This window comes from Caloenas nicobarica, chromosome 3, assembly GCF_036013445.1.
Source record: "Caloenas nicobarica isolate bCalNic1 chromosome 3, bCalNic1.hap1, whole genome shotgun sequence".
In the NCBI taxonomy this organism is placed as follows: Eukaryota; Metazoa; Chordata; class Aves; order Columbiformes; family Columbidae; genus Caloenas; species Caloenas nicobarica.
Window position 1 is genome coordinate 109,251,965 of NC_088247.1, and position 286,097 is coordinate 109,538,061.

The window sequence follows — 286,097 nt, forward strand, 5'->3', positions numbered from 1 at the left end:
CAAAGGTATTTGGCACTGGGGCTGCACTGGGAGAGCCCAGTAAACCGGCCCAACCCCTCCTGTGAAAGCACCTGCAGGCAATTCCTGCAGCTGGTGCCTAGCAACATGCTTTGAGCTGCTCTGACAACAGCTAAAACTCAACGTTATTTCATCCTTCCTCCCCAGAGGAGCAGCTCTTGAGTCATCACCAGGGGAGAATAGGACATGTCTCCCACTTGGCTTGCTATAAATGAGTGATATGCAAGGGGACACTCTCTCTCGAGCATGCGTGCTGCCAGCTGAAAAGACATCTCTCAGCATGTGGGACAGCTGCAAGTTCAGGAGATTGGTAAATTGTTTTTTCTCTTCCTTCCCAACTCGCTTTCTGCTCCCAACAACCTCTCTGCTTCCAACTCTCTGCAGGAAAGCCTGCAGGAGAACCAGGTTTGCATACATGCTGAGTCCCACATTGGATTTGCTTGAGTGAGCCCCAGGTCGTGGAAAGACACACAGCTGGCTACAAACTCAGGGCGGTGCTGGGCGCTCTCTAGTGACACATGGTAACTTTTAGATCACCTGTGTGACATGAACGCAACCCTGAATCTGAGGGAGATGCTCTTGGGGAATGGCAAACATCAGAAAATATGCCTAGGAATGCAAACTTGCTTGCTTATGGGGCTGAGATCCTCGCAGAGGTGGTGAGGCAACACGAGCCAGCCCAGGCAGGACCAAGCAGCATGTTTCTGCATGTGGGCAGTGTGTGGGGATTAGCGATGGGAAGGTGGAATAAAGGGAAGGATCCAGCTGCAGAGAATGCAGGGGCTGGGTGGGAAGCACAGCCTCCATCACATCCTGGTACTGTGCAGAGGGGAGAAGGGCTCCAGCTGGAAGAGGTGGGAAGCTGTGAATAGATGAAGCCCATGGTGCCTGGGTGCTTCTCAGAGAAAAACAAAATGAGGTGCCTTGCAGGGCTTTCACAAACTCTGCGAGGGCACAAGTTTGCCTCTGGGAGCAAGCCTGAGATCCAGGCAGATTTCCCTGTGGGAGGCTGTTAGGAAATCTCAGGCTTGTTTGAGTGACGCAGTTCCCATGGTGGTGTGTGGTGGGATGGCAGCTGACAGCCCTCTGCCATGGCTGGTCCCATTGCTTGTGCTGGTTCACCACTGCAGGGCTGATCCCTTGGAAGCAGGGGGCCCTGGGGACTGCAGTCACGGGTCAGAAGCACCTCTGTGCTGTGGACAGTGCGGGCTGCCAGAACCGCCTTTATCTCATGGCTGGCTGTCCTTGGCTTTCAGCTACCTGCAACGCTGCATAGCCTGGAGGCAAGACTTGAGACTCGCCCTGTCACTAGTTTGAACTCTGCAGCCTGAAGCAGATGAGAAAAGACATTGGTAAGTGTGGTACCACCAAGAGAGACCTCTCCAGCTCACCCCAGGACCCTCAGCCCTTCAGGATGGGAGACTGCTCTGTTCCCCAGGCCAGGAGTGGTATTCAGCATATTCAGTGGAGGGTGTTTGGCTCATGGATTTGTCATCATGCAGGTTACCTTAAATAAATACAGCAGCATCACACCGGTTAGATGACAGGGAAGCATTTTACACAGGAAGGCACAAAGAGTCTGAGTCTGACCTGGCCTAGTGTCCAGTGGGAGCCTCTGCCTGCGTGGGTCAGAAGCTGTCCTGTCCCCTGCTGTGCCATACTGCCTGAAGGCCAGGAGACATTGTGGTGGATCTGACTCCCAGCCACGGGAGGGGACAGCTCTCCCAGCAGAGTGGCTGGGCAGCCCCTACTGTGGGTGGAGCTGGCTCAGTGCAATGATGATACTGGTTGTGTTGCCTGGCCCAAAGTGGGTTTGAGACAAGCTTGGGACAGCAGAGTTTTTTAAACCAGCATGGCCAAATGCAGGAGAAGATGCTGTCTGTAGCGCAAAACTGTGCCTTTGCTGGATGAGGGGGCTACTGACCCAAACTGCATTTGCAAGTAAGACATTTCTTGCTTCTCCAGTGGTTTGTTCCCAGCACAGCCTGCCAGTGGTTTGCGCAGTTGCTCCCAAGCTCCTTTCAGAGCCACAGCTGGCTTAAGCAGTCTCAGTGCTAACTCCCTGCTTAGCCTGTCTCAGAGGAAAGTGTGGTGGAGTTGGGGACCTTTGCAGCCAGGAGATGACATGTTGATAGCAATATCCTCAGCTCAGAAAACATCTCCCTCTTTCCTGCAAACATACAAAAGGTAGAATTAAGGTTGAGCAGCATTCTGACCTCTAAGTTCTTGACTTCTGTTCTCACATTACAGCAGCAGCAAATCTGTTGCATGGAGCACAAATCTGTCTGTTTGTATATGCGCTATTTTAAATGCTGTTCCTTGTAAACTGTTCCTGACTTGATCAGAAATAAGGCTGGCTACTAACAAAAGAACTAGGAAACTTCTTTAGTATTCTTTCTTCCAGTTTTTTAGTTTTCATATTGAGCTGCTAAAGCTTAAGTCTGTCAGTTAATAGTGTTTCAATGAATTTTACTTCAAGGTATTTTCCTTTGCCTCATTTTCTGTGTATCTCTGAAATACCTCTGTAGGTAGAGTGTGCTCTGGCTTCTTTCTGATGGCAGGAAAGGTTTTCCTCTTGACTTGTGCTGAGGTTAGAAGGACAGGCAATGACACACTCATTTTCCCCAAATAAGTAGAGGGTATTACATTGCAAAAAGCCAATGGCAGGGTTTTTCCTAGCATTCATACCAACACTTCTGTACAAAGGGGTTGAATCCTGCTTCCATTTATGCTGATGGAAATCAAGAATAATAAAGTTCTTGATAGTTTTACAGCTTTGCATATTTCACTATGACAAGTGGCATAACTAGAATTGAATATATGTTATTAGTTTGATCATTGTATCTTTGTGCAGATCTCACTTGCTGTGATTATGGCATCTTTTAGACATCTTAATGTATTTTTAATGTGTTTTTAACATTACACTCTCTGTGACAAGGACTGCCACCGTAAGCATAACACCAGTGTTAGGAAGACCTTTATGTGGCACCTCAGTACTAAAGGACAGAAAGCGGGGTTTGGAAAAGGTTTGGAAACCACTTCCAGGTACCAAGACAGCCCAATGGTTTTTGCTTTGAAGATCTCTTTTGACCTTTCCACCTCTGTTTAGGCAGAACCAAACTCTCCTTGTTTTTTAGATTGCTGTCACTCGAAAGTTGCATCTCCAGAACCAAGTTAGTTAGCATAGCTCACGACTTTGAGGAAAATGGTTTCTACAGAGAGCATTACCACGCTGAGGTAGATTTTTGCAAAGCTGTTGCCCACATTACATGCTGATTTATCAGATAGATGTGTCGTTATAACAAGGTGACACCAAACGATTTAACTGTGAAGGTTTACATGATCTTTACCAATAGGAAACCTCAGAGACCTAAAACCCTTGTGCAGCAAAGGCAGAGAGCTTTAACAGTTGGCCTTTTAAAAGGATGCAGTAAGGTCTGTTTGGGTTTAGAGAAACAAGACTGTTAAAAAACCCAGAAACAGCCGGAATATTTGATCCCTTGGGAGCTTGTGTGGCTTGTTCTGATTCAGAACCGTCCTTTTGTGTGTTTCCAGCCCAAATGCAGCACCAGTGCCACATTGAGTGAGGAGTCGAGAGTAAAGAGCTGGTGTTACTCCCAGAAATGCAGAGCGCTTGGGCCGCTTTCCTGGCTGTCCCTGTGGCAAAGGGAAGCACGGCCCCAGCGGGGTGACAGTGCAGCGCAGGTGTATCTGGACGCCATCAGGCGGCCTTAAGGGCTGGGCCTGGTGGCACTGGTGCGGGGCTGGCTGCTGTGGCGGGACCAGTGAGCTGAGGGCGTGCAGGCTCCCGAAGAACGCCCACCCTGAGGTATTTCGTGCCGCTGGCCTCACCTGCCGCGCCACCTTCATCCCCTCGCCCCAAACACGCTGCTGCTCTCCCAGCTCCCCGAGGCCGCCCTCGCCCAGCGCGCCGAAGCCCCGCGCGTTCCGTGTCACTTCGACAGCGGCGTGCGGAGCCGAGACAGGGTCAACTGGGGGACGGGTGCAGGCTACGTCTGTCTTCCCGCAGCAGCGACAGCCCCCTCAGGCGCAGGGGCGGCTCCTCCCGCTGCAGGCGGGGACTGTGTTTCTCGCCCTCACGGCCCGGGGTTGGGGGGGACGGCGGCGGCGAAGCGGCCGTTGATGCTCGCGCCAAAGGTGGCGAATGGCCGCGTATGCACCGCCCCGACGGGCAGCGGGGCGCGGACTGCGCCTGCGCAGCCCCGCCCCGCCCCTCCCCGGGCGGGCAGCCGGGGGCGCTAGGACCCGCCCCTGCCCGCGCGCCGCCGCCGCCGGCGGGCGATAAAGGTCTCGCGGCGGAGCTCTGACGTCACAGCGAGTTAATTTTAAACCCGGACAAGATGGCGGAAAGGGACGCGGCGCGGCGCGCGGGTCCGGCCCGCCAACGGCCCGACCCGGCAGGTAACGCTCCCCCCTGGGCGGGCGGCGGCCGCGGGCCCGCGGCGGGGCTGCCCGCGGGAGGCGTGGGGCTGTGCGGTGGGACCTGTCGGCAGGCGGCGCGGGGGGAGGTCCCGGTGTCGCCCCCCTCGCCAAAATGGCGGGGGCGGCCGCCAGCCCCGACGCCTGCCCTCGAGGGGTGGCGGGGGAGCCGGCGCGGCGGCCCTTCCGCTCGGGCCGCTCCTCGCTCCCGAGCGGGGTCACCCCGATCTCCCTGCAGGGCCAGGGCCTCCCGCCGTGTGGACGACGGCCCATACGGGAGCTGGGGGGGGGCGTGAGTGCGGCTCGGGAGCCGGCGGTCGGTGACCTTATTCCCCGCTGCGGCGTGTCCGGGCCGCCCGCCCCTGTGTACATCACGTGAGGAGCGGGGGGTGCGAGCCCCGGAATGCGGCTGGTGCCGCCCGGCGGGGCCCCCGGGCCGTGGGGCGCTGGCCTGGCCCGCTCCCGAGGCCGGAGCGAGGCGGCCCGGAGGGCTTCTGCCTCCTCGGAGCCACGTCCGGCCGCGGGGGGAGCAGCCCCGGGCGGCGCGGGAAGGAGGTGGCTGGACCGTGTTGGCCCGGCCTCCGTATGGACCCAGCGCGCTCCACCGTCAGCGCTGTTCTTGGGTGTGATAGATCCTCTGGTGGTGATGGAACATGTCTCTGGCCTGATGTTTAGCCTCGTATGTGCTGGAGTCTGCGCACTATATTGTGGTGGTGTGTGGTGGTGGTTTTTGTTTTTTTTTTTTTTTTTTTTCAAATACGGTTATTTTTCAATAATAGTTTAAAAGCTGAGAACTCGTAACCCTCTCTCTGCTGTACTCTGTGATGGGGGAACCTGGGACTTGTGAGGACTGTATTGACTTGAACACTCAGTTGAATCGTGTGAGGTTTTAGCATTGCACTAGAACACTGAACTATTTTAACATCTTTGTTGTATAACTCTTGCTTGATTTGGAAGCAGAATGATTGGACTGGGCACGATTAAACAAAATCTAGCAGATGCCATGTGCTGCTGTTGATTTCATTGTTTCATTTGCAAGCTAACTAAAGACTGGGAAATCTAACCACTATAAACTAGTAGGTGCAGAGTGGCTACTCTACTGACTTTTTTTATATGGAGGAAAAGGCAAGCTTCTGAGCATGTGGAAATGTTTGATTGTGTTTGGCAGCATTACAATTTTAATTACTTAAGAGTCCAGAGATTGAAATTGAGGATATGGTACTGCTTTACTGTTTGGGTACTGGCTTCCCCTGCCCTTCCAGTACTGCCGAATTTTCTTTGATGGTTCGTTGTGTTTTCAGCACTACGTGGCTGAATAATCTCAAAGCATTAGGCTATTGCATAACTTTCTCAGGGTCATAAAAGTGCCAGCACTCCTCTTATAAATGGCCTTTAAGGTAGCTGTGTCATCATTAGTAGTGGAAACATGCCCATGTTGCTGTTAAGTTGCTTGCATACTTTAGGATGGAACAACTTAATTGATAGGGTCTGCATGTGCAGCCTTGGATGGTCTGTGCCTGCCTGCAGATGAGCTTTCTGTACAATGAAATACAAAAGAGTCATAAATTAGAATAATTACAAGAAAAGAAATGTAACAGGACAGTCAGATAACTCCTTCTGTACCATTACTAAGTGTTCTTTAACAGCTGTTGTGTTCTAGCTTACCCTGAAGTCACTAATGATGTTCCTCCTCAAATAATAGCAATAGCTCTACAGTTTTTCAACTAGAAATCTTTGAAAGCATGGAGTGGGGTTGGGGAAGGCTGTATTCTTTCCTTTCCATGTTCACCCACCTGCAACTTAAAGACATTGCTGAAATACTTGTAGCACAGAACAGTTTTGCTTGAACTATCATAAAAGCATTTCTTTAAATAATGTAGTCTCTCCTCATTTAGGAGGCCAAGCTGCTGTTGTTCATATTGGGTGGACAGGTGTGCTTGAACCAGGTCTTGCAGGAGTGTTGATACTTCTCAGGTACCTTGTGCCAACTACAGTCCCAGTGTTTTGGTTAAATATCAGTGATTAATGTTTGCTTACTGACTAGACTAATAAAAGTACCACTGACTGGAGCAAGATATTGTGATGGATGAGGAATTGTTTTTTCTTCTTGTTCTAATAAGAATAAGGATGCTACCTCAAGCTGGCTCGACTGGATAAGAGTGAGTCTGTTGGGAGGAGGTCTGGGGATTTTCCTCCAATGTGATAGAAGAGCACTTATCTCCTCATGGCAGTATCACATCCTTTCTGACTTTGAGTTTTGCTCAACTGCAAAAACAGATGTAATAAGCAGATGGAAATGCAGGTAAATTAAATTCTGTGTTCTTCTTGCTTTGGTAGTGAACTGCAGCATTGTTAGTCTCCAGTGCAGGCTGGATTGCAGGTTTCACTTCAGCACTATGATAAAACTAGTTTTAACTTTGTGCCTGTTGTTAGTAGACTGTTGTATGTCTTGGCACAGTCTATGAAAGTCTCTAACTATTCCAAGGACATTCATAAGGAAAACTGCCAAGTCTCACTTAAATCTGACTTTTCTATGTAAGGCGAAGTTTGAAGTTGCTTTTGTTACTGCACTGCAGTCATGAGCAGGCCCTGTCCCAGGGATGATTTTTGATATCCTAGCATGGCAGTCTTCAAATGGGAGGTTTTAAACTTTAAAACCAGACTGAATTGTGTTCTTGTTTTTACTGTTGCTGCATACTGTGCCTACAATGTGATCTGCAGGCTGCCAGTTTGAGTGCAGTTTTCCAACTTTTTTTCTAAATCCTGCATTAAATTCTCAAACTTACTATACTAATAATTAGAATTTTCAAGTTTTGTCTTTAATCTCAACTATCTAAGGTAAACAAGGCACAAAAATATTTTCTAAGCTTTTGCATAGGCAGGCCTGCTGTATTTGTCATTTGTGAACAACTGGAAGTTTTCAGAAGTACTTGTATATATCATAAGTACTCTTACTGGAGTATGACTGGGTCTCTTTATCAAAACATTTTCAGCAACTTGAACTTCTTGAGATGTCCATAAGGAAAGAAAAAAGTAGCTTACTTTGGTTTTGGAAGGTTGTTCTTGACATGAAAGTTGTTATGTCATCCTATAGCTCATTTTGAGGTAATAGTGCTATGTAGGGACTGGATTTACATGACTACATTTGCGAGGCTGGGATTTGTATCTGAAACACGGGAACAAACAGATGAGCAAGTTTGAAATATATGTGAAAACTTTTTCAGACTGAAGTCTGCAATTTCAGTTAACTGCAAAGAAATGACTGATATGAAATGAATGATATCTATTAGGATAAGGGTTGTAATGAAGTCATTTCTAGCAACAAATTACTACGTAGCAGGGACCAATGTTCTGAGATCATTGGTAGCTAACTTGTCTGACCTTTAACTTCTGTTTATTTCTGAAATAAACTAATATATTTTGTGTAGTGCTTATTTCCAGGAAAGCCAGATTTTGTGCTTGCTAAGCACTCTTTTTGAAACACAAGCAATTTAAACATCAGAGGAAGTAAGAAGGTATTTAAATTAGGAAGTTGATCCTCTGCTCTCTTAAGAAACCCGGAATGAAATCTGAGGCATTTGAAGACCCGTCTTTCCTCCCCTACTGTTAATTCTTATTTGACTGAATTTATCTCCTAAGACTTGAAGGTAGCGCTAATTGTATTCTGTAGCTGTACAAATGAGTTACTTGGAGAAGATCTAGGATATAAATTAATGCTAAGCAAGTAACTACCTGCTGGTGTTTAACTGGAGTTCTCATTCTGGAACAAAGAAAGGAGCTTACCCTCCCTCTTCGTGTTTGTGAGGGAGTGTACATATGTCATTATAGTGCCATAGCTGGTAAATTCATTTAATGAATTACCTCTGTAGAAGGTTGTTCATGCACTTAGATATCCTAAAGCTATCTAGTTAGTTTGCCTGGAGTCTGTCACTGACAATTCCAGCTCTTCCATGGGGACGTTACTCCTTGTGGAGTGTGAAAGTAGTAGATCTTTGTGCTCAGTGTGATCTGTGAAGTTAAATAAATATCTTCTGCCTTTCCCATTAATTAAATAGAAAAAAAATACCTATAGTAATTTTATAATGGTTAGTATTTGGCTCCTCTTTAGGCTGGAAAAAATGTAAAGCAGAATGTTTGCCATCAAAGATGTCATTACTGAGCCATATAGCATCCAAGGCAGTCTTACAAAAGTTAACTGAGTGAATGCAGGTAAACTAGGTATTGGAATTCCTGTTTGATGCCAGCTTGATGAACTCATGAGCAAGACTAATAGGAAATTGAATGTAATGTGAAATAGGAGTCCATTTGGGCCTCTGATTTATGAAAGACCAGCCTCTTTTAATGCTCTTCTGTATCCTGGAGGAATAGATAAGAGAGCTGTCAGAGCTATAAGACCGCACAAAGTGCGTTTCGGGAAAGGACTCAGCTTACAGCTCGATCACTCGGCCTCTATTTACGGCTTGTATACGGTATGAGGAATATTTTGATATGCTTTTGCTAGGAGAGGACATGTCTCATCTATTTTTTTTTTCTTGTTCTAGATGTATTTCCAGCTTTATTTTCAGTGCAATGAGCAAATGACTGATTGCATTTTCAGCACTACATACCAGTGATTTCTGTGTGGCAAGGTGGGGTTTGTGAGCTACTGCAATTCTTGGCAGGTTTCTCTTAAAAGGCTGGAATAGAAACCAAAACCTGGAAGGCAGAGAAATTGAAGACTTGAACTAATGAAACGTTGTACAGATTACAAACATGGATTGTAGAATGTAATTTCCAGTACATTGATATTTGAGAGTAGAACTTAATTTGTTCTTATGCAGTTGTTCTTTAAGTGAGATCAGAATCAGATTGCAGTCTGTAGTCAAAGCATGACACATTTTTTCACCATTGTCTCAGAGATAGTCATATTGAATTTGCAAGTTCTTATTGGTCTCAGTAAAGTATTTGAAGTGTCTTTTTCACAACGTGTTGTGTAATGATGCCAGGACATCAAGACTTTTTTTGCTTGGATTGAAAATTACAGAAACCTGTTGGAAAATGTGTCAACTGCTTGTACTGACATGTTAGGACTAATTCTTGTATGTTGTGCATACTTGGAAAAGTTGTTCTCACCTCTTATCTTCTCAAACAGGGTGGTACTGCTGAGTGGAAGAATAAGTGCAGTTATTTTAACTGTCTCTGTAAGCCAAATCCTATGATACTACTGCCTGCAAGCATGCATGGTATGTCTTATTCCTCTCCCCTCCTCAACCCCTTCTGCATTTTCAGCTCCTCAGGTGATTGTAAGAAAGGGTCTTCTGGCTTTTGCTTGTGGGTGTTCATTTATCTTGGTCTGTGTGGTACGATCTACTTGGGAAACCTTAAACAACTGGGAAAAGAAAGGGGCCCTCTGTTAATCCTCTGCCTAATATGGAAATAACCACAGTACTGGTTTCAGGGGAGGAATAGTCACTTAAAGCACATGAACTGCTAGGTATGGAGGCAGAAGCTTGGCTTCCTTTATGTATTGCTTAGACATAAAATAGTAGTGAAAATGACTGCTGTAGAAAATTAAAGTTATTGATATAACCAAATTACTTTTTTAAAACAAGAATTCATCTTGCTTTTAAGAGAAATAATTTCTTAAATACTTTGTATTTCTGAACTAAGGAATATCAAACTGAGCTGTTCTGTAGTCTAAACTGCTGTTGACTTCTTATTTCTATAATGCATTAGAACTGACTAAGATTAAACTGTTGTGAGCTTTAAAGAGCAGCACACTGCAATCTCTGTTTGGGTTCCTGGGCTTCTCTGCTCAGTGTTTGTCCTCTATACGCTTTAAGGAAAGATTTCATGGATCCACAAAATGAAGCAAAAAATATGAGCTACGAAGACTAAACTGTTGGTTGGAGGCGTTAAACATACGGTCTTCAGACAGTTCTATTTCCCTCTTCCTTCTCCACTGAAGTGAAAGATGGATATTAAACCATTTGTAGTCTCAACATATGGTATGGCGTAATGTCCTATAGAAAAGCAGTTAGATTGTCTAGATGTATTCAGACTAGTCCAAGAACTTGATGTAAAGAGATGTAGTAACTGGCTCCCCTTCTGTGTTTATTCCTTTCAGGAGGATGGTGTGGCTTGCTTTGCCTTTGGGATTACTCTCTTCTTTTACCCCTCAATGCTATATACTCACCACTAGGCTTGACTGGCCAGCAGCCATTAGCATACACATAACAATGGCATTTGCCATTCCAGGAAAATGCTGTTTAAAAATGAAGAATGTTCCTGTTGTTAAGACTCTTGTTTTGCTAGTGGTGGCTGAGGTTTCTGTGGTAACAAGTATCATGAATGACATTAAAGAAGTTTAGGTACGTAAGTAAGTCTTGAGCCCTTTGAACTGATAACAAGGTAATTGTTACGTGGAACTTGGCTATTAAACTGTGTTTTACAGCATCCTTGTGACAACTGTGGTGATTTTGAAATAGAAATTCTTCTAATCTACTGTTTAGTAGAGAGAGCTCTTAGCAGTACAGTATATTCAGTAGTGAATGTTCAAGGGAATGCACCTCCAGTGCAGGAAGGCCTATGCCAAGCTCAAAGTCTTCCCATCAGTTACACATCCTAGCCTATGTTGTTGACAAAACTGAAACTAGTGTTAACCTCCATTTGCAAAGGAAGGAAACCTTGTTGTTAAGTGAAGGTTAACAAATGTGTTTGCTAGCCCAGGCTAAATCTGAACTCTTTAGATGTGGACACATCCTTGGCAACACACAGTCTGATCCAGTTACATCCCAGTTGTCTACCCATCTTTGCAGTATTATCACATATCACTAAGTCAGTCTCCACATGAACATGCTTCTTAACTGTACTTGTGAGTCTGGAGAAGTTTTCGAGGTTAACTAGGTTGTAGTCACAAAGCTGAACTTTTCTTTTGGCACCAGGGCCCAGTCAATCAGCTTGCGCCTCCCTCTCAATTGTGCTGGTGCAGCCGTTTTGGAGGCTGTAGAGTGCACAGCACAACACCTTGTTTGTTCAAGATAGGTTGGTGCTTGGACCTGGGACAGTGGTGCCAACGCAGGGGGCAGAAGTCCCTGTACTGTTCACCAGTGCAGCTGAACTGACCCTGTGCCCTGCAGATGAAGCTGTGTGGCTGTGCTTTTTGTCTGTCTTCAGTTCTTGTGCTCATTGGGGTCTTACTGAGGTGATGCAGTTTGCAGAAAACTATTTGTATTGGTTTGCTTTTTCTGCTGGTTTTATTTGTTTAGCTGACTTGACTCTCAGGAGCATTGGATATGTGGCAAAATGAGCAGGAAAGGCAGTTTGTACTGTGTGGTGCTGGAAATGGGAAAGGGTGGGAGAGCCCTTGTGCAAGTGGGTGGTTAAGACTCAGCTGTGCTACTGAAACGGGCTTGAAGAGGCAAGAGAGGATGGAGGAGGAAGAGGAGGAAGCAGTTACTGGCACTGTCCTGTTGGCCAAATAAATGTACTTTGAGCTGTCGCCTTAGCAAGGGACTTTTGTGCAGCAGTAGCAATGATGCCTGGCAGAGACTCAGGAGTTGGGGAGAGTAGGTGTGGGGCTCTGAAGTACATGGACATGGATAGGTGCTGTATCAGTTATTATGGGTTCATTATAGGAAAGTGCTATGGTAGCCCAGGTATCTTTCTCCATGTACTCAGCAGCAGGGACTATGATGAAAACTACTTTTGTTGTAGTTGTGTGAGAAAAAAATGTCTTCCTCCAGTGGAGGTAAAGTGAACATATGCAATATGTGTGTGTGTGGGGTTGTTTGTTTGTGTTTTTTGTGTGGTATGTGTGTGTGTTTGTTTTGTTTGGATTGTTTTTTGTTTGGTTGGTTTTGGTTTTTTTGTTTGGTTTTTTCTTTCTATTCTCTCTAAATGTGACTTGTGTGAGGCTTGTCACTCTATCAGTTTTGCTAGCTACCTGATCTAGGGAAGGCAGTTTCTTAAGGTAAACCCAGTATCTCCCTGTACTGCTCTTTGTTTTTTTTGAAATGAAAGGTAGAACTTCTTATGGAGACACACTTATGGAGTTCAGTGCTGGAGAAGCTGGATGAGAGGCTTCCTTAGCTGTAGGAACATAAAGGGAGGTGGAAAGCCGAATGTAAACTGGAGGTTGTACTAAACAATTGCCATTGCTTAAACGCTTTAGATTGTAAGAAGCATGGTTTGATCAAAAAGGAAAAATCAAAGCTTCTTTGGCTTGCTCTGTTTCCTTAAACTTCTTGCTGTCCTGACTGACAGGTTGCATATCCTGGAAATGAGTATGAAAACGGGCCCTTTGGCATACCTCCCTGTACAGCAAAAGTGAGCACTTGCTTTGCTGAGCTCCTCTGTGGCCATGGTACAGATGCGGCTGAGTGACTAAACCTGTTCTGGCTGCTAATCTAAAGATCAAACACAGGGTGATTGCAGTTGGCATCTCTCACTTATTCTTTTCTCCCTGTCCTTGTCACTCGAAATCTTGGTTTGGGTTAGCTGATTGTTTAAATTTATCAGCTGCTGACACGAGGCATACATACAAAGTACATAAAATGTAGTTATGGCCTAAAACAATTAGAAAATACTGACTGAATCTTCTTGAGTGAGCAACAACCTTAAATAACTCTGAAATACAAGCAGAAGTCTGCCAAATTTCAATCTGTGTGGCCTGCAGTGTTCACGAAGAGATTTCACTTGCCATTTCCAGAGTCCATGGTAAACTAGAGCACTGTCAGATCTGGCGTGTTCTCATTCCCATTCTCAAGAACGTAGGGAATGGGTAAGAAAGGGGAGAAAAGGTGAGGAAGAGACATTTTAGTGCTTTCCTCTGCTTTAGTCTTAGTATTCTAAAGCAGCATTCTTTGAGGGGGCTGGAAAAATACTGGTAAACCTTACTGTGGGTAGAGATCCTGTTAGGTCCTTCAGTGAGTGTGCTAATAATAGCTCTGGGTTTTAGGCAGAGTGGAAGAAGGATGAGAAGCATACTTTGTCACTATCCCTACCCTCCAATTTTTTCCTTGGTAGCTATGGAGAAACATCTTTCCTAGTAAGTTCATGATGTGCTTTCAGAAAATAAATCCTTTTTTATATACAAGGTTTTTTTGTTTTCGTTTTGCTACTTACTAGCTTATGTCAGGGTTTGTGCTGCTTCTTAGTCTCTTCTTATTGGTATTCTCTTACTTGTATGCATTTGATGGAAATAGCTGTCAACTCAAGAGTTGACTTTTTTGCTGCAGCTCTTCATTATAATGAAGTCCCCCTCTAGCTTTTCTGTCCCCTTAAATGGAGCATGTAAAACACCAGTTTATCAGTACTCTGCATAGCTATGGAGGAGCTGTGTGTTCCTGCATGCGTCCAGACCATTCAACAGAAAAGCAATTTTAAAGCATTTAGGAGAAGGCAGGCCTGTTGTTTGATTAACTGTGATCATAGGATTCATAGGTATCTAGGTCATCAGAATATCTTCTTTTTCCCCTTCTCTGGCAGAACTGTAGCTTTAGGTACTTCTCACTTTTGCTCTTGATTTATGTGACAGTTCCAGATCTGTCCCTTAACATCCCATTTTCCCGAAGGAACAGGGAGAGTTAAATGCATCTTCCCTCTCCCCTGCTCCTCTGTCAGTCTTATTGGATATCCAAACAAGTCTTTGGAACTTAGCTCATCAGTCCTATTTATAGCTGAAATATTGAAAACATTTAATTATTTCTGGCCTTAAAATGAGCTACTTGGCAGTATTTGCTAGTCAGCAATATGAAAGCAGTGATGCATTAAGGTCTGTGGCAGTCCCGTAGCTTTCATGTGGGTCTTGCTCTGAGTTTATTGCATCGAGTAGGACTGCTGGAGAAAGGGGAGGACAATTTTGTGACTTAATGATTTATTTTTAATTTTTTAGTAGATGTGCCACAGTGTTTTACCTTGTCCGAATTAGGTTTGAAGGTTAACCTGTTTTTCTGTGCTCTGGAACTCAGTTCACACATGCCAACACTTCCGTTAGTTCACTGCACCAAAACAAGAAACGTTTAAACAGTTTGTCTGCTTTCTCTTTAAGGAAAAGTTCCTAGGTGAAGCTCTGCTGCACCCCATTTAAATGTAAGGCATTCTCTCAGTTTCCTCATGGTAACTTATTTTAAGCTTTTGATTCAAGCTGTGAACTCCCTCAGGCTGTGGAGGTAGAACAGGATTTCAAGGCAGGTGGTTTGAGGTTAGTGTAGCCCACTTCAGCTTACTTTACTGTTCAGGTATGTGAGGGAGTGTTTCATGCATCTGTATTGAACTGTGAAGGGGAGATTTAAACCACTTTTGTATGGACACAAACTTGTGGTGTCTGTAGAGCACCAGGAAAAAGAGTTCAGGGATGCTCAGAGCTGAAGTGGCTAGGGCTACTAGAAGTTTTGATTTAAAGTTGGACTTCTACCAAAGTGCAGGTTTCTGTACATACAGGATATTAAGGCCACCAGCCTGACGATGTACAGACTTAGAGAAGTCTTTGTCACTCCTTGAGAGCAAATGGAAGGAGTACTCATGAGAGCCAGCAACACTGGTGAAAGTAACTTCTTTAGATTTTGTTCATCATGAAAGTCTTAAGCCACTAAAAAGCAAATGAGATTTAAATTTATTTTGATGTTGTGCTGCATCTGTGTACAGTTGTCTGTGTCCAACCCACTGTCCAGAGAAGCAATTACTAGTTCTCATTCAGTGCTTGTTGATCAGAAATCTAATTGGGTTTAGAGACAGTATGAGTTCAGCAATTAGTGTGTGGTTTTGGTTTTGGGTTTTTTTTTTGGTCATGAAAGAAGGTGAATGATGTGTTTAATGAGCTGAAGGTGTACTTGGGTTGAAACTTAAAGGCAACTTTATTGATACTTTATTTCAATTAATGCGCTTAAAAGGAGGAACCTGCATTTAAAGCAGGCTTTTTGTTTTCATAGTATCCAAATTGAGCTGTTCTCACTCCCATGCTCTTACACTTCAGGACAAATAGGTCATCAGCTGCTAGCTCTGTACTTAAGGGAAACAGGAATTAGCTTTTTTTCATTTTAACTCATACTTTAAGAAATGGGTTAATTAGTTTGTTCAGTTGAAATATTGTCCGTACATACACAAGAAGCTACTGTTCTCAAAATCTGGCTTAGCATTTCAACAAGTGGTGCTTGTTCTGGATACTTAGCTGACGAGTGTTAATAGCAGTCCTGCTGTAGCTGAGTGAAGAGCTTATACAAAACTGGGTGGTTGTATCTTCTCTTGGCTGTATTTGCTTCCATTCAAGTCTGTCCGCTTCTGTGTCTTACTGTACAATATTGCCTCTTGTATCTCCTAGCCTGTTTGACCTGGGTTAGGAAGTAGTTATGCACAATTGGAACTGTGGATTAGCTCATGTGCTCTCACTGAATGATTCAGGTTGGAAGAAGCCAAAATAGAGTAGGGGCTGACTAGTGAACAGCCACAGTAATGGCCTGAATGGATGGCGGACTTCAGAGGCTCCAGACAGAGTGGTAGATATGACTGTAGTCTAGAGCGTGTTAGTTCATTAGTGCAGAAGCTTGGAAGGTCAGATGAACATCCTGACAAAAGAAAAAGATAGCTATGGCTTTCTGGGCCTGCAACACTACGCTACAAGCTCTAGCGCCATATACTTTGAAGAGAGCTTTTCTGTATGTACTAAAAGCCTGGGGTCTAGTCTTCTGTGCACGTGGGGTTTGCCAACTGTATTGAGACCAGCCCTGTGAGTTGGATGAATCTACCAGCCTGTCTTGAGTGCCTTGGCAGGAGGCAGCATTGCCTGGCTGTTCTGCATGCTGTGCAAGGAACCGTCATCCATGCCTCTGAAACAACCACTCTCGAAGTGTGAATGTATGGGGTGGATGTGCTGGGTCTGTAACCCCATTACTGGGATGGAACTAGACTTCTCAAAGTGTTAGGAGACACTATAAAAACAAAACAAGAAAACCCACACAACAAAAAAACCTCCAAAACAACTGAAGTCTGTTGCTTTGGTTGCCTTTCTAGCAGTACTGAAGGTGTTGTCATGGGAGGCTGCCATGAGCTCTGCAAGTCCAAATTACTGTCCAGTTGGCTAGAAACACCTCAGTGTAGGGGTGGTCATACTGTGAACACCACTTCTTCCAAAGTTAGTCCTCATCCATTCCTATACTTAATTTGCTGGACTATTGTAAGAACCTAGAGCAGTTTTTGGTCCTTTTGAGTGGGCTTTAGGAAAAATCCACTTAAATTCTGAGTTGCAAGTAGTACAGTATGATCATGCCAGTGCAGGTAGAGGAAGTAAGAAGTAGGGCTTCCTGTTCTGAATTTTGTTAACTTCTGGCCTGGCTTGACTTGACTTGACAGTGCTATCAGCACACTTATTTTATGAACTGCTTACAGAACTTACTACAATGCTTTTGCAGAAAACTGGACTGTGAAGTGGACCTTCTTGTTTTGAGAGACTGCTCTGAAAGTAGTTCTTGGAAGTGTAATGTGATCCTTCTAACCAGGCTGCTGAAGCCTTCCAGAAAGGCTTCCAAAGTACTCCAGTGCTGCCTGAGACAGTAATTAGCTGGAGTAACAGGTTAAGCAGCCAGAAGGTGGTATAAAGGACCAAAAAAGTTGTGGCATCTGCCCAGGAGCGCATGACAGATTAGCATATGCTGATTATGCTGCTGGGATGAGCAGTAGCACTTGTTCTAAAGTTGACATGCTTAATTTGTGCAATGTCTGTCCTGGTAATTGCTAAGTAGTACAAAATCTCTTGAAGAGATGGGCGTTCTCTGCAACTTGAGCATGAAGTTATCAAACCAGCTCTTCTGGATGGATCAAGTTTCCTTCACAGCTGTCAACACTGTAGTTCTCCACCCTCTAATGTGCTTGATTCATGGTAATGATGGTCTTTTCTGAAGGTAGGTTGACACTGTTCAGATATGTTAGGTTGGCTAGTCAAAAAAACCCCCAAAACTCCAACAAACCAAATCAAACAAAAAGCCCAACTTGATGCTTTGGAATTGACTTTCCAATTTCTGCTGCTTAGAATTTAAGCATTCAAGTTTACTTCCTGTTCAAACTAAGTCCTACACTAGTTTGATACATTCAAACCTGTTGTGTGGGACTTTTTGTGTTTTGTTTGTGGGTTTTTTTGGGTTTTTTTTGTTTTTTGGGTTGGTTGGTTGGTTTGTTTTGGGGTTTTTTGAGTTTTGTTTGTTTGTTTTTTCCAGGGTTTTTTTGGTTTTTTTGTGGTGTGGTGGTGGTTTTTTTTTTTTTTTTAAGATTTAGTGTCACTGGCCTTTGAGGGCAGCACATATTTGCTTGGAAATGGAAGTGTCCTCTCTGATTTGCAATGAAGTGAAATATCAGAACTAGCTAAAGAGACAGTTACTGGAAAAACTCCAGGGTCACCATGTTACCAGTTTTTCAGGTTTGTGGTAATAAATGTCTCATTACATCCACAAACCAGAGCGTGTTGGAGCACTGTTCATAAGTCTTTCGCTGAAGATGGTATCTAGGATGCAAAATCTGGCAGGAATGACTTGGCAGGTCCTGTGGGTATTGGCAGGGTCTCTGCCATGGATGAATTAAACTGTGGTGTGTTCCAGGATGCCTCATCACACATCCTGCGAGAGAATGCTGCTTCTGAGCTCCTCCTGCAGGAAGTATGGGGGCTGTGTAACATCCTGCGTGCAGTGCATCAAGTAACCGGAGATGGCTGCTGCTTTGTTAAAGTGATGCTTGGAAATGCAAGCATGACTAACAGTCCAACATACTGAAATTCATACAGTGATGTTTACAGATAAGTAACTGCTAGGAAGGTGCCTCAATCAGGTTTGTGTGCATGGGATTCTGATAGAATATGGCAAATGTAAATCTGGAGGTGGAGGCAATTCTGGAAGCACAAAACCACTTCCAGATGTTTGGTAGGAGAAGTGAAATCAGGCCAGCGGTAGAGTTAATTTCTGCTGTGGGGCAAACTTGAGTGTTGTGGTACTTGAACAAGAGACTTGCATCTTGTTCAGGTCAGTCTGTTTTTCTTTTAGGCCTCTAGTCCAGTAACTGCTGAATTCTGGAAGTCAGGAAGATAGGGTATTGGTACTATTGTGCTATATGTCTGAAGGGCCCTTTTACCTCAATTTTTCATTCGCTAGTAACTTAAATCTCATCTGAGTTATAGTTCTTCCAGCTACTGATTGATTATGAAAGGGTATGAATGCTTAAATTGTGTATAAAATATTCTCTTAACTCATTTTGAAAGAGTTGGTACTTAGTGTCATTAAATCTCCCTTAATAAGGTGTCATAGGAAGAGTATGAAGCCAGAAAGTACTTCAGTGGTTTTTTTTTCTTCTTATCTCAAAAGTGTTAGGCCTTGCACATACATGCTCAGGAGTTTATCATCTTGCAAGCAGTGAATAGGCACTCTGAAGTCTATGCTGTATTGAGAATTGAAGCAGGTGTAATGAGTTGGAATTGGAGAGGAACTTAACCATCTTCTAATGTATGTATTCCTGGGGTTACATACTAGTTCAGTGGTCTTGCTTGTATGTGTTGGTAAACAATACTGTCAGAAAACACTGCAGAGTTTTGTTTTGGTTTTTTTGTTTGTTTTTTCCTTAAAATATTATAAGAAGGCAGTGATCTAAAAATGGTGGGGTTTGGCCCTCTTTGGAGCTTATTTTGTACTAATTTTTGGCAGATAAGAGAGAAAAGGCTCTTGATTTTTAATGGAAGTTATACTTAAGAAGCTCCTAGAAGGGGTTTTGGTGCTGAAAACCAGTTTTGTTTTGTGATTTATTGAAACAGAGAATGCTGAAGATCTGAAATATAGACCGTATGCAAAGCTGATGAAAACAGGGAACTGCTGTTGATGTTGTGGTCTGCATGTGTGCTTTCCCAAGAACATCACTCTTACTGCTGGGAATGAACACCCAGCTCAAGGCTTTGCTTCAAAGAAATGTCTGGTGCCCTAAGCTCTGACTTACTAATGTATTGTAACCTGTCAAATTGCAGGTAAGCATTATGAGGAAGAAGAAGAGGAGGATGCCTTACCTGACTCAGATGCCCTGCCGGACTCGGATGATGAGGTGGATTTGGATAAGCCACGCCCCATACAGATTGTTCTTGCTCATGAAGATGACCATAACTTTGAATTAGATGAAGATGCATTGGAAAAAATCTTGCTTCAGGAACACATCAAAGATCTTAACATAGTAGTTGTGTCTGTAGCAGGAGCTTTCCGCAAAGGAAAATCTTTTCTGCTGGACTTCATGCTTAGATATATGTATAACAGGGTGAGTAATTTGGCTTTTCCCTGCAGGAAAAAAATACCTGTGTATTTGTTGACTTGAGCACAAATATAGCAGATCAGTTTTTTCTTACTTGTTTTGGGGTGGGTAAGCCAGCTGCTATTTCTATTCTGTGAAGAAGTATGTTTAAGTGACATGTTTTCAATATAAATTTTCCTGCAGTTACCAAGGGAAGTTACTTGTGTCCCAATGTAAGTGGGTGTAAGAAGAATTTGAATGAGGGAGCATGGTGGCCTTCTAGTTGAGCTTTGGAAAGGGCTCGTCCATGTGGTGGTTTGGAGGAATCTTGCTTTGACTTGATAGCCTGAAATCATATTGTAGCACTAGCTTAACCTTTGTTGCAAAAACAAGAGCCTTATGAGGTAGCTGTTGGAGGACTAAATCTGCTTAAATCTGAGGTGTGGCAAAAGGGAGAAAGTCTCCTGTTTGCTGCTTAGAGCCTCTGAACATAATACAGGAACTTTTAAAATCCTTTTAAGTCATTATTTAATGAATGCCTCATCCAAAATTTAGTTTCTTTTCTTAGTTTGTACCTTTTGGCTGGTGTTGTCTTGTGTCTACTGTAGTTTGAACTCTTGGCTGATACAGTGAAGGTGGGATATGGCCTCCTGTGAATATACACATCTGCCTGTCACAGGTTGTGTTTCTTTGAATCTGCATAGTGAATATTGACGATTCACTGTTTTGTTGCTTTTTGAAGCTCTTAAAAAAAACCAGAACAGATTCTTTTTTTGGTCACTGTTCTTCAGAGTTGGAATTCACGGTAGCAGAAACTAACCACAGCTGCATCTATTTTCTCTGTGCTAGCTGGCTTGAGGAGGAATAAAGATGAAGCCTGCAGTTACAGGAAATAGGGAATATTGCAAAGAAGCTGCTGGTAGTTGGCAGATGAGGAGTTCCTTTCTTTTGTTCCCAGTTGAATTCCTCTCGCTGATTTGCTGTGAGCTCTATAAGAAAGGCACTGAGGATATCATAGGAGGAATACAGAGTAGCAAGCTGATGCTCCCAACTTCTTAAGACTCTAACCTAGGAAGGAATAAATGTTTCATTGATGTAACTGTTCCATGGGTGGCCTTTTGTGTGTGTGTATAAACCCTCTGTAGTGTCCTGTTTATATTAACAACAAACAAACAAGCCGAAACTAAAAAACACAAACAAAACCCGCGAACTCCCAAGAAGTGTAGCAATCTGAGCTAGATGGTGGCTGGGTAGAGGTAGTTCATTCCAGAAATGGAAGGGGTGGGCTATAAGCAAATACTCTTTAACTTTCAGAATGTGAAATAAAACAAAAGTTCATAAAGTAAAATGGATTGAAATGCTGTTTCAGCCTTGTTTATTATCATGCCTTTCTGTTCCCTTTATTGTGCAATCACTGTTTTCAGTTTTCTATAGGTGTCCTTCAAAATACTATTTGTTTAACTTAAATTGAAGATGAAGGCAAACTTGACCAGCTATCGTAACAACTATCTCTTACGAAAAGTGGAGAGGTCTTGTTCTCCATGTGCTGCTTCAGGCCTGACATTTGCCTTCTGAAGCTATAATGATCTGTGCTGATCAAACTCAACAATGCATCAGAAGACACTGCCCAATTGTTTGCCTGCCAGCTCAGTGACATAAACTGGCTTAGGGAGTTTGACAAGCATCAGAGGTGCTCCAAACTGATCGATGGGAGTTGGAGATGAGAGAAGATAAGTGCAACACCACCTCTTTTGAGCACTGCTGCATTTGCAACACCACCCTTTTTGAACACTGCTGGATTGCATCAAGTGGTATCCTCTGTGCTTATGCAAATTTCAATACAGGAGGGGAGGCCTTGGTGTAGTTTCATAGTACTGTGTAGTCTGATCACTCCATCTCCAGTCAGGCTTAATACAAGTCTGTATTTTCTGTGAAATAATTATTGGATCCCGCACAAAATACTAAAGCGTCTGCATTCAGTTTGTACCCTAACCAAGCAATTTGTGGATATCCTTTCCTGTGTATATTGGCATGTGATGCAAAACTTGCCAGGATACTACGGAATCCCATTTTCTTAAACCAAGCACTGGAGGTCATGTATAAAGTTACCATTCTAAAAATCTCACTCGTGCCAGTTGAAGTCACAGGTAGGATTTTGGCACGGCAAGACTGGTCACTAACTTCAGGGAGGGGCCATCTCATTTCAAGCACTGATACTTAATATTACAGTGGCTCATTTGAAAAGGAATAGAATAATTTGCTGCAAAACAGCAGTGGTTGTGCATTCAGCAAGCTGCTGGAGGGATCCTGTGATCTTTGTTGCAGTTTAAGCCTTATTAGGAGTTGGGTGCAGTAATACCAGTAAACTTAGATTTAAAAGCTTTTTTTACAGGAGAGTGACCTTCTTAGCTTGTATTAATCTGTGGGGCGTGCTGTGTACTAATGACACTATGCAAATAAAGCTGCATTGGTCCTTTCCCTAGTGTGGAATATATTTGGAGAGGTTATCTTTTAGGTGACTGATACAAAATTGTAGTGTAACTTGTAGCTTTTTCCCTCCTCCCATCTCTTGAGTATCTTTCAAGCCAACTTGATGGGTGAAGTGTTAAAATACTGAGTTTTTACTATGGAAAGATGGAGGTAACAAACTAGGAGTGCTTCAGGCTGATGCAAAGGTCAGTCAGAGACAGTCTTAAGTGCATTATCCACTTGTTGTACCTGTTAAGTCACCAGGGTCTCCTGTGACATGAATCACATATAAAATCAAATGTGATCCTATCTAGTGTTCATTGAGGGATTTGTCAAAACATTCGTATAGTTTTAGTCTGAATTGCTACAAATAAGGATAATTGCTGAACCAAACTGGGGAAAAGGATTCTTGTATAAGTGATGAATGGAACATATTGTTGAATAACGTAACAGATTATTTTGAAAAAAATGAAAAGCTACAGTGCATTGACATACACCTGTGAAATTTGGTTCAGCATTTCAAAACTGTATCCTGGAGTGTACTAAAGCCCAAAGCAGGCCTGGAGCTTTGGTTTTTAGAGTGGTCAGTGGATGTATAGCATCTTCTAGGATAAAACACTCCAGGGGAAAGCTGTTCAGGTTTTGCTTAATCTCTCTGATAGAGGTGTATGTCCATGACAAAACAAACAAACCCAAACAACCAAAAAAAACCTCACCCCCAAACAAAAAAACCCCTACCAACCTACCTGTAAAGAGCTGTGGTTCTCTTCACCTGGATACCCGCGTTCACTTTCTGAATTTTTATCTGCTCATCTCGTACTTTTGCCAGGTCTGATCCAAATAGCAGAACCGAATGGCATGCACTTATCATTCAGGAGGACATTTGTGCAGAGCTGCTCAATTATCTTTCCCTCTTAGTATGGTTTTCTCTGCATGCTGCTAGGCATGAGGAATGTGTGCAGGTTATTTTGTTGTGTTTTTTGTTTTGTTTTTTCCCATTCACCTTTAGAAATAGTTCTACTTATTTGTAGTAAGTATTTCTATTCTGGGTGCTCTTGCTGTTTTCTGAGATATAAAGAGATGTGTCTTGAGGTCTTTTCTGAAAACAGCCAGTGCAGAATCTGCAAGGTAGAGACCATAGTCTAGTGAATTGAGAAGTCTCCCCTTTGACCTTCTCAAAGAGCACTTTCCTGGCTAGTGATCTTCTCTGGGCAGTCAGAGGCAAATTCATTAAACATCTCTTTCTGTTCTGCCAGCATGGTGTGCTCTACTCTGTGAAAGGTTTTTCTTGAAGCCCAATCATCAGTTAAACTATTGTCTATCTACCACTTCTCTCTTGTAGGATTTCAGTGTACATAAACCTATGACAGTGAAACTTCTTCAGGGTACCCGTCATGCACCTTACTTGCCCAGTATATAAAGTGCATTTCTAGGTTAAATGTGCTCATATGATGGCTGGATTCTTCTTCATGAGCTCCTACTCTGTGTGTTGGCTGTCATTGAGGACCGAAGACCTCGTTACAGTACTATCGGCCAGAAATGTTAGCTGCAAACTGTGCTTGACTCTGTGATAACCTTTTCTGCAGTGGGTGATCTGCCGATGAAATTTGAATATGGATGGATTGATTGACATGTATCATTAAGTCAAGATCAGTTTTTTGTTCCTCGTAGAGGTTTAGCTGTTCTTGTAGTTAAAATACATGCTACTTACAGCTTTGCTTGAGTTGCGTTTCTCAGCTGTGAGAGAAGAGCATGAGTGTGAAGTGGAATTGATGGACAAAACTGAGCTCTTCTCATTAGCTCTGAGTGGGTGAGACTGTGCACATATACTCTTCAGTGGCTGAGAAGTTGTGCAGATGCTGAAATACGGTAGACTTGAACAACACTTCATGGATGATTCTTGAAACACAGCAGAGCAGTGTTACATTTTAATATTTTGTGTAGTATTGTCAATTGGTTCTGAGGAAAATGAGAGAATAATGTGGAAGTCTGCTAAAACATAGCTTGTTAAAAAATATAAAAATCTCTAGCTTATTTAAAAATAAGCTTCTCTTCTTGTTTTTTAGACTTCTCCTTGCTGGATAGGTGGAAACACTGAGCCATTGACTGGGTTTACATGGAGAGGGGGATGTGAACGGGAAACCACTGGCATTCAGATTTGGAGTGAAGTGTTTGTAATTGATAAACCCAATGGGACAAAGGTAAGTGCTTGACTTAAATAGGTGCCTGTAAGGATTTTTGCCTCTATGTATACTTCTAATACCATGGGTTTCTTGCTGGCAGTTCAAACATCAGTAGCTTTCCTTTGCATTCAGTATCCACATAACATTTTTGGAAACCTCATAGCAGTGGAAGTACGAGTTTTCCTGCTGGGTTGTAAGATTCAGTCTCCAACAATAGTCCCATTTTGAGAGTACTTTGTTTTGGCAAAGTCTACTCTGTCCAGGCTGATGAATGGGTTATACTGTGGATGTTGTAAAACTGTAATGGCTATAAGTAACATAGATAAATGCTGTGAGAACAACTCTGTAACAGACAGTTTTTTGAGAGGTGAGAATGTGTTCTAGGTTGTAGCTGTGTTCTAGTGAAATGTAATGCACAGCTATAAGTACTGGGAACAACCTCAGTGTCTAGAAGCTGGTCTTTCCATATGGTTAACTGGTAGTCCATAAAAAGAAGGACTAACAGTCCTAACAGTGGGATAAAAGGCACTAACTAATCAAAACTGATGCACTTTTTTAAACTCTTAAGTCAGTTCACCTGCAACCAAACTTTGTAGTTATTAATCTTCATGCTGAAAAGTGTTGATGTTGTTAATAAATATTTATTCCATAGTACTGGTGGTGTATCTTGAGCTATTTGTGTTCTCCTGAACCATAAGCTTTTGGTTATTTAACTCTCATACCTTCTGCATTTGCAAAGGAAACATCTGATGGCCAATTAATAAGGGACACTTATCTTAAACAGATAGTGGCTTAGGAGTGTGCAGGAAGTTTTATCAAATTTCATAGCTAACATTTCATATTTCTCTGGCTAAAAAAACAGTTAAATTGCAAGGATCTGTTGGTGCTCTGGGGAAAAAATCACTCACTTTTTCTTGCTTATCAGTCATCTCTAAGTGAAAGAGAAGGAAATCGTAGTTGATACCAAAGACGGGAATTGGACAGATGAACTTCTGTCATTAAGATGGCTTCATTCCTTATTATTCTAGCAGACAGTCGGGATCAATTATCTTGCTTTATTCTGAAAATGATCAATTTAAGATAGTGTGATGGTGTTGTGTTGTGGTTTTTTTTTTTTTTTTTTTTAAAGTAACCATCTTACTCTTAGCTCTAATGAATAGTGCTGGATCATCAGCTGAGATCAAAGTTCTTCCAGGGAGTGAGAGTCATCTGTTACTCTGCACTGTACCTACACTGGGCTAGGGAGGCTATTTCTGTGGGAGAAGGTAACTAGTGTAGCAAGTACAAGGATTTAAGCCTCAGGATGTGGCTCTGTAATTGTTGCTTACTAAGCTGTAGGTGTGTATAGGCATGTGCACAGGGAGCTGGTTGAGGTTTGAGTAGGTACAGGGACAGAGACTTCCTCTGCTTGAAACAGAATTTATCCCAATGCCTTGGACTTTGAAAGTGTAACAATTTGGTTAACTATTGCTGCTCTTTAAAATTCTCCAGGTTGCTGTACTGCTCATGGATACCCAAGGTGCCTTTGATAGCCAGTCCACTATCAAAGACTGTGCGACGGTTTTTGCTCTGAGCACCATGACAAGTTCTGTCCAGGTGAGAATACCTGTGCTGACAAATAATGGCAGGTATAGCAATACGCTAGCCTGAACATGCAAAGAATATCTCTCTAGCTATGCTTTGGAAGTTGACCTGCATATCTTCCTCCAACTATTATGCAAACTTTTGTACTTAATGTCTTATTTTCAGTATAGTATAGTATACCACGTTAGTTTCTCTGTGGAATCAAGGTTATCAAAGACGAAGCTGAGTTAAATTGATGACTAAACGGGGGAATCTCAAAAAAAAAAAAGTCAAAGTAGCAAGCACTTCTATATAGATGTTACAGAAACTTTAAGACTTTAGATGCAGCTTTGGGTGAAATTACACTAATTACAGTTGCTGATACTGTTGGAATTCTGACAATTCTCTTGTGCTATGCTCAAAACTACTTTTAAGTTTGTGCCTTACATGTGCCAAAAATGAGCAGGTTTTTGAGGGATGACAAGTGACCTTCTTCAGACATGCTGCAACATGAAAGTAACAGGAGTATGTAGAACACTACTTTTGCCTTGTGGGCTTCTTTTTGGTGTGTGTGGTGGGGTTTTTGTTGCTGTTTGTTTTGGGTTTTTGTCTCTGTGTTTAGGATGAGTTGTGGGTTATTGATATATCTTTTGAGTATACTGCTATCCAGTATTTTTGCTATTGAAACAGTCACAAGCTCCCTGGATAAAATCAAATTTCTCTGAGAAGAATTTTAAAGGCAAAAAAACCTGGCAAACTAACTACTCAGTCATTTATGTTGGAGAAATATAAAATATAAAAATACTCAAGATATCTAAAAGAGATTACATGTAGATAACGGTTTCATGTTACACTGTAATTCTTTTACTGTCCCTTGCAGGTATACAACTTGTCCCAGAATATTCAGGAAGATGACCTTCAACATTTGCAGGTAAGAATATGCTGAATTTATATTAAGCTGCTTCTGAATGGATAGTCTTGATATTGTTCTTGAGGTTAGTACTAATGTAACTGTGATTTGGGAGCTGCGTGCTCATATAAAACATTGAAGCTGACCTGATGCTAAAACTAGTACTGCCTGTAACAACAACGTTATTTGCATCAACTCCGTGATGCTGTGATGCTTCTGCTATGCCAATGCAGGGGTAAAGCAATACAGGCTTCTAATCTGGCTAAATCTTATCTTTTAAAAGTCTGTTCTCTATATGGTAAGTTCTGAAATTCAAAAAAGCATGAGAAAGGGAAATGGTTTATGGAAGTACTTTCTGAGAAAATTCCAATGTTTCTCCTTTTTCCCTAAAATAGGAAAATGGATAATCTTTTGTAACCAGCTTCTAAGGAAATGTGGGAGCTTGGGTCAGAGCAGAAAGAGTATCTTCCACTTAGAAACCTTTTCCAGTTTTTCAACTGAGAAACTTCTGTGGAGTTTTATTTCTTAGAAACAAAAGCAGGAAAGGGTTGTCCTCTCTTTTCATCCTCTAATGGAATATTGTGGTCAAAAGCCACTGTATTCTGGCTTCATGTGAACAGTGCAAGAACCTTAGCTCCTTAACTTAAAACCTATAGCTTTGAAGGCTAGCTTGTGTATTAACAAATGCTTGCCTGTGCTCAGGCCGTGACCTTGTCACAGCTTAAAACTGTTTTACATGTCTTCTGATTGAAAGGCCTTCTGTCTTGGTCAGTGCTGCAAAAGACTGGCTGCCAATACTGGAAGTAGAAGAGCACTAACTAAACATAGTCTTGTGATGCCATTCTCTGTTAACAGAGTTGTATCACTCGGCCAACAGCAGCCCCACCCCCCAAAATCCACCCAAGCACTGCAAACAAAAAAAACCTTAGCTAGTTTTTGAAAGCCAGGCTTCCCTCATGACTTCAGTCCTTTGACAGCCTCAATGCGGTCTGAATAGAGCAATTCCTTTCTGTTATACTGGAAGATGAGATTTAAGGGAAGAGAGAGATGATAAATATAAGCATTTGGAGGGGCCACCCATGCATTTAGAGTTGGGGCAAGGAAGGGAAGGGCTGAGGGAAAAGGAAATCCTGAATTTGTTATAACAGGGATTTCTGTTATTCTGGAATACTGTTAGCCTCTCTTGCTGCCTTTTCTGTGTAGCAGGCAAGTGAATGGGGTAGGGAGTTAGGATCAAAGGAGCTGGACTTATGGATGCGTGGCCACTTCATTGCTTCTTTTGCTTAGGGTGATGAGGGCTTGGAAGTTCATTTTTGTTAAATTAGTCTTGTAAGTTCTCAGATGCTCTTGTGATCAGCACAGAGGAAGCTGACTTTTTAGCCGTAAAATTTAGCTGAGATGTTCCAAGAGTTAGTTTTGATGGGAGAAAACAGTTGCCTGGTATTAGAGGATACTGATGTGCTTCCTCCATCTCGACCTCCAAGATCTGTAAGGGAGCTAGCATGGATCAACACCTGACAGTATTGACTTCTGCTGAAACAGCCAGCACAGTCCATAATTCACGTTCTTGTGGGCTGTCTGGTGCATTCAGTCCAGTGAAGAATGCTCCTACTGGTATTAAAGGTAGTGAAGGCAACAAGAAGACAGCTGACACTTGCCTTTATACAGGATGGAAAGAACAATTATCAGTTAAGGTCACGGGCTGAAGTAGGAAGCTGCTGAAGTTGGCTTGTATTTAAATGTCTGATACATTTGCTCTAGTCAACTTCCTTGAGATTTCCAGGAATAACTCTTTTGTTGGAAGTAAGGGGCAAATGTTAAACAGACATACCTCCTTAGCCTAGGAAACAAGTGTTAGAAACTGGTTTACTGAGAGACACAGCCAGCTTTCCTCTGAGAAGAGCCCACAGGCCACCCGCTTAGAGCTGTGGTATGTTAACAGTTATGGCACTGTGAAACCAGTGGAAGTTGTCTCCTTCCTGAATTTTACTGAGGATCAGTGTACTTGTTCTTGAGGTGTATTGGTCATTCTCATACCATAATAGGATTTAAGAACAAATGCTTTATTTTCTAGTGGCATAATATTATATTTTACAGTAGAAAAATATGTTTTATATGTGAGATCCTTATTCTTCTTTCTATCAGTTGTTTACAGAATATGGAAGACTAGCTATGGAAGAAATCTACCAAAAGCCCTTTCAGGTAACTGTCTATGTTAAATGGATCTTAAACAATTGAATGTGTAGAAAATAAGCTCAAGATAATCTATGAAGAGAAATTAGTTGGGCTGAAGCTAGCCTGTTCTTTACAAGACTGATTTTCATTTCCTGTCACCACATTTCTTGGCAAAAACACAATGGAAAAGTGCTGAAGAGGATCGCATTTTGGGCAAGTGCAACTTTGTGCCTGAGTGATAAGGCATAAAACAAATGGAAGTGTCAAGTGATGTGCAGACGTTAAGGAGAAGTTTTGCACTGCCTTCTTATGCACTACTCTTTGAGATATGGCTGGTCTTTGGTGGTTTGTGGTTCTGAGTAAAGGTCATGTGGCCTCTAAGGAATAGCATTGAGGAGGGCAATGTTGTGTTTCATTTACTTGAAGCATGACTGGCTTTACCATTAAGTCTTGAAACTGCCAGCTTCTCCTGACTGTTTGCTGAGCCAGAGAAGGGTTTGAAGCTTCTTCTGTTTAGTGGAGACAAAGAATGAGATCCTTTCCATCTTGAAGTATCCTCCTTAATTTATAGAGCACTACTAATAGCAGTCAACTAGTAAGTTTTAAGACTCCTGTGTCTCTAGAATACTCAGCCTGTGTGAGTCCCTGATGTTCTTGCGATTGGTGCAGGCATGATGCATTCTTTGTAAAGCACCTCGTCTGATATAAGAGTAATGTCAAGGTTTGTTTTCTGTCTTCAGCTGATGGGAGAGGACAGTGTAATCCCTGTGAGATAGCAAAAGGCAAACCCATGGAACAGGGAAGCTATCTTTTTGAGACTCTTGGGTACTTCCTTTCAGATAAGGAGTGAGTTGTATTTGTGTTGTTTGTGTGGGTTTGGTTGTTTGGGGTTTTTTGTGGGTTTTTTTGCCCTTTTTTTTTTTTTTAACAAGCAAACACTTGCACCACAAAACTACAAGGCTACTTCATTTAGAGCAGCCAAGCTTAGACATTTCTTTTACTTAAAATAATCATGTGTGATAGTGTTTTTTGACCTTTGCAATGATGCAAACCATTCACTGCTGTTCTTCCTGATACAGACACTAATGTTCTTAATTAGAGATTGGAGTTATCCTTATGAACATGCTTATGGCTTGGAAGGAGGAAAAAAGTTCCTAGAGAAAAGATTGCAGGTAAGTTATCTCCAGTAGTCCTAGTGTGGTCTTTTAGCTCAATTGACAACTTACTGTTAAGATAAAGATGCACGATAAGCTGACTCTTTGCGCTAATACGCTTGTGATTCCCACTTGTGCGGAGTTCTGGGGTTTAGAACTTGGTATTTTTAGGTTCAGGATGAAAGCTTAAATGCACTTTTTTTCTCTTACTGCTTTTAAGCTGATATTTAATCTTGATTGCAGTAGTGCAAGACTAATAGCAGTTCTTACTGCCCTTGTTTTTTCTTCAGGTAAAGCAAAATCAACATGAAGAGCTACAGAATGTACGGAAGCATATTCACTCCTGTTTCAGTAATCTTGGCTGTTTCCTGTTGCCCCACCCCGGTCTTAAAGTTGCAACAAATCCAAATTTCGATGGGAGGTTGAATGGTAGGAAGCTTTCCATTGTGTGTTTCTTGATTCAAATCACTGAATTTGTTTTCTTTTGTAACAGAAGTTAAATGCTGAAATGGTTGGCTATTAAAATCCTTGATTGGAAAAATGTAGGGCTAAAAGGTAAAACTCTGGAATCCAGAAATGTGCATTGTGTGTTCTTTTCAGTAGTTTAAAGGTAGAGGAATTAAGCAGGCAGACAGAATGCATATATATATATATATGTGTGTGTCTAGCTTTTGATTGTAATCTGATAACTTCAGACATACTTGAAAGGTCATTAATTAAGGATTCTAAAGATAAATAGGATTCCAGAGGGGAGAATTCACAAAACTGAAGACTTTACTTTCTTAAAATTGAAAGACTTTTCTCTAAGAACTTGCTAAACAAAGATCAGAACTAGAATGACTTTAAAATGGAAGCTGCAGACTTCTGCTACTGCAGAATGAGAGGCAGTCAGGATTTCTCCAAATGCTGCTTGTCATGCATCAGAGGAAGTGTATCAGAATAGCGAAGGCTAAAAAAGTGGATTTGTGATAGTGGGATGCCGACCGCTTCTGTGCCTAGAACACAGGCCTGTGGGATTGCTGGTATAATTGGGGAAATGCACCTTAAATATTACAAGGACTATGGAACCCTGTTCTCTCAGTCTGAATTTAAGATTAAGGAGTGGGTAGAATTTACTAAATCTATACTATGTATTTAAGTCTTTAAGTATCTTAAAAATGTAGTCAAGAATTTTGATGCTATGGATTTTGAAGGGTCAAAGGTTATCAGTGTTCCTTTAGGAAATGTAACATTTAAAACAAACAAACAAACCCAAACAGCTAACCACTTTTTTTTTTTTTAATTGATTGATTTTTGTTAGATATAGATGAGGATTTTAAAAAAGAACTGCGGAATTTGGTACCATTACTGCTTGCCCCTGAAAACTTGGTAGAAAAAGAGATTAGTGGATCCAAGGTGACTTGTAGAGATCTTGTAGAATACTTCAAGGTAAGCAAACTCATACTAATTATTTCTGCTAATGGCTTAAAAGAGTATTCTAATTTTAGGGCATGTTGTTCCCAGAGAAGATAAGATATCTAGGCTGACACTCACTGATCAACTGACTTTTATTTTCATTTCATTACACTGACTTTCCAGAACTGGCACAAAACTTCCTAACAGTGTAGCTCTTAGCAAGTTACTATTGGCAAAGTTGTGTTGGTATTTTTTTCCTTGTAAATAGGCTGAAATACTGTATTAGAGATTTTTTTTTTTCCTGCTTTTAAGTCCTAGTTGGTCTGGATATATGGCCTTTTTTTTTTTTCCTAAAAAAAAAAAACCAACGTGTCTCATGTAGATTGTACAGATAGAAAACCAGCTCTTAAACTTATGGATAAGCACTGAAAATTTTAGATATCCCCTTCTGGATTTTTAACATGCAAGGAAGATGCTTTTGAAACACTTGAATGTGCAGTGGCACTGTATGCTCTGAAATATTTGTGTATGATACTTGCAGCTGTTAGACTCTTGAGCTGTTTTGGTATCATGGTGACACCAGCAGAAATGTGATAACATAATCCCTACATCACCAGGAATTGGTCTGGTGTGTGTAACCTTTTTTTGTATTGGAATGACTTAGACAGTTGGCTTGGTAGGAGAAAGTGGCATGCATTCCTGAAGCAATCAATTTTGCACTACTAGTTTTGAGCGTGCATGTTAAAGATAGAACAGAGTTGGACTGATGTTAAGAAAGAAGCTATGTGAGGGAGGAATCAGAGACCAGAACTCTTAACACTTGTGAAATGAAGGAACTTTTTATAAAGGAAAGACATGATATGCGATGCAGAAGTCATGGCTGCTCTAACAAGCATAAAATGAACACTCTGGAGCTTGTATGTTTAGTCTCTGTATTACATGGTTGCATGTTGCTTTTTATTCCAATTTTTTCTCTAGGAATGCCTGACCCTATAGAGTGTAGGCAGTGCGTGTTCAAGAGCAGTTTAGAAAGGACTGCACCCTGAAAACTGAGTGTAAAACCTCCTCTGTTGGCAAGCTGTGTTATTGATGTCTCGTACCCAGCCTGGGAGCAGTAGCACAGGGTGCTGCAGGAGCACAGTGCTTATGTAACTAAAGAGGACTGCTCCCTGGGGATGGTGCATCTAATGCTGAGATCGTGAAGCCTGAGTTGGAAACTGGAGGGCTTTTACTTGGAGGAAATAGCTACAGAAGCAAGGAGGGTGTCGAGGGAACAGAGTTCTGTATAACTCTATACATTTTTGTAGGTTGTCCTACAACCTAGAGCAGTGGGTGTGTAAGGACCCTGATAACCTTGTTCTCTCCTCCTTTACAGAGAAGAATCCTCACGGCAGAGGCTTGTAGACAAGCTTGGTGGGGACAGCAGTAGTAGCATGAAGAGGAGTAACTTTCTGGCCTGCAAAGGGCTAAGAGTGGCCTTGTTGGTCTACCTTGTACAGCTTGTCTGAAGTGCTGAAGTGGCTACTGCTGCCTGCTGCACCCCGCCACTAATCCATCCCAAAGAGCTGTGCCATGGGCTGTCTTGTGGGCTGGAGAAGGCGGCATGAAGGATGTGTAGGGAAGGCTCTTCCAGCCTTCTGAACCCCTAGTGAAAGAAAAGACACCTGAGGATTGGTGGGGTGGGGACCGGAGGAATAGGCTGCCTGTTTGACTTCCAGAAGTATTTTGGCAGCTCAGCTCTGTCTGCATTAGTGCTTTGATACTTTTTCGTTGTTTTTTTTCTTTTCTTTTTCCTCCCACACTTCAAGGGAGCAAGGGGGAATGTAAGTACTGATTCTCCCAGCACTGGAGTGTGTTTCAACAGACCTCTTGCCAGAAAAGCTGTGTGAGATGATTGTCCTCGCTCGTTGTTTTGGGTGGAAATTCCCTGCCTAGCGAAGACTTTCTTATGTATTTGAGGGAGCAGAAACTTGTTGTCAAGCCCATCACTTTTTGAGATAGTGGCCATGTCTCCTTAGGGTGCTCTGCTACCCTGGGAAAGTAAAGGGATTAAAGCAGTAGAGATAACAGTGAGAATGCCAGACTTATATGAATAAATTTGCTTAATTTAAATATTTAGTGTTATTACAAATAATCTGTGAGCTCTTTATATCATCCCTGTTCTCTCCTTCTCCTCAATCATAAATGTTTAGTAAAAAGAAAACTTTTTTTTTCTTTCTCCCATTTAGGCTTATATTAAAATCTATCAAGGAGAGGAGCTACCTCATCCAAAATCTATGCTGCAGGTATTTTAGTTTTCTTTCAAATAATCTGATAGATGATGTGTATTTCGTAAGTTCTTTGCAGTTGAAAGTCATGAATGGTGTGGGTCTGAAGCTCCCATGCACAGAGCTGTAGTTACTGAGGGTGCTGTGTACTTTGAAAGCTGTCTGAACTATATAGCCTTGGTACACATTTGTGTCTTCCCTCAGTTCCATCTACCAAATGGAGCAGGGGTATATCTGGTTGGTTGGGGTTGGTTTGGTTTGTTGTGTGTGTTTTTTTTTTTTTTTTTTTTAGCTGCTTCAATTTCTAAGCATGCATTTCCTGTAACTTTCTTTTTTGTCAGTATCTTTCAGACTGTATTCAGTGGGTTTTTAGCATCAGATGTAGCAGATAAAATGGAGAAGGCTTATAGTAATGCAGCTATCACCACTATAGCATTGTTGGGCTACTCTATGTGGGTTTGTTAGAATGGATAACTGCCTTGAGCTTTCTTTTCTGGGTTGATCCAAAGAGGATGTAATCAGCTTTAAAGCAATCTGAACACAAACTGATTGTGTAAAGCTGTGTGGTGAACCCTTGAATTGTTTGAGATGAAGAGCTTTCACCAAACTGTGGGCTTTAGGGTCAGTTTTAAACATTTTGTGTTTGTAAGACTTTTTTTTTTAAACTTCCTGTGTCACTTCATTAAGGCATGGGTGTTTTTCTTGTCCTTCAAGGAACCAAATCTTTAGACCTTTAGGGGAGTTCAGAAAACTCCTCAAAATGAAACAAAGGCTGCTGCCATTTCCTCTACTTAGCATGACATAAATTTGTCTGGGAGATACAGAAGATGACATCTTGCAGCATTAACTAACATAACTGTCCCTGACATGACACAGATTAAAAATAGTGCTTATTACAAATTCTGACACTAAAAATGCACATATATAATGCAGAATACCAGCTTGATTTTTTTTTTATCACAGGTGTAGTGATGTTTCGGGTTCAACATTTAATAGTTTAGTGATCCTTATTTGCTTATTAACTATGGAGCATTTGTAAGAGATTGCCCATGATGAAAAACCTTTACAAGCACATGGGAGTTTGTCTGCAGCTGTACTAGAGAGCTCAAGAAAACATTCTCCTAGTCAGTAGTCTGTTTTAATGTATATTGCTAACCTTTACTTGTTTTGTGGGGCATTTTCCTGGCAATCTGAAGCTTTGGAGGTTGTGGGGACATGTTGGGCAGTGTAACTACATGTATGTAACTAGCTGGCAATGCTGTGATGACACATGGTGCTCAATGTTTTCTAGGCAACAGCTGAGGCAAACAATCTTGCTGCTGTGGCAGGAGCAAAAGACTTGTACAGTAAAGGCATGGAGCAGGTATGATGACACAGCTTTTTCTAACTGCCTATGTGCAATTACAGACCTTCAGTTTTCGTGTTGTGCTCTGTGTTGGTTGTGAGCATGTTAATGGGGAACAGCAGCTTAGGGACAGTGTCTATGTTTTTCTGCACTGTGCCTAGAGTTTAGATGTCTGATGCAGCAAAACTAGGATTCTTTGAGACAGAAATTGCTAGGGAGGTATGGAAATGGGTGCATTTGTAAAATACCAGCTGTTAGTTCCCCCTGCTGCTCTTGACTGGCATCTTAAAATCCTGTGACACGAAGTGAGCAAACAGGTGAGGAGACATTTGGTGGGCCAGGGTCATGCAAGCGTAAAATTCTAGTATTATAGTCTCATGTTTCTGGATTGTGGTCATTCGTTAGCTGTAAAATACAAAGATTAAAATTATTCTGAAGTTCTTAAAAACCCTTTGAAACACAAGAATTATCTTGTCTGAAAAAGCTATATATGTAATTTCCTACTTGCTGCGTCTCTTGAAGATAGTGACTTATGCCACTTCAAGATGAATGGCTGGATGGACTTCATATTCAATGTAGTGTTATGCAAGGTTTTATCATAGGAAATTTTGAGAACAGTTACGTATCCCATAAAGCTTAACAGGACTATGCTTATTGTGAAAGAATACAACAGGAAAAGACCAGTAGGTGTGATAACATGCTACAAACATAGCTCCTCATTAACTAGGCTAATTCCAGTCTTAATCGCTGAAGTAGCTTTCCATTCTGAAATTAGAGCAAGACCTAATGCTAGCGGCAGACCTAGGCAGTTCCAGTTTTTAGCAGGCTGTTTTGAGAATGCTCTGCTGGTGTAGAGGGACTCCTTTGTTTCCATTTTGGAAAATCTCTTGAAATAGACTTGGCATTTATTATAAACAACCCATTTGCTGCCTTCCTACCTTGAATCTATAATGGCAGTTGAGATACTGCAATTGTAAGGTTTATTACTTGGGGCAAGGAATAAACAGGAGCAGATGTTCTCTTAAACAGACTTTGTTTCCATAGTAATGTTCCCCAGTACTGTATATTTTTATATCACTGTAGAAATACACATGCAAAATAATTTTTTTCCAGATGTCTCAGATGATGTTCTTAATGTGACACAGCTCTGAAATGTCTATTTTTAGGAACAGAAGTGGGAACTCTTTGGGTTTAAGACTGGATTATGTAAAGATCTTAGTGTAGCTTCTGAGTTCTCATGAACAAAAGCCCTCCTTTGCTGAATGTGCCTAACCAAAATGCTGTCCCCCAGTAACCTCAAGTGTAAGGACCAACAGGTGCAGGCACACAGTATAAGGAAACAGTGGCAGTTATTTGTGTGGTCATCTCAATGCATCAGCAGCTCCTAGTGTTTAATGCTGTCAGGGCAATGTGAAAGACCATTTTGGAGAATGAGACTACTAGCCATTTTCCAGGGAGCTGTGCCAGATGTGGAGGACTTCAGTAAGAAATAAATAAGCAGGTGCTTGTTAAACTTGAGCAAGGGGTAGAGTGGGGATGTCAGCATCTCAACAGTGAGGTTTGCCTTGAAGAAGCTAGCCAGTGAAGCTGTACATCGTGTGAGGCAGAAACGGGATGCTGTACTCTGATAAAGTGACCTTCAATGTGTCCTGCTGAAGGGATAACAGCAGGAGACAGTTAAAGTTGTTGCTGCATTCAAGACATGAGATGACAAGCACTGCAATAAGAATACTTTCAGGTAGAAGAGGGAAGGCTGTTGTTTGACATCATATGGAAAGAATCTTCAGTTTTTAGAGTCTGACTGAGGATCTGGAGGAGTTGGAGCTGATTTGCCATATATATGTCTCTAATGGCCTAGGTAATCCCTAATCCTAGTCCTCAAGAGGTCAGAAGTCAGAGTAGAAGTCCTTGGAGTCTAACCATTTTCATACCTGTGCTGATTCAAGGAGAGGAAGATGTTGGGTGTCCACATCACAGGCATCCATCTGAGTCCATGGTCTCATCCCTTCATCAGAAACATACCCTCACAATTTGATCAGAATCAAGCCTAGAGGACAGTCTAGGGAAGAACAGGCTAAAGATGTCAGCAGCTAGTTCTTGTTAATTCGTATCACCTGGTAAGATTTGTGGTGCCTGCTAGTGGCAGCCATAAACAGGAACACACTTACTGAGTGGGCAAAATCTACTCTGTTTGTCCAAGTTCTGTACTGACCCCCTTGCTGAGATGGTGACCAGGAGTAAAAAAACTGAGGGGGAGGGCTTGTGGACTTCAGAGTTCTCCTTAATCTTCCTTAAACCAAGCTTTCTCTGCCTCTTGGTGTTTATTTTCATAATGGGCGTGTATGTGTGGTGGATGTCCTGTCCTTCTGGGCTTGCCCAAAGGGCATGGTTAAATGTATGACTTCAGTCATATGCTGTAGCTCTGTGTGTGATCAGACAGATAAGGCGCTTGCTGTGCCATGATGCAAAGTACTTTTAGACAGGACTCTAGATCTTACAGAGCCAAGAAAGCTACAGGAGGTAGTCATCTGGCTTAAGAGAGGGCTAGCGAGGAGCAGGTTTGCTTTCAATACAGCAGAAGATACTCAGGGTGTGATGACCTCATCTCTGCTTGCTCTAACAGGTTTGTGGGGGAGATAAGCCTTACATTGCCCCATCGGACCTTGAGCGGAAGCACCAGGATTTCAGAGAGTCAGCTGTCAGGCAGTTCCGCTCAGTGAAGAAGATGGGAGGGGAGGAGTTCTGTCGGCGCTACCAGGAACAGCTTGAAGTGGAAATCGATGAGATCTATGCAAACTTTGTGAAGCACAACGATGGCAAAAACATCTTTTATGCTGCTCGTACCCCTGCCACTCTATTTGCAGTCATGTTTGCCATGTATATAACCTCAGGACTGACTGGGTTCCTTGGTATGAACTCCATAGCTACCCTGTGTAATCTTGTGCTGGGGATGGCTCTTATATCATTTTGTACTTGGGCATACGTTAAGTACTCTGGGGAATTCAGAGAAGTTGGAACAGCCATTGATCAGATCGCTGAAGCTATATGGGAACAGGTGGGTATCTGTGTTTAATGCAAAATCTTTCTTTTTTAAGCAGACATATCAAACAGTTTCTGTTTGGTGCTGTGAGTGAAAAGCTGGTCTAGACCTAATGGAGAATGCTGGTGCTGCCAAAGAGAAAATCAGCTCAGAAATGTGACTGATCTCTTCAGTAAGACATGCCATGCACAAAGAATGTTAGACAAACTTAGGATATTATCAAAAAAGTGTTACTTAAAGGCCTGTTGTTACTAAAGGGCTCACTGAACTTATCTGAGATGACATTAAAATGTCATCTACAAGGCACGAGCAAATAACTTAACTGGAGCCTTCTGTACAGAGGCTGAAAAAGAACAAGAGCTGAAAAATTACTCTGTTCAAGGCTTGTCATAGCTGGTGGTATGCTAGGCCTATCTGAGCAACCAGGTAAGGTTATGAGTTACACTGGAGTTGAAAAAGTGGATTTCTAGTAACGAGGGAAATGAGCATCAGGGTACTAAATTTTGAGTTACAACCCTAACTAGCAATTAAAACTGAGGCTCTCTTGTACCACCATAGCTGCTTGTTCTAGAGCATGGGGCTGAAGAGTGCTGCAAGAAAAGCAGATGTCAGTTCTATGTGTAGTACTGAGTGCAGCTGCTGCTGTAGGATACCTGGAACACATAAGGCTTGATTTGACTGCTGACCTTCCATAGAAGGAGGACAATTTGGCTTATGCTAGTAGGCGATTGCCTTTTGGGGGCTAGAGGAAAGTGGTCTCCAGAAGAGCTTTCTGGTGGTGTTGCTACAGTTGCACATCACCAATAATATGCAAAGTCACCTGCAGGTCTTGTCCGGGTCAGTCTGATAAACCATGTTCTTGCTATTGTTCTTTTCTGAATCTCTGCCTTTTTTTTCCCCTCCTTGCTTCAGAGGAGTCCCAGGAAGGTGAGAAGTTATTGGCAATCAGTTTATTTTTCTGAACTTGATTGGCTTTTTCTGCTGCCTTCTAAGAGCTACTTTTCCTAACAGCTGAATTCGTGTTTTAGGTGTTTTCCAAACTCTTTGAAGTCCTTAGACGCCGAACGATTCGCCATGCTCTTACATCAGTGCCGCGACAGCGACTCTCATCCAACAATAACAAGAAGAAAAACTAGCCAGTATTTTTAACTTATTGTCTGTATCTGAAGTGTTCACACTTACACATATAGGACAATAAGCTGGACTGTCTGGGCCGGTCTGCACAAATGCTGTAACCATACCAGACTGATGCTGCATATAGGGTATGGAGTTGCACATCCATCTTCTAGGAACTGTAAAGTGGTTTGAATTCAGTGAAGTACTGCTGTATAGGAGGGATATCACTTCTGTTCATAGCATGTGACTGATTTAACCTCATTACTGTAGCAGCAAAACTCATTTCTCTTTCAGTTAATGCCAGTTCATGTCAGACTTCAGCATTCTAAGTTTTGGGTTTTTTTTTTCATTCTTTCAAGTCTCATCTTTTTGTACGTTTTTATATTTTTTTCCTTGGTTACCTCATTTTTTTGTTTCTTTTGCACATTTCTCATTCCACAGGTGTTGAAGCCCATGAGTGATAATTTGATGGAGGATCATATGAGGCAGTCTGTAAAAAACTCTATCAAAGCAGGCCTGACGGAGCAGGTGTCTCACCATGCCAGACTAAAGACAGACTGACAGTTCATCTCTTCAATTCTGCCCTCTCATCTTAGACATGCTTGCTGTACCATGAGAACTCAATAATAATAAAAAAATAAATAAAAATAAACCAAAGTTTACAATCAACTGTAGAAGTAGTTTAGTGTGACTGGCTTCACAGATTGCTGCCATCACCTGGGAAGAGTAAGTTTGTCAGCGCTCTGCTTCTAAGACAAACTGGTGCCATGGAGACTGCTGGGGGTGGGAGGGAGGGAGTCTGTGTTACCTGTAGTCCCGGTGAACCCTGCATGTGTGTGGGGGGCGGAGTGCATGGGATCTTCCCCCAATGTTTGAGTTGATGCAGTCTCTGGCTTACAATGGGAATCTGTCCCCTGTGGGGGGTAATTTCAGGGAAGTACAGTGATCAGCCCCATGTAAGGTGTGCCCTCACCAAACTACCCAGCTCCACACCATCCCCATACCACCTCTAAGGAGTGTTTCTGTGTATTGAGCTGGTGAAGCTGTTAAAACCACTACATTACAATGTGTATCTTGCTTTATTGCCTTTTATACCAGTGTTACACAAATGCACGTTTGGTTCCTCACGCCGCCGATGCAGAACTGACTTGTCGGGGGGGCAGCGGGTCAGAGCATGTGGTATCTTGCCTTGAACTCGCAGACCTGGTCCCAAAGGAGGTGCATATCAGAACTGAGCTGTCTTTTTCTGCAGTTTAGCCTTCATGTATGTAATATTGCCATTAATTCTACTGGGGGAGAAATTCCATCCAAAAATGTTGCCTACAGCTACCAAGCAATGAGTTAGGATTGTCTGTACAGTGTGTTTAGTTTTTATTTTTTAAAAAATCACAGGTAGGGCATGTATATGAAATATAAATATATAAATACAATTTTGTATCAAAGTTTTGTAGTTTATGGCAAAACCTGGTTCTGTGGTAGCTAAGTGCAGTCCCTGTAAAGGAATGTTTGTGGCTCATGTAAATGTGTGAATGCATCAACAATTTGAAGTTTTTTGATATATTTGTGATATTTACCTGCCTTGAGCACTGCAATCTCTCACCCCTTTGGGAAAATCAGTGGGAATGTTTGTTGTGAAACTCTTGTCTTCTGTTTTAAAATTATTTCCTGTAATTTATTTTCAGTACATGATTAAAATCAGTTGTGTACATATGAAACAAAATTAGTGCTTATTTTTAAAATATGTTCAAATATGTATTCTACTACATAAACTATGTCAAATACTTATCCTGACAATTATATGAACAAATTGTCTATTGTACTTCATAGCTTTCTGTTGAAGCTGATGTTCCTCCCATGCCTGTCTCTGAAAGATGACATCTGTCTAGCTCCTGTCCCTTCCCTGTGTAGGAGAACTTTCTGGTATTCTAAAGCATGCTGCTTGACTTGTGGAGTTGCTTGTCAGCTTCTGCCCTCCAAGAACTGTATCATTCTGAAATCTTGTTACAGGTTCTATTTTCACTCTTGCCTAAATCAGTACCAATTAAGGCATTTTCAGATGTGGGGAGTGTAAAGGCAGCTAAATACTTAACTGCTGTAGTTTCTGCTGGAAATGATTGTGTGCAATAGCTGAGGGTTTGTTTTGTTTTTGTTTTTTTTCATTCCTAAATGGTAACAATTTCCATCAACATTTGAGCTTCATCAGTCTCCCCTCACTCATGAGGGAAATCATCTGTCCAGGACTAAAGCAATTACACTGTGACTTTTGTACCATAAAGAACTGCAGGGGAGTGGTAGTTACCTGCCCTCTGGAGATGAGGGCTCAGCTCCAGGGGAACGATGCTGAGGATGAGGAAGGAATGTTGCATTTTATGATATCTTCTCTCAAACTGTACAGATTAAATACAGTTATTTAAACAATCTAATGCTTTGGTGATGAATCTCTTTTATTAGTCAAATGGCAGAGGTCTATGTCACATAGAGGGCTTGGAGGGCTGTGCTTGCCTTTGCTTCTTGTGTTGCCCAGGAAGATGTGAGTCAGATTTGAGGCTGGGCTGTGCTGTGCTGTGCCCTGCTTGCCCAGCAGTGATGGGGACAGGAAAACTGTCCAGAATGGGGACAATGAGGCTGGAAGGCTTTATCCAGACTCTACCCTTCTAGTAGAGGACTGAAACAGGAGGGGTGTGGGGGAGGAGAGTTCCTGGACACTGCCAAGGAATTGCAGAATTAACACCAAAAAAACCCACCCCAACTTTGTGGGAGGGATCAAAGGTAGGGGCCAGGGTGATTTTTTTGGAGGAGCATGTGTGGGGAAACAGGATTAAGAGGATAAAAGGGGCTGGTCATGTGGCAGCAGGTTGCTGGTGAGTGTTCTTGTGTGGTGGTGTCTGTCCTGCTTTCTCCATTAACTCCACTTCTCATCCTCCTCCTGGGAGAGGGTACTCCATGCCACGTGCATGGAGGTCTAAGTGCCAGCAACTGGAGTGAGACCTGGGGTGACAGGGGCTCTATGTTTGCACTGGCAGCAGGCTGGAAGAGTGGAAAGCAAGTGCCAGCAACTGCAGAGTGAGCTGGTGTGTCAGTGTGTGAGCATCACAGCCAGCTGTAGCCAGCAAGTAAGATAACAGGCTCGGGAGCCTGCTATCAAAGCAGCCCTAAGTCTGGGCGGCATGTGCAGCAATTAGTGCATGAGGCAACTGGAGGAACAAGGAGGTCCAGGCTGGGGCATCTGAGGTTGAACTGGGCCCTGTTTGTATGTGTGTGCTTCCCTCTAGAGGAGCAAGTAGAAACATGGGAGACTCTAAAGGCCAGTTACAGGATAGACTTGGCTCTGAGGGCATCCACAGCAGGTGTGTGCAAGGGTGGGCTGAACTGGCTACTGAAGCAGACTGGTGATCCAGCACTACTGGGTAAATGGAGGCTCCCTGCTCAGCTGCTGGAGGGATCAACAGCTTGTTTGTGGGTACTTCCCACTAAGAGACCATCCTGATCAGCCAGACACAGGATGAAAGTGGTGGTGCCATTTGTGCAAGTGCTGACTGCTGCCCTGTATGGGTGGTGCAAGCGCACACTGTACATGTGCAAATCAGGAACACTGGCTCACAGTTAGTATTGTTTGTAATATAAGGTTAGTATTTCTTACCACTTGTCTATGTACTGTTAAGAACATCAGGATTGTGCAGAGTGGGTACAAGGGAACAGAGGAACTTCACTAGTGGAACAGACAAGGGGCATAAAGGAGATGACAGATGCTTTCTCTACCTAGGGCTACTCCGCTACTTACTCAGGAAAGGGGCTCTGAGAGCTGCTCCAGTTCTGAGAAAGCTGGTGGGTGTACTGGGGCCTTGCTTTCCCTGTCCTCCCCAAGTAAGCAAAAAACAAAAAGCATAGAGTAGACCATGTTAACACACCAGCAGTATAGCTCTGGCCAACTCTTGCCTCAAAAAGGACACAGCAGAGTGAGGTAGGAAAGCTACACGCAAGATACTGCGGCTGGCAAAGTATAGCATACTGCTGCAGTGAGACAAATGAGGAGAGATGACTGGGAAGATGTAACAAGCTACAGCATCACAAAGGGGAGGAGAAGGTGACAAAAGATACTTGCTCTTTCTGTTACTTCAGGAAATGCTGATTAGAATGTATTTCTCCAGCTGGCATCAAATTAAAGAGACACTCACCCTCACAAACACCTTGCTCAAGTCCCTGGGTTCCTTGGGAGGGGAAATATTCATGCAGAGCAACAAGTGATGCGACTTGTGATCCAGAAAAGCACAAACAATAAGAAATTTCTGGCTATCTTGTAACTCAGTTTTCTTAGGGCAGGCTAGGGACAGGCCACAGATTTTTCCTGTAGATGGCTGATCCTTACAGTCAAGGAAACTAAAAAAAGTACAGCAGCTAGCACAGTAACAATTAAAAAGGTGGAGAACAGAAGCCCTGTATTTTATGAGCCTAGGTATACTGAGTGTCCAATATTTTTTCAATTGTGCTAGCCAAGTATGGCAGTATCTCAAAACTCCCTGCGTGTTGCTATTTTGGGTTAAAGTAATTAGGCACAGATTATGGTAAAACTTACTTTTTTAATTGAAAAACATGGGCACGAGTAAAGACATTATTTACACAAGTTCCCAAGTGCAGCTCAACTCAAGAACATACAACCAGCAATATGGTAAAAGTATGTGGGTCCAAAACAGAATTATAGAGGCTACCAAATAGTACAACTCCCTGGTAAACACGGATCTTCAGATAAGATCAGCAACTGCAATGAGAGAAAATGAGAGAACATAAATAAGCACCGTGTGCAGAGAGCCACAGCCCAGCAGTACAGCGCACCTAGTGCTGTTCTGAGGTTCTTCCCCAAGGGAAACAAAGATGGGTCAGGCTTGGGAATGAGGCACATGGCAAAAGAAAGCATCTGGCATTTCTCTTTCAATGCAGCACACCAGTTCCCAACTGGAAGAGGGCAGCAGCCTCGCTGGGCCTGGCCCGCACTCACCGTTCATGGGCATCTCGTCTATCTGGGTGGAGTAGTACTGCTCGATGTCTCGCAGGATGCGGATGTCGTCATTCTTCACAAAGTTGATTGCTACACCTTTTCGGCCGTATCTGCCTGACCGGCCAATTCTGTGGAGGCAGAAGGAAAGAGAGAATGGAGCCACCTTGGGACAGGGTAATCCAGCCACACTGCCCCATGTGAAGGCCAAGCTTACCTGTGTATGTAGAGTTCTCTGTTGTTGGGTAAGTCATAGTTGATGATCAGGGACACCTGAGGCACATCCAGGCCTCTAGCCCAAACATCTGTTGAAATAAGGACTCGGCTGCAAAGAGAAGAGGACAGTTACGGCTGTTCCACCCTGCTGAGGTGGGTGTGAGAGCTGAGAAGTCGTGGTGACCAGCACAGGGCATGCCCTGCTATTCTGCACTTCTCCCTGCCCACAGCACACTGGCATCACCCACACTTTTGCTGCAAGCAAAGTTGTCCCAAGCAGCATGACCAAACTTCAGTGAACACAGATTGTACCAAGACAGCCTTGATCTTTCAGAAATAATATGATGCTCTTAAGTTTAAAACACAGAGGACAGAGCCCAAATATTTTTTTCCTTATTTCAAATGCACCAATTCCCAACCTCTTCAGCAACATAAACCAGACTAATTCTATGCCTTGAAGTATAAGGATCCCTCCTTAGAAAGTGGCAACCTCCCAACTCTGCAAGACCACAAGGGGATAGAGGGGATTCAGATCTCTTCCTAATTTGAGCTGAACAAGGCCTTCAGAGGAGGTGTTATGGGTTTCTGAGGCCTGTTCCCTTCAGACACTAGAAGAAATACTGCCCTGAGGTAGCAATGCTGTAAGCAACACTGTTGAAGGCATTTACCTTGCGCCAGATCTGAACTCTTTCATGATGGACTCTCTCTCCTTTTGTGGCATGTCCCCATGCATGGATGAAACTGTGAAGTTGGCTTCTCTCATCTTCTCTGTGAGCCAGTCTACCTGTGCACACAACCAAGCAGCCTGGGTTAGCACTTTGCTCAGGACAGCCAAATGCGTGAGTTGTGCTTCAAGAACATTTGCAGAGACTGCAGAATATTTGCTGATAAGGACTGAAAGACACTTTAACAAGCATTCTGGAGCCAGAGGAAGTAAATAATCCTTACAAAGCATCGGCTACATGATACAGGGCTCCACAAACCCTGAAAGGAAAGGCCTTAAGAGCGTTTATTCAGAAAGCGTGGCTTTCTTTCAGGGGTTACAAGCAATTAGAAGAATAAGCATATTCTTACCTAATCAGTTCTACTTCTCTAAAAAGGCAACTCCTGCCAACGATATCATGTCTGCCTACAACAAGTTAAGCTAGGCACGTCCCAAAGACAGATGTTTAACCTCTTCTTACTAAACTGTTCCCAAAAGGGGAAGCAACCCAACCCTCTTAAGTGGATTTGTCTTAGCATTCTCCTCTGAGTCACGCTCTGAAAGTAAATGCCCATCTGATGGCTGCTGCTGTACCTTTCTTTTGGTGTTACAGAAGATGACAGCCTGGGTGATTGTGAGCGTGTCGTAGAGATCGCACAAAGTGTCAAACTTCCATTCTTCCCTCTCCACAGCCACAAAAAACTGCTTGATTCCTTCAAGGGTCAACTCATCACTGTAGGAAGAAGAACAGCTGTACCACACCACAAGTAGGTGCACACACACAACGCAGTTAGAAGGGCTGGGTGGGCTTCAGTAGAGATCACACCTCCACCCCACATGCTGGGGGTTGCTGAGTCGATTCATCCTGACTCCTGCTGAGTTCCAGTGCAAGAGGACCTGTGACACCACCAGACACAAGCTACACCTCCAAGAGCTTTCAGGATCAGTCAGCTAAAGGCTTTTTTGGTTTGCGATATGATAGGAAATTAATGGACGAGGCCTAGAAAAATCCTCTGGAGGAGCACAGGAATTAGGTAGGTGTGAAAGGTACATTTCCAGAAGAGACTGCATAGGGAGGATGAGAGGGCAGAGGGGCAGTCAGGCTGAGCAGCAGCAAACAGAACTAGACAAGGATGAAGATGAGTTGGCCTCTGCTGGGAAACAGGACATGAGGATGTCTGCAAACACCTAGGCAAACTGCAACAGTGAGAAGGAACAAGACCATCAATTAATAATAATCAGTTAATATTGTGAAACGCCCAGGGCTGGACCAACTTTAGAGCTTCTGTTCTTTCCAAGGAAACTCACCGTTTCACTAAGATGCGAATGGGGTCTGTCATGAATTTGTTGGTCATCTCCAGAATTTCATGAGGTAACGTGGCACTGATCAGAACCACCTGTGTAGCTGGAGGCAAGTATCTGTACACATCATAAATCTGCTCCTTAAAACCTGAAAAGCAAATCAAGTAGCACAGAACAATTAGCACATCTCCCAAATATGCTGCTCTTTCACAATTTGATCTGGAATTCAGTATTGGGCCTACGCTACAAGATGAACATTAATGAGTGAATCAGTAACTCAAAGCCAGTGTCACATATTGCTCATACCTTCCTAATTTTCCCAAACATCCACAGTAAAGTAGGCAGCAAGTCCTCCTGCAGCCCCTCTAGAATTTGTAACTATTTAAAAGTACACTACAACTAAATCAGAGAAGACATACCATTTTAACCTATTACAGCCTACAATGAACTATTATTGTCTAACTTTGACAAAAACAATTGTTTCTAGAAGTGGGACTGCCAGCTGGGACACCACGGAATCTCAAAGAGGTGCAGAGAATGGAAGTAAAAGGGAGACAAATATTTTACCTTTATTGAGCATTTCATCTGCTTCATCCAAAACCAGCATTTTGATGGCACGAGTCCTTAAACTTCGTCGACGAATCATATCTGTAAGATTTCACATTGTAAGATGAAAAGGCTCTGCAAGCAAGCGAGCCTACACTGCTCTTGGCCACTGCCAGGTCATTTTGGTGGAGGAGAGGCAGGCACTTCCCCTGTTGCCAACAGAGACTGGTGACAGAAGGCACACCCAGGGGCCACAGCATGCCCACTGCACCCTGCAACCTAGGGGGATGCCTCTGCAGCCTGGCTAAGGCAGCACTGACTGCAGGGAAGCTCTACAAGTCCATGCTGTGGGACACTATTTGCTACTTGCACAGGACAGGTGACCCCGTCTTCCACAGCAACTGCAGCTGGATGTGAGAAATGCCAAATGCTACATGAACTTTTTGTCAACAGATTGGTCAAATCTACATCCTGTTTGAAAGAGCACCTGGCTTTGTGTAATCCCTTAACACTGTGATAGGAAAGTATTTGCTATTAGTGTGCTGTTCCAAGCCAGCCCAGTTTGGCAGCTGCCTTTTTTTTTTTCCTTCTTTCTCTCGCTTGTGGAGACTAGCTCTATGTTCTTCCAGTGACAGGTGCTTGTGTAAGAAACTGCTTCCTGTTTCTCAGAGATCCAGAAGATGTGTGCTTGTTAACTGTGTTAACTGCCACGAACAGTAAATATAGAAATTTTCATGTAATGAAACCAGAAAGTACCAGCTGCAGGTGCACCTGATTTAACAAAGAGAGAGTGATGGCCAGTGCACAGAAAATGTGGACTGAACTTTGACATTCAAATAGACGCAGCTCTTGTCTCTTTCAGGATTCTGAAGTATTTCCTGGGATTGTAATATTTTCTCCTTAAAAAATACTCTTTGTTCCCACACCAACATACAGAGAAACACTTCAACAATGAAAAGCAAAATATAAACACATAAAATCCAAATACTATCCCCACTGATGTCCCTCTAATCTCTGCCAGATATTACTACAGTGAGTTGTTACCTTGTTATACTTCACGTTGATGTTACATTAATGTTGTTCACAATAAATATAATTTTCATGCTATTTCAAATTTAAGTGCACAGAAGTTGCAGGAGGTTCCCATGGCCCAACTCAGGTCTGAACCTGGAGTTGACATAGCCTCCCACATCTTACCGAACACACGGCCTGGAGTGCCAGCAACAACGTGCTGCCCATAATCCAGTTTTCGGATATCTTCACCCACGTTGGTCCCTCCGATGCAGGCGTGACACTGGACATTCATGTAGTCTCCCAGAGCAAGAAGACCCTGTGTTAATACAGAGGAATGGCTTAATTAACTGAGCTCTCATGAAGATTGTATTTGTAAAGAGACATGTCTGCAAAGCCATACAGTGTTTTTTTTAAAGAAATGTAAGCACAAGCAGTTAGAGGAATTCTTTTATGTCTGTTGCCCAAACCCCCTCAACAGCAGGCTTTCAACCACTGGGAACTCAATTCCACAGCGATCACAACTGCTTTAAAAGTGCTGTCCTTAAAAATTCAGTTAGGAATGTGTAAAACCTTTGACTGCTAGCCAACGTAGTCATGTAAGCAAGAACAGATATAAAGCAGTGGAACAAAACAGCCCTTTATCAAAATTCTTTATTCCTTTCAGGAACAGAAAGAAAAACCAGAAGCTGTGCTTTCAGCTCTGCCAGGGAACACCTGAGAACCAGTCCCAGGCCTTGCAACTGCTTTACAGATAGCAATTTAAATGCTCCTACCTTTTGAATCTGTACAGCCAGCTCCCGAGTTGGTGCCAAGATCAATGCCTGGGTCTCACGAACCTGATCACAACAGGAGATCACATGGCAGTTAATCACGGGGCAGCTACCATCCAAGCACAACAGAGATTACAGATCCTCCAGTTCTCTGAAATGTCACATCTGAAGGATTAATTTTAGAATTTTGTGCTAAAACCTAGTGTTTGCAAGGGTGAGTACACCTAGAAAGCTCTTCTCACACAGAGCATTTGCACAGTAACAACCTCTCAATGAAGTTACTTTTGACAAGAGAGCACTTAAGCAGTTGAAAGCTCATTTTTTATTCCAACCTAATTTCTGATAACAATTCTAAAAGTGTGTAATTTTCTTGCAAAAGAAGAGAAACAAACGTAAATCACTTCAAGTTGATATGTTCAGTTCAGATGAAAACCTGGCATTGCACAAGAATTCCAAGATCACATTTTAAAGTGTCACATTTGAAAGATATTATAAGCACTTTACAGAAACGTAGGTGACCTTTTCATTTAAAACACGGAATATTTATTTCTATGTCCCCAGGCAGTGACAGGTGAACAACAATCTAAACTTTATTTAAGAGGGTACTGGCCCACAGAAAATCATCATTTTATACAACAGCATCTACAGATTCAAGTTATACTTAAAAAAACCCAATTGGATGGACACAATACGCCTGACTACCACAAACATTTGTCAGTCAAAAATCTAGGTTTGATTCTGTGCAATGTGCGCCAACTGTTCAGACACGTTGCTGATGCTGTTAAGACTGAGGACCATTCTGCCTGCTGAGAGATTAATTTAGCCCTCTAACAAGTATGTGAAAGAGGTCACCTGTTTAAGCCAACTTTATGATTACAAGACTTTATCTGAAGGTGGGTTTAACAGTTAAATTATTACAGAGTAGAATCAGGTGAAATTTTTAACGAGAAATTTGTATGAAGTTCACTGCTCGTGATTAAAAGATCTCAATGTAAAGCTTCATTTATTCACTCTAAAGACAAAGGCTTTTATGATGAAGACTCTACCCATTTAGATAAAAACCATTTTTAGTATGTGCTATGACATCACCTGTATATCCAGGCACTGCAGAACAGAGATTGAGAACGTTGCTGTCTTCCCTGTTCCTGACTGTGACCTGAGAAACAGATGTTTGGTGAATACTATGGATGTCTGGACAAACAACAGAGGCAATTTCAATCTGTTCCACCCTCTATTCTTTGCCACTCTTTCATTGCAAGGAAGTCAGTATTACCAACAGGGTATCTGACACAGCGTGGTCTGCAGAGAGGCAGCTTTGAGAACTGCAATATCAGGGACAGAGCACTCTGTTGCAGGGTCCCCAGCTCTGGCATATTTACTCCTTATCCAACAAGCATTTTCACTTCCTGCAGTTTGTTGTACATATTTTTTTTTCTTTTACAGTAAATGGTAGATAGGCAAATACAATTTGGAAAGCTACTAATTTCCACTAGTGACCTAGAAGAGATTTTTTTCAGTGGAATGCATATCCTTCTTTGTTTCTAGAGGCTATTATACAGTTGATTTTCTTCTGCTTACTTTCCCCTTGATTGAGACTGCAGTTATCCCAATACTTCTCTGGTTTCGCTGGAAAATATCCCCAAGAGTCTCAGAGTCCTATTCACTGAGAACAGAAAGTATCTCAGCAGAATCTTTATTACAGTGACATGCCTAAACCTAATAAATTTGACATTAACAACTGTTAGGATCGCAGACCATGTGCAAGTTAACTCATTTCACCCCGTATCGCTCGTGATGTGATTTCCCTGATCCTGCCAAGCAGCAGCCGAGGACCTTGGGTGACAGATCTCGCTTGAGGCAGCGCCTGCGACCGAGCCCCCGCCCCCCGCCTCCCGGGCCCGCAGCCCCCTCAGGGCACGGCCCCACTTACTGGGCGATCACGTCTCTCCCCTTGATGATCTGCTTGATGGCTCGCTGCTGGATGGCCGACGGCTTCTCGAAACCTGCGGAAGCGGTCGTGACCCTCAGCGCGGCGGGGCGGCCCCACCACCGAGCAGGCGGCGGCTCCACCGCGCAGGCGCACGGCCCCGCATCCGGCCGCCGCCACCGACCACGACCTCCCCTCGCCCCCGCCTCCCTCTCCCCCTTGCCGCCGCCCCGCCGCGCACCGTAGGCGTAGATGCCGCGCAGCAGGTCCTCCCGCAGCCCCATGGTGTCGAAGGTGGGCGTCACGTCCACCTCCTCGCTCGTCTCGAACTCCACCTTCGTCATGTCCTCCTCCTTCATCAGCCGCTTCCGCGCCGAGCTGCCCGTCCCGCCAGATCCTGACGATCCCGACATGGCTGACCCCTTTCCCTTCTCCCGCCGCCCACCTCCTCACGCACCGTTCAATGGCGCCGCCGCCGCGCACCGAGAGACCGCCGGATTGCGCATGCGCGGGGGTGTACGCGTGTGGGACGGAGACGCGGCGTGCGCATGCGCCAGGGCCATGGAGAAGAACGGCCGTTGCGGCCTGCGCATGCGCAGGGGGCGTGGGCGGGAAGGTTGGCGCGACGTGCGCATGCGCGGCGGCGGGGTGAGTGCGGGCAGGCGGCAGTGGAGCCGGCGGCAGGGGAGCCGGTGCGCTCCACGCTTCGGTCATCGTGGGCCCTTGAGCACCGTGGGGAAGGCCGCGTTGTGCCCGTACCGGCACTGCCGGTGCCTCTCCCCCGGCGCCTAAGAGCCTGTGCAAGGTGAGGGGGAGCACCCGTACCATCCCTCCAGCCGAGGCGCGGCGTGCGGCCTGCAGAGTGAGCTGTAGGCTGGGCTGCCGGCCCCTGTTCGCCGCCCGTGAGGCTGTGGATCCTTCTTGAAACGCCGCAAAAAGGGAGATGGAGGTTTCGCCTGGGGAATGCGAGTCCACTTCCCTGCTTAAGATGAGGAGGATGGGCCCTGATCTCTAGTTGCATGATGATGTGTCCCCCTTTGGAAAACCATAAGTGCTGATGTCTGTAGGTACAGCCTGTCTTCCCCATGTAAAAGCCCAGTATCCAGACCCAGGAACACCCCAGGCACTTTTGGACTGGCTGTTGGACTATATCACCTTTTCTGCAAGCATGGGGGTGTCAAGGATTAATTTGTAAAACCTGAGATCAGACCAGGCAGTTTAACAAGATTTAGAGGTTCTCAACAGAGACCAAAGGAATAGGACCCATGTTTTGCTCTACCTTTCATCACCTTTTCTCTGTTCATGTCATGGAAGCAGCTGGGATCCAGTTTTCGTAGAGCTGGATCTCTGCATTTGCTTTTGGGTCAGAGAGTTTCATTGTGGGTGTGCTGCACCCCTTTATCCTCCATTCCCATGTGGGATTTCAGCAGGATTTGCTTCTTCCATCTTTTCCCCTTTTTCTCCTCTTCCTACATTTTTTTTTAATCCTTGAAAATAGGGCAGATTTAACCATCCTCCCACCACAGGTACCCTGAATACTTAACTGATCTCTCAGAACAAACCCTTACACTTTTGTGGGGAAGGCTCTCTCCTGCCTGATAGGCACTCTTCTGAGCTAAAATGTTTGACATGGTAAAATGAAGTTGTTACAAAAACCACAAATATTTCCAGCCCTAGCGTGTCTGAGGGTGCCTGAGTGAGTCAGGCTGAGTGCTTCACATGAGTTGTTCCCATTCTGGTTGTGAGCATATATGTCAGGAGCTGCATGTCTGAGTGGAGCCAGCAGGTTTGGGGTGTGTGACCCCTGCCCTGGGGCAGGCTGTGACTGATAGGCCTTCCTCTTTCCTCATTTTTCTTGTTATAGAGCCTGAAGGCAAGCAAGCTGAAAGTGATAAAGCTCTTGTGAACACAATGCTGGAGGCACAAGGTATGATGCCTTCCTCCTCCCTGTGTGTAATGTATTGGGAAGCCAAAAGAAGAGGACACAGTGCAGATCCTCTGGGATTTGTGGGGGAGTGTAGGAGCGTGGCATGGTGCTAGCAGGCCTGGTTTGAGTTTATGACAGGGGAGCCATGCTGCTTGGTTCCCGGTCATCCTTGTTGTGTCGGTGACATTGGCTGTACTCTTTGTCCTTACAGGGGTGAATACAGATACAGGGGGCTTGGTCCTCACAGTTGTTTTTACACAAATAGTTGTGAGAAGGCTGTTTTTAGGATGGCTGATGCGTGCTGTGTTTTCATGTGGAAGCCTGACCTAGCCTGCAGCTCCTGGCAGGTGCCCAGCCCTTCCTTGGATGTGGCTGAGGCACATGCTCAGGTCCTCCCAGAGGAAGCAGGTGCAGGAGGGGAAGGCTTTCCTCAGCCAGCGTTTGGCTGAAGGAGCTGAGGAAGGAGGTGAGCAGGGAAAGGCTGGGAGCTGGCTTATTGAGAGAGGAGTGGACAGTGAGTTCTGGGCAGTGAATCTGTAGAGTCATAGGACATGACTATCAAAAGTAAGCTTGGCCTCCCCTCAACCACAGGCTCTGGTCCTGAGCTGGAATATTCCAGCATGGCTGCATTTCCTTGGGGACACAGATGACTTCTCATGGAGAGAACCTGATCTGTAGTGCTTGACTGAGTCAGGGTTAGGTGGGAAGGGAACTCTGGAGGCATCTGGGCTAGTCCTTCTCACAGCAGGGCTGACTTTCAAGCTAGATCAAGTTGCTCAGGGCTTGTCCAGCCTAGGTTTGAGTATCTTCCTGGACGGAGAGCCCACAGCTTCTCTGGGCCTGTCCCAGGGCTGCAGTGCACTCAGAAGGAAGAATGTTTTCCTTGTGGCCGGTTGAGATTTCCCTTGTTGCAGCTTGTTCCCATTGTATTTTGTCGTTTTGCTGTGTGTCTCTTTGAACAGACTGCCATTTCCAAATGAAATTACAGAGCGACTGTATCTCTTCAGGGTCCCAGATTAGGCATGGGGTCTTAATCCCCCTTCTCTCCCAAAACTGAAGCAGGATTCAAGTGGCTTTTATACCTGTCTGCATCCACTACTCGGACTCACATTTCAGACTTTGTGGAGAGGAGTTTGTTTCTTTGTGTGTGCCTGGAAATAGAGCAACATTTCAGTTTTCAAGAAAAGTTTTTTAATTATGTTCTATTTGCACTGTAAAAAAGGTGGATTTATTTTAGGAAGCTGTTTGGATGCTTCAAGCTGTGCTCCTGCAGCTGATGAGTTTCTCTTGTACTCATTTTTTAGGAGCTCAAAGATTTATTCACTAAACTGGAGAAGGATGGAGATGGAAGAGTGAGCTTTGAGCAGCTGCAGTTTGGCTCGTTCAGCCACATGACCACCTTTTTCCAGGGTACGTCAATGTCTCTCAAGCAGCCAAGACTGTCATAACTTCATGGGCTGAGCTGAAAGGCAGAAAGATTTCTTTGTAAAAAGGATCCTGGTTTTCCACTTGTCAGTCAGTGTTTGGTTGTGGCCTGGACTTCACCCACTGCTTGTTGACCAAAAGGCTCCCTTGGGAGCTGCCTGAGTAGGAGCAAACCCTGTGCAGGTAGAGTAGGATGGTAATACAGAACAAGAAAGCGCTGTTGGGCCTCGTCTTTTTACAGGAGAGAGAGGGATGCGTATCCTAGCAGAAGAAAAAGAGCACCCCAGTTCATTGGCTTCAGAACCACTGACATGTCTGCAGCTCTTGTGACTCAGAGTGTCCCCTTTTTAGTGCTGCTGTGGTTTAATGACAAGTGTGTGAAGCAAGCTTCCTGCACTTTTTTTTGTTTGATGTGAAATACTCCTTTTTCCTTAGTGCTTTTAATGGCAAGGCATTTGCAAACGCTTTTGAAGTAACTGTGCTTTAATGCATTAAGGTAGAAGTGATTACTCTGACAGCCAGGACAGCTCCATCCAGGATCCTGAGTAAAACAAATCCAAACAAGAAAAAAAGAAAAAAGTAATTGTTTCAAGTTCTTTTGGCTTAAGATTTTGAGGTAACAGTTCTCTGAGGATAGGCTCCCTCCAAACCTGGTGTGAAATTGGTGCTCTTGGAGACATTACCAGTTCTGTATCAGCTTTCTGGCTTCTGCTTTTTGGTTCAGCTTGGCTGAATCTCATTTACCTTTGAAGCTGGCATCAACCCAATTTTAACTTCTAGATCAAACAAAATGTGGGCTGGCAGTCCCCATATGACAGTTTTCACTAGACCCTCTGATGCTGTATAACTTTCCACATTGGTCTTTCTGCGGATACTGAATTTTCATGGGTTAGTAGGGAGACCGAAGTGCATGTTCTATGCCTGTCATCCTGCTCCTTAGAGGCAGCTCAGGACATCTTCCTGGCAGCTTGGCGTTGTTTCTAGAATGTTCTCCAATATTGAAGGGGTCCCTGGAGTTTCCTTTCGGTATGGAAAGCTGTCAGTTTTTCTCTGCCAGTTTTAACCCACTGACTCACCTCCACTGCTTTTTTCCACAGCGTCAGAGGAGAGTGCGCAGGGAAGCAGTTGATCCTTCTGGCTGAGCTGCGTGGGCCCACATCTCTTCTCCAGCATTGAATGGCACTAGATTTGCCAAACTTGAACTTGTCATTGCCATATGAGCCCTGGGAGAACTTAGAGGAGATCCTCGAGGTATCTGGTGCTGCCTTGTCTAGTGGTGAGTGAAGTGAGCAGCAAGGCCTTTCAGCAAGCAGCTGTCTGGAGTGGAAGAAGCGCATGCGGTCAGGTTCATGATGGGGTGGCAGAGTTTGGCCACCCCAGGGCTGGGAGAAATCTGGGGTGGGTGTGTCCTAAGCCTGTCTATGACATGGGGGTGGATCTCTGAAAGACTGGAGGGTGGTCAGATGGTGTAGCAACAGAAGTGCTCTTGGCACTATTAGAAGAGGGAGAAAGTGATTTCAGTCTGTGCTGTCCTTGCAGAGGCTGAGTGGTAGCACAGAGGAGCAGGTGAGCCTGGCAGAGCTGCCTGCAGCTTTGGACAACACACTCATGGTTCCCAGCAGCAGGCTTCAACATGCAGGTGTCACCTCCTACAATCACAAACTGCAGTGCCTCAGGTAAGGGTGCTGCTCCCTGTGCAGTGGGCCCTTCTGTGGGATGCGTGAAATGTCTCTTAATGTGCTGCTTGCTGTGCCTGCAGGATCCAGGTCAGGCAGATCGCCAGGGAGAGGGACAAGGCGAGGCTGGACTTAGAGAAAGTGGAGAGACGCTGCCTAGAGCTTGACAGGGAGTTGGATGAGCAGTACATCGCTCTCGAGCACACCCAGAGCAAGCTCAAGTAGGAGAGGTCCTTTTGGTGGGGCAGGGAAAGTGGTTTTCCTGTGGGTGCCCACAGCATGTTTCTCCCGTCCCAGTCTCCCTTTAAGAATCTCCCACGTGTTTTGCCATTGTGTCAGTGGCAGAGAAGTCCCTGAAGATCCCACCCGCCCCTCTACCCCGCCTCTCCCCACAGTCCCAGTATCCCTCCAACTAAGCTTTCATCTCCTGCTTTGTGCATGATGAGAGGGGGTGTCTGGACCTCGTGGCCATCTGAGAACACGGGCTGCGTGCCCCAGCCATGTTGCTTTTCTTCCACAGGGATGTTCAGGCAGAAACAGAGGCAAAAGAGCTGCTTTTGCAGCAAGCAGTCAAACACCAAGCAACACTGGAGGCCGATATGCAGTTTCTTCAGGGCAAAGAGGCCATCCTGCAAGGGAGACTGAACCACACGGTGAAGGTAAGTAAAACTGCCCTGGATGAAACATGCTCAGTTCAGAGGAGGCAAAGCAGAGGTGGTAACAAAGATCGATGGTTTGTGTCGCTCTTGCTGGGAAGGACAGGAGTTTTATGCAGAAAAATCGTCAGCCACATCCATACTATTGAATTAAATAAAGAGCTTGTTCCCTTGCCATGACATTATTAAACCCCTGTGTTGTCTGTTGTGAACGGTTTGGCCCTTGGTAACATCTGAACACCTGGTGGCTGTGGGTAAAATCGTGCCAGGGACCATGCCAAAAGCAGAGATGGTGGTGTCCACGTGCCTGGAATTTTCCCAGTGCTATTCAGTGTAGAAATACAGACAGAGATAGCTCAGGCCTTGCTGCCTTTGTTGGCTGTGAGAGAAACCGTAGTTTTGTGAAGCAGAGGTAGAGTTGAGCCTGTGGGGCTGCCTAGCTCTGATTCTGCAAAACACACTCCTACATCTGTCCTTCGGAAACATGAGTCAAACCCCAGCCCCTGTGGTGTGTATCAGCAGCGTGCTGGTCCAAAGCAGAATCTCCTGCGAGCTGTGCTGCATGTGGCATGCTGATGAGCCAGTTGTTTTACAGCTTCCTGATGAACGCCCATGGCTGATGAACTCATGCTGTCATGCGAGGACCCACAACATCAAGAGAATCTTCCCCCTTTTGTCTGCAGGAGAACACACAGCTGAAAAACAAGGTCATGGACATGGCTGAGAAACTGGCAGCCTCTGAGAAGCTGGTTTTGCAGCTGCAGAAGGAACTCAACTGCATTGTGAAGGACAAGGTAGCCTTTCTTTCTCTGTTATGGTTAAACAGGAACTTCTCAGGAGCTCATAAAAAAATTGAACCTTTTCTGTGAAATTTTTTGTATTTTGGCTCAGTTGTTATGGTTTCCCCCGCTTTGAACTCTCCTGCACATTAATGACAACCTGGAAAGAAAAAGTACTGGCTTTTAATTTAGGCCTTTTGAAGTTTGAAAAAAAAGGATGAGAAAAGTTTGCAATTATAGAAAATTCTATGAATCTACAGTCTGTAAGTGAGAACTTTAGAATCTGGTTTCTAGAAAATAAAAGCTTTCTTTTTTACAAGTATTGAAGTAAAAGGCTAGTTTTAGTGTCTTCCACTCCACTTAGGCACCTGGTAAAATGGATCTGGGGAAAGACATGAGTCTGTGATCTTGTTAGCTAGTCTGGGAAAGCTAGCATGCCTGTTGTGTGGTGTCTCTCACACATGAAGAAAAATGTTTTTCCTCCTCTTTCTGCATCTGACCCATCCTGCAGGTGTCAATAGGAACCCTTCCATTGAATCTATGGGTGTAGCACCATGGCTCCGGTGATTTAGTAGAGCTTTTGCCTCTCCATGTGTAGAGGTGATGATTTCCTTGCTGAGAAGTGTTTCCCTCTGCTTGTGCAGCTGCACCAGATGGAGCCCCACAGCCCAGAGCTCCCAAACCAGAGTGAGCGCTTTGCAGAGATTGTCCTGGAGTACGAGCAGCAGTGCCAGGTACGGGTGGGCAGCTCTCCAGCAATGCTGTTGTGGAAGTACAGCTCTCACTGGCACGTCTCTTGGGCACTTTGCCCTTGGTGAGAGGAAGGAGGCAGTCCTGATCAGAGTGCAGAGGGGGATCCCTCTTGCCTTGCTCAGTGTCCTTTGGCAGGACACAGTTGTGCCCCCAGTAAAGCAACCTGTCTCCTTGCTCCTGCAGTTGGTTCCCTTGCTGGGATACTGGCAGGGGGAAGTAGGGCTGGGTTATAAATTCCTCCCTTCCTGGCACCCTGTAGCCATGGGCTATTTTGTTTGGGAACCATGTAGCTCTGTGTATAATGACAGGCCACCCAGGGCTCTGTTGCATTTCTCTTCAAACACGAGGAGAAAGCTGTTTTTCTTTGGAAAGCATGTTACCAGCTAAATTATTTTTGTTTTTCCCTTCCTCCTCCTTGCCCCCGCTTTAACAACCTCTACAAAACTTGTTGCTGCTGGACTCTGCTAGAGAGTCAAGGTGAGCATGTCCAGGTACCTGGTGTGTGTGTGGTCCAGGCATTGGTGTTGTGTGTGTTGTACCTCTTGCAGGGTGCTGTGCTCCTGTCCAGGCCTTTGGGCTCTCTGGGATGTGAGCACAGCCTGTTTCGCTTCTCTCATTTTTAAGTGACTTGTGTGTCTTGCTTGTTGTGAGTTGCTGGGTGCCCTGTGCCTTGGCTCCTGAGTTCTGTGGTTATCGCATTGCCTGTTTGTTTCCAAGTGCCGTGTGTGGCTGGTGAACACCACTGAGTAGAGACGACTTATCAAATCCCACCAGCAGGGGCTGAGACCTGCATTTTCAGCAACGCTGTTTCATGGATGCAGCAGACAGCCCTTCTTGTACTTAAAGGCAAACATGCTGGAGCACTCTCCGGCCCAGCATTGCTGCAGGTGGCACCAGAGGGTTGAAGATGCTTGGTGCTGCAATTTTTTTTCCTCCCATTGGGCAGCCTCAGAGTTGTCCATGAGAGTGCTGATGGATGGAGAGGTTCAGGCTTCATCTGCCCCTGTGAAGGCACCCACTCGGCTTTATCTTTTGCCCTTGTTGAAAGCTGTCATCCCCCCTTCTCTGCTCTCCTGTTTGGAATTGAGATTAAACAGACTGGGTTTGCATTTGTCTAGATCTGCTCAATAATATTTATTAATTGGGATCTTTGGAAATATCCTAGTTCATAGTCTCTTGCAGCCCATCAGTTTCCTGCGTGGCAGCACGTGGGATATAAACTGATGTCTGCTCAAAGTGGACAGTCTAGAGGGGGGCAGGATGCCCTATATGCTGTTGCTTCTGGTGTGGGCTGGAGAGTGTGAAGTGAAACACGTAGTAGCCCAGCTCATGACACCTGCATGGCAGTGGCTCATTGCACTGGTGTGGTGGCTCACAGCAAGTCAGCAACACCAGCCGTAGAACTCCCTGCTCCAGGCCGATGTTGGCACTGAGATGGGATAAACTCTTGTGCTTGCCTCTGAGGCAGGATGTGCCTCATCCTGTGCTTCCCATGGGATCAGTACCTTCTCACCTCGCTTTATTCCTCTGCAACCTGGAGATGTTCCTTTCCAGAGCCCTGTGGAGCTTGCTTCACCATAAATCCTTCTGTTACTTTATCTGCGTACAGCAGTGCTTGTTGGCTAGCCCAGAGGCCCACAGGAGCGTCCTCAGAATGTAAATGCAAACCTCTGGGCTGTGTGAGGGATTGTACGGAGATAATAGTGTTTCTTGTGTGTTGGTCTCTAGCAATAGTTGTACTTGGGTCAGGAGGGGTCTCAGGAGGTCCAGCCTTCTGGGGTGTCTGCAAAAACCCCTGGTGTTGTGTGCTTTTGCATGCAGGGGCAGTTGCTTGTGTCTCTTTGTGCTTTATGGTGTCTAATGGTGGTGGTCATGGTATTCTGGGCTTGTATTTCTTCTTTGGCTCTTCCAAAATCTCTCATCTCTACCTGTTTGGGAAGGAAGAAAATCCCTTTGTCTTATTCTCTGACTGTACTGGAGAGTGGGCTCTTCTCTTCATGCTGCAAGAGATCCTGACTACACATGGCTGCTGGGAGCCATGGGTTCTCAGCCCTCTGCACCCCTGGGGAGCTTTGTAGCCGCATCATGACCAGTCTCTGCTTTAGGTGCTGTGGGACCAGAACAGAGTGCTGCGAAAGGAGCTGGAAGGGCTGCGTCTCCAGCTACGGGAGAGCAGGGCTGAGCGAGGGCTGCCAGCAGGAGGTAAAATGCAGGAGGATTCAGTGCCTGTCCGTCTTCTCAGCAACAACAGGGTTCCCTCCAGATCGGAGTTCCCATGGGAATGTGGGGAGCTTGTTGTGCCTGAGCTCCTGCTGCCAGTTGTGGTACTGTGCAGCCATGGGAGGGAAGGAGGGCGTGTTGGGTGGTGAGAAGGAGGGAGATGGAGGAAAGGAGGCTCTTCCAACTTGAAAGCTGTTGATGGTGACCTGTGGACTAGGCAGCTAGGAGCGAACAGGAAGATTTTCACTTTTGAGGTTGTTGAGGAAACACAATATAATAGAGACGAAGTAGCCCCAAACGGTGGGTTGGGAGATTAATATTGAGCATTAGGAAAAAACTCCTGGCCCAGAGGGGCGATGCAGCACTGGGATGGTCGCCAAATAGGTGTGGGATCTCTATCTTTTGGGGTTGTATGGACTTGACTGGATGAAGCTGCAGCCATCCTGTCCTGTCTCGTAGGCCTGTCCTCAGAGGGCTCCTCTTTGCCAGTGTGCCGCTCTCCCTGCCCTCTGGTTCCCACTTCTGTGTGCACAGAGATGTCACTCCCAATGGAACAGCTCCAAGAGCAGCTCTGTGACCTGAAGGTGCAGCTGGAAACCAAGGTGAGGGGGTGGGGGGAGATGTCTTGACTTCTTGGCACAAGTGTTTGGTAAGCACCCTGTTACAGCATGGCTGATGGGGCACCTGCTCTGGGAGGGTTTCTGGAGAGTTCAAACTGGGGAGCAGGGTGGTACCTTCTTTCTCTGCTGGGGTTGTTGCGTGTGCTTCCCCAGCCCATCTTAGCTGGTAGGAGGGTTTGGAGCTCTCGCTGGCTGGCAAAGGCTTTGTGAAAATCTCTGTCACCTCGCAAAATGTTCATGTGGGTCTTGCTCCTTATGGGGAACCAGAGTAAAACAGCAACAGGACCAAGAGGAGAAGCAGCCAGGTGTCTCCTGGGGGCATAGGGAGGTATCGAAGCCCTGTCTCCCTGGGCTTGCAGCACACTTTAAATCTACTTGGCCTAAGGGGACAGTGTGAGCCCAGCCCTCCCTTTAGACAGTAGCGAGTGCTCATGTGAGAGGCCTCAGTTTCCACCTTCACTCCCCCTTTTGCTGCTGAACTGAGAGGTTGGGAATGCTTGTTTGGTTTGCACTGCAGCACTGTAAGAGTAAATCCTAAACTGTCACACAGGCAAGGAATAGTTCAAGGAGCACAAAGCTGCTTGCAGATCTTCTGCCTGCTTCACAGTCCTGCCTTTGTACTCATCAAATCTTGGAGTTCCTAGCATAATTTACAGGGAAGTCATGGGGGGCAGCAGCTACTCATCACCACATCTAGGACAAGGGACCACTCTGTGAAGTGGAGGAAGGATATGAGGAGCAGTGGTGGATGATACCCTGGCCTCTCCCTTCTCTCTGGGGTCCCTTGCAAACAAGGAGAAAGGGGAGAGCTGCACCGCTTGCTGTGAAGAGCTGGGACCCACTGATATCTGCTTATTAGAGACTGCTGTGTGAGACTGATTATTGCTTTAAGTTCAGTAGGGACCAGAACTGCCTGTTGAGAGGGACCAATAGATCGATCTGAGTCAGAGCTATTGGAGGAGAGGGGAGCTCTCAGGAGCATGTTGCTAATTTCCAAATCCTGTCTCGTCCCAACAGATAAACTATTATGAGGAAGAAATTGAATTAATGAGGAAAAACTTTGAGAGAGAGAGGAAGGACAGCAAGGAAAGCTTCAAGGCTGAGATGCGCAAGATGGAAGACCAGAAAAGAGACCTGGAAGAAACAGTTGCCAAGTACTGGGTTTTAATTGATAGCCTGAAGGAGCAAAAATGTGTATGGAGCCTGGAGCTGGGAGAGGGGTTTGGGACAGAGCAGGCCAGAGTGGGACAACAGCACACTGAAGACTTCTGCCATCCAGGGCAGCAGCTGGACCAGGAGAGAGAAGAGCTGAGGATGCAGCCCAGGAACAGAGACAACCTGAGGTCTGGCACCAGTCTCTCTCTGGGGCTAAGTGGGAGACTTAGTGTGCATCCCCTGCTCATACAAGAGTAGGTTGGGCTGATTTCTCATGGAGCTGGAGAGCTGCTTTAGTTGGAAAGAAAATCTGGGCAGTATTGCAGGGCTGCAGCTGTTCAAAGTGAGATGTATAAACTCCCCTTATTTGAGTGGTTTTATATGAAGACTTTAAGTTTCCCTGCATGTTCTACAAGCTTGTGTCAGAAGCAGTGCTCAGCAAAGATTGTATCTCAAAACAGTGGGAGAAATGAGAGCTTTCTTCAGTGTTTTCTTATTATCTCTCTCATGGTCCTTCAGCAAACCGGCCTCCACTTGCTAGATCATCACAACCTTCTGTCTTAAAAGCAGCAAAAAATGGCTTAAATGTCTCTATATAGCCAAAACAGACTGGCTTATGGGAGAGTAAGGTTGTTGCTAAATGGCGGTTTATCTTCTCTTCCTGTGCTCGTGGAGCCAGTTCTGCACTCTCCCCAGAGACCAGAATGGCCTTGCAGAGGAGACTGGAGAGGAATTGGACAGGAAACTGTTGCCTGTCCATGCTTGCCCCCTCCTGCTTCCCAGCACACCCCACCACTGCCCCCAGGCTTTCCTCCTGCCTCTTCCCTGCTGTGCTGCCCTTCAGGAGTAGAGTCCCTTATGGCTGTATGCAAACAGAGGATTTTGCTGGGTCATTATCTCCATTTTAGGGCTGAGAAGCTGAGATATGTGGTAGACGCAGGAGGAAGGATGCGATTTGGCTGAAGTCTGTGGCAGACCAGGGGAATAAACTCAAATAACAGGAATACAAGGCATTTGAGCTATGTTACCACCATCTCTGGTGGATGGTAGAGGGACTGGCTGTAGTGGGGAGCTTTCAGAGTTGTTGGAAAACATCTGATGGATGAGTCTTTGAGATGTGCAAAATGGTGTGGGAACTTTCTGTAACACTTAAATGATTGCCTTGACTTTTTAACCTAAAGAAAACTTTGCATTATCTCTCCAGCAAAAGTATGTTCTGAGGCTGGCTGAGCTTTACAAGCTGTGTTATCAAATCCAGGTCAGCAAAATGGTTTTTATCTTTAGGAAAGTTGCAGGGGCTGAGTGGAATCAAGAGCTGTCACGGAGTGAATGCTGGTGTGAGGACAGCTGTAAAGTTTTGTTGCAGCAGCATTGGTGTGGGAGGAGGTGATTTCCCAATGATAAAGGCTCCAAGCGGAGACCTTCAAGAGCAGCGTGCCTAGGAGAGGAAGCAGTGGAAGTGGAAGTAAACATGGTCTCTCTGTGGAAGAAGAGGCAGATAAAGTTGGAAGAGAAGGTTAACAAGGAACAAGTCATGATGTGTGAGATACTGGCTGTAGAGAAGAAAAAGAGGAAAAAAAACCACCAGGATGAAATGGGAATAATGCAGAGATTGTGGGGCCAAGGGCTCGGGTGTTGGAAGGGACAAGGTGTCTGGAGAGCTGCCCTCTCAGGGGAAGGGAGCAGGTCACCAAGACTCAGATGAGCAAGTAGACCAAAATCTGCTGCAACCTCAGCACTGAAGGAACAGAGAATAAATGAAAAATTGTGTGATTGATGAACCTGTGCAGACATCTGTTGCAGTGAATGGTCTGCTCTGCTGGAGCCAAAGCTGAAAGCATTGGTCAGTGAAAAATGAAATCTTGATAGACAAGGGGATGTGCTTGAGAAGGATGCAGAGAGAGTAAAGTTAAATGGTTTGCCTTCACACAGCAGACACAGCATCATGTCAGGACAGAGACAGACTTGACCTGGAGGACAAGAAGAGGAGAAAAAAAAAGCCCTGTGAGACAGAGTGGCACAGCAGCATAGGAAGAAACATGACATTCAGGCTGTCAAAATGGAGCTGGATATGGAAAGGGACAGGGTAAAACTGGAACTGATGCAGCTCAAATATGTCATGCACTGGCTGGAAAATGAACCCAGAGCTCAAGAGATTCACAGGTTTGAGCACAAAGGCAGTTTGTAGAACAACACAGTGCTGCTGCTGCAAGAAAAGCAGATGCCTTGTGCAAGGCTGCTTAACAACATGATGGTCCAAGACCCTCTAACGGCAGCTGTGTTCTCTCTTGATGCTCTAACAGCAGCTATGTTCTGTCTTGCTTGTCTTTTACTAACCGTGGGAGTGTGGTCAGAGAGCTGGGATGTGCTCACATGGCTGCAGCTGACTATGCATTAGTCTCCTCTGCGTTGTACAGCTGCACGTGGGCGTCAGAGATGCCACGGGAAGCTCGGCATGTGAATCCTGATGTAAAACTGACTCTGAAAGCAGCTGCTGTGAGTGTTCTGCCAAGCAGGGGGAGCAAACACCACACAGCCCAGGCACTAGTCCTCTCGCTTGCTTGTTTGGAGAGGAGGAACTTCCCCATTCAGCTCCTCTGCCTCCCACATGCAGTGCCACAAATTGCAATGCTGTTCTCCCTGCCAGGATGGACAGTCTGTTCCCTTGTGCTCTCCCCAGAGGCATTTGAGTCCTGTGAGGACCTGGGGCTGAGCAGTAGCTATTGGATAGGACTGTCTGTTTAACACAAAACTGAGCTTCCTTCCCACAAGTGCCAGGATTCATTGACTCATGGGAGACTGGGAGTACCAGTAGGAGTGGAAGGATAATAAGGCAGAGAGGCTGCCTTGGATTTGGGATTGTAGCTGTTGTAGCCAGCACTGTAAAATCACAGAGGCCTCAAGCAAGCTGACTTCTCCAGATGTGGCTCTATTGCAGTTAATGGGTTGGGCTCACCACCTGGTTATCCTGTAATGAAATACTGGTGTGTCTTGATGAGCCAAATCACTTTATTTCCACTCCTTTGCAGGCTTGCAAAATAATCTCAGCCAGCTGAAAGCCACAGAAATTCAGGGTCTGATGTTGTTTGTCCTTGTTCTCCTTTATTTCCCTTCCCTTGAAGACCTGATTCTTCTCTACCAATGACTGTTGATTGTCCCCACATGTTTTGTGTGAGTTATTGGATGGTTGTTTCTCAGATTTCTTTAGTTCTTGCTGTCCTTGCAAACCAAGCAGGAATAGAGCTGGGGGCCAGTGTGGAATGCCAAGAGCAAACTGGGCTTTTGCATGTGTTAGAGAAGTTCCTTTTCCCTAGGTTTCCTGTAGCAGAGACTCAAGCATGGATTCCAGAAATTCTTCTAAAATAAGTAATTTATTCACAAGGTACTGCATAGAGCAGCTTGAGCTGGGTCCCTCCTGAAGAGGGACCCCCAGCAGGAAAAAACTTGGATGATTATACTCCCACAATTCAAACCCACACCCCCTGTGCATCACTCTGGGCCACTTGTAAAATTAGAGTCTGGGGTCTCCCCATTCTTCATTGGATCTCTTCATTTTTGTCAGGTGGGCTGTCAATTAAAGTTCTGACCTTCAGTTGCTATTTTGCACCTGCAGCTGGGGAAAATAAGTTCTTGGTAACAGCCAAAACATTATTCTCTTGGACGCAGTTCTGTTCCTGTACTTATCTCCAAGGACACAACTCCCCTTATCTTCTAGCTTGAAGATTCTTTGGCCTTTTTTACTTAACAAAGCAGAAAGTTCAAAGGTTCACAACTTGCAGAAGTTATGCTAAGCAAACTTACTTATGCTAAGTGAATTCTATATTAGCAGTATACCAAATAATTCAATAAGCTAAGGCAGTCCATTCCTTACCACATGGTTTTCTCACTGTGCTGTCTCTCCCTGCAGGGGAGAGCTGTGCCAGCTGCTGGAGGAGAACAGCTTGCTGAAAAGTCAACTTGGGAGACTCCAGCGAGAGCTGAGGCAGGCAAAGGAGAAGGGCAGCAAACACGATGAGTAAGAGACGGGCCAGCTGTGGAAGGCTGGCAAATGGTGGATAGCTAGTGCGAGTAAAAGGAACAGCTGCTCAGGTGCATTTACCAAAACCCAGCTGGCTCAGCCCGCCTTTTATTTTCTCACTTCTGAGCAAACCAGAACTCTCACACCCTTCACTCCACGCAAAGACAGCCAGTGCTGGGGCAGGCTTGGCCAAAGACTTGGGCAGGCCAGAGCACAGGGTCTGGAGCTGGGTTTGGGGAAGGCTATGGGGATGGGTATGCTGAGGGAGAAAAGGATAGGCTTCTTTGCTCCACGGACCTTTTGGCCAGTAGCCTGCTGCTGCTTTGGGAAGCTTGAGATAGGTACTGGGGTCACCCACTGAGCCATAAATCCAAAGAGAGCTAGGTTTCTGGTGCAGATGGTCACAAGAGCCTGCTAAGCTGGCTTTCCCACTGTTCTTCATCCCCTGCTTGTTAGGCCTCTGGCAATATTGGAGGACTTTGGATATTCCCAGCTGTCTGCCCTGGGCTGGGCTGAGTCACCTGTTGGGGCAGAGATGCCTGACCTACTCCTCAATCAATTCAGGACTGTATCTGTTTTGGCTTCTTGTTGCAGGCCAAAACCAGCTGTGTGGCTCTCTGAAATGGGGCCCTTCTCTAGAGGGCTGTGGTTTGCTGCTCTCTGGCCTGAAGCTGATCGTACCCTTCTCCCTGACAGGAAACACATGACCAAGTTCAGCAGAGAGAAGGTGGAGGAGCTGGCTGAAACAGGAGAATTAACAGCATCGGTAAGAAGCCGTTAACACTGACTGACAGGCTCTTGGTTAAGGGATTTAGGAGGACAGAAACCGCACGTGCTTATAGAGAGGAACATGAATGTTTGTTTCAAACATTCAAATCCAGCCTTGCTTTGAAGAACCAGCTTCATTTTATACCTTGTCAAGTAGGGAAAATTTGTGTGACAAAAGCTAGTCAAGGTTTTACAGAAGGGAAGATGGATGTTACTGCAAAATCTCTAATGTGGTTGACTTTACATACTTGCAGTCTTTCTCCCAGACACTTTGCTCACTCCTAGTCTCAAACCCATACGCTCACGAGCTCTTGGACATGTGTGGACCCAAGGCCTGGCCAGGATTTCTTGTGTGCAACATGGACGAGGGTTGCAGGCTGTTAGTTCTTCACCTTGTCCCTGGGATTCCTCATGACTGGGAACCACACCCTGGTTTTTGGACGTCTTGTACTTTTTGGGGCCATCAGCTGCAGCAGGGTGGCCTTTGCTGGCCCTTGCTGGCTTCAGCTTCTTTCAGCCACAAACCTGCTGCCCATTGTCTGCTTTTCCTCCTCTGGAGGAAAGCTGTGTTGGTTGCCCATTTCCTGGGAGGCTAGCAGGGGAATTGGATTTGGAGTGTGTTGCCACCCTGCTGTTAGATGCAGGCTTTCTGCTCACGTTACCTGTGCTGTGGTCTGGTCAGAGCACGGGCCAGAAACTGCACCTTGTTCAGCATTACTGCTGGGGATTGTGTCCTAGAAGCAATGTCTGGGGCATGGTACCATTTAGGGGTGACATAGGCCGTTCTTTCAGCCCTTACTCTGCTCCTTCATCTGATGTTTTCACATGTGCACAGGGATACATTTCCATTCATACTCTATTCTTACCAATCTTAATGTTTCTGTTACACATCTCTACAGTTGCCCCGCTGCCCCGTCCCTCTCTCCCCTGCATTCCTGAGTGACTTCCTATCTGTGTGGGTTTTCTTACCCAATAAAACAGCGCCTGAACTCAGACACTGGGCTTTGGTCAGGCTGGGAAACTAGGGCACTTGTCCTGTGTTCCCACAAGGCCTTGCAGCAACAGCGGTGTTCCTGAGTGGGAAGCCAGCAGGGACAGCGTGGAACAGGTTATGTTTCTGTCGCCTCTCTTCCCATCACAAGCCTCTGTGCATGAACTGTTTTGTTGTTTGTTTGGTTGTTTTTTTTTTTTTTCAACCTTTTCCAGAGTGAGAAGAGCAAGGATGAGATCTCCCACCTGGATGTCAAGCTGAGCCGTGAACTGACTGAACGCAAGGCTGGCCACAGCGCTGGCCCTGGCACTGTCCGGCTGCGAAGCCAAAGGCTTGCGGAGGCTGAGAAGCTACGAGGAGCAGAGATTGCTGCAAGGCTGGAGCACCACCAGCAGCATGCAGCATGCTGGATGGAGATGGAGATGCTCCAACAGCAGCTCAAGGCCTCACAGAAGAAGGTGGGTATCAAGTTAGTGGCAAGGTGGCAAGCTGCTGAGTGGTCCCTGTGATATTGGTATTGCCCTGCTTGGGGCTGTATTGGAACCTTCCCCAGCCAGAAAAGACTGTCCTTTTACTCTTTGTAGAGGACAAATTATTTGCTCTCCTGCTCAGATATGTCTGAAGACAGTTCAGGTGCAGCTTGGGACAGGTCCTTGCTTGCAGCTGCCCCTGTGGTGTCCCCTCTGTCCTTGTCTTGTGCAGGCTGGCTGGGCAGAGGAGATGGAGGCTAAGTGGAGGTGGCTCATGCAGGAGTGCCAGGCGCTGTGTGTGGTTCCCCATAGCTCAGCTGGCAGAGGAGCAGCAGAGTGGCAGAGTCAAGTAGGGGCTGAGCAGGAATGACAGGGGCCAGGCAGGCCGTGTCTGAGGGGAGGGAAATAAGGTGATCAGAGCAGGAGAACAAGGACCAAAAAGAGAGAGAAAAGCCAATATGAGGAACATCCAAATGTGTTATTATCAGTCTCCTGCCTTCTACCCTGGGGACAGACTCAGATACTGGCTCTAGGTACAGCTCTAGGTAGCCCTAGGGCAAAGCTGGACCAGACCTGCTTCCCAGTACCAGGTTTGCTCTTTGCTGGTGGCAGGAGGCAGAAGACATGTAGTAGAGGCAGGGATTGAAGCCCAGCTTGCCTGGGATGTATCTAAGACCAAACCCAGGTGAGCAGCCCCCTCTGCTTCCTGCCATTGTGGTCATTGGTGCTAGAACTCCCTCCTGGAGGATCCCTCCAGCAGCTCCTGCTCCTCGCTGCTCAGCAAGGGGAGCATCTCTCAGCAAGGTTTCTCCTCTTGCAGCTCTCAGTGCTCTCTATCCCTCGCTTTGTAGGCTGCCCAGCAAGCACCACTCCCATGGTCCTGCTGCTCTGCTGTGGCTGTGCTGGTGTGAGAGCCGAGGTGGGGGCTGAGGGTGCTTCCTAATCTCTCCAGTCATCTGCAGCACACCCCGGGCCTGTCCCATTGCTGGCACAAAGCTGTAACCAGCTGTCGGTCTTTGTGTTACAGCTCTTAGAAGCCAAAGCAAGCCTGAGCAGGGCCCAGGCTCTGCATGCTCTGCAGTTGCAGCAGGCCAAGGCCCAGATGAACAACATGGTGCCAAAGAAACAGTTTGAGCAGCTGCAGACAAGCTTGAGAGAGGAACAGTGCAAGGCTCAGCACCTCCAGGAAAACCTCCACCAGCAAGCTGAGCAGACATGCAGGCAGCTGGCAAGAACCCAGGTAAGCAGGGAACTGCAGGACCTCAGTCAGCAGTGCCAGGGAGGGAGCACTTCCAGCCTGGAAGGTAGCTATGGTCGAAACCACCAGAGGTTTGGATAGAAGATGTTATATATCAAGAGCCCCCGTGGCAAATGCACTTGATCTTCAAATTCAGCTGAAATTTTCATTCTTCATGAACCCTGTCACTGTCCTGCTCTCAAACAGGAGCCCTCTCTGCTCTAATCCACCTACCCCAGACCTTGTGCCTAGAGAAACAGGAGTTTTTCAGGGAGACACTGTTGTCTCAGGCTGGGGAAAGAAAGTTTGAGCCCTTTCTGTGGAGAAGTAGCCTGCACATAGTGGGGTGGTTTTACCTCTAGGGCACTGAGCTACAAGGTGTTGGGCTTTTGCGAGTTTGTCCTTTGTTTCAGGACACCGTGATTCAATTGAACTAACCTGGATGAAGATGGAGCAAATGATAACCTAAGGAATTAAAATGAGCTGACACAAAAACTGCAGCCAAGGAAACTATGTCTCTCCCTGGGTTTTTATGGACACGGCAGAGAGAGAGGCCATTGGCTTGTTTTTATAGAAAACATTGCTGGGAAATATGTGCCCTGTCTTAATGGTTGGTGCTGACCTAGTCAAGGTTGTACTGCTCTAGACACTTGTCCCACTGCACTTTGCATCTCGTATCACCTCCGCTGATTCCCCCTGCTCTCGTTCAGGGAATGTGAAGGTCTGTAAGCGGAGCCCTGGAAAAATGCATGGTCCAGGATTGCCAGGGGCCATGCGAGTGCTGGGACAACCCAACGTTAGGTTTTGTTGCCTGCTACAGGAGGAACACGAGCATCTGCTGCAGGCAGCTGTGGAGCAGGCAGAGGAGCTGGAGCAGAATCTGAGGAGTGCTGAAGCTGCGCTGGCGGAGAAGGCGGCTGAGCTCAAAGATGCCCAGGTGAGTGCAAGAGGGGTTAGTGCTGCGTGTTCTTGCCTGGCTGGGGCCTCTGTGTGGGAATGCTATACCTTACGCCTCCTGTCCCTGCTGTAGGCCCAACTCTCCAGGAACAAACTGCTCATCAAAGACCTCCATGAGGAGAAGAGGGGGTTTGCAGTGGCCCTGCAGGCAGCTGAGCTGAAGCAGAAGAGCACTGAGGAGAAGAACCAGGTGTTAGAGGAGCAAGCCTCAGCTCTGAAGCAGCTCATCAGAAAAATCACACCAGCATCCCTGAGTGGGTGATAGGGCAGCCACTGTGGCCACCCTGTCCCTGTCTGGGGTTTGTCAGGTGTGGAAGGGGAGGTATGGCTGGGTTGGGAAATCAGCCTTGTCCTCCCTGGGCTTGCCAGGATTTTCCTGGGTAGAAAGTAGAAAACAGAGAAACCAGAGTCCTTTAAGGAAATTAGTTCTGTGGACAGCTGAATTGTCCTATGGAAAGCACCAGCTTTGGTGCCTTTCTCAATGGCAGTGTGCTGTTATAAGTCAGGTGTGTCTCAGGGCAACCGTCCCACAGGAACTGCCCGTGCTCTGGCAGCATGGTTGGTGGTGGTGTGGATGTTCTCTCTCTGTGAGGGTTGCTGGTGGGGCCACACTTATGGCTAGAAAGCCAGGGCAGGAGGGTTTGCTGGTTCCTGCATCAGGCTCACTCCAAGCAGGAAAGCTGCATTGTGGCATTAAAATGTTTGCAATATTATAGCACTTCCTGCCATCTCCTGTCTGCTCTGTATTTCAGTAGCCTCCCCCAGCTGTTGCTGAAATTTTATTCCCTACAGTTCCTTCTGGGCTCTAGAAGACTTTGGCTCTCCTAAAGCCTGAGCCTAGGATCCAAAACAACCTGTTGCTGGATTGTTGCACCTGCGGTGAGCAGGACAGGCTGACGGAAGAGCCTCCAAGGCTTGGGGCAACACTGGTGACCCGTATTCAGCACTGCACTTCTTCAGAGGAGACCAAGAGGCATGGTAAGTGAAGTGTCATCTTGCCTTCCTCGTTGGCCTTCACACACTGGCAGTGAGTACTGCTCTTGCCAAAATAAGTTATCTAAAAGGCCACAAAGCCAAGCATTCACATCAGCAAATACCAAATTTATCGATTTACCCAGCGTGTTACCCTCTGCATGGAGGATGCATCATTGTCACAGTGCCCCTGCCTTGCTCTGTGCAGAGCAGAGGGTGTTTACATGGAGGCTGTGGTTGCTATCAGCTGTGAAAGGACTCCTAGGATTTTGGGGGCTCTGGAGACTACTGCACAAAAGAGACTAGATAAGCCTGACAGGATCAGGGTAGCAAAGCAGAAGCTGGACAAAGTCAACACTAAGAGGAGGGCTTAAAAATAACTCAAGCTGTCACTGGTTCAAGAATAAAAGGAGATAAATTGGCTATGAGCTAAAACTTAGCCACTGCCTTTTAAGTCCCAGCCTCCCAGGGCAGAGGGGTTCCTTGCCCTGGGACTGTGACAGGAGATGGCTCCTTGCTCTAAACATGCTTTTTCTGTCCTGCTGGAAGGCAGCTGAGGCTCCTGTTTCTTTGCCTTGGGGCCCCTTGACAAGGGCCATGAGGGAAGCCCCTCAGAGGGTGTGGGCTAAGGCAGGGAGGTTCCTTGGCTGGGAGAGCAATGCAGTAGCGCCTCAGGCATTTATCCTGTTCCTGTATTCTTCCCTAAGTATTTGCTTTTTGGCTCCTGTCAGAGATAGGAGCTAGGCAAACCTCTAGTCTTACCTAGGGCTTATATTTTTGGATATGTTATCTCTCAGCCACTACTCAAGGGTGAACAGCTCTATTAGGAAAAGCAGACAAGGAGAGCCGCTCTTCAGCTTTGCTCTAGTTTTGTGCTAACTGGAATCCTTAAAACCCTTTGCTCCCTTTCCCACCCCTACTCCAAATGATCCCTAGGCCCTGCCAAACCAGTGCTGGGAAGGAGACTCTTCATAAAGGGACAGAGGCACAGCCCAAGTGTGCTGGGAGCAACCCTGGCCAGGCTCATGATCGAGATTGCAGTGCTCATTCACTCAGCACCTTGAGAAACATTTACAGGCCTCTGGTGGGAGACAAGGCTTCATGTCTAATCCTAGAAAGAAGCTCATGCACCCTTGTCTGACACTTGGAAGAGCAGCTCCACTGAGACACCTAAATAACCAGTTGATTATTACTCTGCAGGGTCAAGATAGGTTGGACCAGAGAGCCAGGTCAGTGTGTTTAATGAACACAACATTAACTCCTGAAAAACATTAAATTGAAGGCTGAAGCAGTTCTTTATTTTGCAACCATGGAGCTCTCCTGCCTTCCAGAGCCCAGCTGGTTGGTCTTTTAGTCGCACATGCAGAGTGTGAAAAAACTGCTCCAAACAAAAAGGAATTCACAAAACCTACTTGTAGCTGTGGGGCTTGGATAATGCTCCTTCCCCACCCCTCATCCCCCACTATGCTGGATTCCCAGAATCGCTACATTACCAGTATGCACCCTTTGGTCATGAAGAGCTGGCCAGTGTGGTTTGCATAGGGCTGGTCTTCATGTCAGGTATCAAAGGCCATTAAGAAGAGTGGGCAGGATGCCCACCGCAGAAAAGCTGAGGAGTTCAGTCCCTGTTGTGGGCAGGTCACCAAGCAAGGGTTGTCCATCCCATCCTGCACACTTACGACAGGATGTGCTCGAGAACTCCTTGTCGGATTAGCTGCTCACATTTCCAGCGGGGTAAAAAGTGCTGCACAGAAACACAAAACTTCCTTGAAACCCAGGCAGACTAGGTTTGTTGCTGCACACAACTAGCTCTGTTTGTCTACTGCATCCTGGTATGAGATCAGGCAGAGCTGAACTGCAGTCCTGAGCCATGCAGACAGCTTGCAGTGTGTGCAAGGAGCTGTATGGGCAGGACCTGTGATGTGCTGCAAAACTGGGATAAGCAGGGGGATGTCATGGGAGAGAAAGGGAAGAAAGAGAACAGACCACACTCTTGACATGGGTACCTGGCTATTCTTCTTCAACAGGACAGTGGTGCCATCGTCGATCTCAAATTCTCCATAGTCTCTTAAACACCGCACCTACAACGAAAAAACGCAGCTCTCAGATAATCAGATCTCCCATAGAAAACTAGACATCACTGCTGACTTACAACATGTGCCCCAGAACTGTATGTATGGACACATTCCTACCCGCCTGCAGGAGCCTCAATATAGAGCAGACCTGGAAATGCAGAACTGCACTGATCCCACAGTCTGTGGACTCTCCCTGATGTTCTCAGGTTCCTGCCTCTTCCTGGAGCAAGAAGGACCAATGAGCAGGTCAGCCCAGTCCTCCACAAAGACTAGAGGGAGAGCAGCACAAGAGACGGTCTGGGGAACAGCAGCAGCATTTCCAGGAGAACCTCCTCCACACATATCAGAAAATGACAATCTGTTAACACTGAAACTGTCTTAACAAGCACGCTGATTGCCACTATGTGTTCTTTTGAAGAGAACATCAGGATAGGGCACTTCAGCTACAGGCTCTAATTTCTCACATGCTCTTGCTTTGTTGTATCAATTGTGTAAAATGATTTATCTATCAGAATCCATTTAAAATAACAAAAAAAACTAGTTAACAATCCTTAAAGTGGGAACAAGGTTTCTAGTTGATCTGAGACTTTGTTAAGTTTCTGCAAAATGCTGCAAAAGCGTCTCTCTGGGATTCAGACCATTCACCCCACACCAGTTCCCTGTGGACTAGAAATACCATCTTTCAACATACTTAGAGCCCTCAGTAGAAGAGGAAGTAAAACAGTGGCAGGCAGAGTATAAGGAATAAAATGCAGGAGCTTGTAGAAGCTTTGGTGCTCTTGAAGGCTTTGCTCAATGACCTTCTATCTTGGGATTGGCGTGAAATTCTCTAAAAAAAGATGGTGGGGCAAAATGTTTGTTCACAGACAGAAACTGCCGATTTGTACTTACTTCGATGTACAGGCTTTTAGGAGGTTTTATGTCCTGTGTAAGGTCCAGCCCCTCCTCTCCTCCTACCGACCTCATGTAGGTAGCCAGAGACTTTTTGTAGCGACCGAACCACTCCACCTGCAGACATTAACGGTGATTCCTCAGGCAAAGCTGAACAGCCAGTGCTGAAAGGCAGGTCCCTAATGAGCGAGATCTTGTTTATTTGTGCTGTCAGACCACTGTTCCCAAGCAGGGTCATGCCAGCCAAAGGTGAACGCAAGTTCTTCTAAAAGGAAAAACCGTCCCAGAGGCAGAGCAATCTGGATTCAGCGTAGGACACATGTTGCTACTGTTAGCAGCTCTGTACATTGGTCTCGAGGTGGCATTTGAGAGCAGTGTGTGAAGACCTAGATCTGCTGGCTAAAAGGCTGATCTAGTGATGACCGCCCAATCCTTAAAAGCATCAAGCGTCACTTTCACTCAGTATCCATTTAGGATTCTACCCATAGACAATGAATAAACAAATCAGTATTTACAGGAAGGCACATTGTCATGTTTATAGTCAGGGAACACAAGTCTACCCTATTTTGACTCTACTAAATAGATAATCCATCAGGAGAAGTATGCCAAAAGAGGGCAAGAGTTTAAGGCAAGGCTGACTCACTTCCTCAGCTGACATGTGGAACTGGATGGTGTTTGGCAGGACACTGCCATACTCCCACCTTAGCGCTCGGATCCGCAGCAAGCGGTCGTACCTGGGGAAAGAAAAAAGAAAAAGGGGCGAACCCAGCATCTTTGCTGATGTGAGTGCTGACAATATCCCCAGGCAACACTGATGCCCCAGCCTGCTCTCAGAAAGGAAGAACTTGGGTCATTCCACCCTTCTTCCTTTAAAATATGAGATTTTTTGCCTAGCCAGTGACTGAAACTTTTAAAGAGATGGAGGAACCAGGCCCTTGTCTTTGTGCCAGCCTTCGGTGGTACCAGCAAAGAACACCAAGAGAGCCAGCCCCGCTCCTGCCCTGCTAATGCACCTCGCTGGGGAGCCACTCTCCTGGACCCAGAGTCCCACCGACCAGCGTTTGGGGACTCTCCCTGTGCCGGCGGGGATGAACCTCCGCTCCGGGGCCCCGGCAGCTCCCGCCGCACTCACAGGTAGGCCAGGATGCAGCGCTGGTTTCGGAGCAGGCAGCAGTGCCGAAACCGGATGAGGAAAATCAAGTCCGTCCGTCCCGCCTTCGCTTCGGACCTGGCAGAGGAAGAGCCGCGTTACAGAGGTGCGGGGCGGCTGGTGGGCACCGCCCGGGCTCTGCGGGACGCGCCGTCCCGGGACTGGCCGCGACACTCACACGTCCGCCTGGTTCTGCTCGTACAGCGCCCGCATCTCTTCCAGCGCCTGCCGCAGCTCCTCCACCTGCAATACCAGGCACCGTCAGCGAGCGCGGGCCGCCCCTGGGGCCCGTCCGCTCCCCCCGGCCCCCGCAAGCCCCGCTCACCCGGAAGGGCGGGAGGTGCCCGCCGGCAGCGCGGTGCAGCTCCCGCACCAGCCCCGCCGCCCGCTCCCCCGCCATGCCGCCGCGCGCGCGGGAAACGCGGCCGCTCCGCAGCCAATAGAGAACGGCGGCGGGGCCTCGCGACGCGAGGGGGCGGGGCCGTGCCTCCCACGGGCCCGACCCTCCGGCGCTATGCGCACCGGGTGCTGCGCGGTCTCAGCCGGAGCGGCGTCTCCCGCAGCTGCGGGCTGCAAACGCGGGTGGCACAGGCAGGACAGGCTCCCAGCCCTGGCCTAGGAAGACCGCGGCGGGGCGTAACCGGCCCGACCCGGTGCTTTACAGCAGTGAAGCCCGCGGTCCTGAGCCCGCCCTGAGCACTCCTGTCCCAGGCGGGGCCGGGAGCGCCCCCGCCTCTGCGGCACACAGCCGAGCACAGCCGCGCCCCGGCCTGGAGACCCCCACGGGCAGAGGGAGGAGCCAACGCCGCACCGGGGCAGGACAAGCCCAACTCATCCACCCCAATCTTGAGGCTTATTTTGAATTTTCACTTTTCCTATTTTTTTTGTTGGCCTCCCAGCCCCCAAGGTAGCCACTCTAGACCAAGAGTGGCAGGAGCAGCAAGGGAGGATCCCAGCCCAGCCTTGGCTTGGAGCACGGCCAGACCTGTGCTAGGTCAGGTCAGCTGCAGAGAAACCCCATCCCCCGCAATGTTCCTTTGCACACCCGGGGATGATGTCTCCTTGAACACCTGGTGATATCCATTTGCACACCTGGGGATGTCCCCATGCACACCCGGCGCCACACACCACCCTGCAGGGGCACCTTGTGCAGCATGAGCTGTGCCAGCAGAGCCAAGTACGGGGCAGGTTAAGATGAGGGGAAGCAGGGTGAGGGAGGATCGGGATGCTGTGGGGACCTTACCGAAAGCCATGGGGTCTTTTCCTCTCCTGCTGCTGGGACTGAGCCTGTGACTTCCAGGTGGTGCCTTCCAGCAGCAGCGATGAGAACAAGGAACGGGAGGCGTTACCACAACACTTTGGGGTCACGCTGAGAGCCCCTGAGTGGATAAGGCAAAAATTAGCATTTTTACCCCCCTCTTTAAAAAATGAGGTGCCTGTAGCAAAACTGGTTACACCATTTCTCTTTTTTGGTCTTCTCTGGGGTGCTGCATAGAGCTGTCTCTCTGACCGCCTCCTCTCTGTACTTCCCTAGTCCTTCCCAGTCCATCTCCCTTTTGCCAGCAGCATCCTTCAAACCTGAAGCTTGCCAAAGCTACAGAGGGGAAAATTTAAAAAGTGAGGTGCTTTTCTGGGTGGGATAGGAAAATTTTTAGCACTCCAAGTCCTAGAAAGGGAATCAATAACCCAGGACCATGGCTTGTCCTGCTTCAGGCATTTACTTCCCTGACCATGTTTCTATGGTTACTAGAGATAAAAAATATCTCAGTTCATACATCACAGCTATGCAGACATAGTCAAATACTGGAGGAGTGGGCAGAGCACAGTGGAGTTTTTACCCACAAGTGGGACACCTCAGTGTGGTTTTGTATGCCTGAAACATTTATGCTGCTTGTGTTTAGGATGATGTGGCACCTGTACAACTGAGCAGGGACCGTGGCTGGCTCTGGCAATACTGTTTTAATACTCACAACAACTGTTTTAATTTATATTTTAGGCATCAAGGGAAAATGCCCAGAAATACCCCTGTCAGCTGAGAGCTGGAGATGGACTTCTGGGGGTCGATCCCCCAAACAGACCTGTTTATTGGTTGCATGGTGCTGCAGCCAAGAGACATAGCAGTTGTGTCTGAGGGGAAAAGGCGGGGTGACACAGCAGAGCTGGTGAACCCCACTGCGGAGGGGAATTGGGTCACCTCTTGTCCTTGCGCCACCACTGAAACAGATTTGTGCCTACCTTGTGCCTTCTTTCAACAGTGCTTTCCAAAGGATCTCACTGGTATGTGGTATACTGGTATCTAGATGGGGAGCTGTTAGCCAGCTGTGGAATAACGTGATCCCATGGCTGGAAACCAAAGCTAGAAAAAAACCCACACACTGCTTCAGCAGACACTGTGGGAGCTGCCATCGTGGGGGATTTTGCGCAACACAGCGTCAGGATGGGATGTTGATCTTCAGAGATGTGCTGCAGCTGTGGGGTTAATGAATGGACAAGATGCAGTTTTATGGCTGGAGGGCAGATGGCACTGTCTTGGGGTGCCTTGTGTAAGGATAAAAAGCACCTTGGAGCCAGGGTTAGTAAGCAGGATCTCTCCTTTCTCTCCTCCCAGCTGTCTGGCTGTGGTGGAGATATCTGCCCTCTCTCTTCCCACTCGACTCTTGGCATGATGGAGGTGTGGGGCCTGAGGAAGCTGCTGTAAAGCACCTGGTCCCCAGAGGGCTGTCACTACAGAAGCATCACATGTGGCTTGTGATTAATCATTGTATTCTGCAATGATAATGGCCCATCTGAGCCAGAAAAGATAATAGCAATAAACATACGTCCCTAATTCCAATTGTAGCTGCTGAAAATTGGTTGTTGCATTGCGCTGAGGGATAGAAATGTAACTGAGCTTTGATTGAAAAATTCAGGGGAAGCTGCCTTATCTTAATTCTTTGCCAGATTAAAAAAGCCTCATACATAAAAACAGACAAAATGAATGAAGAATTTACAAACATCTATATTTTGTGTTGGGAAATGTGATAAAATCAGGAAAACAGCTGAAGACACTGATTTATACAAGTCTGACTAATTCAGGCAATGAGAGGTTTACATATCACGGCTTAACAAGATAAAAGGTCTCCCACAGAATACATAGATGACAGACAACTCATCTGAATTTGACGTAACACAGCATCAAGTACACATGTAATGCGATGAACAGTGCCAGGTCATTCCCCAGTTAGGTAACATACAACCTCTTGAATAAGGCAGTTCAAATATAACTCTTAATTCAAATCACAACATACCCAGGCAGCATGCAGGGAAAAGTAATTTATTTTGTACATTGGAATGACAGAACTTGCAACATGTTTCCATTTTATGTAGTTAGAGCAAAAGGATATAAACCATTCAAATAATATATATATATACATCAAGTCAACAGTTGTCTTTACTGGAATAAAGATTATCTGGTTTTGGTAAAAATAAAACTATTTGAATTCACTAATTAACAAAATGCACAGTGATCAGAAACAAAATTCTTCTCACAATTGTCTTCCCTGGCTTGCTCTTGTTTCCCTGTGTTGCAGCAGCTGCGTAACCCTGGATTCAGAGAGCTCCTTGCACAGAGGAACACGAATTCCCCAGCACAGGGTTCCTGTGGCTGCAGCCTGTGCCACCTGCTTCATCATGACACCGGTACCTAATGGATGGCAGTGCTCCCCTCACACCCATATGCACCCCATGGTGTGTAAGCTGCATTTCACATCCCCGTTTCTGTCCAATAAAGCACTTACACACATGCCTGACCTTTGGGGAGTCAAAAGTTGAACTGCACGTGGAAACGTGTTCACTGTAAAAGGGCCCTCATTTCTTTATTAGCAATTAATTCCTCTGGATCTTTACGACCAATAAATTTAAGAAAGTGTGAACCTGCGCAGAAGGAAAAAAACCCAAAAAACAAACCTGAGCCAAATATCTCTCTGATATGGTAGAGCCCAACAGACGTGCCTGAGGATGTATTTCCACTGCAACAGACTTGGGGATCACAGAAGACAATGAAGGCTTTTCCTATCATTGAAGAGTTCTTTCAAGAGGAAGAAACAAAGAAGGGAAATAAGATTTTTCCCTGTTAGAAATAAAGATTTGTAATTTCTGAACAGACTGATCTGGGCAGCAGCTGAAGGGCTGTACAACCCCTTGTTTAACTGTGTACCTGCAGAGACTGATCCTCTTGCTGAGGTATCACGTCCCGCGGAGCCTGGGTCTGTCCTGCCCCTGTCCCCAGGCAGGGAAGGGGACAGATCCAGGTGTCAGCAGGATTTCTTTTGCTGCCGGGTCAGGGCTGCTGGGGTACTGGGAATGGCTTTGGAAGGGGCCAGACTTCATCAGGCTGGAGCCCACAAAGCCCTGAGCGAGGGTCACCCACATGCCACAGGGCCTACTGAGGACTCATAAAGGTATCATGCTCATCAATAATGAAGAGGCAGAAGTTACCTGTGAGGAGGCTCAAATGCCCCGAGCCTGCAAATGGGTGGCTGATAGGTTTCTCTCCCGTGGGTGAGCCACACAGCAGCAACCACAGCCGCAGCTGAGACCTTCCTGCTTAGAGAACTGTCCTGGGCTTCGAAACCCACCTGTCCACGGGACACACTACAGCAGAACACGGATTTTCAGAGTGGTTGTTACTGGATCCTGTTCATCACCATTATAAAGTTGTCTCGTGCCTCTCTACTACTCTATGTACTACTCCAGTTGAAAAAAATCATTGCCATATTTCTTTGCCCTTCAAGATACAAAAAAGCAAATCTTCAAAAGATAGTGGGGAGAAAGGTGCTTCCACAATGACATTCAGAGCAAAAATAGAGAAACGACATTTTACAGATCATTAGAGAGCTATCTTTGGCAGAATATTTCAAATAAATTATTTTTACAAATATTTTCTGCAGTTGTATATTTATTTTGAATAGTTCACTTTCAGCTATAGGGTTACTGGTTCACCACTCTCTATTAATAGGAAAACACCACAAATATAAAAATATATGAGCTCAGCACAACTTTTAGGCTACCACAACTGTTTCCGACGGTTTCAAAAGTTGTAGATTGATACCACAGAAAATATGAAACAGGTTTTTCTAACAGCATGTGTCAGGTGAGAAGATCGCAGCTCTTCACTGTTGTAAAACCCGCCAGGGAGGGCGGCTGGTGCTGTTGCACAGGATTAGTGTGGAAACGAGTCGGAGGAGCTGGATGCTCAGAGCTGGTCTCTGCCACCGTCGGACATCGCTCCACGGGGAATTGTCTCTCTCTGACCATAAGGCTTAGAGATGTCATGCTGGGTGGCAGCTGTAGGGTTTCCACCCTGGGCAGGAGAGGAGGGAAGTGGGTGGGCAACACTGGGCTTGCTGTGCAGAGAGTTTCTGACAAACAAAGCCGAACCTGGTCCTGGGCTTTGCCCTCAGGAAGAACAAGTGTGTCCACTTTTGCCCACAAAGTTGCCTCCCTTCACCTTCGCGTGGGGAAAAGCACCCAGGGAGCCGCCGGCTCTGCCCTTGCACCATAGCCAGTTCCTGCCCCGAGCTTTGGCTGGGACCCCAGCAGGGTGGTGACTCAGCTGGGCACCCCGAGCCTGAGCCATGGTGGCCCAATGAGGGGGCTCACCTGGTTCCAACCTCCTCTCCCAGCATGTGCCACCAAGTCCACTGAACATATAGATTTAAATATTTCGCCTTTTTTATACAGCATGTACAGAATATACAGCATCAGATACTTATTTCCCAGTAGACTACAAGTGTCTCCCAAGATGACCTCATTTATCAACAAATATATATAAATTGACAGTAATAAAAGAGTCGTACCAACAAATATTATGGCTTTTCAAATAGTGTAGCTGCATTGTGCCACTGAACTTAGAAGGAACCACGAGAGAGACAGGGAGATTGGGAGGCTTCAGCTGCAGAGCCCAGGGGGACCCCTCAGCTTTGCCCCACTGGTGCGGGGGCTTTGCACAGGCAGCAGAGGGAAGGTGGGTTTGAATTTATGACCCATATTCTGGTTTCTGTCTCCAGGCAAGCCAGTTCTTCTGCAAACTCTCCTTTTCAGCCTCGCTTTGGAAAAATTTGGCTCTGCCCAGCTAGGGCCTGCCTGCCCTGTCCCTGGCAAGGGCACCGGGTGGCACATTGGGCTGTCAGAGCTCCCCCTCCATCTCCCCCTCTCTCTCCCTTTCTCAGGGTTTGCACAAGACCTCTGTCTGCCTTGCCCTAGAGTGCCCTGCGTCTGTGAAGGGGAGGACACACAGGATGATGGGTGACACAGCACATGGGGGGAGACCATGGCGAGTGGCTGGGCTGACCGGTGCTTTGGGTGCATCAGGAAGGGTGGTCACAGCCTCCTCCCTGCCTGCCCCTCCTGTGAAGCTCCTGGGGCCGTGGGGAGCCCCCCTCAGGCTGCTGAGCAAGGGGACAGTGGCTGCTGTCAGAGGAAAGCAGGAAGGTGGGAGCCATCATTTTTGGAGCACATCGATGACGGTCCAGCACATCAAAACCACCAGAGGACAACCTTGCCTCAGCAGTGCCGTCCCCAGCCACCACCCTGGCATGGGGTTCCCTATGTCCCAGCACCACGTTAGTAATGGTTCTAAATTTACTGCTACTGTCTTTTTTTTTTTTTTACTAACTCACATCTCATTTCTCTCTTCTTCAGAATATTATGGCCACTCCCTGCAGGCCTTTCTGGCTGAAGTCAAGCCTGATGCTCACATGCACAAGCATGGGCAGCCCAGGCCTCCCCTTCGTCTCTGCCTGCAGGATGCTGAGCGATGAGTGGCTCTGCCCGCTGTGGCAGCAATGCAGGGAGCAGCACAGAGAGCATCCCACAGCGAACCTCCTGCCTTTGAGATGTGTGAGCTTACCCAACAACAGCTTTGCTCCCTGGCAGTGTGACCAGTTCTCGCTGAGAATATCCTGTGGGCTTGTTTGTTGGGGCTGGGGAAGGTAGCATGTGGTGTCCTCTATGTCCTTCTTGCTTCATTAACAGTTATGTTCGCACCTCATGAATGCCATATCCTAGGGACAGTGGTAGGTGTAAAGTTGCCCATCACTGCTGAGTAGTCTTCAAGAAGTCATGGGTTTGCTTTTACAACCTCATGCCATGTCTCTTTGGCACAGAGACCCAAGGTACAGAGGGTTGCGTTGTACCAAACTCAGCATTTTGTGGCTTTTACCAGCATGTGTGTGTTTCTTCCAGCAGGAGCTCAGAAGCTTAGGAGAATTCACCAAGTTGTTCCCTCTATCCACAAATAAAACCATTTTTCTGGATTGCAAATGTCCTCAACAGGTAGTCTTGAAAGCTGGGTTATTTGCAGAGCTGTGCCTCCTAATACTCAATGCATTATGGAAAAGAGAAGCTGGACAAGTGTTGTCAGAAGCTAAGTTGTCATCAGGGAAAAAATAAGAAACATTTTCTTTCTTGCTAACATAGTGACTATAATGTAAAAGGTATTATTGCAATCTTTTGCTCTCTAGAGCTGCTAGAAGTGGTGCATGTTTCCTGATTAAGAGCCAGACAAGCAGATCTCCTGCATGGCTCACTGCGTGAGCACATTTTCTCAAGAGCTTGGAAGATGAAGGAAGCAACATGGGGCAAACAAATGAAGACACAACATCAGTTTATTTTCATCTATACAGGGGGAGCTCAACCAAGGAACAGCTAATCACAGCTCTTATTGGAAGAGCAGGGCAATGCACAGGGCTATGGCTGAAAGTGAGGGGTAAGGGAGCCATCTCAGGATTACACCAAACAAGGAAGAATCTTGTTGTGCACCTCCCTGCATTCCTGGGAGTCACAAAGCCGCTAGTTTGCAAAAGCGTTCATTATAGCTCCCAAATAAGCCCAACAGCAAGCTGGGACACATTTGTACCAGCAGGATCAAATCTATCATGTGCTAGTGCAGTAGTTTTACAGTCACTCAGCCACTCTCTGTGTTTCTAAGTATCTCTGCAAAGAAGCTCATCTGCCAGAAACTCACATTTCTGTGAGCAAGGAGCCTGCCAGGAGCTGTGGGCTGAGGCAGAGGGACACACGGTCGTAGTGATGACAGTGCCATGGACTGCCATGGCCATTTTCCTCAAGAAAACAGAGCAAGGCTGTCCTCCATGCAGATCTCACCCTGCCATCGTTTGGGACTACTCTGAGTTAGAAATAAAGGAGAAGAAATAAATCCAGCCTCAACAGAGATGTCAAGAGGTGCAGGGACAGAGCCTAGTAGCAGTCCTCCATGTCCTGCAAGGGCTTAGGAGCTCGAGGGTAAGCATCCCAAGCCATTGCAACTTTCTTGACTTAAACTCTCCACATCTTAAGCAGGGGCAGGAAAGTTTTGTAAGCAGGTAGATAAGTTTTAGAATATTTAGAGCACCATGAACAGGCTCCATTTTGAAAGAAAGGAGCTGAGGTGGTCCTCGAACCCCCAGTAAAACATTTAGTATGCTCTGGAGCTGTAGAGACAGGGCTGGGGTGGAGAGGAGGGGAGAGTTGTAGCATCTGTTGGACTTGATAATTGTGGAAATTCAGCAAAAATGTTTAATCTTCCAAAACTTCATGAGTGAAGGACGGCAGTACAATGGAACATGACTGCAATGGTGCCTGGTGATGAGCAGGAAGGGTTCAGCATACTGACGTTTGCTGCATGGAAACTTGCATGATCCTTTGCTTTCAGGGGTTCAAGTCCAGGACATCTTTTGGAGTGGTAAGTCTTTGCCCTGAGATACAGACAGCAAGCCTGAGCTAACAAGCTGTTTAGTCCAGCGAGAGAGGAGACTTGTCCCACATGGCAAGCCCCCAGTTTTGGGGCAGGAGAGACAGAGAAGGCTCCTCTGCAGGGATGCTGAAGGACAAGGGCATGTGAAGAGGCTCCACAGGGAGGACCAGCACAGATCAGGCCCCGAGCTGGGTAATCACTGAGTGCAGATGGACATTCCAAGGCCTTGAGGTGGCTCAAGGCAGATGCTGGAGGACTCCACCGTCAGGTAGCACACACTCCTGATGCATTGCTTCCCACTACTACCTAGACCTGCACACTGTTGGGGGTGGGGCTGTGCTGGGAGGGATGGAGAGCTGTCGAAGTGCACTACAACAGAGCAAGGGCTATTTTGATTTAAATAGATAAAAATAGTGCCTGGGCCTGGTGCCCACAGACAGCCAAAAAAGCTGGAGGCTCTGCAGAAATCAAGATGCATGTCCACAGCCATGACAACTGGGGCAGGGGGACATGCTGTGGCAGTGCCTAAAAGAGGGTTTCCAGGCCTGGGTAGGACTCGACAGCACTTTTCTCTTCTGATGCTGGACATCCCACCAGCAGTACCCACCTCTGCCTCCCAGCAGTGGTCCGCAGCACCCACTTTGGGAAGGACGTGCACCCCAGTGCCCTCTTTCACACTTCTGGGATAGGGAGCCCCAAGCTGGTGTTCACCTTGGGAGGGTGGGAAGGAGCCAAGGGAGGCTGCAGGGCCTGAAGGAGAGAGTGATGAAACACCCTGGGGCACTGGTTCAGGGCTGGCCATTCTTGGGATACTCCAGAGAGAGAGCAAGGCCCTGCAGAGACTTCTTGGATGCTCTCAGGGACATGCTGTAGACAGCAAATCCTGCTGGTAACAGCAATCTTCTGGCTGTCTTTGCTGCCAACAGCTCCTGCTTGACCAGACAGGCCCCTTTCCTCCACAGAGTCCCTTCCCTCTGCACGAGGGGTGTTGCTGGCTGACAAGAGGCTTTCAGCACCTCCAGTTCCAAAAGGAGGAAAGCTTAAGTCCTTAAAAGGCGAGGAATCTCACTGTATTTATTGTCCCTTGGTGCTTTTTGCAAGAATACAGATGCCTCTGGATGCTTTCCTGCACAAGTCAGGTTTTTTTTACAAGATAAACAGGCTTTTCTGCAGCTGTGCACATGTATGCGTGTGTGTGGTTGGTCATCACATGCTCAGAGGCCAGAGAGGTTCTGTTGCACTGCAAACACACTTCTCCAGATGGTTCGGGTTGACAAAGCCTGTTGAAAAATAATGCAGGGGTTTCTCCCAGAATAATATCCCGTGGCATTAAGTTTTCCCTTTTTTCTTTTTCTCTGTCACTTTCTGGCTATGCCCAGCTTTGCCCCGCCAGGAATGCAGCTGAGCCTCCTCCTTAGGTATGTATATGGCCCCCAGTACCGTTGCACTTGATTCTTACCCAAGCATTTAAAAATAGCTGTAACAATAACACACAGGCTCTGGTTCTCCCCTCCCTGCCCATAGCAGAAATGACACGGTGAGTTTATAAACTACATCCACACTTGTGACCAGAACGGGCTCAAAGCCTCCCTTTTCCCTTTTGTCCTTTAACCAAGTGATGAAAGTGGGGAAGAAGATGTACAAATGACTCTTGCAGTCTCCCCTCAGCCCAGAGCCACCACAGGCTGCCTCAGAATGGGTCACTCGAGGGTGGGTGCATTGTTTGGAGACAAGAGGTTTGCATCTCTGGAGCGAGTGGATCCCAGGCTGGCCTGGCACAGGGGCAGGCAGAGGACGGCAGTTCGGGCAGGCTCAGCCATGAGATGCTGCAGATTTGTGGCTCCCGCTGGCACCAGGGACCTGCAGAGTCCTTGGCTCCTTTGCACCTTTTCCACATGTTCAGGTTGTGGCTGGGATTTGCTTCCCTTCCCATTGGCCCCTGAAGAGTTGGAGACAGGGTTTTGCTAAGATGATCAGGGCTGTCCCTTGCTCCATGCGCTCCTTCATTTTGTCCCCAAGTGCTTTGCAGTGGCCTTTTGAGTTATTTGGATGTCCATCTCTGAACATCCTTTGCACTGTGCTGCATCCTTCTCACTATGCTTCATCCTTTTCCACGGAAAGATTTGCCTTTGGCTAGTGGGGTGATGACAAGGGGTGAGAGTAGCTGGGGCAGGTGGATGGATGGAGGCCAAGGCTTTGAAGTGATGTTTCTGGAAACTTCCTTGAGTCCAGGGCTTTATCAGAGACGTCTGATGCCCTTCCCTTGCAAGTGAGGCTGGGGATGAGGAGGAGATGGGACAGCACTGGCACCAGATGGGAGAATCCATGGGGCAGCTGGGTGCGAGGGCAAGATGTACCCACACTGGGGCCGGTCCTCCCTCCTCGCAGCACGCAGTTTGCTTTTGCCTTTGAGGGTTTGGTTTAAAGACGAAGTTGATGCAGAAGAGCAGGCATCACACCCTTGGGAACATAGGCAGGTGGCTGGGACTTAGTAGAGTGGTCCTTCCTCTCCTTGGCATGACCAGGCAGCAACCAGGTAAAAGGCTCGCTGCTCATCCATGGCTGCTCCATAAGCAACTGGGCAAATACAACATCATGCTTTGCATAAGCTCATTAAAGATGCCAAAAAGCAGGCAGCTGGCTGAGAATAATTGCATAAACAAGGCTGGTGTTTACTATGTGGATTAGGCCTTGTCCTCCACAAACAATGCTCCATCATTCCCTTTGGAAAGTTCTGTGTGCAGAACCATTATTTACTGCCTGTTAAACTGAGCTGCTACACACATCCCGTTCAGCTTGTTAATGACTTCAGTGACTGCAATTCATTCTGAAGAAGCAAATTATGAGAGTGAAATACCAACATCACCTTTCAGTAGATGTAATTACTGGGTCAGGAGAGCTGCTTCGCTTTCATAATCCACTGCCTGGGAAAAGCACACAGGCATGACCAGCTGCCTTTGCCTGGAGCATGATGGGCATTGAAGCTTGACTCGCACCTATCCTGGAGGGCGCTGAGCACCCACAGAGAGAGTGAGACCAGCGGCACAGATAGCAAAAAGCAGCGTAGGGTGTGGGGAAGGACCAGTTTGCGTGAGAGCAGCCCAGAGATCATGTTAAATCCTCTGGCTGCTCAGATGCGTGAGTTATCTGCTCTGCCACACATCTCCTTACCTCAGCAGACAGGAATTCTGCTGCCTCTGGGGCTCTACAGACACAGTCATGCTGCAAAATCAATGACCTCCTGTGCTCTCTCTCTTTGCTTAGTGACATGTTTCTAGCCTGGAGTTCAAAAGCCAGACGCTACTGCTGGTGCCAGCCTGACGGGCTGTGACCCTGCACTTCAGACAGGCAGGAGCACCACAGGACCCTCGCAGTGCCTCACCGTGAGGAACAGGCAGACCCTGCCAGACAAAGGCAGCATTTGCCTGGGACTCTTCTCTGGATCTGGTGTTTGAGTTCAGCTGTCAGAGCAGGACCTTGGAAGCATGGTGGGGAGGGTTTATTTGGGGGCAGCTCAACAGGTGCTGGATGAAACACAAGGAGGAGCAACATCCCTGGGTGTGTAGAGACTCTTCTCCTCCTCAATGCTGTCTGAGCTCTGTCGAGCCACATGGATCAGAAATGGCCCATGGCACCTAGACTGGGGCATGGGCAGGCAGCTGCCCAGAGCAGCCCAAGCTCCGAGTTTGCTCAGCAAACTTGTGGGGTGTCTCAGATCCGCTTTTGCACCCATGGACCCTGTCCCAGTAATGCATCTCTTGCATTCCCACTTATCATTAGCTAGTGGCTTAACCTAGCACAAATCACCTTTCCATACTCGAAAAGGGCCTGTAAGAAAGATGGAGACAAACTTATTAGCAGGGCCTGTTGCGACAGGACAAGGGGTAATGGTTTTAAACTAAGGAGGGGAGATTCAGGCCGGACATGAGGAAGAAACTGTTTACAATAAGGGTGGTGAAACACTGGCAGAGGTTGCCCAGAGAGGTGGTAGATGCCACATCCCTGGAAACATTCAAAGCCAGGTTGGACGGGGCTCTGAGCAACCTGATCTGGTTGAAGATGTCCCTGCTCATTGCAGGGGGATTGGACTAGATGATCTTTGAAGGTCCCTTCCAACCAAAACTATTCTGTGAGGCTGGAACAAGAGCAGGAACAGTTCTATATAACTAGAAGACATAAGCACAAAGAGTTTGTAAGTACCATGGAGGCATATGTACAGCTGTCCCTGAGTCTAGGGCAAGCCAGCACTGATGATGGGCCCAGGGCAGGAACATATCCTGGCCCCAGAAGGGTTGCACTGCAGCTTTGTCCCTGGGGGGTTTCCTGCATCCCCATGAGAGCTGGGTGGGCTGCCAGCCCCAGCTGTACTGCAGCACACTGAGCCCACGCATGATGGAGATGGAGCAGCAGGAAAGCCGTGAGATGGGGCAAAGCGGGCATGTGGAGGCACCGTTGCCCCCCATCAGTGGCAGAAACACAGTAAAGGCAAACCAATGAGTAAAGAAGAGATGGGTACAATGTAAAGAGAGACAACAGGAGGATGGGGAAGGGTTTTCTATAGAGAATATGCAGGAGCACTACTGGATCCATCAGGAATCATTACGAACTTTATTTGTCTGTGCATTGTGTACCTTTGATAAGGATCATCACAATTAGTGGACTCACTGACTATAGTGGTGGGCAATACACACAAAGAAAAATCAATGAAGCCAAACAGATGAAAATGAAATAATTGTACATAAAGGTAATCATAAACCTGAACAACCTGCACCTGCGTTTGATTCTTCCCCCAAAACAAGGAGAAAAAAAAAAACCAACCTCAAAACACATAAAAAATGAAAAAAAAGCTTGAGAAGAAAAAAAAAACCCCACAACTTCATACTCTGAGAGAAAATCTTAAAACAGATTAATTAAAATTTCCACAGATTGTTCAAATGAGTACAAATACCCCCAGCCAATTGGATATGGTACAAGCATCAGATGTGGGTTTCAGCTGGATTTGGAAGAGGTCACCGGTGGATGTGCAGGCTGGGCATATGCCTGGCTGGGACAAAGGGCATAAGGACATCTCTCAACTTCAGTGCACGATGTCACCCCTGTGCTGCACCCTGTGGGAGCTCTGCATCCACACCCGGGCTTGGTGGGCATTGGGAGGTGATGCTGAGTTACACCTCACTGTCTCATCCTTTCCCTCAATTTCAGATTTGGACAGGGCAAAATGTGGCCTTTTTCCTTGGGAGTTGTTTCCCAGTTATGCTCAGCAATGTGGGAGATCTCTTTATGGCCCTTCAGCCATTATGCTGAATTATTCTACCTCCAAATGGCTGTGGGAAAGGACCAGCTTTGTGGACTGATCCTGATGGCTTAGCGCTCAGAAGCAGGAGCTGTCACTAGACTTCTGGGGACACAGGGAACAGCAGGGAGCCAAGGGGGTTTTGAGGCAGCCACAGGCTACAGAGGCAGAGGCAGGCGAGGTGCTGTGCTCAACCACCTTGTGCTCCCTGAGACCTTGTGTAAAACCTGTGGATGCTGGAGGCTTCACACCAACTTCAGCATGTCATGGACTGGCCACTGTGGGGGGGACCCCAGCCACATGGGAGGACGAGCCTGCAGTTTCTGGGGTATGAGTTTTCCTCCCCAAAAATCTACATCTGCATGGCTGTTATTGCTTCTCGTGGACCCATGCGCAGAGCAATAAACAGGGACAGCTTTTCCTCCTTTTACCCCCACTAAGAGGAAACAAGCAAACTTATGAAAACCCTATGGCAAAACTAAACTAACTGAAATAAATAAAACCCCAGTGAAAAGAAAACACTTGTATCTGCAATGATCAACCCACACAGCCAGAAGGACTATCGCTATAGAATGCTATATACAGGTAGGGTTGATTTCATTCATGCAAATGTTACAAGTACCACGACAGCATGCCTGAGGAGGCGGCCGAGGAGGGAGGAAAGCCCTCACCACTCTGCACAGCCTTGGCTTAGGACACCGGACATGAGGTTGCAGCTGCGCATCCCCGAAGCGCAGAAGGGGAAAGGCGAGGGGCGTGTGGCGGGGAGGGAAATGCTAGTTGTACACACGTCAAAACAAAACAAAACAAAAACCAACTCCAAATCAATGACGAAAACGGTTTGTGTTCTATCCTTAGAAAGCTCCCAGTTTCCCCTTGTTTTCAGTCCGGTCTCTCGCTTCTCTCCAACAGGGCCAGAGGGAACGGTCCCAAGTGGCGAAGGCAGGCGGATGGTGGTCGGAGATGAGGACCCTCGCTTTCCTCTCCTTCCCTTGCCCACTGCTCTGCTTCTCACCAGCTACTCTGGCCCTTCCCCGTATGGATGCTCCCTGGTCGCCTCTGCATCCATCCTCCTGGGGGGGCCGGTGGGCGGGAAGGAGCAATGGGGAAGGGCTCGATGGCTATCAATCAGCCGCTCTTGTCAGTAGAGTTGCAGAAAGGGCTCTGCTGCTGGGCTCCTGCCAGGGCTGCTGCCTGGGGAGGGGTCCTGCTGGCTTTGGGGTCCTGCCTCCTAGTTCAAAGGATGCTCCAAAGCCGCTTTCTGTCAGCAGGTGTGTGAACATGGCAAATCTCTTTTATTCGTTTTTCTGTTCATTATACACAGCATTATATCTATATCTATACCTATATATCACTCTATATAGATACATATAGATATATATATTTACTATCTCTGATTGTCCCTTTAGAAGCCCTTTATGTGGCAGTAGGCTTCCAGAGATGAGAAGAATATGTACAACAGCCAGAGGAGAATAAAGAGTGAGGATGTGAGCAGCTTGGAAGTCCGCGGCCCGCCCAGCTCACCTCCAATCTCTGGTCTCCGCCGGTAGAGCAGCACACCCACACTGATAAAAGCAAAAATGGTGAAGAGGGTGACGGAGAAGGCCAGGGTGCCAGGTGAGACTTGGAAGGCTTGTCCGTGCGCCGCGTGGTAGATGGCTGCGATGGACCAGGCCACCCCGATGCCCAGGAAAACGTTCACGGCATTGCTCCCAGTGACGTTCCCGATGGAGGCATCTGCGTACTGGTCCTGCGTCGCTGCTACTTTGCTGGCAAATGTGTCTGCAAAGGGAAGGTGGAGAGAAACCCTCAGGAAACAGCCTGGTAAGGAGTGACAGCACCAGGCAAGGCTTGTGGACAAATGTCAATGGCATCACTCGGGGAATGAAGATAGAGGATAAGAGGACAGGGTACAGTGCTGTCTGTGGGCACTGCCAAGGAAGGGCACATCTGGCTGGAGTCAGAGTGACAATCAAAGTCCAAAAATGCCCAGGAGGGAAATCTCAACATCCAGAAATATGGGACATCCCCCAGTATGGACCCAGATGCCCCACAGTGCTTCAAGCAACAGACAACACTTGCCAGTACTGCACTATGTTGGCCCCTTCTCCCACATCCACTAATTTGTTGACTTGCAAAAGTACTGAAAAGGTTGGAAGAGTTTTGTGGGAGCCACAACAGTTTGTATCTGTCCTTCAGGTCCCCTAAAGTTTTGTATTTGTGTTTCTATGTTTGTTTTAATGATGTCTGTCCAAAACCTTTTGTATCACTAATGTCCAGTGTCTTGTGCAGACCCTGACACTTTGGTAAACAAGTGATCATCTTTCACCCCTTATGGAGAAAAACCATGCAGGTGGGTGTACACTTGCCCAGATGCTTCACCAGTTTTAATACTGGTAGCAAAAGAGCTGTGATAAAACTCAGCTGGCCTTTTACATGGCAGATCTTGTGTGGAGTAGACCAGCATGACACTGCTGTGCACCATAGAGAAGAGCTGATTGTACATCCAAGCCCACTCTGGATCTGCGGGGGGCGGAGGGGAGGGGTGAGTGGGAGGGGGCATTAGCACCCAGGCTGTCTCCAGGTGAGCACTCTCAGCTAATGATGAGAAGATGAATCCTTAACACATCTGCACTCCCAGATCACTTTGGGTACAGGCAGCAGAGTGTGGCTCAGAAAAAGAATATTATGAGGTCAGATTTCATGGTTTTTTAATTCTACAGAGTTTCCTTTACACTCCTTCCCAGCAGGGCTTCAAGGTGAGCCGGTGAACCTGGCATGAAGACCCAGTTTCATGTAACAGGAGGGGCTGGACACCTATAAGCACAGTGAGAGGGGCCATTTGCAGCAAAGAAATCAAAACATAGCTTTATTTAAAAAAAAAAAAAAAAGCTCCCATCAAAATGAATCTGACTGCTGAGGGAAGGAAAAGGCATTTCCCCTTCTTCTCAGCCTTGGTCACGGTACAGTAACAGGGCTGTGGGACAGTGCTGATGTCTCTGTGGCACTGCTGCTGCTACTGGAGGAGGAGGGATGGGGAACATCTGGGGCACCCTGCCAGCACCCGCCAGTATGTGGAAACAACCACGTGCACTTCTGCAAGCTTGAGTGGTACTTTTAATGCAGGAAAGGTTTCTGGCAATCTTGATTTCACTGCACATTCATCTGATGCCTGCCTGCCTCCTGGAAAGCACCTTGCACCTCCCTGGTGCGGGGGAGCCCAACGAGCACCCAGCTAACACGACACAGTCTGGCAGCATCTGCTAGTTCAAACAAGAGTAGCCAAATGTATCCTAAAAAGAACTTCTTAAATGCCATTTTTCACTGTCAAGGGTGTGAGACAGCCCTACAAACCTCATGCCTACAAATGCCAGAGGTCTAAAAATGCTACTTTTTCTGTTCCTTACCCAAATCTGTTCTTCCTTTTGGTTCTGCTGCTTCTTTTTTGAGCTCTGATGGCATTAAGACGATTTCAAGATCTTCGAGCACCCAAGTGCTGATCACTGGAAGTCTGAGGATGGTGAGGGTAGGTGTGACTGACATGGGGAGTGGTTGGGTTGCGTTAGAGCTCCTTGTCTGGGAACCAGGCCCTGCCTGGCAAGCACAGCCCATGGAAGAATGTGTGTAAAAGGCACGGGCCCTCTCACACAAGATGACATGGGACTTCCCAGAGCAACCCTGTCACTGGGATCATCCTCTCCAGTGCACTGGTTCACCCCTAAGAGAGGCCCTTTGCTGCACTATCAGAAAAGGAAGCTGGGTTGCAACAAGGCAATGTGCATTGGTAGGGCAAAGTGACATGTAGGTATGGAAACTCCTGTTTTATTTCTCTCCCTGGTCAGTCCTCAGTCTCTGCGCTCTTCTGAGGCTGGGTGACCAATTGATCAGAAATACGTCTCCAAACATTTGTGGGGCTGAGGCCTTCTAGGGGCTTCAGAGGTCACATTTCGAGCAGCTCCCCCAGCTCAGCAACCTCACCTCACTCCATCTGAACCAGAGCTGAATGTGGTCTCACACAAAGGTGTCCGTGCTGGGAAGAGCACTTTGATTATGGACTTGCACCTAACTCACCTGGGAGGCAAGGTTAAAGGAGCAGATGCTCGGAAAGAAAATACAGGACTGCCAACACAAGTGGCATTTAAAACAAAGATGAATTTCCAACTCTGAAAGTGGATGCTATGGAGGCAGTCCACAGTAATAGTTACTTCACAGTCTTTGCAAGGGGAAGATCCTTGAAATAATTTTCAGGGGACTGAATCCACATCCTGGTTCAGTCCTCTGGCCCATCTGAGACTGAAAACCAACTTCCACATACACCTCAAATCTGTCCTCAGGGGTCCCGCAGAGCACAGCTGAGGACCTCACTGTGCCCAGCTTTCCCAGCCCAAACCTAAACCCAGACTGGGCTGAGATAGACTGTTACAAAAAACCGTGCTATTGTCCTTACCTGGCACTGATGTCCCCAGTGCAACAAACACGACTGCGGTGACTGAGTCCTTCAAGCCAATGGTGCAGCCAAAATGGGATGCCAGGTCACCAATGAAAGCTGTCAGGAGGCCAATCATGAGGATGGAGACGACAAAGCAAGCCCAGCCATTCCAGTAGTCTGTTGGGGGCACGAAGGCAAAGAGGACCTTCCAGAAGACAGTCAGAAAGTGCATCACATAGTCGAAGCACGAGGGCAGCTTCTCCTCCCCACATTCATCGTCATCGTCATCTTCCCCTGGAGAAAACCACCAGTGCCTGATTAGACTCACCCATCCTAGGGGAGGTTGGGCAAAGCTCCCATACATACTGCAGCCCACTAAATGCCATCTCTCACAATTTGGACCCTAGAAGGCCTTGATTTCCAAATATCTTATTTTCGGGACAATCACCAGAGGGGCTCAATGACCTTTCCTGGCCCCTTCCCGTGGCACAGAGATACCCTTGAAAGGTATCGGTCTCGAAAAGCAACCTGCACTTCAGAAAATGCAGAGCTTCACACCAGCACCTCTGCCTGGGTTTAACTACCAGGTGCTTTCTGGAACTCGGCCCCTGCTCAGGAACCCTTTCCCTGGAAGATGTGGAAAATGACCAGCCTCCTGCTGGGTGGAGCTGATCAGGGTGGATAAACCCACCAAGAACAACACGTGCTTCACAGAGACTCCTCTAAGGAAGCCCTTCTTGAGCTGCTTTTCACAAGTGCTAGTGATTGCTTTCGGGTCTCTGGAAAGACAACTGGTTTTGGTGGCTGCTGAGCTGTTACCTCTGGCGCTTTACCTTTTCTGCCATGAAGAATACTTGACCTAAAACCTCCCTGGTCCATCACTGCTGATTATCCTCCACTGTTGCATTTCCCTGCCCCTTCATGTGTCTCCCTATGATCTCTGGCTGCCCGTTGCTTTTGGTCTGGTCTGACCCAGGTCATTGGGCACCCCCTACACATGAAAACGCTGTTCCATTTGCACCCTTTCCAGGTAGCTGTCAAGCACCCCAGGCCGTAAGCCAGCTATGGGGCATCATTTGTCACAGCAAAAATACACTTTCCTTCTTTTTATTTTCTGCTCCTGATCCAGATCAGTGCTTCACTTCTCACCAATCTGTTGTTAATACCTTGCAGGGGTCGTTTTCCCAGCGTGAGCCTGCCAGCAGTCCTGGCCCCATCCCTGCTCACCAGGCACATTGTGTGGGTCAGAGCCTGGCTTTCCTGGTGCTGTGCTGAGCACCCAGCCCTGCATGGTGCACTGCTGCTCATGGCTGTGGTCCCTGTAGCACTTGCAAGACCTGGGTCTCCAGCACGAACAGGGAGCTGGGGATGTGAGTCCTTGTGCCCAACCTGCCTGATGTCCTGGGGGCTCTCAGACCCTGAGTGCCAGATGGTGCGTGTCCCCAAAGGCTCTCAGGGAGTTGTGCATCCACAGTCATGTCCCCTGAACATGCAGGCTGGCTTGTGCCCAGAAGCTCCCTTGTAGGTGACAGGGAAAGAACTCAGCAGTTGTCGGTCTGTCCTGACCCCCTCCCCTGCTTCCTTGACCCTTTCCCCTGGCACTGCCCCAACACATCTTAGAATCGTAGAATAGTTTGGGTTGGAAGGGACCTTTAAAGGTCCAATCCCCCTGCAATAAGCAGGGACACAGAATTATAGAATCATTTTGGTTGGAGAAGACCTTTAAGATCATCGAGTCCATCCATTAACCCAATGCTGGCACTAAACCATGTCCCTAAGAACCTCATCTATGTGTCTTTTAAACACCTCCAAGGATGGTGACTCAATCACTTCCATGGGCAGCCTGTTCCAGTGCCTGACAACCCTTTTCAGGAAGAAACTTTTCCTAATACCCAATCTAAACCTCCCTTGATGCAGCTTGAGGCCATTTCCTCTCGTCCTATCCCTTGCTACTTGGGAGAAGAGACCAACACCCTCCATGCAACAGCCTTCTTTCAGGTAGTTGTCAAGAGTGATAAGTTCTCCCCTCAGCCTCCTTTTCTCCAGGCTAAACAGCCCCAGTTCCCTCAGCCACTCCTCATCAGACTTTATCTTCAAGATTAGATGGAACCTCCTATGTTTCAGTCTGTGCCTGTTGTCCCTAATCCTATCTTTAGGCACCACTGAAAAGTCAGCCTGCTCTTGGTTTGGCTCAGCTCCAGTACATGTAAACCTTGCACTCTGCTGGCATCCTTGGGGCCCTCAGCAGAGATGCAGCTGCAAGGGAGAGGGTAGTGATGGAGGTAGTGAAAGCATGGCAAGAGGGAGCCTCTAATGCAGTTATTTCTCTGTACACAAGGGATATGGCATTCCACATGAGGGCTGGGGTGAACCTGGAGGGTATTCAGTGAGGCCACCAAGATGATTGGAGCCTGGAGGATCTTGCATATGGGGAGAGGTGGAAGGAGCTGTCTTGGTGAATCAGGAGAAGAGGAGGTTGGAGGGGACCAAGCAACAGCGTGCAGTGACTTGGAGGGCAGGTACAGAGGATGGACTGAAACTTGCTCCTGCACTGACAAATGATACAACAAGGGGCAACGGCCACAAACTGCAGGTTGGATGTTTACATCAGGAGAAACATCTTCTCCAGGAGGGTAGTGCAGCTCTGGGATACATACCCTGGCTGATGGACATAATCTTTGGAGGTTTTCAATATTCAACTAAATAAAACCATGACTAACCAGGGAAAAGTCAAACTCAGCACCCTGTTCAGCTGCAACTTCGCACTCATTGTTTGTCTTCAAATCACTTTTGCAGATCAAGACCAACACATAAGATAGAGGCAATGGGAAACTTGATGTCTCTACAATAACTTGGTGGAAAAGCATGTGTTGCTTGGCTTTAAAGCTTCAAACTCACTCTGGCAGAAACAGTAGCTAATCAATGGCATGGTGTTATTATTTTGGCAGATATAAATACCCTATTCCTGTAAATTGTCATGGAGATAAGGAACAGTTTTTCAGACTGGGAAGTCTATGCTGGCCTGTCTTTTTTTGCTTTTTGAACAAAGGCTGATACTGGCAGGATACACTGTGCTGTGCTCACACTCTAATCCTCTCCCTAGCTGTACAGTGGCAGCAGGACTGTCATGGTTCTCTTCATTGAGATGATAAAACAGACCGAAAAATGAATGAGCGGCACTGTCATGACACTCATCCAGATCTGTCTATCCTTTTGTTAAGCAGCAGTAATGTCTCTCTTTCGAAGAGCTGTCCAGATCCTGTGAAGGTGATTTGAAATGCAGAGTGAAGTTGGATCATAGAATCATAGAATCATTTTGGTTGGAAAAGACCATTAAGATCAAGTCCAACTGTTAACCTAACACTGCCAAGTCCACCACTAAACCATGTCCCTAAAAACCTCATCTACACGTCTTTTAAACACCTCCAGGGATGGTGACTCCACCACTTCCCTGGGCAGCCTGTTCCAATGCCTGACAAACCTTTCCATGAAGAAAGTTTTCCTAATATCCAATCTAAACCTCCCTTGGTGCAACTTAAGGCCATTTCCTCCTGTGCTATCACTTGCTGTTATACTTGGGAGAAGAGACCAACACCCTCCATGCTACAACCTCCTTTCAGGTATTTGTAGACAGCGATAAGATCTCCCCTCAGCCTCCTTTTCTCCAGGCTAAACAGCCCCAGTTCCCTCAGCTGCTCCCCATAAGACTTGTGCTCCAGGCCCCTCACCAGCTTCATTGCCCTTCTCTGAACTCTCTCCATCACCTCAATGTCTTTCTTGTAGTGAGGGGCCCAAAACTGAACACAGGATTTGAAGTTTGGCCTCACCAGTGCCAAGTACAGGAGGACGATCACTGCCCTGGTCCTGCTGGCAACATTATTCTTGATACAAGCCAGATGCTGGTGGCCTTCTTGGTCATGGTGACTGAGTGGTGCATTCAGGTACAGGCTCACAAGGCTCAGGATGTTTTTGCTGTGGAAGAAACTTTCTGGGCCATTGGTCACACACTGAAGACAGCTGTGGGTGAGAGGCTCCAGCTCAGCCCCACAGACAGCATGGGGTGCCCAGCATGGTGTGGCATGGTCTTGCCTGCACCTGCACTACCCTTCTGCAGACCTGTCCTCCTCCTGCTCCGTAGCTCAGCCTCCCTGCTCACATTGCTGTCAGTTGCTCATTGGGTGGGAAATGGCGCTTTAATGTTTCTTTTCTTAGCTGGTATGTTACATTTTGAAGTGGGAATGTGTGACTTTCACCTGCTTTCTGTGGTGGGCTGCAGGGAAAAAGTCGAACCCAAATTCCAGTGTTTAAGGCATTTTAACTTGCTCAGCACAAAGCTTGAGGAGCTAAATCCTGGTGAAAAAGTAGGTTGAGAACTCAAACACAAACTACTGTTCCCCAGCTGCAAGGGTCAGCTCATGTTCACCAAAATATGCCACATTTATGGAACAGTTTTTAATCATCCTATTAGCACTGGTGGTGGCTGTACATTCAAGACACAGTCGCAACAGGGCTTTCACATAACTGCAGTCTTTACATGTGTCACAGAGATGAGATCCAAGTACCAGTGATTATCTTTGCTTTAATATGGAATGCAATTAACTAATTGATTCTGGCATAGATTAATTTAGTGGTATTAGCTATAAAACCTGCAGCAAGGATTGTCTTGCATGATATGTTCATGCTGTATCCAAAATAATAGGAGGCTTTTGGCTGGAGGCTCTAAGAGTAACTATGCTACAAGAGGAAGGATCACAATTTGAGGAGATAGCTGCTGCACAATGTCCTGTCCTCATTTTCAGAGGTGGAGGGTGAATGGTATGGCCATCACTTTTAATTACTTTGTGCTGGGCAGAGTTTACTCTGTACAGCAGAGCTCAAGGTAGGAAGCATGAGTGTTCCCCCATGCATTTCAATGCACAGTTGGCCAGATGAACTCAAATTGCCTTCCTCAGTGATTTAATCTAAAAGCTGGTTGATTTTGCCCTAATGTGTGCACACAGGCAGCCTGGGCTGGACTGTGAGGTTGTAACATCCAGCCAGTGAGTTACAGTGTCTCCAGTTATTAAAACCACATCTGAAGGAGCCTTTCTTTCATCTCCTACAGATGTCAGAATGCTAATATATTCTATACTGAGCATACTGGTAAACACGGCACTGATGCCTGTGAGAACGGTACAATAGGGCATTTCTGAGGGAAATGCGATTCCCCAAGAGAGGGAAGACATGATCAAATATGATCTGATATGACCACAGATTTCATGTGCTGCGGCAGCTACTGGGCTGCTGAGCCAAAATCTCCAGCCACAGCTGGCTAGAGCATCAGGAGTTCCTGAAGGAAGGGGGTCAAGGGCAAATTTTGGCCACAGCCAGCATGTTTCTCTGCCAGGTGCTAAAGACACACTTAATGCAGGAGGTTTCCTACACATCAGACAATGTGATCTCACAAAAGGGTTTAATCAGCTGTCTTATTTATGCAGATGCTGTAAATAACTCTGCCACCCGTTTTTCCTCCTGCTGCTCCGCTACATTCTGTATTATTGATACAGCCAAGCTGAGACACAAGAGAGGCTGATCGTAATTCACCTGGTCCAAACTCACCTGCGCTGACAGTAATAGCCTCAATAAACTGCTCCCTCCAGCTGTTTGTGCCAACCACCAGGGCCAGGTTTGTCTTCTTAATGAGCTTGTCCACTGTATTCTGTGAATGGAGAAACAGAGGAGAGAATTAGGGGCTATTGAGCTGGAAATGCTGGGCTAAAACCCACCAGTGCTGGTGTTTGCAGCCATGCACTCATAGAAAAAGCTTAGCAGATTTTAAGCTCAGGTCAAGAGTCTCAGCAGTGAAAGCAAATGTAAGTACTTGTCATTCTCCTCACTGCTGCTCAAAAGGACCTTTTGAAACCTGCTCATCATGGGATTTTGAATCATCTCAGCAGAAGTTTAACAGCAAATAGTGCTGAGATGCCACAGCTCCTGTTCCCAACACCTTGTGAAGAATTTTTGCTGGGCTGCTTCAGAAGTACTAACTGGGACTTGATCAGGGGCCATTCACAGAACTGGGCTCTACCTCTCTCTGCTGCTCAGAGGACAGAGCTCAGTGCCAGCAGGGAAGGTGCTGTGGGCAGGAGATGCTCCCGAGCAGGCAGCCTGAGGGCTGCCCCCATGCTGCAGTGCCTCAGATGTACAAAAAACACACAGCAAAACCATGGGAGGGAGGCAGCCACTGTTGTGACACAGTAAGGGTGATCTGTTATTATTTATACTATAGAAAAATAGAAAAGATAATGAAATGGCCAATTTTCAGCTCTTGGTCTGGCGCACACATTCGTGGCAGTTTAGTTTCACATCTATTACTTGTGTTTAGGGTATCAGCCCTTTACAATGGTAGCCCCAGATTTGGACCTCACTCAAGACTGCCTGTAAGTAGGACCTGGGTGTAGCACATTTCTGTGAGAATGAGCTTATATTTTGAAGCAACCTGCAGCATTTTGGAGCCCAGTCAGCTCCTAGTCTCACCAGATTGATGTGCTAGTATAATAATAACCACAGTCTGTGAGTGGGACAGAAAGTCTGGGATCAGCCCCCAAGGACCATGGCTGTGGGCTAATAGACAGAGTGAGAACACAGACTGTATTTTAACCCAATAGACAGAGTGAGAACGCAGACTGTACTTTAACCCACTGCCATCACTCTTTCATCATGCCTTGGCTCAGCCACCTTTCAAAAAGCCTCCCTGAGTCCTGTGCTGAGACCTTGTGATGCCAGGAGCTACCTTGCTTTGCTGTGATACCATTAATACGTGCTTGTCAATGCTGTGCAATCCCAAAAGGAGGGTCCCCAGCCAGAGGGGAAGAAGAACAGGGGCAGATGATGTGGACAGTACCTTGAACTCATAGGATTCCTCAATGATGATTTCAAGCTTAGTGTGCTCCCCCAGGACTGGGCGCCCCATCTCTGCAATTCGACGCTCTTCCTCCTCCTTGCTGGTCAATGGCTGCTTTTCTTCGTTGTCCTCTGCAAAGCAAAGAGCCCATTGGTGAGCCAGGCCCAGTTGGTCACTCTCTAGAGCTGGCTTCCCTTTATAAGAGAGGTCAGGAAGCCTCCAGGTGGGAGCATGAGTGACAGAGCAGCTGAGAAGGAGGAGGTCATGTAGCAGTAGACAAGGTAGTTTTGCTGGGAAACGCTAGCAAGAGCTCTACAACTCATCCAACCTCAGGAGTCCAGTTCACCCTCAGGGCTGGGGAGTAGCTTACTGCCTTTTACCTGCTGCTGCAGGGATGCTGAGAGGGGACAGATCATCACTAAGGCTGCTCCATTTCCCAGTTCTCCAGCTCTGCATCGGGGCATGGCCAGGACATTTCCATCACTGTGTTACAACCAGAGAGCTGCCAGCAGCCCTAGCAGTGAGATGGGTATGAAATCTCAGCTCCGCCTCCTTCTGAGCAGGGCTTTACCTTGGAGAGGAGGCTGTCAGCCAGGAAACATGATACTCCTGCTGGGATGGTAAGGCTGGAGGAATTATTTCTGGGCCATACAGGTACAAGGCACCATCCACAGGGCATGACCTGGCCCCAGACCCTGAGAGAGGAGACAGTGGAGGGACTACAAGAGCAATGGAGCAGATCTGCACCTCTACTGGCATCCATGCAACCTTTGGGGCATGGGGATCCCAGGCAGCATGGCTTTTGTTACTGTTCCTGCAGAGAGCCCCACTGAGCTCCCTGCCAGTCTGCCCCAGGGGTGAGCAGAAGGACATCAGGGCTAGGAAGGGCTGGACTCACTGGAGACAGGAGTTAAACTGTCAGTAGCCAACACCCCTGTCTGTGTTGGACCACAACAGCCCTTGGGCATCATGCTGAGGGTACCTTGGATGGTGACCATCATGCGAGGAAGAGGATGATCTCTAGCCTGGACCTTCCTGAAGAGAGGTTTGCCTATCAAAGTAATCAGCAGGAGGTCAGCAGGAGGGAACATATGCCCCATGCAAACTGCTGCTGTGCAATTAGTAAACTCTACTCCTACTTCACACGGGGTTAGTGTTTCTCCCTTGTCAGCTGCCCCGTGTCTGCACAGGCAGCAGCACACTGTGGAAAAGCCCTCTTCTCCTGTTGGTCAAAGGGACAAGCCTTGTGGCCAGAGCCTCCTTAATCTGAATTATTGTTTCCAGGGCTCCTGAGGGGCTGCTCTGCAACATGCAGGACCTGGGACTTTCTCTCCCTGCAGCGCTCAGCCTAATGACGGGTTCTCAGCTGCCTAATGATGGATGAGCAAACCCTGCTGACAGGTCTTGCTGGTGGGAAGGACAAAGTCTGTGTGACTGAAGCAGCCACGGGGTCCCGCAGCTCCTGCAGTGCTCAGGCTGCTGCCTGGGGAGTGGGAATGGGTCCCTCATTCTGTGCACAGCCCCGTGAGCACCTCCCACGTGGGCGGCAGGGAGAGGAAGGCTGGAGCAAGTAGAGAAGCCCCTCCTGCTCCAAGAGATGGAGAGGGGCTGCCTATCATGTCAGGGGTGACAGCTCACCCTCCCTGGGAAGGGGGTTAGGTGTGTGCAGCAGGCAGAGCACTCTGTGAGAGCACATAGTATTAGTGTGACTGGCCGGGTCAGTGGGGCCACGGCACAGCGCCTTCTTACCCTTCCAGAGTTTCCCTCCAGGACAGAACAAAAGCAAAGAGGAAACCAAGAGGAAAGAGCGGGGTGAGCATATGGCCATTAAGAGGAGGGAAGTGGGGAGGGGGGAGAGCAGAAATCCATACCTGTGATGGTGAAGTCACCTAGATGAAACCAAAAATGACAGAGAGAGAGAGAGAGAAAGAGAGGGTTAGCATCAGCACAGCAACAGGGACAGCCTGCAGCACACAGGGAAGTGGTGGTCCTTCCTTGCTTCACGGCCAGGGACTGTGGGCATGGGCATGGAGGGCTGCTCTCTGACACGCAACCCAGGGACAGTGCAGGGAGACATGAACACAGACTTTTCAACCCACATCTGCAAGCTGCCAGCTCCACAGTATCTAATATATGCTGCAGAGTGGATGAAACCAGTGTAAGCCTGCCCTGGGGCTGCTCTGGGGAATGAGGGTAGTTTTTCTTCCCTCCCTGGCCACCCTATCCTGGGGATGGCCAGCAAGGAAATTCAGAGGCCAGGTGGGCTCTAAATCTTCCTAAGACCAAAGGCAAAGTTTGCACAGCCTCTTCAAAAAGTGTTGGCCAGCTTTCCTGTTCAGCCGTAAGCATCCTTAAGTCACCAGGCAATCCTGTTTCTGTCGCGCCAGTGTAAGAGGCGATGGGTTAATTTGCAGGGTGCAGGTTTGAAACTCAGGGTGTTGGCGGGTTTACTATGGCTGTAACAATGCTGCTTCTGATAAATGCTCCTCGCCACAGTGGGTTACTGCTCATTAACATTAGTGACTTTGGGGCCCTACTCCGAGGTAAGATGTGGCATTAGATACCTGAGCTTACATAAATAGTGCTGACCACCCTGAAAGAGAATGCTGTGAGCAAAGAAAAATGTCAAACAAATTTGATTGTCTCACAGACAAACTGGAAAAATGGAAAAGAAAAATGAATGTGCGCTTACCAAGCTCATTCAACAACAGGGCTGTGAAGGAGACAGACAGACACAAACACAGAAGAAGAAAAGTAAATGAATAATGAAATCAAAAGGGATATCCACAGAAAGACTCCAGATCCCAGGACAGACATTTCAGATCTGTAAAGCTGCAGGATACTATTAGTATTTAGAGAACGGCACTAAAAATAAAGGAACAGAAACATTTCATGGGATTGTGGATTTAAAATAAAAACTATTGCAAACATGGGGTGGATATGGAATTAAAAGGCACACACCAAAAATTCATTTTTCCCCTTTGAATTGTATGTGCAAGATCTTCCATTGGTCTCGGAGGTAGTTCTGCCCTGGGGGAGGACACAATATGTGCAGCAGCTACAGGCTTTGACCTCCTCCAGCTGCCTAATGAGGAGCAATAGCTCCAGCAGACAGCTGCCTTTCTAGCGTATACAGTGGGAGTAGAAAAGTCTGTGGCAAGGCTTGGCTCAAGGATCTTGTTGTTCAAAATTTTAGGTCTCCAAAACAAAATAAAAAGCCACTCCCTTAGAGCACTAGTGGGTCTCTGGCCCCCATGGCATGGACCCCACCAAGGCTACATGGCCCAAGGGTGACATTTCAGAGATGATCTTGTCTCCAGGGTGCTGACCGTACTTTTCACCCCACCTCACTCCCTCTTGTGCAAAACTAAGCACAAAAACCGCGTTTAAAAATACCATTGCATGGCCAAAGCAGCAAATAGACTTGCCTTCCAGCTAGTGAATTTACAAAGCTGAGCTTCTTTTGGGTCTCCTCAATTACCTTTGTGACCAGGAAGATTAAGAAATTTATTTCCTTTTCCTTTTATTTTTAATCAAAAATTTCAGCTGGGGTCTTATGAGTTGGTATCACAATTCTCAACCTTGGCGCCTGGAAAGAGTGTTTGCTTTTGCCAGACTTCAAGACTGAGCCCACATTGGTCCCTGTGATGCTGGCCAAAGCCAGAGCTGCTGAGTGGAGTTGTCTATGTGCCACTTTATCCTAGCAACACCAACTATGCTCCATAGATGCCACCAGCACTGTTTCATGATACGAATCCCACCTGCAGAGCCTGGGACATGCCAGTGTGTCTGATTTTTCAGCCCTGCTTCTGCTGCTTAGTCACATAAACTGACAGTAAATCCAATGGAGGGGACAACGCAGCTGACCTAGATGGCACCTGTGCTGAAGGGGAATGTGGCATCGCTGCCCAATGTGTTTTCAGCCTGAAATACAGCAACATGTCCCCACTCAGCATGGGGACGTCTGGGAGGCCTCTCTATCCTGAACAAATAATATATTACAACCCATGCCTGCTGAAGGGAGAGCTTATGTCCCAGAAATTAGAAAGCAGCTCCAAGGCAGACAGACCAAATACTGCTGCCAATTTTTTACAAAGGCTTTAATAAGGGTCTGTTGTAGGGCAACTAATTATCTTAAGTAACTCTGAAACTGCTTCTTGCTCAGCCACTAATAGTGTGCAGAATTAGCTGTTGCCATTAATTTTCACTTAATTTCCTAGCAGAAAGAATGCATGGAAAAATAAGCGAACTTTGTCTTTTTTTGGAAGGTTTGCAGTTGGTTTAGAAACGTTTTTATTTTATGTGATGAAAGAGGAAATTGTTTTTATTATTCCTATGAGAAGCTATTACCCAGTGCAGAGCCATGGAACTATTTGAGTATAACCTGATTTCTCCTAGATTGATTGCATCTCATAGTATTACCTGCTTATGCTGTGATTCTCAGCTATTTTCAGAGCCTTTTGCCAGTATAAAAAGGCCAAAATTACTGCTCTGGCCATGCCTTTTATTTCAGCGAAGGCTGTTTTATCTTCCAATAAAAATGATGCAGCATCACCTTTTTACTTCTTGAGACTGCATTTTCTACTCGATTAAATGAAGGCGCAGCTGCAGCCTGGCAGGACAGCACTCTTGAAATGTCTCTGGGGGCTGGTGATGCTCATTGTCCCCTGCCTGGGTCCTCCAGGGCCCTCCTGGGAGCACATGTTGCTCCTGGGCAGCCCTCGTGAGTGAGATGGAGTCCTCCCAAAATGAAACAGGAAAGAAAACAGAGCAAAAAAGGTGCAGTGGCCAAGCTTCGAAGGAGGGAGGGCAAAACGGCCGGGAGCCAAAGTGCGAGGAGAAAGGAGTGTGAGAGTAGAGAGACACAGAGAAAGCGGACGGCAGCGTCTCAAGAGCTGGTCTGGTTTTACTCTCACACCTTTCACTCCTCGTCGTAGCCACACCGGGTCCCCAAGCACAAGGAAGAAACTGCACTCTTTCTCATACTCCTCACGGTCAAGTACTCTAAGGGTAATGAATTTCCTGTGGGAACACAAGACAAAGGCAAACACATGATTGGCATCACACACACATGCAGTTCACGTCCACCCAGATGCCGTGGTGCTGGAGATGGTCAGGTGGGGGGAAGCGGCTGCACATCCCCCCTGGGGCATATGGGGAAGGGCAGGAGAATCTCCACCACCCTTGGTGGGTCAGGGAAAGACTGAGTTCAGGGGGGATGGGAAGTCTCCTCGCTCCTGCCCTTTTCCATAGGCATTGGGGATGTGAGCTCAGTGTTGCAGGTGCCAGGCATGAGTGAGCCAGACAGGGACACACAGGCTGGGCTCAGTCCCGGAGCACATCCCCCACCTTTCTTCTCACTCATTTCCACCAGTCGGGGCTCCCCAATCTCTAGGTAGAAGGTCTTGTTTTTCTCATACTCCTCATCATCTATCACCTTGATTGATATCGTTTTGCTGGAACAGAGAAGAAGAAATAGAGATTCAAGAGTAAGGGGGGGAAAGGGAGGAGGGGAGACAGGGAGAGGAGGAGGGTGGAAATGGCAGGAGAAGGAGGCTGTGGACAGAAAACAGTGGATTTAGTAGCACAGGCTGGAGGGGCAGCACAGCTGAAAGCAAATGGCAGGAGCCAACAGGCCAAGATTGCCTCGGAGTGAGCATGGGCCACAGGGTCAGAGAATCAGCAGCTTGCAGGATGCCATTGTCCTCTGCATGGACAGAGACCATGGCTGGACATGACGTAGCCTGGACCAGCCTCCCCAAGGGGTGCCTCAGCCTGGGGTCAGCAAGACATGTCCCTTTCCAAAAACCCAAGGTGCAGAACAGCCCCGTGGCAGCTTGCACACACCGCACAGGCTCCCAGGGGGCGCAAGCACTGGGAACCACCAAGGCCCTGAAAGCTCGATGTACTGATTAAACCTGCCCCTGCACATGGAAAAGGCTCTATCTCAGCAGGCACAGCAGATCCATGTGCATCATGATCAGCTGCTCAGTTTGGTCTTTGGAGGCTCCAATTTACAAGCTCAAAAGGGATGCTAGAGGTAGGACTTTGTGGAGGGGAAACATAAGGGAGGTAGGGCTTTGTGGAGGGGGAACATAAGGGAGCAACAGTCTTTCTCATCAGGGCAGGTCGAAGGAAAGCTTCACTAATGGTGAGATTTGACTTTTAAATTTTCATTTGCAAGCAGTACATCCTTCCCCAAGCCTCAAATATTTAAGAGTTGTGCAGCAAGTCTCTCTTCTCACATGGCCCAGGATTACTGAATTTGCTCCTGTGGCATCAGCAGGGCAGGTCCAGAGGCAGATCCCCTGCTCAGAGCACAGCCACAAAGCATGCACGATGAAGGGTGAAAATCTTGCAGGAGGCTGTGGCCAGCAGCATAGAGATTTGTTCCTTGGGGCACCCAATAGGGTGAAAATTGAGAGAATGAATTTCTTTACAAGGGAAAAAATGAGCATGGAAGTTTTCCAGTTCTTTTCAGGGTCTCATGTAAGTAGCCCAGAAACACCCAGCTGGAAGCTGCTTGCCAGAAGGTGACCAAACCCCTGGGGTACAAGGGGCTCCTGCATGTCAGGGGGACTACTGTGTTTTTTCCTACAGTGCAAAGTCCTTGCAAAGACAAGACAGGGGGGCAGAAATCTAGCAACCCCTGATCCCGCCTGAAGCATCCTGCTCACTGTCACATATGTCTGGCATTGCTGCCGGGACAGGACAACCTCCTGGCTCTGACCTTGTCCCAGACACGAATCAAAGAATCATAGTACTATAGAATGGTTTGGGTTGGAAGGGACCTTTAAGGGCATCTAGTTCCAACCCCTCTGCCGTGCATGGGGACACCTTCTACTAGGGCAGGTTCCCCAGAGCCCCATCCAACCTGGCCCTGAACACTTCCAGGGTGGGCCATCCACAGATTCTCTGGGAAACCTGTTTCAGTGCCTCACCACCCTCATAGTGAAGAATTTCTTCCTTATATCTAATCTAAATCTACCCTCAGCCATTAACTCTTGTCCTACCACTAGATGCCCTTTTAAAAAGTCCCTTTCCAGTTTTCTTGTAGGCCTGGTTTGGGTACCTGAAGGCTGCTATAAGGTCTCCCTGGAGGAATAAGAAGGCAATAATAACAAGAGATAAAACAGCAATGCGGTGACTATCTGTAGCCCTCTTCTTGCTGCCGACCTTCTGGCTGGGTATACTCTTCCCCCATGATTGCCCTTCTGCGAATACTCTTGCTTAAATAAGCTTCTCAGCCATTCTCCTTCTGCCCAAGCCTGTCTGTCCCATCCTTTGAAGAAACACCTCTTGTCCCATCCCTGGTTCCTCTGTGCTTTCCATGGGCAGCCAGCACAAATTGGAGCCGCCCCGAGGCTGCTCTAATGTGCGATCAAGGAGGATCTGCTGTTCCTGGCAGGTTCCAGCACTGAAAACCCATCAACATGGAAGAAAGCCACACACTAGGGGAGTGAAATTCAGGCCATGCTGCCATAATTTCTGGCTTTCTCCCCTTCTTGCACGTATGTACTGCCACCCAGAGCCCCTCTGTTAAGCTGACAAGTACTTGGCAGCAGAGTGGACATTTTATTCTCATTCAGAGCAAACACCGCCAAGCACTTGGAGGAATAGCCAGGATGATTTCTTGTGCTGTTTGCTTTGAGTCAGAAGTGTATTAAGTTTGCCCTTCATGCCTATAATGAAACCATTTACTCAAGAGCAAGCAACGGCTGTGAAAAGTGTAACAGTGCAGCACTCAGACTATTTTATGATTCTATGATTCTATGGCTCAGTGTAATTGTATTTGATAATGAATATCTGTAATAATTTGTTCTGTTTATAATTATTGCTGCAATAGTTTGTATATAGGAAAAATGGTTACCAAGCACACAGTTGATCTTGCTTTGCATTGACGAGTTAGGGGAAATTATCATGTATTAAAAAACTAATGAAGGATACAAAAATGCTCTCAGCCAAGCTATCAAAGAGAACCTGACAGAATTAACAGAATGGCACAATTTCAAAAACGTTACTAACAAAATCAATAATTTTCCTGAAAACTGCCATTAAAATTTACACCGCACCCTCCCCCCTTGTATGAAAAAAAGCCTTTATCAGAAAAATTAATTTTAAAAGCTGCTTGCATAAATTCTGAAGGCAGCAGAGATACCAAGATGGTGTGCTCTGGCTTGCTGTGTGTGGCATTCCTCAAAGCCCCACAAAATTATTCTTTCTCTCAAAAAGACACCTGGGTGCCAATTAAAAAAACTGTTCCTGATGTTTATACCCAAGACTAATAGGAATTCCTTGGGGCTTAAAGTGCCACTGCCAGCAGCTGCTGTTCTTATGCACTTTTCCAAGTGATCGTTCCAGGGTGCGAGCAAGTGCTCTGTGTTGGGTAGACATATGCACTGCTGCTGTTTCTGCTGTACAAGGCTGTTGGGAAAAAGGGTGGGAGGAACAAATGAAACGGCAAGTCTGCTCTATGGAAGAAGCTTCAATCAGCAAGAATTGCTGAGGCAGATTTGTCCCGGGATGAGGCTCCAATCCCAGACAAAAGGATTTTCTTCCTAATGGTGTCTGAGATGACATCTGAGAAACAGCAAGTACATGAGGAAAACATAGGCTATCCTTAGAGCATGCCTGATGTCCATTGCCCTGCCTTTTGCCTGCTGCAAAGCCCCTCCACAGGGTCTCCCACGCACGTGGCCATGCAGCAGGGTTTGACCAGCAGAGAAGGAAGGTCACGCAACCGCACCATTTATCCTGCATTAGAGTAAGGGTTGCTTCCTACAGGAATCTGGGATGTGCGCTGATGACACCCTGCTCTTGCTGGATCCTCTGACATGGTCTCTACTTCTCACTCCTCTCCTAAGCAGAGATTTTCTGGGTAGTGCTGGCAGTGACAACGTGAGCAGCACCCAGCTGTGGATTGCAGCCCACATTCCTGGTGGCCTCACCTAGTCCTGTGCTCCTCCTGCATTCAGTGTCCAGCTTAGCAAAGTTTGCAAGCCTGTTGCCTGCAGTCCTTTTTTTTTTTCCAGCTGTACACATGTACACATGATGTGCCAGGCTGATTTTCTTGCATTAAAATACATGATGTGAATGAGGCAGAGTAGGGCCACTGGGCAGAGCCAGGACAGTTTGCTGAGGCTCAGGGAGTGATGTGGGCTGCAGCACTGAGTGCAGCAGCCAAGACGTCTGCCCCTTGGTTTCCCCAGCTGGACACAGTGGGCTGAAGTATGCTGAGACACAAAATCCCGACAGTGTAAGTACATCCTGAAATTTGCATTTAAAATCTCTCCTGTGGTTCATGGGTTCTTTCAGCAGAAGAGATGATAGTGCTTGTGTAAACAGAAAACAAAAGGGATACTGTATAGCACCCTGAAACCCCCACTGCTGAGTCACTGCAGGGCCAGAAACCAGGAGTCCCAATCCACCAGAGGGAAAAAAAAAAACCCAGAAGACAAAACCAGAAGATTAAAGCAGCCTCTAAAACATTACACATTTTCTTCACCTCACGTGAATCTGGGGTCAATCTAGATGGTGTTTCCAAGCTGTCCCTCAAATCCTCACAGAGGTCTAGAATGTGTTTTGATTTGAGGATGAAAGTGGTGTTTCTGCCATAATCTAGCATCTCCAGGAGCTGAGTATTTAAGCCAAACACTCAAGACCCCATGAGTGTGCAACACCATAGCCCTTGAAAAAGCTCAATACTTTTTTTCCTGCCTTATCCCTCGATCACACTACAAGTGGGAAAGAGCAATTTCCGGAGCATCTCTCCAACAGATTCGAGTGCATGGGGCTAGAGGTTTCTCTGCTGAGCCAGGCTGTGCGTTGGCCTAAACCACCATGCTTGGCACGCTTCCTGTCCTCCTCCTTGCCCGCTGCAGGGACCCTCAGTGAAACCATGGGGCAAGTTTGCAGGAAACCACCACTGCTGGTGGCATTTTCCTTCCATTGGTGTTGAGTCCATCTTGCCTGAGCTGAAGAGCCCTGCTCTGGCATGAAGGCTAGAGGCATCCACAGCACATCCAACTGTCTGCATTTCTGTACCAGAAATTGCTCTTCCCTGAGTCTGTAGCCAAGGCAATTGCTGAGGAAATGAGTTTCATCTCATTTCCATGTACCAGAAATCAAAGAATAAAACAAGTCTTGCAGAATTGCAACTCCAGCTTTCCTCTTCTTGCTGACACCCTGCAGCAACAAGAGAAGGATGGTATCTTCATGATCATGGCAAAAAAATCTCTGCCCAGTGCTCTCCATTATTATTTAGGTTTTGTTTCAAACTGTGCTATTTCATTCAAACTGTAAAGGTCTTTTAACAGAGCATTCCTCCACAACCCTTTGTGACAATAGCCCATGGAAAAGTTCTCTTGGCTGATGATGCTCTAAGGATGGTGCACCATGGGAAGAACTGCTATATGTGATGGCACCCAGCAGCCATTCAGCACAGCCTCTTCTTCTGACAGCTGCCAAGAACACCTTGGAGTAGGAGGATATAAGAGCAGGATAGGCACATCGACAGTATTTCCAACTGATGCTCTCCCAGCCCCTAGGTATTTGTGTCTCAGGGGTTTCCTAGCCAGACCAGGTTTCTATGTATTTAGCTAGATGGGGGCTACATTGGGCAGAGGTGCAAGGAGCTGGGTCTCCTAACTCTTCTATCTCCATCAGACTTTTCTCTCTTGTGGGATCAGATGGCATGAGGAATGGCTGGTGACAACCTGCATGGACCTTTGCATTCCTTTTGAACCTATATATCTGCACAGTCATGGTACAACAGTGTAAATCCTCAATAGACTCGCCAAAATCCTGCCATTCCCAATCTACACTATACTGCTTAGTTACGAGAAATAGCAGAAATCCCTCTCTTGACTTGGACAAGCAACTAGCACTGCAAGGACCAAGAGAGCTTGCCGTTTCCAGGGCATCAGCAATCAGCTCCAGAGAAATCCAGGCAGGACATGCTGGGGGAATAGAGACATCCCCATGGGCACTTCCTGACAGGATCGAATGTCCAGGAGCAGAGGTGTGTCAAGTCCAGAACTTACTTTCTATTGCTGCTCAAGTTCAGCACAGGGGAAGGTGGTTTTCATTGCTGCACCATGCATCTCTTAGCTCTTTTTCAGAATGGTAGTTATGCCTTTTAAACACTGCTTTGTTTTCTTTATTTTTTTTTCCAAGTGAGAGACTGCGGCTAGCTCCATCCTCGGAGATGTTCAAAGCTCACCTGAGCAACTTCCTTTAGCTTTGATATTGGCCCTCTGAGAAGAGGTTGGACCTGAGACCTTCTAATCCAGAGACCTTCCAATTCAGAGACCTTGCCCATCTCAACCCTGCTGTGCACCTAGATCGGAGATCTCACAGCTAGGAAAGCATCACTGTGCTCAGATCATCCATGAGCTGGAGCTGGAGTAGCCAAGATGTACTGCACACAGCCAATAATGGTGTCTCCAGTGGGCCAGGAAAATGATCATCTCTAAACACACAACTAAACAACCACTACAGCAATCAGTAACTAGCTTGCCCATGAGAATACAGCATGCTGTTGCTGCCTGGACAGACGAACACTTATTTCTGAATCGATAGAGGGAATAATCCTCTTATGCAGCTTGTCACCCATCCAGCTTCCACTGATCACCCAGGAGAACTATATGAATAGCTTGGAGGACTTCCAACTGCAGATCCACAGTTACAACATGCAGGGTAGGCAGTTGGAAGTGGAGTCCCATTGCCTGAACCTGGTGCTGCCAGCCCTGAGCCCCCAACAGCGAGGCACTTCCCACTCAGAAGGTCAGCGATCATGGTGAGAGGATAACCACGAGGGATGCATATTCTGGAGGTGGCATTTCAAACCCAGATCCATTGGTGTTGCCCATCCCAGCATGTCTTCTCAGACTCCTGCAGAAAGCTGCCACATTGTTTTCTCATATGTCTGCTTGTCAGCCAGTCACTTAATTAGCTGAAGTTAAAGATTGCCATGAGAGACAGGCACGTAGCTTGGGAAACTCCCAGCCTCGAGCAGCTCATGTGAGTGTTGGGCACTGGGCAGTGCCTGTGCAGAGAGGCAAGTGGACTGCTGTAGGGGACCAGGTGCCAACGGGGAAAAAGCTCCCAAATCATCATCAAGGCTGGACATCACCAGAGCCAGCAGCCAAGGCCATGCAAACTGGCCGTGGTCACAGCAAGGAGCCTGGACCAGACCCCAGGGCATGGTGGAAGCCAACCACTGAGGGCAAGGCAGCTCTTTCTCCTCCATCCCCTCCTTCACTATACTTCGCTGTCCTCTTCCACTTGGTGAGCCTCCCCAGAGGCTGCAGGGTCTCAAGGCCCTGTCTGTGCTGTTAGAGATGAAAAGAGACCTAGCTGCTCCAGTGTCTGTCTCTGCTGCACAAAACTCTTCCAACTGGGGCATCAGTGAGTGCTTTTATGCACTTAGCAGCTTCATTGCTCAACATTCTGACAGCTACTCCAGGAGGGAAGTTGTCTTGTTAGTACAAAGGGAAAGGAGCAGATCAGACTTTTCTTCCACAAGTTGACAATAAAATTGCACCTGATGGTGAGAAGGCAACAGCCTTGCATGCAGAGAGAGACCCAGGTCTGTGATGAAGGTGCCTGTCCCAGCCACAGGGAATGTGGCTTGTTGGGAGACACATGAGAGGGCAACGCGACACCTGACCAGCCAGAGCAGAGACACCTTCCTGAGGGACAGAAGATGTGCAGAAACAGGCCAGATTATGTGAATGACCTTGTGTCACACATGATTATAGCTGTTACCCAGTGGTCTGTGACAGATGTGTGGGTTCATTAGGGTTTCTGTCCCTGCTGATGGGATCCTGCTTTCTAAGATGCCTCATGAGTCACCCATGCAGGGTCCTTTGCAGAACCAAGCCTTGCTGACATGAAATGTCTGTACTTAATGCACATTTTGCCTGAAGTGTGCTGTAAACATGATAGGGAGGACAAAGGAAAACCTGCCTGAAGGTAAGCCTGATGCATGCTTTGGGAAGTATGGATGTGAGCTGATCTGATGTGGCAGCTTGGTTTGCTGGTCCAGCAGCCCAGATCTCTGTGGGGCTGCACAGTACAATGCCTACCAAAACTGTGATCAAGCACACTAGCCTGGGTACCGCAAACAAAGGGAGAGCAAACCAGTCTCTCTATCCTCCCTTCACCTCTGCAGCCAAAATTCACCTGGCTGCTCTTATTTTCTTGGTTGCCCTCCACCTCTTTTTCCAAGGCTTGCTGAATCAATCTTTGTAACACCACAGGGCTGTGTTATCATTTCCGTGGCTGCAAAAAACAATTGCTCCCCTGGCCTCTGGATGCATTAAGTTTAAGTGACAATATATGGCTCAAATACCTAACTCTGGCCTGCTCCAGAGCATCATTACCAGGAAAATCCTGGAAAAGGGTCCAGCCTGCTCTTCTTTGGCCTTGTGGAGATGCAAGATGTGGGAGGTGGTTTGCAGAGACAGGAGGACTGAGAGCTGTTGCTTCTCGAGTAGCTGGGAGATGACAGGCAGAGCTGATGCTCAGTGCCTCACAAAGCACTTTTCAGGAGTGACAATTGCCAGATAGGATGACTTCACATGCTAGACCAAATGCTGCTTCACTCTCTTCTTAAGAAGACAACCATATTGGGCAGGATCTGTCAGACCGGAAATACTTTTCTGAAGAATCCTCAATGTTTGCTCTGATCTGATTGTGAAGTTTGAACACTGGCTAACGCACTTCCTCATTCATCAGTCAATGTCACATTTTGCAAGAGGTCAGCTGGGCAAAGATGCATGGCAACCTCTTGATCTGCCCCAAAACAGGGCCTGAGCCCTTGGTTGTACTTAAATGTTTTGCTGTCCTGGGACAGCTGAAGTTGTGGCGTCCCACTTCTCATGGTTCTGGATGCAGTAACACCAGGACAAAGCAGTGCTTTGCTGTTCTTTCCCAATCCCATTGACATATATGTCTAGTGATAGTGATCCACAGCCCTTACAGGTCCCAGAGTGCTTGCTGAAGGCAGGATCACTGGGGGATCAAACAGGAGAGACTCCATCTCAATCAGTATCTGGATCTCCAAGGACAGCATGCCAAACAGTGCAATACAAGTGACAATGACTAGGAGAGAAAACACATTTGATGTGAATTTGATCAAAAACCCCCCCAGCAGCAATTGCTTAAGGTGCCTGGGAAAGCTGACAGAGCAGAAATAACTTCTTTCCTGGCTTTGCATAACCCTGCCCATGCCAGCTAAAAATTGCCATTAACCTCTAAAAATTCAGCCTGTTCCACAAGCAAAGGATTGACAGCCCAGGGCTCAGCCCAACCCAACATCCTTGCTCAGTATAAAACCCTGCAAATCTCATTTCTAAGACTGCAGGATTCAGAGCCAAAATCTGGCATTTCTGCCCATTCTGCCTTTCTGGGATTTTCTCCTTGTGCCTGGCTGGTCAGTCAGGTCTGTGGTTAATGCAGGCAGGTAACAAAGGGGACAGAAACCTGTCTCCAATGTTTCATCATGCTCCATAAGCAAGATTTGCCCCAGTTCACAGGGCACTGAGTGCCTTGGATGGCATGTTGCAGGGAAGAGATGTGTGCTGAGCTGAGAAGGCATGAAGTCTGGATTTTAAATCCCTGCTGGAAAACTTGAAGTGGAAAACAAGCACAGTGAGGAATAAAATCATGGAGCAGTTTGGGTGGGAGAGGACCTCTAGGTTAACTCTCCCATCCCTCTCCCTGATTGTCCTCATACACATTTTCCCCAAGGAAACCAACTGGAAACTCATACAAGTGCTTCTTTTCTATGCACCCACAAACATATGTGGCTTTGCTTTATAGCCAGGTTCCCCCCTTATGACAACAATTGCTCTAACCTTTCAAATAAATACGCATTGCGCTTCCCTGTGTGCACCTGGCATAGTTGCCATGACAATGTTCCTCAAACAGGAGACATCACACTTATTGAAATGGCTTTCGCACTCCCCAAAACGAATTTAAATGAGCAACTGCCAGCAGAGAGGACATTTCTACAGCTCTGTAAATCATTTAGCAAACTTTGCTGAGTTAAAGCTGACTAAACAAAACAGTAGAGACCATGCAAAATAATAGGACTGTGTCTAATAGTGTGGCTTCAGCATCAGGAATCAGGGTTCAAGGAAGCCCAAGATACATCTGCTGTGCATCAGTTGCTCCAGCACTGCCACTGCAGCAAAATTTTGTATCAATCATAGCAGTGCTTCCCTCTCAAGAAAAAATGTATTTCAAATCCCTCTTGCAAGGGTTTCAGGGCAAGGGAGAGTTTCTCTTGTTGTTTGGGAAGACACTGGACAAGGGGCAGGTGGCTCTGCTGCTAGAAAAACAGCTGTACATGGGAAAAGAAGGAGACAACGAGGAGATGCTGAGCAACAGCAGAGGGCATGCCACAGCAATTCAAAGGGCAAACATCAATAGTGACTGTGCAGGCTCCCTTTCAGGAGCAATATCCAACTTCATTTAAACTCCACACTCAGTCAGAGATACCTCTGACTCCTGTTATTTGCTGGATAGCCCCAAAGATCAGCCCCTTCTTTTCAAGACACTCCCACAAAACTCTTGGAGTGGTGACCCAAATGCAGGATCAGGGTCTCTCAATGGTAGAGATAATGGGCAGAAATAAGCCCTTCACCATCACTACATTTATCATCCTTTGCCTAGTAATGCAAGTGACTGACTTCAAGCCTCAGAAAATATCCGTAACGGAACCATTTTGTGCTGTGCTTCTCACACTGATGTGTCCTGCTGCTCTTAACAGCTTCTGTGCCAACTTAGCAAAACACGTGTGCATGCACACACACGCACACAAGTTGCAGTCAAACTGCTGAACAAAATGACGTCTGCCTCGACACACCATGTGGGCATTTGTGCAGATGTGATCTGTATTTGCAAGCACAGCACACAGCAAACATCCTACCTGCTCTCCCTGTTGGGACCTCGCTGATGCTGATGGACTCCTAAGCTACAGCAAAGCCTTTTGATCTTTTATGAGCATGTTGCTAAGTGTCACGCTGAACTTTTATTAGAAGTTGTAAGTAATGTCCTGTCAAAGGAGGTTCAAGTGCAACGCTCGCATTTCAGCAATTTAAATAACTGTCTGCAGAGTTCACTCCTGGTCCAGACTCTCTTTGGCAAGTCACCCGTTCTGGACCAGTATCGGGGGTTACCTGAATGTATAGAAGACATGAAGCCTCTGGGTATCAGCATAAGAAATGCTGTTGTTATACAGGCTTGAAGCATCAGGGATGCTCATTTCTGAAGGCCATAACCCAAGCCGTGAGCTACGCCCCAGTGCCATGCCATGCTGTTGCTATGCCACCATGCAAGCCCTGCGAGTGACGTGATGCAGAGCTACCCAGGGATAAGGCCAGCAAACCCAGAACAGATCCTCTAAAGTCTTGTGCAGTTACCCCCAGAGAGGGGCTGCCGCTATGGCAATGCTGCCTTAAACAGTGACGATGTTTGGAGCATTAAGTCAACAAATGACCCCAAAATCTCACCTCTAAGTTCTGCTCTAAAGGTGTTGCTTGGTGCTTTCGCACTGTTGTTTCCATCCTTTCACAGAATCATAGAATGTCCTGAGTTGCAAGGGACCCACAAGGTACATCGAGTCCAACTCTTGTCCCTGCACAGGACAACCCCACAGTTCACACAATGTGTCTGAGGACATTGTCCAAATGCTTCTTGAACACTGTCAGGCTTGGGGCCATGACTACCTCCATGGGAAGCCTGTTCTAGTGCTCTGTGATCCTCTCAGTGAAGAACCTTTTCCTAATGTCTAACATGAACCTCCCCTGGCACATCTTCCTGCCATTTCCTTGGGTACTGTCGTTGGTTGCTAAAGAGAAGAGTTTGACACCTGCCACTCCTCCTCCCCTTATGAGGAAGCTGTGGACCATGATGAGGTCTCCCCTCAGTCTCCTCTTCTCCAGGCTGAACAAACCAAGTGACTTTAGCTGCTCCTCATATGGCTTCCCTTCTAAACCCTTCACCAACTTTGTGGCCCTCCTCTGGACACTCTCCAGTAGCTTTATATCCTTTTATATCCTTTTATGTCCTTTTATATCCTTTGGGGATGGCTCTGGCCAAGAAAGAGCATGTGCTGGGGTTGATCGCCAACAGTGGAGTTCCTTTCTGCCCTGAGCCCAGCAAGACATTACAGGGAGGGGACAAACTTGGCCCCAGGTCTTGGCTCCTAACATGGCAGAGCAATGGAGAAAGCTGATCTGCCTCTGAAATTCATGTCTCTGGACACTAATTGTTTTCAGAAAGAGAGAGTGAGCACAAGACCTGATTTTACCTCCCCTGGCTGGAAACACAGCAAAGCTTCAGACAGTTTGGGAGTTGGTTTTGTTTCATTTTTTTTCTCCCCCTCTGCCTTTCCAATGAGTTGCCTCTCCAGAGGGCAGAGAAAAAAAGTGTTCCAGCAGAGACAGGATTTTTTCCATGCCTTTTCAAACACTTCCAGGTCTTTAGGAGCTGCCAGTGATTAATGCCCATCCCCTTGCAGAGACTTTTCTGACACTGCCCCAAGAAGACGAGAGGAACTGAATGTCCTTGAGCTGCTGTGTCCTGGCAGAGGCAGGTGCTAGAAGATGTGTGGGGCTGTGGTACCCAGGGGGAGGGTGCTGCCACAGCAAGGATCTGTTCCCTGTCCCTGCCTAAGGGTTTTGCTACTCCAGCAGCTGCAACATCTTGACACGGGCCACTCCAGTGGGGTTTCCCTGCTGCAGGACACATATGAGATCAAGAGCATCTGAGCAATTTCAAGAGCCACTGTTCACAGTATATGACTGACATGCTGTCTATTTACTGCCAAATAAATTAAACTGTGGAATATGGCCCTCTCAACTGAAACTGTCTGCATAAAAATCCTTTGAAAGAGACACCAGGTTTCTTGAAATCCCCAGTGATACAGGTTAAAGCCTATGGTGGGAGCACAAAAGCAAATGCTTATTTGCTAAAGATTCCTCCCAGTGCTGAGATAAGCAGCAAACCAACCTTATGAGGAGGATGAAAAAATTCTGCTTCTGTCTCCAGTTAGCAAGGACATTGTTTAAACAAATAAGAGGAACTGAGTGGCTGAGAGAAACGTGAACGTAGAAGAGCACTCGAGTGCTTTCTGGCAGCTTGCTGCATTACAACCTGGGCAGGGTCCCTGTGATGGGCTCAACCTTGGCCAGCAGCTCTTCTCCTCTTCCTCAAGGAAAAAGTCCATATTTCAGTTTACATGCACCTGAGTGAAAATGGCAAGGAGTATTTAAAAAAAGCCATATGGAAAAAGCTCTGCTCACAGAGATCTCAATCAGGTATCAGTCCCATTTATGGCAACCATGGCAGCAGGATGCAGCATTTGATTCCCTCAGCCTAGACCCGTCTTTGTGAGCACAGGCCATTAAAAGACACCCCTCTATGGGAGCAAACTGAATCCAGCTATACGTGGGGCTAAAAATGACTCCCCTTTGTCACCAGCTCAGCAGCTTCTGTCCCTATCTCTTGGAGGACTGGTGGATGTATAAAATGCTGGGTGGAAGATACTATTCCAGAGCCCCATGGACACACATATGCTGGATTTGCTCCTGTGACAATCAAAGGTAAGAAGCCAAAGCCCACCAGATTGTTTGCAAAGACAGGGATCTCTCAAGCCCCGCAGGCCGCACACCCCATGTCAGGGGCTGCACAGGGGCTACCCCAGCTTCAGCTGCACATTGCTGTCATGCTGAAAACTGCTGATGTTATGTGGAAGCAGCGATTCCCACATAAACCCTGGAGCCTGGAAGCTGGTTTCCACCTCTCTGCAATCCTTAGTTCAGATAACAAGAGGGAAAAGTTTCCAGACATTGTTTCTCCAGCTGATCCTCATATCTTACACATGCTCATCTGGATGCCTGATGCTCTTAGCGCTTTGAGTTAAAAGCAGAGCATGTCAAAGAGCCTGTCATTAAACTTGCCCATGACTTTCTATTATTTTTAGAGTCTGTTTCAACTGCTTGATACTTTGCCATACTGTAGTAACTTGCAAAATGTGCAGGCTTATTCAAACTGGCAGCTCAAGGTCTTGGAGTATTTCATCTGCTCTGGAAATTCTCCATCTTCTACCAGTTCCAAACTTGCCTTTACATGGGCTGTGCCCTCAGCCAGGGCTTTCCCAGTGTCTGGGAGTGGCTGGGGAACTGGGAGCTCTGGGCCATCAATATCTCCAAGCACATGGGCTCCCACTTGCTGCAAGGATGACAGGATCTCCGCAGTAATTTTCATAGCCCTTCTCATCAGCTTGTGCTAGGCAAGCGATGATGCTTGCTGGGGCATCTATCTCTGCCTCCTTGTACTCAGCCTGGGATTGGCGGGGGATGATTCTCCTTTTTTTAGCTGTCTTGGTCCTGAGCTCAGCTTAGTGAGCCAGGGCTGCTGTGGAAAGTCAGAGACACATGGCTGGAGTTTATCTAGAATCATAGAATCACAGAATCTTAGAATGTCCTGAGTTGGAAGGGAGCCACAAGGATCACCAAGTCCAACTCCTGTCCCTGCATATGACAACCCCAAAATTCACACCATGAATTCACACACTCTGGGCCAAAGCACTCAGCTTGGTAGGACCATGCTCCAGCTTGCTCATCGCGTTGGCTGGCTGCAGATGGCATGATGCTACAGAAAAAAAACCTGCTGCTACTGGGAAAAGCAATTTAAAACTAGAAGACTTAGAAGCATTTAAAGCACAAAGAGGTAGAAACACACATAAGTATTGTCCTTGGGAGTTTGTCCCTCGCCTGGGCCTGGTGAGGACCACGGGATGATTAAGGAGCTGTCGGGTGGAAGGAGGGCAGGAGGGATGCTGAGGGAGAGCCCTCCCAGTGCAAAGCCTGGAAGGGGAAGAAAGAAAAACAGAACTAACATTTGCCTTTAGCTCTAGAAAGCCAAGCTGGTGATGGTAATTGCAGTGTTAAGAAAAAAGGTGTTTTTAAGAAGTGTTGTAAAGACACTGTCTGCCAGGATTCAAGTAAACTGTACTAAAGGATAGAAAGACGAAAACAAATTGACCAAAACAACCAGCCAGGAAATAAAGGCTGCCTTTTGTGTTCTTCCCCTTTTCCTCTCTGAGACTCATTAGCTTTTCCTTCAAGCATGGATAGGTGCTGTTGTGGGGATATTAGTGTTCAAAACAGAGAATGAAATCCCAGCAGGAGACTCCATTCAAAGAGCCTGTTTGGAACTGGCTGAAGTACCCTTCCAAATGCTCCTCCATGCAGCCCCCACCACTGTCATTCATCACACCAATTCACACCATCTCATCACGATACCTGTTTTTTTGACTATCAGGATGCCGAGCTGACCGTGATCCTGTTTGTTTATTACAGCCAGCTAGAGATTCTCTGCAACACACAGTTGCAGTTCTATTTTCTCACCAGAGCTCACATTTTTAGTGATTTAGGTGTTTAAGGTTAATTTAAACCCTAAGCACAATAGCTGTAGCAGGGTTTAAGCACGGTCAGGGTTTCTGGCAATGTGCCTGCAGCCTCCAGCCTGAGCCTGACCAGCCAGAAGCTGCAAGAACATCTGTGGCAGCACCATCTCAAAGACTCAGCTGATGGTACCACCATGTGTAGCAAAATGCATGGGGACCTGGATCAAATCTGTAGAGAAGGGCCATGAGGCTGCACAATAAAGTAAAATTTACATCCCTGCACTTTTCAGCATGCTTTGACTGCATTTCAAAATGAATGGGGAAAATCCAGGCAGCAAGCAGAGAATGAACCTCCAGAAGTGCTCAGAGGAAGGCAGCATCAAGAGAGCCAGGGTGAGCCCCAGCTCAGCGGGCACAGGGTTCAGATGCTTGGCTGAGCCAAGGTGCCCAAGAGCAGCTGCTGCAGCCCTGGTCTTGGGAGCCCTCTGCGGGGGTGAACATTTGTTTGTTGTTGCTCTTTCCCCAGAGGAACCTTTGCAGAGCATATTAGCAAAAGTCTCTAATTTTTATTGGCACTACTCAGGGAAGATGTCAGGGCATGGAACAAGAAGAAAAAGAAAGAAAAAGAAAAAAAAAGAAAAAGAAAAAGAAAAAGGAAAAGGAAAAGAAAAAGCTTAGGGATTTGGAACGATGCTGCATGCATTTGCTAAGAGAGATTTTTAATTTGCTGCCTCCTTTTCTGAGCACTACAAAATGTATCAGAGAACATGCATTTTTTTTAAAGAACCCTCTAGTAATGTTTTTATTGTTTTCCAATTCATATCTGCCAGAGAGCCTGAAAGATTATTTTGCACGGAGCTACAAATGATGCCCCATATTAATGATTGCTTTCACTGATCTTTGGAGGAAAATTCCTGGGTGACTTGTGAAGATGAGCTTTCCATTTCTATACCTCAAATAAACAGTTTCATGTCAAAACCCTTAGAAGACAGGCAGAAAAGTGTGCTTCCAAGTTCCCAGAAACCCAGATAAAAATGCCCAAGGTATATTCCAAGTGGATGACAATTTAAGTTCAATTTACAAACAAAACCAATCTGCATTTGAAGAGCAAAGAGGACCTTGCATGATGTTCTTGGCCCAGGCAGCATGCTCAGGCATGAGAGTAAAGCTTTTCCTGGGGCCAGAAAATGCCATTTTTTACCAACTGAAACAGGTGTGCACTAAAAGATATCAGAGGGAGGCTGGTTTGAAAGCTGAATATAATAGAGATTTATATCTAATTCACACAAGATCTAGGTATAGACACCAATTCTTCTGTGTTTCCTAAGAGGCAGAACAAGTCACACAACAGCCCTGGTACACATATGGTGTCCCACAGAGTGCAGGGCCATGTATATTTAATAGGCACTGGCATACACACACGCAGAGCCCTGAGGCACGCAGGCAGAGCTGCAGCAGCCGCAGACACCCTCAGCCTCAGTGATGCCTCATGTTGTTTCTGTCTTTTAAAGTTCAGAGCAGCCCTGTTTACCTTCTGCTACTCCTGCTCACGATGGCCAGCCAGTCACAGGTTTCCCAGCTGATGGGCACATACAAACCCTGTAAACATAATGTATCAAGAGGGGACGGTAATGCTGCAAGCAACACAAACCTGTTTGCTGACATCACAGGAGCTATATTCACCATGAATTTTGTCCTTTATTAGGCCTCCTGTATGCACTCTGTTATTCATGAATCCACCCTCATTTCCTCAAACTGCAGGGGAAGCCAAAAGCTAATCGGGATGAATAATTTCCAAGAGCTCATTGGATGAATAATTTTTGGGCTGGCGCTCTTCACCCACCAGCACCCCATGGGGATGCACCCGGTGCCAGAGGATCCAGGATTTCCATTCCACGACTGTTACGAGCATTATGGAAATGAGCAATATCCAGGCAAATCAAGACCAGCTGTGAAAGTCACTGCAGCTGTTGGGAAAAATGTGACCAGCCTGTAGGGCTTCCCTTTTTCTAGTATGTTGATAGCTACAGGAAACAGACACTTTTTAAAGTTTTCACAACTGGGTTTCAAGAGGACTCATCAGCCTTATTAAATACAATATTTCACTCTACAAGCCCTTATTTATTTATCTTGGCCCCGCCATACCCACAAAGCTGCCTGAAAGTAAGAAAACACAGCCTCACTGAATTTCAGACTGGAGCAATGCTCTGAGGTCTGCAAGCCAAGGAAGAACAGAAGCCAAGTTGAAAATGTGCATACATATATATGTATACATATTTGCAATTATTCTTTGTGGCAAGGGTTTTGGAATTTTTTTTGTTGCTTTCTTTGTGTTTATAGACCCTCTTTCCAAACGTGGTACTTAGAAAAACGTATTTTGTTACTATATCCAGCAACCTTTATGACTTTTTGATTTGTGGTGTGACTGGCTATCCCACAAAGAGGACTCCAGCTGGGCCCTGGTAAACAAGAGAAACAAGGCTGGGAAGGGAGGTATGTGGAAGGCTTGTTTCTGTGGTTTGTAGCTCTTTATTTAATAAGGAGCTGTGCATAAGCTGGATTCCATGTATCAATGCAACCAAAACAGATGCCACCTCGGTAAGTGCATCCAGGCAGTGGCTGATTTTTTCCCACTCTCTCGGCGCCGTTTGCTTCAGCTGTGTGCTCAGATTACAAGTGGGTTCGTCCTGTTCTTCCATGTGGGCACTGAAAGAGACCAAATGCCTCAGAGGAAATGAAAGTGCCTGACTTCGGAGCTGGCTGTGCACACCAGCCATTTGAACCAATTTGCATATGATTTGCATTTCATCACTAATCACTGTGCAAATGTGTGGAAAATACTGTTTTAATCAGCTGACTGTGGGCAAACAAAGTAATCTCTCTCACAATTTGAAGCTGGCAATCTCCTGTCACACCATCAGAAGTGATGTCAGTTGCTGCTCAGATGGCCCAAGCTTTTCCCAAGCAAGCCAGGCCACCAGCCCAGGGGCATCAGGACCCCTTGCCCTGCCTGTCCACTCTCCTCTACTTCCCTCTCCATGGCAGCCCTGATTTCTTCCAGGAAAGTGGTGTGATGCTCTGTGCTACCCATGCTGTTGTTACTGTCAAGCACATACCAGCATCCCAAAGCTCATGCTTGCACGCAGAGGCTGGGGGCATCGAAGCACAGGACTCATCCCAGCCTTGCTAAACCTGATTTTGTTCTCAGCAACCCCCTCCATCACTGGACAGATAGGTAACTCCAGGGGACAGTCTATTGGGAAGCCAAACATTGTGGAGAAACCTGCTTTCACACCTGGGGATGAGCAGTTCACTAGCACTGGGCTCTGTAGTAGCACCAGCAGCTTCTCTTCCTGACCCATCGTTTTTCCCGTCTTTGCTTCGCACTTCAGCTCTTTCTAAAACCTGAATGTGGCTTTCGAAAGATGCCATGTGAAAGCCTGGGCAGCTCACAAAGTGCTGTGCCCTTAGATGGGCAAGGAAAAGGGGATCACTGCCACAAGGAGCTACTTGAGAAGGATAAAGATGGGTGCCCATCACCAAATGGGCAGTACATTGCAGTGATTCCAGGGCGGTAACTGCGCCTGTCTATCGAGATGCAGAGGTTGTCAGAGTAATGCATGTGCCCCTTACAAAGCCAGCTACTTTTTGGATAGCTATTTTAAAAGCTTTCTTACCAGAAAGAAACAATCTAGCAGTGATTTACACCTCTCTTCCCATTCCTTGGCACTGCGGAAAAAAATCTCCATTCTGCTATGGCAGTGGGAGGTGGGGCAAAGTCAGGAAAGATGGCTTTTGCTGACACCGGAGATATCAGCCACACAGCCAGCACCTGCACAGCTCTGCCCCTGTACCCTCAGAGAAGACAATGCTCTAGGACTTGCACCATGGGATGTCCCCAGGGAGACAGTAGTCTGCTTGCTGGAAGGGTGAGGCTTACAGGATCATCAACGCACACCCATTTCCCTGCCCTGTCTCCCTCCCTTCCCTCTTCTTGGGAAGTCCATGACTGCTTGGACATTTTTAGCTACATTCAAAAATGTGTTTTGGCATAGTGTGCTTATTAGACATTAGAAAGCTATACCCTGCCAGCAGGTTTCCTGATGCTAATCATGTGCAAACTCCACATGCAGCTTTTTCTGCAGCAGGGTCCTGCCTGATGTCTTGCTCCTGTGTAAGTTTGCAGGTGTCTCATATGGGGTTGAGCTACTCCAGCCTCCATGCTAATTCACTTGAGACATCTGTCAGCCATGGGCAAACCAAACCTCATTGATCAGTCAGATCACAAACTGAGCCTCATTCATACCAGCACATGCAGAACAGCTGGTTTTCCTTCCTGAATCTCTCAAAGATAGGCAAACCTGTTCAATTTGTCTTTTAAATGTTCGCTGATGGGTCAAGACAGAAGACATGAAAGTTCTGATAGGAAGAGGAAATTTCTTGGCAAGTCCGGTGTGACTGGGTTTCCTGAGGACAGAAGTGGACCTTTGTGAGCCTGGGGCTGAGATATTCAGCAGAGAAATCCCAGCTCTGCTCGCGACCCACTGTATGAGGTCTCAGGAGAACAAGTCAGGCCAACATTTCAGTACAGCCTTTGGAGGACGATACTGAAGTCACCCAGTCAAAACTGGCCCTGTGCCTAGTGGCCAGTGTCACCCAAGTGGGCAACGGGCCAGTTCGGCAGGTCTGTAAATACAGCCTTTTTAATGAAAGTACTGAACTGGATCTGGATGTCTGGCCTGAACAAACCCAGATTAACCAAGGACTGACTCCACTCTGCTGCTATTTTTAGCTTCCTAAAACAGTCTCACCATGCACTGTCCTACACCCTCTGCCTATGAACCCTTTCAACTCGATTCAACTAAGAAACTGACACAAGTGTCCCTGTATCTGCTACTCGTCTCCAATGTCCTTGAGGTGTTGATCTTCCACCTCTTTCCACATCACGCTCACTTCTGGCTGTATTTCAATCCACTTGAAAAAGTTGGTGTCTCCAAGCATTGGTGGACCGTTCCTCAGGAGCTACCTTGGAGCAACCAGGCTGCCACATTCAGCAGCTTGCTTCCCAGCAAAACCACCTGAATATGCACGTGGCATCTCCTCTGAGCCTCAGGAGATTTGCTAACATAACAAGCTGGTATGTGCACTGCCTCTCAGGTTCATTTTGCCACTGACAAAACACAGCTCTGGAAGCAGCAGCTGTTTGAGTTCATGTACCAAAAATCACTCAGTATCTTTAGGAAAGGGAGACCCAATGGGGCCAAACTGGCCATGAGACAGAAATGGCTTAGCCATGTTGGCTTTGATCAAGCAGCCTTGGTAGGTGCCAGCTGAAATGTCCTAGCCAGCGGGTGGCACAGGGAGGGCTGCTTGTGCATCAGGACATCCAGATCTGCTTGAAGCATGCCAAACAAGTGATGTCTTGCTGGGTAGAAGCCAAACAGATATAGCCCCAGCTGCCTTTCTCTCATCACCTCCAGGGCTGAGTGCTGGCACGTCAGGCAGAAATGCCGTGTGCCTCGTCCCAGATAGGTAAGGCACTGAACAGGCAGAAACTCGCTGATACTGAGGTGTGAAACCCAGCGCTGAGCTCATGCTTAAAAACGGAGGTCTTGCAGGACTCCTTATCTCTCCTGCTCCATGAAATGCAGCCAGATAAAGCTCTGAAAAAGAAAGTCACGAGTTTTTCCCCACACTGGTGATTCTCAGAGGAATGCAAGGTCTTTAAAAGCGTAGGCAATTATTAGTGGTCTGGCTCTATTGTTTCCCAAATCTCAGACCACCAGAAGAGGACAATTAAGTTTGGATCTGGGAATCAAAGTCTACTTGAAAAAAACCACACTCAGCCTTACCCCAAACCCCTTCAATGCAAGGTACAAATTCTGCTCGACTAGGAGCTGCTCCTTTCTAATTACCTGATTTTACAAGGAAAAACTTTTTCCACTGCAGTTCAGAGAGACTTTTTTTTTTGTCAGAAGGTGTCAGATGAAAATCTATTAAAGGTAAATATTTCCTAGAACACAGATGGGGTGCCGTTGTGCAGATATGAATGTTAAGCCTTATCTGCATCACAGTTTGCAGGAAGCTGCTTTCTTGAACCTGCCAATCAGCAGCAATACACAGCCCACACCACCCGTAGACACATCTGGTCCTGTGTTGCTGAGGACTGTGGTCACCAGCAGGCCATCCACAAGCAAAGGTAGGGAGGATGGCTGCATGTGGAGTAGCTCAGCTTTGGTTCTGGCTCAGTCTGGCAGCAGTGGCATTGCCTGCTGCCAGCCCTCAGGGGGTTTGGAAGCACAAGGGACTTCTGGCTTGGTGAGAATTCCTCCGCTGACACTTGAGGCTGGACTGGCTCTGTTACCTCTCCCATCCTCAAAACTCTCCTTCTCTGGAAGAACAAGATGCCAAAGAAGGGCTGATGACCACAGACCCATTTCTCGAATATGCTCTTTATGACTCAAAATGTGTAGTTTAGTAGTGCTCTGTGTCCTAGGATCCATTTAGCATTACCTCATGCTATTAGATGCTAATTCATTTACAATCTTATCCTCTAGGTTCATGACATACGGGCCACAGTGCCCCTACAAACACCCTCATCATAACTTGACAAAATGGCTCAAACTCTTACTTCTTGTATGAAAGCAACCTCACTGCCCTAAATCAAGATAGCCTTACCTCCCTTATTTAAGCACACATCAGTCCAACAGACTAGCAGATCACAAAAGCCGTTTGGCCTTCTGGCCCAAATAACAGAGCTCAAATGCCTTTCCCCATGTCAAAGGCAAACAATGTGACTCGCATTTGTGTTGCATCACTCATCACAGTTTCCAGGCAGATGGGGCCCAACTCCTTCCTGCTTACATCACTCTAGCTAACTGCAGATAGACTTGCAATCCCATCCAATGGACATCATGACTTGAGCTCCATGATATGAGCAATAGTCTAAAATTACCACTGCTTTACAAGGGGGAGGACCAGGGTGGGAAAGTGAAAGCGTTTCTGCTCTGGCACATTTTAGTCTGGCCATGCTTGGTTTTCCGCCTGTTCAGCATTATGAAACAGCAATCTCACATTGCACAATTAAACTGAAATTTCTCCTTCCTGCATGGGGTCATCTGTCACGGAAAGAATGTGTGTGAGATGGATCCCTCCATGCTCGCCATCTCCAAGGAACCTGCAAAAAGACTTTGCAAATCCCTTTTTCTTCCCTGAATAGCCATTCCTCTCTGCTCTCTGCTAATAACCCAGCTTTTATGTGGCGGATAGAGAATTGCATGCAGGAGGTTTGGGGAGACCAGGCAGAAATCTCAGTGCCCCCTTGCCCATTGCTCCCAAGTCCTTCCTTGCAGCCTCTCCCATCAAAAGGACCCACATTGTTTGGCTGTTCATTTAATCTCAAAAGCAGCCACACTGAGGCTGCTGTCCCTGTCCTTGCACCACACTCCATCCCCAGGGGTGCACTGACTCTCTAGCCAGGGCTGTGGGCATGTGCAGTACCCATGGGTGGCTCAGGCTTCAGCAGACCTGGGTGTTTTTTCCCCTGAGCATGCAGTATCAGTCATCTTACAGAATGCTCATCCCCTCAATTAGAACATCTGTTTATGATCCCTTTCTGATCCCCACAATCCATGCAGGAAGCAGTGTCACTTGCCAGGCATCATTTGTTACCAGAAACAGTATTGCCAGCAGGACCAGGGCAGTGATCATCCTCCTGTACTCGGCACTGGTGAGGCCAAACCTCAAATACTGTGTCCAGTTTTGGGCCCCTCACTACAAGAAAGACATTGAGGTGATGGAGAGAGTTCAGAGAAGGGCAATGAAGCTGGCGAGGGGCCTGGAGCACAAATCTGATGAGGAGCAGCTGAGGGAGCTGCGGCTGTTTAGCCTGGAGAAGAGGAGGCTGAGGGGAGACCTTATCACTGTCTACAACTACCTGAAAGAGGTTGTAGCATGGAGGGTGTTGGTCTCTTCTCCCAAGTAGCAAGCCATACGATGAGAGAAAAAGGCATCAAGTTGCGCCAGGGGAGGTTTAGATTGGATTTTAGCAAAAAAATTCTTCATGGGAAGGCATTGGAACAGGCCGCCCGGGGAAGTGGTGGAGTCACCATCCCTGGAGGTGTTTAAAAGGCGTTTAGATGAGGTTCTTATGGACATGGTTTAACGCCAGTGTTAGGTTAATGGTTGGACTCGATTATCTCAAGATTATCTTCTAAAGAAAATGATTATGTGATTCTATGATTCAATAGAAAACCCCCAGGAGCAGGGTTACCCCCATTCGACATGCACTCTTCCCCAGCATGTTCACCCCTGAGCCCCATATGCTGGGGTCTCATGGACCCCTGCTCCCCAGCACTCCTCCTCGCTCCCCAGTGCTGTGGGGCAGCACTGACACGTGTCCCAGGAGGGATGCTGAATTATGCTGCAGTCAGCAGTGACAGACACCTCCTTGGTTCATCCCTGAATCTTGATATGCCAAGACAAACCCAGGCTGGTCACAGAGGGCTCCTGGCTGCATGCCCAGGTGTTCCTCTTGCTTCAGAGCATTTCATCTGGGTGCACACCTGGTGGAAACAGAATTAAGGGAGACCATTGCTGCCCCTTCCCTCTCTCAAGGAGCCAGGTACTTCCCAGGTGCTGGCCTGCCACCGAAAGGAATATGAGCTGTAATTAATGCCTGACCCATTTCCCAGAGTCATCTTTTCCTTCTTGGGAGGAAAGGGAAAGGAAGTTTTGTGGTGACCCCAGCCCTGCCAGGGTGATGAAAGTGCTGTGTTGCAGCTGAGCCCAGAGACATTCCTGGAGCCCAGCACCAGGCAGAGGCAGGCTCCAGCCCAGACTGGCAGGGCAGAGAGCAGCATCATCCCCAGCCTTCATTTCCCACTAGGCTGCAATATTAGGAGGTGCCTGAAACATGTGCTGTGTGGTGCAGTTGTGTCTCCCCTCTCCCCTCTGCCCCAGCCCTTCCACAAGGCATGGCTTTGGTTTTGGGGAACGTGCAACATCACCAGGGCAGTGGAAGTACCTGGCTGGCAGTAGCTCTTTAGGCAAGGATGCCAAGGGTAGAGGAGCTGTTGGGAATCAGTGAGAGTTATTTCTGCAGTAATAGGGAAGGGGGACAGTGCTCCCCGATGTGTAGAGAACCGATATCTGGAAGATGACACGGGATACAACTGTTTTTCTCCAGGCCCAGCCTGAATGCTACATCCATGGCATGATACCCTTGGAAAGATGAAAGTGAACTTGAGATGTGTTAGAAGATGTTTAAAAAGCTCAGGAGAGGCCAGTAATGGAAGAGGAAAGTTTTCCTGAGAAAAACTCATGGTATCAAGTCAAAAATACCCAGTCTGTCGGGCAGGGGAGGTGGTGGCACTGGTGGCATAGAGGCAGGTCAGGCTGGTTTCCATGGCCTTGTGGGCTAGAGAAGTGCTGCCATGCACTGGGGACCATGAAGAGTTACTCCTCACCACATCTCCCAGCTTTTCTCCCTGTTTTTTTCCTATTGCTCTGTTCTTCTTTGCAGCAAGGGAAACCTCTTCTCTGCCTGCATCAGCTGTGAGCTGCCTCGCAAGTAAAACGAGGCCAGAGTGGGGTCTGTGGTGCTGAGAGGTTTTGGCACAGGGAAATCTGGGGAGAAATGAACATGCCGCAGCCTGGCCCTGATGGGGGGATTATAATATGCCTGTTGCATGCAGCACTTGACGTCCAACATAGTTAATGCCTCCTTAATCACTCATAAGCCACTCTGCTCTGAAAGAATAATAATAATAATAATAATGACAAAACCCCCTCTTTAGTCTCTTCTGCTTTCTGTTTTCCTGTTTGTAAATCCCAAGGCCTTCAGCAAAACACTGTCGCTGATGAGTGAACTTGACCATTAACCTACAAAGAGCCACCAATGATTATGCCTCTGAAAATAGATTTTATCCACTCCTTCCACTCCACTTTACTGATCTAGAAACAAATGCTTAGTGATCGTTACTTGGCAACCATGGTAAAAACGTACTGAGCCACAAGTGGCTACAAAGGATGAAATAGCTGTCATGAAATTTCCAAAATAAGTACTGTAATACCAGAACTCTTATTCCTAAGAGGAACAAATAAATCTCTTCCCTCCTTATGTATTTAAAAAAAATATGTATTTTTATTAGCAAGATACAATTTTTCTTCGTGCTTCTTTTTGAAGATTCTTTGTGACTTGATTCAGCTTATTCTGTTGCAGTTGAGTATCCCATACATTTCTATGCATATATGGGCTCATAGCATTGAGCATCATAGCACATATAGCCCCTCCTGAAGTCTGAAAGGCCAATCTCACAGCTAGGGTAGGGTGGTCATATATGGCTCTATAGAGGTGTGCATGTGCACACACACATGTGGGACACTTTCAGACTCTCAGAAGCAAGCTCAGAGCACACAGTAACAGGTTAATACATCTGATATGGCTTTAAATGAGATATCATTAGTGCAATGAAAAACTGGGATGGATACCAGTTATAGATTAATCAACTGTCTGAACCTACAGTTGTCAAATGTCCAACTTACATCTCCATAAATCCATTCTCTCCTATAGCTCAGCTCCTGTATTCAATGCTATGCAGCCCCTGGAACTACAAAAAAGAAGATGCAACTTGTAGCAGATACTTTTCCAGATAATGAACATCTGAACTTTAATCTTTGATGAAATGTTTCACAGTGAGAAAATGTTTGTGTCATGGCTCTCATGCGTAAAGCTCTGAGCCTTTATATCTGATTGAAACCCATCCTTGGTAGCCTTTGATTAATACATGTTTTTCTGTTGGTTTCTCAATAAAACAGGGAAGAAATTAATGTTTTTTGCTTTGCTAAAAGGCCTGGAGGCTGGCCAGCTTCTGGACAGACTAAACTCCACACAATCAGACCTATCTAAAACCAATGTACACCAAGCTCAATCTTTCAAACAGGAGCCTCTTGAAGTTGTCTAGGTTCTCACCAGGGAAATATTTAATTCCAGAGATTAAACACTCTGTCTGGAGACTCAGTGGCAAAATGTGATGCTGATTAGCATTTGTCTCAAAGCTTGATTATTCACACTGTTCCCCTTTTAGGGAACATACTTCTTTCAAGCTCGCACATAAATTTGTGCCCACAGATCTTCTTTCTCCTCTGATCAATACCCATTAGTGGCAACTTTTCCTAGACCTGAGTAGCAAGGGTATCCATTCCTCTCCAGACCTGTGCCAGAGGGGATCAGCAATCTGAAACCAGATTCACCCTAGTTTTCCACCCGGCCCAGTCCCAAAGCCCTGTATGCTGAGCTGGTGCTTCGAGTGAGGACAAGGAACATGAGGAGATGCTTGTGCATCTCTGCCACGGTCCCCCTGGCAGAGGGAATGGCTGCAAGGTGGATTCACCTCCTGAAGTGTGAATGTCTGCTCAGCTCCTTTCTGCCTCTTAGGGTGGAATATTATCAGCAGTGAAGCAACCCACACCACCTCTTCCTGCAAAAAAAGGCTTAGGGAGAAGGGTCTATTGCTTCTCTAGGATATTTACGGGCTGATGTAGGCACTCTAGCATGCTTGCAGTGTACAGTGGGTTGAATAGAATTGTAGAATCATAGAATTATAGAATCATTTTGGTTGGAAAAGACCTTCAAGATCATTGAGTCCTTGTTTGCAACAGAAGAAGCCTTTCCCTGCTCTGCAGGTGCAAAGGAATGAAAAATCCTGGTGGCAAAAGCCATGCTGTGAGCTCTATGTTTGCTCCAGCATGACTACCCATTGGGGATGCTCCCTGCACAAGGGCAGCAGTGCTTGCTCAGCCCATCATAGATGGTGCTCTCTACTCTAGCCCGCTGGGATCACCAGGCTCCTCCATGGCTGCAACCAGGCTCCTTTGAGCCCCGAATTGGTGGTATGGCCTGAGCAAGGAAACCTGTGAGCCCTGGATGGACCCTGATTCCTTGCTTACATCTCTGATCCCCTCTCAAATGCTGCTGTCCTATTTTCCAGTCTGGCTATAGTGCCAGCACAAGTCTGGAAAAGACATCTGTATCTCCCCAGCCTTCTCTTTGCACAAGTGTGGGACCAGCACCCAGAAATCTCCAGGAGGCCCTTGCAGACAGTGAAATGGTGGAGGAAGCAGTTTAACCATGTGAAATGAGATGATGCCAAATAAAAATGTTCCTCCCTCTTTTCTGAATTCATCTTCCCTATCAACCTACCCCCCCTTTATGCCTGGCCAGAGGGCTTGGGCTCTTCGGCCAGGCAGGCTGTGCGACAAGGTTGCTCTGATGGATATAGTGTTGGCATCTTGGCCTACCTTGCTGGGAATTTGTCCTAGGCAAAGCCAGTGAGGAGGCTCCCCAGCTCCCTGTGGCTATTTCATGCCTTTGCCCCAAAGCATTCAAAAAGTGATAGCCAGAAATCCCATGGGCACAGGGAACAGCTCTGGGATTCAGGGATTTTTTTGCCTGAAAGAATGCTGAGAAGGTAAGAGATCCACAAAAAACATGTTGAGTTTTTAACTAACCTGCCCAGGTCAGTGACACAAAACTAGCCTTAGAAAAAAACATAGTACAAAACCACACACAGTATTTTGCATTTGTTTCCTGAAGCCTGTGTTCAGCTGGGCTCTAAACTCCCCCAGGAAATATTTCTGCTTCCTACTAGCACTTTAGAAATATGTTTGGACACTGGCTTTTTAATCAACAAGAACTGCCGAGCCATATCAAATTTCCCATACTTGAAAGTTGATTTTTCACAAGTGCACTTTAAAAAGATTCTTTTTAAAAATCCCTTGGCCTGCTAAATTGCATCTACTTTATAAATGTACAGTGCAGACATGCAGAGCTATGGGTGACTAATAGGTATTTAAGCTAGCTATTATTTTCTTCTGCAAACAGTGGCAAACCACAAATGCTAATCATATGGGATTTCATTATCTCACATGCCAAAGACTTAGCACTCGAGATAGCTGATGTGCAAGGAGAAAATAAAACTATGCATCTCAAAAATGGAAGCCCTAAATATGCTGCTCTGAAGAATGACAACCTAAACCTACCCCAGCAGCTCTTCTGCAGGGTCAACTTGTTAGCATCGACTTGCTGGCAAATTCCCAGCATGAGTGGTTTGTGGGTATTTAATACCTTGATTGCAAAAGTGGTGCCCAGCAGCAAGGTGGTGTGACCATACAGTGACACAACATTGTCCCTGACCCCATGGCCTTCTCAAGTGCTGCCTTGCTTCAAGCAAGAGCCCCGATAATTTCACACCATGTTCTTGGTGGCTTGGCAGTAGCTGCATTGCACTGAGAAGACACGTGCGTCAAGAGCTACATGTGCACAGAAGTGCCTACAGGCAGGAAAGCAAAGATTGTCCATATAACCTGAACTCTGCACAAATGCACGTGATCATACATCTGAAGTTCAGTGTTGACATACGACATCTCCAGCAGCCAAATGCAGTAGTACCACCTGTGTAAATCTTTCTGAGCATACAGGAACAAGGGCAACACACACACCTGAGTGCTCCTGAGAGAGAGCATTTTAAACTATTTCCTGAGAGAGAGCATTTTAAACTATTTCCACATCGAACTGCCATCACTGGGAGAGTTCTCAGCTCAGCAGCACTTTCAAGACTCAGCCACAACTAAAACCCATTTCCTGGCTGACAGATAATCTTAGCGTAAAAGCCAAGCCCTGCCTGCCCCTGTTCTGCACGCCAAGGCAGAAGAAGAGCAGGAGAAAGGAGATATCCTTTCTGTCTTATGGGCAGCAAAAAGAGCCATTTCTGTGAGGTTTTAGACAGTTGGGTTTTGTTTTGTTTTTGTTTTCACCAACACCTGGAACAAAAAAAAATTTCCTATTTTAATCCCCCAAAAACACCTTCACTGCGGTTTTCCAGACTGGGAGCATTTTGAATCAAAACGATGCAGGCTATTTGCAAATTCACTTTTAAATAAAACGTGGCTTTCAGCAGTGCAGGAGGACCGCTGGGGAAATGGCGGCTGCCGCTGCCTCCTGCCTTGTGCTGGCAGCCAGCAGCTGGTGCCCATCACAGCAGTGCAAGAGGAGGGATGCAACAAAGGAGTGACTGGGGTACCAGTGCTGATAGGGGTCCTGTGTCCACCTTCTCCTTCCAACTCTCCATCCCACTTCTGTTTGGCTCGTCTCTGCCTCACCTTCCAGCTCGCTTAGGGACCAGAATCCCAGCAAGACATCAGGGCAAGCAGCACAGCAGTAGCCATCTGCAGGAGGGGACATCTGCTTAGCTTGGGCAAGCAAGGATCAAATCCCCTCAACAGTGGGGCATGGACACAGTAGCCTGTCCAAATACCCTTATGCAGAAGTCTTTCTCCATTCTTCTCTCTCCCTACCTTTCCCTCTCCCCACCACTGAAGACAGGAACAGTCCAGTCAGGGAGCTTAATAACCTCTTCCCAGCCTACATGAGCCATTGACCATGAGCCTTGTGGCCAAGAAGGCCAATGGTATCCTGGGATGTATTAGGAAAAGGGTGACCAGCAGGTCGAGGGAGGTTCTCCTCTCCCTCTACTCTGCCCTGGTGAGGCCCATCTGTGTCCAATTCTGAGCTCCCCAGTTTAAGAAGGACAAGGAAATATTGGAGAGAGTCCAGCGGAGACCTACAAAGATGATTAGGGATCAAGAACATCTTTCTTACGAGGAAAGACTGAGACAGCTGGGTCTGTTCAGCCTGGAGAAGAGAAGGCTGAGAGGGGACGTTATTTATGCTTATAAATATCTCAAGGGTGGTTGTCAAGAGGGTGGGACCAGACTCTTTTCAGTGGTGCCCAGTGATAGAATGAGGGGCAACAGGCACAGACTGAAACACAAGAGGTTCCATCTGAACATGAGGAGAAACTTCTTTACTTTGAGGGTTACCAAGTACTGGAACAGGCTGCCCAGAGAGGTTGTGGAGTCTCCTTCTCTGGTGACGTTCAAAACCCGCCTGGACACATTCCTGTGTGTTCTGCTCTAGGTGAACCTGCTTTAGAAGGTGGGTTGGACTAGGTGATCTCTAGAGGTCCCTTCCAACCCCAACCATTCTGTGATTCTGTAATAAGCATAGTAGCCCTTAAATAACTGTTTCTTGAGTCAAAAGAAGCCTGACAGTTCCCTCCAGCCTCCCAGCCAGTGAGAGTGGGGATTGTACTGGGCAGCAATGAGATGCTGCCCTAGGTGGGAGCCTCTAGCAGCACAAGCAGTGTTTGAGCTGGGCTGGCACCCCTAACCTTGTCCCCATCACTGCCTCACCTCTGCGGTTGGCTGTAGAAATACAGTGAGGCTGGCTGTGCCATCAGTGCACAGCAGTGTTTGAAACTCTGCCAGCTGCCAGTAGAAATCGATTATATTTTAACATGGGTTATGATTCACTCCTCTCTTTTAAGAACCCAGGGGCAGCCCAGCAGTCCACTAGGCTCTGGCCAAGGCTAGTTGAGCAATTTATCATCATGTCTGGGACAACATCCTACAATAGATGATGAGTCACCCTGACCTCCACAGGCACCGTGGGACACACGTGGACACCAGACAAAAGGCTGTGTTGCTTCAATGTCTCTAAACCTGCTTGGAGATAAAGGAAGAGGTAAAGGCAGGAACTGTCAGGAAGGCAGCAGCTGCCAGAGGAGCCAAGGGACAGATTAGTTTGCATAATTCATTCCCAGACTTCAAGGGGAGGCTCACGAGCCAAGGTCTCCACTTGCTGAAGCTGCTCTCCTCCGCTGGCTTGCAGTGGAGACACAATCAATCACGGCCACTGCAGCTCCCCAATGACATTTCTAAGTGCTCCACTGAGTGGAGATGAATTAGAGATGGTCACAGTGTAACTGTGGGGTGCCCAGGTCTCTCTCCCAGGCTCCTGCAGCCATCAAGCTCCATCATCACTCTCTTCTCAAACACGTTTCTCGAGACAGATAGGACCAAGGAGATAATACTTGTACATAGCAGCACCAGTCCTGATAACAAGTTATTAACAAGACACATTTTCAGACTGCACCACTTTTAACAGGAGACTGACAACCGCAGCGTAAATGACATAAAGCAGAAAAAACCCAAGTGTTTGTCTGTACGAAGTGCTGCTCACAGCCACAGAACAGTGTTCGGACTGTGAGCCACATGCTGGAAAACTCAGCTGTGTGGTCTGGTCCAGCACACATCACCTCTGTCTCAAACTTTCTGTGCCTCAGTTTTCCCTACCTCTATGACAGCATGATATCAGTGGGCCTTTGTGAAGCATCTGCGGACTTCTAGCTAAAAGTGCTGGATAACACTCTAGATGTTGCTGCAAATTGTTGAGCTACTGCAGATTTATACTGATTGCTTTCTTGGGTTATGTATGGGACATGGACAGCAGCATGACCAGTTGGGATTTGGCCTTTGGACCCTGAATATGCTCTGGATTTCTTGTGTGACCACTTCAGCCCTGTCAGTATCAGCTGCCCCTCTGTAAGCAAGGAGAAATCCTTTGCCAGGCTGTGCACAGTGTGTTTCCTGGGGCTGCAGCTGCTTTTCACTCTCTGCTTGTCCAGCCACCTTGATCTCAAGAAGAAAGCCCTAAGCTGTAGATGCATTCCCTCTCAGCTCTCTTTGGAGCCTCAACTCCTGCAAGGAAAGGATGGGAGAGCTGTGTGTGCCCTTTGCTCCCATCAAGGGCAAGGACCACTCCATCCTGCAAGTGCCTGCTCATGGCATCACAGCCTCTGCCCAGAGGGTTGCTTCCCCTCTTGGGGCTGCGCTCCCTAATGCCAGGCACAGCTCCCAGCTGCAGCTATTTTTTACTGGGTAGCTATTTTTACTAGCAAATGCGTCTGCAAATCACAGGACCTTCAACTCTGCTTCTGCCCAAGGAACCATCAATCTGCTGGGCAGCTGTCTTTACATATGGGAAGGAAGGAAAGGAGTGCATGCTGGGACAGCACAGTTTGAACATGGTGCTCTCTGTCACCTTCCTGATCCCTTCCCCTTAGTGGGAATTTTATTTCTCTCCAGTATTACCAGGGCCACAAAACCCCCACATGAGGTGCAAAGCAGTGTGCAGGGGCACCCAAGGAACACATGAGAACCCCTCCAGGACATGCAGAAAGCAAAGGGGCAATTCAGCACTGATGATGTAATGGCTGGATCCAGGCCTGATCTCACCTTGCACACAAGCTCACAACAAACATGGTCTTGCTCCAACTGATGCAAAAGACATCCCCCAACGATTTAGAATCATAGAATTATTTTGCTTGGAAAAGACCTTTAAGATCATCAAGTCCAACTGTTAACCTAACACTGGCAGTAAACCATGTCCATAAGAACCTCATCTACATGTCTTTTAAACACCTCCAGGGACAGTGACTCCACCACTACCCTGGGCAGCCTGTTCCAATGCCCAACAACCCTTTCCATGAAGAAATTTTTTCCTAATATCCAATCTAAACCTCCCCTGGCGCAACTTGATGCCATTTCCTCTCATCCTATGGCTTGCTATGTGGGAGAAGAGACCAACACTCTCCATGCTACAACCTCTTTTCAGGTAGGTGTAGAGAGCAATAAGGTCTCCCCTCAGCCTTCTTCGTTCCTGGCTAAACATCCCCAGTTCCTTCATCTGCTCCTCATCAGACTTGTGCTCCAGACCCTTCACCAGCTTCGTTGCCCTTCTCTGAACGCTCTCCACCACCTCAATGTCTTTCTTGTAGTGAGGGGCCCAAAACTGAACACAGGATTCGAGGTGTGGCCTCACCAGTGCCAAGTACAGGGGAACAATCACTGCCCTGGTCCTGCTGGCCACACTATTGTTGATACAGGATGTTGGTGGCCATTTTGGCTAGGTGCCAGTGAAACCCTGAAACTGCAAGACTGAACCAGAGGGAAAGCATGGCAGGGGCAAGCAAGAAGGCAGACGTAACTTCAAATCACAGGGCAAACACAAGCAGCTCCCTAAAGGTGATGGAAGGAAAGCTCGCTCCTGAAAGAGGAAACAAGGTGTGAATTAATGAAGCTGCTCAGCGAGGAGACAACATTGCTGTTCATGCCAAGCACTGCAGAGGCTGCTTGCAAATGGAGAGCAGCAGATGTGGTGGGAACAGGCAGCGCCCAGGGAGCCAAGCGCCCCGCCGCCACAGAGACACCCGGCCCTGGCACCAAGAACTAAAAATACATCCCTCCCAGCATGATGGCTGGGAAAGAGCGGGATTCCCATGGCACGGCCAAAAAAAGCAGGGAGCATGTGGGAGGCTGCAGCGGCACCAAGGCTGCAGTGCAAACCCTCTGTCATCCCTGTGAGGGAGCTGGGCTTGGAAACAAGAGGGTCTGGGAGGAAGCAGGAGGAAAATGTACAAGTCATCAGTGATTCTCATCCAGCAGACAATCCAGATGCTTCAAAGGCAGATCCAGCCCTATAACTGCAGCTTCAGCTAAGGGCTATGGTTTGAGCTTTTGTTTATTTCCCACAGGAAGACCCTGCCTCCATTGTCAAACTCTCACTACCGTGGCTGACATCTGTCCAGACTCGGGGTCAGCCCTGCATGAACCCTACAGGGTCACTTGTTTCAAGAAATACACTGGCTGTCCTTGTGCACAGACCTATGGCACTGCACTGCTGCTGTGATGGAGCAGCCCCTCGCGGCCTTCTCTGCTGCCTGCCCAAAGCCAAAGCAGAGGGGGAAATGCAGGCGGTGGGCAGCACTGCCAATGGGAAACTTGCTTGTAGGGCCACAAAAATGATCAGAGGGATGGAACAGCTCCACTACAAGATCAGGCTGAGAGAGCTGGAGCTGTTCAGCCTGGAGAAGAGAAGGCCTGTTGTGGCCTTTCAGTACTTTAAAGGGGCCTATAAGAAAGATGGGGACAGACTTTTTAGCAGGGCCTGTTGTGAAAGGACAAGGGGTAATGAAATGAGGGTGATGAAACACTGGCACAGGTTATCCAGAGAGGTGGTAGATGGCTCATCCCTGGAAACATTCAAGGCCAGGCTGGACAGGGCTCTGAGCAAGCTGATCTGGTCAAAGATGTCCCTGCTCATTGCAGGCAGTTGGACTAGATGGCCCTTCCAACCCAAACTATTCTATGATTCTTTATATTCTATAAGGCCTGGGAGATGCGGTGTGCATGAGATGGGTGTGGGCAGGGGGATGGGGGAGTCTGGGGGATGGCTCAGCTCAGAGATCCTGGGGAAGAACACCCAGCAAAACTGGTAGCTCTGCTCTTAGCTCAGTTTGGGTGGCCGAGTCATTGCCAATCCACAAAGCCACTTGACAGGTGAGGAATTTAAATAGGTGACATCTATAAAAAGATGAAGGGGGTACTGCTTTCTTATCAGTGCAGGAGTGAGATTTAGACCCTTCACTGGAAGAAGCACAGGTCTGAGTCATGGGCAGCGGCATTTTTGAGGTTCCCATCTACGTGCTTGGGTTGGCAAGAAGGCGTGCATGCTTGCTACAACTCACTTTGTTCAGAGGCGATGTTTTTGCCAATCTCAGCAATAGAGGATGATGTAAGTATATAATCCATTACTACTCTTTTCATTCCTGACACATGGAAAAATTAATTTTCTTTTAAAAAGTGATGTATGAAGAACCTAGATTTGCCTGAATAATACACAAACCTATAATCTGGCTGTAACCCTTTGTCTGAAGCATTAACATTATCAGAAGGCAATTTAGAATGATTGCTTTTAAGTTGTAAAGCTAATGTTCAATTAGAGCATGAAATGAAAGACATCACTAGTACTGGCATAGAGATTTATTCTCAAAGTATTTCTTTTCAGCCATAAAGATGCTGGTTTTCTTGCAAGTGACATGTTTAGAACAAGACGCTTTTGTCTAATAGTACTATGAAAAATGGTTTGGAATCAAACATTTCTATATGTAGGATAACGACAGCATTTTGTTAAAAAAAATTGACATCACACTTTGAATTTCAGTTACTGACTTCCGTTTGAGGTTTCCATTCCTCTGGTGGGTCCTGCTGTACCGTGGGCTGTAGAGGATACTGTTCACCTACCATAAATGTTTTAATGACCAAACAGAGCTCCCTGCAAGTCTGAAGCTTTGTGGGATCCCCAAAATGTACTTGCTGTGAACCAAGTCTTTGTGAAATGCTGGGGACCAGAGCTGTAGGCAGCGTTCTGCCCAGCAAGCAAAGCTTGTGAACACTTGTCTGTATGCAAACCCTGGGGCTTTCAGGGTGCTTCAAAATGGTAATTCCCATTTTGTTTGCACCTTTGGATGGGCCAAGACAGCAGGCTTTCTAGTGACATCTCAAGAGAGGTATGGTGATGGGTGGATTTGTGAAGATCCAGCAACTGCAGCAGGAAAAACTGTGCACCTCTGGGGAAATAAAAGAGAAAGCAGTGACAAACAGCCTGCTGGTATATAACGTCGTTACACAGCAGCTGGTCTGCATGCTGCACAGGGCTCTTCAAGTAATTGCTTTGTCCCAGATATTGCCGTTTCTTTGCTGTGTGCTGACCAGCCCCAGTGTCACTTCAGCCTCATACTTCCCAAAGGGAAGAAGCGCGTGGTCAAAGCCACTGGCTGCACACTTGAGTTTTACACTGGACTAGGCACAGAGAGCAACTGCTGCAGGAATAACAAAAAAAGGGCACTTTGCCGCTCGCTGTGCCAGCAGTGCTTGGAAGTATCCGGAGGGCACTGGTGAGAGTGAGCAGCGGACAGCCATGGTTGGGGGGCTCAGGCCACCCAGCACTGGTAGTGGAGCAATGGAGGAGGTGCACATCTGTGCGGCCTGCCTCTCCCTAATTCATCTCAGATAAAAAAGACACTGAAGTGGAATTTAAGGGATACTGGGGCTCAAGGCCATCAGGGCTGAGCTCTGCCTGGGAGAAGGGAGCCCTCACTGTTGCTGGCTCCCACCGGGGACAGCCACGATCTGCCTGGTCCCAGGGAAGCTCGCCAGTACGTCTCGTTCCTGCTCGGCTCTATTAATTTGGCTAAAGTGGTCAGAGCTGGCAACTTGTCTGCACAGAGTCCTGCACTGAATAATAAGCCCCGACACTGAGACACAAAGTAGGGCCAGGACAGAGAAAAAAGCAAGCTTTGCGAGCTTCTTCTCTCAGTCTGGTGCTGCTCACCCATGCCCTAGAGTCCAGCACTACCATGCTTCTTGCCCCTCCAAAATGCATCCCAGTTTCTTCCCTGTTTACAAGCTGTGATCCAGACGCCCATGTGCCTGCTGTCACTCTAGAAACACAGTGAAGACCAGAGTTTAACTTCCTGATATTGCAGCTCACATCTTTCTCTGATCCTCTTGCAACATTCATGTAAAAAATATGCATGCAAGCAATAACACACAGAGCAGCTCTCTGCTGGCATAAAATGGCCAACTCCATCGTGGTCAACAGAGAGGCACTGACATCTGTAAAGCAAAGCTCTAGACCTGAATTGTCACTAGGACTTTTTGGTAGAAACATTATCCAGCCATGCTTTCATGTGCTCAGGTTGGCAGCTGTTTAGTTTAACACTATGGTGTGGCTAGTTAGAGTAAGACAGCTGGGTATCTATAATTAATCCGTGCCTAAAACAGACTGAAAACGAGCAATGCAATCTGCTTGGATCTTAAGGTATTGATATGGAAATCCTAGAGAAAAGATTAAAGGAGGAAAAGGACATAATACCTCCGAGGGAAGTTTATTTCAAAAAAAAAAATCGCTGGGTTCACTTACACAAAGCTGTTTTTCAAGGCTGTAGTGATTATCACCTTGCTGAGATATTTTCCAGCCGCACTTTGCAGAGGTCTGGATGGATCAGAATTACATTTTGGTTCTGGGCAGCCTCTGGCAAAAGTTTATACAGCATCAAGAAATGGAAAAAAAGTACTAGAAAGTTTCTTGCAGTGAGAACATTTGTCACTGAGATGTTTCACGGAATAAACCCTGGGCACAGGACCAAGCGAAGTAATTGGACTGGCCATGCTCCATGTTTAAGATACTTGTCTTGGGCTTTTCAAATGTGAAAAGAATATCAGGTCTTTCTTCAAGAGAGCAAGGAAGAGAGGGGTTGATGACGTTTGTTTCCCAGGCTTACATATCCTTTAGGTCTTTACCCCAAAGCCATGCTGCTTTGCCCCTCGAAACACTGTCAGCATGAAAACCAGTCATTCATTGCTGCCCTGAAAGGCCTGCAACGCACCAAGCCACCTGCGCAGTGTTGCCGGAGCGGGCAGGAGCAGGCAGGAGAGGGCCCACGTGGGTGTCACACTGCAGCACATAGTGAAATTAGCCTTGGAGTCGTGCAAGGACAGCGCTTCCAGAGAGGTACCTCGCCGCATGCCTACAGTTCAGGAGAGCCAACAGAGAAGTTCTCAGCATGCCTTTTGCTGGCAGATCCCCCTGGCTGTCCATCTGCCACTGTAGTCTCGAGGGTGCCTCCAGACTGACAAGAAGCAGGCAAACTCAAGCCCTTTGTGCACAGTCCCCTTCCCTTCTCCAAATTCCTGAGGGCTGGGAAAAGGGAGGGAAACATGGTGGGAACACCAACAGGGTAGAGAAGACTGTGGCTAGAGCTACCACTGTGTATCAGGAGCTAAAGTGACCACAGCTAGGTCGAAAGGAGCTGGGGACAACGAGCCAATTCACACATTGCCAGATCTGCACGGGCAGAAACTAGCAGGCAAACATCTCTGCTTCTGGAATCCATGCTTTGGATTAAACATTTGGACTGGCACGTGCAATGGACCCTGCTGCCTGCTGAGCTGAGCACCCACCCATCTCATTTCAGGAATGACTCCTGTGAGGAGTTCAGGCGGCATGGACGGACCCAGCAAGAGGCCAAAATGGAGCTGGGGAAGAAAAAAAGATCCACAGCTTTAGGGTTCACCTGGGACAGTTCTGAATTTATCCTCATGCAGGCAGCCACTCTTGGTCTGCTGGGCTTGTGGCTGGTTTTGGGGATCTAGCTACTGTTGCAGGGGTGAGGTGGCCTTGGGGAGGCAGGGGTGGGATCCACCTGGCAAATTCAGGGTCCTACAAGTCTGTGTGTTTGGAAAGACTGAGTGCAGCTGGCCTGGGCGGTAGGGGAGAGATCATATGGGCTGCATGCAGTGCAGCCTGGACTGGGGAAGCTGCTCCTCACCACACTAGTTCCTCAACCCAGTGACTCCCCAGGCTCCTCTGGCATTACACCACCTTTCTCAGCAGGGATCTGTTGATGTGGAATTTTTTTTTAACTAATCCTCCATCCTAATATGTGCCTGGCAGGTTTTGAAATAAAGCAATAGCAACCGGAGCCACTAGTTATCCGGGCAATAACACAGATGTAACAACAGCTCTGTGATTGCAGGACCTGCAGCAGTCCCTGCTGAGATTGCCTGTGCTTCTTAGGGATGGTGTAAGGATCAGCATATTAAAGACTGCAGCTAGCTGATGTTGCATTGCCAGGTAGGTAAGTACTCAAGCACAGATTAATTGCTAGCTTCAGAAGGTAATTAAAGGACACCGAGCCTCACCTTCCACCCCAGGCAGCACAGACCACAAGTCTCAGCCCATGCGGCTGCAACTGCACAAACTCTCTGCCTCCTGATCTGTGGCAGTGAGTTGAGACAGATAGATTTACACAATATTTGTTTGCCAACAGGCCATCCACCATCAATATTTAAAGCTGAATGAGTCTCAAGAGTGGGATGAGGAGCCCTTCATAAGGCAGCATCCATCATTTTGGTTTTTAATTTTGCTCTTGCTCACTTGCTGCACAGCATTATATGCACAATGGGTAAATGAATAACGGATAAATAATTCACCAAATTGCTCAACCTCTTGGTTTTCCCAATCATCACGGAGCTTGGGCACGCAGCACAGGGTTCCTGGAAGTACCAGGTACAGGGAGATGGGTTTTGGGGATAGTACCACATCACTGCATTGCTCAACACTTCTGAAATCCCTCTGCTAACATCTGGAACACCACAGCTGTCCAGCTGGCTCTGTAGAGGCATGTCAGTGCCTGATGTCCTCCCAACACCACTGAGGAGCTCTCAGGAGTCTCAGCAGCCCCTGCTCCGTGTCTCTGCTTGCTCTGCCTGTGCACTGAGCACCGGACTCCCACCCCTGCCATTCCCAGTGTACTGCAGGGGTGCCAGCAGCTGCATGGGCAAGCTCCCGGGACTTTTTGCTGCAACATCTACATGCTTCCAAGGGCATCCAGAGAAATCCCAGTCCTCCTGAAGCCTGTGCCACAACTCTGCTGGCCAGGCAAACAGAAATGTCAACCTCTGCTGCCATTGCTGAATGGGGAGGATGGGCTTTTGTTACCTCCCCAGGTTATTTGTCATAAGGGCTTTGGACACTATACTTCACATCCCTCATCCGCACCTTTTAAAGTGGCACTTCTCAAGCCGAGTGTAAAAGGAATAATGCTGCCACTGTCTCCTCTAGGAAAGGCAATGAAACCAAGGATGCAATGATGCCAGGAAGCCCTGCCCACGCACTCTTGTGAGGCTATGAGTCGGCTGCACACCACTCCGCAGACATAACCCCTTTATTCTTCCCATCCCTCTTGTGTACTCTGCTGCTGCCCAAGGTTTGGCAGGTCCCTTCTGCTCTACCACAGCTCTCTGCTCACCCTTCACTTTCCATAAACAATGTTGAGGTCTGCAGGCCATGCATGCCAGGTTCAAAAGCTGCAGGATCATTTGCTGGAGCACCCAGAAGCCTTATCTGCAAGAAATGCTAACAAATGTGTAACTGGATGGTAATAGCATAATAGGCGTGGGTGAAGCTGTGAAGCAGGCGTTTACCATGTGCAGCTTTTCTGTCAGGCTTCTCTGGGGACCAGCCATTCATCCTTACCAGCCACCCCCAGTCATACTGACACCATTCAAGAGACCTTCATCTGCTTCTACCCTGTCTCACCCACATAGCAATAACCTCTCCTGGTGCTCAGCTGCACACAAGTGTCCTGCCATTGGACTGGGGCATCTTGAGCTCTGGTGATGAACAATCACAGCCTAACCCCAGGGCTGGACCACCCAAACAGGCCATACAAGCTGTCAGTCTCCAAGGGCAGAGCCATGAAACCCCCAGAGCCCTGATTCCAAGGCTGGAAAGGCTCTACCTGCCCATGTTCGCTGTGTGCTGCCATTCCCGCAGCAGGGACACTGCAAAATCATTGCCCATTTGCAATATTGGCATGGCCAGCACAGCAACCCATCTCTGCCTGTCAACCATCAGCACAGCATGCACCTCTGTTTTGAGACAGAATCATAGAATAATTTAGGTTGGAAGGAACCTTCAAAGGTCATCTAGTCCAACCCCCTGCATTGAACAGGGACATCTTCAACTAGATCAGGTTGCTCAGAGCCCCGTCCAGCCTGGCCTTGAATGTTTCCAGGGATGGGCCATCTATCATCTCTTTGGGCAACCTGTGCCAGTATTTTACCACCCTTATTGTAAAAAATTTCTTCCTCTTGTCTAGCCTGAGATCTTAGCCTTAGCCTTGGTCAAACTTTACCAGCGCACCACCAGAGAAACTCTGCTGCAAGAGTGTCTTGGCACACTGGGGGAAAGCAAACCTGCCAGAAGTGCTGCAAAGCTTCCTTGGTCTAGCTTCTCCTCTGGCTACCAGACACACAACAGAGTTGTTTTGAACAACCTTGGTCTCCAGCCCTGCATTGGGACCTGTCTTAATTTACGTTGGCAGATAGAGAATCATCTCCACGTGTTTGGTGCAAAAGCCTCAGCAGTTCCTGCTGGAAGTTGCTGTATGCACAAGACCTGATTTTCTCCAGCAGCGATCAGCAGGCTCTGAACCTCTGTAAAGCAGCTTGCTCTGTGCCAAAAGCTTTACAGCTACACCAGGACTTCTCTGCTCCCAGGAAGGTGTGCAGGTGGTGTCACCTGCTCTAGAGCAAGCTCAGCCCCTCTCTGACTGCAGAAGCTCTGATCTGACGTGACAGTCATGATCCAGGTCTGCTCTGGCTTCAGACCTGGTTTGTCAGAGGGTTGCCTGCTCATACTTTCATGCATTTCTGGGTCTCAAGATGAGATGTTGGAGTTCATCAGATCCACCAGCTCACCAGCTAGTAAGATACACAGCATGTCTTAAAGTTTAGCAACCAGATTCCTAAAACATGGATTCTGAAATGTGGAAAACAGTTTTGGTTTTCCTGCAACATGTTTGCAGTAAATAGCCATTTTGCAATGCTAAACCACTTTATCCCACTCACAGTAATGCTTCGCTGGTGTTGGCGAAGGTATTTTTAGGCTGCAGGCCACTGATAGACAAAACTCATGTACAAGGGTCACAAGCACCCTGTAAGATGAGGTAGCACAAGAGATGCACAGAAATGCTTTGGGTGTCCCTGGGGAGCTTTCTGCTCCTCTCCTCACTTCTCCCGTGTTTCTCTCCGTTGTAGCTGTCACAGAGACCTGCATGGAGACTCATTGTGGCAGCAAAAGTGTTTCCCAGCTCCAGTAGGAAACACAGGCAGGAAATCTGCAGGAAGCCATGCGCACCTGAGTGGTGGCTGGGGCTAGGGGAAAGCCTTTCCAAACCACCTCACCAGGAAAAGCCATGACCTTGCTCCAGTCCCTGCTGCGCTGCTGCAGTTTCAGCACCAGTGGTTACAGGGGATGCAGAGGCAAAATACTCAAGGGGCCAGCGTTAAGGCAAGGAGCCAGCTGGTGCCGTGGCAAGAGGGAATCTCTCAAACTCTGGTACAGCCTAGCAGTAAAATTTGACTTTGTTTCTTGACGGATTTTATTAACCCTTTTTTTTTTTTTAATAAAGAACAAAAGTCATTCTTTTGGCAGGCACATGGAGCTGTGTTTTGACATGAGAAGTGGTTCAGCATGTGGTAGCTGAGTTCATGAGCAAGTGGAGTGGCACCTTTAATACACTGCATGGATACTTCTTCTAATGGGAAAATTCATGGAGGTGCAAATGAGCAGTAAGCAGAAGGCAGTGGTGCAAGAGACCTCTTGCCAGCCCCGATGGAGCTCCTAGCAGAGACAGTCCAGACGAGGTCTCTGGCCAGTACTGTGCCCAGAGCAGACACACAAGGGTACAAGCAGAGATGGGGAGGTTTACTCATATTCCTTCCCCCCACCACAATCCAATGAAGAGAAACGAGAGCCCAGCATCAAAGCAAAAAGTAACCAGATCCCTCTGCCTCCTTGGTTGGTTTTGTGCTGACCTTTAATAATTGCAGAAGGGGAAATGGGCTGGTCAGTTTGCATTAGAAATTCACTGAAGTGTCTGGTGCTTTCTCCTGCTTATCAAATCCAAGCCACTTGGATGAGCCCAGTGGGCAGTTAGTGCTACAACCTTCAGCCAGAAATTTTGGAAGTCCATTTGCATATAGTTAGGAAGGAAAATGTTGCTTAATTTGTTCTGATACACTCCAGAAAAAAAAAAAAAAGCTCAAATGGCATCAAGGAGCTCAGGCAGATTATAAATTGCCTTGCTCAAGATTGTAAATATCGCATCTGTGCCTCCCCATGTGTTTTAAAGACATCTTCATGGGCTGTGCCTATGTGGAAGATATTTGTTTTAATATTTTTCCAAGGAATGCATATTTCATCTGCGTGGTGCTTGTGAGGGAGGGATTTTTTATTTTTAAAAGCTTCTTTAGCGGTGAGGAGACCAAGTGTGGACAATACACAGCCGTGTAACTGCAACACACTAGGATGCTGCAGCTGCCCTGAGATGTGATTAAAAATGCACAGGGCAGGAATGAAAAAAAAAAAAAAAGAAAAGAAAGAAAGGAGAGCAAGAAAAATGAAGCAGGCAATGCCTCAGCCATGAGGGAAACAAGGCACAAAGCATGATGCTGAGCCTCAAGCCTCTCATCACCATGCCTGCAAGTGCACCAGGGACCAGTGGAATCCAGGCAGAGAAGGACCTTTAAACAGCGGCTGCTGTTAATTCAAGGCAATCACCTCTTGCCATCAATATCCAGACATTTACTGATCAGGGCTGGCATGGCATTAACATCAAGGGATCTTATATTTATATTTGAATCAGAGGATGGCCAACAAAATATCTTGATCCATCCAATGCAGGATGACAAAGTTTTAAGGTACTTAGACCTCCTGATGGCCTCTCGTGCAACATTAGCAGTTGATACGTTTTTCTCGTTGCCTAAGGAAGAAGCTTCAAACTTCAAACAACTCTTTGAGGGTAACAGATTCAAGCTCCCTGCCCTTGTAGAATGAACTTCACAGACCCCTTAGAGGTCACCCGTGGTCAAAAGCAATGGTGGTCAGTGCAGGATGTTGCCCAGAATGTGCAGGGACCCATTTCTAATGCCCAATGCTGCAGTGAGCATTTGTTTGCAGGGGTCTGTGCTGTGCTGGCTGATGCTCTCCCAAAGGTCTTGTCTGAAGCCTTTCAACTATTGGAAAGGCTAAATTTTTCTTCAAACATAACCAAGCTTCGCCCTATACACTTGCAGAGGAAAAACTGAAAGTGTGAACTGGGTAAAACCTAGCAGCTTCCATGGCCGACACAAGAGCCCTCCATTGCCACTGAACTAGCTGTCTCCTTCAGGGGTACAGGAGCTGGAGTTGATGATCCTTGTGGGTCCCTTCCAACTCAGGACATTCTATGATTCTATGACCCAGGAGGTTTCTTGCAGCACCTGGGCTGCCTGAGTTGATACTCCTGCACTGAGCTGTGAAAGCTGGTTCCCCTGGAAAATTTCGGCCTCCTGCAGCTCCTGGCTGTTCTGGGCTGTAACTACACATGCTCAGCACTGTGCACAGCTTGCTCCCAATAAGATATTTCCCAGAGAAAGCCATCAGTCTGGAGTCTGATGCATTTGAAGACCTGAAAACAATCCCCTGCCTTGCCAGAGCCAAGGATCTATCTGAACATGAGGGCTCCTCTTCTCAGACAGACTGAATGTCTCCGGGCCCTGCACTCCCAGTGAGACCATCGCAATTGCGCTGGAGGGTGGCAGAACCCCATGAGACCCTACCACAGCGACAGCTCCAAATACCAGTAAAGCTGCAGAACTCAGCTGCCAGACTGGGAGAAAATGGGGCCCATTCTGTGCAACAAGCAGCATTTTAGGGCAAAAGTTAGGAAGACAGACTGAAAGAGCTGCCTTTTAAATAGTTGCTAACATTTGAAGGATGCCTTTAAGAATTTTGTCTATTTTTGTGCTCTGACCGGAGCTCTGCTGATCTAAATCCAGATCGGCTGCACTTCACAAACACGGCAGTTCTGAGTTCAGCCTGGTTTAGCTCTGGCCTTTTATCCTTGGGAAACGTGGCCTGCTCCAAAGATGGGCAGAAGCACACAGAACAGAACAATGCTATGAAAAATGCCGAGAATTCAGCCCTTGAAGCCGAAGAGACAGGCACATGCTTGCAGGGGGTAAAATCCATGTGCAGCTAACTGCAGTTATTCTGAGACAATGCAAGCAAATGGCTAATTCAGCAGCAAGACCATCCATCCAAGGCAAGCTAAGAATTGGAAAGACCTAATAGAATTTATATTGTAACTCACTTGCAATGCTGTCAGGGATGGATTCAGCTTGGTTTGCCAGTGTTCAATGTGCCACTAACAGCAAGACACAGGACATGCTGAAGACCATGCCAAAAAAAAGCTCCTTTTCTCCTCTGAGACCTCTCCAGCTTCCAGCACCTCATCCTTTCTGGCCTCACCAGTGATATCATAGAATCATAGAATCATTTTGGTTGGAAGAGACTCTCAAGATCATCAAGTCCAACTGTTAACCTAACAGTGGCACTAAACCACTTCCCTGGGCAGCCTGTTTCAATGCCTGACAACCCTTTCCAGGAAGAATTTTTTCCTAATATCCAACCTGAACCTCCTCTGGTGCAACTTGATGCCATTTCCTCTCACCTTATCACTTGCTACTTGGGAGAAGAGACCAACACCCTCCATGCTACAGCCCCCTTTCAGGTAGTTGTAGACAGCAATAAGGTCTCCCCTCAGCCTCCTTTTCTCCAGGCTAAACAGCCCCAGGTTCCTCAGCCGCTCCTCATCAGACTTGTGCTCCAGACCCCTCACCGGCTTCGTTGCCCTTCTCTGAACTCTCTCCACCACCTCAATGTCTTTCTTGTAGTGAGGGGCCCAAAATTGAGCACAGTATTCAAGGTGTGGCCTCACCAGTGCCAAGTACAGGGGAACAATCACTGCCCTGGTCCTGCTGGCCACACTATTATTGATGCACGCCAGGATACTGCTGGCCTTTTTGGTCACCTGGGCACACTGCTGTCTCATGTTAAGGCAACTGTCAACCAAGATATCTATGCAGGTTGCAGAGACACTTGCAAGTCCTCTGCGAATTGGGCTTCACAGCCAGTGCCTGCTGTGCATCATGGCGGTTGCTTGGCCAGAGTGGTGACTGTGCCCCAGGTTCTTTGCAGAAAAGCAGATTTGAGGGCTGGGATAACACAGACGGAGGAGGCAGGGATTCCCTGCCTGGCTGCCAGCAGCCAGGTGGGGAGCACGCAGCCCTGCAGGTTCGCAACAGCTCCTGGCCACTGTCAAGGCCTTCAGCCTGGCTGTGCCGGGCATTGGCAAGGTGTCAGAGCAGCACAAACACCAAGTAATGCAGCAGGAAAGAGACCAGCATATTGCTCCTTGGTGCGTGCTTGGGCCTTCCACTAGAAATCCTCCATGTTTTTATTGCACACTCTGTGAGGTGGAACAATGCTGTTATACAGAGAGGAGACACAAGACACAGCCAACACTTGTCTTCTATAAGGGTCAGGACAGGCCTCAACATCCTCAGAGCTCCCTCCTAATGCAGCCATAGGCTGTAGCATGCATGGCATTGGTCTCCTCTCTCAAGTATTATAGCAAGTAATAGGATGAGAGGAAATGGCCTCAAGTTGTGCCAGGGAAGGTTCAGATTGGATATTAGGAAAAGTTTATTAATAGAAAGGGTTGTCAGTAATTGGAAGTCAGGGAAGTGGTTGAATCACCATCCTTAGAGGTATTTAAAAGGCACGTAGATGAGGTTCTTAGAGACATGGTTTAGTGCCAGTGTTAGGATATGGTTGGACTCAATGATTTTGAGGGTCTCTTCTAACCAAAATGATTCTATGGTTCTGATCTATATCTCTCTGGTGAGCTGCTCCTGGCTGACCTGGTGGCCTGGCTTTCGATTCTAGGATTTCAAGTGCAAAGCACCAAAGCAAGGCAGATTGTTGCTCCGTGTTGGAGCATCTCAAAGCTTAGATCAGTATGCACTGAAAACCATGGCTCCGAATGCTCAACTGCCCCCAAAATCAATTGTTTGTGCTAAGTGCGGACCAGAAGACCCACAGCTGCCTCCTTGGGAACAGCAGGAGAAGGAAGCCTTCAGAACCTCTGGGGGACACGTGCGGTTCCCCAAGATGCTGGCCATCAGCAGGTCACCAGCCCAGTGGATAGAGGTGGATGAGCTTGCTGCTTTCTCTGCTGAGCACAGCTGCCCCTGAGCTGTCCAACTGCAGCTCTCCTTGTCTGCAAGAAACTGTGCACGGCCTCTGGCTACAGATATTTGGATGGCCACGCACCCTGACCAGCCTCCAGCAGTCAGCCCCCAAGGGGGAAATCAATTTGCTCTCCCAAACACATAACCTTGTGTCTGGATGCACAAAGGAGGTCTCTAGCAAAGGCCAGGCACTGCAGGCAGGACGCTGAAATGACCGAATATTTATTGTTGCATCTGCTTCTGGTTTCATCCCTGTCAAGTGGCATAAACAATCAAATCAATGTTTATAAGGGCATCTGGTGAAGATTTTTAGGTTCTTATCTTGCTTTTAATGATTCATTCAGCTTCTCTTGGCTCTTGTAACCCAAGCCCTTTCCATCTCTCCCTTCCTGAACAAAACCTCCTGGGAGCCACCTCAGGACCTCTCAAGTGCTGTGTGGAGAAATTAAAGGGGCTTGGGCTCCATACTGGCTGCAAGAACTAAAGGACTGATAAGAGGAGGATGATTTCTCTATAGAGGCACACAGAAAAGTGCTGTGTTTGCTTGAGCTCATTATTCTTAATTATCAGCTCCAGAAGCCGAAGTAACAAAGATACTCCTGCTACCACCACATTTGGCCACACCACGTTTGGCCACACCATGTTCTGTGATGGCACACTAGCATCATCCTCACTAGTCCCTGGCCCACTCCCACCACCGTCATGGAACGGAGACGTGCCATTGCGTTGTGGCCTTGTGACCAGGCTGGTGCTCTGCCGATGCTGTAGCTACCATGAAGGGGACGAGGGAGCACAGGAGGGAGATTTTTTCCCTTGCTGACCCCTCCATTTTCCTTTCTCCACTGAGTCCTGGTGGTGCAGCAGGAAGGAAGTCCACATGGCTTTGGGGCAGGTGCCAGGGCACACCCCACACCACTCTGTCCCCCACCTGAATGCAGCAAGGTGGGAGGGAGCTACCTTCACCTCTGCACCATTTTGGCTGGAGCAGCTGTCACCCCAATTCATCCGGAGTGGAGAAACCCTCTAACGCATCCTGCATCTGTCAGGCACCTCTCCCTGCTCCTTGATGCTGATTTATGGTCTTCTTGTCCAGCTGCCAGAGGAACCCTTTATACCAGATAGCTTTTATCTCAAAATAAGCCCTGGAAAAATACCACAGGCTTTATTTGTCATTCGCTCTGGGAAAGTTTTGAGCTAATAAATAAAGCAAAGTTATTTCAAAGGGCAGCAGCTTTCCTGAAAACTTAAACTCAGGGCTCTGACAGAAACAACAATACCTCCATTGCCTAAATACCCATAACCTTAGTGTATGCGAAATTAGATTTCTCAGGTTGCAAAGAATGAAACTTTGCAAATCAAATTGCTTCGTGCTCATGTAATTAACAATTATTTCCGTGGTGGAAAATTATTCCCCCACACAATATTTGGGTGAATCACACACAAGTGGTTTGGTTTTTTACTTGTTTTTTGCAAGTGTACACACACGCAGAGGCACATCAGGATATTGGTGAAGATCTCCGCTTTAATCTGCCCTTCATTTCAGTGCAATTCAGACCACAGGCCTCGGATCTTAAGCCACAGGAGACTTTCAAGTGTTAGTGTTGATATTAGCAACCCCACTGCCCCACTGACAGTAAAACAAAAATCAAGTATGGGTCAGGGTCGTGGTCCTGCTCCCTGACATGGTGAGGCCAGGACTCCTGAGGACAGCTGAAGAGTTCCTGCACAGTTTTGCAGAGCTGTTTACAGCGCTTGGGCAAAGAGGTGGGGGTGTTAACTCCCCCATGAAGGTGAGGACATGCAGGAGTCACAGCATCATGCAGGAGAAGGACCCTTCACCATGAGCTGAATTTTGCACCCTCATTTTCACTTGATAGATCAGGGCTATCACATCATCTGCCAGGACTCACTTTTACCTAACCTCAGCCTTGTGAGACCCTCCTCCAGGAACAACAAGATTTCTCCTTATTTTCCTGGTCTTGTGGGAGCAGATGTGACCTTTCATCACTTCCCCAGCTGGAAAAGTTGGCAGGATTATGAAAAAATGAATGGATCTCAGTAAATCCACCCAGTGATGCTGACCAAGATTGAGCGCCCTTGCTCAGGACCCTAACACAACCATACTGCTCAGTGCAGCCATTAGAACAATGTATGTCCATGCACGTATCTGTATTTTTATGGTAACTCATGAAAAGCTGGGCTTCAAAGCCATTCCAACTCTTGAATTGGTTCAGGTCCCAAATCAGCAAGAAAAACACAAAGAACCAGACCACATGCCAGCATAAACCGGCACTGCCTCCACCATCCTCTGAAAAATACATCTTTAGGACTTTGCCCTGATAGAGATGGTTTATATACACTTTGGATCTGATCCAGGAGTCCTTAGTCACCTCTCAAAGGCAAAATCCATGTGGCCCTGCAAAGCAGCATGGCATTTGTACCCATGAGAGAAATGCAGAACAGGAGCCACAGGAGGGTCTTTGCTTTCTTTTTATTCTGGCTGAGACAGGAACCTGTGGGAGTAGTTGAAAGCCGCCTGCACCCATCGGAGAAAACAAATACAGCTCTGGCAGGCAGGACTGAAGGGTACTTGGAGCAGGATCCTATTTCATGCAGAGTTGTCCCCAGACTTCATTTGTCTGCAGCCTGGACCAGCCCTTTCACATGTTATTTCAATACACAGATTGACCAGGACTGCTCACTTCAGGTTGCTGTTGGCATTTCTGCTCACTGAATGAATGGTTCACAGGGTATCTAGTGCTTTTTTTGTTGGAACTGGTTTCCCAGTTTGAAGGGAAATGTGACTTTATTGAAATGTGAGAATTCTGAATTCCACCCCCAAAACACACATGGCAATGATGTTCTGGGATAAAATAAGCTCATAGTCTGTTTTTATGTTCTCTTTCTCCTCTATACCATTTAACATTATTTCACAATGGCTCAGTAACAGCATGTATGACACACTCCATTTCTCCCAGTATGGTGAACAATTATTAAGAGAGCAGCTCCTCATGCTGAATGAGACACCAGACCTCTCTAGAGCAAAATATTTCCCCCTTGGCTTGTCACAAAGGGACTCACCGAACATGAAGCTAGCTTAACTTTTTTTGAAAACTTCATAAAATGAAGAAATCTGGCTCCTCTCAAGGTGGGTCTAAAGCTGAAAGGCTACAGCACAAGGCAAGCAATGCAGCAGCCCTCATCATGTTCACTGAAGGGGCTACCACTCATCTTGTTTCAGGACATAGAGTGGACACATATCCCACTGTTTTGTGTAAAACTTGCTTATGTTGTTCCTGGCCTCCTTAAGGATTCCCAAAGATGCTTTCAACCCTCCTCTGCTGATGGAGGCTGTCTGGATCTGCAGTGGTGGCATCACTTCATGGCCCTCCTGGAAAACTGAGTCTGGCCCAGACCCTCCATGGAGAGTTTCAGTGCTTCAGCAGGCAGCAGTGATTTACAGCCTGTAAGGAGATGCTTCTTTGCTCCTGGGTGGGTTGTTGGAGGAGAATTAGATCTGATTGTGTGTTGTGTGCTTGTTTATTTGAGTTTCGGTGCATTGAGTGGGGCAGCTGCTCATGGGACAGATAGTTGACAGACACATGGGCAGTGCAGCTGTAAGCCCTGGACCTGCTAAGCCTCATTAGCCTGCTGTCTGAGCAATAACAGGTCTTCAACATTTTGTCTTCATCTCCTGCCCCCAGCTCACATGTGGCACAAAAATCTCAAACTTTTTTTAGTATACAAAGTGGCTTTGTGCAGTAACCAGATTAAATTTGGAAAGAGAGTGAGCCATCAACCGGAGGCGTCTGGTGTCAAGAGCAGGAAATTTGGGGATAAGCATCTAAGAGCACTCTGTGTAGCAGTCTCATGTGTGGTTCAGATGGCTGCAGCCTGGTCCAGGCCTCACAAAAGGATCGCAAGGAAAGCCAGTGATCAATAGTTAAGAGAGGTTGCAGCTTTGAAAATAGCTCAGAAGTGGAAAACAAGGAGAAAGAATAAATATTTGTATACATATTTGTATACATATGTACACACATACAAATATACATATATATATATACATGCATATTTGACTCAAGTTCAGAGAGAACTGTGGGAATGTTCAAAGGCACCTGAGAAGGGTGAGGGAGTGGAAAGATGAAATCTGAAGAAATTAATGCAAAGCAACGCACACATCAATGGCAAAAAACCCCAAACTACTCCTACACACCCTACATTGTAAATCAGCTGTACCTGCTTGTGAAAAGGACTTTGCAGCAGTCAGTCCAGTGAAGAACTCTGCTCTGACACCAAGAAAATGAAAGAAACCCTTGGAAGTGCAAACGGTAGATTGAAATAAAATAGTATCAAACCAGGATGATGACATTCAGTAAATCTACAGCAAGCGCACATACGCAGTTTCTGTCATTCCACTTCAGAAAAGGAGAACATCAAGTAACAGGGTGACAACTGATAAAGGGGTGCAGAGATTTCCATAGTAAGCCAGGCTGCACACAGTGGATTTGTTTAGCTTGAAGATAAAGCAATATATAAAAGGTCTGCCTGACACTTCTCATTTATCCTTCCTTGACACCAGAACAAATGATCTCTTGGTGAAATGAAAAAGTAACTGATTTAAAAGAAATGAAAAGATTTTTATATTCTCACATAAAGCATGACAAATCGTGGCACTAACTGATGAGTTGAGGTCACAAGATTAGTATGATTAAAGACAAAATCAGATGCTTAAGTGGAAAATACAGTTACTTTAAATGTGAAAATTCTGAAAAAAAAATTAGAAAAAAGCATGCAAGTCCCTGTGTTTGTATGAGGAGGTGTCAACAATATGCTCTCTCCTTCAGTCCAGGTCAAACAATCAGGAATAAAGAACAGGTCCAAAGGTGCTGGAGGAAGGTTTGTAGCACTAAAGCAGTGGCCCTGGAACTGGTGCTGCTCTCCCACCACCACGCTCTGTGTCCTGAGCCAGGTACATAGACAGAGAGATGCTGGCTTATGGCGGGGAGTCAGGTATGTGACAGCCCAGCACCAACGAGACCACTACTGCAATACCTTATAACACTCATGCCCACCTTTTCATATGTTTGTTGGAGGGCCTGATAAAGGCTGAAGTCCAGTTGAGGTCTGGAAAACTCACCTGGCAGAGCAGACTCAGAATTGGGATGAACTTTTCTGTTCCTTTGGGAGGTACTGATCTAACTCGAATGGCCAACAGCATCACTTGTGCTAAAAGGAGCCTGAGGAATCCAGATGGTCATTGAAACATGTAAATGCATGCAAGCAAGATGAATGAAAGAAACACCTCTCTCTGCAGACAGAAAAAAGGGTTGAATTTACTCAATAAGGGGAGTAATTTAGCGCCCTTTTCTCTGGACCATGTAAGATTCAGCATAGCCCCCTGAGCAGGGCTTCCCCAGTTTACCAGTGGACAGGATTTCATCCATCAGCTGTTTTTATCCTACAGCAGCCTTATTTCCCCATCCTTCCTCCTAGCTTGACTCCTCTCAACCTTATGGTTCACAGCTGTGTGCTTTGGTCGGAAAAGATGGGTTTGGAAATGAAATCACTGCAAGATGCAGAGCGCAAGCAGGCAGCCCAGGGTGTGCTTCCAGAGGTCATATCCTCCTGGCCTTTCCTATGGGAAAGTGCTCTCTAAACCTGCTCACGCCCTTCTCCAACAGGTTCAGAGCCTGAAGCTGATCACCCACAGCTACATGCCTGTGATGATTTTCCCCAGCTGGGTTACCCAGGAAGGATCACTTTGCTACAGGGAGCAAAAGGCTTTTTCCTTTCTCCTTTCTGGATCGCTGATGGTATTGCTCAGAGTCAGAAAGTGACTGTCCATGGGGAAACATGAGTAAAATGGCTGCTTCATGTCTGTGGTAGGGATACAGAAAGGGACAAGATCTCCCCATGGTGGGCTCAGCTTTGTGGTGGGAATGAAACTCCAGTTCCTGACTGCTGTGAAGCAGGATCCGCAGACCAAGCCAAAGTAAACCACTCGCTATCGTGGAGAGGTGTTTGCAGAGTGAAATAGCTTTATTTCTTAGCTTTACGTGCCCTTGGATATATCAATATTTTTATCTTGTGCCACAGAAGCATCGACAGCCTGGGAGCTGCTCTAGGGTGACAGACAGGCATCACAGAAACAGCATGACTCTGCCAGGGTCCTGCTGGGCACCTGAGCTGGGCACTGGACTGAGTCTTTTGGTGATAAGTGGGCTCTGCCCACCAGGCCATGCTATCTCCTTGTTGCAAAGTCCCAGGTATGCTCTCCAGCAAGAACAGCAGTGACTGTGGCTGGGTTGGGACTTCCCAGCCACAGAAACAAAATTGAGTTTTGTCTGGTGCTGAACAAATACAGCTAGGGCCTGGAAAAGGTGATGTCTGCAGCAGAAGAAGGGGTGCACAGAGGCCTTTTGATCACTAGACTTGGCTACTATCTCTCTATGAATGGTCCCACCAAGTGGAAAAAGACTATTCCCAGCCCCTGCCATGACCTTGGCAGCCCTGGTGTGCCACCATCTGTAGTCCTCTTCTGTTTGCTGTGGAGCAATGCAAAAAGATGGGTGACATGTAAAAAACAGCCTTCTCCTGGGACTGCTTGAGCACAAATGCCCACAGGAATTCTCCATTGTGTATCTCCTTTTGGCCTCTTTATACTCAGAGAAGAGTGGAGTAATAGGATCTATGCATAGTTTTCAGCTGCTGCTTTGTTTTTGAAGGCAACGAGGTTCACCAGATGGAGGAGATCTGTGGCTGACTCAGCCCTCTGCGAGGTGGTTTGTTTGTGGGAGAACCAGCACAGACATCCATCACAGTTACACCATGAGCCCACGGCCTGCAACTGGTTTAGGGATCATCTCTCAGGCCTTCCTGCCTTAGTGCAGCGGGTGCCACACACCTGATGTGATGAGGACATTGCTCGCCTTTACAAATAGCTTTGCTAACCGTTTCTGAGTGTGAAAGCCACAGTGTATGTTTCCTTCTGCTCATCCTCACCATCCGCAGTTCCTGCAGGCAGGTGTGGGGCAGCCAGGTGGGACAGTGCCCCTGCTTCACCTGACAGAGCCTGGTGCTGCTCACAGCCATTCACCCCAGCAAAGGGCTTTTCAGCACTGCTGAAAACAAAATACTTATGCAAGACAGACCTGGAGGGCAAGGTGAGTAGCCCCCTGGTCCTACCAACCCACCACTCCTTCAGTACCAAAGTCCAGGCTCCCCAACACAGGTAGGCAACATCTGGAGGGAGAGGAGAACTTGTACATTCTTGATTTCTTCCCGCTGGACTCTCTTCATCCTGTTTGCCATCAATAGGATTAAACCGTCTTTTAGAGAATTTAAGGTTGTGATTTTTTTCTGAAGGCATCTCATGGAAAACGTTTAGAGGCTTTCAGCCCCAAAGCAGCTGGCAAACACTACTGCAGAGTGGTGGTGGGGTTTCCTTCCTTGCCCCCCATCAGGGCTGTTTCACCAAGAGGCAGTGTGAAAGGCTTCAAGCCCCTTCACTCCCTTTGCATTGCCCCTTTGAGACAAACAGTCCCAACAGTATGGGACCAGCTTCATCACTGGCCACACAAGGGGAATCACGCCTGGCCGAGACCTGGTTCCATCACTGCACCGGTGCAAGGACAATGGCTGCAACATGTTCACATGTAAATTACTGGGGCCTGGGGAGGCCCCCTGGTCCCTGAGGATACAAGGTGAGAGACTGGGCATGGTTCGTGGTAAAGGAAAACTCAGAGCTGGGACACCAGTGACAAAGAAAGAGGGGTCTGGGTTTTGCATGGATAGAAGAGGCACACAGACATCCGTAAGAGGAGGTGAGCTGGACAGTCATACATCTAGGAATGGGCAGAGACATCATAGCCACCAGTGGCTGCAGGGTTCTCCCCATCCCATAAAACCCTGTCAGAAAAGCAGTGAAAGGGGTGCGCAGCAGCTGACAGGAGGAAGGTGCCAGGGCTGAGAGTCCAAGACACTTGTTTGAGATGTACAGAAGTGCAGCTGGCTTTGTCTCTGGCACATCCCCAGCAATTGTCCCAAAGCTAGGGATCAGATAGATTTAAATATAAGGTATCTTGATCCTTATACAAGCCCTAACCCTGCATTGGAGTCCTTTGTGAAATAAAACGAACAACCACAAGTCCCTTCCCTTTGAAGCAAGATCAGGAATTATGGCTTAGCATCCCCAAGCATGTCAACACACATTGGACATGATCTCCTACAGCCCCAGCTACTATTTCTGTCCTTGGGTTTCTGCAGCCTCTTCCAGCAATGCCAGTGTGGTGTCCAATTAAGTCATCAGTCACAGCTCCAAGAGCTTTGCTGGGTGGAAACTCTCAACTGCATAAATAATAAATAGGCAAATTAACATCTTGTCTCTGTTTCTCTGCTCCTTTCAATTGCAAATGCATCTGGTGCAGGCACCTTAGTATATACACACAAATGCACACACACACATGCACGGGCACACAGAGCAACTAAGTGCCTGCAGTCCAGTTTGATTAATTCTGCATTTGGTGATGAGTTCAGTTTATGGCAAGGCTGTACACACAGCTAGAAAATAACACTGGCTTTAATTTTCATTAAATTAAAATAAAAAGACCTAATTTTCATTATTCTTGCTGCTCTCTCCACCTCACCAAAGAAAGGAACTGAGGTTAATCAGAAAAAAGGACTCTCCTTTGCAGAGCTGGTGGGAGTTTGCAGCAGGGCTGTGTTGGTTATTTTCCATATTCCCCTGAGGCCCATGTAGGAACAGACATTTAGTCCAAACTATATTACTTGGCTAACAAGATTTACAAGCAGTTTGAGATAATGCAATCATTTCCAAAATGAAGGAAAGGCATTCTTTAAAAAGCAAAGCTCGGAGGAGGGAGCTGAGGGCTCATTTTCTCAAAATCCATTATGTGCAGCCTGGGTTTTGCGTGTGTGAGTGTGTGTGTTGCTTTCAGTCTATGAAGAGTGAATTAAAGGCCAGCTCTGTATATTCACTGCTAGCCTTTATCTGCAGCATCATTTTTAATCATCATCTAGATTTTTTCCCTCCCTCTGCCTTCCATGAATCTTACACAAACAACGAAATCTAATCAGGCTGCCCAACCTCACTTCATCACCACTGCGTGCTGCTCCATGCAGCCTTCGCTTGTCAGCAGCGATACAAGAGCACAGCACGTATCAACACAAACAGGAAAGCTCAGCTAATGCAATAAGGCTCTCACAGACGGATGCCTGCTTTGCAGTGTGTCAGATCCCCAGAGATCATGCCTGCTCCTTATTCACTTGAAACTGTGCAGTAATGTGACTAGCTCTCTGAAATGATCAATGGTCATTGAATCATAGAAATCAGGGATGGGAAAATCAACTGCATCGTGCTGCTGTCCATCACCTCACCTATGTATACACCCATGCCTGTACACAGAAGCTCCTGGCTGCTGATGGAGGATATCTCCCTAAGGCTGAGTATAGCTGGGCTTTAAATTACTCTGGTGATTGGGTTTCCAGAGACTCCCTGGGAGTCTGTGAGCTAACCAGGCAGACATCACCCACTGTACTGACAGTCCTGCCTCCCCAAATGACTAATTTTTACTTGGTCCATCATACTTGCTGTACATCCTGCTGAGTCCCCTGCCAGAAAGCAACTTTGTCATAGCTCCACCAAGCTCTACACACTCAACATTTCTGCTCTTTCAGTAAAAGTGAATCCCTCAGGCTTTCTCCACCTCCATGCCCATGGTCCTCCTGGGGTGGTGCACTGAGCTGTGCCCAGATCGGCAGCTGAGGTTTCACTGCAGAGGAATGAGGAGAAGCAGGTGGTCATGGTGCAAGCGGCAGGATGGCCAAGGCAAAGGAACTCTGGGACAGGTCAAGGATCGTGCTCAGCACAGGAGAGGATGCACTGAGGTGCAGCTGGAGGAGCAGAGGGAAGAGCAAGGGAGTGAATCTTGCTCCCTCCGAAAAAGGAAGGTTGCACATTAGAAATCCTGCATGGCTTTAAAGACAAACTACCTTCATGCACTTCATTTGCCAGGTTTCATGTGTGCTACAAGGTCTGATAAGTGCACAGGCTGTTTAATATTAAATATACTATTTATTATTTACACAGCAAAAAGTGCATGCTAAGGAGCTCACCAAGGCAGACGCACCGAGCCTGGCCCCAAAAAACCTCCCTTGCTCCTCCCAGCGAAGCCAAGAGGAACAAACTCTTGAAAGTTTGGGAATACATCCAATGGCAGCAGGGGTTTATGTAGGTCACGGCAGCGCAGTGAAGCCCAGGGCTGCGGCCAGGCCAGGCGGCGCTGCCTTGGACCAGTGCAATGGCTGAGCCTCTTCCCTAACCTCCTCCTGCAAACCAGGTCTGCTCCTGCTATGGGTTCCCTCTTCATCTTCCCTTCTGATCTGCACTGTGAGGGAGTTATCCTGTCTTTGCTATTTTCTGATTTCTGACACAGTGATGGTAGCAAGAGGAACAATAAATTATTTCAAAATAGGACAATGCTGTATATCAACAAAGAAAAGGGACGAGCAAGGCTATATGGGGAGCTCAGCAATTCAGGGTGGGAGTGCTGGGGGATGGGCCTGCAAGGCTGCAGGGAGGGATTCTTGCTAGAGACCGTGGGAAAAGCTCCAGATCTCTTTGGAAATCCCTCTCATTTCAAGTGGTTACACAATAGCACCAGGTTGTCAATTAAATACAAGAGCCATTAGAGCTAAAGGTATCTGCAAAAGCCTTAGACCATACCCCTGGGAAGGCTTCTTCGGGAAAAAAACCCCACATATTTCTCTTAACTAGTTAATAGTTCAGACCCTGGCTAAATTTCTAGCAGCCTACAGTAAACTTGCGGGTCAGCTAACATTGCTGTCTGCCCACCATCCTTGTGCCACTGCTGGGGGCATGGGCCGGACCCTGACCCTTCCTCTGGCAGCAGCTTTCTCCTGGGGGTGCCCCAAACCCATCTCCACTGTGTCCAAAAGCACACTGATGCTCCGGGCCAGGCTGGCAGGCTGCCTCCGTCTACCTTTGAAAGTCCCAAGCGCTTTATTTTGAAGATGTTGATAGCAGGAGTCGTCTTCCAAAGTAAAGAGTGGGCTCCTGGATTATGCTACCAGCAAGGCTTGCCTTCCAGTGTGCCACTGCAACCGAGACAGTTGTGACATAAATGATCACAATGGCTTCAAGGTGGTTTTGTGTCGATGCATTCAGAGTACCTCACCACCTGCCTCCCAGACACAGAAGCCATTTAGGAGGCATGACTTTTTAAAGAAAGCAGCTGCAGTATTTTCCCCTTGCACAGAGCAGTTTCTGGCAACTTCTAAAGAGAAAAAATCAGCAGCAACAGCCAGCACACCCTGTAAGAGACTTTCAGATGATAACCTTATCCTCACCACACCATGATAAGCCAAAGTTTTATACTTTCATATCAAAGATTCTCCCATGTAGCTTCAGTCAGACTCTTCTCCAGCACTTCAGTGCTTTTCATTCCTGCACAGACTTGTGTTTGTTGATGAGAAAATGGAAATCACAGTTCCAGAAAATACATGTAAAATCCTATTGGACCCAAACACCCTGCAGATCAGACAGAGACTGTGCCTCGTCATGACTAATGTGTGTGTGCTTAGCCCCAGAACAGAGACTGGGGAAAATTCCTTATTCAAACCCCACCACGCTGAAAATTCTACATATATATGGTGGAAGCCCATGCCATTTAGCTTTCAGACTGCCAGTGGTTTGCACAATGCATCTCGAAACTGCTCACTGCTCGTTGGCAAAGCTGTGTTGCACTGGGCCAGCAGAAGCTGCCTGATAAACTAAAGCAGCCCAGAGTGCAAAGTGATGGAAGAAGCAGCAGGCAAAGCACTGTAACTCATCAGACAATGTAAGATATCATAAGTAATAAGCAGCAGCAGTCTGCAAAGTGGTTTATAAAGGGCTTGATGAGTAACTCAGCTGAGCCTCTGGATTACACACAAGACATTTAATTTCTTTTTTGTCCTTATGCAGCAGCCCATCTGCAGTGTGCAAGGAACCACTACTGTTCCTCACATCTCAGGGACTTCAGATAAAAGGGTGAGAATAGCTGCTAAAACCAGGTAACACAAGGCAAATTTTTCACTTGCTCCTGGGAGAGATGAGTGATTCTGCATGCCTGATCACTATAATTGGGAAGTACTCGATATGCACAGATGTGCAAACCCCTAAATGGACACACAACTGTGAAAAGTTCAAGAAGCAGGCTGTGCTGGATGATAGCTTTTCCCAAATTCAAAACCAGATTTGGCCAGAGGCATTGACTCATTATAAAGCTGTGCTGATTGCTGCCCCGTGCAATACTGTTGAAATTCAGAGAACAAACTATCTGCGAGGGGGACCCACAGTGAACCTGCATACCATCACATGCAAAAGCTACAAGCACCCACTTCTCTGAGCCCATATAGCCACCACCTTCAACACACCAGTCCTGCTTCATTGACAGAGCCTCCCAGGCTGTCTGCCCAGGGGGATCCTACTGCTTCAGCTCCCCTACACTCCCAGGATTTTCCACCAGGCCATCTGCATTCTGGCTTCTCATGAGGGGTCCTAAGTAACCTACTCTCTACATACTTCGAATTGCTTGAATCATGCAGACACATTGACAAGCCAACGACAAACTTGCCTTGTCCTCCTGAGGGTTAGCACTTTTGAAGTGTTTCCTCTACTTGCAACAAGGAAACTTCTGCTGCACATGCAGCATGCTTGTGCAGGACACATTACATCTCAGGCATGTGCTTTCTTGCAGGTTCATTTGCAAATGCACAGCAAGGCTGGTGTGCCCAAAAGGCACTCAGGTGTTCGCAGACCACTTGCACAGTTAGGGCAGTAATGAGCTGTGTGCATTCAGCTGGGACTGACTGGCCTCTGGGACTTCAGCCCCAGTAGTCTTCTGCTTGCACAGACACAGCATATCATGAAGGTCCTGTCCAGGGAGAAGCAGATTCCTGCAGTCTGAGCCAAGCGCCTGGCCAAGAGACAACCGAGGGGGAAGATGAACCCCTAATGGAAATGACATCTGTGGCTTGAGAGTCATACAGAGAGACCAAGCATTTGGAGTGTAGCCATCTCCAAATGTTGCTCATCAAAGCAACTTTAATTAACTAATTGCATTTGCAGCAAAACATATAGGTATGTTGATCTTGCCGGGGGAGCTCGGGCATTCCTGGAGGGTGCTGAGTTGGGGATACACGTGCAGCTTATTCACTAGTGAAGCCCAGGCTCTGCTGCGCAGAGCCCCGTGGATGCCCTTCCTTCCCCCTTGTGTGAGGGGTCGGCAAGCAGCTTCCATCCCCAGGCATGGGCTCTGCCAGTGAGCTGAGCTGCCAGGCAGAGGAGCCTGGGGCTAGGGGGGCAGCCAAGCACGAGCTAGCTCATCCCTGCATTCCCTGCAAGGCAAGTCCTGCTAGATGTTATCAAGTGACAATGCACTTTTGGGCTCTTGCCAAGAAAGATGAGTTCATGTCAAATGGAAAAACATCAGCAGATAACGTCTTCGAAATGCTTCAGATCACTGCCTTGCATTTCAATCCACTGCGCTGAGGAAGAATTGCCCCATCCGCCTTCTGCTCTGCACCCCTGAGTGCAGTGGCACCACTGCCACCACCTGAGAAAGCCTTCAGGCATGGGAACGACAAGTCCCGGCTCATCCAAAGAAGAGCCATTCCCCAAAACTCATCCATCTCTCACACAGTGCTCTGCTGCTCAATGTAGCACAGATAACATCCTTCAACTCCACAAGCTCACTCAGCTCATGCTCAGCAGCAGCAGGCAGGCCTTTGGCTGCAGATTTCCCCAGCAGCCCCAAAGTGGAGCTCTCTATACCATGACGTTTCAAGGCAGCCCTGCTGCTCCAGCACCTCTTGCTCTAGATAGTCCAGCATTACCCACAGCTGGTTTCAAGCCTTAAAGTGTTGGTTTTCAAAGTGCCACAAAGAGCCATATAACCACACTCTGGGAATCACCGAGTGGCTAGAAGAGAAGGGTTTGTTATGACAAAGGAGAGAAGTGCTTGCAAGCTGCTGGGGTGCATGAGACTGTGACCAGCAAACTGATGGAGGTTACCCTCCCCCTCTACTCTGCTCTGGCGAGGCCCCATCTGGAGTACTGTGTCTAGTTCTGGGGTCCCCAGTTTAAGAAGGACAACAAGTTACTGGAGGGAGTTCAGCAGAGAGCTACAAAGATGACTAGGGGTCAAGAGCATCTTTCTTATAAGGAAAGACTGAGACAGCTGGGTCTGTTCAGCCCGGAGAAGAGAAGGCTGAGAGGGGACCTTATTTATGCTTATAAATGTCTCCAGGGTGGGTGTCAAGAGGATGGGACCAGACTCTTTTCAGTGGTGCCCAACGATAGGATGAGGGGCAACAGGCGCAGACTGAAACACGGGAAATTCCACCTAAACATGAGGAGAAACTTCTTTACTTTGAGGGTGACAGAGCACTGGAACAGGCTGCCCAGAGAGGTTGTGGAGTCTCCTTCTCTGGAGATGTTCAAAACCCACCTGGACACATTCCTGTGCAATCTGCTCTGGGTGAACCTGCTTTAGCACGTGGGTTGGACTGGATGATCTACAGAGGTCCCTTCCAACCCCAACCATTCTGTGATTCTGTGATTCTGGTAAAACCAGCCAACCAACCAATCAAAAATTTAAAAACCCCCACAGTAATCAAATAGCTGATGATGTTTGCTTTTAAACCCTGGGCTGCTATTGCTCATGGCTGGTTGCAGCTAGGAGCTCCTGCAGCAGCTGGCTGTCTGGTCACACTGGAACGTGAGGCAAGGGAGACGACTGGACAGAACTCGTGCTGTAGCTGACATTTCAAGCACACTTGGGTCAGCAAGACTGGCTGGTTTTGAGACCAGGAGTCCACTGAGCCATACCAGTCTGGCCTCCCAAAGCATGGCAAAATAACAGAACAGTCCAATCTTCCCTCCAAACTCATGACCATGAGACATCTGCACTTTGCTACCTTCATCTATCTGCTTCAAAACAAAGACCCACATCTCTGATGGTGAAGAATACGGTGCAAACAGTTGCCTTTCACCTGAAAAGCCCAAAAGTGTCTGGGCTAGTGTGTAAACTGTGCTTTTTCCCCTTCTACAGCTGGTGGCTTGTCAGTAAAGTGAGGGGAACAAACCCTTTCTAGCTGAAAGATGGTTTTCAAGAGGGCTGTGACGAGGGAGAGTGTTTCTATTCTGAGCCACATCTCCCAGGGTCTCCAGCAAATGCTTCTTTCCCAGAACTTGCTTTAATTTCTCAGGAATGAACCCAGAGAAAGAGTGTGTATGCAGAGACCTCCTTTCTGGGGGGCTGCCTCTTGGCACCGTGACAGTGGGCTTTCAGCTTTGAGGTGCTCACAGGGGAGGCAGGGACATATGAGTATGCCGGAGCACCGTGGGCTCTGCTGTTTGCTCAGGTAGGTACACCTAATCCTGCACCATCAGGCATCAAATACGTCAGGCTCTCCAGTTCTCTTTATTTCCTAATTTATTCTATCAGGCAAAGACATAGGCTGGGTGGTTCCAGTGTAAATCCTCTTCAAGGCAGGCTCAGAGACTACCCTATCTTGCACCAGCTGGGTAATAAACCAGGATAATAAAGTGTTGTGACAGAGCAATTAGCAGGGGGAAAGGGAAGCAGACCAAGGGAACGAGCATGTGCTGGTGTGAGCCATTGCATCTGAGGTGATTTATTTTCAATTTAACTTATTAAAACCACTCTGGGTACAGATTGCCTTTCCCCACTTTGTCTTCGTTATTGCTCCACCTGCCTTGAGACTGGGCAACATCGGTGTTTTTACAGACTAATTGGAAGCCTGGCTAATTTCCCTGGTGCTTCCTCTGTGGCATGATGAAACCACTCCAGAGAGCTGCGGCAGCCACGCCAGGCAAAGCCTTTGCTTTCGCTGAGACAGGTCTGTGTTGCAGAGCCCTGAAGCACAACTCTGTCCCCACCCTTGAGGTGATCTCTGTTTGCACTGGCATGCACAGGCCAAGCAAACAGCAGGTCTCTCTCCAGATGTCCTGCCATTATGATCAGGGTAAAGGAGGATACAGGTGGGCCCCTCTGACTTGCTGCTTCAGGTGTGGCACAGGGCCACGGAGAAATCAGGCTCCAGGAGAGACCTGTGCCCAACAAAGAAACTGCCTGATGGGGAGCAAGTCCACACTGTCCTCCTGTAAGGCTTCGTCCTGACCAAGAAACTGGTGCTGGCATGGACCCGGGTCAGCAGGACTGCCTGTTCTCATCATGCAGATGAGTCCCAGGGCAGTTACTACAGGTGGATGGCTTGAGACATTACATCATGTGAGTCCAGAAATGATGTAGGACAGATTTTTCCTCCACTTAATACCCCCATTTCAGTGCTGCAGAATAAACATCTTTTGCTACAGTTCATAACCAGCACTCCTTCCCGCTTGCAGGATCTCTTCAGAATAGGATATGGGATGACCAGTAAAACATCTCCTACCAGTCACAGTCATACCCTGGTCTTCAGCATTTCCTTGAGTCATACTTGGCAGGCACCAGGGCTCAGTCTTTGATGGAAGAAATTCAAGGCATAGACACTTTGCAGCACCAGAAGTTATGGTGATCAAAGATAGCTTTCCCATAGAAAATCAAGTTGCTTTGGAGAGGTGCATCTCAGTCAGTCACCCGTGGAGAGTCTGACACCAGCCAGCATGGAATCTGTTTGTGTGGGAAGCAAAAAGCAAAGCAGGGAGTTTCTCCCTTTTGCGCTGATGGAGACCACAAGTATCTCCCTTGCAGGTGGCAAGCTGCCAATGACTCCCAAACATGCTGTGGTCTGGACCATGCTCAAGAAACTATCCTGTCACATTAATAGCTTCATCAGTAGTCAATCAGCTTTTTTTCTCTCTTGTCTCTAGGTCACCAAAGTGTTGAGAGCTGGTGCTTCTCCAAAGGAATTGATTTCCTTCCAGAACAGTTTTGCACCCATCTCTTCTCCCCAACTTCCTCATGTCTTACACTTCCCCAAGGGTTTGTGAGATCTAATGAGCCAATTCGAGAATGCTCATGGCCAGATCCAGCAGCATCTGCTATCCTGCATTTTGGACCCTGAACAAGACAGGCTGCAGCAAAACCAAATAAAAGGCACTGATTTCACAAGTCAAAGGCTTATTTGAAACAATGGAAAAATACCTACTTCCCATGCTAAACTAGGATTTGTGTATCTGTCTTCAGTGCCTTGCACAAGGAATTATGGCTGTCTCATTGGCAGGATTTAGAGCTGCAATCAGCTCAGAGAGATCACAAGGCTGTATTTACTTTGTCACAGACATAGGGGTTTATCACATCCTGTCCCTTGAATATATATGTCCTTAAGTATATATACACCCAAGGTGTCTTTGGGCAGAACTCCGAGAATTGGGTGCATTAGGAAGAGTGTGACCAGCAGGTCAATGGATGTTATCCTCCCATTCTACTCTGCCCTGGTGAGACCCATCTGGAGTACCGTGTCCAGTTCTGGGGTCCCCAGTTTAAGAAGGACAAAGAATTATTGGAGAGAGTCCAGCGTAGACCTACAAAGATGATTAGGGGTCACGAGCATCTTTCTTATAAGGAAAGACTGAGACAGCTGGGTCCGTTCAGCCCAGAGAAGAGAAGGCTGAGAGGGGACCTTATTTATGCTTATAAATGTCTCAAGGGTGGGTGTCAAGAGGATGGGACCAGACTCTTTTCAGTGGTGCCCAGTGATAGGATGAGGGGCAACAGGCGCAGACTGAAACACGGGAAATTCCACCTAAACATGAGGAGAAACTTCTTTACTTTGAGGGTGACAGAGCACTGGAACAGGCTGCCCAGAGAGGTTGTGGAGTCTCCTTCTCTGGAGATGTTCAAAACCCACCTGGACGCATTCCTGTGCAATCTGCTCTGGGTGAACCTGCTTTAGCACGTGGATTGGACTGGATGATCTACAGAGGTCCCTTCCAACCCAAACCATTCTGTGATTCTGTGATTCTGTGATATGACTGATCCTGGCCTTTTCCTGGGCAGTTAAACTTTCTGTCCAAGCACAGAAGGATAGCATAAGGCATGCTGTAGAACAGGCTTCCTCACTTGTGTAATGTACCAATTTGGGTCTAATTTTCCCTAGCTACCAGCTACTAATATGACAAGTACTTTAACCAGACATGTTCTTAGAGTGCTCCCCTTGCTCATGTGTGCTGGGTGCTATGCTTGCACACTGTGATTGTATATCTAAAATTATGGCAGCTGATAAACTGAAGGCAGAAAAGGAAGTTAGAGCTCAAGCAATAGTCTGCCAAGTTTCTAATAAAATTCAAAACACAGCAATATTTAAGAGCATACGTGAAGCTAGCATTTGTCTGTGTTTCAGTCTGCCTTGAAATCCCCTGAGCAATCAACCCATGTGGAAGCAGCTTAAGGAATGGAAAAATCAGTCACTTCTATTTCTCGTGTCTTTTTTAGTCTGCAAAGCACAATATGCAGTGGGAAAATGAGATCCAAAGCACTTACTCGGCAACAAAAGCAATTTTGCTTGTTTTCAGCTTGGGAAAACCAATGATATCTCTTCCTAAGGCCTCTCATGACAGAAATCCATGGGTGCTTGACCAATCACCTATCCTCAAATGCAAAAGTTTCTCAAAAGAATGCACTTGTTCACTAGTTCCCTAAATGATCCTTTATTTCCATTGTCCATGTGCACACGTGTTTTGATCCAAGAGGCTTGTTCACAATTTTAAGTAACAAAAAACCCCTTCCCCCACACCATTACAACTGTAATTGTCACTATTTAGTGCTGCACTCCCATACAGTTTTTTAGTCAGTTCTTGTTAAATATCCAAAAGGGAATAGGCCCCTGGGCATTTGTGCTGGGTCCGCAGTTGTGTCCTCCATCTTGTACAGACAAGGTTTGGGAAATTCCAGCTGCCAAGGTCCCTGGTCCCCTCAGTCTTTCAATGAAAAAAGTTCCTTTAGTGGTAGGAGACACACAGAGATACCCTGGATGAGTCAGGAGGAAGGTGAGGGTCACATTTATCTCTTGCATATCACTGTGTCATCACATCCATGTGCTCTGAGCTCTGAAAGAAGAGTGCAAATATGATTCCCTGATGGTTTCCCATCCTGGAAAAACCTGACCAAGGACATTTCTCTCAAGTTCAAGCGAGGAAGACAAGGCTGCTCTCTCCAGCACAACCACTGTCTCTGCAGGCATTGCTGTGGTCTGGACCTGGGCCAGCATGAGCCAGAGGGCCACCTACATGACTTGCTACCTGTGCCATGGGCACCACTGGTATAGCTGAGTGAGTGGGGAGGGAGAGGTCAGTCTGGCCTGGGGCACCTACAAAAGTATTCTAAGCTGTTCTTCTCCTGGTGAATAGAGGGAACAAGTTCTTCGGTTCAGTCCCTACCATGGCAATGTGCAGAACAGAGTACAAGGACTACGTTAGCTTCCCCTTGGTGGAGGGGAAAGCTTCCTGTAAACTCTTCATCCCAAATCTAACCAGATTATGGCTTTGAGGAAGTCCACCCTACAACAGGTGGAACAAGCTCCAATCCCAAGGCAAGGTGGGACATTACAGTTGATAACAACCTAATATTGTGGTTAAAGGAGACCAAAGTCTCCTAAGCAATCTAACATAGATCAAGGTAAATATTCGGTGGGCAAAGAGGGACAACCTTATGGCTGCAGAGAAGCAGAAACCTGGAAAGAAGCAGATGGGGCTGGAGTCACCCATGGCTGTGCAGGGACTCCATGTTTCCCTTTCCATCTGGAGCAAGCTCTTCACTGACATTTTGATTCATATCAACATACCTGCAGCTTTCCCACTCTTGGATATCTTATCTCAAAGCTCAAGAGAAACAGCTCTCAGCTGCCAAAAGTATGCCTCTCAGAGTCCTTAGCCAGGCTGAGGTGGATCACCACAGAAATCCTTATGAAAGCTTTCACTAAACAAGACGCCAATGCCCCTGAGTTGCAGCTGATATTTCCTGAGCTCTGATGATGTTAAGTCGCATTCTGGTGTTTGGTACAACCCCTTATAATCACCATTTTGTGCAATAAGACCAGTTTTTTAAGAAACATGGTTCACATTTTAGCTGCTTGTTTTATCAACTGTAATACCAGCTCACATGATGTGAGAAGTAGCACCCTAAAACCAGAAACACCATTGCTTGTGACAGTTTTGGCTCTAGATTTCATCTCAGAAGTGCACCTTATGGTGGGAGTTTTTCCCAGTTTTCCTTTTGAATATAAAGGATCCCAGATCCTTAAACAAAGCAGAGTAAATCACTGCATTTGAGTAGGGGCCACTTGCTGCTCTGGCTTAAGGAAAATTTCTTTATTTCCTCTAAATGTCCACAATTCTCTTTAGAGGAATAATATTTACTATCAGAGCTGTCAAAAAATGTCTCGTTGAAAGATTTTTTCCCCCACAAAACTTATCTTGCAATTCTTTGCTGAAAATTTCAAGCCCTCTCTATTCTCCACACTGTATCTGAATACCACTTTTTCCATGTCTATTTTTAATATTATTTTTAATATTATTATCATGCTTATTTTATTACTAATTTTATTATTGTTTAATAGGAAATACCTATTTCCCTACCATTTCTTAAAGTCCTCACTGTTGATGTTTCCCTCACATTTCTTTGACTTTCCTTCCAGTGCTTCATTAATTTTTCAAAACTACCAAAAAATGGAGGGGAAAAAGGAAGAACTCTTCTTTTTGCTAAATAGACTTTCTAAAGCTAGTGAAATTCTGAAATGCTACAAAGTTACCACAGCCATGGTTTTTCTTTTCATTTATTATATCAGAAGTTTCTTCCCCAAAATCCAGGGAATTCTGGAACAGATGAAGAGTAGAATGAGAGTAAGAAAGAAAGAAATTAAAGAATTTCTTCCACAACTCTCTCTGTGACTTGACAATCACCTCTAGTCGTGTTTGGAAAGATGGAATCAGAGTCAGAAGGCAAAAAAAAAGGTGAAGATTCTAGGGTTTGGGTTGGTTTAGGGATTTTTATTGGATTAATCTGTAATTTTCTTATTCCAATACTGTGAGGTTTTGTATTTTTTCAATTAAATAACTTTTTCCCCTCTTTAACCAGCTCTACCCTTCAGACTATGTAATATTTTTTCCTATTTAATATTTCTCCAGCTTGTCTTGCATGTGCTTCCAAAAATAGGGCTCAGCACTAATTATTTCTGTTTCTGGGAATAATTAACTCAGACAAGAGCCCTCCCCATATGCAACTTGCATCATTCCTGCCCACACAGCATGTTGTGTTCACATTTAATCACATACAAACACAGTTCCATAATTCTTTGTGCAAAGAAAATTGTAAGACACAGGGCACCATCCTCTGCCCTGGTATTGGTTTCCCTCTGCTCAAGGTACACACCGAAGTCTCCATCCTGGTGAACTGCTGTCCCTAAGGACATGCTACCTCCAGGATGTCTGGTGGCAGGCAGTTTCCTAGTTACAAGGTATTTATCTTCTGCACCAAGTGTCCATTTACCGCTGGTGAGATATGGAGAATGAAAGCTCTGGGGCATTATCAGCCTAAGTCAACACATACTATTAATAATCATTACTCCTGCACTGTGTATTGCTTGGCACCCTCAGCCAGATTAGCTCTGCTTTTTGCATCACAGCTGTACACGTGCTTATTACTGCACAGTTTACAACCAATGCAATTACTTGGGCGATTACTGAAAACTACAGATACGGCAGAAATAAATTTTTGTCTCTTGAACCATCAGAAAACCTCCAGGGCTAAAAAAACCCTAACAATAAAGTGATTGTCACAGGGATTAAATGTTTTTTTTTCTCCCATATTTACTTGAGTGTTTCCTTTTTCTGGTTTACAAACAGTACTGCCCTAATCATTCTGGCAGTAGCATTGCCAGGCCCCCTTCCTTATGTCAAGAAGAGAAGCAGGTGAGCACAAGCATGTCTGCCTGCAGCAGCTTGGGGCAGGACAGGTGAGAGGGACTGATGTGACCAACTCAGACAGTGACAGAGGGAATCATGGTCCCATAATTGCAATTTTCCAGCTGTTTTCAGAGCATAACTGAATAAGTTTGTCTGATTTCAATTCTGAAGCATAATACTTGCAGTCCTTTAAACTGCCTGAATTAAGAGGGGGGAAAAAATTAAAAGAAAACCTGGAATAAGGACAAAGCAAACAGAAATTATGCTCACAGAAGCCTCTTGATACCTCTCAGTGTCCCATGCTGGATTGAAAGATAAAAGCTAAAATCTTAGAATTTCCTACTTCCATCATGTGTCACAGACAGAAAATCCTGGCTTTGCAAGGGGACATCAGGGCCCCACACTCTTTTAGTCAAGTATACCATATATTTCTGCTGTTCAGCAGTCTGCCTGTCTCGCCTGATACAAATGTACCCTTGTGTGGACCACCAGATCGATGGTCATAGGTTTTTGGAAAGCTCTGCGTCTCATGGGTACATGACTCGGGACTGCCAAGCCATAAGTGGCTGCCCTCATTTTGTCCTCACAATGCACATTAAGAGATACTGACTATGAAGTAGGTGCCAAGCCAGATTAAAAAAACCTCAATGAATTATTTCAAATAAACCATGCCCCAAACCCATGAGCTTCTGCTTCAGGTTTAAAGTACAGTGTGGAGAGCTGAATCCAGCCTTTCAGTCAAGCAATAGCTAAAGCATATTAGAAAACTGATGAAGGTCCATTGGTTTCCCTCAAGAGATGCTCAGTGATTGAAACTGGCAGGAAGAGGCTGTGGTCAGGACATGGCTGTTGGTTTTCTCCCCCCAGCAGACTCAGTCCCACCTGTGGGCTGCTGAATTGCAGAAAGCTTACCCCAAAATGCAGTGGCGGTTTTGAGACAGAATCATAGAGTCATAGAATAGTTTGGGTTGGAAGGGACCTTCAAAGGTCATCTAGTCCAACCCCCCTGCAATGAGCAGGGACATCTTCAACAGATCATTTTGCTCAAAGCCCCGTCCAGCCTGGCCTTGAATGTCTCCAGGGATGGGGCATCAACCACCTCTCTGGGCAACCTGTGCCAGTGTTTCACCACCCTCATTGGAAAAAATTTCTTCCTCATGTTTAGCCTGAATCTCCCCTCTTCTAGTTTAAAACTGTTATACCTACTCCTGTCGCAACAGGCGCTGCTACAAAGTCTGTCCCCATCTTTCTTATAGGCCTCTTGTAAGTACTGAAAGGCCACAATAAGGTGTCCCTGGAGCCTTCTCCAGGCTGAACAACCCCAACTCTCTCGGCCTGTCCTCACAGCAGAGCTGTTCCAGCCCTCTGATCATTTTTGTGGCCTCCTCTGGACCCTCTCCAACAAGTCCATGTCTTTCCTGTGCTGAGGCCTCCAGAGCTGGACACAGGACTCCAGGTGGGGTCTCACCAGAGCAGAGCAGAGGGGCAGAATCACCTCCCTTGACCTGCTGGCCACGCTCCTTTTGATGCAGCCCAAGATACAATTGGCCTTCTGGGCTGCAAGCGCACATTGCTGGCTCATGTCCAACCTTTCATCCACCAGTACCCCCAAGTTCTTCTCCGGAGGGCTGCTCTCAATCCCTTCAACCCCCAGCCTGTATTGATACCAGAGGTTGCCTCCAACAACTGTTATCAGGTGCTGGCATGTCAGGGCCCTGCTTTTGGTCCTTGGACATAGAAATACTGCTCTATAATGTGAAGCAACAAGCTGCTGTGGGTTCTAGGAGAGAGTGAGAGGAGAGGTGGTGCACAGGAGGGAGAATGCTGCAAACATTGGAGAGGGGGGACAAAAGCATGTGATCCCTATGGTGATGGGTAGAGGCACAGCTGTGGGTTGCAGAGGAGGTGAAGGACACCAGAGACAATGCAGGGGTAACCCATCTGCCCTGGGTGCTCTCAGGAACCCACATTGTGGTTAAACTGCCTGAGGGCAGTCAATAACACACTGTGTGTAAAGCATCTTGCATGCACCGAGGGGTCTGGCAAGCAGGGAGGCTCCCAGAGAGGAGAGGCAGGCTGGGCTAGATAAACCCCAAAGGGCCACTGCTGAGACTAGCATAGGAACATGAGCAGGACAAGGCTGGTTTTCCCTGCAAGTTGCCTGTGCTGGAGGACAGGAGCTGAGAGGGAGACTTCTGGGGCAGCAGCTCCCACACACACAGGTTCCCTTTCACAGTCTCAGGCAAAAAAGAGATGCTGGATACCAGCTCAAGCCACACACAGCAAGGCAGAGATTTTCCTCACTGTCCTGAGACATCTATTTTTAAACTATTGCATATGTTTCCTTTCATTAACAGTCATATTCATTTGCTTTGAAAGGAGGTTACAAATAAGGAGAAAGCCCCTCATTAATTGACTGGATGTGCCCATGCCTTCGGCTGAAGTGATTTATTGCCTCCTCCCTCTCTTCAGAGCCACACTGGCTTAAAGGCTGCATGAGGAAGAGCTGCTCAGCTCTTGTTTGGAAAGGAACTCAGCACAGACTAGCGTGGAGGACATGGGATTGACTGCAGTCATTGGCTGCCTGTCTTTTAACCTCTAGACAGCTCTTTGGAAAGGAGATCCCCAAAAAGGTGACCGATAACAAGTCGAAATCTGTGCCCAGCTCTGCCGGCACCACGTTTGGTGTTATTTACTCTGAAGCATCAAAATTCACCCCTGCTTGGCATTTCTGAAAAGTATAAATACAGACAGGACAAATGGACAGAGATTTTCTACAGGCATTTTTCCACACACAGAAATAACCCTGCTCTCTACCATCCCAGAGGGCAACTTGCACCATTCTTAAAGTCAGTCCCAGCAACTGATTTATCAGACATATTTCTGGCTGCCTTCAGAGAGAAGGCCAGGAAGCACCACCAGGAATTTGATTTCCCTGGATAATGAGAGAGGGACAAAAATGATTAAAAAGGCTCAAAGGAAAAGGAAAAAATGTATGAGGAATAACATAATGGAAAGACAGAGGTAAAAAAGAAGAGAAAGTGGAAAAAAGTTTAAACCAAGCTTCAATAGCCATCAGGGAAGCAGAAAATAAAATGGACCCCTGGTCTCCACTAAGGTGTTCAAAAGCCTCTGTTCTGAGTATCAACAGAAGAGCTCAGGCAGGCAAACCAGAAGGATGTTATTTGGAGCAGCTTGCTGGCTTTCCCTAGAGTTTAATAATAGCAACTGTATTTATACAACCAAAATGTTTTTTGTATAAAAGGCTAAGTACTGGTATGTCACGCTAGTCACTTTAATTTAAAATAAATTCTAAAAGTTCTCACTGGAAAGGCTTGCAGCTAACTATAAATATATGCAATATGCAGATGGATTTTTTTGAAAGCAGCTTTATTCTTCTTTAGAGGTACTAAATTGCACGACAGTGCAGCACTTCTGTGGCACAGAAGTCCAGAGGTCCTACGAGTCAGGATTTCTAAATGCTGCATTTTATTTTTTAGCCCTTCTGCATGGAGCAGCAGCTCTGGCTGGTTTGACGTGGCTTTTTGAATTGATGAGAGATATGAATTGATGAGAGATATGAATTGATGAGAGATATGAAGAGATTTTAAAAGATAGAAGAGAGAGAGTGGGGCAAATGAAAAAGGAAGAGTCCTAGGCAGGGTGACATCTCTCATCCTCCCTGTTACTCTGAGCATTTGAAGGAAAAACCTGGTCAGTCAACTGTGAGGCTGAAAGCACCTGCCTGGACTCCAGTCCTTGTTCTTCTCTAGGTGAATGACAACAGCCCCAAATGCTTACTGCATTCATTATTTTTCCCTAAAAATGGAAACCACAGAAGCTCCCTCTAGGAATGTCCAGCCCATGCCCTCCCCTGACTGCGCATTACCCCATGCAACAGGGATAGCCAGGTGATGTGCGGGGTGGCATTTTCTTCCCCTGCCTTCCCAGACACAAGGAGCTCTTTGCTCGTGTCCAGCAGAGAGCAGAGCCTGGGTGACCCCTTGATTCCCACGATATGGAGAATGCCCAGCCCCACCTCCCATCCCCTGCGTGGCCTCACCATGAAAAGCTGCAGGAGGGTGAGGGTGATGAAACACTGGCACAGGTTGCCCAGAGAGGTGGTAGATGCCCCATCCCTGAAAACATTCAAGGCCAGGCTGGATGGGGCTCTGAGCAACCTGATCTAGTTGAATATGTCCCTGCTCATTGCAGAGGAGTTGGATTAGATGACCTTTGAAGGTTCCTTCCAACTCAAACTATTCTATGATTCTATGATGCAGGTGGCCCTTTTTATTGAACACTTCCATCTCCTTTGTAAGCCTCAGGATGGCAAAAAGAAGGTTCATCTGCATTTCAAACCCCAGCTCCTGCAAACTGACACAGCCCCTTGGCCAGACTCTGGCCAGCAGCACCCTGCCAGGAAGGGGAAAGCAGCCAGACAGGTTCGAGCCTGCAAAGGGAACAGTAGCTTCCTCTCTTTTTGTGCTTGCAAAGAGTCTAAAAACATCGTCGATGGCCTTTACATGGGTTTTCTTTGGCTTGTAAGCATTGCCGGAGCGCGTGACATCATACATTGGCGTTGCCCTAGCAGTGGCCCCATAGCAAAGCAACAGAGCTGCAGTGGCAGGCGCAGGGGCCAGCAGCACTGCAGCAGGCTTGGCAGCTGAGCTCTGCCCTCATCTGAGACTTCAGCTTCCGTGAGACCTCCAAAATGTGGTGCAGCCTCATCCCACTGGGACAGCCGGACTCCATTCCTTTGCCAGGAACAGAGTTTTCATCGCAGCCGTTATTAAAGATAACTATGGTGAATTCCTTAGAAGGGACTGAAGTCAGTCTGCTACCAGATAGCAAAAAATATTTATAACAATCACTTCCAACTGCAGCCTTTCATCTAAAATCTAAACAGAAAGATGAAATCCCCAGGCCTGTAAGTTGATACCTTGGCTATATATGGTCAAAGAACTACACAGGGGAGAAAAAGTAATCCTTGTACACGCAGCACCAACGAGATCCATTAGCCTCTGTAAAATTAACAAGCCACTACGGTCAATCAGCTTTGAAGTATGATTGTCACGCTGTTGCATTAAGAGCTCTGCTCTCCTGGGGATTTCTCAGCATGCTGCACTCACTGCCACATGTGTGACAGCACACAACCTGCTGGAAATGCACAGCAGACGTCCCCCGGCCTCACCTGCCTGCAACAGCAGTTCTGGATTATAAAGCACTATTAACTATTGCAAAGGCATGGGGTGACCTCCTCCACTCCCAAAGCAAAGCACTGCTGAGCAGCAGTAGGGCATTTTACAAGACACTCACTGACCAACAGGCAATGGTGTTTTCTGGTATCCAGGCTTGCAGAAATGAGAGCAAAAGCAACGGCTGCATGAAAATGGACCCAGAAAATTGCAAGGTATTGAAACACTTTGCTTCAGACACTAGTAGTGACTACAACTGACCCTTCATGATAAAGTTCTTTTGATAGCAAAAAGTTCACATTTTCTATTAAAATGTCAACTTTTTCTTTTTCTTTTTCTTTTTTTTTTTTTTTAAAAGAACCCTCTATGTGTCTTTTCACAGCAGCAGAAATGAGCTGCAGAGCCTTACTCATGCTTCACGCACCATGTTTCCCCACAGCTGCCCAGTCGCCCTGGCTGACAGCAACAGCACAGGGGTGCCCATGTCCCTAGTGCAGGGCACATGGCCTGGCACAAGGTTTCTCTTTGCTACCAGGGAATTAAGAAGCTGGAGTCTGCCTGGAATAGTGGTGTTTCCTTGTCACGCTCCTCTGCTTTTAGCTGAAGGTTTGTTAACCTAACACAACAGATGTCAACTTTTCCCTTCCTTTTCAGTTTGCAAACTGTTGCCTACCTCCCAGCTTTCAGGTTTACTGTAATACTGGGAGAATCACTGTTCCTGGCTTTGCTGTGTATTTGGGAGGGCAGGGACATTGCCTCTTAGGTGAGACACAGAATAAGGATGTATGGTCATAGACACATGGGCTTGAAAACCAGTATGGCATATTTTCCTTCCAGGAAGAAGAACATGTTCATAGCCCCTGAAGAATGAACAGCTTTGGCCCTATGATATTAAGTGCTTTCTCTCTACAAGACACTGTTGTGCATACACACTCCACCATGGAATCATAGAATAGTTTGGGCTGGAAAGGACCTTCAAAGCTCATCTGCAGTGAGCAGAGACATCTTCAACAGATCAGGTTGCTCAGAGCCCTGTCCAGCCTGGCCTTGAATGTTTTCAGGGATGGGGCATCTACCACCTATCTGGGCAACTTGTTCCAGACGGAGATGGTCTCATGCTCAAAAGCAAAGAGCTGCCATTCCTCCTCTCAGTCTGCTGCATGTAGGCTTTTAACAGCTCACCGATAACATTAATCACAAACCAGTCAAGTGACTTCACCAACACACATGAACCTTGAGCTGGAGCCCACAACACCGGGTCCTCATCAGGAGATCAGTCTCTGTATAGGACATCCCATATAGCAGCCTGACAGGCAGATGAACTCATGTGCCTCTAGAGTAGCCAATTTCTTTTTTGTTTCTTTTTGCCCACCCCCAATTCATTACTTGCAATTCGGTTTCAAGAAAACAGCAGCAAACGTCTGAATTAAAAAAACAGAGATTATAAAAGTCATGTTTCCTTTTGTGAGATCTGTCTCAACCTGCTTATTGTTACTAGGCAAACAGCAGCAAATTCATTTATGCATATGTCCCTGCCATATGTGGTGATGAAACCATGAGAACCATTTCTGTTTAAATACAAACTCTCTTTTGTTTCTCTTTCTGTAACTCGTGCTGTATCTCAGCAGGGCGTGGTCACAACAACCACCAACCAATCAAATTTTGGTCTCAGACAGTGCCAAAGTCACAGTAATGCCAGCTAGCTATGCCATAGCAAATGGTGACTTTGCAGGGCAAAACAACAAGCCTCTTTGCAGTGATGGCAAGGAAGAAGATGCATGTTTGAGAACTGCCGTTTGAAATATAAACCCCAATAACTTTTGCTGGTAGTTATTATGTGGGCTGTATCACAGAGCATATTTGGTGTATCTAACCAGTGCCACAGAGACCTTGATGTCTTCTGACCCTTCCCAGCTTCCTCACGTGCCCCAGAGCCACTTGGCTGTCAATCTTGTCTGCACGCCTCAGAAGCCGGGTTACCTCTGACCGCTGGTCAGAATTGCTCCCTGCCTTCATGCCACAACCAAACACTTGATGCTTGCAAACACAGAGTAGGAAATGTGGAAGGACAGATCTAAAAAGAAAGGTGCATCTGCTAGACGTGCCAAGCCACAAGGTTGGAAGGGAAGGGACCAAAGCCCAAAACAGAGTAGCTATATTTGCATGCGGACTCGTGCATTTGCAACCAGCCAGTTACACACCCAGTTGACAGGGAAGAGTCACATGCACCCTTTCAGGTGAGTATGCAGCATCCTTAGTAGAAATCCGAGTGTCAAAAATCTTTGTTGGATCTTCTCTCAGCAATTTCAGTTGATATAACCCAGGAGTTTAGTTGCTGGGGAGAACTCTTCAGATTTATCTTCAGTCTTCTATACTCCTCTACACTTTAAAAATGGGCTGCTCTTGCCTGCAGCCAATAGCTTTGAGGTTTGAAAAGAGCTACTTTGCCGAAGGAGCAGCTGTGGAGCCTACCAACAGGAGCAGTGGCCAGATGATTAACTCTCCTGCTTCGAGGCATTGGCTTCCCTCTTCCAGGCTGCAGCCACTCTTGCAACTCTTCTGGCAGAAAGGGGAATTATTGTCCCTTAACCTGGTAGGAGTTGCTCCTGAGGCCTCAGTGCCCATATCCACAGGGCAAAGACAAAACTGCCTCCTGTGTCCTGCCAATACATTCTCCTTCCTCCACTTGGCCAAGTCAGTACACAGAAAGTTCCCATTGACAAGATAATGAGGACAAAGAAGTACAAGCCTGAAAAACGTGTCTCTGACGGGAGCATTTCGAAAGGCAGCCAAATTCCAGAAGGCAAGAAATATTCTCCACCACATCAAGTACCTACAGGGATGTGAGAAGCTGGTTGACAATGAGCAATTAGATAATAAAAGCTCTGTTTTAACTCATTAAGGTTTCCGTTATGGCTCCAGGTAAGCGTAGTTCCACTGCACACAGAATTTTATTTATGCCTGCATTGCAACCACCTTTGGACAGCACTGCTACAGGGCACAGAGCGACAAAAGAAGAAATCAAAAGTAATGTTGTTCTGCAGCTCGAGAGGTGAAATATTTCCACTGTCACAGTGTGCAAGCAAACCTCCACCTCCATCACAATCGAACCCCAAACAATGTGACTGTACCCCTACAGCAGGATCATGGCCCAGGGTCTTCCCGGCACAGTAAATCTCTGCAGGTCACTCAGTGTTAGTGTTGCAATGTGGATTTCTGTCATCAAAGTAGGGAAGGGTCACCTTTTATTTTGTCCCAGGTGTCTTCTCTGAAAAACAAGCCAACCTCCCCCCTAAATCTATTTGGTTTCTCCTCCTCCAGCTTTTTAAATGAAAACCAGGCACACTTCCGTGGAGTTTCCAACTTCCATCATTTTCACTGAGAGGAGAAAATGCAGTGAGGTACTTCTGGGGAAACACCTTCTATCAAACATTTGCTCAGTTCCAGGAATGACAACCAGCAAGCCTGTGCAACCTCTATCACACAGGAAGGTAAGCCAAATGACCTTTACAGGCCATCTCTAGCAGCTTTGACATACATAGCTGTGTTGTATTTGTGATTTAGACCACCTGTGAGATGAAGTCATTCTTTACAGCCAATCATGTACATTTAAAAATCTATGGCTTCCAAAAACTGCCTGCAACCAGCTGAGATATGCCACAGAGCAATGAAGAAAACCTTGCTCGAATGTCAAGGTCACCTAGGTTGATTGAACACACAAGCAGGCAGAGAAGATACTCAGGAGAGTTGAACTGGGTTTTCCTGGGAGAGTTTTACCCTCCTCGGTTTTGCCTCTCCTGGCAAAACTTGGAAAGAAATCCTTACACTGGTTCCCCCTCACTTGCAAGTGCCGTGGCTGTGTGACCTGTTTTGTAACAGGACTGATGGAGAAACCAAGGGAGAAGCAGGAGAGAGCGATGCTTATGCTGGCATGTCTCCAGACCCACTTTGTTCACCCTGCAGCATGCCCCCATCGCCAGGAGGACGTTTGTGCAGGAAGGGATTCCCCTCATGGGTCAGCAAAGGTTTTGGTTTCCAGCCTCCTAAGGGTTTAAACTCAGCCATTTAGTCCCAGGTTTGTTACGAGCTCACTGGAAACATCATAAACTAACCTGTCTCAGCCTCTCCTTTTCATTCAGTAGCTTCACACCACTCTATTGCATTAATGAAACACTCTTCTTCCTGTGTTAGAAGTCATTAGTGCAGTGGTGCTGGAGAAATTGCTGCCAAATCAAGGCCTCTGCTCACAATAACTGGTGCAAAGAGAACATCATTTTACTTCATTTTTAATGACCCAAACACACGCCTAAAGCTACCCATGTTCAAATGCATTAGCAGAGCTCGCCAGTTCTCCTCTAATTAGTCCATTTACCTAAGCTCAAAAAAAAAAAAAAAGAATAAAACTCATGGCACAAATCAAAGGGTGCTGTACCCAGCAAGGACTGGAGGGCAAGCACTATGCACCACTCCCCATGGTTGCTGGTGGAGATCATCATTCTCACGCTGAGCTCTGGATTCAAACCTGGCACATGGCTTTGTGACTCTCACCTGCTCCTTTGTAGGATTTTCCATCACATAAGTAGGGTGCTAGAAGCAAATCCATACTTGCAAGGAGCTGTTGCACAAGTTGCCTGACTTGATATATGCCTTTTCAACGTACCGGCTTTCGCAGAGAAATTGAGATGCTGAAGTGTTTTTGCTTCACCTTCTGCCACAGTTCCTGTTAGCAGGGTTTTTCAAAACACTTGGACTGAAATCCATCCCCTGCTTAAGTTTCCAGAGTTAATGAAGAAAAGTTTGGGTCAAGCTGTGACTTGAATTTTATGTGAAGCAATTAAAAAAAAAAAAAAAGCAAACCACAACACCACAACACCAAACTTCAATTAATTTCTTCAGACTTCCAAATTAATTTATTCAGTTGCAACTTTCCTAAAAGGTAAAGCTTTCTTCCCTAATTAAATAATGTTCACACAGATCAGTACATTTCCCCTCATGTCCAGCAAAGGAATTTTAAACCTCTGGTCTAGCTGGAATGGAAGGGATTAACACAATATTAAATATGGAGCTCTTCATGTTACCTTTTTTCTTTCCCTCTCTCACATGCGTGTACCCATCCACAACAGAGCGTGACTACCTTGGCACCAAAATGCTGACCGATAGCAGGAAAATTCAGATCAGTTTAGTTCTCCTTTCCCACGCACAGTGATTTTTCTTGGTAAGGCCAGAAGAATTCTGTTTTACTCATTGCTTTTACCTTTGCTGCCTAGAGTCAAACCAGGGCTCTCTCTGCAAGCACACTGAAGCTGAAACTTGTACAATATCAGCTCTATCGATTTAAGACATGAATGTCAAACTCATTCTGTAGCAGAGCCAAGCAGTTTTTTCAAACTAGCTGTTGCAAAATTGAGCAGCCCAACCTTGCTCTAAACTTTGATAGGACTGGGGGCCTCTGAACATGACCCTGAGCATGTTGCACCTCTGGAAGTGATGAAGAAGCATTCAGATGGATCATTGTGACTTTGGTCCCTCTTCAATTTTTCGGTCCAGCCCTCTTTTTCCATGTTTTATCATGCATTCACCTCTCTTTTACCTTATCCCACCTCATCCCCATACAGGCACCTCCCTGGTCAGTCTTTCACCTACTCTGCTGAGGCGTAAGCATATGCAACCCTTGGGTATATGGGCACCCTGAGGTTCATGCATCCCTTTTGGAGATGGCTACAGTTGCTGCATGAGTAAGTCCTACTCACACCAAGAGGAAAGGGCAGTGGTGCGAATTAGCTCTGTAGCTGAGCTGTGCAATAGCTGAAGGCAACAAATGCGCTGTGCCCATGAAGGAGAGCAGTGGCTGAGCAGTGCCACACTCCCTTTGATGTACAGGATTAAGGGTCTGGTTTCTAAGCCCTGAGAGTATGACTGTATTTTCCAGAAAGTCTCTGTTTTAGACCATGCATGTAGCTAAACTTCCAACTAGAGTCCTGTGGTTCTCCGTTCTCACTAGTGCTTGACTCTGCTCTCCTCTAAGAGAATCATAGAATAGTTTGGGTTGAAAGGAACCTTCAAAGGTCATCTAGTCCAACCCCCCTGCAATGAGCAGGGACATCTTCAACTAGATCAGGTTGCTCAGAGCCCTGTCCAGCCTGGCCTTGAATGTCTCCAGGGATGGGGCATCTACCACCTCTCTGGGCAAGCTGTGCCAGTGTCTCATCACCCTCATTGGAAAAAATTTCTTCCTCATGTCTAGCATGAATCTCCCCTCTTCTAGTTTAAAACTGTTATACCTACTCCTGTCGCAACAGGCGCTGCTACAAAGTCTGTCCCCATCTTTCTTATAGGCCTCTTGTAAGTACTGAAAAGCCACAATAAGGTGTCCCTGGAGCCTTCTCCAGGCTGAACAACCCCAACTCTCTCAGCCTGTCCTCATAGCAGAGCTGTTCCATCCCTCTGATCATTTCTGTGGCCTCCTCTGGCCCCTCTCCAATAGGTCCATGTCTTTCCTGTGCTGAGGGCTCCAGAGCTGGATGCAGGACTCCAGGTGGGGTCTCACCAGAGCAGAGCAGAGGGGCAGAATCACCTCCCTCGACCTGCTGGCCACGCTCCTTTTGATTCAGCCCAAGATACAACTGGCCTTCTGGGCTGAAAGTGCACATTGCAGGATCATGTCCAGTCTTTCATCCACCAGTACGCCCAAGTCCTTCTCTGTAGGGCTGCTCTCAATCCCTTCATATCTTCTCCACTTTGCACCCAAAACCTGGCAATACAGGGCCCCAGCATGACATCTGTGTGCCTACAGCCCAGCCATGAGATACAGTGATCAGGAGTGGAAAGCACCTGCCCGGCCTGGCTGCCTTGCCCCCGTCGCGAGCCAGCCCTGTGCTCACACCCATGGAGGCGATAGACATCTCCTCTCACAAGTTTCCTCTCAGAGCTGCCAAGCCTCTCGCCCTGCATCACAGCGAGCAGCTAACAGCTTCCCAGCATCTCCACTGATAATGCATAGCTTTAGCAGTGTAATGAGCTCCCCAGGTCGAGTCTTTTACTGACTCCCCACAAATCACTGAAAGGACAAACTGCTGGTTTGGTTCATTAGCAAGTGCTTTGTAGAAATCTGTGTTTATTTTCAGGAGAACAACATGCTCATTCATACTAGGTCTAAGAAGACTTGATTTGAGAAGCAACTTAAGCCTCCCACCTTCCCTTTCAGCACTGCAGGATTGACTATAGAGAGCAGTTCTCCCACCCAAAGCATGTCAAATTCTCCCCTGGCACACCAAGTGCGAGACAGGGCACTCTAGATGCTAGTCAGCATTTTTCTGGAGCCTCAACTCTTGGAGCTCTCGGATTCAACAAGAAATTTAATTTTCATCTTGGCACAGCAGAGGAGAACATCACCAGAAAGGCTCAGGCAAAAAAAATGAACTTCAATGGCACTGGTATCACTTTCAGGTCTTGTAACATTTTAAGCAGCCAAATCACCAGGGAAGCTGTTTGTGACAACATTGCAGATGCGACTCATGGGTTCTGCGCATGGACCTAGAAGAAAGTTGGGACAAAGACCATTTCAAAAAGGAATACCAGGAGACAAGGATGCAGGAAAAGGAGTTCTAGCCTTTTGCTCACACTTTTCAAAATTACTGCCTTGAGGAGGAAGAAGCCCTCTGGCACTTTATATTTACAAATTAAAACAGGCACTGCCTCCTTTGGTAGCCAAGGCTGAACTAAAGCCTTCCTTAACGGTTTGAAGTTGCTGAGGAAGAGGAATTTTGGAAAACTTCAGGCTGGTTCTGCATTTCTACTCTGTCATATGATATGAATCCATTCAAGCTTTCCCTCATCATGGTTTTACTACATTAACACCCAGAAGCGGCTATGGGATAAAAGCTTCTGCCGCAGTTCATAAAGCTTGCTGGCTCAGCTGGCACAAAGAGCAACACAATGTTTGAATGCAAGGCAGACACTTCACAGGGAAAGCAAACTGCCCTCCTGGCTTAGAGAGGGCAGGCTAAAGGATCAGAAGTCAGGGGCTGTATATTTGCTGTGGCAGAGGAGCAGGAAGGGGAAGTGGCTGCTTCAGTGGCTAGAGCAAACTCGTGGAAAAATAACCTAAGATAACCTTGCAGGATTGTGGAGCAAAGGGGAACACCGACATGGTGCTCCCTGGAGATACCAAGAGGCCCCTGGTTGGCAGGCGCAGGGACAGGAGCTTTGTCTCCTGTGCATTGAGAGAGAAGGGCATGAAGACTGTTTCTCAGGGCAAGTATTTAGAATCCTCACCAATTTCCCCTACGTTTTCAAGATAGCCTCTCCTTGCATAGGTGCCTGCAATGGTTTGTGCCCAACTGCATGGAGAAGCAGAGCAATCTCCCTTTCAGAGCCAGAGCTTTGGGTTCCCACTACCTGTTCTGGGAGAGGGAGGACACCACACAGAAAAAAGGAGCTGGTGGTCCAACGGAATTTTCCTAGCTCTTCTCTTCAGATGGGTTTCCCAGGTGAAGTTTAATAAGCACAGCCCCTAGGCCACCGCTGCTGTCAGATCTGTTCGTTAGCACCTTTGTGAGGGCTTTCCAAGACTGCCAGTTCTCAGGGTGCTGAGATGTGAGTGTTTTAATTGTGTATAATTAAATACTGCTCCCTTATCTAGATTTCAAAGTTTACTGTTGGGGCTTCAGTACCAATGCTCTCTTCCCCTCTAATTAGCTTCCTTAATCTGTGCAGCCTTGCTTCTTCCCCCACAGGGACAGGGCTCTCCTGCAAGGAAGCTTGGATTGCATCTAATTATTAGCAAAGGAGACAGACAGCAGGCAAGCACTGGACCTGTCCCAGATATCCCTTGTGAGCAAAGAACCCAGATTGGGTTGTCACAGGGAAGGTCTAAAGGTTGCGTGTGTATGCATGCATTTAGTCTTTCTGCTCCATCTGTAGGCTTCTTTGCGTTACTCCGTTACACATTTGTGGCAAAAGTCCATGCAGGACAGAGGCCACCTAACTGAAATACAACTCACATGATGAACCCTTTTGCCTGGCTAGCACATAACAACAGTAGAGGATGAGTTCCCAAGACCTCATCTGACTCAAACCTGTCCAAAAAAGAAACAATACACCTGATATCTTCAGTAAATTTTTGAACAGTGTCTCTAAGCTGTCCTCTTAAGCTGACCTGCTTTTGACAGAGGTCATCCACCGCCCTAAGCTACTCCTGAGTGGACCCATCTGTTCTAGGAGGAAATTTTCCCTCCTATCTGATCTGAATTGCCTCTGTTGCTTCCTCAAGACCCTGCAGACACAGAGAATATCTTATTGCCTTTTACATCACTCAAGGCTTAGACCTTCCCTATGCCTGTGTCTTTTTAAATTAAACAGCCCCATTTCTCGCAGTCTCTTACTTGAGGTCACATTTCTCAGACCACCAGTCATGCTTTCCTTTAGACTCTTCCCAGCTTCTTCTGGAGTCGAGTGCTCAGAGTTGGACGCAGCTGGGCAGAGCATAAGGATGGCTGCACTCCTCGTGAATATCTTCAGAATGACGTCTGTCTCATTCATTGCAAGAGCATGACATTGTGAGCTCAGATTTAGCTGCTGGGTCACAACGGCACCCCCTGACTCAGTCATTCACCTCCCACTTGAATTTGTGCTTAAAACTATTCTAGCTCAAGCACTTTACAGTGTCCTGCATCTACTTGGGCTGTTTTCCAGCCCATATCTGTAAATACCCATCCTACCTTCAGTAATGCTTCCACCCTCTCCACTCTTTCTATCTGCAAGTTTAAACACCAAACTTCTCTTTTCCATGCCCAACAAGCTCCAGTTCAGCACAAGCACCTGCTGAACACCTCTTCACCCCCATCTAGTGCCACATTTCTCTTCCCAGACAGTGGCCCATTTAGGCAGTGCTTCCTTGCAGCAGTACTGAACAAGGCAACATTAAAAGCCTTTCTGAAGCTGAGTGATATGAGAAACACTGCTTTCCCCTTACCCAAAAGGCTTGCATAAAAGGAAATTAGGTTGGCTTGATAAGATTTGTTCTTGACAAATCTATGCTGGCTGTTATTCATCTCCTTGTTTTCTCTGAGGTACTTACAAATAACATGTTGATTTATTCTAGGCTCTTTTAGGTACAGAAGCAGACCCAATCTGACTGAGCTTCTTTTGATGGCAGCTCCTGAGCTTGCCTGCAGATCTCATCTGTTGCCCAGAAAACCTTCCCGGGGGACTGCTAGCAGCTCTATGAGCATCCCAGGCATTCTCTTAACAACACAAGGCTAAATTTCAGTATGCTCGCAGGGTCTGAGGACAGGTGGCTTACTTTATCTCCATCCTACACCTGCAGGCCTCATGAACATAGATGTCCACAGAGGGACCTGCTTCTTGGTGGAATCTGTTGTTCAGCTCACTTTGCCTTCTCTCTCTGCACTGCTAAGGCATGGCTAGGACATCTCCTTCCTCTCTAATTCTTGTCCAGTTCATGCTTAGCCTGACTCTGACCCAACACTCCCATGCTGCTCTGTTACACTCCTCCATACTACGCTGACCCATTTTCAGGTTTTTGTATGATTCTTTTTGAGTTTCAGGTCACTGGAGAGCTCACGAATCAGGTAAATCTCCTATTACACTTCCTGCCCTTTCCCCTGGGGCATTAATATGCAGGACTGATATCTTATACCCCTAGGCCCCATCACATATACAGTCGCTAAGGATGAACATAAATTTCAATAACAAAGTCCAAATTGTGAATGCAAATCCACCGAACTAAGCAAATACAAAGCCCTGTGCAGAGTCTTGTGCCAGGTAAAACCTGGTCCCCACCTGCATGAGCCAAAGCAACAGGTTTTGTCTCAGATCCATCCTCCCATTCTCAATGAAACCAGTGTGTCTCTCCCCTGCTCATCACATATCTATTTATTGCAGACTCCCTGCAGAACAGAATTTTTTTTCTGCCTCATGTACTCTGACACAGCTGTGTAGTCATGTGACAGCTGTGCAGTGTTAGGACAGCAGAGCCTGGGCTGCAGAATGGCATTGTCAAGAGGAAAAGGAGGGCTGTGGCTGAGGACACACAACTCCTCGAAGGACAATGTCCATGGTCTCCAGACCCACATGTTTCTTGCTCCTGTGTAAAGGCATGCCAAGGTAAGTCATCTGTCACAACTCCAGCAAGAGAAGCACTCAGGCTGCACAGGTAAGGTCTTGGGTCAGAGGATCTGGGAGTCCTGGTGGTCGACAGGTTGACCATGAGCTAGCAATGTGCCCTTGTGACCAAGAAGGTAAATGGTATCCTGGGGTGCATTAGGAAGAGTGTGACCAGCAGGTCAAGGGAGGTTATCTTCTCCCTCTACTCTGCCCTGGCGAGGCCCATCTGGAGTACTGTGTTCAGCTCTGGGTTCCTCATTTTAAGAAGGACAAGGAATTACTGGAGAAAGTCCAGTAGAGAGCTACAAAGATGATTAGGGGTCAAGAACATCTTTCTTATGAGGAAAGACTGAGACAGCTGGGTCTGTTCAGCCTGGAAAAGGCTAGAGATCTTATTTATGCTTATAAATGTCTCAAGGGTGGGTGTCAAGTGGATGGGACCAGACTCTTTTCAGTGGTGCCCAATGATAGGATGAGGGGCAACAGGCGCAGACTGAAACACGGGAAATTCCACCTAAACATGAGGAGAAACTTCTTTATTTTGAGGGTGACAGAGCACCTGAACAGGCTGCCCAGAGAGGTTGTGGAGTCTCCTCTGGATACATTCAAAACCCGCCTGGACACATTCCTGTGCAATCTGCTCTGGGTGAACCTGCTTTAGCAGGTGGGTTGGACTGGATGATCTACAGATGTCCCTTCCAACCCCAACCATTCTGTGGTTCTGTGACAGCAGAGCCAAGGCCACATGAGCTGCACAGAGACAGGAGGGTGAGAGCCAGGTAAAAAGAGCAGCTGTGAAAATGCCGGCACAGGCTGAGGACAGGAGCCATCAGCATTGTAAATCTGAGAGGCTGCCTGGGAAGTTTAAGGGGCTGAGGAGCACTTTAATGGATTGATATATTTCTACTCTAGATCGTTTGCAGAAGCCAAATTTATAACTATTTTGTTTTCCTGGAAGCAAGCAACAGAGCTTGGAAAAGAACTCAGAGCAAAACAATCCATTTTGTTTTGGTTTTTTCTGGACCCAGCAATAAACTTTGTCCTTATTGTATCTCGGCCAGCAAGACAACAGCTTTGTCACCTGGTGACAGTGCATCTGGCCGCTGGGACAAGGCTCTCCTCAGGGCGTACTGCGCCTGTGATTAATTTACAGCCACATCACATGACCCCAAAATAGTGCAGTGTGTGACTACTGCACACCAGTGTTGTATCAAGAGCAAATAACCAGAGGAATCACTGTCGTGGTTTAACCCCAGCTAGCAATCACAACCACGATAGCCACTTGCTCGGTCCCTGTCCCACTCCCCTCCAAACAGGGGAGAGAATTGAAAGGGAAGGAAGAATCTTGCGAATTGAGATAAACACAGTTTAACAAAATAACAAGACAATACTAATATACCACTACTACTACTAAGAAGATGTATTAAATGGAAAATAGAATATGCAATAAAAGATACTCAATTCAGTTCCTCACAAACTCTATCTGCACCGAGCAGCCAGTCCTGGGAAGAGAATGAGCACCCTGGTCCCAAACAGCCCATCCCAGAGAGACAAGAGAGAAAAAGGCAGAAAGGCCCAGTGGCCTCTGCAAAATGGCAGGATGGGAAAAGGCTGAAATAAAAGAAACTCACAAATGGAACTCCACCGAAACGGAGCAGAACCAGAACAGGTCTCCATCTCCCTCTCACTCTCCCTAGCCGGAAATCTGACTCCCGTAAATATGAAGCACGATGCTAATGGCATGGAATATTCTCACTGATCAGCCTGGATGTCAGTCAAGGTCTGCCCCATCCATACCCCAATTCCTAATGGCCTCACACCTGCAGGCAGAGAGCTGAGAAAGACTTTGGCTCTCAGACAACAACTAAGATAAGAGCAAGCTCTTACATTCTCTTTGCTCCAACTCAATGATGCTGGAAAGTTACTTGAAGAAAAACATAAATTCTGTCCCGAGGTGTTATCTTCTTGTTCTCAAACTAAATCCAAACAATGACCATGCTAGCTACAAAAAATAAAAGTTGCTAACTGCATGAAGAAAATTAACTCACTTTCAGTCAAACCAGCACAATCGCACAAGCACTTCAAAGAGCAAAGAGACTTCCTGACAACAATGCTATAAAATGTAAATCATCACTAGAAAAAAAACCAAGGTAGTATCTGTGCACTGGACTCTACTCAGTCCATCTTCATCCGTGTCCTCAGCTATTTGAGAGCAGAGGACCTTCCCCTGGAGCAGGCTTTGCTCTGGTGGAACAGGCATAAGCCATCAGCTCCATCTTTCTCCTTCTAGCTCTCAGTTCACAGAAATCCAGTCTGTGCCCCTGTTCTTCATTATTGCTCTGCTTCTATTGCCAGACACATTTTTATGTTACTTTGATTGTGTAGGAAGGAGTCCAGACACTATGGAAATGGAACCATATAGGGACTGGACAGAGGAGGCACATGCTGGTCACCCTCTTACTTGCACAGCAGTGGGAATATTTTCTCTCTTACACTAAGATATTTTTAAAACAGAGAATGCTGTTATTATTTGTTGTCACCCAGGATCCAGCATTGCCATTCTTGGAAATCAGTGCAACGCGTCCAGTGTCAGTGTCAGAAACATTATTAGTGGAGTTTTTGATATCTCCCAAGATGTCCTCAAACTAAATGGCATTTATGACTTAGAGAGGGCTGATCTCGACTCCAACCATGCCTGAGACTGCAAAGCAGAGAACATACCCATTAGTACCACTGCGGCTAAGCCATGTATCCAGCCATCACAAACACTGTGGCTGTGAAAGACTTTTAATCAAAGCTCCTCATCTTAGAGTACTGTAGCAATACAGGTGGTTTAGCAATACCAGACTGTGAAGGTTAAGCTAACACAGTTATTCTATGGTGCTGGAGAACAGGGCAAGGAGAAGAGACAAGGGATAGTATAGGTGTCTTTCCCCTTGCATGGCAGTGATGTGCATGTCCTTGCTAGTGAACATGCAGTTTTGTCCCTGATGTGAGCAAAGCCAGTAGGAACACATACAAGGCAGATTCGGACATGGGAGACTGTGCATCACCTTTGGTATGCCTGCCTGCCAAGGGCAGAGCTCCATCACATACCCCTGCCAGCGGAGAGCCGGCTGACAGCACTCCATCTGCCTGCAGCACATGGGATGATGCCTTTGGGCTCAGCCTCTCCCCCAGGGGAGGGTCTACTCTGACTCAGCCAGTTGTCTGCCAGGTCCAGCTTCTCCTTTCTGTTTGGCTTTGGATGACAGCAGATGTTTCTCTGCCCATCTGCACAGATGCTTGGATGCCGGCTGTGGTCAGCTGTCTGCTTTTTGTTCTGTCGCTCGCCTTCGAAGCCCACAAATGCAGCCCTGCTGCTGGAAGAAAACTACTGAGCACCATACACTGATGTCAAACCTGAGGGCAAAGTATCAGAAGAAAGAAGCTTTTTCCCAAGGCAGATGCACAACTCGAACTCAGCACTTGCATCAGGGTCCTGGGTACCGACTATTTACCTCTCCTTGCTCAAGGATTTGCCAGAGTAAAGGATCCCATGTGCACAGGAGGGAGAGGGACAGATCCCTGCTCTGTTGACAAGGCCTGCATATCACAGCTGGTGTTAATGGTGCTGCTGGCAGTGCTCAAGAGCATGCCAGGGAAAGAACAGAGCCTTCAAAAGGGGGACAGGACTTCTCCTATCCCCTTTCTCAACTCCCTAGCAAGGAGCTGCAGAGCAGTGCTTCACCCCAAGATAACTCTTTACCACACCAACAAGCTTTGCTAAGGTTGATGCTTTAATTTCTTAAAACAAGCCTAGATCCTCTGTTTTATAAATTACTACAATGCATTTAATAGGTAGCCTTTTCATAAAGGAGCACAGCGGATGTGTACACAGGCCCTGATGAAGCTAATAACTGCCTCTCAATGGCTTTCAGAGAGTTATTACATATTTAAGATCCAAGCTCCCTTAATCAACCACAGAGATGCAGCTGGCAGCAGTAAATTGCCAACAACAGCTCATTACAAATAAGGAAACATTGTTTTTTCAAGGACAAAAACTGTGTCAGTTCTTCAGCAAGAGCTAACCATTCTTGTTCTCGCTCTTCTCTCCCTCGCACCATTCTCCCCAGTCGTGTTGGCTCAACTTGCTTCATGCAATAACAACCTCACTGTCTAATCCCCTCCACAGGGGACATCATCAAATCAAGTTCCTAGATTTCATGACTTATTTGGGCAAACAGCACAGACTGCGTCCCGTGCTTATGCTCCCCAAGCAAGTTACAGGCAGGACTTGTCCTACAACGCCATGATGACATGCCACAGGAGCACAGCCCCTGGCATTAGCCTGGGGAGGAGAGGACCAAATCAGGCCATAAGACACTTAGAGACACAATTGCAAGTATGTGCTTTGCAGGCTTGAGAGCTGATGTGGGACTTGGGAAGGATTTTTTCAGCCTATATGTACACACCATATCTGTGTCGCTCTGTGCCCAGTCTGTGTGCACAGGACAACAGCAAGCACCTGCAGGCTCTCGGTTGCAGGAAAAAGGGGAAGGTCTATGAACATCACACGGCCTTATTTCCTTGCTGTCTCCTAAGCCCCCCTCCCATTGGGGTTGTCCAGTGCAACCAAGACAAGAGCACAGCAGTTTAAGAAAGGTGCACATGGCTGGGAGATATTAAGGTTAACATTTTAGGAGTGTTCGGGAAAGATTGAACATTGTGCAAACTAAGAGGAGAAAAAGAAAAGCTAGCTCACCCTGTTATATCTGTACCTTCTCCCCTGCAAAGGGGATGCCCAACTTTTGGTCTTCAAGACCCAAAGCAATTATAAGTTTCAGTCCCAGGGAACTTCTCCCCAAAACTCCCCTGGAAAGCGAAACAGGCCTCCATGCCATGTCCCAGCCTCGTGTGACACATGTGCCCAGCTCCTTGCTGTGGGCCATGGCCAAGGCCACCTCCCATGAGATGGACCCAGGGCACTGAGTGCTCCTGTCACAGACTCAAGACCTAGGTCCTGGTGGCCATATTTGAACTGCCTGGAAGTTCCACTGGGCCGGGTGAGACTGTCAGTGCTGAGGGGGAGATATGCTCTAAAAACCAAGCTGGGTACGTGAACCAGGCTGAGTAAGAGTTTAATCTTTGTTTGGTCTGTTTTGATATCTCACACTGTGCCTCCAGACATTAACGCTGCACAAGCCGGGGGTTGTAAGGGAGGGAATGCACACTGACCCACACAAAGTGGGACAGACAAAGAAAGAGATATCGTGTTCAATGATGAAATGTGAAAAGGGGAATTTTTGTTTGCTTCACCTTCAGCCTGATTTACAGTGGTCTCTCTGCTGCATCAGAAAACTCTCTGCTCTTCAGCTGCATCCTACTGCAAGGCTGACCATGATGGAGGTTTTATATTTTCCTCTGAAGCTGCAGGCCACAGATGCAAAACTGAGCTACAGAGGTCCCAGGGCTGAGTCAGGATTTTATTTTTGCTGTTTCTTCAGAAATACCTCACCCAACTTCTTTTGGAAAAGAAAAGAGGAACTTAAAAAAGCAGTACCACTCGGTTCCCCACTGCCATAATCTATACTTATTGACATTTTTAAAGAGCTCTTGAGAGGGAGGCTATGTGGTCTCTGGGGACACTTTCCCTAAAAATTAGAGGATTTAGTTGATGTTTGTGTCACTTAGTATGTGGCTCCTAGATTTATGCTTCCAGAGAAATGGCAAAGCTGGCTTGGACAAGACAAATTCAGTGGGCCAAGAGTGTCTCTTCCTAAACCTGCAGCAGATACCTTTTATAAAAATAGCTGAACTATATATTATGAACAGCAAGATCTATTGACATAAGATTCTTCATGCATTTAGAGGTGTAACTGCATAGGTGAAATACCAGTTTCATTGGTTATCTACATAATTGTGTGTACCATCTTCCTCACTGACTTATTAATGCAGTAAAAACTTTTGTGGGGTGTGGGTGCAGACATCTGGAATGCAGATTGTAATAGATCTCTAGTTGCAATGGTACCTCTGGAAAAAAGACTACTTTTGAACATAAAAGAACACAGTTTTCATACAGATTTACTGTCACATCTGGAAGAGGTGCCTCTCCTGATATTTTCAGACAGTAAGGAGAAGAGATCCCACCAGCTAAGGAAGGATTGTTTCCTCCTCTAAGATTGGAGGCTGGACCTCTTTTGAATTATTTGGCATTTGCTCAGGAGATAAAAATACACAGACTAGGTGAACCAGTGGCTTCTTTTATGATCACGATAGCTGCAGTAGATGGCTGGGCAGGAAAAGTCTGCATCTACATATCTTCTCCATGTTCTCATCAAGAAAGCTTTAATCATCAATGGAGATGGAAGACAAAGTTGGAGTCATCTTGTTGAGGATGGCTCCAGAGGGAAGGCTCTCCCTTACACTTTAAATCATAGCACCTTGTCCTACACTGACAGCTCAGAACCCCAGGTACCTGTTCAACATCACTAAGACTGGCCTTGCTGAGACCCAAGTCAGACACCTTTAGCCTTCCCACACAGCTTGGAACAATCTGTCATGCACACCGAGATAACCTCATTGCAAAACACATTTAAATGTCTTTTCTTTCACTTGGCAACATTGAACACACAAGCTGTGCTTCAGGAACAAGGAGCAGAAAAGCATCACTCCAAGAGGCTACCAGGCAGTGCTGGGATAAAACTTTCCATAGGAGGACCAACATCTTCTCTGTTATGCATCTTTTTTGGTAGCATCGGAATGAGATCTTTGTTTAAATGCACAGGAGTGGCATAGCTTCAGCAGTTACACAGCTATTTTGTGCGCTCTGGGAAAGGGGACATCAACAGATTGCAAAACGGGAAAGTCTCTCTGGACACTGCAAACAAACAACATGTTACATAATTGAGCCTTTTGGGAACCAGAGGAAGGTCTCCAGAAGATCAGGGCCCTCCCAGCACTTTCTAATTTTACTGGGACTTACCAACAAGCCAGACCTCTAATAATAAATGCTTGTACACAGTTTTCTTTCATCCTTGTGTCCCCCTGCACTGCTCTACCTTTGTAGGTAGTGCCCAAGAAAAACACATCTTACTCAATTTTATCAAGCTGATTGATACAGCCTAGAACGGCAGAGCTGAAGAGGCACTGAAGACCTTTAGAAAGGGCAGCAAAGCCATCTCATGGCCATCAGAGCATGGGAAAACCTGAAGATTTAGAACTTTATTGAATCAAAACTAGCTGGGGAATTGCACCATTCTACATAGCTGTGACTTAGCTGAAGCACAGCAATAACAGAGCAAACAGGCTTTAGCTCTGCAATCCATATTTTGCACTAGCACATCTTCTTTGTTCCCATTAGAGCAAACTCTTCCAAGAGATGCCCATAAGCAGCATCCCCAGCTTCAGGACCACACCGCCTTTGTGCTGCAGGGCTGCCCTAAACTTGTGCCCGGGCAAACACGGGCCTGCAGAAATCTTCTGCAAGCCAGGTTGCAGCATCCAACAACCGAACATGGACTGTAGCAGCTAATTTTTAGATTAATACCTACTGCCTTTCAAGCATGTGAATAGATTGCAATTTGTACAACCTATTTCATTTCTGCCCCTGAAAAATAGGGTGTATACATGTCCTCTCCCGCCTGAATGGAGCAAGCCCCTTGGCCAACATATAGTCCTGTAGTTGTCACCTCCTCCCACCCCATTTCCCAAGCCCTCATCTCTACCAGGCTGCAAACTCCTGAAGTGATGCTCAGAATAATGGAATCATTTTGTTTGGAAAAGACCTTTAAGATCATTGAGTCCAATTTTAACATTGTTAAGTCCACCTCTAAATCATAGAATCATAGAATAATTTTGGTTGGAAGACCCTCAAGATCATTCAGTCCAACCATAACCTAACTCTAGCACTAAACCATGTCCCTAAGAACCTCATCTACACACCTTTTAGACACTTCCAGGGATGGTAACTCCACCACTTCCCTTGACAGCCTGTTCCAGTGCCTGACCACCCTTTCCAGGAAGAAATGTTGCCTAATATCCAATCTAAACCTCCCGTGGTGCAACTTGAGGCCATTTTCCCTTGTCCTATCCCTTGCTACTTGGGAGAAGAGACCAACACCCTCCATGCTATAACCACCTTTCAGGTAGCTGTCAAGAATGATAAGTTCTCCCCTCAGCCTCCTTTTCTCCAGGCTAAACAGCCCCAGTTCCCTCAGCTGCTCCCCATCAGACTTGTGCTCCAGAACCTTCATCAGCTTCATTGACCTTCTCTGAACTCGCTCCAGCACTGAAACGTCTTTCTTGTAGTGAGGGGCCCAAAACTGCACAGAGGATTCCAGGTGCGGCCTCACCAGTGCCGAGTACAGGAGGACGATCACTGCCCTGGTCCTGCTGGCCGCACTATTCCCATGTATACATACTTCCCATGTACTATCCCTTCCTGCGATTCCAGGGAGAGAGAGCTTAAAGGCAATACAGCTATGATAGCAATGCCTTGGCATCTCCACAGAAAAAAACACACTCAGGCTTCTAAGAAAGCTGTTTTCCTCAATTTTTTGCTTGCTGTGCACATACTGACAGCCAGTAAGAAAAGGCAGAAGGAGGCTTGCTGTGAGGAGGGCACACCAGCATGCCCCGGGATGTCAGCCCATTTTCAGCACACTCCTTGTTTCTGGGCTGTTGGCAAAAGTCAGCAGTGGAAAGCTTAGTGGAGGACAGGCCACCAGCACAGAGAGTAGGGACAGCACAGTGGGCCCCGGCGCAACACTGAGGAGATGGCAGTGCCATCCCACTGTGAAACCCCACCTCACAGGCTGAGCTCCAACAGGCAGTGCAGATGCAGGTGACTTTATCTTTGATGAAGGACAGCACAGAGATCCTGGACAGAGTGATGGATCCAAGAGAAGGGGGGAGCCCAAGCCCCTCTGAGAGCAGTCACAGAGCCTGCAGCCATTTGTTTGGCCTGCCATGTAAACATGTCTCATCCCAGGGGAACTGAGATTAAACATCACAATCTTCCTGCCAGAAACCCAGTTTTGCTAGTGCTGAGTGACCTGGTTAAAAATAGCCTTTGGGGGATATCCTTATAGCCCAGTTCATTGCATCTCGCAGACAACTCCCTGCTTCTCCCAAAATGGGAAAATAAATAAATAAATAAATAAACAAACAAAGTAACTGCTTTCCTCTCTACTAGAGTAGTTATTCAGGAGCCAGGAACAATGGCATATCGTGTGCTCTTGACACTTGTGTGAGCAACTTTCACGTTCTGGCCTCCAGACTGCTGGAGCTGTGAAGTTCTTGCTCAGTTTTTCCTGAGAAGTCAAAACCCCAACTGTTCTAATACCCTGCCTGAGAACTACAAATAGGTTTTGTTTTTTTTTTTCTTTCCTCCTACTTCAAGAAGTTTTATGGTTTCCCCATTCACTTCATTCTCCCTGTGCACAGAGAGCAGATACGAGTAACAGGCAGAACAAAAGGTCCACTCTTGGCACTCATCATGGGTCTGTCTCAGCTCCTAAGAGACCAGTTGTATGATACACAACACCTAAGCCAACATTCAGCTCTCCCTTGACACAGCCGTGCCATTTATCAGGGAATTCTCCAAGTTCTATGCAGTGGCTTTGTGCTACAGACTCCACTATTGACAAGGACTGATCTTCAGACACAGACTTCACTGTAGGAAGAGCCTGAGGCTGGAACAACACAACTCCCAATGCTTGTTTCTCCCAGAGCCCCAACTGGTCTAGGAAATATCTTCATGACATACCCAAGGATAGATGTTTTCTACTGGGCTATTTTATGTTCACCACATAATGTAATAAACAAGGCTACAGCACTGATTTTTTTTCTACCATCCACCTAGCGACACTCAGGAGCAGCCTCCAACAACTTTAAGCCTCTTTTTTTTTATTTGCAAGCAACCAAATGTGGCTGCAGTTGCATCCTAACCATGACGCTTCTCTGCATGATGATACTTTTTCAGGACATGCATTGTACAATGACCCAGGCCTGTAGCCTTCAGAAGAGGAGGAGGTGAAGTGACCTTCACCAAAGCCCTGAACAGAGCACTGGTGGAACAGTCTGTGGCCCAGTCCTGGATGACCTGACTCTCAACAGGCAAGAGGAAGTAGGTACCACAATTCATACACTCAGTTTAGGCCCTTCACAAAACAGGTCCTTATGACTGGGCGGTAACAGCCACCTCAGTTTTGTTTGCTCCTCTACTGTAGAGCTGAGGCTAGAGAGATCTGTGCGGCACATGGATAGGGTGCAGGAGGCTGGGCTCACAAACCAGTCCCACCTTCCTGCTGCTGGAAGGGTGGAATGCCCCTGAGCAGGCATCACTCTCTGGTCTGTTAGCAAGGCAGGAACGCAGTATTTCAGGCTCCACAAAGCACATAAGGCCATTCGTGACTTACTGCTATGTGCTGACACCCAACACCTCCAGTGCAGCTCTGGGAGCCATGTGCATTTAATTTCAGGAGAAATGGAGACTGTAAGTAACAAATAAAACCTTCACTTACACTATCTCATCATTCTGGAACTCCAGCTCCCCGCAGGTGTCTTCAAAGTCCTCTCCTCCACCTTTGGCTGAGCCTTCAATGGTTTTGTAGGGCACAATAACATTTCCTCGTGCACCAGAGGTTCTCAACACTTTCACTTCCATGGTCCCTACACTTTCACTGACATGTGTTACTGGTTCCTCAAAGGTGAAGATGCCAGCGTGGTCATCGTCAAAGATGGTGACAGTGGCAGTAGATGGTGATCCCAGGCAGGCAAGTGTTGAGACACGACTGGCTTCAAGAATGCCCTCATCTGAGGCCTCAGTGCTCACACGGACGTTGCTGAGATGGACAAGGAAGTTCTCATCCTCCTCAAATATGTCATCATCAATTATGCCAACACGGATTTCCTTCTGGGTTTCTCCAGGCTTGAAGACCACTGTCCCTTCAGTGAACTCATAGTCAGAGCCAGCATTGGCTGTCCCATCCTCTGTCCGGAAGTCAACGTATACTGTGTTGGTCAAGTCTCCTCCCCGGCGAATGACGGTCAGGGCGACAGTGCCACAGTTCTCCAGACACTGGTAGGTACCCTGCTCAAAGTAGAGCTTACTGATGGGATCGTTTTCTGCCACATCACTGTTGACCTCATGCATGCTGACAGCTTTGCGGGCCTGATCTGCAGCATGTCTCTTCAAGATGTTGCCAGCTCCCGTCATGAGCCGAGTAGCCTGAATGCGGTAAAAGGCCCTGCTTTTCTGCTGCTGGCTCAGGACCTGGTAGTTGGCCAGCTCTATAAGCTGTTCAATTTCCTTGTCGGGGTGCTTTTGTTTCAGCTCCTTCAGGATCCGAGCCATTTCCCTCCTGGCTTCCTCATCATCCTGGTCTTTCTCATCCACCTCCAACACCAGTGTCCCATCCAAAAAGTTCTCCACATGAGAATTAGCAACCTTTCCATCCATCTCAATATCAGCTTTGGAGGAGGGCCGGTCACCCTCATGCTCAATGATCATGCCTCTCTGCTTGCCAGCTCGATATTTCTTGTAGACATACTTGTAAAATAAAAGCCTCCTGTCAGCTATCCAGGCAAACACTACACAGATGGGGAAGAAGAAGAAGGTGAGCAAGCCTTCCCAAACCTCCACAATCCCAGGAGAAGACACAGATAAAATAATGTAAAGCCAAGTGTAGGCAAAGATGCTCCATGCCGCTGTAACAAAAAACACTCGCAAGTGCTTGATCTTCCTTATCTCTCCATCTGGAACAACGTAAACACAGATCGCAATGATGACAAACATGTTAAATGCAGCACTCCCCACAATTGTGCTTGGCCCCAAGTCCCCTGCTGTGAAACCATGGCCACACACTTCGATAACAGACAGGAGAATCTCGGGGGCAGATGAGCCCAAGGCCATCAGTGTGAGATTAGAAACGGTCTCATTCCAGATCCTCACCGTGGTTTTGCTGGTCTCACCATTGGGCTTCTTGATGGTTATTTCCCGCTCTTGGGATGTGATGACTTCGATGGAGGACATGAAGCGGTCAGCTATGATAGATACTCCCAGGAACATGTACACCATTGCTACAAAATACACTGTTGCCCGAGCGATTTTGTCACCGAATGAGGGGTCTTGGGGTTCCCATATTGGTAAAATCACACCCTTTTTGCAGATGTATGAGCCAGTGCACTCCTCAGTGTCATTCACAGGCAATTCGCTGGGGGTCTCTGCATGTATGCCATCTGCATGGAAGAGCAACACCAGCACAATGCTCAGGAGTTGGAAGCTCACTGGGAAGGTAGGTGGGTGAGTTGCTCGCGACATGGCCACTTCCACCGAGCAAGCTCCAAATGTTGTCAACCTGCAGAGACGAAAGGAAAGATACATTAAGTGAGGCCGACTAGGGATAACAAGATTTTCTTCTACACTCTGTTTATTTCCTATCTTTCCCAAACATATAATCAAGTTACCCTGTTACTCAAGAAGACCCATCTTATGAGACCATTTGTGTTATAATTACTGCAGTGTTACATGTACAAATCATCCAGCTCAGTTATCTGAACAAGGATGGATTCGGATGCTAACAGTGGGCTAGCACCTTCCCCCTTTAGCTACCATGATGTTTAACACCACTTTATTTCTCTTTGCTGAAAGCCTATTAGTTCAATTGCATTTTCTGGTTTCTCATCTAATTAAAGCCCATCATTCTGCTTCACAACTAGCAAGAGTGTTTCCCATTTCAAAATTACAGAGCACCCACTCACTGGAGTTCAGGCTGAGAGCAGGACAGGACAGGGAAATCTACTATCCCCTTGTCATTAAAAATATATATATATACACTTGCTGCTTTTAATCACTGTAAATTCTGTATTTCACAGACTTTTCTTGCTCACAGTCCTCTCAAGCACCTACTCCACATCAGATATCTGCACAAAGTGATGTCAAGCCCTGGCAAAATCTTATTCTTAACAGTAACTTGATCATAAGGTGCACCAGTAGGGCAGTCTTTAAATAATGATTTTGGAGCCATTCCTTCCACAGTGCATCACTTTGCACCTTCCCAAAACTGGAAAGAACCCCATATGCAGCCAAGCATGGCTCTCTTGGCATGCTTCGAGAGGAAACCTGTGCCTGTGCTCTTTTCCCACTAGGTCAGTTTTGACGGCTTCCCCTTCAAGAGCCTTTCTCACTCCATTTACATCCGTCATCAGGCATGACAGCAGTACTTGCCCTTGTCCCGCCTCAGAATTTTCCAGCAGTGTAGAGGAGCTGTTAAAGAGGTTTGCAGTTAGTTAGCAGTGCATAAACTGACAGAACAGATGCCTTTAAGTACATAGAGATGCTCAGTGCAAAAACCTGAGCATGCTCAGTGTGACATTCTCAAATCTACTAACCACTAAAAGCCAGATTCATAGTTATTAAAGCTATATTTTCTCTTCAGGGAGAGCCTTTGCTATACTATGCTTCTCCATTCCAAGTTGATTTGATCACATGGTACTTAAAAATGTTTCTATGAAGAGAGGAAAATGAGTATGTCAATACCTTTGCTGGAGAATACAAAAGGCTAAATTAGTTTTGCTCATAAAAAATCCACATCCCAGAAAGAAGAAAAAAAAATGCTCAGCCATGAAAGGTTTCAACTCCTAAGAGTAGGATGGTATTCCCAGGCCAATATCAGAGATGGGACACAAGCAGGAGATCCACTTAATACCTCCCAAAGTCCAGCCTCTGCAATGTCAGGCAGGTCTCACCCTACCATGTGCCATCTGCTTGGTGTCCAGCAAACACCACACCAGGTCTGGCAGCTGCACAGCTGCCTGCACTTGGAGACACAGATCAGCCGATCCACACTAAGGCTGCATCCAGTGACAGCATCCCAGGTGTCACCTGGAGCTGGTCATAGCCAGCACGACCCAAGCAGGATGGCTAAGCACACCTTCCCTCTTCCTCCTGCAAGAGGGCTTGTTCCACAGCACAGCTGGGAACCAGGCGGGCTCTCTGGCCACACAGCAGGCTACATGTGCTGCATTTCTGACTGCAAAAGTACAGCCAGGTGGGTGTTCTTGAGGAGAAGCATTCATCTTCCTAAAAAGGCACACACTAAAACCTCCTTGAAGAAAAGCACCTGGTCACCACCACCCATCTCCTTATCCCCCATGACACAGAAATCACCCTTCCTCATTAGGGCAGAGGCACATTACACAGAGACAGGGCTGCACACAAGTGAAGAATTGGCTGGAGGAAGCAATGGGTACCATCCTGCACCCATGTTACAGGATCTACTCCACAAAGAGACATCATAAGGATGGATCAAAGCCCTCTCCTCCATTTATTTAAGTATGCTGTAGTGGGATTATTGGGCTGGAAGCATAATACTGAGGCTTTATTAAGACAGTTTTATATAAATGGCATTTTCTTACCAGGAATTGTTGGTCTGCCTCTCCCATCCTCCCAATTTGCTAATTAAGAAAGGAGGAGCAGGAAGTAAGCAAGTCGGAGAGCTGGGTGATAAGAACAGATAAGATAAACAATAAAAAGTAAGTCTCCTGTATGAAGACAGATTTAAAAGAAAGGAGACGTTTGTGCTAAAAATCCTGCTAATGCTACCAAAACCTCTTACTGCTCTATCCAGAAGCCCTGAACATTGCTCCTTCTGATCACAGTTGCTGGGTACCCTCTGCTTCCCAAAATGCAGGTTGTAGCCACGACTTAGAAATTTGAAGTAAAAAATCGAAAACATGGTGTTGGTAAACAAGAGTACCTTGTTGCAGGCCACTTGCTGGACAGCTGATTTGAAACAGATGTGCATTCATGGGCACTAAAGTTTAGCCTAAGCATGAATTAGTCAGCCAACATCTGTACCCCTGCGTTTCACACTGCTCTAAACCAAATCTTGGAGACATTTGATAAAGGGGCTGTCAAAACACAGGCTGACTTGGTATGTACTCTGTTTATCCCAGATAGCTTCTAAGTGTAGTTTTTTTAAATATGTAGGCTTCAAAAAAACTTTAGTTTGGGCATTAAATATTACTAAGCTGCATGGTTCTTCCCCCTCTTCTTCTAAAGAGTAATAGTTTCAACAGAAAACTCAAGAGCATCCACCTGCCCTTGTTCAGTTAATTTTCTCCCTGTGGCAAGTCATATCCTTGCACATGTACAATTATTCAGAGCAACCAGGCATTGTGAAATCCCCTTGGCAAGAAGAGGAAACAGATGGTTCTAGAGAAAATATTATGCTTTGGGTCACTGATTTAGGTCATAAAGAATAGGAGAGTCCCATCACACTTTGGACTAGTTCTATAGTCTTAAAAGGATTCAAGCACTGGAAGTCCCAGCCAGAAAAAAGACACCCACAAAATCAGATTAATTAGTCAGTTGAACTTTGTTACCATGTTCTTCCCTTTAGAACATTCTAATGTAAGTTGGGTTTCGTTTGTTGGTTTGTGGTGATTTGTTGGTTTGTTTGTTTATTTGTTTTTAATCAAGTCCCATATTATGTTAAACAGGAGGAAAAAAGGCCTAGAGGCTTGCATCTGAGCAATCCATCTTTCTGGCCTTCCCATCCAGCTCTCAAGGTACAAACAATATTTTTCGCTCAGACAGCAGGAGATAAGAAACATGGAACTTTTCTGGAGAGTTCAGATGGATGAGGAAAGGCTGGAGCTTTGGAAGAAAAACCCATGGGCCTTGGCAATGCACCAGGACCCTTCTTTGATGGCAGTAGTATCCCCCATCTCTATGTTGGATCTTCTCCAGCATTTTGTGGTGCAGTCATCAAGGAATATTCACATACCCTCACCAGCTTTCCTACTTGAACTAGTTCACATTGAGTGTTATTAACACCAGACCTGGGAATTATGAAGAGCTAGAAAATGCTTGGCCATAACATGCTGGTTACACACACAATCAGAGCCTGACACTCAAAATATCTCCATGAAGCAGCTGCTATAAAATTAGCAGCTTTTCTTTATTTGTACAATCCAAAATAAACAGCTTGGTCCCCAGAGACCCTTTTACTCGGCATTTGCATAGGGTCTCGGCGCATGGTCAGCACACTGCTGCAGGCAGAGTGCTAAGAATATTCCCAGACAAATCATTCATATTTTTCTCTAATGAGAAGCAAGGCTACCAGAATGCCAGCCCTCCCTCCAAACCCAACTTTGTTAGCTTTTCATTAAGGTGTCTCAATTGCATTTCCCATCCTGCCCATCAACAATAAAAGCAAATGCAGTAGGAGATTCACAGCATGCCAGGTCAGTAGCCCCAGCAAACCTTTCCTGCTGCAGTGTTCATGGCCTTGGCCTCACTCCCTCAACACCCCTTGGGTCAGACTGATCACAGCAGTGCTGGGCAGAGGCACAAGCTTGGTGCTGGCCATACATGTGTGGTGAGGAGCCCCAAATCACCACCCCAGGCCAGCACAACCCTGCCCATAAGCACTACCCCATGCCTAGGGGAAGCACCCAGAGCTCTTTTTATCACGGAGAGAGTGAAGCTTCTCCTGGGGCTCTGTGAAACTGGCTGCCTGAGAGCTTTCAGGTGGAGCTGGATCTAACCAGGAGAGCCAGGTCCCACTCGGGCTCTCCTGAAGTGGCAGTGTGCCCCTTCCCTTTGCGGACAAGCTCCCCTGGGGCACTAGCAGTTGGTTTTGCACAGTCATGAAGGAAAGCCTGCAAGAGTCCTTGCGGTCCCTTCTAGACAAGCTCAGTTTAGATGCGGGTCCCAGCCAACAGATGTTGGCCCAGCCTTTATTCCAGCCCTTAGTGTTGTGAAACACCAGGAGGGCAGTTGTTGCCCACAGCAGGGCTGGGAGGGTTGCAGACATATTTGCCTCTCTGCTGGACAGGGGAACTCTAGGTTTCACAAATCTGTAGGAGAGAGCTGCTGCTGCCAGCTGGTGCTGCAGCACCCCAGTTCAGGAGCTGCCAGATGGGGAGAAAACTGCTTTTTAGACTCTGCCCTGACCTTTCCCTGGCTCCCACAGGCTGGCTGGTTGCTGCATACAAAGTGAGCCTGAAAGCTGCTCAGCATTTTAGCAAAGCACAGCTTTTCCTTTGCAGCAGCCTCCCAAAAGTCCCATCTCCATTTGGGCACTTGGCCCTTGAAATATCTGCTGCAAGACTCTTCCTGTTATTTTCCTACACCTTTGTATCACACACAGGTTTATGATTATCTGCAACAAGCTAGTGGCACCATAATTTTTCAGAGTACGGAAAAAACACTGCTAGCGCGGACACTTTCATTACAGAAGAAGGATTGGGCAAGGAAGAAAATGGCCTGGGCTCACAAGGAATGAGTCGCTACACAAAGACAGAGAGTGAGACTTCCCATGGTGAATTTTTCCCAGCATTTGAACGAAAACACTCTGCAACACAGAGCAGCTGTAACACAGCAGCATTCACACCATTACAGCCACCACCGATGCTACCTGACAGTGCCTACTTCACTGTGCCATCAGCTTCATAATAAACATTATTACTGTGAATTTACTGCCAGCTTGTATGGGAGAAGGTGTCCCCACAGCTGTGTCACTGTGTATGGAAGGTGGGAGCAGCACCCTCTCCCCACAGGGTGACTGGTCACTTGCTGGGGGGCAGTAAGAAGTTTGCTCTTCACAGGAGAGCGGCTACTTTTTGACATGCTGTGGGGACACAAACAGGAGCATGTTGCAACACCATAGGGACTCCCATACAGCCGTTCCCCATCCCATAGTCAGAGCTAGACAGAGAGGAGCTTTTCCTACTGAGAGTGTGCTGCTGCAGGGCAGTGGGAAGGCAGCTCAAAAACCCCCTTTGCTGGTGTAAGAGGCAAGATAAAGATTATCTCTCTTCAACCAGAGGACCCATAAACTTTGGCAAAGAAGCGGCTAGTAGCTACTGCAAGGCACAGCCAACCTGCAAGCTAGAGGAACAGAGCCTCAAAGCAAGCCAGCTACTCAGTGCTCTGCCAAGTGTCCCTGGTGAAAAGACAACAGTTCCCAAAAAGGCTCCGAGTGAGAGAACAGGGTTTCAAAGCAAACAAGTGCCACCCCCCCTCCCCCAGCAAAAATGGCTATTTCAAGTTATGTGCCCTGTGCTCCTACCCCAAGATCAGACCTCAAGTCTCCAAGTCACCACACCCCTTTCCCAGTTTCTCTTGCAGTAGAGCCTACTGAAAGCAATATCCAGCCTTACCTGGGGAAAGTGCTGCATACCTCACCACCACAGACGGGACTCATACTCATTGCTCTCTCTCTAGAGGGCTAGAAAACCTCTCTACCTCCTCCTGACCCTTCCTGCCCGTGCTGAAGCCTCTACACCTGTGCGTCATTGAAAGCAGCAATCTGCTTCCCAGCAGGGCAGCTTGAGCAAAGCCCATACAGGGAAAAGACAAGACTGCAAGAAAAAAAAAAAAAAGGAAAAGCCCAAACAAATTGTCTGGTCTCTGACCATCAATTAGTAAATCAGCCAAGAGCTTAGGTCCAGCTTCCTACAGCCAAGGGACATAAACCAAATGCCAATAGCCCTGCAACCTATGGGGTGCTTGGAGATTTGTCTAGGCAGCCACAGGCTCCCCTGTCTTCATGTCTGGTCTTGATGCTGACCCATGGCACAGCTTTGGTAAACAGTAGCTCCTGCCAGCTGTGATTTTTACCCATCAAAGCAGGAGAAGGACTCTACTGCCATGCCGGCTGTACATCCGGACCCATGGAGGAAAGTCGCTATGTCCAAACACCATGTTGCCACTCAGGGCTGCGCAGTGTGATGGCACTTTAAACACAGCTTAGAAAAACCTTGGCTCACAGCCCTGCTCTGGCTCTGCCCAGCTCCTTCTCCCTTCCACCCAGTTCTGCCACTCCAAAACAGGCACAGCCTGTTGGCATCTACTGCCATGACCCTCCAGATCTCGATATCAGGAAAATGACTTCCAGGCCATCAGAATCCTGATTGCATCAGTACAAAAAAACATCAAAACCTTTCCAGATATAGTCAGAGGCACAGGCCCTCCACAAAGCCAATCAGTAAAATACATATCAGGCCACCCTGTTTTCTGTAAAGGACATTAAAAAGTTAGAACAATTATCAGTCTGCAACTGATTTTTCCAAGTATCCTATCTCTTCAATGAAGCATCCAATCACTTCCCACAATCTCCACAGCAACTTTCCAAAATAAACAGACAAATAGAGAAAATAAAACAACCCCGACATAAAATTTCAGCCAGATTGGATGAATTTGGTGGCAGCTTGTACAGACTGAGCTTGGAAGTGTGTGTCAGGGAGATTCCAGCCTTGCTTTTTAGCACATGAAGACCAAGTGGCAAATCGGCCCTTTCCTCCATGATTCAAGATCTCAGAAAGGAAAATGCCAGGAAATGAGAAGCAAGGGAGAAACAGTACATTTCTCTTGGGTTGTTTGGGTTGGTTGTTGTTTTGATTTGTTTATTTGTTTGGTTTTGTTTGAGTTTTGTTTTGGTTTGGGGTTTTTTGTGTGTTTGTTTGTTTGGGGTTTTGGGGATTTTTTTTGTGTGTTTTTGGTTGGTTGGTTTGTTTTGGTTTTTTACATCTTCCCTCCTACTCGCTGCTTTCAGACCATTTCTTTATCCCTGTCACCTGCTTTTGGTCTCTTCTTTATCAAGTAGCATCAGCCTCTTCCTCATTATTCCTCCTGGGCTGTTAATGCCTTGCTCTGCCTGTGGATCTCCCTTCCTGATCTAAGCACAGTGCTATCCACTGGATCTCCACGAGCTGACTTTGAGGCTGCCTTGCCGACAGACTGCTTCTGCGATCTCAGGGCAGCCCTTCACCTCCCTGTGCTCTGCGTCTCTGTAAAATGGGAAGAGCACCTCCCATGAGTGCTGGGAGAATAAAACACTGCTAATAAGCCTGAAGCTCCTGGGTAGCCTGAACAGGAAGCATCTGCCCAGAGATGCCCCACAGGGGCCAGGAGAGAGAAATTAGCAGGCCTGTTGCTTGCCTCTCTGCCTGTGTCTGCTCTTCCCTCTGGGCTCATGTTTGCACTGAGTTTGCAGCTCTGTGTGGGTCCCCTGTACAGCAGGATGCTCTTCTGGGCTCTGCAGGAGGAAGAAGTAGAAAGCTTCAAGGGAGCAGAGACAAATCCCCAGTTTGCAGCTCCCTGCACCCATCCAGGGATGAAGAGGTGGGAGACATCCCCCAGAATGTGTGTGGGGAAAGGCTGAGGTGACTGCAGGCTGTGGACTTGGGTGATTTAGACACTGTCCTAGACAGGAACTGGGCAGGTTAGTTTAGGCTGGAGGCCCATCCCGGCACACTCCATTCATCAGCTAGGTACCTAGCCGTGGCTGGTGAAGGGTGGTAACACCTCCTAGGAGAGTCACCCCAGAGGTACATCTTTTGAACCTAGAGGCAGCTGAATGCTAGTGCTGAGCAGACACACCATTTTTAGACCACCAGATCCCAGGAAAGGGAATAGAAGTGTAGATGTGTGCCAGGGCTTGGTTGCTTACCTCAAAAGTGAGGTTAACCATAAAATCATTTTGGTTGGAAGAGGCCCTCAAGATCATCGAGTCCAATAGTTAACCTAACACTGGCACTAAACCATAATCCTAAAAACCTCATCCATATGTCTTCTAAACACCTCCAGGGATGGTGACTGACGCCACCACTTCCCTGGGCAGCCTGTTTCAATGCCTGAAAACCCTTTCTGTGAAAATTTTTTTCCTTATATCCAATCTAAATGTCCCCTGGTGCAACTTGAGGCCATTTTCCCTTGTCCTATCACTTGCTACTTGGGAGAAGAGGCCAACACCCTCCATGCTACAACCACCTTTCAGGCAGTTTCAGGTCTCCCCTCAGCCTCCTTTTCTCCAGGCTAAATAGCCCCAGTTCCCTCAGCTGCTCCTCATCAGACTTCTGCTCCAGACCCTTCACCAGCTTTGTTGCCCTTCTCTGAACTCACTCCATCCCACCCTTTTCCCCAGTCTCCCCCGCTTTCTCTGTCTCCCCAGGAGAACTTTGCAGCAACAAATCTCGTTTCTATTTGTAGCCAGGTTTCCTTAGGAAGCCAAGCATATGAAATCACAGTTTCCATGCCTGTCTGTCCCCCTCCCTCCCAATTTCAGCTAAAATCACCAGAGGGATAGAGATAGCAGAGAAAGCCAATTTCCTACAAGCTTCCTGAAAATAGCTGGAGAGATACCACTCATGCCCTTGGCAAGGGAAAGACTGGTCAGTGAGCTCAGCCCATATTGGATGCCAGAGTTGCAACAGCACAACAACCTGAGCACCCAGGTGCTGCCCAGATTTGCACAGCTGTAGCCATCAATGTACATGAGCTGGGAGCATATGCAGATCATAGCACCTTGAGTTTGAACAGAGCTCCAGTTTGTTCACTGTACCAGTCACAAGTAGAGCCAGTATTGCATGCCATTTGTGCTATGACCAACCTGTTGGCTGGTTGTCCAGTGATGCTCATGCCTTGGGGAACACTGGACTTTATTACAGGATCCAAGTTTCATTAGGATGCTGGAGAACAATCATTTTCCCCCAGTAAGCCAGTAGGATTGTGTGACCCCAAAAACACAGCAGAAAACCAAATTCATTCTGGATGCAATGCTGGAAAACTGCAACCCTGACAGCCTTGAGCAGATCAGGACACTACCAAAGGCCCAAACAGACAGACAAATGGCTATGCCTATGTGGCATCATACAAAGTGCTGTGAAGACTCCCAAGAGCAAGGACATGAGCCAAGTTCATGCTGCGCCATGTTCAGCTGTGCCAGAAGAGCAGACTAGATGCAGCCTGGGTAGCTGCAGGACAGTGAATATTTAAGCCTCAAGAGCAATTCACAGCCAGAAGATCACAAAAAGCTCAGTGAAAGCAGGAGAGAGAGAAGCGAGCAAAGTTTCATCAGCTTGGAACTGTGCTACTTGGTGTTGGCATTCAGGAACACTAGGCAACAATCTCTTCAATCAAACATCTTGAACACAAACCCTGGTACAGAGGAATCCTTGAACAACACAACTCCTCAGCACTGACTTAGGAGTTGTTTATGCTTCCAGAGAAACAGAGCTGGTGGGGTGTAAGAAGAGTCAGGGAAGGCATCAGCTTTCCTGAGGGAACGGTGGTGGGGATTCATGGCTTGGCTGGTGTGTTATGGCTCTAGAAATGCTAGATTATTTCTCTATTTGGGCTAAATGCCTCTGCTGGAAAAGGGGCAAAGCTGCTGTTGAAGAACCAATCGGAACAAAAAGGGGAGGAAGAAACATTTGTCAGACGTACCCAAGGGAACACAAATGCCTTTCTTTGGTGATGACCACTGCCTCAGCCAAAGCCATACAGCACAGCTCCTTTTTTCCCAGCTGTCATCATCACACCAACATGCAAGAACCCCAGCTTCCCTTTTCTAAATAAGAATACATCTCTTTGTGGTGGTGAGAAAAAGCACATGAATGCCTAGGCAGGCACCGGGAGAGTACACAGAGAATCCCAGCCTCTCTCAGCCCCCATTTCCATAGCTCTACTCGCAGATTTCCAACATCTGGGACTGGAGGTACAGTTTCCTGTGAAGTGCAAGCAAAGAGGAGCCCTGAAATCAAACACTTGCACCCATGCGCCTATGACCTTGTGGTTTTACTACAGCTTTCATTTTTAGACTCTAGTTGTCCCTAGTGCTTGCTGCGTTTCTACAATATTTTGGCAGTTTGCTTTTGCCCTGGAGACAGAGCTGAGTGTGGGGTTGCTTAGCATGGCTCTGCGGGGAGTGAAGCAACAAGGCTACGATTAAAGAATTAAACTCGAGATGACGGAAGAGCTCCAGCCATGCTTCCACCTAGACAAAGCCTACGTGATGAGCGCTGCTTAATGCCAGCCCTTAGTAACACATGTCGATCGAGGCGAAAATGGGTACTTCATTGTGGCTGCAGGTGCCTCCGACCACTCACCTCGCTAACCGTTTCAAGGCAGAAAACCCCGGGGCTGGAGGAAAAGCAGCCCTGCCAAGAGGCACGAACACCCCCGCCGGGCGGAGGCACCGCATCCCCGCCACCGCGCACGGGGGAAGATGCCCGTAAGCCCCCCGGGAGGAGGCGGTTTGCTCCAGCCCCCTCCCCGGCCCCACATACCCGGCAATGCCCAGCCCTTGGGGTAGGGGAGAGGTAACCCCCCGCCGCAGCCGCGCCTCCCGTCGCGACATGTCATGATTGGCCGGCGGGGGAGGGGGGCGAGCCCCTCGCCTGCCTGAAGCTGCCGTGTCAGGATTGCAAAAAGCATTGCTGGGGTGGGGGGAAGCATTCTACCTCTGCCTCGCCATCGGCTCCCGCAAGGCTCCGGGCCCCCCATCCCGCCTCCCCCATCCTCCCTCGGCACCGGGGACCTCGGTGTAGAAACCAGTGTAGGGGCGGCGGGGGACTCGTCACGTCGGTCAGGGCTAGGGCCCGGGCGGGGGCCGGTCGGTCGCGGTCCTACCTGGCGGGGGGCAGGAGCGGGCGCCGCCGGGGCCGGCTCAGCAGCGGCGGGGCATCGCGGAGGGGCGTGGGGCGGGTGGCGGAGCCCCGGTGCTCGGCTGCGGCGCGGCGGCGGGCGGGAGGGAGAGAGAGAGAGGGAGGGAGGGAGGGAGAAAGGAGGGAGGAAGGGAGGGATGGATGGATGGAGGGAGCGCGCACACACGCGCGCACACACACACACACACACACACACATACACACAGCGCCCGGGGATGCGCTCAGCCGGCCCGCCCCGCAGGCAGCCTCCCCTCCCTCCGCATCCCCCCGCGGCGCTACGCGGGCAGGGAGAAACCCGCCGTCTCCCCTCCGCGATGTCAGCTTCAGCCCTCCTTCTCCTCCTCCTGCTGGAAATAGTTCTCGATTTCCTTCTCGGAGCGAGGGACTTTGAAAGGCAGGGCTGGTTGCGGACACACCCCCAGCAGCCCAGCCAGCCCTGCCCGGGGCAGCCCCCAGCCCTGCCCTGCCCGACCCCAGCCCTGCCCTCCCTGACCTGCCTGCCTTGCCCGCCCGGCCCGGTCAGCTCCCAGTCCTGCCGCCGTGGCTCATCGCACCCTTCCTGGCCGCCCTGCAACCTGCCAGGGCAAACCCGACCCCATTTGCACCCTGCAGGAGGGAGCGAGGCCTGGGAGAGATGGCAAGAAGGGAAGCAGAATGGGGAGGTGCAAGAGATACCTTACTGTGTCTGTCACTGTGCCCCACAGTGCTGCCCATGGCTGCTATGGGGAGGCAGGAGGCTAGGAACATCCCAGGGGGCCCTGGGTTGAGGGTCACTCCCCTCTCATATCACCAATGTCGTGGTGTTTGCAGAGGACAGCAGGGGCCATGGGGGTGACATGCAAGGGGCATTTGGGTCATCTAGGGCCCTCCTGGGAACTGTCCCCACATCTGGCTATGTCCAGGTCAGCCCCTGAACCTGCAGAGCCTCCTGTTCCCAAGGGAGGGTCAATGGGGTTGGGGAGGTCCTGCAGGAAGCCAGCAGCCTGGCACAGAAGGACTTGCCACATCACAGGCTGGCCCAAGTGTCCTTCCTGTGGGCAATTCCCCTTTCACCATGCCTGAATGACTCCACCCTTTGCTGGCTCCAGCAAGGAGCAGATGAACCCATTGTCCCACCCTCCAGGCAAAACTCTGTGGCTTTGGGAACTTAAAATAGGACAATAGCTAATAACTCACACACTGGTAGTTGCCAGTACCCAGTGACCTTGAGTAGCCCTATACACCCAGATCCTCAGGTGCAACAAGAACTGTGGAGAAGCAGAGTCATAATGGTAGCTCCTGCACGCTTCTCTCACTTATCTTGTTGGCTGTGCCTGTAATTTTTGTCACCACTGGCAAGAAGGCAATCCAGAATTTTACTTTTGGATTTCATTTGTGCTTTTCTTGCTTTTTTTTTTTTTTTTTCAGATTTTTGCATCAGCACACCCTTCAGCAGAGATAGAAAACTAAATTTCTCTGTTCTAGATGAGGTGTAAGACATGGACAATGTCACCAAACTCCTTTGTAAAGCACCTTGTGATAAACTGACAACTGACCAACCAGCAAACCAGCTACTTGTTATTAGTGTTGCAGCTGTTATTGATATTACTTAGGTTTGGTCTTAATTTAAGAGGTTATTGCCTACATATGGGATGAAAGGCATTTCCAAATAAGAATTTGGTTTAGAAAAAAAAATTGTTTTGTGTACAGTAGCTAACTCTGATTGTCTGTCTCACCTCTTTTGATTTAAAACTCTTCAGAGGAGGGATAAGCTTGCATCTGGCCATGTATGGTACTTAGATGTGACTCAATTCTCTCAGTAGGGCCATTGATATAAAATGGTCACAACTAAACGTGTACAGCGTGCACAGTAGTGTGGTCTGATCAGGACCTGAGCAGACCAGTGGTTGTATATCAGTGGTGCTTGGTTTGGCAGTAGATGCAGGACACAAGGGACTGCACAAGCTGACATGGCAAAGGGATAGTGTGAACAGAAGAAATTGGCATGGTTGCAGCAAACACAATCCCTCGTGTTGCTTTTCACCCTGCACGCTGAAATCTAATCATTGCAACAGTAAGCAGTGGAACTCAGATTTTAATTAGCTGTCAGCCATGAAGTTCTCCCTAAACCTCCCTGTTTCCCTTAGTTATGTTGCTGACCTACTTCCCAGCTCTTTCTCTGAATATGGTACACAACTCCTCTGGATCACCAAGACATTAACTCTGCTAACGGGGATCCACTGGTGAGCCACTCTCTGATGAGCCAGGCACATCCCCAGTTCCTCCCAGCTCGCCTTTCTCTGCAGCTTGCAGTGCATGTTCCTGTCTCCCTGTGCCCCCTGCTGAGACCCTCAGACAGGTTACTTCAGGTGAGAGGTTTTTATGGCATTTGAGGGAAGCTGAAGAAAACAAGAGTTTTCCAGTGTTTGCGGTGATGCTCATTAGTCTATGCAAATGAACCCGTTGTATCACTCAGCCTTAATGGCACAGGGACAGAAAAGATGAAGCAGAGAAGCATCATCATCTCACACGCACCTGAATGCAGCTTTCATCTGCTTGAAAAATTACTGACTAGAAGGGATATAAGGCTGGGAGGGTAGATGTCCCCCACTCCCCAGTCCCTCACACAACCCTTTCCAGGCACAGTCAGACCTTCAACTTTCACAGTCTCCAAAAGAAAGGTGGAGCTGGGCTGTGAAAGAAAGAGTGGAAGTCAAAGAACAGGGGAGAGAGTGGGCCTAATTGATGAGAGGAGATACTGTGTGTGGATTGCTCCGCACTGCAGTGGCTGCGGTTCACACCGCTTTTTCTCAGCCAAGCTAGCTGAAGTGCTAGCTGTAACAGCACAGAGCTCTGCATGGGCTGTGAAATCTGCTGGACAAGCTCAGCAAATGCTCCTGTGTTCCGTCTGGTCCTCCAGGCAAAAATGCAACAAGACTGCTCATGTCCTGATACAGGAAGTTTGTTGTGATGCGGGCATATCCATGTTTCATGATGACTGCAGCCTGGGCTGTGCTGGAAGAGGCAACGGTTTTCTCCTGCTACCTTTCCTTCCCTGTCTCTCTTCATAGTCACGCAAGTGAATACCTACCATTGCAAACATGCTTACAACCACTAATTAGTAGTCTTGAAATCATGGGGATTCTCATGCCAATGCTAACGAATGGTTCATTCATTCATTCATTCATGCACACCCACAGCTCTCTTTGACAGTAGCCTGCATCTCGCTGCAGTTGCTGGAGGAGGTTTCTGGGTATTGTCTACATATGCAGAGCAGAAAGACAGTTCCTACCTGCAAAGAATTGGGTTAGTGGACTGTGGAGTCTTGAGCACGGTGCAGAATGGTATGAAAAAAGACATCTGGGCTACTGCACATTTTAGAGGATGGGGACACAAACCTTCAGGTATTCCTTGCTTGAAAAATTTCTGCCTTATGTTCCCTGCAAAAGAGACAAGTGGTCAGTGCAAGGGCAGTCTTCAGCTCAGCCACAGCATGGTCATCTCTGAGCGGCTGTCCTACCACCCTTTCTTGGCTCAGCCTGAAACATCTCCTCAGTGGAATGCTTCAGTTTCTGTTCCAGCTTTTGTGGGTTCGGATAATACTGGAGGATAACCAGTTAGTCCTCAGTGGTTAGCTGTCTCTGGTCGTGGTGTTCTTTGAGTCCCTTTGGAGATGCCAGAGAGATCCTGCAGGAGCAGATGGGATGTCACATCCAGCTTGCCATACATGTCTCTTTGTTCCTGATTGCAGCAGATTCGAGTGTGTGCCCACTGAACCTTCTCCATCTCTTCCCTACATGTTATTGGCAGAGACCTGGACATGCCTGAGAATGGTATTTCTAAAAAAGATGCTCAGAAACATAGTTTCCAGAAACTTGAACATTCACTGTCACCTTCAAACTGGCCTTTGCTGGTAGGAGGATAAATCAGGCATTTAGAAATGTGAGGGATGGAGATGGACACAGCAGTGAATAGGAAGGGCAACTCTGTGTGATGGACTTCTGTACCTCCTTAGCTGTTTCCAAGTGGTTGGCACAGTTGGATTCCTGATGATCTCAGGGAGGTCTGAGCCCATGACATTTCTCCATCAGCCAGACAGAGGTCTTGAATGTGGAAGGTGTCTTCTAACCTTGGAAACCTGAGAGTAAAGACTATACCCCAGGGAGAAGGCAGTGCTCAAGGGGATGTTTTGGCATGTTTGTGAAAAATCAGCAGCCTATGGTTTGCTGTCACTGCAGTGCTTTGGGAGCCTGCAGAGGTAACTGCAGACACCATGCTTGTGCTACTTTTGAGCTTTCCCCCAGGTGCTTGCTCTATGCTGTGTTTTATGAAGGCTTAAACAACAAATCCAGAGCACTAATTGATGACCATAGCATTCAATAGCTTGGGAGAGAGTTTTCCTGGGAGGAGCATTGACTGGTCAAACTCTTCAAAGCACTGCATATGTGTGGCAGACACAAAAGAATATTTGCACTGGAAACCACCTGTTGTGTAGGGGTTGAAAGCAGAACGAGTTATAGGTGCTGAGCATGAATTTAAGAAGCTTGGAAATGGGGAGAGATGCATGTATCTTGCAAACAGCTAGTCCACGAAACAAGCCAAAGACTCTCCTCTTCAAATTCTGCTTCAGAATCCCATTTTTCTCTTTGAAAAAACTGCTATCTGCTTATCAGAGTTATACAGGAAAAATTCAGTGTGTACAGAATGACTTCAGCGCCTGGGCTTAATGTAAGCAATGTACAAGGTGCAAACTGTCTCCTTACTCTTCTCAAAGGAGTTAGAAACTCAAAAGCCTTCTGACGGCTGTCATTTGTCTCAACAGCAGTGCATGCTGATACTAGCATCTCACTCCCATCCCCACTTCACAGGCAAAAAACAGTTCCTAGCCTGAGTCACTGGAAAATGAAAGACCAGATGTCCCCTGCTGAACTGCCTGTCCCTTAGCATCTTTTCCCAACAGAAAAATTGAAGCTTTGTTTTGCCATTACAAAACTGCAGAATACAGGAACTAAAACTGTAGATGCAAGGTCAACTGAAATGCCTTTCCCAGCGAAAGCAACAGCCCAGGGAGTCCGCTGCCTCTAGATGAGTGTCCTGCAAGGGGTCATGGAGCTGCAGTGTGCCAGCCCCATGGCAGCACTACAACCAAGCAGGCAGTAGCGCTCTCCACTTGATGCTCCTGCTCTTTTCACCACCACCCCAAGGCTTCCCTGGCCTGGAAAAATTTAGCTGAAAAAAAATCCCCCCAAATCCAGAATTATAAAACAACAAATGTTGTGTTCTCTGGGTTTGACTTCTGCTTTTGAAACCTAGATGTTTAATGTTTTCTGATATACTTGGTAACCAGAAGTAAGTTTAAAGAATAAGAAAGATGAAATAGTGATATGTAATCACATAACTCCAAGAGCTGGGACTTTAAGAAAAAACAATGTGTAAATACCATGGTCATGTGTCAAGATCTGGGAGCCATGTCCTGTCAACTGAGGACTGTGATGTTTCCTCAGCAGCTCTGGTGTCACATGAGGCCATATCCCTAATCCGATCTGTGTGCAGGTTCCCATTGTTATCACTGGGAGACACAGGGTGAATCGGATGTAGTGCATGACTCTGGCTGTGGCCTCTGGTTGTGAAAGTAATTTGGCCTCCTCTGCACCATCTGTTTGCCAGCCCTGAGCAAGGCTGGATATTCCAGGTAAAATAGACTTTTTTATTAAAAGTGAAAAGTGACTGACCTCAGCTCACAAAGAACCTTATTTATAATTTATTTATATATTCCAGGTCAAGAAAGCTGCTGGAACACCTTGCAAAAATCAAACCCACAAGGCAAGAGGTCGTGAAATTACTTCTCTTAAAGGGAAACTTGTCTTCACTATAATGGGCTCTAATCTGTGCTGTCCTTGCCAGGTGGTCAGAAATCTTCCTTGCCTCCTTGCTGCTTTGACTTTACCAACCTCTGCTCAGGTCTGCCCCATTTTGGGGACAGACTTTTTAATGGGGCCTGTTACGATAGGACAAGGGGTAATGGCTTTAAACTAAAGGAGGGGAGGTTCAAGCTAGACATGAGGAAAAAATTTTTTACAATGAGGGTGTTAAAACACTGCCACAGGTTGCCCAGAGAGATGGTAGATGCCCCATCCCTGGAAACATTCAAGGCCAGGCTGGACGGGGCTCTGAGCAACCTGATCTGTTGAAGATGTTCCTGCTCATTGCAGGGGGCTGGACTAGATTACCTTTGAAAGTCCCTTTAAACGCAAACTATTCTATGATTCATCTGCAAGTGGCCTTGCCTGGCTCCCTCCAGCACTGACCAGCTCTGCTGGAGATCAGCCCCTGAGTCCTGGGGACAGAGCAGAGCTGAGAAACATGTCGTCCACTGTTATCAGCATGCAGTAGTCAATATTAGGCCACAAGAACCCATGGGAGTGGGAATTTCTGTGCTCATCAGTCTTCCCCAAGGCACCTTGGAGAAGGCATGTGCCCTTGCTCTTGGCTGTCTCTGTTCCTGCAACAGCTGAGGCAGCAGCATGGTTCTTATCCCAGTTCCCTTCTCTCCCCATTGCTTAGACACAAAGCCGATGGACAGGAGCTCCCACTGGTGCACATATAGGTCTTGCTATTTTGGCACAGTTTGCTCTATTTGCACTTCTAAAGATGTATAGACCAAAAATATTTGGTTTTGTGTAACACACTTAAGCAGGGGTGAGGCAGTAACCAATACTGTGTGTCCTAAAGATAATAGTTGAAGCTCTGCATGTAAAGATAATTTAACCAAAAAAGATAGAAACAAGAAAACCAGATTTAACTTCCGCATTACTTAATGGTTGTAGATTTTTTTTTTCTGGAGATTTTGGAGAAATGAAGCTTTCATTTGTGAGACCAGATTCTTCTTTCAAATTCACCATGCTGTCCCGTGCCAGTCTGTTTCCCCCATGGAGTTTCAAACATGGCCTGTTTGAAAGCTGCTCTGAGCTGTATGGCTTTTCCATGGCTTTCTGGATTGTGATGATGCTTTAAAAGGATTGAAGATACTCCTTTGCCAGCTGCTTCGTGGTTAGAAATCCCCAAGTCTCTTATAAAAATCTTCTGCTCTTACGGGAAGCTGTTCCCAGCATCTGGCAAAACTGTTTAGGTTATGAGGCTCTGTCCCTGTGTTTGTACGAGCAGGAGGGACATGGATATGTGTGTGTGTGTGCATGCGTTCAGATGTTTTCTAATGCAGATTGTGCAAGCTCTGACTTCTTCCCTCTGCATTTCTGCTTATTCAGATGAACTCCTGCTCTTCTGTGAGTGCTCCCGTCTCTTCAGCGGGTGAGATAATTTCCCGAGTGCAGCTGTCAGTCCAGGATCATGGGCTGCTGTGGTGTTTATATGTGTGTAGGCTGGAGACCAGGGAGACAGGGCAGAGCAGGGACCTGGGGATCCAAGCATACCCTGGCTGCTGCTGCTCCAGCAGTGCAGACAGTGTAGTGGCAGGGATGGGAAGGCATGACTGTACGGGGAGAGAGCAGAGATCTGTCAGCAGAACCAGTCCACTGGTGTGTAGGCAGCTGTATGTTTAGTAGATCAGTGTCTTAGCAGGGCTGATGGCAATACAGGCTTTCCTCTTTCATTCATCTCCCTTCCATGTGCACCTCAGTAACTAAGAAAGTTGCTGGCCCCTGCACCTCAAGACATCAGTTTGGTATTTTGGTATTTGTGCCAGGGATGTTAACAGTATCTGGCATTTTATTTGCCATCAGTACACTCCAGAGTTAGTAGTTGTATTTACATAACCAGTGGCATCAAGAAGGCAGGCAACAGCTGCAGAGCCACCAATGGTAAGAAACAGGAGAACTGAGAGGTCTAAAAGACATGATTCAAGAGGAAACATTGAAGCAATGCAGACATGTCGTGTCAAGAGAAGATATATGTCCTCACAAATCTGAAAGAAGAGATGTTTCGCACTCCTGTCAATAAGATAAGAAGTCAGGAGGTTAAACGACAGGCAGGGAGACTGAAGTTTGACACGAGGACAAGCTTCTTATAACCATGGGAATAAAGGTATAGACAGCTGGACAGGTATAGACAGTCTGCAAAGAGGGAGAAGTCTGTGTAGTGGAAAAGTTTTAAGATAAGGATGAGAAAACCTCTGTTGAGTTCAGATCAGGTGTAGGCGACCTAGCTCTCAGCATCATTTCACCAGGAAGTTGCATCTGAGAGGTGAACAATCAGGAGACATTCAGCACACCATAAACCCCAAACCAAAACCAAACCAACCAACCAACCAAACAAACAAACAAACTACTGTTGTTAGTAGGGTGAAAGAAAAACTGCCTCCAGGCTTTAGACAAAGATTTGGTGTAGGAAAACAGTCATAGCACTGGAAGTTAGGCCACACTGGGAGAACAGATCTAGGTGGCAATGCTATCCAAGCTCATGCAACCTGGGAGCAGATTGAACTTGATTCCAGGCTGGCAGCCAATTTCCTGGGCAAATGAGCCACTTAGCCAGTGGGACACTGGGAAAGAGATCTTGTCGCTGCTCCGGAGCCCATGATATATCCCACTTGGGTGTTGTCCTGCCAAGGTTTGACCCGGGCCCATAGCCGTTTAACTTAATTAGCAACCTCTTCTGTTAGTTTTTCATGTTCAGCTGTAGGAACCTTGAAGCTTACTCAAATGCTCTCAGGAGCTGGTGACACAGGAATGTTGGAAACCTTCGTTCTGTCATGGCAGTCCCTGCTGGGATCCTGTCCCACTGCAAACTGCAAGTTGAGGTACACAGACAAATGGCCTGCCCGGAGTGAACTGCAACATTAATGAGACAACAGCACACAGGCATTCCCCATAGCAAGGACAAAATGATGTCATTGGTTAACCCTGACTTAGGGCTGTATAAGATACAACATGAGGTAAGGATATGAGAAGCTACCAGAACCTGCAGATCATAAAAAGAGTAGTAATGTATATGCAGCTGACTTTCCCTGACCAGTAGTTACGCTAACTAGACAGCAGCATGAAAAATGGTAGAAAAGAGAAACATTGCATGTAATAAAAGCAGAGTACTAGCTTAATTGTTGACTGAGGCAGAAATTACCAAGACAAACATATCATGAGTACCAAATAAGTGTATAAAGTCAGGAAACCTGGGGCAGAGAAGGAAAACTAAATACAGGTGGATGGCTTGTCTGGGAGGAGAGAGCCTTGGTAAAGAAGCAGAACCTGGGAAGAACAAAAAGGTCTCAAAACCAGAATATAAGGTAAAGTAAGTAACATACTCAGGACAGATTGGGGTCTGTTGGTCAGCTCTGTGCTTAATTTTGACAGTTTGAAGTAGGACGATAAACCTGCTGTTTCCACCTTTCTTGTGTCCAGCTTGCCTTCATGGTCAGGAGGGACTGGTGTGCTTTGGGATTAATGAGCACTGTCTCCCTGTGACTGGCAAGGAAACCCCTGAACAGTACTATCTAAGCACACTTTCCTTCCCTTCCCTTACAGCCTGACTGTCTTTCAAGTCCCCGTTTCTCCTGCTTTCCTCTTTAGAGGATCTGGAGTGTAGACATTGGAACCGTAGGAGTTCAGTAGCTGAGGACTAATAGAGGGAACCACGCAAAATGAGCCACAAGTGCACGTGACTGTACCTGAAGTCAATCAGACCACACATATCTGCCACGTTCAGCACATCTCTAGCTCTTCAAAGAGCTAGTGCCTTGCTGCAGATGGTTTGGGGAGGAAAGAGCTAGCTGAAGTGAAGTCTCTGCACAAGTCACGGACACAAAAGAAAGGACACATGTCAAATAAAATCCACTCCAAAGACAAGAGATGAAGTTACAACTCAGGACAAAGGCAGGAGTTTGTGCTGGCAAAACATCAGCTTTATTAAGGTTAGAGTCTTCAAACTTGTCTTATTCTGTAATTTTCTGTAGGCTGCATACATGAAGGCACGTTTCAAGATAATCAAACTGTCTGTTTCAAAGAGAAGAATGTTAAAATCAGGTATTTTTTATCAACTGGGACAGAAAATGTCTAGAAAACATGAGTAGTGGCACAGCTTGTACTGCTTACAAACTTGTCCTGTTTCGTAGCATTCCTCTAGGTCTGTGCATCGAAGCATGCTTAAAATGCCAGGTTATTTTTAAGGTAAGAACATTGAAATTAAAGGACATGGGCCAAAAGTTTTCTAGTGCATTATCATGGAGGTACATCTTCAGGCATTTTAATACATCAAGGCACCTTTCAGGCACACATGAAGCAAGTTGCACACCTAGACAGGCTTACTCCAGCTTCTAAAATTGCAAGGACTGTCACTGAATTGTGGATTTTCAGGTGTGTCATTGGTTATTTATAACAGAAATTCCCAAGTGTCTAGAAAAAAATCAACTAACTTTTCTAAAATACCCATGATTTGTCCTCAGTCTTACCTGATGATTGGCAACTGAACAGACAAATCATTGCCTACTAAGCAGATTTTCACTGGCAGGCAGTACAACATTTTCTCTGATAAGAAAATGTGCATACTCTCTACACACTGTTCTCCTCCACAGGATCACAGAGATCCTCATACAAACTCACAGCACAGAACATTCAAGATTAAATCTTTTGTCGAGATTAAGTTGGAGACGTGTCACACTTCAGGGAAAGGATGGGGTTATCAGCAAGTCTCTAAAAATGCTCTAAGTATCAGTTACTCTTGTTCTTAGAAATTAACTTCAGATCAAGTCAACTCAAGCCAGAAGGCGAATCTCTCAGTTACTGAGAAATATGTTTATTGGAGCATCTATTTTCCATAACCCATGGCAAATTTATTTCAAAACAAGAGAAACTTTTAAATGCATTTGTTTTCCAAGCTGTGCTGTGGACTAGGCCCAGTACAGAACATGACAGGAACACAAGTTCAGGACATCATACGAGGGTCCACTCTGGTGTTGGAGCTCATTGTGTTAGATCTTTGAGTAACGTAGCCAAAGAGTGTGATGAGGACACCTTTCACAGCTGTGTATCTCTCTTTTTGCAGTATTCTCCATGAATTAACACTACTAAGAATATTTGGAAAACCTGCTAGTAGGTTTTCACAAATATTTGTCTCCTCAGCGTCTTGGAAAAACACACGCAGGAGGTAAATGCTAGAAGTTAAACCTATATTAGCTCCTTTGTCAGGATACGGCTCCTGCCCTGTGTGAGAACATTGGTATAACATGTGCTTTACATCTGAAAGGTGTCATAGCAGGCAGCAAAGCAGCAGTAAACATCACTATTCTGGACAATCAATAAAAATGGAGGCCTACTTCTCCATGTAAAGATAGAGTAATCCAGAACATTTGTCTTGCTTCTGGACTGGGCATTTATCCTGGACAGGAGATGCTTTCAGAGCCTTGCTTCAAATAGCTATGCTCTGAGAAGCAGGCTAAATCCAGGAGGTCATCTTGAAATAATAGTTGGCAGGCCAAAGAGACTTAACATTTAACATGCTTTAAAGAACCATATGGATTAAGTTACACCAGAGAAACACAAACACTTGTCTTTCACATCCAGTGTTCTTGTTAGCAACTTATTCGATTGTGTGTATTTCTCAGCAGCGACAATGACTCACTAAATAACAGGATAATATCACGGATCACTAGCATGTTGTGGTCTGTGGCCACAGGAAGGGTTTACTTTTACTGTGTACATCTTGGCAGTCTCAACATGCTAGCAGCAAATCCAAATGTTTATTGCTGCATCTAGGGTGGAAGAACGATCTCCGCTTGGAGCCTTTCTGTAAGACAAAAAGATAACATGGGATGTTTCTAATGTTATGCTTGCCAAACTGCAACAAAAGCAATGAGCTGAGAATTAGACGCTGGGAAAGTAGATGTCACCTTGGTTTTGCTTCCTTGTTCTAGTATGCGGAGATGGCAATTGCCGATGCTGGGAATCAGCATGGCAGGGGGCTGTTTCAAAGATGTGGGCTCCCTGTTCCCACACGAAAGCCTAAACCTTGATGCATGGCTGCTACTTTTGGAAAGAGGCATCAAAGTAAGCTGATATGGAAGGGTGAAGAGGTTGTAGGGCAAGAGGTAAGACTGGTCCACCAAGCCATAGGCCCCTGCAGAAAGCCTGAGAGTGGTCACAGCTGCCTCAGATGGACAAGCACATCCCCTTGGCTGGGCTCTTCAGGCTTCTGTCTGAGGCTTGGCATGCTGAAGCCCTGCTCAAGTCACTGTGGGCCAGGCCCCTCCACCACCTCCACTAAGCTCATGCCCTGTCCCTTGCTGCCTAATACTTTTAAACATTAGAGATAAAAGCATCCTGGTGAGATCTTCCTGTAGCCTGGGAGACCTGTCTGCCTGGAGGAGCATTTTTAGGTAGGTTGCATTAAAGGATCCCAGCCCATCTCCCAGCAGGTTAGGGGCTCTACAGGTAGCCCAGGATGGCAGCATGCCATTTGTCTCCTTGCACATTGCTGTCCAGACAGCCTTAAGGGACCCAGTTAGCAGACAAAAAGGAGACAACAACCCTAGTCCAGCCATGCTGCAACATGTCTGATACATCTCAAGGTAGAGAAGAAAGCAAAAAGGGAACATTTCATGTGCTGAAGTTTCCAAGAAGGACTCAAGCAAGGCTTGTTGGGGGTTAGACAGGCAGCAATGATTTTGCAGGCCACATTCCTGCAACTTCCATGTTTTGTTATTTTTCCATTTTCACATTTTCCTCTAGTTTCCTGCTTTCGCTTATATAAGAGGGAAAGAAAGGCCAATTTGATGTTCCAATGAAAGGAAGGGCAATTCTCTAGAAGAGCAACAAATGCTGTGTGACAGTGTCATGCAGGATTAGTCTGCAACCTCCAGGGCATGCCGCGGTCTGTGGGATAACCTGGGAAACATCCCAGCATCAAAACTTTTGGTGAAACTCATCCTGGACAGGATGAGGAGCTTGAAAGCATTAGGAGACTGAGAGTAGGAAAAAGGCTTTACACACTATTCAATATGGTGTATTCCCATGGAGAGTAAAACAACTCAATCACTGAATCTCGCAGTCTGGTAGGGCTAAATCTATACCCAAACAGCACTCCTTGGCAGAAGTTCCCAAGCCTTTGTCCTCTTTGGGTATTTACAGACAATTAATTAATTAATTAATTAATTAAGCTGAGCAGACCCAAAATAGTCTGGAGCATATGTCCTCCCACTGTACCTTTACCCAAATCCTAGCATTTTCCAGAATTCCAGTTCTCTGAGTATCTTCCTTCTACCTTTGCCCACCTTTCTTCCTAAGTGAAGTGATGCAGAGTTTTCCAGAGTGAAATGCATGTCCTCCTCTTCTCTTCTCTTCTCTTCTCTTCTCTTCTCTTCTCTTCTCTTCTCTTCTCTTCTCTTCTCTTCTCTTCTCTTCTCTTCTCTTCTCTTCTCTTCTCATTATTCTCTCCTCTCCTCTTCTATTCTCTCCTCTCCTCTCCTCTCCTCTCCTCTCCTCTCCTCTCCTCTCCTCTCCTCTCCTCTCCTCTCCTCTCCTCTCCTCTCCTCTCCTCTTCTCTCTTCTCTCCTCTTCTCTCTTCTCTTCTCCTCTCTTCTCTTCTCTTCTCTTCTCTTCTGTTCCCTTCCCTTCCCTTCCCTTCCCTTCCCTTCCCTTCCCTTCCCTTCCCTTCTCTTCTCTTCTCTTCTCTTCTCTTCTCTTCTCTTCTCTTCTCTTCTCTTCTCTTCTCTTCTCTTCTCTTCTCTTCTCTTCTCTTCTTCTCCTCTCCTCTCCTCTCCTCTCCCCTCCCCTCCTCTCCCCTCCTCTCCCCTCCTCTCCTCTCCTCTCCTCTCCTCTCCTCTCCTCTCCTCTCCTCTCCTCTCCTCTCCTCTCCTCTCCTCTCCTCTCCTCTCCTCTCCTCTCCTCTCCTCTCCTCTCCTCTCCTCTCCTCTCCTCTCCTCTCCCCTCCCCTCCTCTCCTCTCCTCTCCTCTCCTCTCCCCTCCTCTCCTCTCCTCTCCTCTCCTCTCCTCTCCTCTCTTCTCAGCTAGAGAGATCACAAACCAAAACCTGCATTTTATGTTAGCCACGTCAGAGTTCAGCGTTCCAAGGTTTTAGGAACAATCCTAAAAACAAACATCCCAAACTCAGGAGGAAGTTCAGTGTCAAATATAAAAGAAATCCAAATATGTTGAAGTATGGAAATCAAAACAACTTCAGCTTTGCCCTGCAGTGACCCCATGCAATAAGAATAAATTTATGATTAGATCACATTGGCGGTTGGAGCCCTAGATAAGAATAAACTGAGTAAACTCAGTACAGATTTGCTGTATTGTTGCTATGTTTTTCCTTCAAGTGTCACCAGAATAAACCTGAGTTTAGGAAGGGATTGACTCCAAAATGAATATCAACTCATAAATGGCCTGCTTTACCTGTAAATTGGCAGAAAACACCACCACTGCTTAAATCTGTCATGTTGCTGTCTCTGCCCATAGCAGCACATGGAAGACCAGAGTATGAGAGGGGGCAAGAATGAAACCTCTTTTTGTTTATAGGATTAAATGTGGGGTAATGTCAAGGTCCTTCCCAACATATGTGACCTACATGACCTTCAGGCATGCCCCTTTCTCCAGATATGTCTCTGGGCATGGTTTATTCCTACTTTTCTTTCTTCTTCCTCTGCAAGAGTAATGGAGAGCTCCCCCATCCGTTTCTCTAGAAAAAACATTTCTGCATTTTGGTGGCAAAACAGCTGCAGTTTGACCTTAAGTGCCTTAACCTCAGCCAAAACCTCATCGTGTAACAGTGGATGACTTAGAAAAGCAGTTGTGTATTACCAGGAGGTATCCCCTATCCATACATGTGGAAGATGCCAGTTCAGGAAGTGGCCACATGTGCTCGAGAGGTAGGTTGTGGTCATGAGAAACAGGTGGTGTAGGAAGCAGATAGCTAGAGGCTGTCATCTTCTCCTGCCATGCTCACCTGGAGGCTGTGGGCATGGGAGACATGGGATGCGCTGAGCTATCTTTGGTTTGTCACTGATCTAGAAATGATGGGTCTGGAGAGTGAGGCTCACATAAGCTGTATGAGGAGCAGCTAAAGTCTCTTGGTTTGTTCAGCCTTGAGAAGAGGAGATTAAAGAGAGATCTCATTGCAGCTACAGCTTCTTCACGAGGGGAGGAGGAAGAGGAGGGGCAGACACTGATCTCTTCTCTCTGGTGACCAACGACAGAATCTGAGGGAATGGCAGGAAGTTGTGCCAGGGGAGGTTTAGGTTGGATATTAGGAAAAGGTTCTTCATCCAGAAGGTGCTGAAGCACTGGAACAGGCTCCCCAGGGAGGTAGTCATGGCCCCAAACCTGACAATATTCAAGAAGCATTTGGACAATGCCTTCAGACACATGGTGTGAATTTTGGGGTTGTCCTATGCAGGGACAGGTGTTGGACTTGATGATCCTTGTGGGTCCCTTCCAACTCAGGACATTCTATGATTCTATGATTTGTGACTGGAGTCCATTTAAAGCACACTGGAACAGCAGAAGATTTCTGCAGCCATGCTCCTGGCCAGGCTCCTGGCACATCTTACTGGCTGCCTAGGGAAAACATACTGGGCACCTCCAAAACTGAGCTTTTTATCTCAACAGCATGCAACTCTGAATTCAGATTATTTTTTCCTGTATTTGTAAAGAGGCTTTCTCCATTTGCTGGATGTCTTCTCTGCAAACCCCAGCACTGGGATTCCTCCCGTGTGAGCACAATGCATCAATACCATGGCTTGGTTTGCTAGTGAGATGCTGAGTATGTACTTAGTATCATCCAGAGCTATTTTGTAAGAGCTAGACTCCAGCATGGCATTCAAGGCAACTTGTATCATGGAATGGAAATTTAGGAGTAGTTCATGTCTGCAAGTGATCAAAAATGACAGCTGGATTTAGACCAACTGAGGCCACTGAGGGTTATTTACTCATCTCTCGATGCTGTGCAGTCAGTTATTCTACAAAAAGGTTTTATAAAGAAGAAGTTTGTGAGGTTAGATAGCCCAGAGTTTAACACAGCAACACAAATTGGCAGCACAGTTTCTCTAAAACAAAGGCTATTTTCACTTCCCATTTGAAGTTCTGCTCTCACTCAAAAGGATTATGGCTATATGCGTGTAGAAGATACTGGACATATTTGTGCTGCTATTCATGAAATGGCAAGCAGTGAGCACTGTGGTATGTGCTGCAGTATTTACATGTGGTTCTTGCAGTCTGCAATCACAAACTTTTCCTAAAATGCCTTTCCTTCTAGAAAACTGTTTGTCTTTGTGAATCCTCTGGTGAAACCCTTGCCAGACAGATCGTTGTCCCTTATCCTGAAGGGAAAGAGATGAGAATAAGAAGATGATGTTTTGGGAGAAAGAAAGCCAGAGAAGACAGCTGCCCATTTTCAGACTTTTTTGGAACATCATATTCTTCAGGCCTCAATTCCTTGGGCAAACCAGATGTGAATTGGCAATTGGGTCTACAGGTTTCTAGGCTGGGAACAGGCAGAGCCATCACATAAAGCCCATTTCCCTAGAACATAGGCAATAAAATACATGTGGCCAGAGAAGGGGATCAGCCTATCCGTGTGTCCTCAGAATCTGTTCCAATCTTCTGACTTACTAGAGAAAAGACAGATACAGTGTCCAAACTCCATCCTTCAGGAATTGCCATAAAAATATTGCAGTTGTCAGACAGAGGAGACTACAGATCAGACTTACTTCAAACCAGAGCCAGTTTGCAAAATCCTCACTGAGCAACTTCATGGTGTAGCTCTCCTCTGTGTGATTTGCTTTGAGGGTGATCTCTTCTTGGGCACACAACCACAAGCATGGCTTTCCTTTCTCGCAAGGAAGTCTGAATTGAGCGACCAGCTGTGGACATCTGGTGCAAAGACTTCTTCAGATCTGATGTCTGAAAACAAAATGTGTTGTGTTTTTTTTTTTTTTTTTGAAAGCCAGTAAGATTTAAGAACACAAACCACCAGTACACTTATAGAAGTCCTTTGTGCATTTGGCTCCCTGCATGAGACACACAACATATTCTTTTTCAAAGTGCCACCAGGGTGAGGGCAGCTTTACCCTTGTCTGCGGCTAGCGAGAGTAAGCCCAGAGCTCAGCTTTACCCTTGTTACTCGACTCCTGGGTTTTATGCTGCCCCAACTTAGCTCGGCAGCCTGGCTCTGTCTGATTGTGAGAAAGAGCAGAACTCCCCCTCCCCCTCTCCTCGCTGCTCTCTGGCAAAGAACCGTGCGTGGGAGGACCGCGTGGCGGATGCTCAGAGACTGCTGCACTCATAATGACTAGTCACTTATAAAAGACATGTTAGTGATACTATCGCTAGTGCTTTATTTGACTATTTATATTCATGTCTATGGTCTCTGAATGAGATCCCATCAGCTTTGCACAAAGGGACCAAATAAACACTAGCAATACCCATGGCTAATCAATAGTAAATATTCATAATAGCTAGTGCAATGATAAGAATAATAAACATCAGTGATAACACAGTCTGCCTGGAAATGTTTCTGATAGAGAGAGAGAAGGAGAGGCGCACAAAGGAGGGGTCAGTCACAAGGTCCCTGCGCAGGTCTGCCGTGGGGCTGGGAACTGAGGGATGACTCCTGCCACCAGAGCTTTGTCTGCTGGGCCGCCTTGCCCCAGACCATGGGCCAAATGGGGAGATAAAATTAAATAGGTCTCAGCTTTTCCAGTTCTATCCTGCCATCCCCTTCCTGATCTGCCCAGCACAACTGCTGGGGAACACCTTGCTCAGGGACTTGGCACATCAGCTAGTCTGTCTCTGGGGAAAGGGAAGCGTGTAGCCTCAAAGAGACGGAAATTTAAAAAAAAAAAAAAAAAAGCTTTTATCTGTCAGCAGGCTCACAGACTCTATAAAACAGAACCATATCCAACAGAAAACAGAAGCAATCTGAGTAAGTATGAAAAGCAGAAGTATTCTTTCATAGCGATAACAGCAAAGTTTTATTTGTTAATGACTCAATAGCAATTAAAAATACATCTATTGATCCCAATTACTTAAAGATTTTGTTCTAGCATTTCTATAGACAGACAATCTGTATTTTAAAGGTACCTGTCGAAAAAAATCAAAGTTTGCCCAGCACAGACAAATTTCAACTGCAGTTTAATTCTGAGTATTTTCTTTCCAGCACTTGAGAAGAAACCAGACAAAGAGAAGATTTGTATTTCAGTGAGTATAAAAATGAGCAATGTGGGAATATCCATGGAAATGCTAGCTAAATAAGGGGAAATGAGGGCCGCACACACGAGCCCTCTTGACTGCAGACTCTACTACAGAGTTACAAGCAAATGCTTCCATTATGTTCTTCTTATGTAATGACAAGGGAAAGCATTTTCATTCATGAATGGAAATGTTTATGACATTTGTGGTCTAGTAATTTCCCTTCAGAATCCTTCTTCAACATATCTCTGGAAATCTCCTACAATTTCAGTCGTATTCCTGATATTATTTTCTATTCTTTCTGTATAATTTTACTTCACCTGCTCTAACATTTTTTTCCAGTCTATTAACCACCTGAAAAATGAAAAATCTTTACCTAAGCACTTTGTAATGGGAGTATGAATACCATATTATAACATCTGAAAGCACATGAACTATTACCCAAATGCCGCTTTGTAGCATTTAAAGAAAAACCTCACATTTAACTGTACCACCATGAATCAACAAGATTTTAAACCAAGGCTAGAAAAAGCTTTTTTTTGGTGTTATTTTAACAAAACACTTCTGTGGAGAAAGCCTTTCTGCCAAGGGTATACTATGCTTTTTGACAGTGCCCAGTTCACAGAGCTAACATGTTTCAGTGCTAGGTCGAAGGAGAGCTATGACTGCAGTGCTTTGGAAATATTCACAATAGCACACAGCTGTTTTTGCTGGGGTTGACTTTCACAACACTGTAATGGCAGTTAAAACAGTACCAAAAATCCTTGAACAGGATGTAATCAACCTCAAATCTACAGAGAAACATTGAGAAACTGCTTTCAAGCGCCAAGAAAAACAACAGACATTTACAACAGCCTCTTCCTAATGTCCAGTCAGCTCAACCCAAATGAGACGTTTCTCAAAACGAAAGTAGGACAGACTAGAGAAGAAAAAACCCTTGGATATTTTTATGAATTTTTCTACTCAGAAACCCAAGATTCAGACACTGGAAACCACTACTGATCACTCCTGCCCCTCTAACAACAGTCAGCCTGTAAATTCAGTTAATGAGTGATAGAATGCTTGTTTCCCAACATTTTTCTCTTGCCTCTTTCAGACACTTGGAAAGTTTCTGTCCCTCCAGTGGCAAAGCTGTTATATATCATCTTCCTTACTCATAGAGCTTAACCGCTATCCAGCAACTGGAGTCACCCCATAGCCCCAGATTTATGGCTTTTCTCAGGATGTCAGGCTAACAGAATACCTAGGTGTTCCCAAGAAATGCCTCAATCGCTTTTCACTTACCCCAGCCGAGTCTCAGCAGTTGTGGGTAGAGCAGAATGGAAAAAAGACCTCATATGATAGTGTCTCTAAATTTACCAGAAAGAAAGGAGCTGGGATGCTTGTCCTTTAAGTGTCTCTAAAGATGGTTTGCATAGCTGGATCTCAGCTTATCTATGCTTTTCTGCTTTTGCTTCCATACATGGATCTGTTCCCAACAGTAACTTCAAGCTGTCGAAAAGAAGCTATCTGGCAGCTTTCAGCTTCATCTGACACGTAAATGAGCAAAAATAAATAAATAATAACCTTTTCTCTTGGCTCCCTTTTTCTTTGATTTGCACCTCAGAACAACTTTTCTTCCCCTCTCCCCAGAGTAAGATTTTGCTGGTTTTTTTCGAAGTAATTCCTGAGTGGAGGCAAACTGAAATGACCAAGGCAGATTTCTCCTTTGCCTTTCCTTCAGGCTCACATAATTTTTTTCTCAGATTTTATCTATTTTTTTTTTCCTTTGCTTTGCTTAGAGGTCAGGGTTTTGCATGATTACTACTTGAAAGCATTTCAAGGAAATATACATCATGTCTGTATCAGGGGAAGGTTAAGAGTCAAATTTTTTGAGAGAGAGAGATTATAGAAGGGCCACGTGACTGCTCCCAGATTAGCAGCAGTAGCAGGAGTAAGCATTCCTCTGATATTACAGTAGCCACCGTGGGATATGCCTGAAACACTGAAAAGTGGAAACTGCAGTTTGGAAACTCCTTGCAGATGTATTTATGAATAAAGCACTCCTCATTCTCCTTCCTACTTTCTATACTTCACAGGTTTCAGAAAGGGTTGATAAAAGACAAAAATATGCACAGGGAGCCTTGTGTCACAGGTCAGGAAAGCAGTCATATAATTAACTTTAACTCTGCCCTTTGTTATCTCTGCTGTGCAAATGGAAATGTTAAGGGCTCTGGTGAAAGGGCAAGACTAAGTATATGCCATTATTATTGTGGCAGCTGGGAGCAAAGAAGGTATTGGGGGCCTAATTGATTGCTTCATACTGGGGTTCCTGGATGAAAGAAAACTGGTGAAAGACAATTCAGGCATTTAGATATCTAAGGCTGAATGTAGGTGTCTATATTCAGGCCACTTGCATTGAAAATGTCATCCTCAAACTTGGTGGTTTTGATTCATTGCAGGAGAAGGAAATTCCTTGTATATTCCCACACAAGAATGACCTTGACTGTTTGAGATTTTTCCTTAACATCTGTTGAACACTTGGCAGAATAGAAGCTTTTTTAAGAGCTTACCAGCTCCACCTCTACAATTAATGATAAACTACCTTATTTCACTGTTTTATTACAAATTGCCCAAGTAGAGATACAGCTTCAAATGGCATATTTGACTCCTGCTGTTTGGTGTCTCAGAAATTAGAGGTGGGGGCAGGGCGGGGGTGTGAAATGTGTGTATAGATGAGGATCCTGGGAGGTCTCCAGCATCCAACATCCAGCATCCAGAAAAAAGACAGCTGCCCTGGAAGCACAATCCCGTGTTCCAAAGTAAGCAGAAGGCCCATGAAAGCATGAAATAGGCAGTCGAAGGAATCACTTCAAAGATGAGTAAGTATGAAGGGGACCCTCTGGTTTCTACCATGTCAGCCAAATGATTGATGCCTGTCATTTGGGGTGGTGGGAAGTAATGGGAAGAGAAAAATCTCTTCTGGAAATCTGTCCCGGGATTTCTCCAGCCTTTCAAGAGCAGGAGCCAAGCTCATCCTAGGATGATACTTGAATGGAAAAATATGACTCTGTTGCCTCTCAGACATGCTTGGTGACTTGGGAGGTCTATGCTCTAGTACAAATCAGAACATGATTCATCAAATCACTTAAATTCCTGCTTAATTTTATATATTGAATAATACTTTTGACTTCCCTGGAGTTATTGATGTGATTTTAATTCTATGCTTTACTAGATTGTCCGGATATGGACATGAAGCTACCACAAAGCGGCATAAAAACCAAACAAGATTTGGCACTAACATGTGAGTGTATCTGTGTCTCATGGGTCTCTTGACTTCCATGTATTGCTCCTAAAAACTCTTACGGCTAACAAAAATGGGCTAAGAAAAGAAATACTGTTGTTTCAACCCATTGCATGTGTCCTCCTTTCCTGAAGGAAATGTTGAAAACCACAGGTGTGCGTTACTGTAGAAGAACATATGTGGCTTTGAGAATAACAGAATAATGCTGCACTCAGAGATGTGGTAACCATGAGGCCAAGGGGTTAGGCTGTTTTCTGGCTTTGATCTGCCCTTCTGCACAGCAGCTGCCTGTCACCCTCTGGATGAATGACAGCACCCTCTTTGAACTCCACTTTCTACACAGACTGGCCAAAGAGCTTCTCATAATTTCCATCAAGAGCTTTTCCATTCGCCCCTGCTGGGAGAGGTGAAGTTTGTATCAGGGCATGTGGGTAATAAGGTGAAAGAAATTTTCCTAAAGCAAAAGAAAAAATAGGCAGCAGTGTTGCCAAGCGCCAAGTGGGCCACAGGGAGAAGGAAATAAAACACCATTACCCTTTATGCACACTGACTTTTCTCCTGCTCCCCAAACAAGAAGGATGGAGGGAGAAAGTACATCTTTGGAGGTGAGACACGTGGAGGACATCAGCAGCTCTGCTTGGCATGGCACCAGACAGATTTGCAGAAGTGCTGTTAAGTGCAGACCTGGGATCAGGACTGGTGCCTCTGCCAGACCAGGGTGGTGGGGCTTCATCTCCTGAGGTCTGGCCCCTCTATGGGGATCCCCCCACCTGCCCCAGTCTCATCCCAGGGCTGCACGCTTTCCTGCAGAAAAACCTCCCCAGCTTCTCACTCAGCAACCAGGCGCTGCATCTCCAGGTTTTTGTTCCAGGAGGTTGTGCTTTTTTGCACCATCCATCCTCTGCCTGTCAGAGTCAACGCTGTAGACTTGAGATGAAGTCAGCCCTTGGTCTTCAGAGCCATTAGTGCTCTTTCCCAAGCTGTGTGCTGCAGTTTTGAGCCACCAAAGAGGTGTAGAAGTGTCTCTTATGAATATCAATGTGAATTTCACAAGAGCGATTTAAATATAGCTGCCTGCTTTCCTGGGAGACCCTGTAGCTATGTTCTCAATGCAGCAAAAGCTGCACCATATGCCCAGTGTTTGCAGCCGTTTCCCAAAGACTGCCAGGGACTTTTTATTCTGCATTTGACTTGCACATGGCTCCAAATAAAGGCTTGCTGGGCAGAAAGGGTGGAGGGACAGACCACATCTGACATCTTCTATATATTCAGATGTGCTGCTCAGGTGCATTTAAGCAGCATTATGTGCTATGAAAGCTGGACACAACTCTGAGCAACCTGACCTAATGTAGATGCCAGCCCAGCTTTGAGCAGGGGCTGGACCTCCAAAGGTCCCTCACAACATAAATTATCCCATGATTCAGTGAGAAACTCAGTTTAGAACATAGTCATATGAGGAACAGCAAGGAAATCTGAACTCCTAGGGTACTTGGGTAATTTTCTGTCTTCCTGTTGTTTTTTTGTGGCTAACTTATGAACTCCTTGAGCATGGTCGATTTCTCACTCCATGTACACAACTTGTCTCCAATGTTACTTGAACCTTACTGCACTGCAAATGAAAATCCACTCTTTCCCCCTTTTTTAAAAAAACCAAAGTGATTAAAATGCAGTTGGGCCTGTGCCCAGGTAAAGCACAAAAACGTCAGGCAGCCATTCTTTCCTTGTGTTAAATATGTAAAGCTTTGTAAGTGAATAAGACTTTTTCTGTTTAGAGTAAGCAAATATACCTCCGAGCTGAGGAGCGTCCAATTCTTAGCAATCATTAAGTGATTGTTTATTTCACCACGGCATAAATTACTGTGCCTTCAGGACAAAGCTAATAGAAAAAATGCTAATTAGTGTTGGTCAGAAATTTTCCAATGGAACATTCCTCTGTCAGAAGCTCTCCTGATCAGTCAAGTTGAAATGTTCCACAAGAACTTGTTCATTCTGCTGAAACCCCAGTACCACATGGTGGGCTGAGGTGGGGTAGAGTGCAAGTAGGGAAAGAGGGAATCCATCAAAATCCTCTTGCTGATTCTCTGCCAACTTATCTGCCTGGCTTGTGGCATCACTAAGGACTGGAGTTGGGGGCAATCTGCCACGCAGACAACATGCTGGAGGACGAGTCCTGGAAATTCCTGGTTCCTGGATGGGAGCGGTAAATATAGAAGTCAGGGACCCTGTCTTGTCTCCCCAGCTCTCTTTCACAGGACAAGAGCCTGGGGACATATGTGCAAAGTGGCATATCACCTTTTCCAAATGAGTTACTTCAGTCAGTTAAACCAGACCTTCTCCTTGGTTCTCAAAAGAGGAGACTTGAATTTTTTTCTGGAATTTCACCAGAAGAGCAGGAGGAGCTGGTCTGATACTAGCTGTGTTCATTTGAACTCAGGTTTCTACAGTTATAGCTTCTCCATGCCCAACACATAGAACCTGCATGCAGTACTTTTTTTTATTTCACACTTACCTGCCTTTTTACAGAGTTGCCTTCAAGGCTGAAGAGATGAGGATCACAGCAGCCTCATCCCTGTGATATTCCTAAGTTCAGAAATAGCCACAAGGGCTTCAATCTACATGTAACTTGCGACACTTGAGGGCTCTGTGGCCGGACTGGAACTGAAAAGACCATGAGCGCTTGGCTTCTGTGGCAGTAACTGGAGGAGCCTGCTGATATCAGCTCACCCTGGATCTGCACCACAGCCTCAGAGACCACACATGCAATCAGCATTGTGCTTAGACGGTGCATTGATCATTGCACGTTTGTTCCTGGTTATGCTTGTGTCTGCTAACTCCTTTGCTCCACTCCTGCTGAAAACATCCTAGCTCTTCAGATTTCCATATTTCCATCCTGCAAAGTACACCCCTGGAGCTGAGCACCTGTGGGTTCAGTGGACATGACCTTTCCTTAGCTAGTGCCACCTCTTCAGATCCTAAGGCTGACAGAACATGGTTCTAATGCTGATCGGAGTACGGCAGTGACCAGGACTAAGGATACCCTGAATTGCCAAGCATTAATATTTGATGCATTTCAATATTTAAAGAGCTTGATAAGATAATTTAAGAAACACTGTTGCTTTTTAAATTAATCATAGACAATTTATAATGGAACAAATTCACTTGTGATGAGCAATATTTTGGCTAGGGTAGACATATGGCTCAGAGAGCTGCGTATATTTATTTAAAACATCAGAGAGATGAGAATTTTGAGATTCTCTGCTAGAAACTTCAGGTCTCAACAAGCCAGATTCCCAGCCAGCAGAAGCAAGCATAGGATCCAGGCAGTACCTTAACACTGGTTGCAATTTTGTTGAAGGAAAGTTTTGCCTCTGGAAATAAAGAAAAAGAGACAGAGGGTTTCCCTGAAAGTTTTGTTTTCAGTGAAAATATTTGGATTGTCATCTAAAACTTGAAAACCACAGCTGGAAAAAATTAACTGCAGGTTGCCAAAAAAGAAGAAAAAATCCCTGCTACCTTTTTTTTCTTGATTTATTTGTTTTCCTGGAAACATCCTGATGTGAGTGACTGCAGCAGTTTATGCTAGATCAGGATCAGACCCAATAGTGATAGCACTGTCGCTTGCTTGATAAAAGCCATATGAGTCTACACAGAGTTCACTCTGACAGCCACATCTCTCACAGATATCACATAGCTGCTGTGTGCCTGAAGGAGAGGGCAGGGAGGCGATGGCACAATTCATGCGACGTTAAAATGAGATGCTTTATGTAATATAATATGGTACAAATGCACCCAATGCACCACGGAAACTATGCAAGGGAAGCCAAGAAACTTCTGTACAATAGAACAGAGACAAACAGTCTGTAAAGGACAGTACACTTGGTTACCAGTGAGGGAACATTCTGCATAAAACATCCGCTTTGTTTCTGATTTTCATAGAATCATAGAATGTCCTGAGTTGGAAGAGACCCACAAGGATCATCGAGTCCGACTCCTGTCTCTGCACAGGACAACCCCACAGTCCACACCATGTGTCTGAGGGTGTTGTCCAGTCTCTTCTTGAACACCGTCAGGCTTGGGGCCGTGACACCTCCCTGGGGAGCCTGTTCCAGTGCTCCAGCACCCTCTGAGTGAAGAACCTTTTCCTAATGTTCAGCCTAAACCTCCCCTGGCACATCTTCCTGCCATTCCCTTGGGGTTCTGTCATTGGTCACTAGAGAGAAGAGTTCAGTGCCTACCCTTCCTCCTCCCCTTGTGAGGAAGCTGGAGACCACAATGTCTTTCCTCACTCTCCTCTTCTCCAGGTCAAACACATCAAGTGACTTTAGCTGCTCCTCATACAGCTTCCTTCCAAGCCCTTCACCAGCTTCCCATCCTGATCATCAAGGGAGGTCTCCAAATATGTCATCAAAAGATGAGCCTTGGAGCAAAAATTCGTACCTGCTGTGGACCCTGGAAAACAGATGGTACTGGTTTTACACTGCATAGGAATTTTCTCCAGCTGCCCCTTGGTCGTGCAGAGAGAATCACCACACTTTCTTTTCTTCCCTAAACCACCACTGGAGTCTAAGCCATCATTCACCTCCTTCCCCTCTGATACTCCTGTCTGCTGCCCAAACACCGCCCTGTTCAATCAAATTGTATGAGTCCAGGTAATTAAAAAAGAAAAATTTTCTCAACTTGCATTTGATGAGAAAGTGGAAAGTGAAAAGTTCTTTTTTTGTGGTTTTTCCTGCTGCATTGCTAGATTAGTCCAACTCACTGCCTCTGCCTACAAACCATGCCTTGCTTATAACCTCAGCTGTTTGCCAGTCCTGCAGTCCTTTATACAGCCAGAACAAGGGCAGAGCAGGGAGAGGATTACTCTGTCATAGTGCTGTTTCCTATGAAAATCAGCCCATTGCTCCACAGGTACCTGGGCCAGGTGCATTAGCAACTGGAAGCTCAGTTTGCAAGCAGAAGCTGGCTATCTCATTTGGCCTTTCTCTGCTCTGGTTCATTCCCGTGCAAAACAGAAATGATAAGTTTTTGTTTCCACTGTTGTGTCACTTTGAATTTAGGGGGCAAATTTTGTTTGCTACTGTAGGTATGGAGGGACTTGGAACAGAAAGGTTTTATTCTGCTGGTTTTCTAGGTATGGCTTTAATGCAGTTAGGAGAAGCAATCATTTATTTTTTTCCACCAGTGAAGAAGGTGGCACATGCAACAACTGGTACAGCAAAAAAATTCATCTGTCCCAGAAAATGTGAACAAACATGACGGAAGTGTAGCAAAGCAACAGTTGAAGGCTTCAAAATGTTCAGAGTCTTATGTTTGATGAAAGGAAGGGAAAGGCAGAAAGAATGGAGTCGAACATTTCCGATCATGGCAAACCACCTGGGAGCAAGCACCTAAGGGCAGGTTTTCTACAGCCATAACTGAAAGTCCCTAGCACAGCTCTGCCAGTCATTCTGCAGCCAGACAGGATTTTTGAGCCCTGAATAGTTGAATATTGCAAATTTCAAAAATTTCTCTGCTCTACACTTTACTTATGACCTGATACTCCTTTGTCCTAAATAGTCAGGAGATTCCATCTTTTGGTTTCTTCCTCTGCCATGAAACCATGACTAGGTTGCCCCAAGCCAGTGGAGCTGCCAGGATAAAAGCGGTGCTTTGTCTGAAGGCAGCTTGGTCACAGAATTTTACCTGAAAGTGTCCATCATCCTGGGTATCCCAGAGGTCATTTTTAGCCCTCTGGGATTAGGAAGGAGTTTTCCATCCTGTGGGAGGACGAGTGTGGCTCAGGGGCTCCTTTGCTTCTGCAGTCATGTCAGGGTGATGGGATTCTGACAACCTTTCTCCAGACTGTTTTCATTTCTGTTCATCAGCTTGTTGGTGTAATAACATTAATCAGCACTTCTGTGGAAACAGTGCTTTTGGAGACAAACATTGTAATCAGGATGAAGAGACACTGATAAGTATTGCTAAAATTAAAGAGCCTAAATTCAGCAAAATTGCTTTCTCTAGGAAAATGTATTTTGATCCAGAGCCGCTGTTACCCACTAGCTCCATGCTGTCTTGATGAAGCCAGGCATACTCGCAGTCTCAGGGGGTGGCACCTGTGTGGGAGTTCCCGTAAAGATGTTCCTCAGATTTTCCCAGTGGTACTTTCCTCAGTGTGTCAGTGATCTCCCTCTTATACTGTCATCTGGCCAGACAGTTGCTGTGAGCAGCTTTGTCTCCCAGAGGGAAGACAGTCCAGAAACAGAAAACTCAGCTGATGATTGTGCTGGAAAAACTGCAGTGCTCCTCATTCCACATCCTGCAGCCTGTTGAAAAGATTTGGGGTTTCTCCCTGGTTGTTGTCATCCTTATATGGTCCATAGATGTATCAGTGCTCTCTGTGACACTGTCCCACCTGCAGGGTAGGAAGAGAAGTCTCGGGGTGACACCTGAATGCCCTTGAGACAAGAGATGCCATGTGCACATACCCCGTTGACCTTGCTATCTGATCTCTTACCACCACCAGAGATCATGGAATCATAGAATCATTTTGGTTGGAAGACACCCTCAAGATCATTGAGTTCAGCTATTAACCTAACACTGACACTAAACCATGTCCCTAAGAACCTCGTCTATACGCTTCTTTTAAACACCTCCAGGGATGGTGACTCCACCACTTCTCTAGGCAGCCCGTTCCAATGCCTGACAACCCTTTCCATGAAGAAACTTTTCCTAATATCCAATCTAAACCTCCCCTGGCACTATTAACTCCTTAGTGGACGAATGGCTTTTCCTAAGGCAGCTTGAGCCCTTCTTCCACCCCTGGCAGCCTCTCAGACAGTGCCTGCACCTCTCTGTTCATGGTGCCATGTTTCTCAGCTCTTCGTAAGCATGAGTTTCTTGCTATAGAAAAGCAGCCACATTGAGCATGCCACATGTTCCTGCTTTTCATGCCCTTGAACTCTCTGGCTTGCTCATTGCTGTGTTGACCCTTCACCACACACCCCAGAAGCCCCATGCCCCGTGCCATTCAGGGATGGGTAGAGACACCTTCCCAGCTTTATTCATCTACCTTTTTACCTCAGTAAAAAAAAAAGTTTTCTGATGTATAATAATAAATATATGCTTGTTAGAAATATATGATCTATAAATCAAATTTTCCAAGGTCTTTGATCAATCGTTGTGAGTACTGTAAGGAAGATTACTTTCACCTTGTCACAAGAAATCCCTGCTCTGGGCTCTAGTAGCAACCACTGGCACTGAGGTCACAAACCAGTTTCTGTTCAATCTCTTTTGTTTTCATTTCCCTGTAACTTTCTGAGACATTCACCTCTGAGGCTAAAATTTTCCATGCTGAGCCTCTGCCTGAGGAGGGCTTTAGACAGCTGTATTTTGGGAGGGAGAGTGCAGAGGGCAGTAACAGTCATTATTTTCCCCTCCTTCCTACAGCAAAGACAGTGGGATAACATTTGCAAAGTGGTGTCCTTCTCTCCAAAGATCTGGATACAACCCACAGTTGGAAGGACCTGGCTGAGGCAGGCTTACAAGCATGCAAAAACTATTGTATCAAGCCTGGAAAGTGGTGTGGTACAGCTCCAGATCAAGACTCCAACTCCACACAGGTAATGCATGTTCTCATTTGTGGGTTGTTCCATTTCCCAGGCATCATCCCCAGGATAGGGATGGGACAGGGGGATGGGGCATCTCCTGGAGAGCATAAAAGACTCAGAAAAATACCTGGACTTCCCATTCTCCAGGCTTGCTATTGTTATGAGTGGTCTTGCTGCTAAGTTTAGGCAGTTTAGGGCTGGACCTTGGGAGATGCTGAGGGCTACATAGCAATATGAAAGGCGAATATGCCTTCTTAGCTAGTTGATTTACTGAAAGAGCTGCTCAGCAAGTTTGAAGTGAAAAAAATCTCTTGCGCCTGTTCTGACCACTAAGTAGGACAGTCTGGTCTTTAGGCTTGCAACAGACTACCTTAAATGCTATTGTCAAGGACAATACATTCTGCCAGCCACCAGGTAACACTTTTCCAAAGCTCCTCTGGTTTCTGAGCTGCCTGATGATCCTCACAACCGTCAGCTCCACATTGGCTGATGTTCAGCAATAGAAGGCCTTGCAAACAGCTGTGTTTGTTTGAGGGGGAGCTGCAACCAAAGCCTTTTTGAAGTTGCTGAAGATTGTGGTAGTACTTGTTACGGTATGTACGTTACTCCTTATTCATATAGTTGCTCTCTGATGCTATTCCACATCCATCAAATGCTGGACCCTGTCTGCGCCATCATGTGGCTCAAAGGCAAGTCAGGTTCAGTAAGAGTGATAGCGGTGAGTGATCATCGTGTTACATCTTGAGAAATGCCAGCCTTGCCCATGTTGTCTACATTGTCCAGGGCACTGGGGTGAGTGTGTTGGTTCACACAGGGGGCACACCAGGATGGCTGCTGCAGAAAGTTTCACGGAATGAGTATTGAGTCATGCAACAAATGTCCTTGAAAATTAATGGCTTGGCTATGTTGGGATCCCAGCAAATCTCCCGAGGTTGGATAAAAAGAGATTTGGATACAAAGGAGGGAAATGGTAGTAGTGATTTATTTATAACAGTGATGCCATGATGAGACTATACATCTGATGACAATGCTAATGCCACACTTACAGTCTCTCTGTTGACTTTGATATTATATCTAGGCTACTTTAGAACAGTCCATTGACTCATCTGATATTAAAAGGTTTTCTTTTTCTGTTTTACTATTCACCATGCCCTGTTAACAACATTTGAAAAAACTTTTAACTGAGCCTTTTGAAGCAATGAGATTCCTGGAGAGGAGGAAGTGTTGTCTCTAGACCTGTCATTCCCTGCCTGGTTACCTGCATGTTCTAATGGATGGGGCAGGGATGTGAAGGAAAGACATGGTGCTTTCCAAAGCTGTGTTTGCTTGGTACCATACTATGTGGTTTGCCTACTGTGTGGCAAGAGAAGGTGAGGCGTATGGGGCAGGGATCTTGTGCTACAAACATAGGTGCTGATGTAGTGCAAAAGGAGGCAATGGGCATATATCTTGCTATATGTAAGTCTGCCTGTGCATGTAGATCAGGGCTGCAGCCTGAAGGTTTATCTAGATGAGCTCTTATCCCAGTGCCCCTTCATCTGAGTGTGTTGTCTCTACTAATGAAGGTGATGCTAATTAACAAAAGGTTTTTGTAAAAGTTAGATCTTGGTTTAGAAATGGTCCACCACATCTCCCCAGAGCATTCATATCTACGTAACTGTTTCAGATTTTTTTTTTTTTGCTTCCAACCTTGGTTTTGTGCTACAATCTGGAAAATCCTGGTTCAGCCTGGAAAAATCTGGCTGGCAGAGATGGCATCTTTACTGATACCCCTGATCTCTGCTGGCAAAGCAGTTGCAATTTGATGTTTGTCTCTCTGACTTTTCACTCCCCACAATTATCCCTGGTTAACAGTGCTGCTGTGCCACAGACTACTTGGTGTCATCTCCTGACTTGGAGGAGATTAAATAGCACAAGCAGCTGAGGATGCCTGGATGTGCATCGAAGAAGGAAAATGGAAATAATTAGTTTTTATGGTTTAATAAGTAAGTGACATACTGAGGCCTGTCTAGAAAAGCCAGAACAGCTGGCTTTTAGATAACTTCAGCCATTTTAAGGCCACCTCTTTGCAAAGTTTAGCAGACTGATTTAATTCTTGATGGTCTGCCAGGTGGAGGCTATTGGCTGCTCTGTTGTGCAGCATTAGGTGATTGGTCCAGGTGGACACGTGGATATCCTGGTGGGAAGTTACCTGTGGTGTCTCTAGTCCAATGGGTACCTTAGTGAGGAGTTCGATCACATACGCGAAGTGCGTGGGATTCTTAAATCTACCTGTTTCTAGCACTTATGGCTACCTATACCATGCAAGAGCTGCAGCAGATTCAGTTGCAGCCCATTGTAGCACATATTTGATGACCACCCGTCTCTTAAGGAGACTTCCTGATTCGGTGCCATGCAGGCAGATTGGATTGGAGGGTAGGTACCAAAAAAACACCAGTAGTGCCCAGCATGCTTATGACCGTGGGTTAGTCCTCCTGGAAACCTGAGAGACCACAAAACATGGTTTCTTCTGCAGTTTTAGGTTTGCCAGTTCAGATGAGAAGATGTGATATCTTCAGACATAGATTTAGCAAGACAATAATAAATCTGCATAAAACCCTTATTTCCAATGGAATTATGTTTTTAGCTAAACTCTAGCTTTAGCTTAAAGTGCAGCAAGGTCTTTTGGATTAAACTTGTCTTTTCAAGACCATATAGCTATTCTTAGTTGTCTAAGCTCTTAAGGTTGCCAAAAATGTAAGGATTCTGGTTTAAAAACCTCCAAGAAGTTTTATATCTGTGTTTCCAGTGTGTCTGGAAGCAGTGACAGATTCTTAATAATTTCAGCTCCATTTGCAGAGCTAAACTGCAGTGTGATCCTGCTAGAGCTTCCTATCTGCCTGGAAATGAGTCAACCGGTGCTATGACAAGCATGGGAGCAGCTAGTGTGCTGTTGGCATCAGCTGGAGTGTCTCTACAGAATGAACATATGTTCTGCAATGCAGCAACTTCATTCGCTGTTCCCTCGTTAACTTTTATGGTATGATTTTTTTTTCCCCCTTAATTAAGAACTTTGACTTTCTGAGAGGTTTTAAAATTTTCCCTTTTGTGTGGGGGAAAGAAAAGGCAGATCCTAGGAGGCAGAAGCTTTTATTGATGAAAATAATAAGATTTTTCATGTCCTGCCTAAGAAGGAAATTGGATTAAAGACACTAGTCACTTGAACAATGTTCTGAAAGTTCTTAAGGATTGACAGGTTGTTATATTTGTATCCGTGCTATGTGGTAAAGAGGAAGGAGGTTTAGTTGGAGTTACAGTAGGCTGGTGCATAAGTCTCTAAAGACTGCAGAGTCCTCAGTTCATAAATGTTCTGCAGACTTGGTGGTGGCACTGGATGTTGCAGGCGGCTATATCCACCAGGCACATTAGTAAGAAATCATAATAAAGAACAGAATTAGCAGGCACATGGCAACAAGAAATGAAATCGTGATGAAGCTAGAAGGAAATAATGTTAATAAATGTTTTAAAAGGTAGAGGTGTAATAAATGCTTATTTTCTCTGTGGGCAGAACTTGCCTGTGGAATCTTCTGCATATCTTCGAAAGGGAACTTAGAGAAGGTGGCCAAGACTTGTTCTGGATGGTCCAAACTGACGGAGGAGCTGCAGAATGAACTTGCAAATGAAATTAACTTTATTGAGCTGCAGAATGAATTTGCAAATAAAATTAACTTTATTTAACTGCAAAATTATGTCTATGCGTGGGGGGGAGCCTTCAATATGCCTATGTGCTGTTTTTCTCTAAATTATGTAGCATTTACAAAGAAGATCTGAGGATTTGTGAGACATTATGTACAGCTCAGCATGGTCAAAAAGGCAAATGAGATGTGAGTAATTATTAGCAAAGATATTCAGAGAAAAATAAACAACATTGTTATCCTGCTGCATAAACCCCACATGTGCCTCAGACTTGCACAAGACATGAAGATTTGTGCACTCTGTCTCAGAGAATATAACGGGAGCAATGAAAGGCTGGGAAGAGGGGAACTTGGAATGAAGGTGTGGATGGGTGATCTTTAAGAAGATTTCAAATATGACTGGAAACAAAACAACTGAAAGGGCCGTAATCAAGTCCTCTGTGTTCATGAATAAGAGTGAGAGCAGGGAAATAGTAGATGCTGCTTCTCATAACTGAAAAATCAGGGTGGAAAGGATTCAGAGTAACCTGATCTTGTTGAAGATATCCCTGCTCATTGCAGGGCAATTGGGCTAGATGACCTTTCAAGGTCCCTTCCAACCCAAACTATTCTATGATTCCATGATTTTTAAAAAAAGCAATATTAAAAGAGACTGAAGAAAGGATCATTTTGCATGGATTCCTCATTGCATAACGAAACTGTGGAGGTCCCTGCCAGAAGATGTTGAACAGACTAAAAATCTAAATGAGAGAAAGCTTAAAACCCACATAATTATAAAACTCATGCAGAGTTGATGTGCCAAAGGTTGTTTAACACGACAATAACTACCATGGCATTTGCTGCGAGCTGAGATGCTGGGCAAATATGGCAAGGCAGAGATGTTCATGCAGTGTTTCCCCTAGAATTTGTCCCTGACAGCATGTGATCACACAAAGTACAGAGAGATGTATGATGACTATGTCTGGTTTATATACCTGCTGAAAGAATAACTTTTCTTCCTCTCTATTTGCCTTCCTGCCATTGTGTTTTCAGGTTGTTCAGAGAGGGGCTGTGTCCCTATATGAACTTACAGAAATAAAGGCGTTGGAACCCCGGTTTGGTTGGAGTCTTCATTTTAATTCTTCCAAGGGATAATGACAATGTAGCATACAGGGACAGTGACAGTCAGATATTTGCAGTATATTTGAGACAATAAAGTCTACTTTGTTCTAATTAATCTTAAGAGCCCAAGTACAAGGTGTCTTGCAGTCACCATTTTTCATGTGCCCCTGAATGGCTTGGAACAAATGTGTGACATGTGATTTAACAGTTTCAATGCTTGTCCTTAAAAGTGGTGGCATTTTCATGGCGTGGGATCCCATTGCGTGAATTTTTTCCTGAGCCAGGCTATCTTCCGTAACGAAAGTACTTTGCACGTTGTGACTTACTCTAGCAGTGATTGCTTTCACTGCTAGAGTGAAAGTGTGAAAATTTCTTTTTATTTCTATCACTTGCTAATCCTGTTTTGGCTGGTGCAGCCCCTGCAAAGAGCTCTCTCCATGGGATGTGTTACTCAGAAATGATCCATACTATTGCTGAGATTCAGGATCTGGTTTAGGAAGTGCTTTGCTTGCAAAGCAAACCTGGTGAACATTTGCTACCTGCCAATGTGGTGAAAAGGAGAAAAAAAAATAGCTCTTTTATTTTATACCTTTGCCTGACATGGACAATTTTGTCTCATGTATATTTACTAGTCTTCAACCTGAGAAGTTTTAAAAGTTGGTGTGAGCACAGGTGCAAGAAGAGCCAGAGGCCACAAATGCATTTGCAAAGAGCAAGTTTTATTTTAGTTACCTCTCTACTGGGGGATCTCCGAAGTAGCACCTAAGCTCCCAGGCAGAGGTAGCACAAGCGGGGATGCAGGTGCTGGTAAGTTCAGCCCTGGTAGAAGATTACTGGGCCTGCTGAGCTCACCCGTATTTCAAGGCTTCAAGCAGATGCAGCGTCTCACTCTTTCTCACCACAAAGCAGGAATCTCAGACATAGTGATAAGGGGTCCTAGAGTTTTGCACAGGCCTATGTTATCTAACACAGAGGTGTGGCGATGAGGAACGATTCATACAGACGCAGACAGAGATGCATAGGCACAGAGTTCTTGTTAGCAGCAAGAGCAGAGCCAGGCAGAGCTGAGCCCACTTTTATTAACAGTTCTCAATTTATAGGTTTACAGATATGGGCTGGACCAAGAGGTTAGACAGGTTGTTTTTTCAAAAAATGTTATCCCAAACACACCATGCTCATGTTGTGACTGTTTTCGGTCACATTCCCATGCATATCTTGTGGGCGGTGTTCTGACCCACTCTTTCACATGCCCAGGCCCAACATTCATATATCATACATATGGGTGCAGTTTTCCAACCGGAGATATCATTCTCACTGGCCTGGGCTATCACTCCTTACACTCATCAAAAACATACTTCTGTATAACCTGTCCAAGGCTATTTAGCTGGAACCACACATCCTGCCGTTCCCACACAGAGGTTCTACTAGTCAAGCACACGAGGTTAATAAAACAATTAGTGTGATGTATGTGCTTTTTCTACAGACAGCTGCAAGTCACTTGAGCGTATTTACATTTAACCAACCTCCTCACCATTCTTCCGCTGTATTCCCATACAGTTGGTATTTCTCAGTATGAAATAAACTCCCATGGATCACCATCCAGTGAATATGTTGGGGATGCCTCCCAGACTGTTCTTGGTGATGAGTGGCAGATGAGCCAGGAATCCTTGTTTCACTCTCTGGAGCCAAATCCGTATTATAGCTTCCGTTTGATAAAATGGGAATAGTGTCACCTTGGTTAGTAGTGGTGGGGTGAAAACAGGTTCATTTGTGTGGTGAAGGACTGTAATGACAAGCTCTAGAGCTGGGGGAAATGAGCAAATTTACCTGCAAAGTAGGCTTTGTTCTGTGTGGTAAGTAGCGTCTAAAAGTGTGGATGATGCAGAATGTTGAATTTTAAACTAGACGAGAGACCTTCATCTGTCTGATCTGAACAAGACAAAAATCCTGAGGACAAAATAAATGTTTTATTTAAAAAAAACCCCAAGCCCATCTTCTACACACAAGAGGTGGTGACTTAGTGATTGACAGACATGCAGATTCATTTCTAGGGACTTTTTCAGTTGTACTTTGAACTGGGAGAGGTGCCAAGAGTCATAGCACCTCTTCCATAAGCTGTGTTAGAAATTTAACTGAAAATATGCTTTAGATAAAAGAAAGGTTAAACACTTTTAGAATATCTAAATATCCCTTATCTTCATGGTACAATAATTTATTACTAAGTCCTGTGCCTGGAGACAGAGGAACAAATTGTCCTGTTTCTGCTTTTCTGTGGATGGACTCATTTCTGTCTGGTAGCTGTTCCATATGGCTAATTACTTTTTCTACCTTTTCCATATTAATAACATCCTTGCTTTTCTGAAATACATTTCTTATGAGAGCTGTCAATTCCTCTTACCCTCGTCTGTGAACAAGTCTGGCAAACATGTTTATGCACTGGATCAGATGCTCATCGTCCGGAGCAAAACGAACTAAGGTTACCACAGCTGATGTCTAAATCTGCTGACACTGCATTGCCTTGGGAACAAACTGATTTACTCAGTCTATATAGAGTCTTGTGAAGCAAAGAGCTGAGCCCAGGTCATGAGATGGATAAGGCAGGACTGAAGCATGATGCTGTGTGGTCAGTAAAAAAAAAAAAATAAATGACAGCCCAGTCTCACTGGCACAGAGGAAAGGATTCCTCAGTTCCCCTTTGGAGTTAATGAATGAAATGTACCCAAGGGAAAAAGCAATTAGTCCCAGGCACATTTGGATTTTAGACTACTCTTACACTTGGTTAATGTTCTAGTAACTTCCTAGCACTGAATTATAAAATCTTTGCAGATTTCTGTTTCTTTACAGTACAGTAATTATCGTGATTGATATGGACAAATGTGACCTTGAAAGGGCAATAAAAACCCATATATATAGCTCAATACTAAAGCAAATACATTTTAAAAATCAATTTTTGAAATAAAAATTGCAAGAACAATGATGCAAGTATTACATCTTTGGGCCTGACTCTCTCACTTTTGTCTGGCTTTTGTTCTGCAAAATGTTTAGCAGCAACCTCAACCACAATGATGTGGATTATTACTCCCTCAGAAGACTGTGCTGTGACAGATATGCTTACTTGCTTATATCAGAAGGTTGGAAGTTAAAGAATATTTTGCTGTCTGACATCTTTTCAGAGGAAGTGAAAATGTTCTTGGACACAGTAGTATTAAGAGGAAAATGTGAATGTGTTACAAGGGACATAGATAAAAACTTCTCACTAAAAATTTCTGTGAGCAAGAGTAGAGAGCAGACACTTTACAGAAAAGCAAATTGTGGGTCTCACCCAGCAAATGAGTTTGCAAACACATTTTCCAAGTATTCACTTGGTGCTGCAAACTAGTGCAGAAGAGAAATATGTCATCAGTTCTTTGTAAATTTTTGTGAGCGGGGAACTGATATGTAGCAATTTTCTCATTTATCACCAACTTCTTTCCAAATTTCACTACCTCTGGAAGTTTGCTACCCTCAGACTGCTTTTCCTCCAGTGCTGAGTTACAGGAGAAGGAATGCAGTGATTTTTAGTGATACTTGCAAAAAATGAAATAATTGTCACAGGCTTGGTGAAAATGTCAAGCTCTTCCCTTCTCCCGGAGCTTCTGGCAGCTCCTGCTGTACAGGCTGCACTCCCCTCTGCTGGAGGGAAACTGGGTGCTCGGCAGGTGAGGTGCCTTGGATTGCCAGTGGAAGACAGAAACCAAGCTCTTTCTTCAGCTAGGGAGATCTTCCTTTCACTGGCTGGTGAAAAGCTGAGTGGGAGGCAGTAGATGCTGTGTCCTGTCCCTGGCAATGCACGTGTGCAGTTTAATGACTGTATTTTGCTGGCATGGATTTCTTATTCTTGTCACTGCAAGATTTTTCTCTCAAATACTATATTTAACCTGATGCTTCGTCATGCTGCTGTCTCTGAACAACAAGCATACATCTTTAGTGAGCTATCTGCAGTATTTCCCAGATCTATGTCCTTTAGTAACGTTACTAGATTTTTATGGATGGTATGTATTATTGTACCTTTATCCAAACAATGGAAAAAAAGATTTCATATGACTTCCATCTCCTCAATGTATCTAGATGTGTTTAGAGATGCAGTGCTTCAGGATTTGAACTACCATGAATCAGTGACAGAGGAGACAGGCATACTCAGGAAATAAGAGTACTTCTTTTATTTTAAATTCTCGAGAAACTCATGTGTACATCAGGAAAATGTGATGCAACATGGGCCACCAAAATTTATCTTGTTGCCAGCTACTGGTTTTGCAACATGTCTGTCTGACTCTGGCAAGGCGTGCCAGGTAGTTTTGAAGGTGCCAAGCACTGTAGATTTGTCCATTGCTCTGACTGTACTCACTATAACTGCCAGGGAAAAGGAAAATCACCAAAAAAAAGAAAGCATCAGTTTCTAGTTTTCTGTTTTCAGAAGGTTTTTTAGCCTGCTGGAACAAAGAAGACATTAATACCCACTGTCTTCTGATAATAGTACTTCTAGCTAGCAAGGATAGGGACCACTTTGCACAGGCTGTCTCTCCTGATGCATCCAGGTTTCCAGGAGCATCCACCACAACTGCTTATTCACCATATACTGTGTCCACAGCTTTCTGTGATTAAAGCTGATCACTGAATATCTGCAAATGGCTGAAATTCCTGCACAGGGACTAATGCTAAAGAAGGAGAGGCTAAATGGCATCCACTCATGCTAAAGCCATACTGTCTTTTGATTGAGACCAGAAATCTCTCTCTTCCCTGTGGAATAAAAAGGGAAAGTCCCACTGGACAGCATGTTTGGGATTTGGCACTGGAGACTGAGTCAGGAGAATGTGGCCTTAATTACCAGATTTCTTGCTTTTGTTAGTGTTGGGCCATCTGCATGGTCCACAGGGCTATGCAGAAAATGGTAAGATGTCACTTGCACCTCAGGAGAGCATTTGGAGGTAGAGAGTAAAGGCATAAGAATGCAGCCTGTCTGGATAGATTTCCAGGCCTAAGGATATATTTATACCAGCTTAGCAATCAAGATGTATAAATTCATTTTAAGGCAAGATATACCCTGAAACATCAGCAGTTCTTTCTGAATACATGCAAGTGCAGGAAAGGGCTCAGATGTCTTCGGAGTGCACCATGCTTTTGAAATAGCTTGAGCCCAGCCTGTCATGGTTTAGCCATAACTAGCAATCAAAACCACGATAGCTGCCCTCTCACTCTCCCCTCCACCCCCAAATAGGGGAGAGAATCAAAAGGGGAGGGAGAAATTTGTGGATTGAGATAAACACAGTTTAATAAAATAGCAAAATAATAATAATGTACCACTACTACTACTAAGCAGATATATTAAATGGAAAATATAATATAAAATAAAAGATACTCAATCCAATTCCTCACAAACTCTGTCTGCACTGAGCAACCAGTCCCAGGAAGAACGAGCACCCTAGTCCCAAACAGTTGATCCTGGCAGAAGAGACAAAAAAAGACAAAAAGGCAGAAAGGCCCAGGGGCCACTGCAAAATGGCAGAATGACAAAAGGCTGAACTAAAAGAAGTCCCAAATGGACCTCAACTGAAATAGAACATAAATGAAATGGGGCTCCATCTCTGTCTCCCTCTGCCTAGCCGGAAAACCTGAATCTCCTTAAATATGAAGCATGACACTAATGGGATGGAATACTCTTATTGATCAGTCTGGATGTCAGTCAAGCTCTGCCTCATCCATGCCCCCCTTCCTCGATGCCTCACACTTGCAGGCAGAGCACTCAGAAAGACCTTGGCTCCCAGACAATAACTAAGATAAGAGTAAGTTCTTACATTCTCTTTGTTCCAACTCAAATACACTGGAAAATTACTTGAAGAAAAGCATTAACTCTGTCTCAGGGTGTTATCTTCTTGTTTTCAAACTAAATCCAAACAATGACCATGCTAGCTATGAAAAATAAAGGTTTCTAAATACATGAAGAAAATTAACTCGCTTACAGTCAAACCAGCACACAGCCAAAACATGATGTCTGGGGGACTAAAAGAGGACAGCAGCGCAGTAAAAGTCATTGGCTGAAGTCTGATCACCTGTGCAAGGTTGAAAATGCTCTGTTTGGGGTGTGGAAGTGAAAGATGAGCCATGCCTGAGACCTCAAAGCCATGCATAGAATGAGAAGGCAGCAGCCTCTGAACATCAGGGAAAAATTCATCCTGTCGCATCCTTGGACCCTTCACACTTTCCTCCTTCTCTGAAAACTAGACACCTCTATTTCCTGTATGGCTTCTCTGTTCACTTCTGGAAGCTGAAGAGAAGTGCCATTAAATGACCAAAACAACAAATTTTTCAACATAGTTGATCTCAAATAAATTCAGGTTCTAAGTCATGCTGTGTAAAAACGAACACTTCTCTAATTTCTTGAAAATTGGAGCTTATCTCCCATAAAGGAAAAAGGACTTTCAAGTTATTGAATAATCCAGATTTGTTTATTTATTTCTTCCTGCCATTTCAAAAGCCTCAAAGCAGGCTTGTGTTGAGGACTTTTTTCTTGGCACTCTTCTTAGGAGCTATTCTTGAAATATTTTACCTACTAAGTATCAGTCTTGTCCTTTTATGTTAGTTTGCAGGTCATTTGCAGATATCCTTTCCCAGGTCTTATGTGCACACCATGCCATTTCCCAGAGCAGTGACCTGGGATGCCTTCCCTTTCTCTGCTGTCTTCTTTGAGGGGTTCTACTGGAGCTTGAAAACTTAACACAGTGGAGTGTCCTGTCCTCAAGTTCCTATATTCCTGCAGCCAACATAATTCTCTTGAATTTTACCTAGAATTGCTCAAGCAGTTCCAAATGAAAAAATCTTGATGAAAGTCTTTTTAAAAGGCTTCCCTCCTATGCAGGAAGTTGCCTGCACCAAATTATGAGGTCTAGAAGAGAGCTTCACAGGCTGTGCCAAACCATGAAAATGTGTCACCATCTGTAATATCTGTACTTCAAACTCAGTATCTGTATTTCGGAAAGGATTAGTGCCAGTTTGGTGATAAGCTATCTAGTGGTATATGAGTGGTACTCTGCTCCTGAGCCTTTTTCCTGATATTGCTTTGTAAAGGGTTACTTTGAGGAAGACAGCAAATTGAATTAATCCTATGAGGAATGTGCATTTGGAATATTCATTCACTTATTAAAGCAGAGCCTGTGTTTAACTTTTCTTCAACACAGTATTAGAAGGAAGTGAATGAATTATTGAATGAACTATCTTCAAAAGTTCCCTGAGGCTTCTATCATCCTGCACTTACCAAAAGTATGATGCCTGCTGTGCTCAGATAATCCATTTACAAAGCTTTAAAACATTTAAGGGTGAACCTTATAGGTTTCCTATTTCCAATTAAACAAAGCATTGACTTTGTTTAGAAAAGCCATTGTTGCTCCCTGTTGCATCATATCAAGACCGTATCTCATTATTGCTGTAACTGCCCATCATGTAGCTCCTAGATGTCTCCTCTGCCCCTTCTCTGAATGCTAAGGTGCAGCTTGCAACACTTTTTCAAAACTGTGTGTTGCTTGGCCACCACTGTGGTTAGAGTGAGGAGTGTTGCCTCCTCCAGAAGTTTTTGTTCTGTTTCTACAACTGTTGAATTTCAGACTCCTACTCGTGAAGGTCAGCCCCAAAACTGACAGTAATGTTTAGCTCAAAGTCTCAAATTGTGTAAGCAAACACTCTGCACACGCAGTTTTGTGGTCCAATGATGTAGACTAGATGTTGCTACTCAGTGAAATTTGAAGTCAATTCTGTGACAGTGAGTGAAAAATGTCAGCGATGTCATTAAATTTGGCTTAAACCAGACATAAAGCTTACTGATTGATCTTGGATTTTTGTTTAAGCTGCATATGTTTCAAACATTGCAAAACAAAACATTTTTTTGATTGAGTCAGACCTTTTCTTCCTTTTTGCCCTGTTCTCACAGAACGAGCTGTGAATATTTGGAAATACAAAATATAACTACTTTTCTAGAAAGGTTGAAAATGTGTTCCTTGAGGTTAATCTACAGCAGCTGTTATACTATCCAGTGGGAACTTTTGCCTTAATGTCCTAGGGTTTTTGGCTGTTCTAATGGATGATAGGGGCTGTGACTAATCCATGCTGCTGTGGAGACAGGAGATGCAAGAAACACCTTCTCCTTTACAGTAAAGGACAGTTCGATGAGCCAATAACCAGGTCTATTGCATCAACACAGTACTTGCATATGCTGGGACTGCTCTCTCCCCTAGCAGAAGAAGCAGGGGAGGACAATGAAAGGTGCTCTGACAACAGAGTGAGCAACACTGATATTAGAGCATGTGGAATTAAGCTAAAGGTAAATGTGACTTTTAAGTGACTCTAAGTTATGCCAGTTCCTGAGGGCAAGTGACTAAATGACTGCATGACTAATAAATAATTTTCAGCCTAAATTGAATAATAAATCTCATCACATAGAATCTAATTTTTTGTTCTATATATATTCTGCAGTCATTCCAGTTCTTGCTATGGTCCATCAAGTTGCAAAGACATCCAATACAAACAGCTAAGAGTTGTTTGCCTTGATTTAGGACTTTCCTCTGCTGTGCAAACTGAGAAATTAATTGTAATGGGTGTTCACACTTCCGGAGAAGCAGATCTGAGCTGACTGAGACACACAATGACAACTTCCAGTTTGCAAAGGGCAATCTTCAGATGAATATGTTTTTTTGGTTCCTCAAGCGAGCAGTTCAATCCCATTTCCACAATTTCTGTTTAATATTTTGCTTCTGGGAACAGTGGAGGAATGGAAAAAAATGCTTCATACGTAGTGATTTTTCAGTGCTTTTGGGCGCTGTGGTAATTTAGTTCCTAAAGAAGTAGAATTAATGAGTCCTGAAGGTGAACAGGATCAGAAACATGTATGGAAATGTCTCTCTATAGGAATGTCTCTTAAGTCTGGAAACACCCATGACTCTGATGGATGCTCAGGTCTCCTCAGGCTCTGGTTCTACTTGTAAGCACACAGGTTTGGCAGTCCTGCAAATGCTTGGATGTCAGTCAGGACCTTTCTGAACTCCTCTGAGACTGTTGACATTGCAGTCACCAAAAGTCCTGAAGAAAAAGTGCAAAGGGAAGGAATCTCCACAAGACAGGTGATAAAATAGATTTCCTGATGAAGAAAAGATAAGTCTTACAATGCCATGATAATTCTGTTGCGTGGGACAAGAAAAGGTGTCTATACCTTCAGAGACATCAGAAATATCCTTCAGAGGGAGAAGGTGGGATGAAGTGCATGATAGATCACCATATGGATGCCTTTGAATATATGAAAAGCCTCACCACATAGGATACTGCTTTCTAGCATAAAGTTGTTGAGTGGATGCAACTAGAAGTGGCTGCCCTGCTTAAGGAGAAAAATCTGCTGAGGAGGCATAAAATATTACAATTTGTTGTACCCTGCGTGGCATAAACCAATTGAATTGCCTTCCTCTTGGGGTTCTGAAAGTCGTGGTTTAATACGAAGTCACAGTACAACCTGACCAAAACAAGTCTCAATGTTTTGTTACCTATTTTTGGTTTTCCATTTAGATTTCAGATATTAGACTTTGGATGAAGACTTGATACGTTTAGCTGGAAACCAGAGCTTTTTTTCAAAACATCATTTAACTAAAAACTCAATTTTTCAGTACAAATCACTTAATCGTATAATCATAGAATACCAGGTTGGAAGGGACTTGAATGTGCCCAGCTAGGCACTTTTGACGTCTTGCTATGCCTGTTTCATTTGTGACTCACAGAGTTCCTCAGCAGGCTGAATAGCTCCTGGATCATCCATGTCTAGTTGAGCTTTGCAAAGCCAGCCAGAAGTATCCACAGATATTTTACAAACAAAACACATGGGCTCACTCCAAGGAGATCAAATATATGTTGTAAACTCCCTGTCAACTTTCAGGTAGTGAGAAACGTTAATCAAAAGCAAAACCATCACTGTAGCTCTAGACATGTGTTTATACCATCTACTCTGGAAGATTTTCAGCTTGTAATTTGAAAGCCTAAGGGAGGCAGTACTAACAAGCACAAGAAAAGTCTCACAACAAACAACTCCAAAAGTGCCAATTAATCTGAACAGCAGAGGTGGTGAGCTAGAGAACTCGAGTTTGTTCACAAGTCTTCTTGCAGCTCATGTGCCCAACAGCAGCTGGGAAAGGAAAGTCCATACCCCGGTAGGAAAAATGAGTGCTGGAAGGGCTATTGATCACCTGTGATTTCCCAGGGAAATCATCATCAGCATTGCCTGGAAAATGGAGATGATACGCTCTTGCAAGTCCTCCACTAGAGGCTGTCAAAGCTAGTGTCCTTCAGGGGTTATCAGAGGGTGAGGCACAGCAATGCTGATGTGAAAGTAGGCATCGTGTTCCATATATTTTTCCTGTCCATCATCACTTTTTACTTAACAGCTCACATTTCACACTTTTTTCCTCATATTCGTTGTGGTTTTGTTCTGCTCTTGTCCACCTAGACCTGCATCCCTCTGGCCATTGTCCCTCCATCTCTTTCTTTTTATTGGTCTGACCAAAGGCCCAGCACAGTCTTGTTAGTTTGACCTGTCACAGACACGCCGTATGATATGCAAAATCCTGCCTCTCTTGAAGGTAAATTGATCTTCTATTTGCCTTAGTGTTGTCAGAGTTTCACCTGATGTATGAGTTGTGCTTATCTCTAAGGGAAATTTCCCATTAGGTAGTTGGTGGGACCCAAGTACTACAAAAGGTATCAAACGGCAGCTGGGCTAGAGACCTTCAGCAGTCCATCCCCGCCTCAGGGCTGCAACTTGCTGCTGCAGTAGTCAAGTCCACTGTAAGGTAAGAATAAGCTCTCTGTCTTTGGATGGGAACAGTCAGATGATCTGCTCCTGATAAGTACTACAGTAAATTTGGAGCCATACATTACAAATGAGATTCTGTGATGACTCTATTTGCTCTTACGGAGAACTTTGCCAGAGCTGGCAATGCTAAAGGAAGCAGGGAAATGAACATAGCTGCACTGACTGAGACTGTTTTGAATTAACTTTCTATTTCTTTTTATTTCCCTGAGGCAAGGTCACGTGAAGGTATTGGAAAATTTCAAGGCAAAGAAACTCAGCACCTTAAACTTTGTATAAAATAGTGTTTAAAATATATGAAACTCTGGGATATTTGACAGTCTGGCTAATCTCTAAGCAATAACTAAGGTTTTAAATGCTTTCTCAGAAAATCTAAAGGATTTAGTTCTGGCAAAACGATGTCAACACACTGTCAGCTGCCTCCTGGTAGGTAATTACAGAGAGTAATAAATGTTTTTGAACTTCTAGATGTGGGCTACACCAAGGAGAGAAGGATAAAGCACTGAAGCTGTTAAAGGCAATCCATCTCCTGACCTGGAAAGATATGAATCGGGCAGACACTTCAGCTGCCAGGTCATACACTAGCACAGTGCATCCAAGAAGACAGAAGCTTTGCAAAAAGCTTGCCTCTACATTGTGAAGCCTGGGTAGTTTGTCTAAAGTAGCGGAAGGGACTCAGCATTTGTGATGCCGAGATCTGTCCTCTTGCAGCTCCTTTGCATCTCACCTTGCAGGGTGAATGGATTATAAAACTGCAGTTGAGAGAGTTGTTTAGAAGACAAAATGGAACTTTTAACTAAAACACCTGTGTAATTGCAATGATATAGTACTATAGTGCTGTGGCCATAAATATTCATCATTAATTAGATGGAAGTCAGTGCACTCCATGAGGTGTAATGGAGAAGACAGCACTGTGCAGAGACTGGTTTTTAATTTGAGAAGTACTTTAGTCACATTTAAGATATATTTTTCTTTTAAATATAATAATACTGCTTTTTCATGACACATGCAGAAAGTTCAAGAAAGCTGGGGAAGAGGTCGTTGGCCTTTCTAAACAATGTTTTAGATTTTTGGCATAGTTTCTGTTGGGAGGTGCAAGAAGACAATTCATTTTTTTTTTTCCTGTTCACCTGTCTACCTGCAAACTCACAGATCTTCGACACATTTGCCAAATTCAATGAGATCTGGCTGAAATGAAGAGATCTCAAAGCTGTCAACCTAAATTATATCCCAGCTACCTCCTAACTGCTAGATTACTTTCTGTATGCTTAATGAAAACTGGCATTTACACTGAGGTAATAGCTCCTTTTGGGCTCATATTCAGCTGAAAAAAGCTAAGAGCAGTGCTTGTCCCACCCGTATAATCTGGGTCATTCATTCTATAGAAGCTATTAAAAACATTTTTTCTGAATAACAGGTATTTTCAGTCTCAAAAATTTCTAAACTAGCTTTTGTAATTCAGTTGTATTAATCATAGATGGAACTACTCCAGCCTGACAGTGTGAGAGGGAAGAAAGACCTTTATTTGGTTGAATGCTGATTTTCATCCCTTTGAAGAACTGCATTGGTTGTATCATGTACTCTCGGAAACGTAAGCTAGAGAAACAGGCACACAAGAAAACAGTGAGCAAAAAAGGAATGGAAAACAATGTTGCCAGGGCAACTTTCTCGTGGTTTCCAAATATATGTATTTTTTAATCCCTGAAAACATTAGTTGTATTTATTTTTAATACCTTATTTTATCTATTAATTTGGAGTGTGCTTTGCCATAGCGTGGAAGGCATGAGGGTAGTAGATGACCTCTCTAGGACAAGAGTTGATTTGTCCGTGAGATCTCAGAGCTGATTCTGAGGTTACCCAGGATTGCAGCAGCCTGACATGCCCATGACAAACATGCTGGAGCTGTGTGGACTGACATGTTGCTATGCACCAGGAGGTGTTGCTTCATGATGATCTCTGTGAAAAAGGCATTCAGGTGCTGTGAAGTGTAATTTAAATGCTGTTTATTAGAGCTAGCACTGTAAAGGAGAGGACAGAAGAGATAATGCTGTGTCCCTTCTGATACTGGGAACCACTAGCTGTGTGAGTCTCTGATGAGGGCACTGCATGCTGTTCAGACCCCATCCATGGAGAGGTCCCCCTAGTTTGTTCATTTGAGCTATTAGATGATCTTCTTACAAGAAAACTCCATGCACCATTTCGAACATGAATCAGAAAGGATGTCGCCATGCAAACTTCTTGCTGCACTTTTAGGTAAGGGCAAGGCCACACAGGTGTATAGCTGCTGGTACTATGTGGGAGATGGCAGCACGCTCCTCTGTCACTGTGAGCTGGTGACTGTTGTCCTGTGGCTGAGGGCACATCCTGGAGGCCACACTGGGCAGGCAGCACAGCACAGGCCATGCCTACCAGGGCAAGCTGTGATGAGGATCACTGGTTCCTTGATGTGCTGGAGTTTCTTGGTCAGGACCAGGACACATGCATCCCTGTAATGATTGATGGCTGTGAGAACACAATGTGAGGGGCACATGGGAAAGCTATCTCGGACAGACCCTTCTTTCGCTGTTGCACTCCAGAGAGACTCTGCAAACCAGAAACATCAGTTTTCATGTTGAAAACAGTCCAGAATGTGCCATTCACAGATATATTTGCACTCTGGTTTTGCAAAAGGAGCTCTGATACATTATATAGCTGCACCATGAATGCAATAAAGCTGTACCAGTTACTAATTTATGCCCCTCCCAGATACTTAATTTAAAACAGAGTATTTCCAACATACCTCGCAAAAAGTTTTTGCTGATGAAAGTTTTCATCTTAGCCTAGCACGGTTAAATGCAGTTAGGAAATCACTATTATTCCTTATAGGGTGTGATTTTTTTCCCCCAAACATCAAAGATTCTAAAGCCAAAAAAAAAAAAAAAAAAGGAGCAAATGGAAAATTGAAATAACACTTTCATCGGTAGAATGAGATTTTTTGCTTTGATAGCAAGTAATTTCTTTACTTGAAACAATTAGCTTACAGGCAAAATATAAGAAAAATTGTTGTGACTGAACAGACACATTTAATCCCAAAAATACAGAGAAGGAAGCTTGGCATTTAACTGAATTATGTAACCAATCCCTCAGTGGAACTGACAAGATTTTCAGGAACACGTCAGGCCCCAATTCCTTGCAAATCCTCATACCATGTCTAGGGTCATAGAAATTTTCAAAGCTACTCAAGTTGATATGTGCTCTTTCCCTCAGAAGTGCACTTGCTGTCTTTCTGCTCTGACCTGTAGATGCTAACGTGCCTCTTCGCACCAGTGTTTTGAGGAGTCTGTGGTCACAGAAACCCAGGCTGTCACTTATGAGTGTAAATCCACTACTGCAGTCAGTATATTGCAACAGGAATTCCTTCTCTCTCTGATTCACTCCACTTTGCATGCAAAACTGGTTATTTCCCAAGCCCACTAGAAATGTAGAAGCATTGAGCCAAACTAGCTAGTAGTTCACCTTAGCAAAGCAACTTGCTTACCTTGCTTGAAAGTCTTGTCTTCAAATTTTTACCATTCATTTCCAAATAACAGCTCGGCATAGTTAAGAAGAGATGCTGAAAACAAGAAGATTTGCATTAGTGACGGAGACCATCCCTAGCCTAAACTGTGTGTATGTGAAAGTGCTCCCATCTACAGAGCACCAGCAACTGAAGGTAGAGGCTGCAAGAGATTTCAGGGTGGAAAAGACAAGATTGCTGTACAGCTGCTGTGCAGAATAGTACCTGGAATTATTTGTGAAATGAAAGGGAAAAATAGGTTGCAAAATGGTCTCTTGCTTGCAGTATTTCTGAAACAGAGGGTTTTCAGGTAACCTGCTTTCAAAATTCATGTGGTCCTTGCAAATCATGTTGAGCACAAAGTCCTGGTGATTCAGGGCTGTTAGCTGCTTTATGTTCCATGTGCTTGCTTTGGAGTGGCAGTGGGCTTTTTTTTTTTTGGTTGGTTGTTGGTCGTTTTTTTTCTCTGCAAGGAAAAAAGTGTGTATGGGCCACCCAGAGAGTGTAAGGTTGGGTTTCCTGCTCTGAAATGGAAAATACTAATGTAGGACCTCAATGTGCAGCCTCAGTACCTGCTCTTACTGGTGTTTGCACAGAAAACACTTGCAAAAACCAACTGAACTATGACACGCAACCGTTCCCAGCCATATCCTTCAGCTTTTCCTAAAGTATATCCAAAACTTTGATAGCATACCAGATGTTCAGACAACAGTAGGAATAAAATGTAGCAGATTGTCAGTTTTTCTGTAGGCTTTGAAGTGGTGGTCTTCAGAAATAATGTTTTTGGCAAATGTGACAGAGCTGACGTTCGTTCTGCAGATGTGAACCTGACTTGCTTGTTTACTGAATGAATTTATTTGCTAAATGGTCTGGACAAATCATTTTGCAAGTGTGAGTGTTATGCAAACCAGCAATTTGCATCCTGGCTGCTGGTTACCTGAGTTGTGTGACATTATCCTCACACTGCCTGAACAGTAGCAACGAGCAAAAATTGTGAAGCGTGCCTCAGGTAAACCACTATGACTAGAAGTCACGAGCTCTTGCTAGATACTTGGACACTTATCGTGATCCATAGGATAAGCTGTGATGTCATGTAATGTCAGACAGAGTATATAAATTCAAAAAAGTCATCCAGGAGCAAGTCCTACAGTTTGTCCGTTTATTTATACATTGCTAACTTATGAGATCTTGTCTCACAAAATTACAAATCATGGAAACATGAGCAAACTTAGGATGTGAGTTCAGGAATTTATTCCTTGCAACAGCTTCCTAGAGCCATTGTCTCAAAATTCCCTTCATCTGGCTGACGCAGGGGGAAATGCTCATGCTTTATGCAGGACAAGACATGGGCAAGTAACATCCAGACTGTGCCTGACGTGACTGGGAGGTTTGACACCCTCAGTCCTTGTGGGTATTTTAGAGAAAATGCTGGCTAGAATAGAATATTTCTGTTGGAAGGGACCAAAATGATCATCCAGTCTAACTGCCTGATCAATTCAGGGCTGACCAAATGTTAAGGCATGTTATTAAGGGCATTGTCCAAAGGCCTCTTAAACACTGACAGGTTTGGGGCATTGACCACCTCTCTAGAAAGCCTGTTCCAGTGTTTGAGCACCCTCTTGGCAAAGAAATGCTTCCTAATATCCAGTCTAAACCTCCCGCGCTGCAGCTTTGAAGCATTCTCATATATCCTATATTTTGACTCCAGGGAGAAGAGACCACAGAATCACAGAATGTCCTGACTTGGAAGGGACCCACAAGGATCATCAAGTCTAACTCCTGTCACTGCATAGGACAACCCCAAAATTCAAACCATGCGTCCGAGGGCATTCTCCAATTGCTTCTTGAATACTGTCAGGTTTGGGGCCATAACTACTTCCCTGAGGAGCCTGTTCCAGTGCTCCAGCACCCTCTGAGTGAAAAACCTTTTCCTAATATCCAACCTAAACCTCTCTAGCACATCTTCCTGCCATCCCCTCAGGCCCTATCATTGGTCACCAGAGAGAAGCGATCAGTGTCTGACCTTCCTCCTCCCCTTGTGAGGAAGCTGGAGACTGCAATGAGGTCTCTCCTCAGTCTCCTCTTCTCCAGGTTGAACAAACCAAGTGACTTTAGCCGCTCCTCATACGGCTTCCCCTCCAAACTCTTCATCAACTTCATGGCCTTCCTCTGGACACTCTCCAGTAGCATTATATCCTTTTTATCCTGTGGTGACCAGAACTGCACACAGTGCTCCAGGTGAGGCCGCACCAGTGCAGAGCAGAGCGGGACAATCACCTCCCTCGCCCAGCTGGCAATGCTGTGCTTGATGCACCCAGGACACGGTTGGTCCTCTTGGCTGCCAGGGACACTGTTGGCTCATGTTCAACTTGGCATCAATCAGAACTCCCCGACTCCTCTCCGCAGAGCTGCTCTCCAGCCTCAATCAGCACCTCCCTCTCCATGTCCCCTCCTCAGGAACCTGTAGAGAGCAATGCAGTCACCCCTCAGCTTCCTCCAAAATAGACAACCCCATAGTCTTCAGTTGATCCTCACATGACATTCCTTAGAGCCCTGTCACCAGCTTTGTTGCCTTCCTCTGGGTGCATTCAAGTACATTAACATCCTTTTAAAACTGTGAGGCCCAGAACTGCACACTGTACTCAAGATGAGGCCACACCAATGCTGAGTACAGCAGGACAATCACCTCTTTTGACCAGCTGTTCATGCTGTGTTTGATGTGCCCCAGGATGCAGTTTGCACTCCTGGCTGCCAGGTCACACACTGCTGCCTCGTACTGAGCTGCTGCTGATCAGCACCTCCAGGTCCCTTTCTGCAGGGCTGCTCCCCAGTCATTCCTCTTCCAATTTATACTTGTGCCCAGCATCACTCCATTCCAGATGCAGAATCTGGCATTTGGACTTGTTAAATTTCATTCCGTTAATAGCCTAACGCTCCAATCTATCTAGATTCCTCTGCAAGGCATCTTGTCCCTTGAGAGAATCAACAGCACCTCCCAGTTTGGTATGACCAGCAAACCTGCTAATGGTACATTCAACTCCTGCATCCAAGCTGTTGATAAATGCAATATATTGAACAGAACTGGCCCTAGAGTTGAGCCCTGAGGAACACCGTTGGTGACTGGTTGCCAGCCAGATGTAGAGCCATGCACCACAACCCTTTGAGCCCTGCCATTCAGCCAGTCCTTCACCCAATGCACTGTGAACCCACTCACTCCACAGCTGGACAGCTTGCCCAGGAGGATGTTATGAGTGACAATATCAAAAGCTTTACTAAAATCCAGAGAAACTACGTCCACCACCTTCCTTTCATCCACTAGGTAGAGGACCTTATTGTAGAAGGATATCAGATCAGTTAGACAGGACTTTCCCTTTGTGAATCCATGTTGACTGTGCCTGATGATTGCATTGTTCTTTAAATGCCTTTCAACAGTACACAGTGTAATCTTCTCGATATCTTTTCCAGGTACTGAGTTTAGGCTAATAGTCTGTAGTTTCCTGGCTCTTCCCTTTTTGTGTATTGGAATAACACTGACTGGCTTCCAGTCAGCAGAGTCCCCCCAGAGTCCCAAGATCTTTGGTGGATGATCAAGAAGGGTCCTCCCATGACATCTACTATCTCCTTCAGTACTCTGGGAAGAATCCCGTCAGGACCCATGGACTTGTGAACATTCAGCTGATACAGCTGGTCCTTACAATTTTGGTGTCCACAAATGGAAAGCCACTGTTCCCACACTCATTATATGAATTGAGCTATATCTGTCTGGGAATATCTGATTTTTTTTAAAAATGGAAAAAATATTTTGGGACTTTCCTACACATAGCTGCTAGTCTCACTGTGAAATGGATTTAGTTAAACTGGTAAGGTATAGCCACTGCTCAGCTCTTAGCTGTTTTATTCAGGGATAGTTTGGCGTATCTGAAAAACTGAAAGAGATCCTGTTATCTCATTTCTCTCTGGGAGACTGATGCTGAGTTTAAATTTAGCTTAAGATGAAAACGTCTGTTATTCTTCAGAGTAAATATGTTCTGGTATCTTCCAATTGATTGAGACAGTTCAGAAGACAGAAACTGAAGGCATTTTAAGTCATTACTGCTCATGTCTGGAGTAGGAATAACTTGTTTCCCACTCTTATGAGTCATAACTAGAGGTAATAAAAACTCCTTCAGAATGTGATGATGATTGTAAATAAGTTGTAGATGTTCCTACCTTTTCAGCAAAAAACTGAGAAAACGATGTTATAGACTGGAGGGACTGTTGTGATCTTATGAAAAATTTACATTTGCCGTATTAGCTGACTAGAGCCTAAAGCACTGTTTGTAATTGTTATGCTAATTCGTTATTTACATTGCAGTTGTGCCTGGAGATCTTAAGCATGCATTTTGGTCTTTGGTGTGTTAGGTGCAGGCACATGGGTAAATAATAAAGTGAAATGTCATCTCACAGCTTGTTGTACTTTCCCTGCATGCCCAGCTGAGAAGGCAGGGCAAAAGGTCATCTGTCCCTCTGACAGTCATGTTGGGTGCTCTTGCTCTTGGCTTTTTGGAACTACATTGTGGGTTCGAATGGCTCCTCTGAGGGGCTGAGTATCATGTGCATCTTTTCTGTATAAGGTAGCTTAGTTTGAGCCATCCCTGAAGTACTAACAGTGGTCTAGCTGGGCTGGTTGCCTAAACCCAGGGCTGATGTGAATCAAAGCTAGGGCAGCATTGCCTGCTTAAGCCAGCCTGGCCTTCAATGCAAAGATAAGTTTTCTTAAATATAAAATTTGAAGAGTTTTTCCTGTTGCCTTTTTTTCTTATGGCAACCATATCCTACCCTTTTCTCTTCAAGGTGTGATTTGCAGACACTGTCTTTCATTCTCTCTATTTGCTTTCTGTCATGATCAGGTAGATTTTGACCTTTGGAAAGTCTGCAAGAGCCGAGAGGAGACTTGAATGCAACACCACTGAATGTGGTAGGACTGAGCTTCACCATTGCGGCTCAAGCACAGCTTTTGCTTTCCTTAAAGCTTCCTCTCTTCCTCCTGTCAGCTCTCCCATTTGGTGAAGTCTTATTCCAGAATAATTTATTTGCACTTTGGTTCCATTGTCAATTTTTTTTTCAAATAGATATTATGAACACACTTTTTTTTTTTAATGTGGATATTATGAATATGCTTTACATAGATGGCTTTTGCACTCTAGGGATCTCTATCTGTGAGAATTCATAGAAGATTTGAATCTAAAACCCTGTGGTACTGCGTGGGTTCAGACTTCAGTAACCAAAAGGCAGTCACAGATTAAGCCATGGCCTCCCTGACCTAGTGTTTGGAATAGTCCTGCTCCAAGCAGGAGCTGGGATGAAGAAATTGAGGGATCCCTTCCCTGTGCTGTAGGGTGGATGCCCTGGGCAAAGCAGAGCACCATTTATGCCTGGCAAGGTGTAAGAGCATGGGCAGCTGCCTTCTCAACATCTGGAGCAAGAACTTACTGTTTCCAACTGTCTCTGCTGCCTCATGGCTACACGGAGCAGGTACATGTGGAAGCTCTTGGATTGTCCATGCACCATCCCCATGCAGCAGGATCCCCTTGTCTGTCCTTTGCCAGCAGGCGCTTACTGCATCTCACTGGTTTGGTTTTTGTATGGCAAAGCTGGAATCCATTTGTGTCTTTTCAGACCTTCATCTGGGTCCCTGAGGGTCATTCCTGAGCCTTCTGCACTCCACCAAGAGCTACACTCAAAATGTAGCACTGGCATCCATGTGGCATGCATCTTCTGTGTCTCCTCTCTGCTTCCCTGCCTCTTCCCTAGTTTGCGTGCAACTCATCAGTCTTTCGCTGTGTGTTTTGAGATCACTGTCTTTTTTTTTTTTTTTTTTTTTTTTTTAATCTGGTACAGTATTAGGCTGCTGGTGTGTTTATTTTTTTAGACCCTTTCTGATTTAACAAACCCCTCTGCTCTGCCTCACTGAAGGAGTTGCTAACAGATGGGTGGCATTTGCTTTTCCATTCAAATGTTCAAAGCAATTGTGCTCCTTGAAGGGCTAGTGAGGTGCCCAGGTGCCTCTGCTGTAGGTAGGGTACTTCGTACGCTTCTCCCTTCCACAAATCTTTGGGCATCCTTGTTCTGCTGTCCCTGCTAGAAGATGCTCTGGCTTGGTCTGTGCCTAGTTTTTGAGTTGACCTTGTGATGTTTCTGGGCATCAAAACGCTGTCCGGCTGTTTATGCCTCAGCAAGGGTTGTGGGTCACTGTGAACTATTAAACCATTATCTGCTTGCTGGACCTGTATGGGCAAATGTCAAAATCTTCTTCATGGTGATGGTAGATATGCCTCTCTTCGTAAGAAAGATCAAACTGGTGTTACCATATGCAAAATGAATATTCTGGCACATACGAAAAAAAAAAAAGGCAAATGAAGCAAGGTAGTTTTTTTCAAATAAGTAGAGCTATAATATCTTCTGCTCTATATATGAGAAGATAATGTGTTCGGGGAAAAAATATACTCCTCCAACACTGGCCGTGCACATTTTGGATCTCCACAGGTGATGTGTGAAGACTTTCCAGAGAAAATCCAAACACGCAACAGACATTGTTTGCTGCTCTGTAGGCTGAGCAAGTGCTGGTGGCATAACTGATGCTTGCTTGCTCTGATGGTCCCCTGAACTTACTATTATAAAGAGACGTTCACTAAAAGAGTTGCTGTCCTGTACAGAATGGTGTGTTCCTGACTGTGCTGGTATATTAAAGAGCTCCCTGCTGTCTCAAAAGTCAATTTGGATGTGGCCAGCCTGTTTTGGAGAATAGTGTTGCTTGGTGTGAATGCAGATATTTCATCCAATTTGGCTTCAGGGCCAAGGCACATCTGATTCACTAGCTGAGACGCAACTTCACGCCTTTTCTTTTTGAGATATGGTATTGAAACGCAAGGGAGGAAATGTCTGATTGAGGATGCTTTAAAGAGAGCAGGGACACAAGGCAAATAAAATAAGTCTAAATCAGGTGTTACAGTGGATCATAACTAAAGACAGGTCGGTTTTCTGACCACCCACACCAAAGCCTTTGCTAGAAAGCAAACATTTCACTGAGTTAAAAATATTTTTTTAATATGGTTATCTGCTTGCACAGAGAAAATACTGTCACAGCTGGTTATTTCACATGTTCTTGCATCCCTCCTGTGAATTTGCTCTGTCTCTTGTTTTGACCTATGGTTGGCACATTTACAGGTCGATTACTTATTGTTATATGTTTTTTTCAGTTTTGCCACTGGGACTATGGGGGTACAAATGAAGTGTGAAACATCTGCCCTGTACAGGCAGTTATGCTGCTATGAGACTCATCTAATCTGTTTCATTCCAGGCAAGCATTAACATTCCTGTCTATGCAAATGGCTGGTCATCAGGGCTTTTATTGCAATAAGTAAGGTATTAAAATCACACTACTTAGAGAAAAAAACAAAATAAGCAAATAAAATCTGGCCTCTCTGCAGTACTCATGTTTACCTGATATAATTTCATTCTTTCAAGGAAAATCAATGTTTTGGAAATCAAACAGTGGCTAGCTCTTTCCTTATTTTGTTATTAAAGGGTCATTCCCCATCCTGCAGGAAATGGTCACTAGAGCTGGATATCACAGACTCACATTAGCACTCCAAGTGTCTTGCCATTGTGTGTGTTCCTCTTTATTCTGAACAGTGCTGCCTTGTGCTTGAAGAACCATAACACAGGACACACAGTACAAGGCACACCACAAGGATTTCAATGTCCTGTAAAACAAGGCGATCAATAAGTAGAATTAAAACTTGTTTCCTACACAAGCCTGGTTCCTGTCCTGTTTCCTTTATAGGCAGCTTCCGTTCTATCATTGATGATGCCTGTAGGTAATGACGAAGTATATCCATGCTCGTTAGCCAGCCAGCACACTTGTGCTGATGGGTTGCCAGCTGCTGCCAAGCACAGTTTATAACAGACAGCAAGAACACTTTCTGGACTACTTTCCTCTGACCAGATGCCAATTTTCACAAAACCTGTAGGGATATAAAATCCCGGAAACATCAACTGCTTGGTGGCATTGGCTAATGAGTTAAAATTTATTAGTGGAGGATGGAAAGATACATGAACAATGTGATCTCTTAAACAGCATGGCTATAAGGAAACAAGCCAAAAGGGAAAAGAAAGATATATGTGCGATCAGGCATGATTACTTGTGTCTTTATCCTCTTTTTAGCTCTACAGAAGATTTAATGTAACATAGTTTAAATTCCATAATCCTTTGATCAAGAATCAGAACCTAAACTAATGTTTTCACTTATTGCTTCTGCTGTAGAAAACATCTTAAATGCATGCCCTGCAAGAATTAAGTAACTTTACCTTGCTCCAAACCTCTCTAAAATGCAAGTTTCATTTGTGAGTGACTGCCAGCACCTGTTACAAAAGTTATCTTACTTTATTGCAACAGCAAAGAATATGTTCGCTGGAAGACCAGAGAATGTTATTTTTGTCAGTTAATCAAAAATCTAGATGAAGACTTACAATAGACCATTGAGCCTAAACTGTTGTGATTTAGTGTGTTGTATTTGCAGTGATATTTAAAAATGACTATATGAAATATACTTGCTCCTTTTAAATGGCTGGATGGCAAATTCCTTGCCTCATACCATGTTGTATTTGATGCGATTACTTAGTCTAAAGGCTTTTTCCTCTATATAAGACATTCATAACCTGATCCACTTGCATATCATTGCCTGTTCACAGGGCACATTTGCTTGCATGCAGCACGAAGTTTGTGTATGTTTTAGCCTCTGGACCAAAACTGGTGACTTCTGACCAGATTAGACAATCTCTCTTCTGGTTCCTGCCATGTGTCCTATACCATCAAAATTAGTTATATGCTGCAAAACTTTTCAAAGCTTGCATGCACGTCTTCTTGAATCAAGTCCTTTCCAGGATATATGGGCTGCTTTCCAGACTTTGAGTACAAGTAAAAAATTCCTTTTGAGTGTCATCGTTCCCAAAGGAGCATCCCACAAGCATGGCTTTCAGTGTCATCTCACAACCTTAGTTCTGTCTGGACAGCACTCCAAGATGAGCCATCTGGGTTTGGCTAGTATTCGTTTGTCCCATGCGCGTTTTAAGGCCTTAGAGGATATTCCTCATCCTTCTGATAGCCTTAATGGAAAAGTTGTCCTTGACTTCAGGCAGACATAACTTCCTGAAATGGCAGTGACATTTGTTTTCTATAGCAAAATGTCAGTGTTTGTAACTATTACGAGAGCACGTTTCTATGCAAATTTTGCTTAGAATACAATAATGTGACAACACAAACTTATTCAGAATGACACTCTGCAGTCAGCCCCACGCTGATATCAATGCAGGTCAGTGGATGTACAGATGGCTCACAAGGTTCACATCCAAAATCCAGAGGTTTTTTTGAGTTTGATTTTAAATTAATTTTGCAAATTGCCTGGTAGCTGCAAAATATGCATGGAATCTACCTATGGTCATGTCAAAGATTTTTCAGAGAGCTTCATGCCAGTAGGATGTGTTGATCAAAACCATGATCCTGAGTTGCACAATACATTATATTCCTGGTTAATATACGTGATGTAGCAAGGAAGAAACCAGCAAAGCTAAGCAATAAGCAGTTTTGTTTCTGCCTTCCATTACTGCAGGCTTCATAACACATATTGTGCTTTGATTTCCACTTCAGTGTCTAGTCTAATAGCTAGAAAAGTATTGAACATCTCACTGTTCTGAATAAACAAGGTGTTTTTTCAAGTCACCAACTTTTCTCTCCTTCTATCTCCACAAACCCAGACGAAAAACATGCAGGTTTGTGCCAAGATGGAAAAAAAATGCTGGTTATATTCTGGTTTTCTGGATAACACTGGATCCCTCTGCCTTTCCTGAAACCTTTGGAAGTACCTTCTGTTCTTTAGCTTAATTTCATGCTTTCCTGAAGTGTCTTTGGCTTCTCAGCCCTTGCTTATGGAGCAAGCACAAACCCATTTGTCTTGTTTTATTTAAAAAACCAAACAAAACATCCTTCTTCCTCTGAGTAGGATTGTGATTGAAATATGTACTTTTCCAGTTTCATTTTGTAAACTAAGTATACAAATACATGGGGTTGTCTTACGGAGTGCCTTCGGGATGAAAGGGAATAATACAGCTATACTGGATGTTAAATGATGAAGAACTAACTGTGTTTGTCCCTGAAGTGTTAGCATCTAATTGCAACGCATTAGGTCAAAACCACATTATTTTGGCAAAAGTAATAGGGTGATGTGAGAGCCCTCCTTGTGTATGTAACGAGGAAGGTCTCATATCTCTTTCTAACATTACTGGAAAACAACTGACGTTTCTACTGAATTATTTCAAAAGGCAAAGCAAAATTTTCTTTTACTGTAAGCAGCTGGACTTGTTAATCAGTGCCTGTGGGTGCCACAACCTCAGACTTTATAAGGCTCAAGAAGCACATGAGCCGTGTATGGCATGATCCAGGGTACCGAGAAGGATGGCAAGTCTTTTACCAATCTGGATCGTTGTTCTGGCATCTGTAGCAGAACTAGGAAGCTCTTGGTTCAGGTTGTCCATCTCACCACAACAGAGGAAACAAAGATATGTTTCAGTGCTACTGCTCAGATTTGCTTTATGAAAAAATTTTCACAGAGCTGAAAGATTCCTTTCTGTGCTGATAAATACAGTATTAACTAAAAGATCCCTAACTGTTTGCCATGTAAAACAGATATACATGACAAATAACTGGAAAAGGTGGCAGCTTAACTTACACAAGATGAGTGCCTCGGTGCTCACTGAAAGTGCTTCAAGCCTGAATTTTGAAAAGAAGAAAAAATATGAAAATATTTCTTTGAATAAAATTAGAGACATGCGGCTTTTTACATTTGATTTGGTAAGGTAAGAGATTGTTTTTGCAGAAAAAAAAGTGATGCCTGAAAGACAGTGTGCCTGCTCACCCTGTTTTAGATGGAGTTGTCACATGTCCTCTAAGGATTAAACAACCATATGTATTATATGTAATTATATAAGCAATCATATACAGAATAAATATGAGGATTAAAAGCCTCTGAGAGTATCTTGTCACAGCCTCCTTGCACTTTGAAGTGGCAGAGCAAAAGAAAGAATGCAGCTAAACCTTGTTGTTTTCTTCATTTTGACGATCCACAAGGTCTGAGATTGCTCCATTGACTTTGAGGGGGTTCAAATCAGACCGTTACTTCCTCGCAACAGCAAGGTCATGTATTTTCAGTGCAGCACTTAAAATACGTTCCTTATCTCCAGCCTGTGAACTGTGGCTCTTCTCAGTTGTGTCTGCTGCAGCTCCGTCTCTCAGTTTGGAAACCCTCCTGCATAGCTCCTTGGAAGGTCAGCCTTTTCCTGGGCATTTTCGCACCAGGATGTTTTTGTAGATTATTCTGGTCAAACTTGTCTGGTCCTTTGCTGTCTCCTGGCAAAAACAGATTAAACCAGTAATATGTTGAAGCTGACTGGCTGCAGGTAAGCTTTTATTTGATGGCTTTGCTCCTGCCATGGCAGTGCCTAGGTTGACTTTGAAATGGCAAGCTCTTTGTCATGCTGCCACTACCATCGGATTTGTTTTGGTGGAAGGAGAGTCAGACAGGGCCTTTTGGCAGCAGTGTGGTACTCAGAGAGTGGTCTTACAGTTTGCTGCTGGTGGATGGAGCATTTAGGGGCTACCAGGGTGCATGTGCCAGCTAAGCTGCCATCCCATCCCTCTTGGCTGAGAAGCAAAGTGTCTCCTGCAAGGCTGGTTGCTGCGCCTCTAAGGGGTTGGAGGAGCAATTTGAATGAACTTTGATCAGGAACAAGTTTGAAGATCCCCAGTATTTATCGTCAGGCAGGAGATGCACACTTCTAGGAAATATATCTTCCTTGTCATGCTCTGATGAAGGCCAGAACAGAAAAAAAAAGAAACAGCTCTATTCAAACTGCTGCACTTTTCTTGCAGTGCACTGCGAAGCACAAAAACCTTGTTTTGGTACAGGCCAAAGCATCACAAGCAAAACTTTATTTCATAATTACATTTCATTTGTTTTCTTGGCATTGTCTTGTTCCTGTCAGGCTCCTTGATAATCCATTTTTCTTTTCATTTTGCTGTGGTTTTTCCATCCACTTACATTTATTTAGTGCCCAAATCAATCTCCTGTTACCAGTCATTCATCTCAAATCCTTCCACTTTATAGAGACTACAAATGACTTGGAAAAGTCACTTGTGTTTTATTTTTAAAGGACACTTGCAAATAAAAAAGCAACATCAAATTTGGTTGAAATCAGCAAAATACATAATTTTAACTCCACATTTGCTTACTTGGACTTAAGCTTTCTCTTCGAACTGCAGTGAATGATATTTCCAAGTGCTCCAAAGGTACTTGGAGCAGGAAATTGAATGAGGAGCCTGATTTTTAGCTATGTTTCTTCTTTCGTTTTGTGCTGGTTGTGAGAATGAATGCATTCTGACAGGATTACTTTAAATCAGAATGATCCTACTAATAGTAACTGACAGTTTAATTGATGTCTTGGCTTTCCTCTCTGTTGTTTTTGGCAGCAGCACCCCTTCTGCACAATGCCTAATTCAACACTATTAATATACTAAGTTCAACAACACATACCTGCTATCCTTTTCTTTAAAAGAACATGTATAAAGGACAAAGCAATGGGATTTCCTTGTGGGGTGGCCATTAGTTATTTGTAGAGTCAAACACATGCTCTTACAAGTGTCCAGGTTGAAAGAATGGCAGTTAGCCATCAGAAAGAAGAGGGCAGTTATTACAATAGCATTATACATTTTAATGATCATTTTGAAGGCTTGTTAGTTTCAGCCCCCCAAAGTCTTTTGAGGAAATTTGGCAAATTTTTTGGGGGGTAGGGAAGGGCCAAAACTTTGCAAGAGGATCCTTCTCAGTGAAATTTGACACTGGAGCAGCAGATTAAGAGGCAATAGAGCACTACAAGCATAATAAAATAGATGATTAAGTAGAAAGGTGAAATCCAACTAATATTCATACTAAGGAAAAGACTGGAGAACAGATTTGGCCCTTATTAGACATCAGAGAATCTGTGCAAAGCCTCTTTTCATTTCTCTGCTTCCGGAACCACTCATTTTCTCAGACAGCCTCTTTCCTTTAAAAGACAAGACATTAACTGCACTGAAATATGAAATGAATACCTTTTCAGTGTGATACATTGATTTGTATATGTTTTAGCTAGGTTTTCAAACATTAAGATTTTTGAATAATCCGTTTGAAAATCTTTCTCTGAGGTTTGTTACTGTTGTTTTTTTTTCTTTTCTTGGCCTTTGGCAGGAGTTGGTTATTGACTGTTAATTTCTTTCTGGTTCTTTCCCCCTTATCTCTTACATCTAATTTACAGTAGATACCTTAGCTCTTTTGAAAAGTGTTTTGGGTTTTTTTTGGTTAGTTGGTTGGGGTTTTTTACACCAAGTTCACCAGCAGCAGCTTTTGTTTCTTCAGATGATTTCATCATAGTGTCCCTGACATTTCCCTGCCTTTGCATCATCTATTTATGTTTGAGATAAACTGCTTTGGCTGTAGCGATTAAAGTATGTTACAGAGTTTATAGTCTGCTCAGTAATTCTTCTGGCTGCACAGAGAGGATCATCTTCTTTCATGTGGTCAGCAGGTGAAACCACAAAGACGGCAAATACCAGGGAAAGAGATTTCACATGGAGCACTGCTTCGTCATTGTCCTTCTGGCTGACTTTATTTCCCATGTGATGCAAACAAAGCCAAAATCTGGAGTGTCTTGTCTCATGAGCCATCTCAGATGGGGATGCAGGATTAGGGCGTGTTTCTCAGAAATGAGAGAAACAGATGCTCCTGAAAGAACCCAGAGGCTGTGCCAGGCCTGCTGGCGCTATGTGGTGATGTCACATGAACACATCTCCCCCTAAGTCCTGCTTTTTATCACATTCTCTTATTTCTCAACAAAGAAGTAATGACATGAGAAAGAACTCTCTGGAAGAGTGTTTGTTTGGCCAGAATATGCAGAGAGAAATGGGGATCTCTGCTTTTTGTGCCCAGGAGAGTCAGGAACATGGACTCATGACACCTTTTAGATCATATCTCCAAGAAGAAAGCCATGATGTTAACACTGGCCCTGGATGATTGAGGGGAAATAGCATAGCTATTTCAATATCACTTCATCAGAAACTGGAAAACGTTCATGGGAAGAAAATGCCAAGCATGCTTTCAGTGGGGCAGTCAGGCAGGCAGGAGAGGGTGGGAAGCATATACTGAGCTTTGAGCCTTGGCTTACATGCTGTTCAGCATCAGAGCCCAAGATTGTTCTCTGGAGTAGAGAAGTGGGACCCTGTTCTGGTGCACAATGTTCAAAATCCTATGGATGTGTTTCCTTGCTGGTCAGCACTTGTGTTTGAAGATCCCAGGGGCTCATCGGTATTGGCTTTTGCTGATCCTGGTGGCTGTCCCACAGTCCTGGAAAAGCAGAGCTGTAAAACCCAGGGAGCAGCATCATAACACCTCATCACAGGGCAAGCTGGGGGGAAGAGTTACTTATGGATGGACATTCCGGTGTCAGCCCCCAGTATCTGCCCAGACTGCTGTGGCCCAGAAGAGTAAAGAGAGAGACAAATTATATTACTCAATGTCAGTTGTGCTGGAAGTTTTCCTTCCTGGCAAGTTCCTGGCCTGGCTGAGGAGTGGTGAAAAAGATCTACCTTTGAATTCACCTGTATCAGTCCCCATTTCCATTGATTGCTTTGCTGATTCGGTTCTGCTTGAGGGTTGTCTCTGGTAATGGGAGAACTTTCATTGTGGACAAACTCATAGCAGATTCACCTTCCTGTCTGGCTGCTGTTTTGCATAGACTTCTATTTTTATATGTGAGGTCAAGCTAATTGCTTATGTTTTAATGTCCTTTTGTTCCAGCATTTGAGGGGAAAAACTCCACCTGTACTGCCAGAAAATATATTTGGATAGAAATTAGGGATATTTTGTTTAGGGTATGTAAAAGCAAAACAAACAGACTTTCAGGTTGCCACCACTATCCATTTGTCTGCTGAAATGTCCCACTGTATTTGTTGCTAGTTCTGGGAATACTGGCAAATATGATGCTTGTTCAAACATTAGTCTCTAAAAGCAGATTTCTGATTTAGCAGGCTGGAGGCCTGATTGATGTAGCTGAGCTGAAATAATCCCAGGTAGTTCCTCCTTTTTATGTCTGGTAGATGGATAATAGGACAGGATGAGGAACTGAGGACATGCATAGTGAGTTTCTATGGATGGTTTTTGGAGATGGTGTAGCATGGAGGGAGAGCAGTGCCCTGGTTCATGGCTGGCTTCCTGGGCAGCAGTAGGTCACACAAATAACCCCATGAACCAGGTCAAGAGCTGCACACAGGCTTTAGAGATGGGCTGCTGATCCTCAGGGTGTTGCAGCATCACACTGGAAAGAATGACATCCAACATCCCAGTGCCAGCTCGAACCCCTATTTGTAATTTCATCTGGTTTTTTAGGTGACTTTCTGGCAGGCCCAACACAGGTTGCCAGTTTCACTCCCAGAGCAGAGCATATTTACAGAGACAAGTTTGGATCTCAGCTTGTTTCTCCTTCCCTCTCCTTGTGGGACAGCTTGGGGGATCTGAGCAGAGAAGCTTTGATAAGTAGTAAACTAGCAGAGAAAAGGCATTTCAGGGAGATGGAAACTATTTGTGGCTTGAATTTAGCAAGTGGTCTTGTCTGAGAAAATAGTTTCCACAACTGCTGAAACATTTCCTTTCCTTCGGACAGAGCTTTACGGTTTCCTGTGTCATGACACACAAAATCAGAGTGCATAGTGCATTAATCAAAGACAGACTGTGGGCGGGATGATGAGTTTCACTACAACTCAATCGAACACTTTTTTTCATGCCCCAGAGTGAAGTTTAAAATGGTTCTAAGCATAACTTATTTAACTACTGTTCTAAAATGGTTCTAAGCATAACTTAATGGGTTAGGATATTTTTCATGTCAGGTGTGCCTTTGCAGATTGATCCACAGTGACTAAGTTCATCCTTGTGAAGCATTCTACTTCAGGCCATCTGCCAATGCTACAGAAGTACCAGACTGTGAGAATTAAGGACTTCAGAAGATGAACTGGAGTTCCTCTCCGCACTCTGTAGTTCCAGTTTCACAATTTTTTAATTCTATGACAAATACAGTGTAGCTCAGAGCTCGGTACGTACATACTTCTTGGATTTTGCTAGTTTTGTCCATTAGATAAGTAAGTTCCAGGGCCATATGGCACTCTCTCATTCATTCAGTTCCTGAGTTTTGTTTGCTCAAGTAGTCTCCTCAGCTGTTTGCCTTACTCAGACTCTATTTTCTTTAATATACAGGTTGCATTTTAAAAGCTAAAACAACTTTTCAACTCCTTATTAAGAATTTATTTTTGAGCTATACATTTATAGCTTATGTTTTTCTAGTGCAAAGACACATCCAACACAAGGTGTGAGGGTGTCATCAGTAAGAGTAAAACCATAATTTCTAATCTGAGAGTTGGCCAAGTTGTAGTGTATCTGTATGCCACAACCAAGTCTGCAACATAGATGTTCTAGAAAGCATTTTTGTAATTCGCTATACCACACAGGGTATATTTTATTTTGGGCCATTGGCTACTGGGAGAAAAAAGTGCATTCACTTCTTAGAAGTTGCCGATTATATTGTGTTTACAGAATTGAAGTGGCTCTGCTGAGGAAGGAGGCCAGTCAACAGTGACCCTCTGTGCTGGTCCTGTGCTCGGCTCCATGCAGTCTCCTGGGCGGAAGCAGGAAAGGGCTGGCCTGGCTGAAGGGGAAAGCGCTGCTGACACGTGTCTCTGCCACATTCGGGGATGCAGCAGATGGGGCTACACAAAGTTCCTCTGGATGTGGATGTGATCTGTGCACTTATTGCTGTTTGACTTGCCATCCAGTTTTCCCTCTGGATGATCAAATCCTGCTGCTCAGGTAGTTATTGTACCTTCCTAAAGGCCACTCAGAACAGAGTTTGACAGGTATTTGTTTATGCTGCTCACACTGAGCCTGACTGGCCAGCCAGTTTTCCACCTGACTTGTGCACCCAGGTGGTATCTTGGTTGGATGGATACACCTACTCGGGGAGCAGGAGGTGTATAACTTTGTGTATAGGAACAGGGAGAAGCAGCATTGTCATACTGCAGCTGCCGAGCTAGATTTCAGGTACCAGGAACACCACTGCATCCCATTGCAGGTTGCTTCTCTAAATTTAGCCCTGTCAATGCCTCCTGGGTTAGCTCTGGTCTATGTCTGTTGGCTAGGAGTGGGCCAAGGGCTGAGGGAGAGGATGGGATGGTGTGGGTCATAGCTCACATTTCTGTTTGGTGCCTGGCTGTCAGAGCCAAGTACCACTTCACTTCTTACATGGAAGAGAGAAGAAACCATGCCCACAATTAGAAAGATGTCTAGCTTGTTGTCTGTGGCAAGGTGAATGAACTCTCACATTCCTGACAAGAAGGGGTGCAACAAAATCAGTGCTTCCACAGAAGGAATTAAGTATTTCACTCTTACACTTTTTCCTGTCTTTCAGCACATTGCAAATAACGAGATAGTTATAAATAAAGCTACCCTGCTAAGCAAGCAGATTAGACTGGAAGAAGACATCAATTAATTTCTACTCACAGCAGAAAATGATCTTCAGCTCCCCTAGATCATGAGCTTTGGGGACAACATCACCGTATCACTATACATTTCTCTGGTGGGTAATCAGGATACAGGTTTGCAGATGTGAGGATGTGAGCCAGGGAAATCCACTATTCTGTGGTGGAAGGACAAGAATATGGTGGTAAGGAATAGAAGGATTTTCCTTTTTTTTGTTTTTCAGTGTATTTTGTAGGCATGTGAAATAGACCAACACCTATTCAAAATGTCCCTACTTTCTCATTATCATGAAAAATGGCATTTAGCATGGCTAAATGTAAGGAAAGTCTATTAATGAAAACAGTATGCAACTGTAAGGAGATATTTAGTAACACGCACATGAATATTTTCTTCCATTAAAATGCTGCTTCAGGCAAGAACGTGTTGCTTGATTAGTTTTTTTGGAGAGCAGATTTTCATTCATAATGAGAACACACATCTGAGCCACCGTTATTAACATGAACATGCTATAAAATGGAAATAGAAAGAAACCAAAGCCAAGAAACTGTCGGGACAGCATAAAACAACATCAGATCTTGACAAGGTAGGCTGCCCAATCTCATAATAGTGTTTAGGTACCATGGGAGGCACGTGCTGTGTGAGCATCACTGATAATATCAGCAGAGTAGTCATTCACATAGCAGTCAGACTGGATCATCCAGTGGCCTTGGTGTTCCTCTCCAGTGTTTCTTTACTGTCCATGGCTTTTAAGATGTTGTGGACAAAATTGCATGTTGCAAGTTTCTTGGGGCTGGATGCCAGTTTCTCATCTGTTGGCTGAAAAGGTGAGTGATTTTTCCAGGGCTTATTTAAAAAGGCAGCTCCTTACTGCAATGCTTTGCAAGTGGTTAGCCTTTGTTCTGCAGATTGCAAGTATCTCTCTTGGTCGAATGGAAGGTAAAATACAAAAGTAAAACAGACCCTTCAAGCAGTCACTTTGACTGGAAAAGGCCAACTTTAATTTATTTTCCCTTCTTATGATCATCTGTGCTGTAGTATGTAAGAGAGAGCCAGTGAGTCCTTTTGTTCAGCATTGTCACTCCTCTGCTGAGTACAAAGTGAGATGGTTTGCACCTGGGCATGTGCACCTTGCAGGTTAACGCTGCTCTGTTTGCACGTTGCCTTGGCCATATGAATGCATCAGCAGTGAGAGATAAATACACAACAGAAACTGGCAATGAAGTGAAATCGCAGTGTCTTCTAGAGAGAGGACTGTATGAAGGACTTGCTCTTCCCTTGTGGGTATGAGGTTGGCAGGAGATTTAGAGAGGATGAAGGTTAAACAGAGATGGCAAGGAGTAAAGGTAGTTTCCAGCAATGAAGGATGAAAACCCTCTGCCTCATGAGCACTACAGAGGCTGAAGCGGCATCTTCTGCAGCTAATGGGTGAGACTGTGTCTTTCCCAGTCTTCACTTGGGTTCCTATTCTCCCTGCTCAGTGAGTTCAGCCCTGAACAGCCAAGCAAGTCCTTCCCAGTCTGTCCTGGTTTTGTTAAAAACAAGTTTCTCTTTTAGTGAATTTCCCTGTCAGCTAAAGCCTTCTTACTAACTGCAGTTTTCCTGAAAGTTAGATACATGTTTTGGTAGACATAGCAGTGGAATGCAAGGTCATTGATAAGGATGGATGCACATCCCGTGAGAGCAGTGAACTGAAACAGGTGACCAAAAACTGACCAACTAAGTATTCCTTCCCATTCATGTGATACTTCATATAAAAGTGGGGGATCACGAGGATCTCGCCCCTTTTCCTTAAGGCCGACATTAGGAGAGGGCCTTGCGAGTTGTCCCTGCGAACTGAGGCCTAGTGACAGACTGGATCCAGCTCTGGTTGGCTGGAGAATCCAGTCCAGGACTTCTGGGTGCCGGCCCTACATCTGCCGGAGCAGCTCCCGGGACTTTCAAGATTGGTTTTGTATATTTTATATTATTTTCTCTATTTTTATTGGTAGCATTAGTAAAACATTTTTAATTTTTCCAACTCTCTTCTCTAGGTCCTTCTTCCCCTCCCAATCGCCTGTCCTTAGTGGGAAGGGGGGAGAGGGAGGGGCTAAAGGGGGAGAGAGGGAGAGAGGGGGTTAACGATACATCTGCCATGGTTTTATTGTCACCCCGCAATCAAACCACGACACAGTCCCACACTGAAACTAAATCCTTTGAGTGCAGGAGCTTTGGGGCACAGGGTTGAAACTAAGAGCAGCAGGCTGGGGTTTACATGAGAAGTGGGTACCCAAATAAGAACAGCCAGCATGTCTGTGTGAACTAGCAGAGCCTCCAGCCCCTCTGTCTCACAGAGGAAATATATGCTTGCTAGTTAGAGGTGCCAACTTTCAAATTGCTCTGCTGTCCTCCTGGAATCTGTTATTGAGGGTGGTTCCATGAGATCTGAGCTCAGAGTTCTGACTGCATGGGGGATCCTGACTGCTCCCAAAGGTTTCACTGTCATCACCTCCCAGCCTGGCTGAGAAAGAAAAAACAACACACACCCTCCTGCCCTGCTCCCCAGCTAACAATGTGATTGTGGCCAGACTGACAAAACATAGTAGTTGAATAGTTTTTCCTTTAAAACTATCCAGATTGGTTTTGTCCACTTAGATTCCAGTATTTCTGCTACCATATGAGTTTTGGGACCAGATAAATTCGAAATAGTTAAAATTGTTACCAAAAAAGTCAAAATGAACTCTTGAACTTAAAGATAATTCTATGAATTACTGTTCTTTTCTCTTGTTTGCATACTTCACAATTTTTGGGTTTCCTTCTGACATGGAAATTTTTACTATGATTGCAGCCTTGCCAGGAAAGTTAAAAGCAGGAAGTACTGCTGCATAACTTGTTCACAGGAGTTTTGTAGGCAAAGAGGTAAACCTACATAAATATTTTAAGGCTCAGGCACATCTTGGACCTGAATTAAGCTGCAATCCCTCTGCCCAGCTTTGCTCATTCAGTCCTTTCCTGTGTTTTGTGTGGTCGACAAAGTCCCACAAATTTAATGCAGACTGTAGGATAATTGAAGTTTCTGCTGGTCATGTTCGCTGTTTCTCCCAAAGTGCTGGAGGAACTAGTTCCTGTGTTTGATGTTTTCTCCCTGCTGTAACAAGAGCTCCTTGCATTTTTTAATCTGTCAGTTTTCATAGTGTGCTGTGAACCCTGGGCGTATTTTTATTGCCTATTGCTTTATCCATAAAATTAGAGATTATTTGTACGTTTTTTTCTACCATGAGAGTTCAGGCTGATATTGACACTTTCTGGGACAATCTCTACATGTAAGCACATTTCATGACAATATTGGCTTGCTTGACTGCAATTCCGGGACTTTGTCATGTACTGAATCTTTTGATTCATAGGCAGAACTGTCACTCTACTAAGGTGAGAAAAGCAGTGCAGTCTCTTATCCATTTTCCAGACTGGGATTTTCACCCAGGTCTATGAATCCAGCTTCAAGTCTGTCTTGCCTTCCCATATACTGTGACATGTCCATGCATCACCCAAAATCACATGCATGTGTCTTCATGAGAAAATGAGCTAATTAGGTAGTAGGTCTGGAATTATTTAAACAGGCAAGGTTGTTATCTCAAAAGGCCATAGTCACAGGGAGTTTCCTCTGAGCTGTCTCCATGTACCACGTATCTTCAGTTTAAAGTTTTGTGGCAGCTCATGATCTTCCAGGCTTTCTGACAGGGAGTCCTGGACTACATGAGGTAAAAGTGTGTTCTGATGGAGGGGAAAGAGGAGAAATGTAGCATCAGCTGCAGCAGGTTTGGAAGAGGATTCAATGCCCCAGAGGTGTTGATGAGTTTTTACAGGTCTTTGGCCATCTGAATGTGAACAACCCAGTGTTTCAAAGATAGTCATTGTGTATTGTAAGCCAGGCACGTAGAAACAGCAGGAGGAGAGAAACTCCCAGATGCAGGTGCAGGGAGGAAAGCACCCAGTTCTGTGTAACTGCAACTGTGTAACTGCAAGTTGCATCCTGAACCATTTGCTCCTGCCAAATGGATAAGACTGTTACCGCTTGCTTTTGCCAAAAGGATAAGATTCTGCTTTCTCGTGATAGATAATAACTGATCAATGCTCTTCTTTCTCTGTGTAATAGAAAGTCATTGTTTGTGTAATAGACAATGATTGTTTAAGCTGTAACATAGATGTGGTACGTAATGGTGTTAAGAATGTATAAATACATCAGTATAACCAGCAATAAATTGGCTCATGATGATCATATTGGTCATGTCGTGAATTCCGTAGAACCCTCGCGTCACAGAGGAACACCAGCTGTTTCCCCAGTTTCCTTAGAGGATCTTTGGCTACTTAGGGATTGTCAGAGTTTCATCATTTCCCAACCATGTGGTGTGATTTATACCCCATTCCTCTCATTTCCAGCTCCACAAGGCCAGGAGGTGGCTTGGAGCACATTTTAGTCTGAGAGATGGGTGATGGTTGTATCTAGGAGAATGAGGCTCTGGCTTGTGCAAGAGAGGAGGCTCTTCTACCTCTTTCTTGCTTATTTAGGCTCTTCTGGGCTGGATGGGCACCCAGATCTGGAGATAACAGGGCATGGGCAAAGATAAGGAGAAATAGTTGCTTCCAAAGACCCCCTGTTGCATTTATTACAGAACTGAAAATTGGCGAGGAGCATTTTGTGAAATTGCAGGAAGGTATCAAGGTGCTATGGTGATTCAGTGTCTTGGAGAACAACAGTCTGTGCAAGAATTGCACGGTGATGGTTCACTTTAGAAAAGACAAAACAAAACAGGGATATGGTAAAAGCCTTACATTCATAAAAAAGCTGCTCTTTTTCTGTAGAAGGGCCATTATTGGTTTTTTGTGTCTTCTTGGATAGGACAAGATATCAGGAACATCAAGTTTGATAAGGAGAGACTGCCTCATGGGGATGGAGAGGCAGACCCACTTTGGCACTGGACTAGCCAAAGGCACTGCAGGACAATTTTGGTTTCACAGAGAAAAGCACTGAATGTGCTGAAAGATCTTCAGTATCCCATGGCTTTTGTGTTCAAGATCTGGCAAGTTTTCAAACCTAATAAGAAAAACTTTGTAGAAAAAAAAGATGAAGATAGAGTGTGTATAGATTGTTCATGTGGCCATGCTTACCAGCTGCTATGTTTTGTGGGACTGCAAAAGTTCAACAGAAACACAAGGTAGTATCCAGGGGTTTCCACTCATGGAAACCCTCTGTCAGAGTTTGAAAAACATTTTCATCTCAACAGAAGAAAATGGGCTTTCACTTCTGTAGCATGGCACAGAATCTGGGAAATCCATCCTCTGCATTCCTTGTGCTGTGTTCAACCTGCCACTCAGATTGCTGGAAAAAGCAGCAGCTCTGCTGCTCCATTTTTTTGCTGAGGGATGTGAGAAGGACAGCAGTATAGGACACAGCAACCCGTGTCAAGGAATTAGCACAGCAACAACTTCAGGCATTTGGGGAACACTCAGCCCATTTGCAAAAAAGAAAATTACATAAACGTGTGCTGGATAACAACACTGAGAAATAAATTACAGAGAAAAGAGAAGCTGATATAATTGTTGTAAACAAAGCCTAGTATACAATTAGAGCTACTCAAGGCTTTTATTATGAGACAGCCAGTTAATCCAACAAAATCTTTCTTCAGCTGCCTTTAAAAACAAACTCAAAAAATTCTGTGCCAGAGAAACAAACTCCACAGAGGAGCTATGTGTTATCGCCAATGAAATTTAGTAAGAGAATAGAGAGCAAGATTGTTTGTTTGTTTGTTTTTCTGGAAAGCTTTTGTCAGGAGAAATAACCGGACATAAAAAATTAACATTAAACCTAAGAATAAAGAATACTAAGGATGAAAGAGTCATTCTTTGAAAATGAAGCATGCAATTTTCTTTTTTCAGGCTATG

General features: G+C 46.0%; 5 protein-coding genes across 8 annotated transcripts; 2 read left to right on the forward strand and 3 right to left on the reverse strand.

The window, feature by feature from the left end:
• The first annotated feature begins 4,344 nt into the window (after positions 1 to 4,344).
• ATL2 (atlastin GTPase 2) lies at positions 4,345 to 41,718 on the forward strand. Of its 2 annotated transcripts, XM_065631553.1 has the most exons (14): positions 4,345 to 4,440; positions 19,430 to 19,710; positions 24,219 to 24,353; positions 25,827 to 25,931; positions 26,779 to 26,829; positions 28,954 to 29,010; positions 30,063 to 30,155; positions 30,428 to 30,566; positions 31,438 to 31,565; positions 33,761 to 33,817; positions 35,091 to 35,162; positions 37,768 to 38,199; positions 39,097 to 39,111; positions 39,213 to 39,716. In XM_065631553.1, the coding sequence occupies exons 1-14, from the start codon at positions 4,380 to 4,382 to the stop codon at positions 39,318 to 39,320; spliced, it is 1,734 nt and encodes a 577-aa protein (XP_065487625.1). In that variant the 5' UTR covers positions 4,345 to 4,379; the 3' UTR covers positions 39,321 to 39,716. The 2 variants fall into 2 exon arrangements, with proteins under 2 accessions (XP_065487625.1, XP_065487624.1); XM_065631552.1 differs by lacking the exons at positions 39,097 to 39,111; positions 39,213 to 39,716 and adding an exon at positions 39,742 to 41,718.
• A 2,148-nt stretch (positions 41,719 to 43,866) lies between these two features.
• EIF4A3 (eukaryotic translation initiation factor 4A3) lies at positions 43,867 to 51,251 on the reverse strand. The gene is made up of 12 exons (XM_065630869.1): positions 51,010 to 51,251; positions 50,772 to 50,844; positions 49,931 to 49,997; positions 48,845 to 48,907; positions 48,255 to 48,387; positions 47,079 to 47,159; positions 46,518 to 46,659; positions 45,804 to 45,942; positions 45,175 to 45,290; positions 44,508 to 44,615; positions 44,294 to 44,421; positions 43,867 to 44,056 (listed from the first exon to the last, which is right to left on the reverse strand). The coding sequence occupies exons 1-12, from the start codon at positions 51,179 to 51,181 to the stop codon at positions 44,040 to 44,042; spliced, it is 1,239 nt and encodes a 412-aa protein (XP_065486941.1). The 5' UTR covers positions 51,182 to 51,251; the 3' UTR covers positions 43,867 to 44,039.
• Positions 51,252 to 51,434: 183 nt separating this feature from the next.
• LOC135986952 (ninein-like protein) lies at positions 51,435 to 70,813 on the forward strand. The gene is made up of 17 exons (XM_065631509.1): positions 51,435 to 51,573; positions 54,000 to 54,105; positions 55,218 to 55,396; positions 55,660 to 55,796; positions 55,880 to 56,017; positions 56,317 to 56,455; positions 57,136 to 57,246; positions 57,876 to 57,965; positions 60,090 to 60,186; positions 60,664 to 60,806; positions 61,842 to 61,978; positions 65,887 to 65,994; positions 66,694 to 66,763; positions 67,972 to 68,214; positions 69,254 to 69,466; positions 70,284 to 70,400; positions 70,494 to 70,813. Exons 4-17 carry the CDS (start codon positions 55,729 to 55,731, stop codon positions 70,680 to 70,682), a joined length of 1,863 nt encoding a protein of 620 aa, XP_065487581.1. The 5' UTR covers positions 51,435 to 51,573; positions 54,000 to 54,105; positions 55,218 to 55,396; positions 55,660 to 55,728; the 3' UTR covers positions 70,683 to 70,813.
• A 1,889-nt stretch (positions 70,814 to 72,702) lies between these two features.
• GINS1 (GINS complex subunit 1) lies at positions 72,703 to 75,908 on the reverse strand. The gene is made up of 7 exons (XM_065631964.1): positions 75,834 to 75,908; positions 75,687 to 75,751; positions 75,491 to 75,586; positions 75,002 to 75,092; positions 74,359 to 74,475; positions 73,399 to 73,473; positions 72,703 to 73,136 (listed from the first exon to the last, which is right to left on the reverse strand). The coding sequence occupies exons 1-7, from the start codon at positions 75,906 to 75,908 to the stop codon at positions 73,068 to 73,070; spliced, it is 588 nt and encodes a 195-aa protein (XP_065488036.1). The 3' UTR covers positions 72,703 to 73,067.
• A 13,204-nt stretch (positions 75,909 to 89,112) lies between these two features.
• On the reverse strand, positions 89,113 to 231,050 carry SLC8A1 (solute carrier family 8 member A1). Of its 3 annotated transcripts, none has more exons than XM_065630647.1 (8): positions 230,996 to 231,050; positions 201,435 to 203,270; positions 105,766 to 105,869; positions 102,719 to 102,736; positions 100,848 to 100,978; positions 99,563 to 99,662; positions 93,983 to 94,258; positions 89,113 to 91,317 (listed from the first exon to the last, which is right to left on the reverse strand). In XM_065630647.1, exons 2-8 carry the CDS (start codon positions 203,231 to 203,233, stop codon positions 90,941 to 90,943), a joined length of 2,805 nt encoding a protein of 934 aa, XP_065486719.1. In that variant the 5' UTR covers positions 203,234 to 203,270; positions 230,996 to 231,050; the 3' UTR covers positions 89,113 to 90,940. The 3 variants fall into 3 exon arrangements, with proteins under 3 accessions (XP_065486719.1, XP_065486720.1, XP_065486721.1); XM_065630648.1 differs by lacking the exon at positions 230,996 to 231,050 and adding an exon at positions 214,334 to 214,350; XM_065630649.1 differs by lacking the exon at positions 102,719 to 102,736.
• Between the last annotated feature and the right edge of the window lie 55,047 nt (positions 231,051 to 286,097).

What these genes read in the sequence shown, in the direction of transcription:
- LOC135986952 (XM_065631509.1), top strand. Translation starts at nt 55,729, where the DNA reads ATGGTTCCCAGCAGCAGGCTTCAACATGCAGGTGTCACCTCCTACAAT. An exon ending in GACTGAACCACACGGTGAAG is followed by an intron (nt 56,456 to 57,135) that starts GTAAGTAAAACT and finishes TTTTGTCTGCAG; the next exon opens with GAGAACACACAGCTGAAAAA. An exon ending in AGTACGAGCAGCAGTGCCAG is followed by an intron (nt 57,966 to 60,089) that starts GTACGGGTGGGC and finishes TCTCTGCTTTAG; the next exon opens with GTGCTGTGGGACCAGAACAG.
- EIF4A3 (XM_065630869.1), bottom strand. Translation starts at nt 51,181, where the DNA reads ATGTCGGGATCGTCAGGATCTGGCGGGACGGGCAGCTCGGCGCGGAAG. An exon ending in GCGCGGCATCTACGCCTACG is followed by an intron (nt 50,845 to 51,009) that starts GTGCGCGGCGGG and finishes CCGCTTCCGCAG; the next exon opens with GTTTCGAGAAGCCGTCGGCC. An exon ending in ATTCGCATCTTAGTGAAACG is followed by an intron (nt 45,943 to 46,517) that starts GTGAGTTTCCTT and finishes TTCTTCCTACAG; the next exon opens with TGATGAGTTGACCCTTGAAG.
- GINS1 (XM_065631964.1), bottom strand. Translation starts at nt 75,908, where the DNA reads ATGGCGGGGGAGCGGGCGGCGGGGCTGGTGCGGGAGCTGCACCGCGCT. An exon ending in TCCACATGTCAGCTGAGGAA is followed by an intron (nt 74,476 to 75,001) that starts GTGAGTCAGCCT and finishes TAATGTCTGCAG; the next exon opens with GTGGAGTGGTTCGGTCGCTA. An exon ending in TGTTGAAGAAGAATAGCCAG is followed by an intron (nt 73,137 to 73,398) that starts GTACCCATGTCA and finishes GTTTCTGTGCAG; the next exon opens with CACTTTTTACCCCGCTGGAA.
- ATL2 (XM_065631553.1), top strand. Translation starts at nt 4,380, where the DNA reads ATGGCGGAAAGGGACGCGGCGCGGCGCGCGGGTCCGGCCCGCCAACGG. An exon ending in ATAAACCCAATGGGACAAAG is followed by an intron (nt 24,354 to 25,826) that starts GTAAGTGCTTGA and finishes AAAATTCTCCAG; the next exon opens with GTTGCTGTACTGCTCATGGA. An exon ending in ACAGTAAAGGCATGGAGCAG is followed by an intron (nt 35,163 to 37,767) that starts GTATGATGACAC and finishes TTGCTCTAACAG; the next exon opens with GTTTGTGGGGGAGATAAGCC.
- SLC8A1 (XM_065630647.1), bottom strand. Translation starts at nt 203,233, where the DNA reads ATGTCGCGAGCAACTCACCCACCTACCTTCCCAGTGAGCTTCCAACTC. An exon ending in AGGAATCCTATGAGTTCAAG is followed by an intron (nt 99,663 to 100,847) that starts GTACTGTCCACA and finishes CTCCATTCACAG; the next exon opens with AATACAGTGGACAAGCTCAT. An exon ending in ACTGGGGACATCAGTGCCAG is followed by an intron (nt 91,318 to 93,982) that starts GTAAGGACAATA and finishes TTCCCTTTGCAG; the next exon opens with ACACATTTGCCAGCAAAGTA.